This window comes from Colias eurytheme, chromosome 24 (genome assembly GCF_061535395.1).
Source record: "Colias eurytheme isolate Ceu_HAF_F1 chromosome 24, ilColEury1 Martin Lab GWU primary, whole genome shotgun sequence".
Classification (NCBI taxonomy): Eukaryota; Metazoa; Arthropoda; class Insecta; order Lepidoptera; family Pieridae; genus Colias; species Colias eurytheme.
In genome coordinates, this window is record NC_143003.1 from 3,921,052 (window position 1) to 4,162,468 (window position 241,417).

Consider the following 241,417-nt stretch of genomic DNA (forward strand, 5'->3'; position numbering starts at 1 on the left):
GTTTGTGTTTGTGTTTGTGTTTGTGTTTGTGTTTGTGTTTGTGTTTGTGTTTGTGTTTGTGTTTGTGTTCATGTATGTTCACATTCACATTCACATTCACATTCACATTCACATTCACATTCACATTCACATTGTTCGTTGTTCGTTGTCCGTGTTTGTGAATTGAATTTGAATTTGAATTTGAATATGAATTTGAATTTGAATTAAAATTTGAATTTGAATTTGAATTAAAATTTGAATTTGAATTTGAATGTTAGAAAGGGATAAAAAAACATACAGGCGTCATTCAACGTCATATTTTCTTGTTACAATTTAATGGTCATAGTGCAATCTCCAGTGTATTAGATATAAGCTTCTTGACAGTCACAGTCACATTCACATTCACATTCACATTAAAAAATCACTATAAAAATGTAAAATCTATATTCCACAATTTGTTTTTCTCTTTGAAAAAATTTTTTTTTTCTTACTATCAAAAATCTCAACCACGGCATCTATTGCCGGGTCATAATCGTAAAATTTTGGTAGAAATATAATAATAGATATCAATAGAATATCGCAACGTCTGTGTGAATCACATTCACATTCACATTCACATTCACATTCACATTGTTCGTTGTTCGTTGTTCGCTGTTCGCTGTTCGCTGTTCGCTGTTCGCTGTTCGCTGTTCGCTGTTCGCTGTTCGCTGTTCGCTGTTCGCTGTTCGCTGTTCGCTGTTCGCTGTTCGCTGTTCGCTGTTCGCTGTTCGCTGTTCGCTGTTCGCTGTTCGCTGTTCGCTGTTCGCTGTTCGCTGTTCGCTGTTCGCTGTTCGCTGTTCGCTGTTCGCTGTTCGCTGTTCGCTGTTCGCTGTTCGCTGTTCGCTGTTCGCTGTTCGCTGTTCGCTGTTCGCTGTTCGTTGTTAGTTGTTCGTTGTTCGTTGTTCGTTGTTCGTTGTTCGTTGTTCGTTGTTCGTTGTTCGTTGTTCGTTGTTCGTTGTTCGATATTCGTTGTTCGTTGTTCGTTGTTCGTGTTTGTGTTTGTTTTTGTGTTCATGTATGTTCACATTCACATTCACATTCACATTCACATTCACATTAACATTCACATTCACATTCACATTATTCGTTGTTCGTTGTTCGTTGTTCGTTGTTCGTTGTTCGATGTTCGTTGTTCGTTGTTCGTTGTTCGTTGTTCGTTGTTCGTTGTTCGTTGTTCGTGTTTCGTGTTTCGTTTTTCGTTGTTCGTTGTTCGTTTTTCGTTGTTCGTTGTTCGTTGTTCGTTGTTCGTGTTTGTGTTTGTGTTTGTGTTTGTGTTTGTGTTTGTGTTTGTGTTTGTGTTCATGTACGTTCACATTCACATTCACATTCACATTCACATTCACATTCACATTCACATTGTTCGTTGTTCGTTGTCCGTGTTTGTGAATTGAATTTGAATTTGAATTTGAATATGAATTTGAATTTGAATTAAAATTTGAATTTGAATTTGAATGTTAGAAAGGGATAAAAAAACATACAGGCGTCATTCAACGTCATATTTTCTTGTTACAATTCAATGGTCATAGTGCAATCTCCAGTGTATTAGATATAAGCTTCTTGACAGTCACAGTCACATTCACATTCACATTCACATTAAAAAATCACTATAAAAATGTAAAATCTATGTTCCACAATTTGTTTTTCTCTTTGAAAAAATTTTTTTTTTCTTACTATCAAAAATCTCAACCACGGCATCTATTGCCGGGTCATAATCGTAAAAATTTGGTAGAAATATAATAATAGATATCAATAGAATATCGCAACGTCTGTGTGAATCACATTCACATTCACATTCACATTCACATTCACATTCACATTCACATTCACATTCACATTCACATTCACATTGTTCGTTGTTCGTTGTTCGTTGTTCGTTGTTCGCTGTTCGCTGTTCGCTGTTCGCTGTTCGCTGTTCGCTGTTCGCTGTTCGCTGTTCGCTGTTCGCTGTTCGCTGTTCGCTGTTCGCTGTTCGCTGTTCGCTGTTCGCTGTTCGCTGTTCGCTGTTCGCTGTTCGCTGTTCGCTGTTCGCTGTTCGCTGTTCGCTGTTCGCTGTTCGCTGTTCGCTGTTCGCTGTTCGCTGTTCGCTGTTCGCTGTTCGCTGTTCGCTGTTCGCTGTTCGCTGTTCGCTGTTCGCTGTTCGCTGTTCGCTGTTCGCTGTTCGCTGTTCGCTGTTCGCTGTTCGCTGTTCGCTGTTCGCTGTTCGCTGTTCGCTGTACGTTGTTCGTTGTTCGTTGTTCGTTGTTCGTTGTTCGTTGTTCGTTGTTCGTTGTTCTGCAGTGTATTAGATATAAGCTTCTTGTCTTGTACTGTAGTGTATTATAAGTTCAGTTATAATAAATCACTCGAGGAAGATACACGTGTTTCATTACCCCGCAACCCGCACTCTACATGGCGACCCTGCCATGCGCGAGCGCCGCGGTGTAAGTTGCCGGGTGTCGCGTATCGGGCGAATTATGCAATTCAGCGGATTCCTGTGTGCCTCAGTGCTCTAAGTTAGAGCGTTTATAATATTGTAGTAATGAAAATGGAGATAACGCAAGGAACATTCTCCATAACTAGTCACGTACGTCGTTTAAAAAATGGGCAAAAGTTATTCTAAAACCGGAGATAAGGATGTGATAATTGCACAAAATGCATCCCAAGGAAGTAATTCTGCGGTCGAATCCCATATCCACATAAATAATATATTATTGGCGACGACCTTGACAATTTTCGCTATTATAATCGTCATTTTTATATGGAAAAAGCTGAAGGACAGACAAAAGAAATGGATCGATAAACAAATTGAAGCACAATTTATAAGAAGAATGCGTTTGCGGTTGTCGGGAAGGCGAGAACGTGAAGAAGGAAACGAATCCGTGTAAAAAAAAAAAATGAATTCCGTGTTAGTGAGCCCGAGTGAAAAACATATATCGTATATTAAGTGCTTTCTTTTTAGTGAATCATTTAGTGAGCAAAAGTAATAAAAACAACGAACTGTGTTGCGTCATCTACTATCGACATAATAGGAACTATAAGTGTCGGATTAAAAATAACTAATAATTATATTAAAATGCCAATGTAATTGTTACTTTTGTCATAATTTTATGTTTCTTGTATCTTACAGCCTAAGTATTTCGGAATGTCACATGGAAAATATATTGGCCGTAATGCATTCATGTAAGGACCAAACTACTAGGTAAATCATTTTTATGTAAGTATGTTTTAATTTCGTTTTATATGGAAAAAGATTTAGAAAGTATTTTTAATGAATTATCTGATATTCAAATTACATTGAGGAAGTTAGGCCCATCTAGAAGGTTACAATATAAAAGTAAAGTTAAGGATAATATATTAAGAGCTAAGGAATTATATTCATCTTATAAAACTATTATTAGTATATTTTCTGAGCGAAAAACCTCGTTAGAATTAGCTGAATACGTTTATGAAGTCTTGAAGGAGAGAATAAAAGTTATTTACGATAAGATTCTATCATATGATTTTCAAGGTAACGTAGAAACAACTACTTCAAACATGGAGAAGTTTGAAATCAAAACTGCAACATCCTTGATACCTGTTATGGATGGTTCAGAAAGTACGACAGAAAAAATCATAGACGCGGTAGAATTATATAGCGATTGCCTAAAGGACACAGACCAAGAAAAGATGTTAATATCTTTTGTTTTGAAAACTAGATTAACTAAAACCGCTAAACTAAAACTAAAATGCAAATATGATGATGTAGCAAGCCTTTTACAAGATTTAAAAACTTATTTACTTACAAAAAAGTCCGCCAATGCAATATTATATCAATTAAATAATTTGAGTCAAAATGATATGTCAATTTGTGATTATGGAAATAAACTATCTGAATTATTTATAGACCTCACTATTGCACAGGCTAACGGTAACGAAAAGACCTGCGAAATACTGAGACCTATAAACGAAAAAATTGCTATTAAAAGATTCTCTGATGGATTAAGAAATAAACGCTTGAGCACTATCATTTCAGCGCGGAACTTTTCCGAGTTGAAAGATGCGGTGCGTGCGGCGGAGGACGAGGAGCTGGGGCAGCCCTCGACTTCCGGAGGTATTTTCAGCGCCAGGGGTAAGTCAAACAACAGATATAATAATAATTTCACTAGAAGAGGACAGAATAATTATTATAATAAAGGTTTCAATTTCCGTAACAATTCTCGAGGTCAAGTTTATAATAATAATTATTATTATCGGCAGAATTATAATGACAATCCCCGTGGTGGATATATACGCGGAAGAGGTAATAATTTTCCAAAATTTGGCAATAATCATAATAATGCTAATAATAATGCTTCAGGATATTATCGTGGTAGAGGTAGTCGAGGTAGGAACAACCAACACAAAATTTTCTCAGCCGAAGGGAGCGCGAACCGTCAAACAAATAACGAAGAATTAGAGACCAAAAACCAGTTTTTTCGGTCCTAAATGTTATAACATTTTAACCTGCAATAAAAATGTTAGGTACGTCCATTTCGACATAAACAATTCCAAGTATTCATGGTTACTTGATACCGGCGCGTCCATTTCTGCTGTTTCTAAGAACGCCTTATTAGAACATACTACTTTGTATGAAGATAACATTACAATAAATGGTATCGGTTGAAAAATATGCTCAAAAGGATATGTTTATCTTACTTTGCGTACTCAAAATAGTAGATTTAATCATAAATTTTATTTGTTCGATCATTTACCGTGTAAATCAGATGGAATCCTCGGTTTAGATTTCTTATCGAAATTTAATTCACATATTAATCTAGAAAACGATACATTAATTTTATATAACCAATGCAAAAATATTATACCACTATATGCGTCACCTACTACTTCACATAACTACTTAACTATTCCTGCGAGAAGCGAGTCCATTCACTACATACCAATTATGAATAATAAATTAAATAATGACTGTGTTGTTTTATCACAACAATTACAAGAGGGTCTATTTTTAGCAGCTCTAATAGTGAAGCCAGTAAATAACGTTATTCCCATTAAAATATTAAATACTCAAGAAGAATCAATTACTATACCAACCTTTCAACCAGACCTACACTCGTTAAACGATTACCAAATATGTCAGTTTAATAAATGTAAATCAAACGCAGAGAGAGCTAATATTTTGTTAGAATTATTAAAATTGGATCACTTACATCCTACCGAGCGTGAGACTATACAAGCAATTTGTACTAAATACAATGATATCTTTCACTTACCGGGTGATAAGCTTACAACTACTAATTCATATGAACATAATATTTATTTAAAACCGAATGCTAGCCCCGTTTATACAAAACCATACAGGTTACCACATAGTCAAAAACCTGAAATAAATAAGCAAATTGAGAAAATGTTACAGGATGATATTATAGAAGAAGCTCAAAGTGAGTGGTCTAGCCCCATTTTACTTGTTCCTAAAAAGTCAAATGATGATAGCAAAAAGTGGAGATTAGTGATAGATTACCGTAAATTAAATGAAGTTATACAAGATGATAAATTTCCGCTACCGAATATCACTGATATCTTAGAGTCCCTTGCTGGTGCCGTGTATTTTACCCATTTAGACCTTAGTCAATCTTATTACCAAACGACCTTGAACCCCGAATCACGTAAGATTACTGCCTTTACAACCAATACTGGACAATACCAGATGAAACGAATGCCAATGGGTCTTAAAACCAGTCCAAGTTCTTTTTCAAGGTTAATGACTATAGCCATGTCAGGTCTAACGTATGAGAAATGTTTTGTTTATCTTGATGACCTTGTAATTTTTGGACGTAATTTAGAAGGTCATAATAAAAATTTAATAGATGTTTTTGAGAGACTTAGAAAAGTTAACTTAAAATTAAATCCCATCAAATGTAATTTTTTGAAAAAGGAATTATTATATTTAGGACACACAGTGTCAGCAGATGGAATTAGTCCAGATAAAACTAAAATAAAAATTGTTGAAAATTACCCAACACCAAAAAATACAGAAGAAGTAAAACGTTTTGTTGCATTTTGTAACTATTACCGAAAATTTATAAAGAATTTCGCGGAAATAACTATCCCTTTAAATAATTTGTGTCGTAAAGATGTCCCTTTTATATGGTCTGAACAATGCGAAAACTCGTTTAAAATCATGAAAAAAGCGTTAGTATCACCCCCCATTTTACAATATCCAGACTTTTCAGACGAAAACGAGTTCATCTTACAAACTGATGCTTCTGGCATTGCAGTAGGAGCAGTACTTTGCAATAAAGATAAAAGACCAGTCGCTTATGCAAGTCGGCCTTTAAACAAAGCTGAAAAAAATTACCCAACTATACAAAAAGAATTACTTGCAATAGTGTGGGGAGTTAAATATTTTAGGCCGTATCTCTTAGGTAAAAAGTTCACAATCATGACGGACCATAAACCATTATTGTATTTATTCGGAATTAAAGATCCATCGAGTAGATTATTAAAATTTAGGTTAACATTAGAAGAATATGATTTTAACGTTGTGTATATTAAAGGTAAAGAAAACGCCGTAGCAGACGCGTTGTCTAGAATTACAATAAACTCAAACGAATTGAAATGTATCAACGATAAAATAATTAACGTAATGACTAGAGCACAGAAAAAGAAACTAGAAGAAGTTAAAGAAAAGAGTGACACTCCAACTACCAATAATGACACAGACTATCGGCCTGATCAACCGAGAATCGTGGAATTATTGCGAGTTCCGAGTGGTGCGATAGAGATGATTTTAATAGAAGGAAAAGAGTTAAATAGGATTCGAAATCGAATGGGTATAGATGTAGAAACCGAGTGTTTTGCTTTCTCCCAAAATAAGAAAATTTTATACATTAATCTTGATTTCAAAGCACAATACACGCGAGCCGTTTTTGTGAAGAAATTAAGTGAATTAAGTAAAAATATTAATGTCGACGAAATATGTATAATAAAAACAAATAATAACGCGTTATTTATAAAAGAACTAATAGAAGAAATTAAAAGTAAAGATATATGGACCGGTCCACGGATATGTATATTACGAGGTGTAGAAAGAATTGATAATGAAAATGATAAACAATTTATTATTAATGACTATCACTTACTACCCACTAGTGGCCACGCAGGCATTCGTAGAATGATAAATAATATTAAGAAAAAATATTTCTGGCCAGAAATGGAAAAAGACATAAGAGATTTTGTAACTAAATGCGAAAAATGTCAAAAATCTAAGTATTCCCGAAATACCAAAGAGCCGATGGTTATAACAACCACAGCCTCGTTTGCTTTCGAGAAAGTATTTTTAGACTTAGTTGGTCCTTTGGATCAAGATGTAGACGGTAATAATTATATACTTACGTTACAGTGTGAATTAAGTAAGTTTGTTGAGGCGTATCCTCTTAAAAATAAGGAAACGGTCACCGTTGCTAGAGCATTTGTTAATCAATTTATTTTAAGGTTCGGAATCCCAAAAATTATAGCAACAGATAGAGGCACTGAGTTTATGTCATCTACTATGATAGAGGTCTGTAAACTTTTAGAAATTGAAAAATTAAACTCAACCTCCTACCATCACGAGTCGATTGGTTCACTCGAAAATGCACATAAACATTTAGGTTCATTCTTAAGAATACAATGCAATAATTACCCTGAAACGTGGAGCCATTGGCTACCCTTTTGGTGTTTTAATTTTAATAATACTGTACATTCCTCTACAAAATATACCCCGTATGAATTAGTTTTTGGAAAACCAAGTGACATTCCGAGTAGACTAAGTACTAGCATAGAACCTTTATATAACCCAGATAATTATAGTTTAGAATTAAGATATCGTTTGCAAGTAGCACATAGAGACGCACAAAACAATTTGTTAAAAAGTAAACAAGTGCGAAAATTTGTATATGATAAAAACATAAATCAAGTCCGATATAAGAAAGGTGATTTAATATTGTTAAAAAATGAAACTGCAAATAAATTAGATACTTTGTATAATGGTCCATTTATTGTTATTGAAGATAAGGAACCTAATGTTATAATTTTGAAGAACAATAAAGAAGAAATTGTACACAAAAATCGAACAAAATTGTATAAAAATTAGGAATTTTCTTTTAATCTCATATTAAGTATAACATAACAAAAAAAAAAAATATTTAGTAAAACATTTTTTTTTATCTCCTACCCCTGTGGTGCAGTGTATTAGATATAAGCTTCTTGTCTTGTACTGTAGTGTATTATAAGTTCAGTTATAATAAATCACTCGAGGAAGATACACGTGTTTCATTACCCCGCAACCCGCACTCTACAGTTCGTTGTTCGTTGTTCGCTGTTCGCTGTTCGCTGTTCGCTGTTCGCTGTTCGCTGTTCGCTGTTCGCTGTTCGCTGTTCGCTGTTCGCTGTTCGCTGTTCGCTGTTCGCTGTTCGATGTTCGTTGTTCGTTGTTCGTTGTTCGTTGTTCGTTGTTCGTTGTTCGTTGTTCGTTGTTCGTTGTTCGTTGTTCGTTGTTCGTTGTTCGTTGTTCGTTGTTCGTTGTTCGTTGTTCGTTGTTCGTTGTTCGTTGTTCGTTGTTCGTTGTTCGTTGTTCGTTGTTCGTTGTTCGTTGTTCGTTGTTCGTTGTTCGTTGTTCGTTGTTCGTTGTTCGTTGTTCGTTGTTCGTTGTTCGTTGTTCGTTGTTCGTTGTTCGTTGTTCGTTGTTCGATATTCGTTGTTCGTTGTTCGTTGTTCGTGTTTGTGTTTGTTTTTGTGTTCATGTATGTTCACATTCACATTCACATTCACATTCACATTCACATTCACATTCACATTAACATTCACATTCACATTCACATTCACATTATTCGTTGTTCGTTGTTCGTTGTTCGTTGTTCGTTGTTCGTTGTTCGTGTTTCGTGTTTCGTTTTTCGTTGTTCGTTGTTCGTTTTTCGTTGTTCGTTGTTCGTTGTTCGTTGTTCGTGTTTGTGTTTGTGTTTGTGTTTGTGTTTGTGTTTGTGTTTGTGTTTGTGTTTGTGTTTGTGTTTGTGTTTGTGTTTGTGTTTGTGTTTGTGTTTGTGTTTGTGTTCATGTATGTTCACATTCACATTCACATTCACATTCACATTCACATTGTTCGTTGTTCGTTGTCCGTGTTTGTGAATTGAATTTGAATTTGAATTTGAATATGAATTTGAATTTGAATTAAAATTTGAATTTGAATTTGAATTAAAATTTGAATTTGAATTTGAATGTTAGAAAGGGATAAAAAAACATACAGGCGTCATTCAACGTCATATTTTCTTGTTACAATTTAATGGTCATAGTGCAATCTCCAGTGTATTAGATATAAGCTTCTTGACAGTCACAGTCACATTCACATTCACATTTACATTAAAAAATCACTATAAAAATGTAAAATCTATATTCCACAATTTGTTTTTCTCTTTGAAAAAATTTTTTTTTTCTTACTATCAAAAATCTCAACCACGGCATCTATTGCCGGGTCATAATCGTAAAATTTTGGTAGAAATATAATAATAGATATCAATAGAATATCGCAACGTCTGTGTGAATCACATTCACATTCACATTCACATTCACATTAACATTCACATTCACATTCACATTATTCGTTGTTCGTTGTTCGTTGTTCGTTGTTCGTTGTTCGTTGTTCGTTGTTCGTTGTTCGTTGTTCGTTGTTCGTGTTTCGTGTTTCGTTTTTCGTTGTTCGTTGTTCGTTTTTCGTTGTTCGTTGTTCGTTGTTCGTGTTTGTGTTTGTGTTTGTGTTTGTGTTTGTGTTTGTGTTTGTGTTTGTGTTCATGTATGTTCACATTCACATTCACATTCACATTCACATTCACATTCACATTGTTCGTTGTTCGTTGTCCGTGTTTGTGAATTGAATTTGAATTTGAATTTGAATATGAATTTGAATTTGAATTAAAATTTGAATTTGAATTTGAATTAAAATTTGAATTTGAATTTGAATGTTAGAAAGGGATAAAAAAACATACAGGCGTCATTCAACGTCATATTTTTTTGTTACAATTTAATGGTCATAGTGCAATCTCCAGTGTATTAGATATAAGCTTCTTGACAGTCACAGTCACATTCACATTCACATTCACATTAAAAAATCACTATAAAAATGTAAAATCTATATTCCACAATTTGTTTTTCTCTTTGAAAAAATTTTTTTTTTCTTACTATCAAAAATCTCAACCACGGCATCTATTGCCGGGTCATAATCGTAAAATTTTGGTAGAAATATAATAATAGATATCAATAGAATATCGCAACGTCTGTGTGAATCACATTCACATTCACATTCACATTCACATTCACATTGTTCGTTGTTCGTTGTTCGCTGTTCGCTGTTCGCTGTTCGCTGTTCGCTGTTCGCTGTTCGCTGTTCGCTGTTCGCTGTTCGCTGTTCGCTGTTCGCTGTTCGCTGTTCGCTGTTCGCTGTTCGCTGTTCGCTGTTCGCTGTTCGCTGTTCGCTGTTCGCTGTTCGCTGTTCGCTGTTCGCTGTTCGCTGTTCGCTGTTCGCTGTTCGCTGTTCGCTGTTCGCTGTTCGCTGTTCGCTGTTCGCTGTTCGCTGTTCGCTGTTCGCTGTTCGCTGTTCGCTGTACGCTGTACGCTGTTCGCTGTTCGCTGTTCGCTGTTCGCTGTTCGCTGTTCGCTGTTCGCTGTTCGCTGTTCGCTGTTCGCTGTTCGCTGTTCGCTGTTCGCTGTTCGCTGTTCGCTGTTCGCTGTTCGCTGTTCGCTGTTCGCTGTTCGCTGTTCGCTGTTCGCTGTTCGCTGTTCGCTGTTCGCTGTTCGCTGTTCGCTGTTCGCTGTTCGCTGTTCGCTGTTCGCTGTTCGCTGTTCGCTGTTCGCTGTTCGCTGTTCGCTGTTCGCTGTTCGCTGTTCGCTGTTCGCTGTTCGCTGTTCGCTGTTCGCTGTTCGCTGTTCGCTGTTCGCTGTTCGCTGTTCGCTGTTCGCTGTTCGCTGTTCGCTGTTCGCTGTTCGCTGTTCGCTGTTCGCTGTTCGCTGTTCGCTGTTCGCTGTTCGCTGTTCGCTGTTCGATGTTCGTTGTTCGTTGTTCGTTGTTAGTTGTTAGTTGTTAGTTGTTAGTTGTTCGTTGTTCGTTGTTCGTTGTTCGTTGTTCGTTGTTCGGTGTTCGTTGTTCGTTGTTCGTTGTACGTTGTTCGTTGTTCGTTGTTCGTTGTTCGTTGTTCGTTGTTCGTTGTTCGTTGTTCGTTGTTCGCTGTTCGCTGTTCGCTGTTCGTTGTTCGTTGTTCGTTGTTCGTTGTTCGTTGTTCGATATTCGTTGTTCGTTGTTCGTTGTTCGTGTTTAGGGCATGCACCCGGGTTTACCCGGTTCCGAAAAACCCGGGTAAACCCGGGTTTTTTGATGATCTTGAGAACCGGGTCTGAATTGTATGAAACCCGGTTCTCCCGGTTCCGACCAAAATATTAAAATATAAAGTATTATTTATATTTTGCTGCATTATTTTAACAAATTTATTCTATCTGGCAACGTCAGACTCACGTGCATCGCGAATTTTCGTGCCACGCCTCAAGCGTGTCTCTGATTGGTTGTCTAACCTTAGATGCTATAAGTTTCCTACGGGTGTATTACCAAAAAAAATGTGTGTGTGTACTAGTGTAAACACGTAAGAAGTGAAACTTCTTTATGACCTTATTTTTCAAAAAAATAATTTACTACATATATGGAACTTTACAGAAATACGTCGAATCACGCGTGCGGTAGGGATAAGAAAAAGATGGCGCGTAACGGAAAAATGTCACGCATAACGAAAAAATGTTACACTAAATTTTTTTCCAACTCCGATAAAGAAGTTTCACTTAAAAAAAAAAATTAGTCTTCGAAAATGACAAAAATTAGGCTACTGAAATATTTTGATTAGATTTGTCGTGAATTTGAAAAACTGTCGATTTTACTGTTTCATATAATGATCCAGTCATCTTTTTGTTTTTGGTATCAAGCTGAAATTTATATCGAATACTCAAGTCTTCGTGCTTCGTCCCTTGGTGCTGTGAAAAAGTCAAACTCACAAGCCAACGCATCAAAAGATACAGCCGTAAATGCTGAAATTTTTCGCAAATTTCGTCATTCGCATGGGACTCAAAACCTACAGGATACTCTCATACTCTCACACAGAGCCTTTAAATTTGGTAAAAGTAACGTCTCATATCACGCACAGATAAAGGAAAAATTACTAGAAACATAAATTTTAAAGTTACAACATTATAAAAAATAGGTTTATAAATTTATAAAGAATAGAAAAAATTCGATCACGAGGCGGGACTCGAACCCGCATCCTTCGCGCCATTCCGGGGCGGATGCTTACCAACTCAGCCACTCGTGACCCGCCAGAGCAATCGAATTTATTCTATTCTTTCAGTTTTATGTGTCTGAAGGGACACACCGCGCGCCATCTATTGAGATGATTAACAACCATTTCAACCAATATGAAGCACTTTTCAGTGAATACAATATTGTAACGATGGAACACGACCTTTTTTGTTGAATTTATATTTTTGGTTTTATGGCATTCAAATGCTTTATAAATATAAATTTATAAAGAATAGAAAAAATTCGATCACGAGGCGGGACTCGAACCCGCATCCTTCGCGCCATTCCGGGGCGGATGCTTACCAACTCAGCCACTCGTGACCCGCCAGAGCAATCGAATTTATTCTATTCTTTCAGTTTTATGTGTCTGAAGGGACACACCGCGCGCCATCTATTGAGATGATTAACAACCATTTCAACCAATATGAAGCACTTTTCAGTGAATACAATATTGTAACGATGGAACACGACCTTTTTTGTTGAATTTATATTTTTGGTTTTATGGCATTCAAATGCTTTATAAATATAAATTTATAAAGAATAGAAAAAATTCGATCACGAGGCGGGACTCGAACCCGCATCCTTCGCGCCATTCCGGGGCGGATGCTTACCAACTCAGCCACTCGTGACCCGCCAGAGCAATCGAATTTATTCTATTCTTTCAGTTTTATGTGTCTGAAGGGACACACCGCGCGCCATCTATTGAGATGATTAACAACCATTTCAACCAATATGAAGCACTTTTCATTGAATACAATATTGTAACGATGGAACACGACCTTTTTTGTTGAATTTATATTTTTGGTTTTATGGCATTCAAATGCTTTATAAATATAAATTTATAAAGAATAGAAAAAATTCGATCACGAGGCGGGACTCGAACCCGCATCCTTCGCGCCATTCCGGGGCGGATGCTTACCAACTCAGCCACTCGTGACCCGCCAGAGCAATCGAATTTATTCTATTCTTTCAGTTTTATGTGTCTGAAGGGACACACCGCGCGCCATCTATTGAGATGATTAACAACCATTTCAATTCAATATAAATTCAACAAAAAAGGTCGTGTTCCATCGTTACAATATTGTATTCACTGAAAAGTGCTTCATATTGGTTGAAATGGTTGTTAATCATCTCAATAGATGGCGCGCGGTGTGTCCCTTCAGACACATAAAACTGAAAGAATAGAATAAATTCGATTGCTCTGGCGGGTCACGAGTGGCTGAGTTGGTAAGCATCCGCCCCGGAATGGCGCGAAGGATGCGGGTTCGAGTCCCGCCTCGTGATCGAATTTTTTCTATTCTTTATAAATTTATATTTATAAAGCATTTGAATGCCATAAAACCAAAAATATAAATTCAAAAAATAGGTTTGTTCGGAGCCCTCGGAGTGCGTGTCCGACTCGCACTTGGCCGGTTTTTTGCTTTACAGTTTGCAGTTAATGAATAAGGTTTAAGTTTATATGTGATATTATGATAACAAGGTACTTTTATAAGACTGATAAATAAACAGAAGTATTGAAATTTTGTTTCTTAAATAATTTAATAAAAAAAAGACACAAGCCACGTAAAATAAAAGGCCCATCAGGTACTTTTACAGTTACTTTTGTTTTATTTCGTATTTTTTTCCGAGGTATTATAAAAGAACCGGGTAACCCGGTAACGAACAACGAACAACGAATATCGAACAACGAACAACGAACAACGAACAACGAACAACGAACAACGAACAGCGAACAGCGAACAGCGAACAGCGAACAGCGAACAGCGAACAGCGAACAGCGAACAGCGAACAGCGAACAGCGAACAGCGAACAGCGAACAGCGAACAGCGAACAGCGAACAGCGAACAGCGAACAGCGAACAGCGAACAGCGAACAGCGAACAGCGAACAGCGAACAGCGAACAGCGAACAGCGAACAGCGAACAGCGAACAGCGAACAGCGAACAGCGAACAGCGAACAGCGAACAGCGAACAGCGAACAGCGAACAGCGAACAGCGAACAGCGAACAGCGAACAGCGAACAGCGAACAGCGAACAGCGAACAGCGAACAGCGAACAGCGAACAGCGAACAGCGAACAGCGAACAGCGAACAGCGAACAGCGAACAGCGAACAGCGAACAGCGAACAGCGAACAGCGAACAGCGAACAGCGAACAGCGAACAGCGAACAGCGAACAGCGAACAGCGAACAGCGAACAACGAACAACGAACAACGAACAACGAATGTCAGTTGTTCGTTGTTCGTTGTTCGTTGTTAGTTGTTCGTTGTTCGTTGTTCGTTGTTCGTTGTTCGTTGTTCGTTGTTCGTTGTTCGTTGTTCGTTGTTCGTTGTTCGTTGTTCGTTGTTCGTTGTTCGTTGTTCGTTGTTCGTTGTTCGTTGTTCGTTGTTCGTTGTTCGTTGTTCGTTGTTCGTTGTTCGTTGTTCGTTGTTCGTTGTTCGTTGTTCGTTGTTCGTTGTTCGTTGTTCGTTGTTCGTTGTTCGTTGTTCGTTGTTCGTTGTTCGTTGTTCGATATTCGTTGTTCGTTGTTCGTTGTTCGTGTTTGTGTTTGTTTTTGTGTTCATGTATGTTCACATTCACATTCACATTCACATTCACATTCACATTCACATTAACATTCACATTCACATTCACATTATTCGTTGTTCGTTGTTCGTTGTTCGTTGTTCGTTGTTCGTTGTTCGTTGTTCGATGTTCGTTGTTCGTTGTTCGTTGTTCGTTGTTCGTTGTTCGTTGTTCGTTGTTCTTTGCTCGTTAACAGCGAACAGCGAACAGCGAACAGCGAACAGCGAACAGCGAACAGCGAACAGCGAACAGCGAACAGCGAACAGCGAACAGCGAACAGCGAACAGCGAACAGCGAACAGCGAACAGCGAACAGCGAACAGCGAACAGCGAACAGCGAACAGCGAACAGCGAACAGCGAACAGCGAACAGCGAACAGCGAACAGCGAACAGCGAACAGCGAACAACGAACAACGAACAACGAATATCGAACAACGAACAACGAACAACGAACAACGAACAACGAACAACGAACAACTGACATTCGTTGTTCGTTGTTCGTTGTTCGTTGTTAGTTGTTCGTTGTTCGTTGTTCGTTGTTCGTTGTTCGTTGTTCGTTGTTCGTTGTTCGTTGTTCGTTGTTCGTTGTTCGTTGTTCGTTGTTCGTTGTTCGTTGTTCGTTGTTCGTTGTTCGTTGTTCGTTGTTCGTTGTTCGTTGTTCGTTGTTCGTTGTTCGTTGTTCGTTGTTCGTTGTTCGTTGTTCGTTGTTCGTTGTTCGTTGTTCGTTGTTCGTTGTTCGTTGTTCGTTGTTCGTTGTTCGTTGTTCGTTGTTCGATATTCGTTGTTCGTTGTTCGTTGTTCGTGTTTGTGTTTGTTTTTGTGTTCATGTATGTTCACATTCACATTCACATTCACATTCACATTCACATTAACATTCACATTCACATTCACATTCACATTCACATTATTCGTTGTTCGTTGTTCGTTGTTCGTTGTTCGTTGTTCGTGTTTCGTGTTTCGTTTTTCGTTGTTCGTTGTTCGTTTTTCGTTGTTCGTTGTTCGTTGTTCGTTGTTCGTGTTTGTGTTTGTGTTTGTGTTTGTGTTTGTGTTTGTGTTTGTGTTTGTGTTTGTGTTTGTGTTTGTGTTTGTGTTTGTGTTTGTGTTTGTGTTTGTGTTCATGTATGTTCACATTCACATTCACATTCACATTCACATTCACATTCACATTGTTCGTTGTTCGTTGTCCGTGTTTGTGAATTGAATTTGAATTTGAATTTGAATATGAATTTGAATTTGAATTAAAATTTGAATTTGAATTTGAATTAAAATTTGAATTTGAATTTGAATGTTAGAAAGGGATAAAAAAACATACAGGCGTCATTCAACGTCATATTTTCTTGTTACAATTTAATGGTCATAGTGCAATCTCCAGTGTATTAGATATAAGCTTCTTGACAGTCACAGTCACATTCACATTCACATTCACATTAAAAAATCACTATAAAAATGTAAAATCTATATTCCACAATTTGTTTTTCTCTTTGAAAAAATTTTTTTTTTCTTACTATCAAAAATCTCAACCACGGCATCTATTGCCGGGTCATAATCGTAAAATTTTGGTAGAAATATAATAATAGATATCAATAGAATATCGCAACGTCTGTGTGAATCACATTCACATTCACATTCTCAGTCACATTCACATTCACATTCACAGTCACAGTCACATTCACATTCACATTCACCTTCACAGTCACATTCACATTCACATTAAAAAATCACTATAAAAATGTAAAATCTATATTCCACAATTTGTTTTTCTCTTTGAAAAAAATGTTTTTTCTAACTATCAAAAATCTCAACCACGGCATTTATTGCCGCGTTATAATCGTAAAATTTTGTTAGAAATATAATACAGTTGAACCTCGATAACTTAAACCTCGGTAACATAAAAACCTCTGTAACTTCAAAAAATAATATGTTCCCTTCCCATCAGAGCCCAAAACCTCTTTAACTTAAAATACGCAACCTCTATAACTTAAATAAATAATCTCTGTATTGGCCCTCAGTAACTTAAAGAAATGTTTCAACAACCTCTATAACATAAAATTTTTTGTCAAATGAGTCATTTTGAGAGTGTCAAAACAAAAGGTTTCGGTATTTATTGCTTGCATGTGTTTACTATGTATTGTTAACGTAAACAATACATTACCTATTGTTTGCTTTATCGAAATTCTTCAAAGCTTTGCGGCGGTTAGCTTTATGACAACAATTTACTTGCATCATAAGTTTTTGATTGTTGTCCTGGAAACATCACTTTACTTACTGTGTGATAAAACTGGCTTAAAATGAGTCCAAAAAGAAAACTAACAACCCTCACCTACGCTGATAAATTAAAAGCTATAGAAGCAGTGAAAAATGGATAGACCCTTGATAACTTAAAACCTCTATAACTTAAAATATTTTGTGTTTCCCTTGGAATTTAACTTATCGAGGTTCTACTGTAATAGAATATCGCAACGTCTAATTTCTATGCACATCACTAATTAATTACGAACGCTAAAATACTTTCTTATGCAGATGACACAGTCTTGATCGTTCACGGTAGTTCTTGGAATAGCTGCCACAAAAAAGCAGAAGCCGCGCTACAAACAGTAAAGCGCAATACACATTGAGCCCGCCGACATATGTCGGCAACTTTTTGTCGGCGCTCTAGTTGGCGGCTTCACTTATTACAAGTCGGAAAATTTGGTCGGCGGCATGTCGGCGGCTTGAGATGAGAAATTTATTTGGCAGTCAGTGATTGCCGTGTGTCGATAAAGGTTGTGTGGTTGTGTCATATAATTTTGGTGGTGTATCTTCGATAATTCAGTAAATAGAAATAATCTTAAAAATGGACGATGGCAGTGATCTGTTGATAGCAGCTTGTGGAATGTTTACCCGCCAACATATCGGCGGGTAACACGCGCGGGCGCATGTTGCCGACATGATTCTTTTCATACAGGCCGCCGGGTTGTGTCGCCGGGCTTTGTCGGCGGCCCGGCGGGCTCAATGTGTATTGCGCTTTATGTTGTGGTTGAAAAAAAAACTTATTAACCCTTAATGTCAATATTCGCGTCGGTATGGCGGGCTCAAGGGCGGGCTGTAAGTCACACCGGAAAAGTATGGCATGACACTACCGCCTACTTCTTTTTTATGGGCTATCGGTAAATTCTAAAATTTTTGTGTTACAAATCGTTTGACTTCGCTATTTTTCCGACGAGTTCGACTAACGCCCACGCGACTAAGCCGCCGGTACCAGCGTTCACACCATCGTTTTTCTTTTTGTCATTGCGTACTAAGACCCCTGTAGAACCGCCATCCTGTTACAAATGACTCGAAATTTTGTGTCAGTATCTCCCGGTCTAATAAAACTAAATTCGTCACTTTTGCTAGCAATCTGTCACAAATACCTGATGACGAATTTTCTATTACGGCTCATAACTGCTTGCAGCAATCAGATACCTGTGATTGTAACTCAATTGAGAGAGTCTCTGAGATTAAATGTCTGGGAGTAATAATAGATTCGACACTGCGTTGGAGTAGTCACATTCAGATGGTCTCAACTAGAATTAGAAAAATCATGTACCTTATTAGAAAACTCAGACTAGTGAGTGATACTAAATTATTAAAAATCGTTTATTACTCTCTAGGTCAATCGCTAATCACGTATTGTATTATACAGGGTGTCCCACCATTGGTATACTAAGCGCGAAGGGACGTGTAGTTTTGCATACACTGATCACGTAAAAAATACATAAACAACAAAATTACATCAAAAAATTTTTGATAAATTTTTCCTGAAAATCCATGTTTTCTTCTCTAGCTTCGCGTAGCCGTCATATACCGCTTCTCTAATGTGAGCTTTTTGTCTATGAAAACATAATCTTAAACGATAGCTCACGTGCTAGTGGCAAAAATGGGCGGGCTGCTTCTTAGGGGTGTACACATAGAGTTTTAAGAATTCATCTATTTGGAAAAAAAATGCGTCTGGAATTTTTTAAGTATTTTTTACGTACTCAGCGTAGGCAAAACTATAACCTCCATTGAGCTTAGTATACCAACAGTGGGACACCCTGTATATGGGGCAACACTCACAAAACAAAACTACTTCCACTCGAAAGAACGCAAAGAGCCTTGTTGAAAGTTATGTTGTGTAAGCCCTACTATAATTATTACTCCACCTCTTCCTTGTATAATGATTGCCAACTCTTATCTGTGCGTAAACTTTTTATTTTCAATGCAATGTTAAAAAAACACAAAACAATAACATTTAATCCTAATATATTGATGCATCGGAGGAATTATATTGTCTGCATGACTGCAGCAGTAAGAACGGATTTGGCCAAACGTCACTTTAATGTTGGTAGCTCATTTTTATATAACAAAATAAATAAGTCTCTCAATATTTACTCTCTAACCTGTAATAAAATAAAACCGATTTTAAAGGAATATCTATTAAAACTATCATATGAGGACACTGAAGCTCTATTATTGTAAAGATCATAAAAAAAAAACACACACACACACATTCTACACAAACGTATACACACATTCACACACCCATACATACTCTCTTACACACTCATGTTTATTGTAATGTAATGTAATTTTATCTCCAATGTAATGAAATTCTAATATACTGTAATTTTAATTTTAATCTTTAATTTTAGAAATAACATAGTCATTTCTAGTTAATTTGAGGGGTGGGTGTCTGTAGCACAGTTTTTACTAACACAGATACCGGAGTTCCTCCTATTTTTATTGTATATAATTTTTCTAATAAGTTTATGATATTAACTTTATGTGTAACTTTATGTGTTATTTTGCTGAATAAATGAATAAATGAAATGAAATAATAATAATTAACTGAACTGTCACCAAGGGCCGGCTATCGGGTTATCAGGCATCGGGTCTTTTAGATCCGATATCCGTCCTGCAAGGACAAAATTTCTTTGCAGGCCGTATCAGGTCTTCGATAAAATATTTTGCCTTTTATGGGTACTATTTAGCGGCAGAATACCAGTCAATATATCTGTAACACTCTCACTACAAAAAATCTTAAAGTAGACTACTCCGGCCCATGCGATAGCAATAGAAATCTTTCTCCGGCCCGCGCGAATAGTTCACTTCAGGTGTTTTCGACCCGATGCCGTACTGAACGTGTTAAAGCCTGGTCCCTCGACCTAAATACCATTAATTTGTTTCAACGGAGATACTAAAAAGACCTCGGCTACTTGAGAGAAATACCCACAATTTGGACGAAATAACTCGGAAGTTCATAGTAGCAGAAGAAACCATTAAAAATGGTAAAAGGGCATTCAGACATTTAAAAGTCAACTTTTTACGGTGATGTCGCACTTGCATTGAGCACCAGCGGGGTTATTTTAAAAATTTCTGGTAATTAAACACCTATTTTTATGTGATTTTAATTTTTTATGGGCCCTTGAAGTTGTGAAAATACTGGGTAATTTTATCTTTCTTGGCATTTAATTCTTTTTTGAAGTGAAAACGTTGAGCACTTTTTCTGTAATGGGTATAAAATCTTAAACTCGCGTCAGGACACGTGACCTGATCGAAAAAGCGTAAGACCACGTAAGACGGATACCATTCCAAAATATCAAACATGCTCAACGTTAATAATCAAGTTTCCCTTCTGCCGGCACTCCCGGAGTGCAACCCGTCTTTTTTTTTATTCCATTAGAAGATCTAAAGATAGTAAATGTTACCATACTGAATTTCAGCTTAGCACACAAAAAAAAAATCAAACATCTAGCGCAATAATTCACGTCACCATAAATAAAAATCTTATCGTACTCAGCGATAGATGAAAAATTGAAAAAAATGTCATAACTCCGAAAATACGAAAAATCGCAGAACATACATGGGGGTGATTCGGATAGCCCTCTAGGTCCTCTACCTCCTAGCTTCCGTTCATCACTACTTTTTGGGACACCCTGTATAAAGTGTATTATGTAAGGAAAAAAGAAATAAAACAAACAGTTTATTTAAACGTAGTTAAGTTTATTAGCAACGTTGGTACATGAGGATTACTGGAATAATACTGTTGTTTATTATTGCAAACATACGCCCCACAACTGTGTCCAAAATAGTAGGTACTTAGTACAAAATGTATAATCACCAAAACCGTGCACGCACTAATATGCCTTACATTAAATACAACTTCATATGCGTCTATTACACCTATAAATTCAATAACTGACACTACTGATAGATATAAAACGTGAGCATTCATACACAGAGATTTTTACTTATATATTCGACTAAAACATGTTTTAAATTCATCTCAATTGTTAACGTTTCATACGAGCAGATCCATAGTAAGAAGAAATTGAATACGCTTTTTAAGTTTCGAATAACATTATTATATAATACGATTTTGATTGCTAATATGCGGCTACTCTGTTATGTATATCACATTCTACAAAACAAAAAGGCAGAAAAGTTTAAGGCGCTAGTACATTTGGGAAAATGATTTATTGCCGTGATATTTTTAATTGTAAAATCATTCGAATGGTAATAAAACTAACTGCACTGTTATACACCCATATGTACCAACACCTTATAGCGAGCTACTAAAATAAAAAATGGTGTAGCCACATTTTGACTCATCTACAAATAATAAGTAAAATTCTGTATTCTTCATTCGTTCAATCATTCATATGTAATGATGAGAAGTGTCTAACTACATCAACTAATTTGATAGAGATTCAGACTATCGTTATTAAGACGGAAAGGTTAGGATTTTGCTTAAAATTCATGTTAATTTATTACAATTCGTTTAGTGTGTGTGAGCACTGCCATGTTACAATTTAAGCTTAGCGCAAACGGGACACCGACCACAGCCACAGGTGGCTGACAGCCACTTGACACATTTTTTCATATATTTGACACTTCTGTAGTGAGTGTCAAGTGACTATCGCTGGTCACCGGTGGCTGTGGTTGATGAGAGATGAGAGATTATTGCCATCAATCCAGTGATTGATTTTTGTCCCGACTTATGTTCCGATAACATTCAATTCTTGCTATGGACCGGCATTTCACTCCGACAAACATCTCAAACGTCCACACATTCACACCGAAAGGGTCTCTCCAATGGTTGAACATAATCAAATTCGGCCTATTGCATTAAAACTATGGAATTAACTAACGATGTTCATACATGCCATGCCAGTTTCTACATTTAATCGTACGTTGAGTTTTAACAATGTTGCCATTTGTAAAAAGACCCTTTTAATTTTTACATGTAACGTTGAAAAGATTCAATGTAGAAAATGGTATCAAGTAAAACATCTTTCAAATATTTCACTAAGAAAACAACAGAACAGCCGACTACCTAACAGAAGAGAAATGTATAAGTCATAAAAACATTTGAGTCTTATAGTTACCGAGTCTTACATGCAAATCCATTTAATTATTTAGAAAATTCTGAGCTAAAACAAATACCTATATCATATAGGCCCGTTATTATTACAAATAAATCATATAAACACCACAAGGACAACCCATCTAGTAGTCGTGCTTGTACATACTATCTAAATGTGCGTACATTGACCAAAAAATAGTTGAAAAAAAAGAAGCTTGAGACATTTTATAAAAATACCCACAAAACAATCGAATACTTCAAATAACCACTAAAAAAGGAAAACTAAAAGGAAAATAAAAAGAATAAAATAATAAAAAATCATTCTTTAATTTTTTGTGAAGTACAGATATAATATAATTTATTTACGCACGAAGAATATTCTCTAATAAACTACATACAACATGACGTAAGACAAAACTATTTTATTACAACTACGATGTCGCAACGACAAATGAAGAATACATTTGTTAAATAATTCCCATAATCTTTTCTTTAAATAAAATATAAATAATCGAGTATTACTGTTGCAACAACTCCATATCTATGGCTATCACATACCATAGACACCGATATAATATAAAACGTTACGTAACTCTAAGTTACATTCCCAATAATACCGTGATACCAAGTCGTAGATTAGATTAAATTTTAAAAGAGATCTGTATATTTCAGCGAAAATGGGCTTCATGTATATAACATTATTAGTTATGTGTGTAGGTTTGTCTTCAATAACCAAACGATATTGAGGCATTGAAACTTGCGTTCATGGAATGCAATGAAGCCCATTATCACTCAGCCTATATCGGAAGAGAGACAGGAATAAATGTACATAGTAAAAAAGTAATCTATACAGGACTTACACGACTGTGGTACATAAATTCACATTACATTATTTATCGATAAAAATACAATAAAAACAATACTCTAACGTCTAAATTTATCTAAAACTCTCACAACTGGAAACCATAAATAGATAATAAATGATTAAATAAACTTCTCTTACTCCTACGCAAATAAAAATATAATATGTGGAATTTATAAGCGCTTCATAGAAGCGACGTCGCCCTGGCAAGCATTCAACTGTTGTACCTACAATCGTTTGTATTCGTTTACAATAAAATTATCATACAAACTTATTTACTTAAATTATAATGCACTGGATGAGGGTAGTTTTGTACCAGTTCAGTCGAAGCGACGCGGACATGTAAATGCTCTATACTTGTGCATACAATAGCTTCAAAACGTGTGACCAATGTATTTAGCCAACTAATATTACCTAATATCAAACGTTACATTACTCACAACTAACGAACCTCGAAATCAAATATAACAAATTATAATTTGTTAATAAAAAAATAAATAATTTATCACTAATAATCTAAAAGACGGAGGGAAAATTAATTTAAGTTGCACGTTGCGCGGATATCTTAAATAATAAGATCGTGCGGTAAAAATGTAATCGTCTCATTATGATGAAATATTTGCCTCTATTTTTTCCTACTTAAAGTCAGACTTATTAATCGATGACCAAAAAATCAGCATCCCGCTAAGTTCTGTGTCACCACAATCTTTTAAAGGACCAAACATCTTTTGCATGTTTTTTTTTTGTTTTTTGTTATTCTTTACTGTGAACAAATGGCAAAACTCTGGGGCAAAAAAATCGACAAACTAAAGCAATTCGACATATTCTTAAACTAACGAATATCATTAACTCCGGGACAAACACTTTCTTTATGGAATGAATACAAAATGTTATATAAAAACCGTTTAGTACTTTCGTAAGACTCTCACTTTAATTACAGACATTGCTTAATTTAAAACTGTATGTATTATTAGGGTTTTATCATAACAGTATTCCACTATGACGCTTTCTCTTGTTAAAATATATTCATACACTTGAAAAAAATTGGGTACATATACATCAACTACGGTTATGGTCCTTCGAGTCGGATCTCTTGAATCAATATGTATTTCGCGATTATCCAATTCATATGCCTTTTTCCAAGTGAATTAATATACTTTTCACAGTTATTACTATCATGTTTAAGTAATTTAAGTTGACAACTTATGTTCCTAGCTGCGGCTAGCAAGCTGATTGAAAAAATGCTTTAAAACTGATACGTCTGCGTATCTATAAATGTAATGTCGTGAAAAGGGTTTCAATTTCAAATAAAATTACTTTGAGTCACATGATACACATATGAATAGAAATAAAAACTCGCGACAAAACTCAAGGGGAGTTAATAATGAACAATGTAAATTAATAAAATGATTTATTCACAATCAGACAACGCCTACGAAGCCCCTTTTCAAACATCAATAATGGCACGAATATATTACAGGGGGAATTGACATGATCACATTACAAAAACAAATCATAACCGACTAATGATCGAATGATTTAAATACCTTAAAAACTGACGTATTTTTACTTATCTAGTGTGTCATCGTTTTAAATAAAATCCATATAAACAATTTGTCATCATTAAATATTAGCACTGTAAATGGTAATTCATTATTTAATGATTATATCATATTTATCTTACATTAACACGTATTTAATCGCGAATATAAATGCATAGATTACTGTAACAATCCTAATTCGTAAATTATTTAAATATCAAAAGTTTCCATGAGTTACTTATCGATTATTTGTTAAATTTATCGTAATTGGTGTATTGAGGGAACGAAACAACCACGTGATTGTGAAAATGGAACCGCTGTGTATCGAAAACGAATCCATTTTTCAGCAATTGTTCATTGCTAGGTCAGAGTCGAGTTAGGACGAATGTCACAGAGTAAGAACAGCACGTGACGAATACGCGAGCGAACAGAACGTCACACAATAACTTCCAAGGTGTTGCCATCCATTCTCCTTGCATTGTGAAGAGAAAATCAACAAAAAAATGTGACATGGTGCAATTCAACGTGTGTTCGGAGGTGGCATCTGCGCTTGCACACCTTGTAAGTTCATTGGCCGCCCGTTGGGGTTGCCCATGCCGAGCCCTTCCGAGTAGTTGTTCACGTCCATTGTTGGCATGTCATCGTTCTGGAATTAGTCAAACATAAAAGTTTAGATAACAACATAATTTACAAACGTTTTGGTCAGAAATATATTGTTATGTTTAATTATATTACAAATTGAGAAGATTTATGAGAAAATGCTTTACACGAGACACGATAGAAGAATATCATGTTATTTGTTATTGTTATTTATTATCAATGGATTTTGATTTTGTACATTTAACGTGAGGTGCACAAATGAACATGTGACCGTTACCAAGAACATCGATGCATAAGCGGACGATAAGTTTTTATGAATACAATACTTGCCAGATTTACCATCTTATTATTTGATCGTTGTGTCCATCACAGCTTGGGAGTAGTAGTTAAAATAATATGTAGTTACCTAACTGTAGCTCTGTGTATACTGCAATCTAAGAGCCAATGTAGTTACGTAGTGCGGCCACGCGCTGGCCGAACGTGCTGTTCGCGTTGCTGTTAACGGCTGTAGACCCAGTTTGGTCATGATCACGATCACGTCACGGTCACGATCACGTCACGGTCACGATCAAGGTCACGGTTACGGTTACCTCTCGATGCCTGCGTATAATGCGGTCCTCGTAGCGTGTGCCCCCCGTAGAGGCCATGGGCCGGCTGAGCGTGCTGTTCGCGTTGTTTCTTACTCATGTGCTAGTTTTGTCACTGCTACGGTTGGACACTGCTACGGTTGGACACTGCTACGGTTGGACACTGCTACGGTTGGTCACTGCTACGGTTGGACACTGCTACGGTTGGTCACTGCTACGGTTGGACACTGCTCCGGTTGGACACTGCTACGGTTGGTCACTGCTACGGTTGGTCACTGCTACGATTGGACGATGCTACGGTTGGACACTGCTACGGTTGGACACTGCTACGGTTGGTCGCTACTACGGGCACGGTTACCTCTCGATGCCTGCGTATGGTGCGGTCCTCGTAGCGCGTGCCCCCCGTAGAGGCCATGGGCCGGCTGAGCGTGCTGTTCGCGTTGCTCGGCGAGTGCGGTGCGCCGCTCGTGTTCGACGACGGCGTGCCCTGACCTGTAGCGCCGGTGAATATGTACACGCCATTGTGGCTCTTACGCTTTACGTGATACGTGTCAATTTTGCGTGCCAAAAGCTCCAAATGATCGTTAAAATGTTAATGGAATAAACTGATATTAGAAAATTGTTTTTTTTTTTTTTTATCCTCCCCCTCAACAACGAAAACCTCTTTAATATTATTTTTTCATTCCACACTTACCCCCAAAATCGAGTACTTATATGACCAAAAAAAAAATATTTCGAAAAATTTCATATCTCCAAACAAGTTCCTATATCGGTTACATAACAATAGCATGACTCAATATCGTTAACAAAGCGTAAGATCCACGTGGCAGCGGCGAGTACGCATATACACATTTGTACACAATAGCAAGGTCGGACAGACGTAAACAATACAGTTATTTACATACACATCCAGTTAGGCAGTCATTCAATGTTAAATGAGATTTAGTTCTGTGTACTTACAATGTGTTAAGTGGGTGGACATTGTAATGTTACAAATAGGATATTTTTTGCGGTATTTGACTTTTTTTTAACTTTTCAGGTAATGATTAACACGTGCACATTTTTATGTTAAATATTGTTTAGAAAGGGAGAGAAAGGTTAGTTCTATTTTCATACAAATTTAGTGTGAATTTACAATGGAAATTTTTAAATGAAATTTGAACCTTATTTGTTTTTTGTGTTAGTATTTCTTGCTATTTTTTAGTATTAGTGCGTAGCACTTGCACAACGCACTAAGTATTTTAGTGTTGACACTATTAATGTATGATTTATTTTATATGAGAACAAATCCAAGCCTTATCGCATAAAAATACCACATACACACTACATCCACACAACTACCCTCCACTCACACATCATTTTCTCTTTACAACACATATATTATAACATTTTTTTCATATAAAATCCATAATAATATAAATAAATATTTACCACTAGCACTAGAGGACCGTGCTGGCTGTGCGGCCCGTGCAGGCGTCAAAAAGTCCGGCTCGCGCCACCCGTGCTTGCGGTACACTTCACGCAGCTCCGCGTGCGACCACATCGTCATTAGCACTTGACCTGCGACATTTCAATGTGAATCATTTATACACATCGTCATAAGCACTTGACCTGCAACATTTCAATGTGAATCATTTATACACATCGTCATTAGCACTTGACCTGCAACATTTCAATGTGAATCATTTATACACATCGTCATAAGCACTTGACCTGCAACATTTCAATGTGAATCATTTATACACACTTTGACCTGCAACGTTTGGAGATATCATTCGTCTCTACATGTAATAAAATCTATACATATAATAAAATCGTAGGAAAATTAAAATTGTACATTGCATGTTTTTTAAAAGAATACTTGAGGCGTGATTTACTATCGATTTCGAAGCCAAAAATATAGTTTTTTAAAATTTTGTCTGTTTGTATGTGGCGTAACGTGGCGTGGCGTGGCATGGCGTCACGAGCCGTGTCGTGTCCTCACGTGGCGTGGCGTCACGTGGCGTGGCGTGGCGTAACGTCACGTGGCGTGTACTCACCCGCGAACTTGAGCACGCGCGGCGTGTGGCGGTGGCGCTGCTTGGTGAGCGCCAGCAGCCGCTCCACGCCGCCGGCTTCGAGCAGCGAGCGCGAGAACTCGGCGCTCTTCTTGATCACCTCATTCAGTGTTGCCAGCACCGCGGCTATCGTGTCGTCCGACGTGCCCTGTAACCGCATAACAAATTATAAAAATAACCGAAATTAAAAAATTCGAAATTTCAAAATCATTTGACACAGTGATATTTGCTTCATCAAATTGTTATAACACCTTAAAAATTACAAAAATATTAAAAATCAATACACTATAAAAATACATGCCTATTTAATGTTACGCACTTTAGTCTTAGTGCAACACTTAAACTATGTTCACAAACACTGTAAATCTATACACTATAAAAAGTCATCATCCATACATCACTTTATGCTCTTTACTCATAATGCAGCACTCACATACTCTACTTGCACTATGTCCACACTCTCCACTTAAGCTACGTTCACAATCTCCACTTAAGCTATATCCACACTCTCCACTTAAGCTACGTCCACACTCTCGACTTAAGCTACGCACACACCTGATCGTGCTGCTGGTTGCCACTGGGCAGCTTCTGCACGAGATCGCGCATCGCGTACTTGCCGATGAGCTCCTTGTTCCGCTGGTCGATGGCGAGGTTGCGCAGCGCAGTCGCCACCGCGCACACCACGCGGTCTACTTCCATGCGGAGCAGTTCCACGAGGATCGGTAGACCTGGGGACGGGGGACATTATTAAATCTATTGACAATGACAGTAAATAAAAAAAAGAAAGAAAGTGCTAAAGAAAGTTCTTTAGAACGTAACACTAGTACGACGTTTGTACGAATAAAAATTAAGCCATAACAGTATTTGATTAAAGTTTAATGTCAAATGACAGTATCTGCAGCAAATCTTATAAAGATAATCAAAAAGAAGACAATATAAATTAAGCCCTTTCAGCATTAAGATAAGGTTCGATATAAGATGAGCGACAGTGCAAATGCAATATTTATAATATAAGGTCCAATTTCATTTGCATGACTAAAGTCAATCTTGTTAGGCCATTGCGCGGTGGCTAGATTTGTCACGCACACGTTTAGTACAATTGTATTTATTCAGAAACAAATAAATAAAAAATACGTATCCAATGGTATTATATACCTTTCTCTTTCCTAACAGCGGCCCGTATATCGATAGAGGGTTGCCAATAACAAGCTGCTAAGTTCTGTAACGCGCCGGCCGCCGCTTCTAGCGTCTCCGGATTCGAACACGTTTGTAACAACGCCATGTATAAAGGTACCACCTGTAGAAATAGATTAGGTTAAAAAAAAGAACCGAATTAATTGTAATATCTGATTTGGCATATAAAAACACATGATATTCATATATTCTCAAAGTCAACGCCAGAACTTTTTTATTCATTCACACTTTTACAAGAACTTATGAATCATATTTTGGATTATTATGACACTCAAAACAATAATATTATTACATAATTATATTGAATTTCAAATATTTTTTCAATTATGTTAAGTTTAAGCGATGAAAACAATATTTATCAAACATGTAACAATTCAATACACGATTTATAACCTTATTTGAAAATTAAAACTTATTTTTCATAGGAAAATTATATTTAACAAACCTCAGGCGACCATAGCATTTCAGTTCCCTTCGGTACACTGTACCCCAACTGTGAATTAGTCCCCGTCTCTATAGGCTGTGTATCCGAATCATTTTTGCCGAGTGGACTCGTAGAGTTGGACGAGGAGCCCTCTTTCTTCTTCTTACTGCCGCCGAAACATCCTAAATTCTCGCCTAGGGTGAAACAAACTTATATACAACGAAATCATATTGCTGTTATTTCAATTAAAATGTATCTGTGTTACTTTAGATATTTTATACACATTGTATTAGGTTGAATTTATAGTGCTTTTCACATTTTTTTTTTTTTTGTAATTATTCCAATAAGTCAATAACTAGGATTTTCAAAGATAAGCGTGAAAAGTATTATTTGTTAAATCAACGTATTTTATGCTTCTCATAAGTTTTATATACCTTTGGAAGCGCTCGCCTGTATCCGCGCCTGTCCCGTGGACTGTGTGGGCGGTGCTCTCGTGTCGTACAGTGGATCTTCTATCTCTTGACACCTAGAATTAAAAAATATATAATATTTAGGTATCTAGGTGGGTCTATCGGTAGGATTTTTAGATACTTGAGTTATTGCAAACAAATTACATATTTTTGTAATCCCTTTCAAAATTAATTAAACATAAATGATTTGTCATGTTAAATCACACGTGTGTGAGTTACCGCATTCGTGTGGCTGTGTCTGATGTTTGTCTGCACGCAAATGTTTTTGTGTATGCGTACATACGTGTCTATTTTTCACATTCATCGGTTACGCAATACGCAGACGCAGTTTATGCGTGCTTTCCCACACGAACACGTATGTGCACGCTACACGTGTGCGTGTGCATATGTACACGTGCGTGTGGGCGAGTATGTGTTCAGAACGCGTATGTGCACGCTCCACGTGTGCGTGTGTATATACATATGTACATTGTACATTACATTACATTACAAGTATATTATGTACATAATAAGTGTGTATGTTTGCCCAGCGATATGTACGCAGCATCGTAGTTTGTTCGTGCTTACCCACCAATGCGATTTTTTGCATTAATACTTTGTTTGTATTTTTGCACTATCCCATAATTTTCTTGCATTTCCTTTCCCGCCAGGTTGCCTGGTAGAGATTGCTGTTTAGCAATAAGGCCGCCTTTTGGGCAAATTATGTTTTGTATTACTACTTCCTTTTGTATACTATTGTTTGATCATATTTTGCACAATAAAGAATTATAAATAAATAAATAAATAAACGCGTGCGTTGCGTGTGTGTGTGTGTACATGTGTGTGTATGTCTGTGTATGTGTACACACTGACCGGTAGGACAGGTTGCGCAGCACGCACACGCAGTTCTCGACGATCTTGGTGCCGATCGCGTTGGCGCTGAGCGCGGCGCGCACCGCGTGCAGCAGCGCCTCCGCCAGCCCGCCCAGCGAGCGCAGCCGCCGCCGCGCGTACTCGCCCGCTGACGATGCGTTGCGTAACACGCCAGATGCGTTGCGGAACACTGCGACACAATGTATATAATAGAAAGTTTATTATAAAGACTGATTTTGTACACATTTTATCTGACCCATAGACACAAAGCCGATAGAACATAATAAATTCGATCTGGCAGGATCAAATTTATGTGGCCGAGACGTCAGTCGTCACTCGGTAGAGCAAAAGACGCGGATTAGAATTCCGCCTCGTAATCGAATTTTTCTATTGTATGAGAATTTCTCAAATTTAAAATTGACGTAATTTCAGATAACACTTAATAAAAATTTATGTAATTTGGTTTTATATTTGTATCACTTGTAATCAGATTTGATTCTGTCCATTAATAAAATAAATAAATAAATATTTCGATATTTAACATTTCAAAATTTCAACATTAACAATGAACACTAACAAGCTTATTTTTAAATGATAGAAAGGTTACAAAGTTTTTTCATGTGTACACATAAAAAAATCAGTATTTCAATCAAACATACCCGTAGACCAATACGTGTCCCCCGGGTTAGTGGGATGCCATCCAGAGTGCGGTATGATCACTTTGTTCACGATCACTTGCGCCGCGTCATCAATTATCGACTGCTTGAGGTCTTCGCACGACGACATATTCCATATTACTCCTGTTACTAATTCTTTAACCTGTAAATAAAAAGTTATATTGCTAATGTAATGTTACACCGTGTGTTATTATTTTTAAAGTGTTTAGTATAAAAAAATATAATGGAAAAAAGTCAAATCTGTGATGCTATGCAAATAATGCAACATAAAGAAGATATTAATAAAATCACTCCGTTGTAACGAAAAAAAAAACTTTCGTACAATATATTTTATATTCATATAAATGTGCTAAGGGTAAAGTGTCAAGTATCGAATGCCAAGTGTAAAGTGTTGAGTGCTAAGAGTTAGGTGTTTCGCGTAAAGTCAAGTATGATGTGTCAAGTGTCAAGTGTTAATATTAAAGTGTCATATATAGTGTCTGATGTCATATGAAGTGTAAAATGTGCCAAGTTACAAATGACAAGTGTAAAGTGCCAAGTATTATTTACTATGTGCCAAATGCCAAATGTCTAGTGTCATGTATCACGTATAACGTATGAATATATCACCTCCATATCCGAAGTGCGGCAGAGCAGCGCCATCAGCGACGGTATACCGCCGGCGTCGCGTATCGCCCGCTTGTTCTCGTCGTTCTGACGCCCGTACGAGAGGTTGCGTAACGCACCGCATGCGTTACGCGATACCTCCGGGTTCTCGTGGGACACTAGACGCACTAGGGGCGGTATACCGCCTGCGAATGACGGAAATATATTATGAGTGATACTCAAACATATTAAAGTATGTAATTAAATAGAAGTATGTGTTTAATTAATAAGGGGTCGAGAATGAAGTTAAGTAGGGGTTGTGTAACGCGCCACATGCGTTATGTTAAGTTAATGGAATAGTCACTTACAGAAAAATATAATTTTCTACACTCATGTTAACTCGCGTAGCGAGTCATATAGAATAAGTGAATGTTAAAAATATGATAATCATAATGGAATATTGTTTTTATGGCATAAAGAAATTTCTAACACTGTAAATTTAATTTTTTAATTTAGCATTGTAAATTTAATATATTAAACAGGTTTTAACATACCCAAGCTCCTAGTCTTCTGTTTATTAGGATCGTCCATATACGTGAGGTGCTGCAGATAGGCCGCCGCGTTGGCCTTCACGACGTCGGAGGGCGAGTTGAGGAAGCCGATCACCTCGGGCAGGTTCGGGTCGCGCCACTGTAGGCCTCCGCCCTCCTCCCGTCCCACGCCCACGCCTACACCGCCGTGGACTGGGGGAAATTGTTTGTTTGTATGTTTGTACGACAGAGGGCCGATTGTTCAATCCATGGTTAAAACCAACCAAGAAAATATGTCCTTGAATGACGCCTGTATTTTTTTTTATCTCTTTCACACCTAACTTGGCAAGTGGGTATGAAAGGGATAAAAAAAACATACAGGCGTCATTCAAGGACATATTTTCTTGTTACAAGTTAATGTTCATACTGAAATCTCCAGTGTATTAGATATAAGCTTCTTGGTTAAAACTTATTCGCCCAATAAAGTATTACACGATAACATTAAAAATGTCACCCGTAAACTGTCAAATACAGGAAAAGAATACATTTTTGAAAGGGTAGTTAATAGTTTAATACGTTATTCGACGAATTAGTACTAACCAAGGATTGAAAAATCAGCCAAGAATGTGCGTTTTAAAATGTTCGTACAGATTAATATTGAACAATCGTAGTGGACATCTGGTAATAAGATACTATACAATTAAATAAATTAGTAAAATATTATATAAACAATCATATAGCGAGAGTACATACTCGCCGTAAAAACTAGGCAGTTATTATAAAATCATTTTTAAACCCATTGCATGATATTTTGATTTTCGGGCGAATTTATAACAAGGCATTTAAATTTAATTTGTATTATGTAAGAAAGAAAAAGAAATAAGGTACACACCTAACGCCATCCCCGCCATTTGTTTCTGTAGTTCTTCCTCATCGCCGTACATAGATTGACCCCCGGTACTACCTAAACTTAGGCCATTTTGGGAATCCTGTAACAAATATATATCAATTAAAATACAAGTTGGTAATGAAACTTTGAAATAGCAACTTTTATGTATGAAAAATATAATTCAAATTGAAATTGGGACACTTGTAGTACTTAATTAGCAACCAATAGTTACATTATTATATTATTTACAAGTAAGCACACATAAAAGAAACAAATTTCATTTAAAAAAATATGTTTAAATTTTGGTAGTGGATAAGAAAACACTCTTACGCAACATAAAACCTAGATCTTATGGTCGTATCACATAAAAGAGCCTACGCGTGCCTTCAAAAAAAGAGCCTACGCGTCCCTCAAAGGCCGGCAAAACAATCGCAAGGTTACCTAACGTTGCAATTGCTATGGGCGGCGGTGATCACCTTCATCAGTACACCGCCCGCTCCTTTGTCGGTTTTAGTATTAAAAAAAAAAATAAATAAATAAATAAAGTTACTTATCGCAGCACGTACAAGTATGTGCTACTAACTTATATGTTTAGTTGAGTATTAAAGTGTGCGTGCACGCACACACACGCTCGTACGTACGTGCATACGTGTGCGTGTACTTTAGCGTATATGTGTGCGTGCACATGTACGTATAATACGCTTCATGTAAAAAGAACGCTGGATGAAAGTGATGGGGTGTGTTCTGGCATGTATCGATTTTAGCACGAAAGTTATTTGATGCTTATTTTATTTTTGAAGTAGGCTCTCGAGTCGTGGCTTCGCAACTACATATTTGTTATTCTTATACCACCTCATAACATCAAATAGACCAATAAATCGCCAATGCGCAGCTTAACCGTCAGCGTTCTTTTTACATGACGCGACCTATATACGTGTGCGCACAGGTGGGTATAATGTATTTATGTATGTATACCTTGAAGGGCTGCGCGGGGTGCGGGTGGTGCGGGTCGATGGCGGGCGGGTAGTGTTGGTACGAGTACGCGTCCGCCGCGTACTCGCCGCGCGGTGACGTCACGCAGTAGTGCCGCCCCAGTTGCTCGAGGGATGACGAGTCGTATCTGGTGAAATTATCACTATTTATTGTTAATATTTTATAATAAATTTAATAATATCAATAAATAAATTTAAGACTTATTGCATAATAGAGTTTAAAAAAAGATTGTGTTCGCATTAATATAAATATAATATAGAAAAACATTTTTTTTTATTCATCATTTTTTAGAAAGTAGAAAGGATAAATTTTTACAGATAATAAAAAAATTGGTATAACGAAATATACCTCTGTTGTAGATGTAAATTATGTTGAGGTGGGAGGGCTCCAGGCGACGCGCTGCGGGGCGATGCGCTGCCACCGCCTTCGACATATTCCTGAAATAAATGGAATATGAAACTTTCTATGAATATATTATACACTTTTATCAAAAAAAATAAGAATGGCCTTTTTCGATGTTATTTTGTGTTTTCTATTTGCAATTGAAATTCATTTAATAGATTTACAAAATTATAACTTCCTATCAATACATACACTTATTAAGTTTTTAAAGGAAAAATTTTGGTACAAATATATTATTCCCCAAAAATAACCAGTCTATAGCCATAAACAAACATACCTGCGTCATATACGGCGGCATCTGCGTATCGACGAGGTACGGCTGCGCCGGGTACGCGGCGCCGTAGTGCGCGTACGTGCCGTAGTGCGCGCCGCCCGCGCCCGCGTACCCGCCGCCCACAGACACCGCTTCCATCACCTGACGAAATTTAATTTATATTTATTTTTAACCGACTTCAAAATAGGAGGTTATCAATTCGGCCGGTATATTTTTTTTCTATGTATATACACCGATTTCGCCGAGGTTTCTGAACCGATTTACGTGATTATTATTTTGTTTGATGCGGAATAGTTTCCAATTGGTCCCATAAAAAATTTATAATGTAATGTTCTCACCCGCAGAAAACAAGTTTATTTATTTTAATTCAATGTTTGTCATGTGTAAAACTGTTGAAATCGCATAAATATGCAAGCTTTATATAAAAACATACAACTAGCCGATCTGAAATCAATTTATTCGTCAGAAGTATGTAAAAGTTAGTAGGTAGGTATTATTTAAAAACGCATAGCTAGGTTTTCTTTTAAACGTCTTACACGGAAGTACAAATGTTCATTTGCTTTATTTGTACACAATTTCATTAGATACTATGATTGTGATCAATTTTGTGATACAACAGACGCATAAATATTAATTACGTTTGAGATAAAATAATAATTACATGAGGGTACTTCTGCGAAGGCGCCATTGTAAGGTGTCCCATATGATTGTAGTGGGCCGCCGGCGACGATACGTACTGGCTGTACTCCGCCTCCACGCCTCCGCCCACTGGGTACTCTCCGGCCTACAAGAGATATTTGCCAATAAATATAACCTTGTATAAAGAAATTCCTTACTGTTTTGGCTACCTTTCTACCGCTCTTAAGCGACAGATATAAGAAAAAATAAAGTTTTGCAAGGCAATCACATTGCAAGTGGACTTTAGATCGATTTCTGACTTGCACTAAAGGAACCACTGCCCTCAGCGAATTTAATCTGGTTTCAATGATGGTCATATTGTCATACAGACCTGCATAGCGAGATGGTGTTGATGCGCGAGCGCAGCAGAGAGCTCCGCGTCCTCGGTCGAGGCGTCCGACCGCGACACGGGGCTGTGTTGTGGACCATACGCGCCTTCCACGGGTCCGTTACTGTAACAATACATATAAACATTATTGTCAATAAGATATTTCAAACTAATAAAGGAGAGAAGAGAAGTATAGGTACAAGAATCATCAAAGAGAAGTATAGGTCAATGGCATTTATTCATGTGTCAGGTGATAATTATTATGGTCAATAACTTTAAAAAGTCATATTAGCAGCAAGCCATTAGACATTCCAAGTGATGATCACCGTTTATAAACCCATAAATCATGAGGAAGAATGTCTAGGTATAAACTAAAAGACGAAACCCAAACATTGAAGCTAATTCCAATTTGATTGACCATTGAAATCAAAGAATAGTGACAGCCAGTATAAATAATGGAACACGAAACGGCCACACCATAAATCATTTATCGAGCCTCCATATCACGGGGAAATTCAATTAACGTTGACGTAGCTCTCGAACAACTCGATCGATTAAAACCAATTCGCGTCACAAGTTTAATGAATCAATTACCTACGCGGTCGCGGGAGTCAGCGCGTCTAGCCGTGCGTCGGGTATAGTGTAAGAGCTAGCTGAGTAACCCCCTTCGCACACGAGGTATAAGTCATCTTGTAAGCGTATCGTAAGATGTGCGGATTTTAACAATGAACGTGGTGTTGGCTATCGTACTCCACGCGTAGTAGGATACGCTTACGATACGACTACGCCAACGACTCGAGTAATGAGGTAATACGATAAGTCAAATACTGGAAGCGAGATTTTCTAGATGTGCCAAGTTTAAGCCTTCATGCTGTGTTACTGTTGTAATAAATCAGCGCGCAAAAACATTTAGGGTACCTATGTATCAAAGGGACTTAGTTGATCGCGTTGAGCAAGAAATTTTAGAAGTTAGCACAACATTATCTATGCAGAGCAGGTTTTCATCTTGATGTTTATTCGTCTCAAATATAGCGTCGTTACTTTACATCAATATATTCTTAGTGTCGGAGAAATAGACAGAAAACCGTCTCATTTGACTATTCAATAAATATAAAAAACGAAGTCAATTCATGTTGAAAAAAAATTATTTAATTTTTAATCCGAGTCAATTCTGTAGAGCGCCGCTTGATATTGCCCATGTGGCTGTTTTATGGAACTCCAATTACTTTATAGATCAAAAGTGCTAATAAAAGTGTAATGATGAACGACCGCGCGGAAGCCATTAAAGATTATGGACCATATATCTTAAACGTAAACATTACTATCATTTAATATATTTTTTTAGTTGAATTTCAGAACTGAGAACACACTATAATTTTATTATTTTCATTATGCTATAAATATTTTCTTAATCACGCTTCAATATATTATGTATTTAGTTTAGAGGGAAGCAAATAAATCTTCTCAGAATAGTGTGGGATGTGTTTATTTAACGATATTAAACAAATAATAATTTATTATCTGTGGTATGCTATTATTTTTTTCTCAAAATCATGAGAATCTAATCTATACTTAATATTATAAAGCTGAAGAGTTTGTTTGTTTGTTCTTTCGGTGTTAGATAGCCCATTTATCGAGGAAGGCTATATATACCTAGGCTATATATCATTACGCTAAGACCAACAGGAGCGGAGCCACGCGGGTGAAACCACGAAGCGCAGCTAGTTATCTATCTTGGATCATTATCTTTCAAATACGCAAATCTAATAAATACATAAACAACCAAAATATAACTTCCATCAATCAACATCTGGCTCTAATAACCCTTAACAATAGGATTAATCGATACAAACAAATAGTAATCTTATTTGTTCACAGACAGCATGTATCAGCGCCATACCACAAATGGTTTAGAAAAAACTTTGTTTATTTTAAATAAACAACGCGTCAGCTATTCAAAGAGTTTGTTTACATATGACTCGTACGTGGTTTTAACACGTGTTGTGTTCAATGATTTGAATGTGTGCATTCATATTGTTCAATATGGAAATTGGACCAAATTTGGTAATCAATAGTCTCATCTATGTAGAGCATAGATTGAAATTATTTATATACCTAAGTGATAAGGTTGTCCTGGCATATGGTTTGCGAGTCACCTAGTAACTATGCTTATAATATTACCAACAGAATGCCAAAAAGTCGCATACTTGTCGCATATTTCTCTTACAAAAGCCTGATTTTTTTAAGGTAAGCAACGATAAGACCATAAAAACTGTGCACTTTACAGCATTACTAAAAATGTACAATATTATTAAATGGGTCAACGACAAAGCTTCTTAATTGGCTATTCAAAAACTACAAAAAATAAACGGCTGTAAACTTAACAGCTCCCGAAGTATACCTAAACTTAATTAAAATTTTAATAGAATAAAGGTTATTGGAAATCGATCCGTTCTCACTTTACAGAAAGTGTTTTCAAATTGCAAAATAATTGATACTGTAAAGTGGGAATAGCGTTTATCTAAAACCAATTATTTTAGTGTCTAGTCACCATCACTGCATAGTATAAAACAAAGTCGCTTTCTCTGTCCCTATGTCCCTATGTATGCTTAAATCTTTAAAACCACGCAACTGATTTTGATGCGGTTTTTTTAATAGATAGAGTGATTCAAGAGGAAGGTTTTAGTATATAATTTATTATGTTTTAGGCAAAGTGGGCGAAGCCGCGGGCGGAAAGCTAGTTTAATATATTTCAACAATAATAATTATTATCAAAGCAAGAAGGCTCACGTTCTTATACGCAAAGAAAAGCGATCCGTGAAACATTTGAAACGTATCTTGCTCATACCCAACAATAATCTATCTAAAGAGTTTGTTTGTTTGTTTGTTTGAACGCGCTAATCTCGGGAACTACTGGTCCGATTTGAAAAATTCGTTCGGTGTTAGATAGACCATTTATCGAGGAAGGCTATAGGCTATATATCATCACGCTAAGACCAACATGAGCGGAGCCACGCGGGTGAAACCGCGCGGCACAACTAGTATTATATATTCGTATATATACGAGACTCCAGTTTTATTATGAAATCATCAGCATTAATTCGTGAAGTATATTTTGGAATCAATCTATATTCAACTCTGTTTTGTTAGCATCCGCCTACGGCACGCAATTTGCCGAATCGTTACATTTTCCGTTTCAAGGTTTTAACGAACTGTAAAGTGTAAACCTAGAAAATTGTTTTCGATTCGCCAAAGAATCAGATTTATCGCAGTGATTCCAATTTTACTCAATTATTTACCTATATGTCTACGGTTACTTAAACATTATCTTCCATCCAATTAAGTTAATTATTATTAAATAAATAAATATTTCAGGAGAATTTTTCACACACGGCACGATCTGATCCCATACTAAGCTTTCGCTTGTGTTATGGAAATCAGATGGCAGATACATATAATTTTAAATAAATACTTATATTGATAATTAACACCCAGACACAGAGCAAACATCTATGTTCATCACACAAATATTTCGAACGAACGGAACGGAATCGAACCCACCAACCTCTGGCTTGAAAGGCAGGGCCACTACCAACCAAGCCAACTGGTCTTATTTTAAAATTAAAACAGTGTAAATTTGAACGATCACTTTTTTTCCAATATGAATTATCTATTATTATCATCGATTTCACGTATCAATTGAAAGGTGGAGTCGATAATACTGCGTATTTGCAATTATTTTTAGATATCCGCATGCAACGACCTAATTTCCACTTAAACCTCGAGTGCATTTATTCAAACATGCAAGTAAGTACAATAAGCGTTCAGTAAAAGGTTCGCTCAAAGGATTCTTGCGACAATGCTCTTGTGCGGTAAATTCTATTTAAAAACTGCTTTAGCTGAACGTTATTACGTGTATCAGTAGCATCATATGATAAAATAGAGTACTTATCTAGATATTAATTTAAGAATAATCGAAAGCTAAAAATTATCGTTATCGTTAGGTTCAATACATTTTTGATTTCAGAGCATTTCTAATTATACAGATAACGTGAAAAGTTGCTTACGTCACGCTCGTAAATCGCACTTACCTACATGTAATTATAATGTTATAGCGGCATTTATGTATCTAAAACAGTATTACAATATAGTATTGCGTTTCGTATGTAGACCGCCTCCTTGGTCCAGTGGTTGACGCGTGAGCGTAACACCGGTCCTGGGTTCGATTCCCGGTGAAGACGAAGAAAAATAATATCTCGGTCTGTCAGGACACAAAAGGCCTACTTATCCCTAAAGAAAATCGATCAGTGAAACAGATGTATAATGCATCTGCCCCTTACGGCTTACCCCTATAGGGGACATGGGACTTCACTATAAGTATATTGCGTTTCGTAGGTATAGTACCTAAATGAGGAAGTTGATAGTTCAAACTATTATATTTTTACCATATTAGATTTATTTATTAGGTTTATTATACTTTTCGAAAAGTCATAACACTGACCATTTAGCGGATGAACCGTTCCTAAAATGATCAAACACATTTAGATATTTACGTACACGTGGAAAATGAAATAGAAAATAGAGTATCGAGGCAGGACGCGCAACGGGCTCACATCCGACAAACGGCCGAGAAAGTGTCGTTTCTAATTGGATTTATTTCTCTGAATCGATCTTGGATTTTCAACTCTTTTAAATACCAAAGAAAAGCTCTAATTAGCTATAAACCACGGGCATTATGCCTTTAATTAAATATTTAACAGACAACCAAGGCTCACCTGAGCTTCTTAATTCTTTAAGACGAACCAAGATTATAATCTAGACGAGATACCTTCGTTATATAAATTTGTTCTACGAATCTGCTCATCATTTACGTTGGGAATTTGGGACATAATATAATACAATATGAACCGTGTTTTACTTGTTTAAATATATCATGTCCTGAAATTACAACTCACAATTCGAAATCCATTTTGGGAATACCTATATCTTTCAATGCTAAATTTTTTTATTAATTTACCTGGTTCAATTACAAGGAATTGGCATGTTCCTGCATCCCCTAACGGCAAAAGGCTTCTTAAGTAACTAACAACCTAACACATAAAACGTGATAAACCGTACAATTACTAAATAAGCAAGTTCAGGTAACACTCCTTCGACTCACTCCAATCGAACACAAAGCCACATCGACACGAGCGCAAACAAAACATTCCTGTTATCATAGACGACCTCTGCACATACCGCCAAACCATGTTTCACTAGTTTAAATATATTATAATGTCCTAAAATTACAAAATCTTCCTCTCCAAACCTTAATTTGAGGAATAGCCTTAAATCAAAATCACTGGGATTTGTCCTGTTTCTTAATACTTAAAAAAATCAGTAGCTGCTTGGTATGTACTTTGTACAACGGCAAAAGGCTTACAACCTGAACCTAGAACATACCCGATGAAATATAGAGGCATGTTAGGCATGTATTGCAAAATTCTACACTCTTCCGTCTACCTGATATTTACAACAAGAAATTTTCAAGTGTTGACATATTTCATCTCTCCCGTAACAGTTTTAAAAAAGCAGTAACAGACATCACCAATTCAATAATTTCTTAGTTTACCATACACATTCTCACCACACTACACCATTATACACTACACACACAGTACACACACTCACACATCCATACCAAACATTCTATAATGGGTACGTTTTCCTCTTTTTTGTATACCATGTCCAAAAAAAAAATATATATATTAATTTTTTCCACTTTGTCATTGTTATAAATAATGTAAAACTACTGTCACATTAATTGTCTTATTATTGGTATTCCTTTTTATTGGCGTATTGTTTTGTTAAAGTTAGTTATAAATATTGTAATACAAATAGCTGTAAGGAATCTATGTATGTAAAAAATAAATAAAATAAATAAATGTACTACAGTACTTGCAATCCCACGACCTAACGTATCAATCTTAAACACCTATTTGTATAAAATCCCATCGAACACAAAGCCACATAGACACGAGCGCAAACAAAACATTCCTGTAATCACACACGGCCGCTGCACACCACCAGCCGTGTAAACATCTCTCGTTAATCCACGCAACTGTTTACACCTCGCCAGTAACGGAGATTTCCGCAAATAGTTATACTATCAGCGTTTGTAAAAGCAATTAGTCGTTTTAATTAATTTCCACTTGTGCAGCCCGTTCTGTGCAGGAGCACTTTTGTGCACCCAGTTGTTTTCTGAATTTAATAAGTATAGGTAATAAAAGGTGAAAAAAGTATAGGTAAATATATAATCTATTGAAATCATAAATAACAATTACATTACTTACTATAACATTCACCCAAAACATTTTATTCGACATTACACATAAAATTTTCGCCCCATATTTATTACTAGTTGAAGTAGTTTTCAATACATCAATAAAACTCCCTTTCAGGCGTATTAAATGAGGCGATATAGAATTGTACCTTTCATTTTCATACGAGCGTATATGATATCGATCATTTTCGCAAACAAAACTGTGAGGCGTGCTAACTCAACACTTTTCCCACTGAAAAACATGTGCGGATTAAACTTTAATCTACTCTAACATTTGTTAATTGAGATTTCCGCTTGAGATAAGTAGTCCAGTTTTATTGGAACAAACTTATGTCTAAATATTTACGGCAAAGTGTTTAGCGAGATTAGAGAGAAACTAAACGCCTTTTAAATGAAATATTTATTTGCTGTTGCTTTTTAAGGTAATTTTCCGTAAAATTTTACATTTCCTACGATACGAAGAACATTATTAAAGAAGCTCTTAGATGTTTTCTTTAAAAAATGCAAATAGTTAGCTAGTAATAAAATGTACTACTAAACGATCATGCCAATACCATTCAATAACGTTTACTTTGCAATATTGATATCTCATCGAAGCTTTATAAGACATCCTTGAACAACCAATCCAGCATTTAATTAGAATGATATTAAAAAATGCAATTCCAACCAAAGCCTTGCAAAAATAATCCCATACAATTACGTAATAACTTCATCAAGACGACTTGAGGACTCGGGACAGGAATATCGATTGAGCTGAACAAGAGACGCTCGAATGGTGGTACACTGAAACCTGACTCGACTCCAATATTCATTATACACTTCCCAACTAGTTTCAGGAGCCAGCTAAACATTTCAACGTTTATCGCAGCACCAAATTATTAACTATTCTGCAAACTGTCAAACTGGGTGATGTTACGGCATTTCCAAATGATCAACACCGGCTCTATGGAAATATAATAATTTATGTTTGTGTGTAATGTAGTACCTAACCTAATCCATACTAATATTATAAATGCGAAAGTAACTCTGTCTGTCTGTCTGTTACTCAATCACGCCTAAACTACTGAACCAATTTGCATGAAATTTGGTATGGAGATATTTTGATACCCGAGAAAGGACATAGGCTACTTTTTATTGCGAAATATGTACCACGGGCGAAGCCGGGGCGGACCGCTAGTATTTAATAAGTAATAACAATACATAGCATATAATCCGCTACATGTCACAAGAACAGAAATATAAAAAGGAAATATCATTTATTTTGTAATATTTAATGTTAAAACCGTCTACCATTAAGGTTTACCGCGAGGGAGAATATTTTTCAATGGGTGAATAAAATAAATACTTAAATGTTGCGTATCTACTCGATAAAAGCCACACACAATATAAAATCCATAAAATTATAATTCATGCATGCGAATCGACCGAATCGTTATTCCAACTTGTCTTGAAGTATTCCTAACAAAAAGCTTGATGACATCAAAATAAGGTAAATATTGCTACCCTAACCTTTCTATTCACAAGAGAACTAAAACGAAATTTTAACCACTGTTCTTTAAATTGTCCATTAATTATCCCATTTATCATTCGCGAATAACTTTTACAGTAATTCGGTTTCGTTTTAAATTAACCCCGTGTTGTGTTACACTCACACACACAAAAACAATATCCCAATTAGCCATTATTCCGTCACACACTTCCATGTATATTCACAGAGCAATGAGGAAAAATATTTTCGCACGTTTGTCCCAGTTCGATCGTTTGCATACATTTTCTCGATGGCATAAACTTGAATTGCTTCATCAAGTGTTCTCGTTTTCAGCCCTCAAACATTGATTTGCAATCATTGAAACAGCTTCATGTGCAACACCATCAAACTAATTTGTTTCACTTTCCAGCTAATTAATTAGTAACTGGCTTTTATTACCTTTATATCATGTCATTGTTTTTTGGTATCATCATAAATATTATCCTCTATTTCAAGTGTAAAGATTATATACACAGTAGGGATTTATGTCATACTGATAATTGTGTCTCAAAATGAAGAAACGCCTCTCGGAATATTAGTTAGATGTTTACAATCCGGCTTTTCCTTTTTTCTCAAGACCATTATTGCTGCAATTGCTAGTAACTCTTTAATGTCAAACAACCTTCGGACAGAGCACCACACTAATTGTACTGCAAACTATAATAGTGTAAAACGGAACCCAGAAACCACTAAATAGCGGTCAATTCTTTGTCCACATATATATGAAAAGACAACTATGACTCGTTTCGGGCATGGTTGGTTACGCTCCGAGCGCTCATTACATTGGGGGTCCATTGTCGAACGACGATGTGGTAATAGCCTGTTATTAAAGTTAGTTATAAATATTGTAATACAAATAGCTGTAAGGAATCTATGTATGTAAAAAATAAATAAAATAAATAAATGTACTACAGTACTTGCAATCCCACGACCTAACGTATCAATCTTAAACACCTATTTGTATAAAATCCCATCGAACACAAAGCCACATAGACACGAGCGCAAACAAAACATTCCTGTAATCACACACGGCCGCTGCACACCACCAGCCGTGTAAACATCTCTCGTTAATCCACGCAACTGTTTACACCTCGCCAGTAACGGAGATTTCCGCAAATAGTTATACTATCAGCGTTTGTAAAAGCAATTAGTCGTTTTAATTAATTTCCACTTGTGCAGCCCGTTCTGTGCAGGAGCACTTTTGTGCACCCAGTTGTTTTCTGAATTTAATAAGTATAGGTAATAAAAGGTGAAAAAAGTATAGGTAAATATATAATCTATTGAAATCATAAATAACAATTACATTACTTACTATAACATTCACCCAAAACATTTTATTCGACATTACACATAAAATTTTCGCCCCATATTTATTACTAGTTGAAGTAGTTTTCAATACATCAATAAAACTCCCTTTCAGGCGTATTAAATGAGGCGATATAGAATTGTACCTTTCATTTTCATACGAGCGTATATGATATCGATCATTTTCGCAAACAAAACTGTGAGGCGTGCTAACTCAACACTTTTCCCACTGAAAAACATGTGCGGATTAAACTTTAATCTACTCTAACATTTGTTAATTGAGATTTCCGCTTGAGATAAGTAGTCCAGTTTTATTGGAACAAACTTATGTCTAAATATTTACGGCAAAGTGTTTAGCGAGATTAGAGAGAAACTAAACGCCTTTTAAATGAAATATTTATTTGCTGTTGCTTTTTAAGGTAATTTTCCGTAAAATTTTACATTTCCTACGATACGAAGAACATTATTAAAGAAGCTCTTAGATGTTTTCTTTAAAAAATGCAAATAGTTAGCTAGTAATAAAATGTACTACTAAACGATCATGCCAATACCATTCAATAACGTTTACTTTGCAATATTGATATCTCATCGAAGCTTTATAAGACATCCTTGAACAACCAATCCAGCATTTAATTAGAATGATATTAAAAAATGCAATTCCAACCAAAGCCTTGCAAAAATAATCCCATACAATTACGTAATAACTTCATCAAGACGACTTGAGGACTCGGGACAGGAATATCGATTGAGCTGAACAAGAGACGCTCGAATGGTGGTACACTGAAACCTGACTCGACTCCAATATTCATTATACACTTCCCAACTAGTTTCAGGAGCCAGCTAAACATTTCAACGTTTATCGCAGCACCAAATTATTAACTATTCTGCAAACTGTCAAACTGGGTGATGTTACGGCATTTCCAAATGATCAACACCGGCTCTATGGAAATATAATAATTTATGTTTGTGTGTAATGTAGTACCTAACCTAATCCATACTAATATTATAAATGCGAAAGTAACTCTGTCTGTCTGTCTGTTACTCAATCACGCCTAAACTACTGAACCAATTTGCATGAAATTTGGTATGGAGATATTTTGATACCCGAGAAAGGACATAGGCTACTTTTTATTGCGAAATATGTACCACGGGCGAAGCCGGGGCGGACCGCTAGTATTTAATAAGTAATAACAATACATAGCATATAATCCGCTACATGTCACAAGAACAGAAATATAAAAAGGAAATATCATTTATTTTGTAATATTTAATGTTAAAACCGTCTACCATTAAGGTTTACCGCGAGGGAGAATATTTTTCAATGGGTGAATAAAATAAATACTTAAATGTTGCGTATCTACTCGATAAAAGCCACACACAATATAAAATCCATAAAATTATAATTCATGCATGCGAATCGACCGAATCGTTATTCCAACTTGTCTTGAAGTATTCCTAACAAAAAGCTTGATGACATCAAAATAAGGTAAATATTGCTACCCTAACCTTTCTATTCACAAGAGAACTAAAACGAAATTTTAACCACTGTTCTTTAAATTGTCCATTAATTATCCCATTTATCATTCGCGAATAACTTTTACAGTAATTCGGTTTCGTTTTAAATTAACCCCGTGTTGTGTTACACTCACACACACAAAAACAATATCCCAATTAGCCATTATTCCGTCACACACTTCCATGTATATTCACAGAGCAATGAGGAAAAATATTTTCGCACGTTTGTCCCAGTTCGATCGTTTGCATACATTTTCTCGATGGCATAAACTTGAATTGCTTCATCAAGTGTTCTCGTTTTCAGCCCTCAAACATTGATTTGCAATCATTGAAACAGCTTCATGTGCAACACCATCAAACTAATTTGTTTCACTTTCCAGCTAATTAATTAGTAACTGGCTTTTATTACCTTTATATCATGTCATTGTTTTTTGGTATCATCATAAATATTATCCTCTATTTCAAGTGTAAAGATTATATACACAGTAGGGATTTATGTCATACTGATAATTGTGTCTCAAAATGAAGAAACGCCTCTCGGAATATTAGTTAGATGTTTACAATCCGGCTTTTCCTTTTTTCTCAAGACCATTATTGCTGCAATTGCTAGTAACTCTTTAATGTCAAACAACCTTCGGACAGAGCACCACACTAATTGTACTGCAAACTATAATAGTGTAAAACGGAACCCAGAAACCACTAAATAGCGGTCAATTCTTTGTCCACATATATATGAAAAGACAACTATGACTCGTTTCGGGCATGGTTGGTTACGCTCCGAGCGCTCATTACATTGGGGGTCCATTGTCGAACGACGATGTGGTAATAGCCTGTTACTCTATCCATCAAACGACATTGTGTTATAGAGTTTATAACCCCAGTATGTAATTAAAATATTGCCATACAACTAGGGATCTTTAAACAATCGAGCCAAGAAGGTAAATCTAGAAGCAGAATCCAATATAAAGGTGCATCATGGATACAACTTATACAAGTTTTTATGAAATTCTCGAGAGATTTACAGCTAAAGATAAAATTAATATCTTGACTGCTTTTAATGTACACCTTGTACATATTTCCGATAATTCCAATCATAATTCATTTCTCCTTTGAATAATATAAGTAGATATTGAACACCCTTCAGTTCCTTATTAAAATGAAATCTTTCAAGCTCTATCTACTCCGATAGCTATTTAATCGATTGTTACTCAAATCGAGATCTCAATAAATGAAAATTAAAAACCAATATTGTACAAATGGAGCTATAAGAAAATTCTCTGAAGCATTTTGCGAGTTCCGAAGCAATGCCACTTGACCGACTAGCTAGAAGAAACGTATTTTTCACGTTTCCTTTTTACCAACGTGAATAGAAACGGATGAAAATATTGAAGAAAGGAGTAATTGCTTTGGTCGCTTGAACAAAGAACTCTGTTATACGATATACGTATATTTCTGCTAATGTATTACCAGGGTAAATATAAGTAGCCCTTTACGTTATAAGGGATTTACTGTATCTCAATTTGTTCATGCTCGTTTTCATTTTATTTTTGTATTGTATTGCGTTTCACTTATTAAAGTTATTAAAGTAAGTCAGGTACAATAACGTGTAATTTATTTATTTGAAGAATCCGAAAACAGGTATAATCTTCCGTCAATTAAGATTTAACAAACAGTAAGTTTCGAATTTTCTAAACGATAGTTATTTTAACTCCTTTTAAGCAATGCGAAAGGATTCTACGATAAACATAATGATTTTTAAAACGTTTATAGTGAAGTATAAAGTTAAAACACCAATTTTCAAACATCAGACGATCGCAAAAAATGCAATGAACATTTATACCAATGCTTTTCGTCGCCAAATGTTTGAGTTGCATTAAATTTTAGCTGTTTAAACATTTTTCTCGACGTTTTGAATGAGATATTAACTTTACAGAGCGGTTTTTCGGCGACATTATACCGGTATATTCAAGGAAATTTTACCGTTTCTACGCGTTTATCAAGCAATAAATGTAATTAAAATGTCTGAATTCCCCTTTTACATGTGTAATTTCGCCATCACTTTCTACGACATTAACACACATAATTTCCGAGTCTCAACATTCGTAGTGTCGAACAAATTATAATGTTCTGTTCAATAATGAATCTCACATTGATATGACTAGGCAAAACGTAAACATACACGCTCTTACATTTGCAAGCTCACGTAACACAAACTTTAAATAATTACCTTTATACTTTCGACTTAGTGACATTCATTTATGTGAACTTTCATATCAATTATGAAGATGTTATTTAGTTCAAAAGGAACGCTGTTATACAATCTATTATCCAATTGTTAAGCATTATTATATGCATTACGGTTCAATAAAATAATATCTTCGTATCCATATCAATATCGAGCCAATATCCAAACACATTTAATTTACTCCTCGCTCGGAAACTTTCTCATACGAATCCAAACGAAGCAATCTAATTTGAAACGGATCCGCGGCGCCCTCGTATATCATTCGCGTATAACTTTTACAAATCATAATACAAATATTATTTTAATAAAAACTTTGATTTTATTTGTGTCAATTTGCAAACAAACTTAGTAAGCGCTACTGCTAAATGCGAAATTGTTGCGAAATGTGCAATTTGTCGGCCTTATCGCTTAGACGCGTTTTCTTGCAGGCAACCTTTGGAAAAATAAATTACTGAATAATCGTACACATTGTATCGCGATAAATTGAATTGTTAATAATATAAGTGTTTGCATTGTACCTGGATGCAGTTGAAAATTGAGGAAGCTTTCCGTGTCGGAGATTTACGACACCGCACGTTTCCGCACGGAGCACTTAATTTAGTCCCACCTCTTGTTTTTATTGTCACGTATTTCACTTATGCTACGTAAATGTATCTCCTGCTAGACTTTTAAGTGTGGTCTCTGTATATTTAAAGGGTAATATTAAATGCTTGAATTGAAGCAGTTTCAACATTGTGTATGTATTTGAATAAATATTTCGTTATTCTCTTGTACACTCTGCTCTTATTCCGATTATTGTAGACTCTCTCCACTATTTTCGATAAGGTATTTCTCAAAAATAAAATACACGTAAAGATAAGCATTAATGTAAATCTATCCAGTATTCTGTGCACTTTCAATAAGTGCTTGCGCTCTAATCGGGATCGTAGGATACGATATAAAGTAATAAACACAACCACAGGTATATTAGGCCAGTAGAAATCGACACTAAAAAACCCTAAATTCGCAAAGCACGATGTAGATTTGAATTTTTGGTATGTTGTTTGGATCAGTTAGGGTGATGTAAATCCCAATTTGCAACTTCGAAAAAGTTGTGCTCGCTGCGCACCACGTGATAAACTGCGAAAATTTTGGGCTTTTTTCACTTTTTGCTCTAAAAGTCATAAACTATGCGTTTCCGACAAGTATGATTCAGTACATAAATTAAGGTTATTAAATTTGCAACAATTTAAGCCTAACCGCAGCTCTCTAAACCTTATAACGACTAAACTGTGGCCATTCGAAGATGGTTCATTTTTCCGGAAATATTGAAATTTTTAGTTTTGCTCCCGTTTGAAGCAAAATATTGACAAAAACCGCTCGTTCTATGAGAAGTTCGTATAATAAAGTTGTAGTGCATTTAATTTTGTTTCATAAGAGCATAGAACAAAGTCTGTGAGACAAATATTTCACACACAATATCTGAAAAACAAAAAGATGGTAGAAATAGATTTTTAAAGAATTGAAACTGAGAGCATATAAAATCATAAAAAGAATAATACTTTTTCATTTGCAGGATAGGTAATTAACAAAATTACAAAGATAATTAAATTTGCAACAATTTAAGCCTAACCGCAGCTCTCTAAACCTTATAACAACTAAGCTGTGGCCTTTCAAAGATAGTCAGTTTTTCCCGAAATTTTCAAATTTTTAGTTTTGCTCCCGTTTGAACCAAAATATTGGCAAAACCGCTCCTTCTATGAGAAGGTCATAAAATAAAGTTGTAGAAAATTTAATTTTGTTAATTACCTATCCTGCAAATGAAAAAGTATTATCCTTTTTATGATTTTATATGCCCTCAGTTTCAATTCTTTAAAAATCTATTTCTACCTTCTTTTTGTTTTTCAGATATTGTGAGTGAACTATTTGTCTCACAGACTTTGCTCTATGCTCTAATGAAAGAAAATTAAATGCACTACAACTTTATTATACGACTTTCTCATAGAACGAGCGGTTTTTGCCAATATTTTGGTTCAAACGGGAGCAAAACTAAAAATTTGAAATTTTCGGGAAAAACTGACTATCTTTGAAAGGCCACAGCTTAGTTGTTATAAGGTTTAGAGAGCTGCGGTTTGGCTTAAATTGTTGCAAATTTAATTAGCTTTGTAATTTTGTTAATTACCTATACTGCAAATGAAAAAGTATTATCCTTTTTATGATTTTATATGCCCTCAGTTTCAATTCTTTAAAAATCTATTTCTACCTTCTTTTTGTTTTTCAGATATTGTGAGTGAACTATTTGTCTCACAGACTTTGCTCTATGCTCTAATGAAAGAAAATTAAATGTACTACAACTTTATTATACGACCTTCTCATAGAACGAGCGGTTTTTGCCAATATTTTGCTTCAAACGGGAGCAAAACTAAAAATTTCAATATTTCGGGAAAAATGAACCATCTTCGAATGGCCACAGTTTAGTCGCTATAAGATTTAGAGAGCTTTAATTAGGCTTAAATTGTTGCAAATTTAATAACCTTAATTTATGTACTGAATGATACTTGTCGGAAACGCATAGTTTATGACTTTTAGAGCAAAAAGTGAAAAAAGTCCAAAATTTTCGCAGTTTATTATTTGCGTATAATCTTTTTTCCTACTTTCCCAAATTTTGTAATTTTGTTAATTACCTATCCTGCAAATGTTAAAGTATTATTCTTTTTATGATTTTATATGCTCTCAGTTTCAATTCTTTAAAAATCTATTTCTACCTTCTTTTTGTTTTTCAGATATTGTGTGTGAAATATTTGTCTCACAGACTTTGTTCTATGCTCTTATGAAAGAAAATTAAATGCACTACAACTTTATTATACGAACTTCTCATAGAACGAGCGGTTTTTGTCAATATTTTGCTTCAAACGGGAGCAAAACTAAAAATTTCAATATTTCCGGAAAAATGAACCATCTTCGAATGGCCACAGTTTAGTCGTTATAAGGTTTAGAGAGCTGCGGTTAGGCTTAAATTGTTGCAAATTTAATAACCTTAATTTATGTACTGAATCATACTTGTCGGAAACGCATAGTTTATGACTTTTAGAGCAAAAAGTGAAAAAAGTCCAAAATTTTCGCAGTTTATCACGTGGTGCGCAGCGAGTACAACTTTTTCGAAGTTGCAAATTGGGATTTACATCACCCTAACTGATCCAAACAACATACCAAAAATTCAAATCTACATCGTGCTTTGCGAATTTAATGTTAATTTCCACTGGCCTATATAGGATTGAACTTAGATGGCACTCAACTAAAGCTATGTATTCCATGGTTATAATATTATACCGGACGATATTCGGTAAAGATATAATTTTCTAAGGTGAAAATAATTTCAACAAACCAAAAAATACAACAGCTTTACAATATGATTATGGAAGTATAGAAAATACAGGCAGAGTATAATTAGTTTAAAATTAAAAAGCCCGATAAATTACAAAGCATCATGCTGAGAAATTCAACGGTTTATAAAGATTAATATAGTCCATGTTCAAATCCTTAATCTGCAGTTAAAATGCCGCAGGTGGTCGCCGGCAATTTATCCAATTTGTTAGTGGCGCTTGCTTCATAATAAGAAAACTTACAATTCACGAATTATATAATGTAAATCTTGTTTGCTTCTGACGGAACGTTTACTGGTAAAAAAAATACAAAACACATTTGCATATTCAGTATATTTTCAATTAATAACTTTCGTAAGACACAATCATCCGTATAATTGAATAAAAATAAATACTATATATTATAAGTATTCATAGAACAAACATACGAATCGTAGTATCAAATGTACAATATTTGCGTAAAGTATAAATAGTTTTGGAGACGCGCCATAACCACTTTTAAGGTAAGACAAGTCTTATGAAGATAATTACTAATTCCATTAGAACGAAGTCAAGGAAAACAGCGAGAACGGCTAGATATGGCAACACGAGCACCTTACGATTTTAAAGCTGATCTTTCAAATTGCAAATTTATCATGTGACTTCTAACGGGAGGTACAAACACCTCAAATCTCGTCATGAAACCTGACAATAAAAAAGTACTAGGTTAAGTTTGGTATTTAGGTTCCTGGGTAAACTTTTATACTACTACGCAAGAGACATGACAATGTTATATTTTATTTAAGAATAAAGCAACAGAGACGAACACAGGACAGATAAAAATTCAATTTCTAGCATTGCTGCTAATCAGTAGTTCGCTATTACTTCAGAGCTCTTATGTGGTGCTGTAAAAGACAATGTAAGCTCAACCAATTGTATAGTTGATAGAAATTCTTTTTCACATCGCGTAATATTTTTACAGAGTGTCGAATACGTTCCCGATAAGAGCCTACATTTTAGTTTTATCGCATATTGGACAAACTGCTTGTGCCAATGCCAAATGGCCATATGCACTTTAATGTACGTTTCACCCTACGCAACATCCCATAACGTTAAAAAATATAATCATTACATAAATTTAACGTTTCATTGGTCAAGCTAATTATAGGTTAAGGGGACCTAATTATTATTGGCTACAATTGCTTTACAAAAATTATATTACAATCTACGAATAACCACCGGGGAGGGCGTACGCTCGATTGTTTTTGTGAAGCGTAACGTTTTCCACTGATTTGTCTATTGATAATCAATTATTAATCAATATGCATTTATGGAGTTCAAGCTCACGGTTCGTGCAATATCTAATTCATATGTTAGAAATGTAAAGGATAGCCTAAGTGTGTAACCTTGTTAAAAATCTGTAGAAATTACCAAAATACCAGACAAATATGTCTGAATTCGGACAGATAAACCTAATTTGGGTAAAGTGTCCAAGCAACCGAGCATGTCACTTAGAATGTTACTATTCAGCTCTCTCGAGAAACCAAGATACCTTTACGAAATCAAGCAATTCACTCTTGGCAAATGTACCCAAGAGAGAGCCACACCGCTTTCAAATTTATCCAAATAATTCAAAAATTGTACTAGTCTATATATTTCTTCTTTCATGCATTTTTATTGAAAAAACTAACGGCATATATCTGCGGAAATTGAAAAAAACATCCAATAGAGAATGTGATCGACTAAATTCTACAACTCAGTTTCTGAATAAATTTGCAGATTCAACCGAAATACTATCTGTGCATTGTACTTTCGTTTGCGTTGCGTTTATATATTCACATTGACATTTGAATCATCTTTAAACTTGAAGTTATTCTGATAAGAATTCACTGCACACTATCCGATGTGCATAACAGGCTATAGAGGACCACCCACCCTTTAACATATTTGGAACGGAGCCTAGAGTTCATTCTACACTACACATTATTATTATACGACAATTTACTCATGAATCCTCTTCAATAGCGTGATAAAGACAAGGCCGCGGTACATCGAATCGATACGAGCACTACGTCAATGTAAAACTAATGGGTATTAATTGCACCAAACTTTCTTCTACTTAACTCATGAGCGCAACAACTATCGAACACTTCTGATTTATGGGAAAACTGTCGACGCTTTAATTCCGACCTATTAACGTTTAAACATAACATAATTGCATTAACATGAAGGTTGAAGAGAGGTTTTTCACGAAACGAAATGCTTCCGTGCATTTTCGAATTACACCAACTATTTAAAAATTTTATAATACATGGCATAGTTTTAAAAAAAGTAATAAATAACCAAGAACAATACATATAACACTTGCACTGTTTCAAATACTTATTGTTTCTCAGAAATACCCAATTTAAGAAATTAAATGGGTCCGTTCTTTATAAAATTTTCTAATTAAGAAAAAGGAACGGCAACGTTTCATCTTGGTAAGTTTGCAGAGCGACAAAAACACGGAGATAAAAAAAAGAGAAACGAACGAGCACCACACTGCAAGTGACATCTCGTAAACTTTTTTATGCAGTCCTACGCTGAGAATAGCATTAGACGGAAAACTGCAATAACTACGTTTAAACTTATTCGCAAGTACTACATATTCATCGTGCAAGTATAATTCGATTTAATTTTAATTCATTTTAAACCAATATACGCTTACAGCAATGCTCAAAAAAATACATCCTGTATGTTCCATGTGTGATGTATGAATTTTATGGAGCTATAAAAAACTAATCTGCTGTATCGCTACTTTCAAAAGCCACCGATTTTTAGGCAGCGTATTGATTTTTCAATCAACTTGCGAATCGAATTCCTGGTACACACCAAAGTAAAAGCGTAAAAATCACTACTATTTTATTTGGGCGTCGATTATTCTGTGTTCAGAGACAAACCTTTCAAGCCTAAAACCGAATATTTTATAAAAATCGTTATATCATCTTTGTTTGCAAATCCCTATCGCAAAATGTTAACTCATATATTTGTTAACTGTATTTAGATCTTCTAGGCGCCTAGGAGCATATAAACAGATGTCCTCCACAATAAATGATTCTGAAATCCTTCTAGCATACATACATTAATACGAGTACAATTATACAACTTCACAATGGACATTGATTGTAGGATCCCATTCACGAGCCGCACGTTGTAACGTCTATGAAACACGTCGCACTATGAATGTACCTACACTAGAAACTATTGTCTTCTGTTTTAATTAAATCCTGGAAACCTATTTATACTATGTCTATAGCGAATCCCGTCACATACATATTACAATCATCGAAGGATTCACTGGTGGGTATGTATTGAATCTTTATCAGTGTTTAACTAAACTCAATAGTTGTACACATATTTGCTTTTAGTAAAATGTACTAAACAGTTAACACCTTGGTACTTGGTATATTGAATTCTTGTGTTTTGCGTAAACCATCAATATTGATAGGCTTCAAAGAGCTTTATAGCACACACACTGCTGTACCAAACATATTATACTACTGATATAGACATATTGACCGTCCTGTTGGCTTTTTAAATGCAAATTGTACTAGAAAATGTCTTTTGAATAATTTTAAAGCCTAGAAAAGTTGGATCATGGTGTACCCACAGCTATATCATACCATTCTATAGCGGGAAAATAAAATAATAAAAAAAGTATACGGGAAAAAAAAGAACCCTGCAGACCCACCAGTGGGTCATAGCGGATGGACCACGGGGAATACACCGATATAAACCCTCCGCTCTACTTATTAAACTATACGATATCTACTTTTCCATAGTAAATATAGAATAGTATATCAGGAAATACTGAAAACATACCAATTTTTGATTAATGATAAAGCGGAACGTCTATTCCATTCTACGTTTCCGTCCGAAGTCAAGTAGCTAGAACTCATTTACATGAGAATAAAAAGATAATTAACGAAATATGGGTCTATTAAGTGTCCACCACTTTAATAGAATATGCGTGTGAATAATATATTAACAACTTTATAAAATAATCATTAAAAAATAAATCAACTTTATATTTTGAAGGCTACCGTACATTAAGCATACATCGATACTTCAATTATAAATGCGCATAACATTGCATTTGTAATAGAGAACGCAATTATACCTCGAAAATAGGCATTACTCATATAACTTATAATCACACGTACCTACTATACAGTTGAACACGTTACGACCATAAACATACGATGGTTACATAACAGAACTCTATGCCAGAGGCTCAAAATGACATTGCCCAAAATCCCATTTGAAAATATCTCTTGACAATAACGGATTCGCAGCGTAGATCCTTTGAATTCCTGGCTAGACTGCGAAGTGCAGGCCATGTACCGTATACTATAATACTATAACAATAGGAGAACGTGATCTGTATTCTTTACCAAGTTTTTATTATTGTGCCAACTGTTTGAACACTTCAATTGTGCGTCTCAACTTTGAATGTACGAATATTGTAGTGATATAAAATTGCAACATTTATAAATGTTTTCCAAAACATAATATTTTGTTTGTAAATTTAATTCAATATCGCAGTTCGTAGAATAATGTTTAGTTATTGTTTAAACAATGTTTAAATTTAATATTGAAGAGATTATTATTATTTACTTTACTCATTATTTTAGTTCAGGGTGAGTTAAGACATCATTCAGTTCAGTTATTCACATATTAAAAGTTAAGATACAATCACAGTACGACCAAATTTCTAACCACCTCTTTCGATAAATATTTGAAGCATGTATGCCAACTTTTAAAAATAAACGAACAAAAGACCATTGTTAAACTTGTTTCAGATTTGAACTTAAAGCTTCAGAAACTTCTATACCGGCTTAGAAATTACAAGATCGATGTTTGCTTTTGTACTGAAATTCTACGAATATTGATAGGATACAACCTACAGAATATTACAGAATATTACAGTATAATAAAATTGTTATCACCTCCTATACTTTTAATAACATAAATAAAAGAGAAGAATATTCATTTGTGATATAAAAATTGTCTTATAAAAGTAACTAATTGTTTCGAACTTGGGACTGTCATATGATATTTTATCTCTAATAATAAATATCCTGTCTGATCGCAACCACAACAATCAGAAAACTAGGAACAACAATTAAATAAAAACAAGACTATCAATTTACTTGGTATAATAGATATGTAGTGTAATGAATAGTTAACATAATCGGCACGTGTATATTATTTATTTATTTATACATCCTTTATTCCTCTGAGCAAAATTACAATTTGAGACAAATAGCGGTCTTATCAATAAATAGCGATTTCTTCCAAACATCGATTGTACGAATATTGTATAGTACAGACAGTCGCATACCTTCAGCACACGACAGAATAGCCGCAGGTAAGATTGCATACTATAAATTAGTGAGAATTGGTTTTAATGGCACTAATGACTTTGATTACTTATGCAAATTACCATGATGTCATGGTAATAAGTTAGTTGGTTAGAATGGATATGCTCTGTACTCTTTGTGGCTTATGTTTTTGAATGCATGGATGCAATTCTGTCTCTATAGCAAACTCAAAAATAAAATATCCAATAGCTAATAATTTTATTTTTACTACTTTAATCTCCAGACTGCAAGATTTTATCAGTTTGACGTATGTATCTGAGACTCTGTGTGTGTGTAATTGGTCGAAAACGAAGGGTCCAATATCGAGTCCTGTATGATAAGATGGCTCTTACTTCTCAGCTACGTTGATTGGAAATAGAAGTAGTTGTATCAAGAGTATGTTTTTATTTATATTAAGTCATCCTAGTTCAGCATTTTCCGTGTCATTCCTTATTTAATGGATTCACGATGACCAGCTATATGGAAAAGTGTTTGTGACAAAGTTTTTTTTTTTGTATATTATCACATAAATAAAATACACAGATTAGAGATTCGGCAAAAATCATCTCATCTAAAGAAAATAAATAAACACAATAGTTTTCAATCAAAAAACATGACATATTTGGGAGAAATGAACTTTACCCCTCATTACCTAAATATTTTCTTTATATGAGACTTGTACGGAACTAAATCTACACACTTATACGGATCAGTTTAACCAGTACCTAACTACATACCATTAACATTATTAACCAAACTTAAATCCTAGCCCAGAATCCCCGTTTCGCTGATGCTACGCTAGAACAACGTTCCACCAACTGAAACGTATCTACTATCCACAACTATAATTTCCCCAACTCCCTCAATCTAATTTAAATGAGTTCGTTAAAGTTTAAATTATTCGCAGAGGTAATTCAGTGACCGCGTGGTGTTGCGTCACCAAACAATGATCTCACTCGCGAATGGGTCACTAGAAATGGGACACGACCTAAACAAACTGACACTTCATATGTCCACATATATATGTATAATATGTGTGCAGAACTAAGCTACCTTTTGTTTGCTAAGAAACCGACGTTTCCTGAGGATCATAATAGACCGGGAGATACTGACACAAAATTTCGAGTCATTTGTAACAGGATGGCGGTTCTACAGGGTTCTTAGTACGCAATGACAAAAAGAAAAATGATGGTGTGAACGCTGGTACCGGCGGCTTAGTCGCGTGGGCGTTAGTCGAACTCGTCGGAAAATAGCGAAAGTCAAACGATTTGTAACAGTATGGCACTTATTTTTCCTGGAAGTTTGAGGATCAAAGAATATAAATACAAAATTTCAAAGATCTAGGTGTTGGAAATCTTCACTTATATAAATTAATACTAAATTAATTTTTCAAGTATGACAGCACTTTTTCCCCCTACTAGAAGTATGGCAAATATAATAATGGTCACATTTTATCAAATACTCTCCAAAAATCCAAATGCAATACTGGTACAAAAAGTTTGGCGAAATAAATTTTTTTTGCAGATTTTCGGCGGTATGGAGACCATTTGGAATCGTCCGAAAAGTATGGCATGGCGATTTTCGTAAATGGCTGCACGACGATGGTTACCTGTGCAAAAGTTAGCCTGGTACAAATGGTTGAATAATTGTTTTATTTAAATCAACATATTCGCGTCGGTATGGCGGGCTGTAAGTCACACCGGAAAAGTATGGCATGACACTACCGCCTACTTCTTTTTTATGGGCTATCGGTAAATACTAAAATTTTTGTGTTACAAATCGTTTGACTTTCGCTATTTTTCCGACGAGTTCGGCTAACGCCCACGCGACTAAACCACCGATACCAGCGATCACACCATCATTTTTCTTTTTATCATTGCGTACTAAGACCCCTGTAGAACCGCCATCCTGTTACAAATGACTCGAAATTTTGTGTCAGTATCTCCCGGTCTATAAGTCATAATTCTTGCGTAATATTCATTAGGTTAATATTCATTATTATATTCATTACTCGATGGATTATGGAGCAGTTTGGAAAGAAAAATGTATACAGTATCTTTGTCTGATGAAAATTTGCTCATATTTATATCATAAAGACATTAGTTCTTCATTGGAATAAACTTTTTAGTACGCTTTAAATACCTCTAAGGGCGTTTGTCCACTACAAGGAATTTTACGGTCCGGCATTCCGATTTTTTACGGTCCGGTATGGCACGCCATTAATCTATATACTAGCTTGTGCACTATACGTAATTTTACTGTCCGACATTTTACTTTTCCCTATTCCGGATGGTTTTTTGTGTCTACGAGTCGCTGTAGGTATAATTGTTTTCGAATGCCCACTTGCTTGGATTTTACTGTTTTACTGCATATGCCAATTGAAAGCAAGCTCTTGTTTTACTTTCTTTTAGTTGGCAATGAGATTTGTGAAGTCGGTATTGTTATTTTATATACATTGACCAAGCATTGACCTATAATTATTATCTAAGTAAGTGTTGGTAAGTTAAAGTTCAAGTGGGAATAGCTTTAGCTCCTCGTCACCGATTAAAATAAATAAGTGAAACACGCATTTTAAATCTCTTACGGAACTTTACTTTTTATTATAACGAAGTACATAATATAATATTTCACCTTCTATATTTTTTACTCGTTTCTTGTAAAATGCAAAAACAATCATTTATGATAGCATTATACCGCCAAACTTCCTTGAACTGTACCGCACTGATCCGAGTAAAGACGGACAGGTGCACAAGCAATTCATCGGTTTTTTCATGCCACACCGGACCGTAAAAAATCGGAATGCCGGACAGTAAAATTCCTTGTAGTGCACAAGCGCCCTAAGCTGAAAACGAAACTGAAAATTACGTTTTGTTGAATAATAAGTGTACAATCAATATTATGACTTTACATTTTCAATCTTGTAGTAAAACGAACGACAAAAGTGGAAGGCTATATAATTATACTTCCCTGACTCATCGGAAAATACATAAAAGCAATTAGATTTCTTCCCTTCCCCTCCATATCCGCTGAACAATTTGCATAAAAATCGACTTTCAGTGTAGTCGATTGAATTCACAAATATTTGAATAAGTCAATAAATAGATTGACTGAATAGGCTGTTATTCAAATTTAGAGATTAATCTCTAAATTTGAATAACAAGACACTTAGCTTAAAATTGAAAATAATATTGGCATTTACAATTTATAGTCTAGACTCTAGAGCTTCAATCGGAAGGAAGCCTATCCAGGAAATGAACATGTACAATAGTTCGACGATATGTGACATACAGTGCATACAAGATTTAGGTTATGCCTTCATATAATATCCGAGTTGAAGGAATGGAATATAGTTCACATGTCGAGAGATTTTACGAGATATTGAATACCATATCCAATGGGCATCCTGTAATAACCACATAGGTAATAATCATCATAAATAGATATGGCCAATTGCATAAGGTATCTGCGACCTATTATTGCGGCGAGACAGCAGTATGTTCAGAATCTAGTGACATGTCCGCTCCTATACATTCCTGGTATCAAGGACTACAGATTATTACCAAAGATCATCCTGCATATACAATGCTATGCTACTGCATGCTACTGCATTGAATATTCTGGATGATCTTTGGTAATAATCTCACATAATACCATCAAAACTGAAATATCATTTACGCGATTGACACATTTACAACGTACAAACATACGAGCTCTATTTATTAAAACTCTGATTACAAAAAAAACAACAATAGTTCATCAAAAAATGTAAAAACGCTTTATTATTTCAAACGGGCTAATTAAATTGCTGCACGACAGAATTCAATTTCACGTGTGAAGCGTTACATCAAATACATGCCTACCTACGAATGCACTCCACGGAATAGTTATGATATATTTTAACCAATGTACATACGATCTACATATTAACGAGGTTTGCTTTAATAAATTTCAACGTGATAATTTTGGCGTTGGGAAGCTTACGAGTGCAAACTCTATCTAGGTTTTCAAGGTAAAGTGTACATATAATATCACAATGTATAAAATGTTATATGCCATTGAAAGACTTGTAAAATGCTGGCATATTAGAAGACTATAAGAAGCTTATGTGTTTCTGCTTCCGGAAAACAAAATCGCCAAAACATTGTGTAAAAGCAACACTGAAGAAACAGAACATCTGCCCCAATTGATCACAGATGGGTGTCGAACGAAAAACAATATTACTTCATTAATTAATCAACCCTTACTAATCTCTTACTTTTGGTAATTGAAATAAGGGCTTTGTTACTAACACTCTGCTCACTAAACACAGCAACCGTTTCATACACCACAATGCCTATTACATGACGAGGCAATTCTGCGGCTAGATAATCCTGCTGAGATCTAAAACGGCCTATTCACGCCACGGCCTGCTGTCACCGGAGCTTATTACGACAATGTCCATGACATTGAGACAATCCTTTAACCAGCAATTCTCAAAGTGGTAAACGTTGACCTCTAGGTCCTCCACAAGAATCTATGTAAGAAAAAAATCCACCCAAAACTGTATTTTCACATGAACTGAATGAAATTTCACATGAATATCGTTTTGAAAAATGATCGGTAGCAGGAAGAAAAGAAAGTTTTGAAATCGTTGCTTTTAACGAAGTAATATCCAGTAGAGTACGAACAACCAACAATAAAGAGCTGTTGGAATTTCGTTTCACGCACCAAATACAAATGTAAATAAGCCATATGGGACATTAAAGCGGGCCAGAAGGGAACAGCGTCGATACATCGAATCGATATCAATCAAAAGGTATTAAACGAGTGGTGTCACACCGTTCCGCTCGCTAAGCGGCTTAACAAACGTTCAACATTATATGTTCACGGCTACTTGACATTGTTTGACTCTTCTGCCCGACGAGGGCAAAGCATTTGATCTATTCTTCTCAACAGTGTTTAATACACTTTAGAAATTGAATATACTTGTTGATGAGAAATTAAAATGTTTGGCAATACGTTATTATACTGATCGATTAAAATTGATTAAATTGGGTATTATTAGGTTTATTTTTCATTCAGCATTCAGTCTTTAGATGAAGCTCAACGTTTCTAGAAATGTCAATAGACGCACCTCCCACATAAAATTTATTGATAACTAGAGGTCCGCCCCGGCTTCGCCCGTGGTACATATTTCGCAATAAAAGGTAGCCTATGTTCTTTCTCGGGTATCAAAATATCTCCATACCAAATTTTGCATGAAATTGGTTCAGTAGTTTAGGCGTGATTGAGTAACAGACAGACAGACAGAGTTACTACAGAGTGACATTTATAATATTAGTATGGATTAATTATGTACTGATCAAATAGATTGTGTGAACACAAAGGATATCCCGTAATCATTTTGGGACAAACAATAAAAGCATTCACTCATTGTATTAATATTTTGAACCACATCTATAATATTTCATTTAAATCGCAAGAAATTTCACTAACGACTAAACTATTTTCACTCAAAACACCACTATAATAACCAGCACAAACGCGCAAGTTCCTTATTATAACATAATAATTTCAAAGCGAAATCTCAGCATAATTCGGTACCCAGTAGCGACACTATGAATATGTCATACCGTCCATTGAAATGTAGCATTCAACGTGCACCGCAACCGCACTTTAGATACTGAATTTCAATGAAATTATACTGGGGTTTCTTAGAGTACGCTACGGAATTTCAAGCGGGCTATATTCACCTCATGACCGCCAATAACCGTCATAATTCCGTTTATAAATCGTGCCTCGACACAGCAGTATAACGAGAATTATTTTTTAAATGTATCACATCATCACCTTTTGCCATTCCTAATTGTTACTATATAATATATCATCTTTACTATCACAGTTGCGATAAAGTCGATAATAGTGATTCAGAATTTTTTTAGATGAAATTGTTTATGTAATCACACATCAGCAAAATTAACAATACACGAAGTCCCCATACCCATTCCAAAACATGCAAAATGCCGTCTAACTTTTTCTTAACTTATTCACAAAAAGTTCAAAAGAACTTCGTGTGAATTTATGGAAGTAGGTACTTTATTTTTTTATGCAAATGTTTTAGAATTTTAAGCAGGTAAATACACTTAAAATAGTGCGGGAAATGGTCATTTGTATTTTTCAATTAATAATAATGTACATAAAAAATTTGAGTTAAATTATGAGAAAACCTTGAAAAAAAAAAGTTTTTTCTGTTATCTGCTAAGTCGGTGGGGCGCCTGATGGTAGTAATATAAATGATAAGCTACAACCCATGATCATTTGCAATAGCCTCTATAAATGGATCTGAGATATTTTATTTTCAAATATTTTGTCCAAAGTACCCGAAAAAATATACGCAAAATATATAATACTTCTCTTCACGCTCAACACATTTAAAAGCAGAAAATGTCTGACTATAACTAGTCCTGAATAGTAAAGAAATGTCCCGTAAAAAGGCTTATTGCGAAGACTTCGATTTGCCGGCGTGTAGGTACCGTGAATTTCAAAGTAATTTATTTTGTGGTAAACGTGATCGGGATGTTCAACAGGTACCAACCAAATCCGCAAAGTTAAACTTTAGCCCAAATACGCAACAGATTTTCACCTTAAATAAGAGCTAAAAATCCTCAGCTAATGTTTGTCTGAATGAAAGTGAAAATACTTCATAGAAATTTGGTATAGAAATATTTATTGAATGATAGTTATTATAAAAAAAAACAAATGAAGGAACAAAAAATAGAAAAATATATTGTATCAAATTTTCCTCGACATCATTTCATTTCCTTCACTAGCACATTTCCTTCTCAGAAAACCTGTAGTGAAATCATCCAGATTTATGGAATATGGATTAAAATTACTGAAATGTTTTATTTCTTTAACTTAACAAGCTAGATATTTCTTTACAAAAATTTGATTGATGCTGAAATTTACGCAAATGGACTTCTAAGCCATTATATAACCTTAACAAATGAGACGTCATTCAGATTTCGTTACAATTTGTATTTTAAAACGGGACCAAAAAACTCGAGACTGTACAGTTCCAAGGACAGAAAAATAATAAGCATAAGAATGAGACACAAATGTAGGACAATGCTCAAGATACGAAATAATTATCTATTCATAAACAATATGCGCACGGTGATACATAAGCAGCTATTTATAACATACACCTGCCAATGACAAAAAGTGGGCAGATTAACCTCATTCCCGTACCCATTTATTAACTTCACAACTTATAAAAATAGACCAAATGCGTAGTTTCTAGTTTATTCAAATTCTAAAGTTCCACGATGAAGTGCGAGCGCGAATTTGCTAACTACAACACCGGAAAAGTTCATTAATACATTTAAATTTTAGTCAAAGTTACCACGAATTAACTATAGAGGATAATTAACTAATTGTTACTTTGAACTCATACGAGTCAACTAATAAATTTTATTTAAAATGCATTTCGTTATTTCGAGTTCTCTTTATTCGACATCATAAATATGCATTTCAACAATTTAAAAACGAACCGTTTCTTCAGCATAAATAAGCTAAAATCAACATGAAGTATCTCCTTTTAAAAATTCCAGATTATTTCGTATGTGTGGTTAAAGAACCACATAATTAGCTATAGAGCAATATAATATTTGAAGAAAACTCACCGGTACAATGTTCCCGAGTGTATTTTCTTCACGCCATCCATGTCTGCCGTGGTGTTCTTACCATCGCCTGGTCGGGTCGCTTAGCAAGCCGGTATTGGTACGCAATTCAACATCATTGTGCGCTCTGCAGTGGCTTTTCTGGAGAAAAATTAACAGGTTCATGACCAAACTTTGCGCGAAATCTTTAACTATAACTATTGTTTAAGTGAGAAGACAATATCACCCGGTAAATCAATAGTTATTCGAATCATTAAGTACATCAATCGCTTAGTAAAAGGACAATAAAAATGCTTCATCAGACTTATATTATTACGTTTATCATAATGTCTTAATTGTGTACAATAAATGACCTTAATTTACTAAACCATTATCTATTGTCTACACAATATACAGCATGATACATATTTATTGGACTGTGAGGAGAAGCAATTGCCTATAATCGACGCAGCCTGTAAGGATCCACAATAATTTGGCAGGCATATGTCACTTGGTTATTAGGATCGGATTGTAAGAAATACTCTTGATATACGAAATTTGTATTCTCTTTTAATAAAAGAGATATTATTGTTACTGTGAAAGGTAGCCATTATTGTTAAAACTTGAGATTTACTAAGGAAAGCATAAATTAAAAAAACCTCTACAGTCAATTCAACCTTTAGGACACCCAGGGTACAGTCCTCCCCGCCTAATAAAACATTGTAATACAAATCCGAATCATTAATTTCACTATTGTATATTGGAGTAAGCTTGACAAAGGTTCCTAATAACGTGTATGCGCCTAAATTGGACGGTTGTTTGCTATATTAGCACGCTTAACGCGATCAATGAACACTATTATTACAATCGGAACCTACAGCATCAAAATTAATTTAGCTAAATTGCGCAATCAACAAATAGACGTGGAGAGAATTAATTTTGCGTTACATAGATAGATAGCAGAGTAAGTATTTCATCCAGGTTCTAAGAGCGTAAAGAAAGATACAACCTGACTACACAGAAAGAAGAGCAGTGACACAGCAACAAGTCACGTCTTTTTAACTTAACTAGCAACTACAGAATACGGAAAATCAAACTGAAAACAAATCGATTTATGGCCAAGATTGAAGAAAATTTTTAACATTACGTAGATTCATATATTGGATTGGCATTTCGTATTGTTCTCCTTATAGGTAGTACACGAAAACTAATCACGTACCTAGCGAATATAAGGCTAAAAAATACCGGCAATTTTCACGTTCTATGTAGACTTGTGTTTAATCAAATCCATCAGTCCCCGGAATCACAGACACAATAGAAAATCTATTGTGTCGTGGCCCGATCGGGGCTTACGGTGGTCAATGGGTTAACATCGTTAGCTCGAACAATTGTAATGACGGAGCCGTTCCAGGCATAATGGAGCTACGGGTGCTATTCAAAAATTCATGTAATTTTGTAGTTGATATTTAACCAGAATTTTTTAATGGCAAAATTATTTCATGTAACATTTTACACATAATTATATAATGTACAAAAATGATGTATCAATTCATACTTTATGGTAATGAGCATTGTTGAAGCTACACTTCTTGGACTTAATAAGATATTCTGTATAGCTTTACCTTATAAAGTTATATTGAAAGTGTAAGAAAAATCTACAAAATCTACCTTAAAACAATGGTCGTCTAGCTTTTACAAGTACAAAATACCGTTTCCCATCGTATCTTTGTTCAATAAATTGAACGGATTTAAGGATAAGTCAAGATATTTTCGGATTCCTCCCTCGCTAGGGACGTCGTTTCGCGAAGACGGTCTTGATTGCGCCGATTTTTATATAAACATATCGATATAGTTCTAATGTTTCCTTATTTGTGCTTCGCAAAGCTAATAGCCTCATATTTAATTAAAACAATTTTTCTTCCTGTTAGTTTATAGATAGGCATATGTTTTATGTTACTATGCTGTAAAAAGGGTAATTCAAAATAGTGCATATTTTCTATGTATGCTTACTATACAAAGAAAATACGGGTGTACTTCTGTTTAGCCCATACCTCCGATCGATCTGATCGATTGATGATCGATTTTGGTACACATATGGATTTTGACACGCAGATGAAAAATATCTTACTCAAAATAACAATTAACCGCTATAGTATTATATAGTACTGATTTAGAAAATACTTCAGGGAAACTAGCAAAAAATCGGCATATTAAAAAAATTGAATAGCTAAAAATCTTTATCTACGCATTAAAATATCATAATTTTCCTATCGTAAACATACAACAAAACACAAAGACGGATGACTTATACCTTTAAGACACAATCAAAGGTCAAATAGTATGCATACGCGCATACAAACGAATACCTTTATCAGAGTAGGTAACTATGTGATAAGAATAATGTGACGATTGTACATTGTACAACATTGTACGAACTTCGATCAACGAAAATCGATATGACCGCAAAGCATAAGGCGTACTTTATGTAATACTCTTGGTATTAAAAGTGAAAATATTATCTATACTAATATTATAAAGCTGAAGAGTTTGTTTGTTTGTTTGAACGCGCTAATCTCGGGAACTACTGGTCCGATTTGAAAAATTCTTTCGGTGTTAGATAGCCCATTTATCGAGGAAGGTTATAGGCTATATATCATCACGCTACGACCAACAGGAGTGGAGCCACGGGGGTGAAACCGCGCGGAGCAGCTAGTGTTTTATATGGTTGTAATTGTATTAGGGTTACGGTTGTAAAATGTTTCTGTTATGAAGTACTTTATCACAATTTTGAGGGCTTGTTTCATTCTAATTGCATTTACTACGGTAATCGTAAAATAGTTAACGTAAGTAACTTTATGATACGAAATTATAGTACATACCTACTTACGTAGGTAAATAAAACTAACAAAATGTAATCTAACGAAAACCTTTACAATTAACCGGCGACACATGAACATTATTAACGGTCCAATATTTGAAATGCATGGGGAGATACAAGACGGAATTATATTTTTGGATGCAATCCAACTAAGTGAAGGAACAATCGGAAAAAATAAATAAATCGTCTATCTCGGTAACTGTTAGCCTTATTCTCGAAACGCATTCCATTTGTATGAGTCAAAATTAGGTGGTGATTTCGTGGTACAAACGTTTACAACTTTATACTTTATAGGAACTTGTTTGATCTCTCATTTTGTTATAGCACATATCGCGAATATCTTAATACATATAATATATAAATCTCGTGTCACAATGTTTGTCCTCAATGGACTCCTAAACCACACCATGTGCAGTTCGATCCAACCTGAGAGATAGGATAGTTCAAACATGTAGGTACCACGGGCGAAGCCGGGGCGGACCACTAGTTGTTTAATAAAATACATACATTGCAAAAATTGCCTAATTGTAAAAATTAAACATTTGTCCTGAAAAATCATCCTGTAAACATAAAATCGTGTTTACATATTACAGTGTTGAAGAGACTTTTATTATTGTAAACATGTAAAAGCTAACGAAATATAAAAAACTGTTCTAAATTGAAAAATTATTTGTCATATTGGATAGTACATTTTACGCTACAACAAATGTTGCAAAATTCGTTGAAAGATATTTGAGCGTAATATAGAATTGGAATATATCAATAATTACTTATTGGCACAAGAATTATAAATGCGATAGTATTTATAGATGATAGTTCCATGCAGAAACAAAATATGAAGTTCCTAACACAAGTAGCATTGCCTACTATTCTTAAGAAAGAGTATCCATAGGCTTATGATGTGTAATGACGTAAAATAATGTGATGTGCTATGCATAAATTTAAGAATATACCTAGGTTTAGGGGAAGACATATTGTTCATAAAAATGTATGCGAACATAACCACGATGCGCTCAAAGCTAGTTACTAGTAAATTTGTAACAACGAACAAGCAACAAAGATTTTGGTCATTCATCAATTTTTTTTTTAATCCAATAAGTTCCAACCATGTGCATGAACCTTGGATTTTATATCTGATAATAAAATATAACATGTTTTCAAGAGTTTTTGTAAACAGTCAAACAAATTGTAAATAATAACAGTGTAAATATAAAATAAACTATTTCCACAACATAAAGTTGTCAGTCAGTTGACTTCAAATAGGCCTGTGAGATGAAGGCTTCCAAAACTAGAGTATGAATCAACACTTAGTTTAAGAGAATGCATATTGTTTTCCATTTTTCTATTACCACAATCTATACGGCCATATTCAATTTTATTCAAAACAAGTTGGTTTGTGGATGTCCGACGAGTAAAACAATGGCCGAGTGTTAGCAGAGATTGAAGTACGGAAGCAGAAAAAACTACATTATGAGTAAACAACTATATAAATTATTGTTTTCATTACATATAAATGATCAATGATCATCAAAACCTTATCAAAATATAAATTTAAGAGTTATCTTTGTAATTGATTAACCTATTAATGTGATATATTTAAAAATGCAAAAAGTTATAAGAAGACTTTGAATAAATAGATAAGGTAAGGCAAAATGTAGTAGTGTGAAGGTTAAGTTGATAAAAAGAAGAGCAATCAAAAATGTTGCCTAACTAAATAAGTACTTTAAAGATTAACAATGTGTCCAATTGTTTTTATACTTTCTTTATATCTAATAAACTTAGTAAGTAGGGAGTCGTTTATCAAGTCAATAAAGTGCCATTCAATTTATTTATTAGTTAAGCATTAACACATAGATGTTCCAATAAGACCATTCTGCAAATCTATGAAATGATATATAGTATACTAGTGAACTTAAATTGATCTTGATCTGTATGATTAATTATACTAACTGAACTGATAATTGTGTTTTATAACTCAAAAAGCTCACAGTAAGTAATGTGATACACAAAATTGAATTGATACCTTACTTCTACACAAGTGAGGTCTGCACATACACACGTTTAGGTAAGAATATGTAAATACCAGGTCCATGAACCTTTGATACAGTCATTTTAACACAAAATTAAGCATTATCTCCCACTGACACGTAAATACAACGAAATTGAGAACTCCTTGAAAATGGCTTCAAACATCAAAATCGTACTAACACTGCCGATAGCTCATAACGTGGGTTGACTTTAGAAACGTGCGGCACGAATTTCGGCGCGATTTTAATTTTTATCGATCGATATTGATGCCCCGAAACATACATTAGCGGCTTTTCGTGCGGAAACGTGTAATTACAGAGAAATCTTTTTTTTAATTTTTGAGATTATGTTCAAAATTGTTTGAGTTACATTGACAAAACTACAAGAATTGTGTTTGAAAGAGATAACAAATGTCTTAATGTACATATTAAAAACCATAGTTCATTCAAAAGCATGTTGCTGAGGGGACAATTCATACGGGTTATTGGCGAGCATATGATTGTTTGGGGCAATATGGGTATGTTCATAAAAAAGTTAATCACTCAGACCCAGACAACCCATTTGTTGCCTCTGACCCATTTGAGTCCCAGTGGCATGTTGTAAAAAGATTTTTTAAAAAAGATAACTATAACCACCCAGCAAACTTCGGTGATAATATTATAGAATATGTGGAGACGATGGGTGGAAAAAAATTAAATGGATCCATTCATTGCCATTGTAAATTGTATCAAACATGTATACAAGATTTGAATAAATAATTATTAAAAAAAAAATGTTTTTATTGTATGTATATTGCACACAAATTGTTAATCACAGAACCGAATCTGTCCACCCCGATTCCACGTGGTACTTGTCTGTCATACACTAGAGTGTATTAAAAAAGTCGGAGGCGCGGAGGAGCGTGGCGCCCGCGTGTGCTGAGGAGCAGGCAGAGCCAAGCGAGCCGGAGTGGCTGAGGCTGGTCGCCAAAGGCGACCAAAAAGCCGAAGCTACGAAGGCGAGTGAAGACTCCTGCCTGCAACGAGGTACACGGGGGCAAGCGCCACGTTCTTCATCGCCGGAGCAGTCAAGAAAGCCCATTATCTTCGTTATATTTCTAACTACATCACTACATAGTATAAAACAAAGTCACTTTCTCTATCCCTATGTCCCTACTCCCTTTGTATGCTTAAATCTTTCAAACTACGCAACGGATTTTGATGCGGTTTTTTTTAATAGATAGAGTGATTCAAGAGGAAGGTTTTAGTATATAATTTATTAGGTTTAAGTCAAAGCGGGCGAAGCCGCGGGCGGTAAGCTAGTATAAATATAATCTCAAAAAAAAATAAAAAAAAATAGAAGGAGGGGTTTCCTCACCCCCCCACTTTATAGGGGGTCTCCCCTTACCTCCCCCCTCCCTTTCCCTCCCCTCCCCCCCCTTAATTCGTGCCGCAAATTTCTAAAGAAATACCCATAACGTTTTAATTTAAATGGAACGTGAGATAGGTTTTTACGGCGACGATTTCCCGTATGAATGCACTTTCCAACAGCTTTTACTATCACACGGCCCCTACTATACGCAAGTACTACAAACAGTATGAAAAATATCTGAAGATTGACGTACGTACTATATGCACTGGGAGCGGTCGAAATGTAGTCAGCAATGATGTAAATGAAGCAGCATAGACGTCCGAAACAATAATAAAGCACTAATTTATAATGTTCAATAGTTTTCAATTGAAGATTATTTTATCACAAATCACACAAAAATTTCAATACACGACAACGAAGCGAAACTTAGCGTAATCCCTCCTCCCTTCACCTTAAAATTACCGTAGACAATATTTGCTTCATGTTTGAATGATTTTTCAGCACTGGCAATCTATTAATAATTTATTTAATTTCAATCTATGAAGAGATGAAGTGGATAAAATAAATTCTTTGCGCGTAAATTAATTTTATAAAATTAACATCATTTGTATACCTATAAAAAATTAAATATTAGCTTGAATAAATCTAGTCCTTTTTCAAAGAAAAATATTCAATGAAGCGCAAGTTACGCCGCTCCATATTTATGAGATTTATTTTATTCTAATCTGAGAACTATATTTCTATTAGATGATTTGCAAACCATTACCATTTACCATTTTGCTGCATTAATATGCAGCAAAAATTATCAAGTTTTCGTCTTATTTTTTATATATTCCAAAAATATGTAATAGTAGGTAGGCAACGCTTGGTTTGGGATGACTATTCTGATAATCGTAGTATTGTATTATGCATATAAAAAACAATAATTAATTTACATTACTTCTGACCGCTAATTTGGAGGCAGATGAAATAAAATGGTTAAACATTAACAAATTCATTTATTTTTATAGGCAAAGTGACACTATATTTTATGTTTTATAATTAATTTACATTACTTCTGACCGCTTATTTGGAGGCAGATGAAATAAAATGGTTAAACTAAGGGTTAAACATTAACAAATTCATTTATTTTTATAGGCAAAGTGACACTATATTTTATGTTTTATTATTATATTTTTTTACCTTCTATACTTATCAACAACGTTTCACAGAAAAATATTTAAGGTTATAGGTTAGTAAAGAAAAAGAAAATGCGTGTTTCAGAAGTGAAACTTCTTTGGCAAGATTCAAAGATACCAAAATCGTCGCCTTACTCCATGACGTGACAGTATTGCCATGACGCGACCTTGACATTTTATTCTTAACGCGTATAAAATTCAATAATTTAAAGAAACAGCATCAAAATATATATATCTACTATTAAATACTGTTTTAAAATGAACGGGTTTCATTATTTTATGAACATGCCTTTTGTTATTAAAACCATTTTTGGTTAGCCTTCATATACATTTAACTTTATTTTAACATTACTGCTCATTCAAAACTTATTATTCTTTATTTTTCTGTATTTATTGTATACCAACAAAACAGAAACAATATCGTTTTTACTTTATAGAATAGTGCAACTTGCAACGAACGATGCTGTTACGAGGAATCGAACGAAGATCTTATGGTGGCAGTACACATTGGGCCAACGTGTTGGGCCAACGGGTTGGGCCAACGTGTAGAGAGCTACTTGGCGGTATGTTGGCTTCATTAGCCTAGTTGGCGCCAATATTGGCAGGCCAACCGAATGTTGTCGGTTTTTTGTGCACACATCAAAGGATCTTGGCGCGCTCCACAAACAGCGTTCACACGTTGGTGTCTTGTTCAGTTTGTTGTTACTCGTCAGCGGAGACAGTATCGTTGCGCGTCAATGAAATTTACGTTTAACCATGTTCCGATAGCGATGGCGGCGCCGAGGTTTTACAATTCGTAGATTTGTATCGACATGAAGGAATAATTTGGAATCCACGGCATGAACTACACAAAAATAAAACCATATGACTCAGTAAATTAGATGTTCTATTTTCTATTTATTATATTATTCTAGATGTTTTTCTTATCTAACTTTCATACAATGCGATAAAAAAATGAATATATTTATAAAATGAGTAAAATAGTATTAAAAAGTTACTTGTTCTTAAAAATTAAATAACAATATACAATGAGCATTATTTTGATCAAATTGTGCTTTATTACATAAATAATATTATCATTTAATAAAATAATATCTAAAATCTAATCTTTAAAGTTTCGTTTTATAGGTAAGTAGTTAAAATTAAATTAAATGTAAAATGTACACATTTTAAACATTTGAAAAAATCTAAACATAATAATGTTTTATTTATACAGTTATAAAAAAAGGACAATAGAGATTGGAAAATGGTATCATCGCAGACGGCAGAGTACACTCATTGTTATTGATGCACATATGTACGTAATAAATAATAATTAAACGCACTGTATATTATAATTAAATTGCCGCGGCTGCAAGAACTTCTACGGACTACGTCCATCTTTGAAGCGCCAATGCAGAATGATCAGTACGCCAATGTGTGAACAGGAACCTTGATATCCTTCATTTTTTCCCAACACGTTGGCCCAACGCCTTGGCCCCATGTGTACTGCCGCTATCACAGTCTCGCACTTTTGTTGTTTTTGTGTAGAAAAGGAAATTTGTGAGTGAGAAGTATTCATCCCATGTGTATTGGTGTACATATATTATGTATGTTGTGTTGTGTGTGCGTGGTGATTTGTGTTAAATGCTTATAGAAAGAAAATAGTTATATGAAGATATTTTGATGATAAACTTGCATAAATGTGAAGAAACGTTGTGATTTGTGTTATCAAGTGGCAGTGAGTCCGTCAGGAGGCGGTAATCATGTACGTTTATTGGCTATTTGTGGATTCTGGATCTCGTCTCGTCGATGTACCATAAACAAAAATGTCAGCGATCCCGATTTTTTGTTTCGCGCTGCATACCCCTCGATAAACCTTAATTAGATCACTTGAATGATATTAATTAAAGTAAGACGCTTTCTCCCGAGGTGTTATATTGTCGAAACGGCGTGCCCATAGCAATAAATCGGCCATAATAAACGTGCGTTTAATGTGCTTCGCGCCTGTCTACACCCGATCTATCTCATTGTTTATGTATGGAGAGTAAACCTGGAATTTTAATAGCGTAATGCGGAGTAATATTATTTAAAACAAATAACTTGGATATAACAAGCATTTCGTTTGGCCGGTTGGAAAGGTACCGAGAATTGTCGCGCGTCTAGCTGTCGCCAAGGTTTCATTAGATTCTCTATTAATAATAATCTTTCGATCGTACGCTGCAGTAAAATGATATTCTTGAGGTGAAGTGCCACTTGGTTAATTTGTGGGATATGTGCCAATTATTACGCCAGTGACGACAGGTCCGCGAAAAATTTGTATGTATACAATAGTTATTTAGTGCTGTTTACAAATGAATCCATACAGTGATCTCTTTGCTTTAAAGTGAAAATATTCCTCTTTAACACAATGCAATATCGATAATACTTAATTTGTATTATTGTAACATTTACACAGGTTAATTACTTCTCAGATTTGTGTGATGATAAAATTTTGCAGTATAAAATAACTACTCTATATAAAAAAATCCAATATAAAATTATAATGTCACATAACCTTGAATTCATTTGTTATTATAAAAAATATGTGTAATTAATGTTATTCAATGTTGATGATTACCTGAAGTGATTTTTTTCTGATATTTGTTTTTATACCAGGTGTTACTATACTATGTACTATTGCTACATATAAACTTTAATGTCAAATATATGAAGAAGTAACACTGTAATAAATATGGCTATGTATACATATATTTATAATATTATATTAGTATTTTTGGCACTAAAGTGCAGTTTTGATAGTAATAGCGAAGAATAAGCAAGTGTTGTAATTGACAAAACATAACAAGATTTGCAGATGATACACCTATAAATAAAATGTTAATTCATATTTAGTACTATTGCTATAAAACTGCATAAGAAAATGAATAGATTTAAACCATTGAATAAAATTTATTATGTAAATAGTTACGTTAATAATTAATTTCAAGGATGTTCCAATTTTTTTTATTAATTCATATTTTTAATTAGGTAGGTACTAGGTATGTAACAAATAATATAGAAATACTAGCCTTTAAATGTAAAAAATACAGTAAAATTAATGAAACACAAATTTATTTGACACTAGCTTCCACCCGCGGCTCATCCGCGTGGTGTTTTGATATAAGGTAGCCTATGTTCTTTCTCAGGGTCTAAAGATTTTCTGTGCCAAATTTCATCAAAATCGGTTGAGAGGTTTAAGCGGGAAAGCGTAACAGACAGACAGAGTTACTTTCGCATTTATAATATTAGTAGGGATAAGGGATGCACATGAAACAATACCACTAAGTATTTATTTATTGAAAAAGGTATTCCTATACATGTACTCTACATTTTATAGTGATTCCTTGATGCAAGTCTCATTAAGAATAATTTTTATATTAAACATTATTTAAATCCTTTATTAATAGCCATATTTAAAAAAATGATTTAATTTACAAATTAAAGATTTTTGATTTAATTTATTTAGGGAAAGTCCATGTTGTATTTTTTGGAGTATGTAATATTCAAACTGACCGCCTCCTGGGTACAGTGGTTGACGCGTGAGCGTAACACCAAGGGGTCCTGGGTTCGATTCCCGGTGGAGACAAAGAAAAAAAAATGTCTTGGTCTGGTAGGACACAGAAGGCTGATCACCTACTTGTCCCTAAAGAAAATCGATCAGTGACACAGATGTACATGTGACATCTGCCCCTTACCCCACTAGGGGACATGGGACTTCACTTTTTTTAATATTCAAACACTGATTTCAAAGAAAATTTTAATATTAATTAATGATATTGAAAACAGCAGTGGAACCAATGTTTAATTTTTATTTTTTAAATTATAACATATTGAAAGAAATTCCATGTGTTTAATACAGTTATTTCTTCAAAATTATATTTAAATGAATTAAGTCCAAAAATATATTCTCTTGAAGGTATTCTCTCTTTAGCTTAGGTATATTTTGACTAGTTGGACAGTATTTTTGTATTGTACTTATTTGTTGTAAATTTGAAATAACAAGTAACAACCAATTGGGACAGTTAAAAACCAAATTGTTGTAGGTATCAATCATAATTTAAAATACAATCAATTTATAAGTAAATTAGCAAATTCAATAATCCAATGTAATTCATTTTTAATTAGAATTAATTTTTATTGTGCTTACATAAAAAACAAGGTCCAATTACTAAAATTTTTATAGATTTTCAATACTTTTCATAAACTGTTTATTAAGCTATTGCATAGCTTCTATCGCTGGCCTTGAGCGCGGGGACCGAATCCAGAAATTCCGTAACGAAAAACCTCACGCTCCCCACTCCGACGGGCGTGGAGGTGTGGCTTGAAGGCATAGCATGCAATAGCTTTACCGCGGCAGTCCCCGAGTGCCACACGTCTTTTTATTATTTATTATTAACCGATTCCTGTCTGCACACAGTCAAGTTGGCGAAGGCACGTAGGGGTATGATTAAGGAGAAGGAGAAGGGCGGAGGTGCCCGCCTGAAAGATGAGCCCAATGATCCCACAGAACCAGGTAGATTTGTTGTATTATTATTGTTTTAAAACGTTCCCATAATGTTGAAAATCATCTATACTAATATTATAAAGCTGAAGAGTTTGTTTGTATGTTTGAACACGCTAATCTCAGGATCTACAGGGCCAATTTGAAAAATTGCAATTAATTAAACAAGAATGTAAAATAAAGGTACTATTAACATTTCAAAAATCCATTATTTTTGTTTGTTTATTGTTAAAAAAAGAAAATCATTTGAGTATGTATGTGTGATGAAAAAAAACATTAATTCGTTTTTATAAAGAAAGTTAGGTATTGCCAAATGTAGTACAATAAAAACCTTGTTGTCTTGTATCTATAAAAAATAATAATAAATCTATAATACATAAAACAGGTACAAAATGAAAGTAGTGAATTCAATGGAGCATTTAATGAATACAGCGGATGTTGTAACTGAATAATTAAAAAAACATAATTTAAAGGCTAAGCTGTAATTCTTTAAATGCAGTTTGTATTTTTTTTATGAAGTAAATAAAAATTTTTCATGTTTAAATTTTTATGGGTTTTTTTAAATAGAATAATAGGCTATATTTAAATTAAAAAGTTTCAAAATATGTAATCATCTCATTAAATTGATTCTCTTCTCTATATAAAAATATCTTTACACAAAGACACTATATTTATTTATTTTACTTAAAAATTCAATTCAATGTTTAAATTTATGGCAATACTGTATTGCCATAATTTTGACTAAGTCTCTAGTGAATGTTATGTTTGTGTTCAAAAGTTTCGATAAATAATTTATCCTCTTAAATTAATTGAAATAAAACACAGTTAATTTTTATATATCTTCAGGGCATGGCTCCAGACCGCCGTCCGCTTCGTTGCCTACACCGGCAGCCCTAAAAAAGGAGCCGGATGAAGCACCACACAGGGTCAAATTGGAGCCCCACAGTCAGGGAAGCGCGGAGGACTCCGCCGGTGACCTCGGTGTGGACGGGATTAAAACTGAAATTGATGGCCTCATGGATAGCGATGGTAAGTGCAATCTTTGAGGAAATGGACCAATGAGATTCCTGGATATGTATATAGACTTATGACATGGGATGTATGTATGATGATTCAATATGCACACATATGCAAATAAGTGTGCGCATTGTAAGCATAACTTGAGAACGGCTGAACCGATTTCGTTAATTATTAAGTAGGTACGAGGACGGTTCATATGGAAAGAATCGTAAACATGTACCACAGGCGAATAGAGGACGGACCGCTAGTGTTAGATATAAGCAAGTCATCTTTCACCACATTTTTTTGTATATAATTTTAAAATATGAAATATTTCTTTCCGACAATTTAAATCTATTACAATTAAATATAATTTATTAAAATGTATAAGCAAAGAGAATAAGAGCAAAGTTTATTAGAATTTGTTACAAAAGAAAAATGTATGAATATTTTATGATACAATTAAGATAAAAGAGTTTAACATAACATGGTTTGGAAAAATTTTGCATAAAAAATTGCTTCTTCAAAAATTAACTGTATTACAAAAATTTAAATTACATGCTCGTATGATGAAATAATATAACTTTTATGCACATGTTATTATGATTATGCCCCACATTTAAAATTTATTATATTATTAAATACCTAATGTAATCAAAATTTCGTCTTTAATAAATGAATTATTTATTTTGGACTGACACGTATAAAAAAACGCTTCGCTAAATCTAATCGCATGTTAACAAATATATGCATATTACTTAGCTACATAGTGAACCATGTAATGAAGATCGAATCTAGACTGCTTATTTAGCTTTGTCATGTTCCCACACTAGAATTAATACTGCTTTAAATCTAATAAACTTATTATTGCATATGCATTATCAAATACTGAACGAAAATAGCGCCCTCTACGAAGCAGTAGGCTAAAGGTTTAAAAATTGTTCCAAAAACAATATTTGTAGGCGTTAATATCTCCGTTTTATTATTTAAATTGCAGGTGACCCCACAAAATCCCCGCAGTGCGAGCTGGGGGGCCCAGGCTCTCTAAAGTCAGAGCGTCTGTCTTCAGACTCCAATGATATTATAGACCCACAAACTGGCCTCAGGAATAACCCTGGAAACATACAAGTAATAATACATTTTTAAGATTAATTTCTAAACCTAAAAGACAGTTTAACTACTTGCTGTTAAACTTACTGATATCTTATTTCACTTAAGTGAAATTTATTTGTTGTTTAATTGATGCATAATTAAGCTAAACAAAACATTATATGAAGATGTCAAACTAGCTCTGAAACAATTATATATATTTAAAACATTGTGTAAAATTAATTTATAAGAATTATTGCTCTTGCTGACTGATTTTGTATAAACAAGACTTATTTATTGCCTTACTACCTTCACAAATAAGTAATAACACATTAAAAATAATTTTTAAGGATGGCAATCAAAATTGCCGCAACCCGAACGGGCCCGACATGGGATCATGTCGCATGGGCGGAGGCCCCATGGGGCCCGGCGTGTCCATGGGCCCTATGTCGAGTGAGGCCCAGACTTTGCCCTCCAACGTTATTAGCAAGCAGTCGGGGAGCATGGAGGTAATATGTGGTTTAGACTTTGTTTTGTACAAATAGTAATTTAGAAAATTAAACTGACAATACATATTGTCTCGTTTGAAAGCGCTTGAAGCGGGTAAAAGCCGTTGCGACACTGTTTTACTTGTAGATCCTATCAGCCGTACAAATAAAAACTTGCTTATTCAAACCTTATGCAATGCATAGATATGATAAGAATAAATAAAGAATAAGGATGTCATAATTTCTTACAAATAAATTTGGAATAACGTCGATGTAACTATGGTCACGCTATGCAATAGGCGCGAAGCGGCAACGTCGCAATTCATTCACAAAATTATGAAAAACATTGAAATTGTCTACGGTTAAGCCTTGGTGCTGTCATTTTGCTGACGCTCGTTGACTTCGTCGAATTTGTTGTGAAGTTTCATCATACGATGTTCTGTTTATTTATTTTTTAAATATTTATTTGAAATAATTTAAATATATCATTAAATATGCAAGCAAATGATAGATAACGCTATCCAATATCTGGAGAACAGAAGATAAACCCACCTTGAGTCTTGAGATAGAGAGTTGCCAAATAACTGGTACTCAAAACATACAACTCCAGGCTTAGAAGATTCATATTTTCAACGAAAGTGTATATTATTGTGATAAGTTTAGAAATAAGTTTTATGTATGTATGGTTTGGCGCATGTTTTAAATAAATAAATCATTATAAAATATATCAAAAGGGTTTTTCATAATTTCGTATATTTTGACATTTCATACAAAATTTTCCATTTCAATAGGTACGTAATGAAATTATTAATTTGCTCAACTTTTTCTACTTCTCGTATTACTCTCATTGCTATTATCTCAAATTTAGATTGAAAATTGATCTAAAACTTGTAAAACACAGCACAATGTACTAAAAGATATGTTATAACTCGGTTATGTCAGACTTATACTAGGGTGGTAGCCGTAATAAGGACGGAATAGCATTAGTATGAATACTTATTACGAAGTTATACTAGGTTACATTTATTTCGTGTTTATTTGTATGATTTTTCCTTATTCTTAGTTTATTCTTTGCATAAAATGTTATAACTCGTTTATTTGTACGGCTGTATATATTTACTATTTAACTCTTTCTCAAATACTATTTAGCCGATTTTCATGAAACTTGCACTGATCCTTATCAAACAAACATATTACATATCTTGGTACACGTGTTTGGAAGTTGTTATAGAAAATTATGCAACGTTCTTCAATATTACATCAATACATGCCAAATTGATAACCTATCTATACATATAATAAATCTGTAGAAGGGTCAATTCTGTACATTGAAAATATTGAAAAAATAAATAGCAGGGGGTGTTACTGGATCGATACCAAGCCCAAATATGTGATTAAAAAAATTTTTGTCTGTCTGTCTGTCTGTCTGTCTGTCTGTCTGTCTGTCTGTATGTTCAGGCATCACGTGAAAACTAACGGTTCGATTTCGATGAAACTTGGTATAATTATACCTTATTATCCTGGGCATAAAATAGGATACTTTTTATCCCGGAAAATACGTAGAAAAAAAAAATTCTATACATATAATAAATCTGTAGAAGGGTCAATTATGTACATTGAAAATATTGAAAAAATAAATAGCAGGGGGTGTTACTGGATCGATACCAAGCCCAAATATGTGATTAAAAAAATTTTTGTCTGTCTGTCTGTCTGTCTGTATGTTCAGGCATCACGTGAAAACTAACGGTTCGATTACGATGAAACTTGGTATAATTATACCTTATTATCCTGGGCATAAAATAGGATACTTTTTATCCCGGAAAAATACGTAGAAAAAAAATCTTAATTTTTCTTAATTTTTCCGCGCGGACGGAGTCGCGGGCGGAAGCTAGTTGTTTAATATAATTTTTATAACATAGCACATGACATTTATAGACTTACAATTTTTTTTTGGGTTTTAATTTGAAAGGCTTATTAACAAATTTATTTCCCAGCAGCAAAGTCAAATATTCGTGTTCTCGACGATGCTCGCGAACAAAGCGGCGGAGGCGGTGATATCGGGACAGAATCATTCCATTATCGCCTATCATTGTGCACAGCCTAACACGAAGAAGTATCTTGAGGTAAGTTTAAATTGTTTATTTTGCTTGATAGTGGTATACAATAGTAGAGGAATAGAAGAAATATACAGAAGTAATTGTCATATTAATTAAACTTAAATTACTTAGGACGCGTTCTCAAAAAAGATAGGTATCGAGACGCACACATTACACGGTCTTAACGTTTTTCGATAGAACTTTCCATGCAAATATTCATTTCATTACACAGATATACAAAAAATAACCAGTATCAAAATTAACAGCAAATTATGTGAAAATAAGACAATTCATTTTTAATCTTACCAAGATTATTTGTAACATTTTCAATTCCATAACAGATAAGTTAAAGGCTGTTTTGATTTAATGTTTAATAAATAAATGAAACAAGAGATTTAACTGCCTTAATATAAATAAAAACTATTGCAATTGCAAATGAGAACGTACCACTTGTATTTTCAGAAACATCCACTAAAAATCGGTCAGTTCAACAAACAAAACCCTGCGCAATGGTTGAACAATCTCGCCATGGCAAAGCGAGGTGGAATGCGCGGCGGGCCCAACATGATGGGCGGGCCCAACCAAATGGGGCACATGATGGGCGGCCCCATGGGGCCCAACATGGGGCCGATGGGGCACGGCATGGGGCACATGGGCGGCCCCAACATGATGGGGCCCAGCCGCATGGGGGGCCCCGGCAACCAGATGATGATGATGAAGGGTGGGCCCGGCCAGATGGGGCAGATGGGCCCCGGCATGGGCCCCATGGATGGGTTTCCAGGGGGCACCCCGTCCTGCGGTGTCATGGACGGCCTCGGTGCTGATGGTGAAATGCCCTGGGACACCGTGAGTAATTCGTACATTATTTTTTAAATTAAAAAAATAGCTAATTTTTAACTTTGTGAGTGGCAGTATGCATATACGTAAAAAAATAATGAAAAGTTGTTAAATGTATTCATAACAAACTATTTTGATCATTTATTTGTTCGCTTTATATGCAGTTCAAAACGAACATCACAAAACATGAAAATTACCTAGTCAATATACTTACTATAAAGTAAGCATGACATGCGTTTACTTGAAATGATAAAAAAAAAATCAAGTCACATCCAGCCTGAGTATAATGCGCGAAACAATGCAAGCTTTTGCATGACATGAACCTATCCAAACGATTATGCGTGCTTATCAATCATAATTACAGGATGCAAAAATAGAAAAGTTCTATTATTAATATGTTTGTAAACCTATTATAAACTTATGTTTTTTCACAGAAAAACCCCTCCGTAATGTCGAACGGCATGGCAAATGGGCCCTCCCAAATGCCGCCCTGCTCTGAAGCGGGCTCGGGAGACAACAATAGCGGCGATAATATATCCTGCCAGCCCGGTTCTAAAGGTCTGTTCACATGATTTAGTTTATTTTAACTATGTTTATGATATTTCAGTTAACAATTAATTGACAGAAAATTGCGTGCCATTTTTCTTTATTGAAATTAATAATCTGTGTTAATTTAACACAAAATAAGCTATGGAACTTAGTCGGTGTATTTTGATACATATCATATTATGTTAAACTTATCATTATGATTTTTTGATCAAGTTTTAAATATGTACTTTATCTAAGTATCATAAACTGTCAAATATTCTAATACATTTATTGTAGCATATGTAACCGCAATGAGCCAATACTAAATGTTTAGCTTCAGTCTCGTCCGTAGGCGTGAAGATCCCGGACGAGAACCTGACGCCGCAGCAGCGCGCACACCGCGAGGAGCAGCTGGCCACCATCCGCAAGATGCAGCAGATCCTGTTCCCCGAGAGCGGCTCCAACCCCAACCAGGACGGCCAGGGGCAGGAGATCAACCCGCCCAACTCCAGCGCCAACATGAACATCTACCCGCCCATGTCCTCCCACGGGCCCATGGTCTCCGGTCCCAACGGCCCCATGGTGTCCATGCAGAGCGGCATGAACTCCGGTCCGAGCTGCACCATGGCGGGACCTATGGGACCGAACGGGCCGATGGGCGGGCCCATGGGACCCGGCCCGATGGGTCCGAACGGCCCGATGGGCGGGCCGATGGGCAACATGGGGTCGGGCATGAACATGGGGGGCCACGGGTCGATGGGACCTAACGGCATGATGGGACCGAACGGGCCGATCATGTCGGGTATGGGACCCAACGGGCCGATGGGCCCTATGGGGCCGTGCGGCATGAAGGGCATTAGGGGATCGTGTGGCGGGCCGGATATGAAATCCGGCATGTGTACAGATATGCATATGGGCAGAGGCTGCGGAGGACCTATGGGTGTAAGTTTTCAACTTTTATAGCATTTAATTTAATTTCACCACAACCTTGCTTACGAGAAAATCTATATACTTACATGTTTTCTGTTTATTTTTTCTATATGCTAAAAATATATTTAATTATTATAGAAATATATTGCAAATACATTTTTCTTTCTTTACATTTGTTGCAATTCTGTTCAAAAGAAACTTTGAGTTATATACGCAAGACGTAACAAAAGCAATACATTTTAGCCTAAGCTACTAGCAGGTGATAAAAAATATAATCAACCTTATTTGCATGATTTAAAGTCTGATTTATAAAATCATGTTTTTTTGTCGCTGATTGCGTATCAACTATTATAAATGATCGAAGATGTAAAAAGTAATAACAATTGAAACATATTACAGCGTATGCCGAATCCTATGGGCGGTATGGGAGGTCCCAAGCCGTGTATGATGGGTGGACCTCACATGGGACCTAGGATGATGCCCGGACCTAACTTATCGGCTATGAACGGTATTTATTTTGAAATATTTTTTACAATTTTTTCACATAAAAGCTGAAAAGAAAAAATATATCTATTCAATATAAAAGCTATGAATTATTATGTTTTGTGTTACTTCAGATATTTTAATCAGAAAGATAAGATATGAGAAAAATAAGTTATATTTCAACTAATTATTACTATTCAAAATATCAGTATTTATTCAATCCGTATCTACAAATCATAAAAACTGCCTTTCCTTATAAATTACAAAAATATTGCATCATAATTTACTTCAAATTTCACAGAACAGTTTACAAAAAAAATCAAATCTAACGATAATATCGTCAGGTTTTTTTGTATAACCTGTTACATACAAAAAAATTGGTTGTCTGTAAAGTCGGTTTACTGACGGTAGTTGAACGTGACAACGTCTTAAGCTTCTTTGTCGCTTGTTCCGCGCTCTCACTCGCACTTCAAGCCTTATGGAACGCCTCAGAGCGAGGTAACGCCGCATGAGTCATGTTTTTTCGTGCGTGCAGCCGGCTCTATCGAATTATTATCACGTCAAAATATGAAATGTAATTAAAATACGGTAACAAATTGCAGGCGGCATGATGATGGAAAGCGGCATGATGGGCGGCATGGTACACGGCGACTGCGGACCCGACCACCACGGCATGTGCGACGAGTACGGCCGGGGGAGGAATGTATGTATAATTATTATACTAATATTTATTTTGGAAAACCAAATGCCATAAAAATTCGAATGCTTTCTAAATATTCATTTTTAATAAAAAAAATGATTACGATCCGGGACCCACGTCCTCCACCAATCCATGGCGACGCCTTGACCATCTCGACCACCCGTGAAAATTTATATCATTCCACTAATATTATAAGTGCGAAAGTTTGTATGTTCGTTTGTTTGTTACACCTTCACACGAAAAAGCTGCTGAAGCGATTTTCATGAAATTTAGCACACGCCCCAACAAACAATTATGCGTTGGTTGCAGGCTATTTTAATGTTTAAGGTACTACTATTGATTTATAATGGATTCAGTTATCACTAAAGGTGGTTCAGTACACTTATTAAATAAGTTCAGCTCTTCAAGTTGCATTACAACTGTAAATAACGAATCACAATTTCCTTAGTAGTTAGTGTAGTATCAGTGGCTGCGTATATACTTAAGACGTTAAAGCTTGTTTCTGCTTACAACGTTAAAACCTGTTGAAAGATCTTCATTAACTCTCTTTAACTCTTATTGCTACAAATCTGCTATAACGGAGTTGCTTTTAGATCATAAGACTTTATTTCAACTTCAGTGACGTTAGCGGTTCTGCAAGGGAGTTAATTAAGAGTGTAGTAACACCAAACTCTACATACGTTGTATAACCCTTATATACAGTTTACGCCTGTTATACTAAAGGCAATCATAGGTTAAATAGTTACAGTGGTTTTGTACGATCCTTATATAAAAGGTTTTGGTGTAAGATGAATTACTTGTAACTCTGTAAAAACACCATTAAATGTTTCGAACGCTTAAAGAGTTTATGCATAACCTAACCTCAAATTCTGAAAACATTTATCGAACTGAGCTCGTGACAATATTTTTGTGTATCTTTTGTGTTTGTGAATGTATGAACTGTAAGCTGTGCATTTTCTTTAAAATGAAACCTGCGCCTGGGGTGACTTGAAGATTAGGGGTTTCATTACTTTGTAAGGAACCCTAATCCAAACATGTATAAATAAAGCTAAAATCAGTATTTTAGTCTCCACAGCAGGTAAATGTCTTCGATAAGTGTATAATTCCTCTCTTATATCAACCCAAGACCGTATAATACTCTTTACCACCGGCGTTGTAGTTCATCAAGTGTCATAATTGATTTAAGGGAAGACTGTAACTTTAAGAAAAATCGCCATTTTGATTACTTTCTGTAAACATAACCTAAAAATTTATTGATACAAAATCACTTTCTAATAATGATATATTTACATTTTTCTAATTATTTTACTTAGTTTTATGTATATAATTACTAATAAAACCGAGCAACACTTGAAAATGACGTTTAAAACTATTTTAGGTTATTTGCATTTTCAAATGTTATCCTTTTATTCCTCTAATTCATAATTTTTTGAGGGCGCGTTAAAATTGAGATGAGAAACACGATACACTATCACAGTAAACTGGCAAGCGCACTAATAATTAACTTAACACTTCAAAAATACTTTAAATCCACATCATACATTTTGTGATGAGAATATTGCAATGTCGGCATACTGTCGGCAGATAAACGAAGCACTCATTTGGACAAATAATAACTTAATAAATTAATAGAATTCTTTTTACTTTAAAGCTTTTACAATCTGATTTTGACACAGAAAACTTTTCAAATGACTTATAAGGTATCAACGTACCGGTCTTAGTTCTAACTAACACCACTATAGATATGTTATATAACTCTAGGTTTCAACTTAACTCCATTCTAAAGGCGCTATAAAGTTTCAAACTAAAATTGACGTTCTTGTAACACCTCTTACACACTTCAACTAAAGGCTTTGTAGAACCACTATATAGGGATTCATACAGGCTTAGCCTGCAAAATTTTGTGCCAAAATCGAGGGTATAAAGGTGTTATTACACTCTATAACTCTCTTATAAGAAATACGCTACCTCTTAAATATCTAAGTAGAACCGAAATACATGTCTAATAAAGCTTGTCTTAACGCATAATTGTTTGTTGGGGCATACATGGTAACTTTGATTAATAACTCAGGCCCCCGAATCACAGACACAATAGAAAATCTATTGTGTCGTGGACCGATCGGGCCGTTCGGGGCTCAATGGGTTAAAACATAGATCGTTTTTATCCGGGCGTTATTTTCTTCGGTCGAATAGCTAGTAATATTATAAGCATTAATTTTTTATAGAGAATCTATATATTGTGTATCTAATATCTTTATGTATAGTGAGAGGAAAGATTTCATGTTTGTTAAGATCACTATGTTCGAACCACTAATCGAAAAATTACATAAAATATTTTAGTATTGGGAAGCCTTTTCGACTAAAATAGGCTACGTTTTTTTATGCTATGCGTTGGTGATTCTAAAGATGAAGCTAATTAATAAATAAAATATTAATTTGAACCATTACTTATACTTAAATAGCATGGAACATTTATATCTGTTCTCGGATAAGTAAAAAACATGTAATAGTATTGCACTATCCTGACATTCCAGACTTGATAAAATTAAAAACATATACCACATTAAAACCAAACCCTTCTGCATCCTATTTAATTCTAATTTGACAAATAATTAAATACAAAAAACATGTAAAAGTACAAATTGCAGATGGGCGGCAACGACCACAAGAACTCGCTGCGCAGTCCGAAGAGTCCTGCGCACGCGCACGCAGATATCGATTGGCAGAAATTACACCACCAGTTCTTCGACGACAACAAAAGCATGGACCCGGAATTAAGTAAGTTTTTATTTATGTGTAGCTCTGCTTTTGTCAAAATTCTACTTTGACGACAACAAAAGCATGGACCCGGAATTAAGTAAGTGTTTATTTATATTAGGATATTTGCTTTTGGCACAATTCTACTTACTGTGATATTGAAGTGAAACTTCTTTAGGTGGGTTGAGAGTAAAATTTCAAGGTCGCGTCATAGCAATTCCGTCACGTCATGGAGTAAGGCGACGTTTTTGGTATGTTTAAATCTTGCCAAAGAAGTTTCACTTCTGAGACGTGTGCTCGGCACATACGCTCTTTTTTATGTTTAACGCTGTTTTTGTCAAAATTCTACTTTTTTATATTTTATGGAAATGACAAAAAATGCGTTTGAAGTTTGCTTGTGTCGTCTCTTATGGCGCTTTGCCACTTTGCTCATTGATAACTAGTTCTGTCTATTGCCCACAAACAAACGATTGATTTTATAAATTTACATTTAATATGATACATATTTTTAGAGTAGATCGAAAACAGAAAAAGCTTATTTTCAACCGCGATATCGTCTAAGTTAAAGATGTCTTTTTATGGATAGAATATATCATATCAAACGTTTCCTCGAAATATATTGCTTATTTTATAAATATATTTTATTATCAGGTACACAAGTAAAATCGCCGTGTTCAGAGCGAGGCGGTTGCTTGCCTCCTCCGCCGTATGGAGCGTCACCTTTACACAGATCTGCTTCAGTGCCTATAGGTAATATTATTGCTATTAAAATAAGTTAAACCGGATTTAGAAAATTGTTGGAAATCAGATAAGGAATAATTTAAGATATTGAGTTGTGTGGAAAAGTGTATAAGGGGTGTAAGTGATATAATTTATTAGGATTGTAAGAAAGTTAAAAGTTGATGAAAGGACGTTGGAATATGAGGATGGAGTTATGAATAGGATTTCAGCCTTGATACGGAGACGACTATTTTCAAATAATAAATTTTGTACTTCTGTTACTGTAAACGAAGGTATAACCATATTTTTATATGTTATTATAAGGTATAACCATATTTTCATATTATATAACCATATTTTTACCATCTTAATATTCAAAATTCAAACTCATGTAATTTTATCTCAATAAACCTTATATAATTAACTTTCCCCACCGCAAACAGCAACACAATCCCCTTCACAAGGCGGCAACTCGTCAGAAGCGCCGAGAGCGGGCTCAGCGCTCAGCAGCCCCGCGCACTGCAAGCCGCAGCACAAACACGACCCGCCAGGTGTGTGACCGCCCTTATATCTACACATATGCGCGCTAGTACACACAGATACGTACAAAACAGTACACATCCACACACACACATGCACGCTAGTACACACACAGACACGTACAATGCTCTCGGTACACGCGTACACGTAGATACGTACACTTATACGCAGACACGCACGCAAATTTTATTTATTTATTTACTCTTTATTGTACAACATATTAAAATGAAAGTACATAAAACAAAACCATTTAAAATATACAAATGGCGGCCTTATGGCTCAAAGTCATCTCTGCCAGGCAACCTTCAGGCAAAGGACAAATTATAACAGCAAATATATACACGCAAGCCTACAAACGCACGCACGCTCGCAAACAGACACATACGTGTACCTATACGCTATCATGCGAAAAATTTTTACACGCAGGCATACAAAACATGTAGACACGCAAAATATACAGACAAAAGCATACACAAATGCAAACATAGACACGCGCACGCACATACACACGCACACAATGCATCATACGTACACTTTAGTGTTTGTAGTTAGTAAATGTTTTCAGTGTGATAGACAGTTTCGTTTTAAGTAACAGTCATGCACTATATGATGTTTTTGACATATTTTTTAATTTAAATTTTAAGCTATTTATATGAGAGTTGGTTATAAACTTTGTCTAGAATTAACTTTTTCGATGAATTAAGAAAAAGCAATCAAAGTTTTATACTCGAAGATAAACTTCCTAATAAAGATGGTCACCACACTTTAATGAACATTTACCAGCCATTTTCAACATTTACTTTTCGCACAAACACAAATACTGCTTATGATGTTTCTCTGAACCAAAGTGTATTTTTTTTGCAAAAGTATTCTAGTAATAATTAACCTGGCAAGCAAGCGATTTTATCGGCCAGCCTCAATAAATGGCATAAATAAATGCTATCAGAACTTATTTAAATTGTTCCAACGACAAATAAATAACAACCATTTTATAATAGCCATAGAAGTAGAATGCATGATGTTTTTGTTGTTAGACATTTTCCCCAACCACGTTTTTTAATTTACGTTCAACACAGCTTGTTTTTGAAAATGCATTCCGTTATTATTTTCGTTTTTTTTTCTGTAGTTGTAATGCGAATTTTTTGTTTTCCCCCTCCCCTCCGCAAACGCTTGACGCTTGAAATCCCACCGTGTGACGAAATAACAACGCCTTAAATCGTTACAACCGGACAAATGTGTAAAAATATGGATCGATTCGTTCGGATCACACGAAATAGAGATATTAGAGAAATTGGACGACGGTGTGTTTGTTCGAACGCTCCAATGTCTGGCGGCGCAGCGGCAGAAGAACCAACAGAGCAAGGAGCCAAGTTTGATGCCCGTACCGTCGCCGCAACAAATATCCTATCTCAACCAGTTCGAAGGTAACACGCTTTGTATGTCGCTGACAGTAATCCTAAACGCTTGCCGGGTAATCGTTTCGTTTTACGCTAAAACAACGCTTGCATCCTTAGAAAGAGGGTTAAATACTCATGCCGTATTATTTCCCTTCGAATATTTTCTCGGTCAATACATGGTGCTGTAATATACCCTCATTTCACCTTCTTTTTAAGGTTTTTTGTTTTTGGATATTGTTTTGTTTGTGTGTGTGTTTTCCGTTATGTTTTCATTGGTGGTGGTTGGTGAAAATGTGCTAACATAATTTTCATAATCTATGGCTAATTCGTTCTATCACTTGTACGTAAATGTGTACGACGCCATCTATTAGTACAAAACATGTCATCTTTGGAATTTAAACTTTATGCTTTAGACATAGGGTTTATTTTTGAGGCGTGGCGAGATTTTTATTTGTACATTTTTTCAAATAGGACAAGAGTTAACGATACAAAAGCAGCCGAACACATCGTTAAAAGACAACGGTCCGCCTTCAAACAGTGGAGGACAAACGCCTCAGTCAAATTCGAATCAAAAATCACCTGCTGGGTATGCAAATTAATTTTCCACTATTTGTAAGAATGTTAATGTACCCTCTTTTTTTCAATCATTCTTAATTTTTGCCTTATGTTATCGTGTATAATCTACTTGTATTGTTGTCAAACATATCTACTCTGTGTTTTTAAACTATCCAGCTTAAAATAAGCATTTGGCAATTCTTTCATTTTCGAAATTTATCATTTTCAAATATTGCTTATTTTTTTCGAATCCCACATGTATTCTGAGCATTATTTTTTTCAATTTTTCTGTTAAAAAGAACATTTTTCCTAAAATAACGTGTTTATATGCATTAGTATGATTTTTTATATTTTATTATTAGGATTAGTACGATTTGTGTAATAATGTCCTATAATATTTATTTATTAGTATGATGCCGGGAACGCCGGAGCCGCACGGTTCGTTAGCGGAGCAGCGCTCGGGCCGCTTTTCGCTCGAGCAGAGTCCCGGCTTTAACAACCCGCAAACGCCCACGTCTAAGTGTTCGCAGGGTATGTGATTTTATTGGAAAAAAGAAAGTTAAAAATTAGACAATAATTTGGCGCTTTTTAACCGATTTCAAAAAAAGGAGGAGGTTCTCAATTCGGCCAGTATATTTTTTTGAGTTATAGCAACTGGTTGTCAATTTTTTCGTTCTTGTTAATAGTAAAATAGTAATGTTCGTTCTTGTTCCAAATAACTAATTATTTGCAATAAAAAAATATTAATTGTTAAATTTTCATCACTGCGGATGGACTTTTTCTTTGCCTGATAATATTTATTTGATTCTAGTACGAAATTTCTTCCTAAAACATTAAATTATAACCCAAAACATCTCATTTACACTTATAACACGTCCACAGATGAGAAATCCCGGCCGAGCCCGTCGTCGAACAGGTCGAACAGTGACGGCGCGTCGAAAACGCCGCAACGCGAGTCGGTTGCCCACAGCCAGGGGTACGCGGTGTCTTGTGCGAAGAGCAGCTGTGCGGTTACCACTATGTCGCAGGCGCATGCTGACGACACCATGGCGTCTAGCACTGAGGTAGGGATAAGAAAAAGATGGCGCGTAACGGAAAAATGTCACGCGTAGCGTTACGTATGTGTATAAGCTATATTGTGGTAAAGTTTCATTCAAATCCATTCAGTAGTTTTTACGTGAAAGAGTAACAAACATCCATACATCCATACTTACAAACTTTCGCCTTTATAATAGTATTAAGATTTAGATAACACTAAACAAGAGGAGAATCCACCTGGGGACACAAAAAAATCATTAATCGGTCCACATAGAAAAGTTTGATACGGACATCGATATACTATAGATAATAACGTCAATGGCAGATTGCTATTTCATGTGATAGATAAAATTCAATAAATAGACGTTGAAAATATTTAAATCAGCGAAAGTAAGGTTATTTCCGAAAATAATAAGCTTTCATTTTGTATATAAGCTGATAATTCCTACCTAGACATAATTCGAAAACCGTTCGTGTATGCCCGGCCTAATTCACTATTAGTATTGTCCAGTAATTTACTTTCCTATAAACGACTTCCTAAGTTTGGCGATACGTTAATATTTGTTTATTTCGCTTGCTTATCATTATTTAATATTGAACAAATTAAATTATGAATTGTAATTTTTTATATTCACATAATACATAGCGTAATAAACCACGCAGTTCTTTATAAATGTTTTTCTCTTCCAGACGACGTTATCAGGCGGTCCAAACAGCACGAGCCTACCGGGCCCGTTCCCGGGGCCCTGCAGTATGAACAGGCCGGACAACATTCCCATCAACCCGAACCAGGGCCCCAACGGCCCCATGACCGCCACGTCATCGTTCGACCCGATCTCATCGTTAGCGCAAATGTCGCAGCAACTAACGAACACGGTCGGCGGGGGCCCCGGCTCCTCAGGCCCCATGGGGCCCAACGGGTCTGGCATGGGGCCCTTTGGGTCCGGGCCCCATCACATGCAACATCACCATTCTATGCATCCGCATGGACACCCGCATATGATGATGAATGATTTGGGTAAGTGATTTTCACATAAACATTATTGAAGGAAGTTTGGTCCGCAAAATATAACAAATAGAGCAGTACATATTATGTCCAAATTTCTATAGGTCGCGGTTTCCCATCATTCATTTTAAAAACATAGTAATTAAATCATTCATATAAATCAGTATTATAGATGCTAAATTTTTTATCAACTATTATTCAGACATTTTAAAGTAATGACGACAAAACCATAAATATAATGCATAATATATGCAAATAAAAAACATTGTCAATTCAATTATTTTATGAAGAATTTCAAATATTGTTCGTGATTGATCATTTACGAAAAATGAAATTCACATTTAAATTAGTGTTTTCACAAATGAAAAGAGTTTTAGACTTAACTTCGTTGATAAAATACCTTATTTAAGGTGATCGCTATGGTCAAAACCGAAAAACACCTTATACATATTGAATTTTGTTGAGGAAACTGTTGGTACGATTGTCTTAAAAAAAATATATGTGATACTCAAGGATATAATTAACAAAGTGTATTGTTTACTTTTCAGTTTAGAACGGCCTAAACATAAAAAAAATACATACAAATCAACCCCTTTTTGAACATAAAACGCATTTTGTTAGGAAAACGGCTACATATTTATACATGAAATTTATACCAAAAAATATGTTATGATATTTGTAACAATTTGTATTGATTGTTTTTTCAATTTTCATTATTATCGTTAAATTATCAAGAAAAAACTCAAATTTATAATAAAACCCACATAAAACCTCACCTCTATTGCATATTTTCGACGAAATTTGACGGTGTCAGTTCGACTCGGACGGGGGACTGTACGTGCGGTTTTTTTTGCAAAATAACGCTAAAATTCACCGAATTGAATGTTTTGTTAAATTAAACCAGATTGTAATAGGTATTTACATGAGCAGTTCATGAAATGAAAGTTAAAAATAGGTATGTAAAGATATAAAAATCTGTTTTTAAATTAGTTTTGTTTTTGAAAGGCGTCATTGAATAATATCCAGTGTTGATAATTTTTGACAGTAAAATATTATCAGAAAACACATACCTATAAAACAGTAACCAGACTTTCCCTGTGCCTTGAATATTTTTTAAAAAAGATTAATTGCTGTTCTATCGTATATTTTAAGGGTCCAAAACAATCCAAAGCCGGGAGATACTGACACAAAATTTTGGGTCATTTGTAACAGGATGCCGGTTCTACAGTGGTCTTAGTACGCAATGACAAAAAGAAAAATCATGGTCAGAACAGTGATACCGGCAGACTAGTCGCGTGGGCGTTAGTCGAACTCGTCGGATAAATTACGGAAGGCAAACGATTTGTAACACAAAAATTTTAGGATTTACCGATAGCCCATAAAAAAGAAGTAGGCGGTAGTTTCATGCCATACTTTTCCGGTGTAATTTACAGCCCACAATACCGACGTGAATGCGTTGATTTAAAAAAAAATTCAACCATTTGTACCAGGCTAATTTTTGCACAGGTAATCACTAATCATCGTCCAGTAGCCATGTACGAAAATCGCCATGCCATACTTTTCAGACAGTTCCAAATGGTCGCCATACCGCCGAAAATCAGCAATTTTGTTTATATTGTATAAAATCATTTAATTTTATATTACCATTTAACTACTGGACCGATTTTAAAAATTCTTTCACCATCCAAAAGCTACATTATCCACGAGTAATATAGGATAGGTTTTATCCCGGAAATTCCACGGGAACGGAAACTATGCGAGTTTTTCTTTGAAACCGCGGGCGGAGCCGCCGGCGGAAAGCTAGTGATTCATAAAAATATAAATTATATAACAATAATTCCTTTGCAGTGACTCTCCGAGGAAAAAAGAAATAGATTCGTGTTACAAATTTTAAAATCATACATAGAACATTTCCATCGACAAGGTTTTCTGGTATTTTTAATCTACCGCCTGACAACTTAACCTCCCCTCCAGTTGGTTAGTTGACAGTCGATCGCTTACATTTTTTGAAGAGACGATCAGCGACCCAATTGATCTTAAACAGCCGACCAGTGCGGTCTATAAGTGCCATAGCCGTGCCTTGTGATTTATGTAAGACTAGCTTTCCGCCCCCGGCTTCGCCCGCGCAGTCAAAGAAAAGCCCTCATAGTTCCCGTGGGATTTCCGGGATAAAACCTATCCAAAGTCCCGGGGTAAAAAGTAGCCTATGTCCTTTCTCGGGTATCAAAATATCTCCATACCAAATTTCATGCAAATTGGTTCAGTAGTTTAGGCGTGATTGAGTAACAGACAGACAGACAGAGTTACTTTCGCATTTATAATATTAGTATGGATTTAAGAAAACTATCAAGTGAATGTACCAAGTGAAGGAATAATAAAATATGAATTGTCACGAAGGCGTTATTCTACAACCCAACATTCAAATTAGGATTTAAAAAATTAACCCCGAAGTAACTACAAAATACATAACAAGTCGAGTAAAACGTGATTTGTTGTCCGTTCCCCTATTTTTTTTCGGTGTGTGTAGGTTGCATGCATATATTCCTACTAGGTATGAAGAGATATACAGAGAACGCTAAATACATTTACCTGGTCACCATTACCATTCGATACACCATGACATGGTAGAGGCCGTTCTATAGGTAGAATTACGTCAAATAATGTACTCCATCTTTTATATCTCTGTAGGTGAGATGTTCTCCACCCTAGCCATCATCAGGTCTCCAGAATATAGTAGAGTCCGTGTTGAATAAAATTAATTTCTAAATCGGTGTTTTCTTAACTGTTCCCCACTCTAGAACTTATAATTACTTGCTTAGTCATCTTAAGGTCTCCAGAATGGGTCATGCTTATAACGGTTAATGTTGAAAGATGAGTCTTCCTACATTACATTTACAACATACATAGTACACAATATTTACTATTGATAAATGTAATATGTTACTGCCTCTCAGAGAAAACATAAATTAGGTAGAAACCACTAACACATTACGATACAATACGATACAGTATACAATTCCATAATCTTTGGTCACTTTTACTTCAACAACGATGTATATTTATAGAGGGCGGTTAAAAAAACAAATTCAAATGTAGTGACAGAATCATTAAGGTCGTTGAACCGTGTAATTGCCTTAATATTTATTCATGACATAATTAACATTATGTTTTTGTCACAGGTTGCCATATGGAAGGCATGGGTGGGCCAGGATTAGGTGGTCCCATGGAAGGAATGATGGGCGGTGGAGATTTCCCACCAGATATGAACCTCAGTCCGAAGATGGGCGGTGGACCTATGGGAGGGCCGATGGGGCCCATGGGACCCGACTCGTCAATGTTAGGGCCTCGCATGTCAGGTGGCGGAAAAATGCCTCCCTTCAACGGGGCAAACGTACAAGTGAAAGCGAGCGCACCGAACACGATACAGTATTTGCCCACGAGGCCGCAGATGCCGTGCAACACGGGGCCCCGGGGGCCTCCCAGTCTAGATTTCCTGCAACGAGTCACGAATCCGATGCAAATGGACAGCAGTAAAGGCGGCGTGCAATACTTCCCGGGCGCGAGGGGCATGGACATGGAGGGCGGCATGCGGGGCGTCATGCGCGCGCCCGGGATGCTGCGCATGCCGCACTACCCGGCCGGCTTCAACTCGCCGCCCAAGATGGCCGGCGACCCGTTCGGCGGGCCCAACCCCATGTGCGGGCCCAACTTCCGCGGCGTCAAGGGCGGCATGGGCCCCGGCAACGTGCGCATGGGCGCCGCGCAGCCGCTGCCGCCGTCCATGGGCGGGCCCAACCCGGGCTTCAAGGGGCAGGGCTTCGCGGTGCCATCCACGGCGGACCCCAACTACGCGGCGCAGTTCCACAACTTCCAGCAGCAGCTGTACGCGACGGGCAGCCGCGCCGCGCAGCCGCACCAGGGTTACCCGCCCTACCAGCCGTCCAAGTGATGACCGCCCGCCGGGCCGCCCGCCGCGCAGGCCGCCGGGCCGCCCGCCGGCCCGCCCGCCGCGCGACCGCCGCGCCAGCGCAGCTACGATATGGCCTGTTACTGTTGAGTTGGACATTACTCCGACGGGAGTGTGCGGACGTACTTAATTATACCCCAGTGAACGAGAGATCAAATATTTTCGTTAGCGATTTTTTTTAGTTGTTCTCGTATTATTGAGATTCGGAAGGCGACGTTCGGAGAGTCGCGTTCCTCTATTGCGTCTATTAGCGTATCGATTTTGCGTAGTCTGTTCTAGATTTCTGACTGAACGAGTTTTACGTTAGGCGGTGAGATTTGTACAAATTGTACAAATTAAAGTGTTACACGTAGTATACATAATTTAAAAAGTACAGGTTTAAGTATATTTTTGCTAATGGCGATAATTTATCATTTTTATATGCAGACATGCCAGAATTTCAGTGTATCGGTTCCTTTACTTAGCTATTTTATATATGATTCCTATGCACGCAGATATCTAGTCAATTTTGAAATTAATGCCCGACCCTGTGTTATGTATGTGTAACGATTGAGTCCACGGTTTGGTCACTTACGATGACACGGAAGTACATAATTATTATGTAACAATATTTTTGTCCATTTTAGTTTTAGTTATTTTAATTAGGGAAATTGGTTTTAATTCTAATGATTTTTTTTGGCTCATTGGCCAGTAGCTCATGGAACTGTTTAAGTTCTTAGTGAAAAGTTTTATTCCTTATTTTTGATCTGATAGCAATGGTTTCTGTCTTCCATATCTATATAACGATGCATCAAAACAGGTCTCAATGCATTCTTTACACTCGCTGAACAATTTTCATTAGTCATACTTTTTAAAGTACTTAAAAATACTGATGCCATATTATCTGCCACATTTTTCGTGATATATTGAACTATTTTAATTTATTGTTCTTCGAGCGATATTATTTCCTGAAAACCGCAATTTGTATTTAATAGAGGTGTTAGTTAGTTTAGTGAAGCACATTGTGGAAACACACAGTGGCCTTTGACAAAAATGCCTTTTTACGAAGCGTCGAACCCCGCACGTGCGTACGTGTTAGTAAAAATTTCGCTCAACGGATAAGTATTTTATTTCACCAAGGTGGATGAACAGTGCAAATTGTTTCAATGATAGTGCATTCAGGTGAAACAACTCCGTATTATAAATGCACGTGTCACTCTAGTAAACATTTCAAGGTTCAAACACCTTTGTTGGATAGTATATCTATATGTTTGTAAAAAATCGCTCACCGTATGAGATGTATTTGAGATTACGAAGGGCTATAACACAAGCTCTCAAGGAAACACCCGCTAGAAATTAGATAGTTGTAATTTAAATGTAATTAATTATTATAAGGTAAAGAATGGTTCTTGTTTTAGGATAAGTGAAGAGCAATGATATAGTTTGTGTAATATTAAATAAGAAATGAAATTAAGATGCAAACTATTGGTTGTGATTCTGACACAATTTGTTAAGTTGTTCGTAGTTATGTCACACAGATTATTAAATGTGAAAACTTATTGATTTTTCTTGATAAGGCCCTTTTTATTTTTTTGAACATTTTTTTTATATGTCGTTCTCGTTTGTACATCACTAACAATAACTGTACAGAGTACTTTTGGACTTAATTTAAGGCAATAAATGTATTTATTTTATAACTCGCGATGTAAGAATTTATTCTTAATTATTATAAAAAAAATATATAATATGCTTGTAAATCATGTTTCATTTGTGTTAACCCTTCATTTTCAAATTATTTTCCATCAGATTCCTCCATAAACTTTCTGTGGTATGTTATTATATCATATTAAATAGGAAAACAAAAATTATAAAGCACACTATTCGCTTTTATGGCTAGAAAAAGACTCGTACTTTTTCTCCATAGTACACTTGAAGTGACCACAAATTATATTATTTGTGGACACTAAAGCATACTGTATAGTGCTACGAGGATCTTTTGGCACGTGGTGAAATTCGGAACTAATCGGTCATTATAATCTGTGATTATAATATTTAAAATGTCATTTGAATTTTGATGTCAGATCGTTGAGAGTTCTTATTTTCTTTATTTGGGATAAAAACATTTACACATTAAAATATACAATAAAATTCACAAATGCATTACCAACATTATCCACATATAAACACAGAATATTCAAAAATGATGTTTCCCTTTTTACAAATTGTACCCTATTGTACCTATCCCATAATATCCAGTGACTTACACTTACGCTCACGTACACTATCTAACAAATATTGGTTCTAAAAATTAGTACATCAGATTAATACCTTCGTTCCTAATTTCCCTGGAAAATGGGAGATCTTTTGCATCGGCAGTCCTTATTTCACACTCTTTCCGTGCTCTTGCCCCTCTAGCCGTGTGATCCAAGTGCCAAAATATTTTTGCTAGTTATATTTACACAATTTATACCAGGCGATGGAAAAGGCAATTTTTTTTTATTCTGATATATAACATTTCATTCTATGTAATAACTGTTATAAAATATATAATGTTTAGGAGTTCATCTAGCAGTAATTAATAGTTAAAGAAACTAACATTCCTTTAATATACACATCAAAATAAATAATTAAATTATTTTTTTAAACTTTGGTCACTAAGTTTCTCTTTGGTTTGGTGACCAATTTCCACAGCCAATTTGGAAAGAACCACAGAGTTTTAAGAAAAATACCGAGAGTAGATTTATCTGTCAACTGTCATGAATTCCATAGAGAAAATTTATAATCTTTAACACTAAAAAACGAAGTACGAATACCAAATACCAATAGTTTAATTTGTTTCTTACAGTATTTATTAATTAATTTAATATTTAATTTAAAGAGTACGATTTTAATACAAAAAAATATTTAAAATATTATTGACGAAAGCGGAAAATTACTCATTCAATAATTGAAATTAAAAATAATAGGGATTGTCTATGGAATCACAGAACGGAATCTTGTAAAAGATTAGGCCATTTCATAAAACAAATGTATAGTAACTCGCAGAAAATATCTTCGGGGCAGTTATATTTATTTCAGCTTCGTAATTTTCTTAAAATTGAATCGTGAACCGTATTATAGGTCTATTGGAAAGGATTCATCTGCGACATTAGCGGAAGGGTTAGCAGTCTTGATTCTGCAACAGAAAAAAGATTTGCATTGAAAGGAGACGTAAGGTAAACATCGATTTATTTTGTTCAAAAGTGAAATCATAGTGGGTAATTAAAGCTTAAAAACGTTTAGTTCTGTTATTCAACGTTATGAGTGTTTATAATTATTTATAGTGCATCCTTGTACGAAATGAAAGTTTGACTTATGCCACATATTCTGAATGGCAGCTGGCGGACGTACCTTTAACACGGGAGTAGGTACTTACGATGCAACGTAAACTGTCCGCCGATTAGGATATGTTTTTATTTTTATGTCGCTCGAATGTAAAGATCTTTGGAAACCTTCCAGACTCGCATAGAAAACAGGGGCTTGAATTGTTTTTCCCTTGTAAAATGTCAAAATGTGATCTTGTCAAAGCTGGGTTGAGTCATTAGAGCAATCTTTTATCACACTAATTTACTGTTAGGTGTAATAAATTATAAACACTCTCTATTAACAATTGTATAAAGTAGATATTTTGGCTAAATAATTACATTTAAGTATCAAAAGTAAAGTTGGCTTTCTTGTCAGCTTGTATCTTAGAGTAAAACTTGTTTTGTTCACTAGACTTCATTGTTTAGCATTGTAGAACACAACATAAAAGATAAAATTGTTTCATCAATCAGCTGATTTACATATGTTATAATTCATAGGAAACTGTCAATTAACACACTTAGAAATAATACAATTAATATTTTATGTTTTCAAACTATACTTTTCTGCTAATCTCATTAATATGCAAAGTTATTACTAATGCATATTTACTTTCCCCATAGATTCACATTTGGCCAATATTATCATAAAATAACCGAACTAAATGCAAAATTAGAAACATTAAAATATATATATTGTTGGCTTTAAAAACAAAACTTACATACAAAATATATAAGTCACAACATAATAGTCATGTTTAATTTGCAATCAATGCATTATAAGCTCTTTCAGAATACAGAAGTATATTGAGTGTATTTTTTAATTTATTTATAATTGGTTGGTGTTTAAGTTACCACAATAATCAGGTGGGTTTACACCTAATAGAGAAATCTATACTATTTTTAAAAACGATTTATAAATCAAATCTTTCAACTATGTATATCTTTTTCTTATATTATACTAGCGGTCCGCCCCGGCTTCGCCCGTGGTACATATTTACGTTTTCTCTACATAAAAACCATCCTCGTACTTCAAGGAATATAATAAAAAAAGAAATATCGAAATCGGTTCAGCCGTTCTCGAGTTATGCGCTTACCAACACATTTTGCGATTCATTTTTATATATAAGAGAAGATTGTGTCTACACAGGTTACAGTGTAATAATTAATTCAGACAATAGTAAGTTATTTCACTTTCAAATTATTTAGATTATTAATGATTTTATAAAAATTAATGTAAAAGTAACTTTGCATGGTAATTTGTGATGACCCCAGTATTTGGAATAGAGATTATATAATACATCATTACATTGACTACTATCAAATACCATCCACTTTACAATCATATGTGAAATGGAATGGCTATACAAGTGTGTAACTAAATTATATATATGACTTATACTGTTAATTTATGTGAGATTAATAAATTAAAAGCTAAACTTTCAATGATAGTCCATTGAATGAGTCCCTCCAAGGGGGGTCTAGAGTGCGTGAGTTAGTAACGTAAGATGTTTCTTCGGAAACATGTCAAGAGTCCCTAGGTAATAAACATACTAAAACCCCGGGACACTAGGAGGAGCCCCGGAGTGGGGGGAGGGGGAGAATGGGTCCATTTTTTCATTTTTCGCTTAAATCTCAAAAACGGTACATGTTAGAGAAAAACATTCAAGGAAAAGTTGAAAGGCCATAAAATTATCTACAAGTTGTACCTAAATCATTTTTTCCTATATCCTACCGTTTCTGAGTTATACGCAGTAAAAAATGATTTTGGCTCAAACAATTTCCCCATACTACACATCAATCGATCAAAAAATATTTCTTTCTTCCAAAAAACTCAAATGTGCAACTTGTGACCGGTACTGATAGATTGCTCTTAATTAGGTCTATAATTGGTAAAATAAACACATTCCTCCATGGAAGCCTTTAGGAGGAATCGATTGTCAAAATATTATATTAGGGCAGTTTGTGTTACTGAACTTGATGTTTTTATTTTTTTCTTCCAAAAAACTCAAAAGTGCAACTTGTGACCGGTACAGATAGATTGCTCATATTTAGGTCTATCATTGATAAAAATACCAGATCCCACCACGGAGGCGTTTACCTTTTTAACTAACTACCCTAATAAAATTCAATTCCCCGTAAACGCCTCCGTGGTGGGATCTGGTATTTTTATCAATGATAGACCTAATTATGAGCAATCTATCTGTACCGGTCACAAGTTGCACTTTTGAGTTTTTTGGAAGAAAAAAATAAAAAGATCAAGTTCAGTAACTCAAGCTACCCTAATATAATATTTTGACAATTGATTCCTCCTAAAGGCTTCCATGGAGGAATGTGTTTATTTTACCAATTATAGACCTAATTAAGAGCAATCTATCAGTACCGGTCACATGTTGCACTTTTGAGTTTTTTGGAAGAAAAAAATAAAAAGATCAAGTTCAGTAACTCAAACTACCCTGATATAATATTTTGACAATGGATTCCTCCTAAAGGCTTCCATGGAGGAATGTGTTTATTTTACCAATTATAGACCTAATTAAGAGCAATCTATCAGTACCGGTCACAAGTTGCACTTTTGAGTTTTTTGGAAGAAAAAAAATAAAAAGTTCAAGTATCGTAACTACCCCAATAAAATTCAATTCCCCGTAAACGCCTCCGTGGTGGGATCTGGTATTTTTATCAATGATAGACATAATTATGAGCAATATATCTATACCGGTCACAAGTTGCACTTTTGAGTTTTTTGGAAGAAAAAAATAAAAAGATCAAGTTCAGAAACTCAAACTACCCTAATATAATATTTTGACAATCGATTCCTCCTAAAGGCTTCCATGGAGGAATGTGTTTATTTTACCAATTATAGACCTAATTAAGAGCAATCTATCAGTACCGGTCACAAGTTGCACATTCGAGTTTTTTGGAAGAAAGAAATATTTTTTGATCGATTGATGTGTAGTATGGGGAAATTGTTTGAGCCAAAATCATTTTTTACTGCGTATAACTCAGAAACGGTAGGATATAGGAAAAAATGATTTAGGTACAACTTGTAGATAATTTTATGGCCTTTCAACTTTTCCTTGAATGTTTTTCTCTAACATGTACAGTTTTTGAGATTTAAGCGAAGAATGAAAAAATGGACCCATTCCCCCCCCTCCTCCCACTCCGGGGCTCCTCCTAGTGTCCCGGGGTTTTAGTATGTTTATTACCTAGGGACTCTTGACATGTTTCCGAAGAAACATCTTACGTTACTAACTCACGCACTCTAGAACTTTTTATTCAATGGACTATGAATTGTTATTAAATGTTTATTTTTAACTACCTTTACTATTGTTTTTTGTATTTATAACATGTTAATCATAAACATCTGTAAGGTCCAGTTAATATAATATGTTTTAAATATTTTTAATAGTAGGGGAGCCCAAGAGGGGATTTTGGGATTTACTCGAGCGCGTCAGATTACTATAAGGGACGGTACCTTAGCTATTCATTAGTACCTCTAGTCAATATGAGCAGTTATGGTTGGTGGGTGCGCTCAGGGGCCCCGCTGGAAAATTTGAATAATCCATAATTCCCTAAGGTTGAGCTCGAATCGTCAGATTAGCGAAATGGGGACTTCTTATATTGTAATTAACCCCCCCATATATTAATCTGACGCGCTCGAATAATATTACTTTAATTTTTTACCCTTTCTTCATAGCGATTAAATCGCCACTTAAATCGTCAGATTAACGTATACTTTTTTTCAGTGACGTCCTGGAGCATGCAAAATATCAATATCTAACGCGCTTGAGTATTTCCAAGCCAATTTTTTTCTTTTTTAAATTAAAAAAGAATCAAAAAACCCTTCCCCACCGCTAAAAGTGAAAACATTATAGGACCTTTTTTTCTCGCTATGGTCTAATCTTCCAATTCTAATAGGTTCCCGTGACGCTCGAGTAAATCCACATTTAGCATCCTGGGCTCCCCTACTATAATAAGCATTACATGTATAGGAAACAAGAAATACCAAAGTATCTATAAACACACATTTGTAGGTTTATTTTTGAAGAACTTGATTTATTCTTGTTGTTAATTTAAATACACAATATTTAATATTATACCACTAGTGGAACAACTAAATAATTAAAGTAGAAATAACATTCCATACCTAATGCGAAACCAATAGATTTCCTTTTTATCCTTCATAGACCAAGTATATAACTATAAATAATATTGAGTTATATGTACTTTAAATGTGCATATTCAATGAGATGCAGCTACTATTTAACTAAAATATTATTAATGAATCTTTGTTTATAATATTGTAGTACTCTTTGTTTACTTACAAAGTTAGGATGTCTTAAATTGTAATATTATGTACTAGTGGTCCGCCCTGGCTTCACCCGTGGTACATATTTACGTTTTCTGGGATAAAATATAGCCTATATGGATTTGGAAGAATCCCTCTAAGTAATGGTAAAAGAAATTTTGAAATCCATCCAGTAGTTTTTGAGCCTATTCAACACAAACAAAAAAATACAAAAGTTTCCTCGTTATAATTATTATGTATATTCACTCTATTACGTTTGTTCTACTTATTAGTTATTTTGTAAAATATTGTATTTGAAACAATAACATATGTTAAGACAAAAACGAATCAATATTAGTTGCATATTTCTATTTTATGGTGTTCTTACAACACTTGTAAATATCTTGATAAAAGTGTGTTTTCATCATCTTAAAGATAGTTATACATTTTAATTCTTAAATATACTATCAGTATAATGTAAGAGATTTTTAATACTAATTATTGAGTTGGTGATGTTAGTAAAATGCTGTCTTTAAATCTGACTTTATTTAGTTCAATGTTATTTATGTGTATATACTATATAGTAAGTAGCAGTTTTTTTATCTGCCTAATTTAAAGGTTAATTGGTGGCACTATCTAAATAAACAAACTTTTTAATGACTTTACATTATTTACTAGGTTTATAGATAAATATTATATCCAAATTAATGTTTGTCAAATTGTACAAGATTAACCCAATCATAACAATATAACTGAATAGCTGCTCTTCCCGGCTCTGCCGGTTGACTCGGGATAAAAACAAAATCAGGGATAATTCCAAAAGTAAAATATTTTTTTAATTCGGTCTATTAGTTTTGGAGCCTATCCAATTCAAACAAACAATCAAATATTTCCTCTTTATAATATTAGTGTAGACAGAAAATTGTCTTATTTCTTTTTGCCCTGAAATACGAAAACATTATTTATTTATTTGCTAATAATTATACTTATTGTTGAAAAATTTACATTAAATAGCCTACGGATAATTAAAGATGATTTCTTACTGTGAGTTTCTGTTTTGAATAATAATATTATTTCGTGTTTACAGACGTTGGTGGTGCAATATTTCGTTTTGGCTGGCGTTTGTTTGTATTTGCTGTGAAGTACATAACAATACGCTGTTGGGGCTAGGATGTCAGTTCTGAACCAGAGTGGCGAAGAACAGGTAACATATATTATTAAAATTAGTTATTTTTGTTGAATTATAAAGCACTAGCGGTCCGTCCCGGCTTCGCCAATGGTACATATTTACGTTTTCTCTCCATAAGAACCATCCTCCTACTTCAAGGAATATAATTAAAAAATATAAATATAATATGTTAGTTAAACTAACTAAGAAATTTTGTTTGTGGCTAGCCTTTCTAAACCATTTCATCATTAAAAAACAATTTGCTTCCTTTTGGTATCTTGTATTCAACAAAATTATATCAGTACTTACTAGTACTACTTACTTACTCTTACTAGAGTGTATCTTTTTGTGAATAGATTTATGTAGGTCAAATACGTTCAATTGTTTATATTTAAGTACATAACATTTATTTATTTGCATAAACATGTTAAATATCATGACAGATTTTTTTATGACTCATTTTCAAAGGATTACTTTTAGGAGATAATCTTAAGTTTTAGTGATAAGTATTCATATAAATTATTAAATATTTTTTTTTATACAGATAGGATTTAAAAAAAATGTAGTGTTATAAATTTATTCTATTTTGCAGGTGGAATGTCCCCTGTGTATGGAACCCTTGGAGGTGGACGATCTCCACTTCTATCCTTGCACATGTGGATATCAAGTATGTATATGAAAAATAATACAAATTTTTAGTTTAGTTTTTTTTAATTATGTTTAGGTTCTTTACAGGAACATAATATATGCATATAGTGCTTATATAGAAGTAGTGTGAGCAATTATAAGTCTAGTGTTGATTGTAAACTGGGTTTAATGTATTGTATTTTATTAATAACTAGCAAACCGGGCGAACTCCGTTTCGCCACCAGAGACACCTTTTCTTTGCTATAAACCTCACGGAGCCCGAGACCTTTCCAACGAATGCAAAACCGTCGGAATCGGTTCGTGCGTTCTGGAGTTATAGCGTCAGGAAGGAAAACGCGACTTATTTTTATATAGTAGATTTCTAATTTAGTGTCATTGGCTGCATTGAATAATAATGAATTTATGAGAAGAATGTGATCTTTAATAAAAGTATAATATAGTGCATCATTAGTTCAATGAACTCATAATAATAAAACATAATAACATAAACAAAAATTGTAAGTAAAAATTTCTCAGCTGAATAAATATCATTTATGTATGGAAGATAGTCATTGAGATCAATAAAGTTGTAATATGAAATAGCTCAATTGACATTTATAGTAAGTCCATTGCGTGTTTATTTGCATCTTGCATTAGTTATGCAGCTAATACTCTATGAATTATAGACGTAACTTAAATTTTGATATTTAATAAATCATTTTACATATATCGAATACAACGAAAAAGTCTGGAAAAGGGCATAACCACTCACCCGGAATAGTGAAAACCACCTATCAAAATATTCCACGATTAAAAGCTGTCTCAGTGTTTTGTGTGAATCAAATATAAATATGTCTAATAAAAAAATTTGTAATATGTGTCGGGAATGTATACCTGATAACTTATTCTTGGAATGCTCCAACAATAAATGTAAGAAAAAATATGATATCAGATGCCTTCAAATGGAATTAACCACATACACTGAGCTTACTCATGAATTCAAAAAAAAAATGGGCATGTCCTCTGTGTGTGTATTCGAATACTAGACAATCTAATGTGGATAATATTTCGGTAAGGAACGAGAATCCAAAGAAAGACGTATTCACAACACCAAAAAGTAATGTTAACACTAAACGCGGCACTAATTCACAATTAACTCCCACCACTATTTGCATGGATTTCCAGCTACTAGAAGAGTTGAGAGGACTACGTTCTGATATAATGACCCGTCTAGATAGCCACGAAAAAACACTAAAGCATTTGCAAGATGTAGTTACACAAACAACAACTGATTTAACTAATATCATTGCAATTATGAAGGTACTTGAAAATAAAATTATCACAAAAATAAATAATCAAAATTGTGAATTATCACGCGAAATGGAAAATCTGACTTCCTCTCGTTCGTTCGTTGAAACTGTCCATCAGCAAAATAGCCCAAAATTAAGTCACAAAATAACAAGCCAAATTAAAAGTACGAATGTTTTCAATACAAATAAGTGTGTGGCCACTAAACCTGCGACTGGATCGGCTTTATCTATGAATGGATCGGATGTAATCGATGAGCACATGATGGAAAAAAGCGCGGATACTGATTTGAAATCAATGCCGTATAAAAATATTCAGCGACGTCAGACCAAGAACTATGTGACTAAAGGTAATAACGAGTCAATTGTGGCGTTGAAGGGCACTGAACGTAAGAAACATTTACACGTGTGGCGCTTACACTCTAATACCACTATTGAAAACATAACTTCTTACGTGCAATCGGTATGTGGTCCTGATGTTTCTATAAAAATTGAAAAAATCAATCATAAAATCGAGAGAGATTATGCATCTTTTGTTATCAGCGTACCGGAGCAGATGTTTGATAAATTGAATAAAGCTGAAATTTGGCCTGTAAATGTCGAATTTAATGAATGGATTTGGTTTCGAAAATACAATAAAAAAGCGAATGAATAAACCAAGTTCTGAGTTTGAAATATTCTACCAAAATACACGGGGTTTACGTACGAAATTGGATAAATTTAGAGTGAATATTGAATTATTGAATGCAGATCTCTTTGCTATAACTGAATCTGGGTGTAGTCCGTCTATACAAGATAGAGAAATTATTCCCCCCGGATATCAAATTCTACGTTGCGACCGCAATGACGGACGCAAGCAAGGCGGCGTATTTCTCGTGGCCACACAGCGGTTGGAGCTACGTGAGGTGCGCGCGCCCGGCGTCGCGATAGACTCCTGCGTGTTCGAGATGGTTTGTGCAACTGTACATTTAGGTAATAAAATGTTATTTTTATGTTGTGTTGTATATATTCCTCCAAGTAGTTCAGAAAATGAGTATATGGTATTATTTAAGAAAATTGAGGAATTATGTTGTAAATATGAAAAAGTTATTGTGTTAGGTGATTTTAATCTGTATTCTAGTTCAATAAATATAAATAATTATTATGAATATTTTATGACATATTGTCAATTCACTCAAAAAAATTCAACATGTAATTGTTTAGGTCGACAGTTGGATTTGGTTCTGTGCTCGGGTTTTAGCGATGGAATTGAGGTATTTGCAGCGAATGAATTTTTAGTGCCTGCGGACGCGTATCATCCACCGCTGACGGTGCGGCTGCGCGCGCGCGCCTCTCCCGCGAGCGCGGCTGCCGCCCCCACCACCCAGGCCGCCTCCGCCGGGTTCACAAATGACCGACAATGGAACTTTTATAAGGCTGATTTTCAATTAATGTACGCACTTTTAACGTCTACTGAGTGGGATCCTTTATATAAAATGGAAGGTGTAGAACAGGCGCTAGATTTTTTTTATGCGAAATTATATGATATTTTTGATAGATGTGTTCCCAAGAAAAAACGATTCAAAACAAATATGAGATATAAATATCCGGAATGGTACACAAAAAATATTATACATGACATTAAAGTTAAGGCTAGGTTACATAGAAAATATAAAATATCCAAACTAAAAACCGATTATGATGCATTTGCTGCATATAGATCTAGAATAAAAACAGCAATAGAGACTGCCCATAAACTGCATAGGGATAAAATTCAAAAACAGTTCAAACGGGATCCGAAATCTTTATGGCAATATATCCGGTCTAAACGAGGCACGCCGAATCAAACAGTCATTATAGAGGATAACAAACATTTAGACGATGGGGAATGTGCCGCACAATTTGCGAAATTTTTTGAGTCTGTTTATAGCAGCGTACCACCACGATTAGATGCCAGGGCGGCGGCGGCGGCGGCGGCGACGAGTGGAGTATCTTGCGCACGAGTGCATGTGGAGGCTTTTAGCCAAAAAGAGGTAAGCGATGCGCTAAAACATTTGAAGCCAAAGCATTCCGCAGGGCCTGATGGTATACCTGCTTTTCTGTTCAAGGATTGCAGCAGAGTGTTAGTTGAACCCCTTCTTTTTATATTTAATATTTGTTTAAAATCTGCTACTTTCCCGGTCCGTTGGAAAATAACACGTGTCATCCCGGTTCCCAAAAATAAAACTGGATCCAGTGTGAGAGATTATAGGCCAGTGGCTGTATTGTCGACACCTGCGAAGGTATTTGAGGCAGCCCTCCATAGTCGAATACAGCAGCAAATCAGACCAATGCTTTCGGACGAGCAACATGGGTTCCGGCCAGCGTGCAGCACTGCCACAAACCTCCTAAGTTTCATGACTCATTTGATCCCGGCGGTGGATGCTGGAGGCCAGGTGGATGTTGCATATTTTGATTTTCGAAAGGCGTTCGACACAGTCGATAATGACATCCTCTTAAAAAAATTTGCTGAAGTTGGGTACACCCCTAAGTTATTAGAATTCTTTGTGAGTTATATGAGAGATCGGCAACAATATGTAGATTACAAAGGCTTTCTATCAAAACCATATTACACTAGGTCAGGCGTGAGCCAGGGAAGTAATTTAGGACCTCTTGGATTCTTATTAATGATCAATGATTTACCGGAAGTGATTAAACACGGGACCTGCTTACTATTTGCGGATGACTTAAAATTATTCATGAATGTGAAAAACTTTATGGATTGTAAACTTTTACAGAATGATATTAATAGAATTGTTCAATGGGGTCAGAGCAATAAACTTTATTTTAATACAACTAAATGCTATGTAATGAGTTTCACTCGCACTCGAACACCGATACTTCATCAATATAATATTGAGTCGAATTGCATAGAGCGAGTCTCTCAAATACGTGATCTAGGCATATACTTCAACTCTGATTTAACATTCTCTGATCATATTGTAAACATTTGCAAAAAGGCTTATAGGAACCTAGGTTTTATATTGCGACAATCACGGGAATTTACCGATATCGGAACTATCAAATCACTATATAATGCACTGGTAAGAAGCCATCTTGAATATGGTTCAGTTGTATGGGCTCCGTATGAACAAAAATATTCGTATATGTTGGAGCGAATTCAAAATAAATTTTTAAGATATTTATACATGAAACTTTACGCAGTGTACCCATATTATCCTTTGCAGTATCCTACTCTTTTTGTTCTCGGAATGGTAGGATATTACGATTTAAAAGTGCGAAGGGAGTGCCAACTTGCACTGATACTGATACGTATACTACGGGGCAAAGACCAGAACCCGCAAGTTTTACGAAGCATTAGTTTCTGTGTACCGGACGCATATGTATGGAAACGTCGAAGCCCGCCACTTTTACTTGTTCCCCAGGCCAGAACTAATTTACTGTCTAGAGCCCCTTTGACAAAGGCTATCCATGTTGTCAATGAGGTGCACAATAAGTCTGACATTTTTTCAAATAATTTGAGTGAATTAACAAAGATCATTTTAAACTTTATTGCTTACTCCTAGTCCTAAAATCTAACATATCAGTGTAAGATATTACAACTTTTTTAAATTGTCGAGAAATGAGTGGCTTTATTTAAATTGATGTATTTTTATTGTTTTATTATTTTAATATTGGATGTGAAAATGAATTTTATTTTCTGACTATTAATGTAATATTATGTTTTCAATTATTGGACATTATCTAAAACTGTATTAAGTGTATTTAAATCAATGTAGTGATACTGTTATATTATACTAATATTGCGTTTTTTAATTAAATTTAGTTTTTAACTTTTAATTTAAAATGTTTTAAATTTGACATTATTAAAAAATATGTATTATTCAGCTTTATATATGTATTAATCATTATAATATTTGACTAGAGTATCAAACATAATTGTAGCGGTTGTATTTTATAATCTTAATTAATGTAATATTTTTTTTTTTGTATTAATGAATAAAGTGTATTGTAAATTTGACCTCCCTATCGCATTGGGTAAACTGTAATGGTAGGAATGGTTTTATATAATAAATAAATAAATAAAATAAAATCTTATTTCTAAATTACCATCTAAGGTTATGATATACTATCTTCCGCCCGCGGCTCCGCCCGCGTGGTGTTTTGATAAAAGGTAGCCTATGTTCATTCTCAGGGTCTAAAGATTGTCTGTGCCAAATTTCATCAAAATCGGTCGAGATGTTTAAGCGGGAAAGCGTAACAGACATACAGGCAGACAGAGTTACTTTCGCATTTATAATATTAGTAGGGATTAGTAGGGAAGTAGGAAATTAGTAGGGATGTATTATGATATGAGATATGAATAAACTTTACACATTAGATTTTGAGTAAGTATCTTAAAGTTAAAAGTAAATACTACATCTAAAAAATTATCTCATGTACTTAACAAACTTACATTTTAAATTATCAATTTAATTATAATTATTTAAAGTTTATCAATTTTAATTGTAATGTAAAGTTAGTGCAAAATGTCGTTTGAATCAATTGAAGACATATTGATAAGTTTATCAAGATAACTTGAATTTACGTGTATGACGTCATCACAATAATATTATTATATGTACTAATAATATTTCCATGCGACTGTATTGTAATATTTATTATCTTTATCGCGTTACGTTATATTCTTTAAAAATAAATAAAGCATGCTTGACATATATTTTAGATCGTTACCATCATAACAAAACTTATATTCTTGTATTTGTTAGAATTTGAGGTAATAAATAGATTTTTTGTTTTCATATTCACTTATTAAATACTGGTAATTAATAGGTCATAAACTATTTTTAATCCTCCTATGTGTTAATGATGTTGTGGCAGAACAATGATTCTGAGGTCGACAAGATTATTGTAAAATACATGTGTTATTTTGTAAATAAATTAAGACGAGCGGAATATATGTGCGCTCATTGAAATATATTTTTCTTGCTAAGAACGGATTAGTTTTACTTATAATTTCCGTTGAGATTGCGCCGTTTTAAGTTTAAGATAAAAAGGCAATTATTGCGTCAAGACTTATTATACATATTTGCATTTTCTCGTTTGTAAAATAACAACAGTATTTTTATAAACATACAAAAGTAATTGCAGTTTATTGAAGAGATTTAATTTATACAAAATTGCATAACCAACAATGTTTTATTTTTTATAGATATTAAATTATTGACTTATTTCGATGTATGCATATTGTTATTAATCACCGATATTTTACCGACTGAATCGTGTTATAATTAATCGTGTTTTATAAAAAGGCTACAAATATATCATTTTCTCAAAATAAAAATCTATTTTTATGTACATTATAGACACCAATAATCGTGATTGTTTGTGTATTATAAAAATATATTTGTAATAATTGCCATTTTTTGTCGACAGATATGTCGGTTTTGTTGGAATCGAATCAGGGAGGGAGAGAACGGCCTGTGTCCCGCGTGTCGGAAGGCCTACCCGGAGAACCCTGCAGACTTCACACCACTCAGTCAAGAGCAGGTAATATATATGTGGTCGCGGAAGAATTCTAACCAATACCCGCGGCCCTATCATTAAAGCGGCTCGACGGAACACATTGGGGTTTTAGTCGGTAAAAATCCGACATAACCCACGGGTCCTTCCCCGGGGGCCGTGGGTATCTTTGGAAGATTTCCCCACTATAAAAAAAAGGTAATATATATTTAACTAGCTGTGCTCCGCGGTTTTACCCGCAGTGCTCCGCTCCTGTTGGTCTTAGCGAGATGATATATAGCCTATAGCCTTCCTCGATAAATAGGCTATCAAACACTGAAAGAATTTTTCAAATCGGACCAGTAGTTCCCGAGATTAGCGCGTTCAAACAAACAAACTCTTCAGCTTTATAATATATATGTCTATTTTTATGGGAATTTAAACAATGTGTTGTAAATTATGTTGAACTATACATAATAAATGTACTGATTCTTAAAACTTCCGACACGATTTGTTCTTGACACATACAAACACATAGCAACAAACTTTAACGAATTATTAGAATAATATCATTATATTTTATTGACATACAACGCACATACTACTACAATATCTTCAAATCGCGCTCAAAATTAGACAGTTTTAAATGATACAATTGACTTTGAACATTACTGGCTTGAGATAAGGTGTAAATTACAATGTATGTTTTATACCACGCGTCGTGGACAATTGTTGACAATTTTTGAATCTCCTCAGATTGCCAGACGCCTATTTGGCAAACTGGTAATTATAGTGCATTGGGCACATAATACACAATATTTGAAGGACAAATTTAACTGTAGATTATATAAAACAATTATAAATAAATACTTATATAGATAATTAACACCCAGACACGGAGCAAACATCGATTTTCATCATACAAATATTTACCCTGGGTAGGAATCGAACGCACAACCTCTGGCTTGGAAGGCAGGGTCACTACCAAGCCAACCGGTCAGTCAGCATAACTATTTACGGCGTTAGTACACCGACGCATTCGCGTGCGGTAGCGAAACAACGAAAAATCTGTCAGTAGTGTGGCAGGATTTCGCATATCATGTGTCTCACTCTAGCACATAGATAGATGAAATAGTTGCGTCCTTGTCAGTATTGTTTCACAAGGAACTGCGAAATGGCCATTACACAGACGCATTGCGAAAAAGTTGCGAAAAGATTGCTGTGTACTAACGTTCCGCAGATATTCCGCTACGCAGTAGTTTCGCAGAGATTCGCTGCCGCACGCGAATGCGTAGGTGTACTAACGGCGTTAAAGTAATAAAATAATGATTTAACCTTTACGTGTGTGCAGGTAGCCGCAATAAAGACGGAGAAGAAGGCGCGCGAGCAGAAGCGCCGCAACAAGACGCTGGAGTCGCGGCGCGCGCTCGCCAACGTGCGCGTCGTGCAGAACAACCTCGTGTTCGTGGTCGGCCTGCCCGTGCGGCTCGCGGACCCCGAGGTGACTATATACTGCTAATGTTGGTCTTGGCGTGATGATATGTAGCCTACCTTGATACATGATATAGCCTTCCTCGATAAATGGGCTATCTAACACCGAAAGAATTTCTCAAATCGGACCAGTGGTTTCTGTGATAAGCGCGTTCAAAAACACAAACAAACTCTACTACAGTCCACTAGTTTTCCGCCCGCGGCTTCGATCGAGTTAAGATAAAACTGCATATTTCCCGTTCCTGTAACATTTTTTCAGTTTGAAAAATATCTCTGAATCACATTTCATCTTAATTTGTTCAGTGGCTGAGGCGTGAAGGAGATACAGAAAATATGTGGGATATTAGTTAGGAATGTTGCGACCGCGTGGTTAAGCAAAACATGTTTTTGTCCGTGGCTATTCCCCCGTGGTCAAACGAAATTCACCTAGTTAAAATGTAATAATTTATGTAAAGACTACACAAATGCTATGTGTAACATATTTTTATTTATATTTCAGATTCTCAAACGGCAAGAGTACTTTGGCAAATACGGCAAAATTCACAAAGTAGTCATAAATCAGAGTCCAGCGTATGCGGGGTCACAGGTACACACTGTATGGACTTTGTTTATTATTTTTTATTATATAAGTTAGATTAAGAGTTTTATTTGCTTAACATACAATAAAAAGGCTTTTATTTTTTCTACCGTTAGTTTAAGATGTACTTGAGTGGTTTCATTAGTTACAGAATATAGTTATCCATCATCAACACAAGGTTTTTTGCGGATAAAGATTGTGCATTCAACTCAACTAAATGCACTTTTTAAATGCCATTTAGAAGACATTATTATTATAAATCCAATGCACAATTGGTTTGAACATAGTTATACAACATCAACATCAAGGTTTTTTGCTGATACAAAGGTTGTACATTGCACTAAATGAAATTTTTAAGTACAATTTATAAGGCATACATTTTTACTATAATAAGGGCCCATTTTTCAATGCTTGCTTAATGTGACATTTTTAATATGCCACTGCTTAAAACGTCAACTGAATGAATATTCAATAAAAATGTCAAAATACGATCAACTAGAGCACAGATACGTTTTTGAAATAGTTGTTTAATATCTATGATACATCTCTAAAATATGTCTTAGATGAAATATTGAAGGAAACTTTTCTCGGTTGCGTCGTGGCAGTACCGTCACGTCTTCGAGTAAGGCGACGATTTTGGTATTTTTGAATCTTGTCAAAGAAATTTCACATCTAACACGCGCTCTATTAACCAAGCATTAAAAAATGAGCTCTAGCTACAACAACAGATATCTAAACGTGTTCTATTTGGCATTGCCACACAGAGCCCGTCCGCGTCCGCGTACGTGACGTACGTGTCGCCGGCGGACGCCCTGCGCGCGATACAGGGCGTCAACAACGTGACGCTCGACGGCCGCGTGCTGAAGGGCTCGCTCGGCACCACCAAGTACTGCGCGAACTTCATGAAGAACCAGCCGTGCCCGAAGCCCGACTGCATGTACCTGCACGAGCTGGGTGAGTGCCGTGATGCGACGCGACGTGACGTTACGTGGCCCGACGTTGCATGATGTGACGTGGCGTGACGTGACGTTACGTGACGTCACGCACGTTGAATGATGTGCCGCGACGTGACGTTGTGTTACGTGACGTGACGTTAAAGATTGTGGAAGATGTTCATCTGAAATTAAAGTGTCAATAGTGCACCAAGAACAAACAAAACTACAAGCTTAAATAAGCTTGATAAATTTACATTTAATTTCAGTGTACATATTATGAGTGTCATTAAAACTACTGACTTTCCAATCTTATAAATTTTCCATGACAAATGAAACAAGATTTTGCAACTACCATAGCCTATTGTAGTTTTTCATTAAGACTAACATATTGTAGTATTTTTGATTGCCCATTAAATGAACGTAATTATTTGTATGTGCAGGTGATCCGAAGGCGTCGTTCACGAAGGAGGAGATGCACGCGGGGCTGCACCAGGTGTACGAGCGGCGCCTGCACCAGCAGCTGCTCGCCAAGCCAGACGACAAGCAACTAGGTACTATTATACTTAACTAGCTTACCGCCCGCGGCTTCGCCTGCGTTTTCAAAGAAAAACCCGCATAGTTCTTGTGGGATTTCCGGGATAAAACATGTGTGCTAAATTTCATTGTAATCGATTCAGTAGTATTTGCGCGAAAGAGTAACAAACATATGGTACGGGAGCCAGGTGCAAATTTGGTTAACTATTTCCTCTCAAGAGATAATTCGTCAGACGCATGAGAGAATAGTATTATAAAGCCTCGTGAACGTCAGCTGGCGCTCGGTTGGGGGGTGAGCGTTTGTAGCCTCCCACGCACATAGGAAAAAAAATACATTCATTCATTCATTTCCTCTCAGCTAAAAATTTGTCAAATTGTAGCTAACCCAATATCTCAACGAAAAAAAATAGTCAGCTGGTTACAACATGGTGTATTATACGTCAGCTGGTGTCTCGAACATGAAAGTTAAATTTAAAGAAAAATTTATTTTCCGTTATTTCCTCTCAAACAAAAATTTACCTGATGATAGCTTATATGTAACTGTGGATAAATATATGTATATGTCAGCTGGCTGTATCTTGGTGGAAAAACCGTCAGCTGATACGGGAGGCTACAACCGCTCTTCCCCCCAACCGAGCTCCAGCTGACGTTCACGAGGCTTCATAATACTATACTTTGATGCATTTTACTAATTACCGCTTGAGAGGAACTTGGTCATAAAATCTGTTCCTGGCTCCCGTACCAATACATACAAACACTTACACATACATCAATCCTCACAAACTTTCGCATTTATAATATTATAGTAGGAACAATATAAATGAACATATTGTAATAACACAATGTTTTAAAATTGCAGGTAATTCTAGTACGAATGCAGATAAAGGCAGTACAAAAGATGGTGAGTACTTATCTTGTTTCTATATACATTTAATTTTGTTCAAAATAATAATAAATGTAACAATACATGGAAATATGGTAATTATATTTTCCTTTTGTAATTTCTACATGAGAATTAATTTTCAAGTTTCTAATTACTAATGTTAAATTATTGTGAATTATTATGAATAGTTTCAATACTTGAAATTTTAATAATTCGTATTCTTTCAGGTAATCAATCGAACTTTATACCGACAACAGTGGTCACATCGTCTCAAATTAATTCAGTCAGTACATCTAAGTGAGTATTGTTCACATGCATCAAATATTAAAGCCAGTGATATGTGGCGATCTCTTTTAAAATACTTGAGGGTATATTTTCAAATTTCTCATAAAAAATTATATTTGAAGTCTAACATTTTATAAAAGATGTACTGATATTGTTTGAAAACTTAGATATATGATAAAAATTTAATTACGGTTTTGCATTGCATTACGGTTTGATCAGAGATATGGTTGTTTTTAGTAATTCATTCTAAACAACAGAACTGTTGTCAAAAAAGAAACCATTCTTATAATATGAAACACAACATATGCACTTACAACAAGGAATATTTATGTAAATCTAATATATATTTTTAATACTCTATTGATATTAATCACCTATTAGTTATACAATTGATTATTTGGATAAATACTTACTGACAAAACCTACAAACAAACATGTCATTGACAACTTAGATTAGCTCTTATGACTTAATACATAGGGTTTAAAAACGTGCGCTGTTTTAGATCGAAAAAGGACACAAATGGTAGTAATGTTGGCAACAGTAGCAATGGCAGTAATGGCAATAGTGGCAATGGCAAAGAGGCGTGGCCTAGCCTCGGCTCGTCGCCACCTTCCGATAGTCCCGCGAGAAAACAACTCAGTCCCAAACCACAACAGTCTACGGGTAAGATTATATTGCATTTTTATGAAAATTAATTTCGATAAATAATGACCAAAAATGTTGAATTAATTTAGACAACAACTGAAACATTTAGTAACTGATATACTGACACACATTTAAATAGATTTTTCTATCTTTCCACAGCAAAGTCACAAGAAAACGGCACATCAGAATCGTCCAGTCCAACACTACACAATCAGCAATCACAGATCAAAAACGGCAAAGATAATAATCAAACGGAAAAAAGCAATAGAAGCAATAAAGACAGCAATAGCAATACAAACGGACAGGCCAAGAAGAGTAAATCGGACAAATCGAAAACAAAGAATAGTATTAGCAACGAAAGCAGCGAATCCAGTTCGGCCACAGAGAAGACGGACACGGAAACGCACACGTCCGTATTCGAGAATGACACGCAATTCTTAACGAACGAGTTGGACGAATTAGAATCAGATAGACACAGCCTCCTGGAGAACCACGATTTACTAGATAACAGCGATCACAGTTTGCTCGAGGACGACACACACAACCTGCTGAACGACGCCAACAACGAAGTATTAATGATGCAGAGGCACAGGGAAATGCTCGCAGGGCTAGTGGACAATGGGATGCACACCAAGGCCCCGCTCATGAACGGCTACGGGTTATTAGACAGGGATACTATGGGCTATCTAGCCAACGATAGACAGATTAGTCAAATTAGCCAAGGTCTCATGGACCAGAAGGAATTATTGATGCGGGAACGCAACCGCAGTATGCTGTTGCGGCAGAACGAGCTGCTGGCCCGACAGCACAACGTTATGGTGGACCTCAAACATTATATGCCTTCGTCTAGTATAGGAATGGAGTCGGCTAGTGAATTATTAGGTATGTATTGCGCATATTTGAAGCTTACAAAAGAAAATATAAAAACCGATCTTTCAATAAATCAAAAAAATAGTATGACATAACAAATATCTAGACTATTATTCCTTATTTAAAAAATCTGTCATAAACATATTGTAATTGAATTAACAAAAGGGCAAAATTTTTACAAAGACATTGTCTTTTTCAGGTGCTAATTATCATCCAAACCCCAATATGCTTCCACCGTTCGGAATGAGAGTAGACAATTCTTTAGTAACAAATTCCCTCGGCAACACGGCGAACACATTAGCTAACTCCCTATCTATGAATTTATCGAACACGTTGTCAGTTAACTCGCTAGGTGGTAATTCTATGTCGGCTAACGCGTTGGGGGCAAATTCGTTAGGAGTGAATACACTGGGCGTCAATTCGTTAGGCGGAAACACACTAGGTACAAGCTCGTTAGGCGCAAACACACTCGGGGCAAATTCGTTAGGCGGAAACACACTAGGGGCAAGTTCTTTAGGCGCGAATACAATGGGGGCAAATTCGTTAGGGGCAAGTTCGTTAGGTGCAAATTCCATGGGGGCGAATACGTTAGGAACAAATTCTATGGGTGTGAACACATTAGCCGCGAATTCTATGGGAGCAAACACATTAGGCGTAAATTCAATGGGGACAAATGCAATGGGCAACACAATAGGCGGCTTCATGTTACACAATCAACAGATGCAGATGCAGAATCAGCAACATATGCAACAGAGTGGACTTGTAAACGGATTCGATTCGCCACAGAGTGTTGTGAGTATATTTCTTTACAACACATGATTTTTTTTAATAAAGAAAAGACATTGTAGACTGAAGCACTTTTTAATTATGATCATCTGAAAGTGTAGCATGTTTTGATGGGCAGAAACTGTTCACTTTCTATGTGTGCTTCTGATGTTTTAACAATTATTATCTCTAGCTGTTGCATCGTTTTAAAACTTTGTCATTTCTACTTTGAAGTGATTTAAAAACAATCGAACACAAAATGTTTACTCTTTATTTCTTCTGTTTTGATTCGAGTTAGGGTGATTGAGGGATGTGTTTGTAAAGAACTATTGGTTCCTATTCCTATCCTTTTCCTATCGTTTGAAACGATAAATGAAGCGATATGATTGTTATTTTTACAAATACATCCCCCGCCTCGCACATCTCTGGTTTACAAGCACCCTTAAAACGTTTTGCCGCATTGCAGAGCGAGGGTCGATATCAAGCGGACACGATGGACAAGTTCTTCACGGACTTCCACAAGGCGCAGCAGATGCGGCTGGTTGCCGGGGGCGCAGGCCCGGGGGCGGAGCGCCCGCGCTACCCGCACAACATGCTCAGTGCGGAGCGCCTCGAGATGGAGCACAAGAGGTGGGGCATGAACGATTCAAATTCAAATTTCATTTATTTACAAGAATGTAGTTACAATAAAGGTGTTATTACAATGTTAAGGCGCTAATACATTCTACCCACTTTCTGGGTGTGCAAATATTTAAATGGAAATAAGTTAAATTACACTACATCAACACTACACAAATTCTTCGCGCCACTAATCACTATTGTTAAACGTCACTAATTCTTCCTTGTCACAGATTCCGATGCTTATGTTTCATTAATCGTTGAGTAAAATTTGGACCAGGCGTACAATAAGAAAAGATCACCAGATTTTTCGTTACAAACAACGTTTTTCCCTCTTAATCCTACTTAATTTAAACGCGAAAGTTTGTATATTTGTTACTCCTTCACGAAAAAAACTCCTGAATCGATATGAAATTTGCTATGTTGGTAGCTGAAGACCCAGAATAAGACAGGCTACTTTTTATCCCGGAAATCCCACAGGAACGGGAAGTATGCGTTATCTTTGAAAACGCGGAAACTAGTAATAAAAAAAAGACGGGTTGCACTCCGGGAGTGCCGGCAGAAGTGAAAACTTGATTATTAACGTTGAGTATGTTTGATATCCATCCGTCTTACGCTTTTTCGATCAGGTCACGTGTCCTGACGCGAGTTTAAGATTTATAACCAACGCCGCTAAAAAATTTTTTAATTCAATATGTATAAATGATACAATAACATACAGCAGAATGAGCAACTACCGCGGATCAGAAAACTCGGGCGGTCGCGCGGCGGGCGACGGGGACGATGATCTCGACTTCGATCCCTTCAAGGAGACGCAGAAGGCGCTGGCCGAAATGATGGAGACGGAAATGATGCTCAGCAATATCTCGAGCGGGTGAGTTGAACGTATAAAAAAGAGCACACGTTTCAGAAGTGAAACTTCTTGCACAAAAATCGTCGCCTTACTATATGACGTTACGGTATTGCCATGAATTGTAGACCAATTTTTTTACATTTAGTGTTTATCACTTTTTACTTAAAAATGTTTCGAAATCATCCTATACACAAAACGATAAAAGATCAATTTATAAAAAAAAATACTTGTTACAACTTACTAATATAATTATACAATATTATTTATTAAATTTTTTCTTTTACAGAGACAATATGGACCGTGTCAGACGCACCCGCCTGCCCCCACCCGGCTTCAGTCACTTGAGCGTTTACGGCAGACAACAACCACAACAACAAGGTATCAATTGTATTTAAAACTGATATATAAATTATTCTTAAAGACATTCAGTAGCTCTATGATTACTATTGTATGTGTTTAAAATTTCCAAAAAAATATGTCAAGCTTGCTACACATTCTGTACATCGTTCACAATATATTATTTGAATATTAACTCGGATTCACGAGTGAATAGATGCAAATAATTGACGGTAACGATCCGCAGGTTTCACGAATAGCAATGCGATGTTCTCAGACTGGACGCAGATGGACCCCGCGATCATGTCGACGTCGGTGAACTTCGGCAAGGCGCAGAGTGCGCTGAGCCAGCACGAGCTGTTCGCGCGCTTCAACACGCTGGCCGTGCAGCCCAACGGCGTCAAGCTGCACGCCCACGCCCACGCCCACGCCCAGCAGCCCACGCCCTGGCCCACTGCGCAGAAGCCCTGGGCCTACAACATGCCCCTGCCCCCCGGCTTCGCCCCCCCGAAGACCTCCCAACACCCCGCCGAGTGCATCGACGCCAAGTAAACGTGCAATCCGAACCCCCCCCCCGCTCCCGACACTGGATATTATATTTTCTTATACCTAGCCTCTTTCCGTTGGTGATGTGATCGATAAATCTTTGTATTAAGAGAGCATATTTTAACGAGAGAAATATGATAACAAAGGAATTTGTAAAATAAATTAACCTATTTGTTTTATTTAAAAAAGTTTGATTTATATTTTATTATATTATCATGAATTTTTTTTTTCTTTATTATTGTCTCGGTCTCGCTGTCGCTTTCCTCTCTGAGTCTTTTCGTTTCGCGACTGATGATATATGTATATTTGTTAATATATTATATATTGCGCTAGGATCGTCTACGTGTTACTTGAAATTATTTTTTTCTATATTAAATGAGATGCCAACTCGGTTGAATTTGTACCTTATTGAGCCATTATTCATGATAAAAATTATTAAATTTAAAGAATTATCATTCGCTCTTTTAATGCGACACCTTATCCAAACAACTTTGCATATGCATGTCTATTTTTTGTAAATATTCAAATATAAATATTTACTAACAGTAATTAATGTGTGGTCTGAGCCTATTTTTTTGCATGGTAAGTATTGCCGACATTCAACAACTCGATAATATTATTTGAAAGCATGGAAACTAACAATAAAATGCACAAACCATTGTGTATTAACAAAATACTAAGACTTCTAATTTTTGTAGTGCATGAATAGGATAGAGAAGGATGGACTGAAGTTATTCTACAAAACAAAAAAATACAAGCATTTATTGAATTATTAGATTATTAGAAACTTCTCTATTTCAATAAGAAAAGTGGTAAGTAAGAGTAATACAAAGGAGATTAAAAAGGCCTGTCTAATGTTTTAGATTTCATTTAATCACACGAATAAGCCGAGATTACAGTTACAGCATCTTATCAATATAGCCTCTAGGGTCAGGTCCGTCCCAAGGGACGCGGGAACCATCATGCCATACAAACAGACCTCCGTCTTCAGGATTCAAAGCTAGTTGCAAAGGAACTACTGCAGCGTCATCAGGGCATATAGAACCGACTCCCTTTGTCATATCTGATATCACATAGCCGGGATGTACGCAATTAACGCGAATACCTGCAAGTTTAAATGATATATGATTAACTAGCTGTTACACCCGCAAAATAAAGTATTTCTGTTTTATTCTTTTGACCTATATCACTGTAAAGTTTCATCAAAATCCATCCAGTCCGTCCTTTTACCTACTAAGGTAAAAGTAACAAACATTTATACATACTATACACAAAAACTTACTCATTTATGACGTCACAAAATGGCGATGAATTGATCCTATTCTTAGTTGGATCGCAGAGTACATGTTTACCAAATTGTGATACTAATGAGAAAGCAAAGTTGATGCAGACGAAATAAAACTTGACCAAGTTAAAAAAAATGAAGTCACGTAAAATTATTAATAATACAAGAAAAGATATTTACTGACTTAACTACCTACAGCATACCTTTGTGATCGAGGTCTAAATTATTATAACTTACAATTTAGTTAATGTTTTTAATAAAAATAGTATCTACCTCTGTTCTTCAGTCTTCTATTTAACATGAAAGTGTATGCATTGACACCAACTTTAGATACGACGTATGGTGAAGATCCCCATTGTTCCACCTCTTTATTTTGTTTCACAGCATCTAAATATTTTTGCATTAACGTTTTTAATTCCTCTAAACTCAAATCAGTCGCGCTTAATCTTTTTCGGATATCTTCGGAAGGTATTCTCGATAAATGACCAGAAGAACTGGATATATTTAAGATACAACCGTTATCATTTAAAAATGGCAATATGGCTTCAGTAAAATTGACCAAAGAAGAGAAGTTAACTTTGATTGTTTGTTCTGCTTGGAAGACTTTGGGTTCTGGCGCATCTTTAAGGAACAGTATTCCAGCATTGTTTATTAATATGTCTATTTTTTCCTGTTTACTTTTAATATTAGTAATGTATTTTTGAATGCTATTTTCTTCTGTTACATCCAGTTGACAATATTCAGGTTTAAGCCCGATTTTATTTAATTCATTTCGCGCTTGAATGCCTCTTTTCTCATCTCTTGAAGTTAAATAAACTGTTCCATTTAGTTTCTCGCATAGCCCTTTTACTAAAGCAAAGCCCAACCCTTTATTTGCGCCAGTCACAACAGCAATTTTCTTCTCCATAATATTTTACTGAAAATAAAAAAAAATAATTTGATATTAAGTTTTATATACACTACGCCTGACCACTCGGCCACGCGGGATCGAAGTTCGATCCCGAGGCGAGTTCGATCATCGAACTCGCCTCATGATCGAATTTTTTCTATTCTTCAAAAATTTATGTAAAAAAAATTGATACATCGCTGTTCAAACTACTTTTAGATTATGTTCATACTTTCAAATTGTTAAGGTGCCTGTGCTGAAAAGTCAACAGGTAAGTCTGTAGAGGTAGGTAAGTACTTATGTTTGCTTATTATATGTTGTATAACGAACAAGAAGAGAATTTATTTACAAATTATAAGGTTCAAATTTCAAATGATTTGCAAGTTACTAGCTAGAAACAAAAACCTCAACGAATTTAATTTAAATTTGGGAGATTTCGCGGGTTTATTATAAAGAGCTGATTAATCAGCTAACTTCTCTAAATTTAATCTAAGGCATTGACTTATTACTTTAAAAACATCTTAGGTTCATAGGGTGAACTACATACACGAGTTAAAAATTATTAAAAGAACGCACGTGCCTACTTTATCTGTAACATTGTTGAATATACAGAGAACCAAGATAAAGATTAATTTTGATACTACTTTAAACCTAATTGTTTTTTTTTCTCTTATCTATACATATAGGGTTATCGGTATATTTATCATTAACAATGGTTCTTTGGAGCTTCTTGTTCTTTGGAATAATAATAATTAAATAATACATAACTTCCTAATGGAACGTTCCACTTTCCATAATTAAATATTAGTGATTGAATATTTGCATTTTTGTAATCCTAGTTTCAGTTTATGACTAATTTGACTAATAAGTTTAAAACACGTTTAAAATAATTAAGTAACAAAATAGCTAAATATTAAAACGACACTTGTGAAATTACTTACTTTTTCAGCAGAGAGCAGCGTGTAAACAAATCTCAAAAGAAACACACACCAGCTGACTGTCAGTATCAACTGTCTAGTGTCAAATTGACAACTCTGAATTGACATATTTTGATATTATCATAATAAGTGAATATGTTATCATTTCGCATTGATTACTGTTGATTACAGTTAACCTGTTTATTTACTATAAAGAACGATCTAGATTTCTAGAATTCTGTAGTCACTAGTCAGTCGTCATTATAAAGCAAACAATAAAAGCATAAGGATGTCTCTGTGGCCGGCGGCAAGACCATTATTTGGGGATGAAGTTGTTCTAAGATCTATCGATTGGCTGGAAAATTTCCCTTGGAGAAACGAAAGCTCTATGAGGTCAGAAAATAGTAAATATGAAATTCGAATGAATCTTAAGGACTTTAAACCCGAAGAGATAACCATCAAAACAACGGACGGATTAAGGCCTCCCCCACATTGGGCGTAGGCCGAGCGTACGCGTTTCCTGAGCGTGCTGCCGGCGTCGGCGCGGCGCGGACGTCGCGTCAGCGCGCCGTCTGTGGGGCGCGGGCGTCGCGCCATCGAACGCTATGCAAGCGCCGCGCCGACGCGACGTCGCGTCTATAGCACTCGGCCGCCCGCGCCGTGCCCCTCGCACTCATGGAATGTGTGCGGGGGGCACGGGCGGCCGAACGCCCATGGAACGCGACGTAAGCGCGGCGTCTGCGCGGCGTTCACGCAGCGCCCGCGCGGCGCTGGACAACGCGTAGCCCGCGCCCCACAGACGGCGCGCTGACGCGACGTCCGCGCCGCGCCGACGCCGGCAGCACGCTCAGGAAACGCGTACGCTCGGCCTACGCCCAATGTGGGGGAGGCCTTATCGTTGTTGAAGGTAAGCAAGAAGAAAAAAAAGATGAGCATGGCTATGTTTCTAGACATTTCGTTCGAAAGTACGCTATACCCGAAGGTGTTAAAGCAGAAAATGTTGAGTCTAGACTTACTGTGGATGGCGTATTGGTTATAGCCATTCCACGTAAAGAAAAAAATAAGCGTGACACTATCATACCTGTTACCCATGAAGGTGTTAAATCTAAACTATAAGATGAAGAAGAATGAAATATCGACGAAAATATGTGTTAAAGGAAAAATGATGTTTTTTTTTAATTTTATATGTAATTGTAACTATAGTTAAGGGTGTCTGATTTATTGTGTTTAAATTTATGGGTCTTTTATAAAGGGTCATGAGCATTTTATGTTAGTAGTTATATATTATTTTTTTCAATAAATATCATTCCATTGTATACCTGTTGTTTTATTTATTTTATTCATAATGTATTGACAATTTAGAAATTTATTCTGAGATCTGCCTTTACTCATACTACACAAAATAATAGTTCCAAATTCTATAGACTTATTAATAATAATATTATGTTCTTTACATTATAAACATTACTCACTAGTCACTTTATACTACACTAGCGGTCCGCCCCGGCTTCGCCCGTGGTACATATTTCGCAATAAAAAGTAGCCTATGTTCCTTCTCAGGGTCTAAAGATTATCTGTGCCAAATTTCATCAAAATCGGTCCAGTAGTTTATGTGTGAAATCCATACATATACATGCATACACACATACATACAAACCTTTCCTCTTTATAATATTTAAATATTAGTATAGATATATATTTATTAATAAAATAATGTACCTGTCAGTTATTTTAGATATAAAATAAATACCTATTCAGGTATAAATTTTGTCAATGTATATGTTACGGCTAAAGGTAGGTGAGAACATAAACTTAAGATTAGCCGGCTAAACTTAGGTTTATTTTCGACGAGGTGTTAATGTTAGTTTGTTCTATCTTTAGCCGGCTAAACTTAAGTGTAACCGCAGGCCCGTGGCTAAAAATGTCGGGGTGGGTAGATTTGGTTACTATAATACATGTAAGGAACAGGGCGAGTGTTTTCTGGCACTTCGCCGGCTGCTGCCGCAGCACGCTCGCTGCGCTCGCTCGGCTCGTGCGGGTCTTAAGAGTTCTAACCTAACCTAACCTAGCCACCAGCTTTCTGCCCTGAGTCGGGGTGGGTAGATTTGGTTACTATAATACATGTAAGGAACAGGGCGAGTGTTTTCTGGCACTGTGCGGGCCCCTCAAGCCCTCCACCGGCCCGGCGCTAACCAAATCTACCCACCCCGACATTTTTAGCCACGGGCCTGCGGTTACACTTAAGTTTAGCCGGCTAAAGATAGAACAAACTAACATTAACACCTCGTTGAAAATAAACCTAAGTTTAGCCGGCTAATCTTAAGTTTATGTTCTCACCTACCTTTAGCCGTGACATATACACTTGGTATACACATATGCATTTATATAAAATGTATCATCACAATCAAAGTTCATACCTTAACATCCCATTCATTTAGGTTCATGTTCAAGTTAATAATTCCTGGTTTTATTATTAGATCTATAATAAAGAATTAGAGAGTCTATTTTTGCAAGTTTCATACATTTTATTACTTGACAACTGAATGGATAAAACCACAATAAAACGCTGAACATATGAAAAAGGCTACGAAAAAGGTCAAGAGTTATCAGTACCTACAAAGTTCGCAATTTTGCACGATGATATTACATTGCTACCTAAAATTATTATAATCAATGATATAATATACGTTTTTTAAAACTCACACCATACATGTAATGATTGTACATAATTTTAAGATCAATTACCATCTTAACCAGACACAAACTGTGTTATAGAACTTTAATGTAAGGTACTAAAGTCGAGAATTGCGTGTAGAAGATTTTTACTCATTACAGCTTCCGACCCGAGATCTTCACATCTCGCGTGGCCGCGACCTTGTCGTAACGTGTAGTTAAAATTAGGTTTGATTTATTTCTTTATATTTTTCGCAGTGCTGCAATATTATCAAAATTGTATACTCGCTTTGATTATTGCAATTAACGAGCAATTGTTTATATTTATGTTATCACAAATTTTTCCAGAGCACCTCTTAAAACGCTCTATAGGTTCTTGAGATGTTCTTATAGATTTTCGTTAGTGTTTGCATTTTTTCGTCTCCTGAGATACTCTATAGAAGTTAAATCTTTAACTTGAGTACAAAAAATTCTCGGTGTAAGTAAGTACATACATATTGAATAAAATTAAATAAATATTTTCTCAGTCTCTAGACCATGACTGCAGTGCAGCCAGAATCATTAGTTGAATATCTCGTAATTGAGTACAGATGGCTCCTTGCTGTAACAGTTTTGATGCCCCTTTCATTCCTATGGAAGATCTGGTCATTTGCAAGAAACTATGTGGTTTTCAAACTGAACACAGCTCCTCGAGCACACGAGAAAAAAGTGAAGGATGTTCAAAGGCAGGTAAGCAAAAAAAATGACCTCAAACTAAATAAAAACATGGAACACCAACTTCGACACTATTTTTTCATTTCTTTTTGAACAAATTCTAAATGAAATAAGTTTACTTAATTATATCTAAAATCTACTATTACAATATATGACTACCTATGTAGCTATTCTATATTGCAAATATTGTCTAGCATGATATTGACTTGATTTTATAATTGGTGTGAATTGGTGTAGTAGGTACGCCCACACATCTTAGTACCTAGGTCGTCTAGTTCTGTACATTCTGGACAAGTAACTATTGTTCAGTAGAAGAATTCAGATATTTAACATTGTGTTTTTAATTAATTATAGTTATTATCTATCTGTCTAACTGTATCCGATTCTGTCCCATTTTACTGAGGATCACTATATTTTAAGCTACGGCACCAAGAACGTATTACGTGATGTAGATATATGAATGCCTACAGCTAAAAAAAGTGTATCGACAAACGCAGTTGAAATCATGAACAATATTTTTATTTCATAGCGCAAAAAAACTCCAACACGGGAACTTCAGATTACAATCTCAAATTGGGTATCAATATACAATATTCAGAATTTAAATTCTTGGGTCAAAACTAAGTCGTGCCTCTAGATATTCTTTTTTGGAAAAGCAATTGTAGCATCAATTCAAAATTTATTTATTTATTCAGAGGTATTCATGGTATTCACCGTGAAGCCAAAAGGTTTCTTGAATAGATTTATAGTCGCCTCGATTATGTCGATAGCTTCATGCTTAATTTTTTTGTTATAAATTATAATAACACTAAGTTACCGTGTATAAGTTTAATTCATCCAGAATGGACTCCAAGAAAATATCTATAATTATACTAATCCGGCTAGTATAGAATGTGATAAAAAATATCTATAGAACCTAAATAGGAATTCCTCAATACTTTCAGGTAAAAAGCTGGTTAACTGGTGACCGCAGCACGCGACTATGTACCGCTCGACCATCATGGCAGGCCATGTCTTTCAGACAAGGACTGTATAAGAAAACTTTCACAAATATACATATTGATCTCGTAGATATACTGGAAGTGGATACTGAGAATATGGTTTGTACGATAATATACTTACTTACTTGAAAGACGAGAGACCGCAAAAAAAAAAGTTTTCACCACTCATTTCAGTCTTCAGAATGAGCTTTTTTTTGCGCATTCAAAGAAAAAAAAATCATAACTAATATAGTTTAGATCATTTTCAAAATGTTTTTTTTTATTAATTTGTTATCTTCTGTATAATAAAAATGAATGTGATGCTCAGCGCAAAACTCGAAAACGATTTCGGCCGAACCGATTTCGTTAATATTTTTTTTTAATATTCCTTGAAGTACGAGGATGGTTCTTATGGAGAGAAAACTTTAAAATATACCAAGGGCGAAGCCGGGGCGGACCGCTAGTTTCAAATAAACTTATGTATTTGTTTTAGACGGTAAGATGCGAGCCTTTAGTCACGATGGGTCAAGTTTCGAAAACATTAGAACCACTGGGTCTTGCGTTAGCCGTGGTCCCAGAGTTGGACCAACTCACAGTGGGGGGGCTGGTGATGGGAACAGGGGTGGAAGCGTCGTCACACGTTCATGGATTGTTCCAGCACATTTGTGTCCAGTATGAGCTCGTTTTAGCTGATGGGTCTGTGGTAACGTGCAGTAAGGTTAGTTGTACTGTAATGTTTATACTACATAATATAATGAAAACATTCACATTGAATCCTTAAAAGTCGTTATATTTATTTGAGTATTACTTTTTATAATAATCTACAAGCGTGTTCATACTTCAGGATGAAAACGCTGACTTATTTTATGCTGTACCATGGTCATATGGAACTTTAGGCTTCTTAACGTCTGCGACTATAAAAGTGGTTCCGGCAAAGAAGTAAGCACAGCACGAAAGCTTAAATTTTACTCTACATAACTATATTCTCTCTTCTTTAACATTAATATTTCTCTCAGGTACGTTCGTCTGGAATACCATCCTTACCACAATTTATCAGATCTGGCAAATAAGTTTAGACAGGAGTCTCTTAAAGATAGTCCTCACCAGTTTATTGAAGCTCTTCTTTACGATAGAGATAGTGGTGTTGTGATGACAGGTGATATGGTAGATGAAATTGGTAGTGATGGGCAGGTATGGCCATAACGCAGCATTTTATTGAAAGTGTAAAAGTTAATCTATATTAATACTTATTACTATTTCTAGTTTAACCCTATTGGCAAGTGGTATTCTGAATGGTTTTTCACGCAAGTAGAGAAATATTTGACTAGAAAGAACCAGAAAAGCAATGTGGAGTACATTCCTCTTCGGGACTACTATCATAGACACACTCGCAGCTTCTTTTGGGAATTGCGGGTCAGTATTTATATGTATATCACTTGTATGTAGAATGTGTCAAGTGGCCATCGATGGCTGTGCACTGTGGTCGATGACCCGTTTGGGCCGAGCCTAAAATCATAGCGAACAATATGAATGAATGAATGAATGGAAAGTCTTTAACAATAAAATGAAACATTTAGTACTTCATCAAAATGTGTTACAAGATGTTTCTGCTTGTATAAACGCCGAAATCTATCGGATAAAAAAATACCTAGGAGCTAACGTAATAATTATTTTATTTGCAGGATATAATCCCATTCGGCAATCACCCGTTGTTCCGTCTCCTATTCGGTTGGTTGATGCCTCCAGAGGTATCTCTACTGAAGCTTACTCAACCAGAATCCGTCACTAAGCTTTATAATAAAGCGCACGTTATACAAGACATGCTGGTGCCAATTCAATCCTTAGAAAGCGCGGTACAACTATTCCATAAAGAGTTTGAAGTAAGAATATTATCTTGGATTTTCGAAAAGAATTAAATGAAATAACAGTTTATCTAGCATAGACCTTATTAATCTTTAAGAACCTAATGTTTGTTATATTTTTAGGTATATCCCATATGGTTGTGTCCCTTTAAATTATTTAATAATCCAGGACAGCTAAAAATCCGTTCTGGGGAGTGGGAAATGTTCGTAGATATCGGCGTTTATGGAGTTCCTAAAGCTGATGGCTTTGAAACGGTAAGTCAAACTTATTGTAATCGAGAGGGAAACCGAAAAGAGTAGGTATGCAAGTACACGGTAAAATTATCGAAACTGTATCTCATCTTTCCTTCAACGTGAAAATATATTAATTGTCTTATTTATTTTAGAGCTGTACTTATTGTAATTAAATGTTAATATATTTGTTGAAGGTATCATCGACGAGGCGAATCGAAAAATTCGTCACTCAGCAAAATGGTTACCAAATGCTATATGCAGACACGTATACTACCCGAGACGAGTTCAGAGATATGTTTGATCACACGCTATACGACAAGATGCGAGATGCACTGCCGTACTGTAAAGATGCTTTTCCAGAAATATATGGTAAAGTTAATAGACATGTTAGGAAATAATGTTTAAACTGTGTGTGTCCAAGACGTAAACTAATTATCATTCGTCTTTGTACTGTGTAACCATGCTCGGTTTCACTTCAACTTATATTTAAGTAGTAATTAATGAATATAAATAAAATTGACCTCTTATTGATCTAAATAAAAATATTCTAAAGTATTAATTGTGTTTTATTTACTGAATTATAAAATGAAGAGGTTTGTTTTTTATGTAAGTATTTTAATGTAGGTACACCTATATTACATAATTATCTAACTATAATGGCCGCTGTACACGGCTAGAGTAAACGGTAGAGCAGAGTGGTAGAGTACTAACTATCCTACTTATTAGACTAATGAAGACACTATACACGACTAGACGACTAATGTAGATTTCTACTAAAACTGGTAGAGTACTGAGAACTGGTAGAGTAGTATGCTAGTTCACTCTACCCGTGTATAGCACCCCTTAAAGCTAAATAATATACATTTTTTACCATTAGACACATCGGATATGTACACCAAAAACTCTTTAAAAGTACGTAAACTTGGCTTTGTAATGTTCAGTTCATGACAAAGATACTAATTACAATTTTCGATGTTTTTTTCATCTCATTCATCATGTAACTACCTTCTATTATTTTTAAATTCTCTTATTGCACACTATTTGTATTAAAAAACATGACATGCATATTTCTTAATGATATTGCTCTCCATAAAATAATCATATAAAATCAGGAGATGGACACTAATACCTATTCCTTTTTTCTTGTTCAAAGAAATTCTCGACGAATTTGAACCGGTGATCAAGTGATCTGATTCTGTTCTTCATATTAGAGTATTCGATGATTACCTATGTATGTATTTTATATAAAAGTGATTAAAATGAGAAAATTTGAAAATTTTCGATTAACATTTTATGACCTTTGGACTTGAAGTGGCCAATAGACAAGTATTTGAATTGCAAATAAATGTTAATTTCGATGACAGCAGACATTTCAGACAATTTATAATATCTGTCAAATCACTCAAATTGTCAATTTTACCAAATATTTACAATTTACATGTTTGTTGTTTTTATTTAAGTCTTCCTTATTTATGAAGAAATAACAATTCGAGATTTAAGGACAATTGAGTTTAATTAAATAAATATATTTTTCATTCATCACTTTAAAAATAAGATAGTTTTTGTTTAATTTTCGTAGTAAACTATGGATGAAGTTGTAAGTGATGTTTTTCGTCAATTATCTCCTACAAATTTTTCTTTAGGATCAATGCATTGGGTTCATGTAACCCATATAAATGATCCACATAACTTTTACGTACGATTGACGTGTTTAAGTGAATTTTTAACTGAGAAGATTTGTACTAATCTAGCCGGCGCACTAAAGAAGCCTGATAAAATATATCAGGGAGACTTAGTTGTATACAAAAATACTAATAATAAAAAAAGGCAATGTGAACAGTATATAAGGGGTAAAATAATTGGTATCGTTGAACAAGAAGATACTTGTTTGTACGACATATTTGCAGTAGACTATGGTTTTATTGACAGTAAAGTAAAATCGAAAAATATATGGACAAGCAGTAATATTTGTTTGCAAGTTCCACCATTATCTATGTGCTGTGAGCTGGAACACTGTCAACCTGTAAAAAACAGTGCATGGACGAAAAAAACTATTGAAGCCATGAAGTCATGTGTAGGCAGGGAACGAGCAAAGATAATAATCAAAGGAAAAAATAACAATAAGCTGACTGTAGAACTGATTAATACTTGCCCTGATGACATAGCAACAATGCTTGCAATAACTGGCTTCTCCACTTTTGGATATGTCAAACCAGCTGTTAGCAGACTTGGGCATCCTTCACCAAAGAAAATATATTATTCACAAAAGAATTTGAAGGTTGATGATAAACTTCATGTAAGAGTTCAATTTGGGAAAACTTTACAAGAATTTTTTGTTGCCGAAAAGTGTGATTTTGCAAAATATTTGAAACATAAAGAAGAAATATCAAGAAATGCTAAACTTTCGAAAGCTTTAATAAGTGAAGAGTTAACAGAAAATATGCCGGTTCTGGTTACACTGGACCATGTGAATTATGAAAGAGGATTAATTAAGAAAGTGACCGTCCCAGAATCTAAAGCACTGATTGAGTTAGTAGATTTAGGAAAATCAATGGAATTGTCAATTTTGAAATTAAAACAAATCTCGGAGAGACTTCTATATCCTCCGATAAGCATGCGTTGTTGTACCATTGAAAGTCAAATTTGGCAGAATCAATTACATAAACTTTTACATCTCGGTAATGAATTTTATACCTATAACATTACAAAAAATTGACAATGAATTAGAACCTCATGTTGTCCTTATATCACAACATTGATAAGCTATAAATAACAACAGCTTTAATTCATATAAGGTGTTAACTATATTAAGAATTTTATTATAAAAAATTTGCAATGTATTCATTCAGTATTGATGTGACAAAATATATTATATGTACCTAATTAAAATTATTATCCTAAATGTTATTTTTTTAAGTACCGTGAAACCTGCTTACTTTGCCACTTTTTCATGTGTCAAAAAGTTTGATTCGCTTTAAAAAAATATAATTGTATGAAAACGTAATGAGTAAGGGCGTTTGTCCACTACAAGGAATTTTACGGTCCGGCATTCCGATTTTTTACGGTCCGGTATGGCACGCCATTCATCTATATATACTAGCTTGTGCACTATACGTAATTTTACCGTCCGACATTTTACTTTTCCCTATTCCGGATGGTTTTTTGTGTCTACGAGTCGCTGTAGGTATAATTGTTTTCGAATGCCCACTTGCTTGGATTTTACTGTTTTCACTGCATATGCCAATTAAAAGCAAGCTCTTGTTTTACTTTCTTTTAGTTGGCAATGAGATTTGAGAAGTCGTTATTGTTATTAAAGTGAAACTTTTATTACATCGTCTCAAACTTTTTGGTCTGTGTAGCGCATGTCGCGTGTATCGCGGCTGCCGAGTAGGTATACCTACTCGGCACGTGACATGCGCTACGCAAAGCAGTGTTCGGAACCGTTCGAACAGTTTCACTTTTACCGTGGTTTCATAAAACCACACAACATTTTTTTTATATACATTGACCAAGCATTGACCTATAATTATTATCTAAGTAAGTGTTGGTAAGTTAAAGTTCAAGTGGGAATAGCTTTAGCTCCTCGTCACCGATTAAAATAAATAAGTGAAACACGCATTTTAAATCTCTTACGGAACTTTACTTTTTATTATAACGAAGTAATATAATATTTCACCTTCTATATTTTTTACTCGTTTCTTGTAAAATGCAAAAACAATCATTTATGATAGCATTATACCGCCAAACTTCCTTGAACTGTACCTCACTGATCCGAGTAAAGACGGACAGGTGCACAAGCAATTCATCGGTTTTTTCATGCCACACCGGACCGTAAAAAATCGGAATGCCGGACAGTAAAATTCCTTGTAGTGCACAAGCGCCCTAACCTGCACCTAGACGTAGTAAATTTCATGAAAATTTACATTATTACTAAATATCTATTTCATTTTTGTAAATTATAATATTTTAAGCATAAAAACAATTATGGCAAAGTTAGCTGTCACTTCTGGTAAATTTGCCATATGAAAGAAAAAATGAAATTTTTGGAGTTTATGAGGTTAAAAAGTAATATATTTGCACTCTTCCTATATCCCGTAAAATAAAGTAAAAACTTTATATTATTTAGCACTGGTAATTTAACTCTCTAAGAAGGTGGCAAATTCACCAACCTTTCCAAAATATTTCCTATATAAGAAGAAGTTAGGGTTAGGGTTGTCAAATAAAAATGTTTTCGTAGTAGGAACAATTTAGTAAAAGTAAAAAAAAAACATAATCAATTACTTCTAGTTAGTTTCTTAACTATGAATTGTTTTACATAATAAAACAAAAAAAAAATAGTATTCATTAAACTAACTAATTTTTTTTTAATATCACACATTACACGACATTCCTAAAAGATTTAAACAATGACAAATTCTTATTTATATTATCTTGATTGAATATAAAAATTGTTGTTATTTTAAACTTGATAGGAACCAATCCAATCAAGTTTTAAAATCCGTTTGTACACATTATTTCCTATTAGCTGTACTTTATGTGTCTCTATTTCTTTTGTGTGTGCAATAAATAATTAAATAAATAAATACCTTTTGTAAAACAACCTTCATTTAAGCACATGCACTGTGTATTTCATACCTGGCTACCTAACTATTTATATTTTGTTTTCACCAGTCAGTAGGTTCTTACAATGACAATTTAATTAAAATATTCATCAGAAATTTTGTGGCAGCCCTAACCTCCAACAAAACATGGCAAAGTCACCATCACAGACGTTGTGATTGGGGTTGTTGAATTTACCAATACCAATTGCGAAGTAAAGGTAGCTTGTAGCACAGTAAATCAGCTTTTATTTAGCTAAAGAACATTATGTTAACATAATATCAAAAAAATACTTAAGTACGTAGGCAAAGCTTTTCCCGTTTGTTTTTGTAAAAGTTCCGGAGCACTAAGTTTCATACCGCCAACATTCGAAAAAAGTAACCGCCGAAAATGACATCTCAAAAACAAGCTGGGCTGCCACATCTCATTCGGTGTTGCCATTTAACTCATAAATTTTACTATACAGGCATGCATAAATGACAAAAAACTGATATTAAGATGTGACTACACTTTTTCCCTCAGAAGTTGGCTATGGCAAAGTCTGCAACCGTTGGCAAAGCTAGCAGGTTTTACCGGTACCTATTTTTACACCTACTTATGGTAGTACCTTATCGATACTTTGGAGTAGCTTTATTTTAATTCTGCTTTTGTTCTGCAGTCTTAAATATGTCAAGTTTCTTTCGTTTTTATGTTATACCTACCCGGCCATGGAAGTAAAATATATCCGATATATGATTTTTTTTTAAAAGAAGGAGTCTTAGGACACCAAATACATCATAATATATTTAGACTGTCACTTGCAACACATAGAAGCGCCTTATATTTTTTTTTGTGGAATTTGGAAACGATCGTATTTGCGGAGACCAAATACGAATAGAATACAGAGATTTTCAAAGCGATCTAGAGAATCGTATATCTCGGGAACGCGTGGAGGGATCAATTCATATCAAATACCGTTTACTGCGGTTTACCGTCGCTTGCTAATCTTCTTATACAGGGTACTTCCCCTGAAGTCAGAATTTTGAATTAGGTATTAAAAATTGCGAAAAGCTTATAACTAAGTTAAACATACCTACCTTAAAAAAATATACGCGGATGCAACTCTCGCCAAGTCGATTTTTATAATGAATGGGAAGAAATTACTGATGATATACGAAGGTATATATATCATCAGTCTTCAACTCTTCTATAATTACTAATATAATATAATTTGTAGAACCAATTACCTAGTATTTTAACATATCTACTTTACAGTTTGTAGAATAATATAATACCTATGTGTCTTTTCACAAGTATCTAAGACTTATTAATTTTCTAATTAATGTACGTAGCTATATGTTTGCTTTAGTTATCTATTTGAATCGTAGGATAACACATAGCCCATAGGTCAAGAATTACTGATAAAATAGTTGTTCAATGTACTGTACATATTATATTATATTTGTACAATTTATATTAAAAAGGGAAATAAAAGACAATAGCGTGGAACGAGCATGATTTTTATGAATGTTAGTGTTCATGAAATGTCACCCGCATAGTAAAGTTTCGGTCCAAATCCCAACGTTTTATTACCTATAGCCTTCCTCGATAAATGGGCTATCTAACACAAAAATATTTTTTTCAAATCAGACCAGTAGTTCCTGAGATTAGGGCGTTCAAACAAAAAAACTCTTCAGCTTTAAAATATTAGTATAGAATATAGATATATACCTACTTAACTAATATATTTTTATTTATGACTTCTTCGATAAATCCTATTTTTGTGTCATGAATGTATATATTGCACGCCTCTTATGCGAAGCGTTGAGGTGGGTACTACTGTCACTTCGCGCAAAACATCTGATTTTTCAAACTTAAAATGTCTTTATGTATCATACATTGCACTTGTAAGATAATACATACACACACATATTAAGAAAAAACACTATTTTTAACGTTCATGATATTTTTGATGTCATTTTTGTTATTTAAACTAGTTAAAAAACAGTTTAAAAAAGTTCTGTCTTGGACGTCCGTGTGTCTGTATGTGCGGATCCTTTTTCTTGTTAACACGATAGCGACCGAAATACTTTACTAATCGAGTCTTTTTTTTTCTCTTACGCTTGAGTATGCTCAGGAATAGAACCCTTTCATTTTTCAGGGTCTGATTCGATGTGGTTTAATTGTTATTAAATAAACAAAAATAATAATTAATAAATATTTATTAAAAAAAATTATGAGGCGTGCACTTTTGGATTTTCCAAATTATTTACCTATATGTCGTAATTTACAAGAATTCAACATTACAATAAATCCTACCTGAAAATGTCCTAATTTTCCAGCAAGGGTCGGACACCAATTTAATCATTTTAAATATCTACTGTAGGTAGGTACCTATCCTCTTCAACTAGGCACTTATCTTTTATTCACTAGGTACTAATTACAATCAAGCTTACTATTGACGAATAAGTAATTCCAGAGAAGCGAATTGTCTTCCAGGAAAAATAGTTAATACCTATACAATGACAAAATTGTATCATGCCCTAAATGCCTACTTAAAATGACCTTGTTGAATGTATTCGTCACCAAGTTGCATTTCACAGAAAACAATATCTGAAAAGAAAATCTCATGGTACAAAATAATTTAGACATAATGAAGAAATAAGAAATTCAAGTTTCAGATTCACATTTCACATCATAAAAATCTGACCGATTTTTCACAAGATTATGAAACGCAAAAATTAAATGTAAGTATATTCCTTGCATTTAGGTATTTCTTAATTTTATGTTTCTTTATTGAAGTACTAGATTTCCGCCCGCGGCTTCGCCCGCGTTTTCAAAGGAAAACCCGCATAGTTCCCGTTCCCGTGGGATTTCCGGGATAAAACCTATCCTATGTGTTAATCCAAGTTACCCTCTATATGTGTGCTAAATTTCATTGTAATCGGTTCAGTAGTTTTTACGTGAAAGAGTAACAAACATCCATACATCCATACATCCATACATCCATACATCCATACATCCTTACAAACTTTCGCCTTTATAATAGTATTAAGATTGCTATTCTAGTTCATGTACGAAAATGCGTCTATTTCGATAAACACAAGTGTCGTATCGGAAGCAACACATTTTTCTTTACCTAACGTCGTAATAATATGTAAATTGAATTCCGTATATTACGCGCTTCATTTTTCCGAGTCTCTACACAATGATGGGAAAATTAACGCTTCATGCTTACATTATATAATAATACTACAAAGTATATCAGTGAATAATAAACTTAAAATTTACTTAACAATAGGGTTTATGGCAGAGCAAATAAACTCATCCAATTTTGTTCAGCACTACAGCCATGAAATTAAGAAAGAAAATGTTCTTTCAAAATTACTTTTCACATTAGGTAGGTATGTCATACATTTTTACACATGATCCTGGATCTGGAAGACTATTTAGATATGCAATTATTATAATAGATAAATATAACTAAGCTCTATTTCAGACTAATCTATACTAATATTATAAAGCTGAAGAGTTTGTTTGTTTGAACGCGCTAATCTCGGGAACTACTGGGCCGATTTGAAAAATTCTTTCGGTGTTAGATAGCCCATTTATCGAGGTAGGCTACATATCATCACGCTACGACCAACAGGGGTGGAGCCACGGGGGTGAAACCGCGCGGAGCAGCTAGTAAGTAATAAGTTCTAAAAAACCACATCTAAATCGGTTGCAAGTTGTTCTAAGCAGACAGACAGACTACTGTTTTATACTATGTAGCATAGCTATGTAGTGATAAACATTAAATAGTTCTTTGTAAATACGTATACCTACACGATACTGTATCGTGAAGCTTCCTGCATCGATGAATATCAATGCTCGAAGAACATTCCTCTCATTACAATCCTCTACTACTGGAAATAAGCCTCCCGCGTATTTACTAATTCTATAGCACTCTGTGGTACTGTATTGTGCATGTTTGGCTGCTGGAAGCTCATTAAAAATCAATACATAAATGATAGATAAAATAAGACGTCTGTTATAAATAGACCACGCTCTACATAGTACGTCGCGGAACGTTATCATTTGACCCATAACACTTGTCAGCAAGCCGCGGTCATGTCGTGTGTAAATTCGTAACAAACTTAGTTTAGTGTTAAGTTATTTATTCATGAAAATGAGATTTTCTATTGTGTGTACAGTGCTGTGTGCGGTTTTGGATAGGAATGTTTTTGGTGAGTCAAGTTTAAATAGCGTTCGTACAATTTGAAAAGTTAATATTTTGAAATAACGTATTTTATTGGAAAAGGAAGTCAAGCCAAGCAATAAAAATTCATAATTATTTATCTATTATTATATTATTTGGGGGGTTTTATATTATTTTGGTTCAGTATTATATATTTTTTTAAGTAAATTATCGCATATTATCATGTTTTTACTCTTAATTTAAAAGCTTTCTACATAACTACTCATGTAGATACTTGTGTCGAAAACGAATCGATCATAGTTAGATTTTTTAGTAGGATCCTACTGAAAAAGTCAAAAAGTTATAGTTATGTTTATATGTATTTTTGGATTTATTTCCAGAATAGTAATCCAATGATATCTAAGTAAGCAAGTAGAATAGAAATGACTCAGTTTGTTAGGGCCTCTGACTATAAGGTCGAGGGTTCAAGAGAGAAGCGTGCAAAAATAATTAAATTATCTATCAATTTATCTGCATATTAATTACTATCCCTATCAACATTGCTTTACTGGGTGAAGGAAAACAGTGTGAAAAACAAGATCTTAACAGTAAACTTTTGTACCTATTAGTATTGAATTTAATGTGGCTGTTTGAGCCGTTTAGAATATCTTTTTTCTTAATACATATTAGATTAGTTCCTATATTTTAGATAGACCTAGTATGTTATTTTGATCAATTAATTAATGTTACTACTGGTTATTGTTTTCTTCTCGTTTCTATGTATATAAAATTCTCGTGTCACAATGTTAGTTACCATACTCTTCCGAAACGGTTGGACCAATTCTCATGGAAATTTTGTAGGCCTACTGAAATATTTCTCTATTTTTCATACCCCTAAATGATAAGAGTAAGGCAAAACAACGTTTACTGGGACAGTTACAAGGACAGTAATATAATAAACCCATTACCCAAGGCTGTTGTATTGTCATATATTTGTTTATTCATCTGCAAATGCAGATGAATAAACAGCAGGAAGGTTCGTCAGCCATATTTATGGCTGACGAACCTTCCTGCTGTTTATTAGAGAATTTAAATAATCCAATATTTAAACAGATGCACGTAATTATGCGTCATGATAATATCATGGAAAATCCAAAGATAGTTAAAATACTTATGATCAAAATAATGTGTCTTCAAGAAAAGCCTCGTATATATGTAGGTATTACAATAGTAAAAGTTTGAGCGAAGCTCGTAGGTATCGAACTTCGTTAGAAAATGACTTATAATCTCTCTCTCTCTTATTCTTTATTATGAATTTAAAGTCTTGGTATGTCATATTACAGCTGGTTAATATCCTACTCGCTCGTGAAAAAACAATGAAGCAAGTGGAGATTTATTTAATAATCCAGAGATCAGTTAGGTAGATTTCTTAATTAAATTATGTTACTTCTAAGAAATTAGATTCCCGTAAAAGACGTTTAAAATATAAAATTTATCGGTTAATTAGGTCCACGTATTGAGAACCCATACAGGCGATTATCTGGTATCGCGTGTCTAATCCACATTCTATTGTGATCAGATAATGACATACTCAGAAACTAGTGTAAGGGAAGGTTCTTGAAATCGTTACAAATAACTCCGAAACATGATAACAACAAATGAAAATTAAAATAATCTTTAATCATGTAAAACTTAACTTAATTTGGATACCGAGAATGTTTTCAATAAAAATTTAAATAATGTGAGGTGTCGTCATTCATATTTAGGTATGTAGGGAATCCCAGAAGCAGACCACACTCTTTGTAATAATACCGATATTTTAGATTGATTCACATTAATTATTAATATTAGAACGGAATGAAACAATATTTGGTAGAGACAGAAAAATCTTTGTCTCTACAAAAGTTCCTGGAAGAACACTTTTAGTAAAAATGTAGGCAGGAAAATATACTCTTCCATTTCCGATAAGTATCTACTTACATAATATAAATATGATACTTCTTGTTTATCTGAATTTCGTATCTGACGGTGACTGCATCTCGGGTCAGCGGGATTATCTCAAGTAGCAAATGTATTGTAAACAGACGGAAATCTATATGTTGTTTAGAAGTTCATTAATATCCAACCACTTGATGACTTCATGATTTTATTGACAACTCTAGGAATTAACCTAGGTATACATATTATATATTAACGAGTTAAATAATTTCATTTATTTATTGGGATAAAATAATACAAATCAATATTAAAATAGAATTAGAAGAATCATGTTGATCATGATGATTTGAATTATTGACGTAATCTATGAATCTAATAATCTTAATACTATTATAAAGGCGAAAGTTTGTATGGATGTTTGTTACTCTTTCACGTAAAAACTACTGAACCGATTACAATGAAATTTAGCACACATATAGAGGGTAACTTGGATTAACACATAGGATAGGTTTTATCCCGGAAATCCCACGGGAACGGGAACTATGCGGGTTTTCCTTTGAAAACGCGGGCGAAGCCGCGGGCGGAAATCTAGTAAATTATATGAGTATGAAATCATTATATGAAACCTACGTTTTCAATATTTTGGACTAGGTACTTTCACGATTTTTTTACGCACAGTATAAGATACTTACCACTTAGGTACTTACCGTGGTGATTTTGCAAAAAATAAAAATATTTAGGTTAGCCTTTTTATTGATACTATCTTAATGCTGCTTCTGAGTTCTGGCATTTAACCTAGTTATATAAGTTTTATGGAAGTGATTTTCATGGATGGACTGAATTGAAAGAATGACCTAGATTCGGTTTGTCCAAGGTATATCTACATTTTTGTGTTCTCTCAATATAATATTTATAAAATATGTAAACAAGGGTCATTGTAGCTACAGTAGAACTCCAATTATCCGAATTAATGGGGACCGGGACCCATTCGGATAATCAAATATTCGGATAATCGGATTTAAAAAAAAATATTGCCATTGGTGAGAATAAAAGCAACGTTTTGATATTGCACTATTTTTTTATTGAATTAAATGAAAGAAACATGAAATTTTCACATGTTTTAAATGTTTTTGCAATTATTTTTCTTATTTCCTCTAGTGACAACGCATCTTTATCATCATCATCCTCTCCATATTCTTGTTAGGGGAAGAATAATAGCGCACTTAAACTTTTTTTGGACAATTTTTTGTGATTCGGATAATCGGCGATTCGGATAGTCGGAGTTCGGATAATTGGAGTTCTACTGTGCTTCTTAAATATTAGAATACTTTCTGTTATACAACATAGATATGATAGTGGCTCTTATGTATAAGATATTCGCGAAGACTTGCCTCGTTTTAGGTCCTTCTCTTTTCAACATATCTGTTATCAATTTATAAATCTCACTGAAAGCTTGTGATATTCATAATCTCTGTAATTCTTATTCCAAAGAAATATAGAAGTACTACATTGGAGTAGGTTATGGACTTATCTTCTGTACAATTTAAAATGCATCATCCGCATCGTAACGCATCAATTTACTGAATCCTGGGAATTATAGTAGAGGTGTTTAAGGCAATGTGGGCTGTGGCATTGGTACCAATTGCGTTTGTGTATGTTAAAATAAATCTTTACTAGAGTAATATTATAGTGAAAAACAGTTTGTTTGTTGAATTTTGAACGAGGAAGGCTATAATATACCATCACGCTATGTAGGTATATAGGTGTGGAGTTACGTGTGGAGTAGCAATGAAAATGTTGCAAATATATTTTGTTGATAGCAGATGCAGTTGCGGGGTAGTACTGTATGATGAATCTATGAAACTAACACTCTTACATATATATCTAAATGCCATATTAATATAGGAACAATAGGATGAAGGATATTATTCTGTCATCTTAATCTCGGGACCTTCTTTAAAATGCAATTACAAAACTACACCACTGACTGTGTATGTCCTAAATAACTAGGAAATATGTACTTACCATGAAAGGATCCTTCTATATTATCATCTAAATCTTGCTATATTTACGTTCCAGGTCTTTCCTCTGATGAAATATCAGATGTGCAAGAATCATGTTGCACCCACGGGCAGGCATACGCCATGACACAATCTTTAGTAGCGTCATGTTCAAAGGCTGATCTTCCGGAAGGTATAGAGGATGAAGCGAGGAACACGTGTGTGGTTGCATTGAGCAGTTGCTGTGAGGAACAATTCAAGTTAGTAATTTTAACAGTTAAGGCGTAAGTTAATGATATTTATAATGCATCTTTTAAATTGATTGTTATTACAGAGATAAAGAAGAATGTGAAGCCGGCATAAAACTAGCTGACTCAAAGCAATGTAACAGTCCAAAAAGTGATATTGGGAAGGTAGGTTTTTCAGTGTATTTAATCTCCCATTTTTTGAAGCTCCAATATTTTTCATTGTCGATAGTTATTTTAATTGATACTTAATAATACTGAACAGACTTGCTGCAACGAATGTACATTTGGTCGTCTAACCGGCGGTTTGGAAGGAGAGGCGGGTTGCGGAGAGCCTACAGAAGAGTTTTACTCGTCTTCATCTGCACTAAGGAGGCATGCTTTTTACCAATGCTGCATGGTAATTATAATTTATTAACTAGTTATATATAACTAGCTATACTAGTTGCCGGATTCGGCTTCTTCTCCCATTTTTCATAATGTAGAGTTCAGTGAAAAATCCACTTATATATTAAGATCTCCAAAAGATTTTAATTGTATGATAGGTACATATCGGATTACAATTATAGTTAAAACGACATCCTGCAAAATATTTTTTAAATGTGTCTCTCCAAAACGACACAACTCTAACATTGTGTTGGTATAAACTATCGATGACCTACAATAAATTATTAAATACTTCTCGTAATATTTTCAAAACCCATACATTTCAGGACTCAAGAAAAGAAGAAGAGACAACAACAGAGAAGAAAGAAACGACAACAGCGAAGGCGGAAGAAAAAGAGAAATGTAAGGAGAACACTTGTGAGCATGTTTGTAGCGAGCAAGATGGGAAGGTACAATGTCAATGCAACGAAGGGTACAGGCTTCAGCCTGATAAGAGATCGTGTAAAGGTACCACTTGAGATAGTTTATTGTGTCTGTCCATTGTGAGGTGTGATCTGGATTTTTTGGGTTGGTCACCATTTTTGTTTGCTTGCTTGTTGTTTTTGCTTATTGCGTATGTAATCAATTACAGCTTTTGCTTTCAGCGTGTGCCTCAATTTGTTTTGTGTTAAGTAGGTATCCCACATCGTCTTTCGAAATAACTAGACTATTGTAAACAATTTTTCTTAAATTACCAAAACGTGTCTAGATAAAAATATACTCCAGTTCTTGTTCTATTCTCCACAGACAATAACTATGGAAAGTAAACGGAAACGGAATAAGTATTCTATCATGTAACGAAATTAATTTCTTTCCCAGATATAAACGAATGTGCCGAATCAACCGATGATTTGTGCACTGCGGAGGACACAGTGTGCCACAACACGAATGGCTCCTACAAATGTGTTCCCATCAAGAAGAGAGAAGCTGGCTCTGGTTGCCCGCCAGGGTTTAAGAAGAACGTCATCAACCAAGTTTGTGATGGTGAGATCCTATTGCAGAAAGTAGAAAAGAGACCTATTGTATTTCTTATACTATAACAGTGAAATACTGTTTTCGATTTAAAATCTCTATGTTATTGAAAATTTTAAATGTCCTCTCCTTATTGGATTATAGATTTGGAAAAAATCTCTTACATTCGCTTACAATATAAAAAAAAAACATTTTGTATCTATAATTTTACTACACACCAAAAAATACTCTATCCTGCAATAAATAAATTCTAAAATTCATAGATATCAACGAATGCCAGTTACCCCGGCCTCCGTGTCCAAAGTACCTTTGCGAGAACACGATAGGAGGGTACAAATGTGCTGGCAAACCTGGGAAGCCGTTTTCTGAAGATGCCTCAAGTGCCACCACTGCTAAACCTGATGATGTACCAGAAGTGAAGAACGATATATGTCCTCCTGGCTTCAGAGCTGGGGAGGATGATGAATGTTTGGGTATGCAAGATTTGGAAAATTCAAAACTCCTTTTTTGCTCATTTTACTATTTACTAACTAATTACATTTTATCAGAAGCATTTACACTTAATAAAAATGACTACTAACTATATGACTAGTGTTAAAAGAAATTTATTTTTTCAATAACGTGCAATTTTATTTAATGATCGATTTACACTTATCCCTGGCTTGTCAAAAATTGCCTTTTGTTCTAGTTCTTCGCGTTCCTTACGTGTTAAAGTACTCAATGAATTAAATACTAATTATTTCCCTAGTCCTCCTTATTAAAGTTCAAAATAACTTGCTTTTTATAGATATTGATGAATGTGAGGAAAGAGTAGACGATTGCCAACGTCTGTCCCAGCATTGTATAAACACACACGGCGGCTACTTCTGTCAGGACCACGTGTCCAAGCGGTGTTCTCCAGGGTTCAAAGTTAACTCTGCTACTGGGATTTGTGAAGGTATGATGATGGATAATGACGAAATTTTCAAATATTGTTGTATTTTCTAATCATTGGACCTTGAGACAAAGCAGCATTGTTGAAAAAGAGCTTTTGTTTAAATTTTCAAGTCCGTTTTACATTACGCTTTTTTTGTAGATATCGATGAGTGCGTAGAAAGTCTGGAAGTATGTAAACGCACTGAGGTCTGCGTCAACCTGCCCGGCGCTTACAACTGCAAATCCAAGATCAGCACTTTACCTAAGTAAGAGATGTGCAAGAGATGAATAAGTATCTAAATTTCTAGCTTCAAGTCTAGTGCTTTGTTAGAAGTATTCGTACGATGCTTGCATGTATTTTTAAATATCTTTGCAATATTAGAACATTTCTTGCTACTAGAAACGATATATAGAATTATTCAGTGATTATGTACTTACCTTATGCTTTAAACATTTTTTTCAGATTAGCACCATCAAAGAAGTGTCAAGAAGGAACCAGATTGCGTCCTGGTGGGACAACTTGTGAAGGTATGAAGAGTTATAATTTTATAATTAAGAAGAAAGAAAAACGGCAGAAGTTATAATCCCCTGAAAGAATAAAGAATGTTTATTATATTATAACAGGATAAATTTTAATTTTGTTAGTCAGTATGACTTATATCAGCTTAAATTTTCTTCTATCCGATTTCATAATGAAAAAGAATCACAAATCCATTTAAATTCAACATCATGGGTATTATCTTTCTCTTTCAGACATAGACGAGTGTCGTGAAGGCACTCATTTGTGCGACCAATTCCAGAATTGTATCAACACTTTTGGTGGACATGAGTGTCGGTGCAAGAATGGCTTCGAATTGGACTCTTCGTCGAGCTCGTGTGTCGGTTTGTAATTAGTTGATTATTTATGAGACTTTACTACGTTTCCATTTGTCAATTAAAGCACTTTGCCAACGTTATTTTGCTTCATAATAAGTATATATATATAGGGTCAGGGAGGAAACAGTGACTCAGGCGGCTACAGTGACTCATTACTAGTTCGGCTAGAATAAGACGTACACTGTTGTTGTCTACCTCCCTCATTTGAAGCTAACGGTCCTCGGACTTGTACAAACCAATCAGCCGGCGTCTCAAGGGCCGAACAGTGGTGCCACCACGTGTTTTTGTTTTAGTGCTCACAAAATTATATTTTTAACGTAAGTTTGATTGATTTTAATATCTAAAGTATATAATAAATGTTGTAATCATTTTTTCTGTCTTATAGTTATGTTTATGCAGATTACCTTTGTATGTTTAATTCAGTTTATTGATTGATTTTTCGATCCATTTGAATATGAAATAATCAAAATGACGGAGTTGTGTACAGTGACTCAATTTGAAGCGGTACACAGTGACTCGTGAGCCACTGTGTACCTACTTCCGTTTATAGTATTATTTAGTTCTATGTTTTCCTTTTGATTTTTTAGGTAATTTGTTTAATTATTATATTTTGTTGATAGAATACCACGGCAAAAATCTGCAGAATGTAAAATTGGTTATTTATAAGAAATGGAGACTCGATAAGACAAGCATCTAAAGGGTCGGTGTTGCATTTGCTACCCTTAAAAGATATTATTGAAAGACAAAAAACTGTGAAACTCTTGACGATCAACAGTTGGAGCCCTAACGAACCTATAAATTTCAAGACAAATGAGTCTACCCTACCACTTACATTATGTGTCTTGGAAGAGCCAATATTTTTCAAAGAAACTGTAGAAGACAACCAACCGAATGCAAACATTATCTCAGAAAACCTATTTCCAGCCTTCATCAACATGCCATCGACTTCATCCATTAACATACCCTCAACTTCGCTTATCGACACACCATTGACTTCATATAATAACATACCACCGAGTTCATTCGTCAACAAACCACCGATTGCATCCTCACAAGTTTCTTTTAAAAGTCCGTTTGAATTCAGAGATCCAATAAAAGCCAAACCTAGACAAAATAACAGAAAACGTAGGAATCCTAGACGCAGGCTAATTGCTGAATACATCAGAAAATTTGTTTTTGGAACAAGAAAATATGACGCAAAGAAAAGTAAAATTACTCGAACAATAAGAGCAGCAGTGATGAAGAAATGGAAAATGAAGAAGTATTATTACAAGATTCGGATGATGACATGGAATGGCCAACAGATAACAATCATGGATATGAAAATGACGCTGACACTGATAACGAAAACATTATTTTAACGGATGAAGATTTAAAGAAACCTTTACCTCATTCACCTCGAGAAGGCGAATATGTTATTGTCCAATTAGCTACCAAAAAACAGAGATATATGGGAAAAGTGTTAGAGGAACGAAATGAGAACATGGAATTTTACATAATATCATTTTTGAGGCGAAAGCCTGGTACTGACTACTGATAAGTTTATTATGCCAAATAAGCCCGATCTGTCTATTGTAAAAGAGGACGATTAAAAATTTATTCTACCTAAACCGTTAATGATCGGAACAGCTTCGAGACCATTTTATTATTTTTCAATCGATGATTAGATATTAGATGTGTTTTTTTTTTGTGAAATTTTTTAATGTTTTTTATTTTATTTTATTCTAAGACTAATGATATTAATTCATATATTGAAGTTCCTACATTTGCATTAGTCATTTTAAGAAAGATAATAAAGAATTTTGATTAAGTATATCTTTTTTATTTTCACTGAGCCACTGTATACTATTAGAGTCACTGTGTACTACACTATTGAGTCACTGTGTACATCCACCGGTACACAGTGACTCAAATCTATTTTTTTATATTTTATTTTTTAGTTTAATTAATTTAAAGTATAATGAAAATATAATGACACAATAATGAAATGTAGTAACCTGACTTCAAGATCAAAAAAAATCACTTTGATTATATATTATTTACTATATTTTTGAGCGTATCGAAAAAATCCGAGTCACTGTTTCCTCCCTGACCCTATATTATCTACCTAACTATATCATATTCAGTATCTAAACCTTGTATAACTAACCATTTTTCTTTCAGATATCGACGAATGTGCGTTAAAACTAGACAACTGTCAAGCTGGTCAGCATTGTCTCAACATTTTGGGTTCGTTCACGTGCACTCAGCGTGCTGTCACCACCTCTACCAGTACCACTCTATCGCCAGATTACTATTATGAGTATTATGAATCCGGGTAAGTCACTATAATTTTGTTTGGTTTCAATTTTTGAAGATTCAGGAACTTCCTCATTATAGGTGGCTACACTATAATTCCAAATAATTAAAAATAACTAACACTACTAACTTGTATGTTTATTACTTCTATTAGTAATTAATTGACTTTATTTATTTTCTATACCTAGTGAAGATGATAGCCCACCTGATCCAGCACGCGCACCAGCACCAGCGCCTGTACCAGAAACAACTTCTTCAACCACTTCAACTACTTCAACAACGACGTCGACAACCACATCAACAACGACAACACCTCCACCAACAACCTCTAGCAGTACAACCACTACTTCCACCACAACACCACGACCCAGACCTTACCAGCCACCGCGACGATACCACAACTTACGGCCAAGACCGAGAACTACATCTAGTACCACAACCCCAGACCCACGTACTTACCCCGGACCACCGGGTTATCCCAGGCAACCAGAAGACAAGCCAGATGCACCAACGAACAGAAGAGTATACAATAGAAGGCCACAGTTCTATCCCAGAAGACCGACGTCTTCTACATCTACTACGTATACTACTCCAGTCGAAACTACAGTGACTACCACGGATATAAATACAATAGAAAGAGATCGAGCCCCAGATGGCAGTTATGCAATTGATACTGGAGACATTCCTAAGGATAAATGGACGAATGTTATTGAGAAGGAAAATGAGCCTGAATTCGATCCGAAATTGGTTCATTGTTTAAACGGGTTTGAGAGGAACGAAAGGGGCGAATGTGTTGGTAAGACTGTATTTGTTATTTTTATCTTTAGTCAAAGTAATCATTTCGATCTTCTTAAGGGGGAAGAGACAGCTCTACTAACAAATTATTCCAGGTCAAACGAATTGAATCATAATATTTTTATATTAAATGCAATATAAGAAATAAAGCACACATGTTTATGGTACTTTCAACTTTTCTTATGAGTAAAACAATACGTCGAAATTGGAACATTGAACGTACACCTTGACCGTAAAGATTCTTTCAAAACTTTACATTACTTTCAGCACTTCAAAACTACCGTATGATAGACTAATTTTTTAATAATTACTTTTTAAATTCAGATATAAACGAGTGCGACGAAGGCCGCCACATTTGCAGTACATTAGAGTACTGCAAGAACAGACCGGGTGGTTACGAGTGCGCCTGTGTGCCCGGTTACACCCGGGACGAGTCCGGGTGGTGCGCACCCATCACACCCACGAGAACCACTCCCACTACTTCTTCTACCACTACCACCACTGCAAGACCTACCACCACTGCAAGGCCTACCACTAGCACTGTGGTTTATACTTATGAAACTGAGAGTACAACGGGTAAGTTTTATTTTAGTTTTTAAAAATATAGTGGACAGTAAAGTTTTCCGTTACACGTAAATTATTATAAGTATTTTTTTATTTTTCCTTTTTCTTCGACTGCACGTACAGACCTGAATTGAAATTTTCACCAGAAAGGTTTTAGGAAATAACGTTTTATGTATGTACGAAATACTGAAAATATTGAAGTGAATCTTAATACGAACTGCATTGGACACAGACCAATAAACTAAAAAGTAAAAACATATTTCTACTAAAATTAATTCGATATTATTACAGCATCCACAACTCCTGAGTGGGGATACCCCCCCTCCCGGTGGGTTCCCCCGCAGCCGTGTGATCAGGGATATACCTTCAGCTCGTCCCAGGGCAGATGTGTTGGTAAGTTTGAGCGAAATGTTAGAAAATTTTACCATTATTTTATTACTGCTGAGTTAGTTCTTAGCTAAATAACGTGTGAAAATATGCTTCGACAAAATCTGATAATATTACCCCTACACCTACTATTTGTTTTCTGTTGAGTTGATTCCTTACAAAACATCATATTCCTCGTTTAACATTGATGATGAGTTCACTTCTATTCAATACTTTTTTGGCAAACAGCTCTAACAAATTGAAATTCAAACTTTTTGACAAATTAAATTACATTTTATAAAAATTTTAAATTACAAATTATATTAAAAACTAATATATGTAGTACATATTTAAAATGAAACGAAATCAAACTCCAGATGTCGATGAGTGTGCCACGAACCGAGCCAACTGTTCGCCTAAAGAGGACTGCATCAATACGGAGGGCGGCTACCGCTGCGTGTGCGGCCGGGCCTGTCGCGGGGACACTACCTATGGTAATACTTGTATACGTAGTATATTATTATTAGTCTGTGGTAATACATATAATAATATATTATTTTGTGTATACAGTATAATATAAGGTAAAAGGTCCGTGTCTACGCATAAGCCAGTCACGAGGAGCTGGGCGCCATCCTCGCCTGTCATTCAATAACACTCTATATTTCTGTATGTGTTCGAAAACATCCAGAAAAAAAAACAATCATAATATAATGTTTATGTTTAGTATCATCTGAATGTTATATTATTTATGATTCAGAATATATAAATCCAATACATTGTATTAATATACTTATGTGCAGTTTACATACTTATTTCGAGGTTTTCATTTATTTGACTATGCATTAGTTAGATAAGTAATTGAAAATTTACCGACTTGCACGAGTTTTATCTTAAGATTAGGATCTTTTGTAATAATTTCGAATATAATTCTAAACTAAGTCTAAACAGCATCTTTTCGCGATATGTTCATTTTTTCGATTTAGATATTTATTAACAAAAAAAGAAGCAAAAATTCAGTAAAAAATACTAGCCGTTGTAGTTCAATTAATTACATACGATTTCAGAGTCCCAACCAGGGCCGGACTCGAACGTTATAACGGTGGGCGCGCAGTACGGGCGCCGCGGGCCGCGCTACCTGCGCCCGTCACGCGCGCGCCTGCCCGGCACCGGGGCCATTGTGACCACCTGCCCCTGGGGGTACAAGCTGACCCCGGAAAAACACTGTTTAGGTATTTAGGTTAAAATTTTATTTAAAATGGTTTTTCATAGCATTTGTGGTATATACTGTGTTATTATTAATTTATACGTATTGCATATTAACACATAGGAGTGTCATGACAGTGCTTTTCATTAAAGTAAATAAAATTCCTTTAAAAATTAGAATAAGCGAATCAATTCAATTTAAAATAAACGTTTAAACATACGTTTAAAATAATTTATTATTATCATGATGACGATGAAAAGTTGCAGTTCAATAAAACACTATTTTCTACTCACAGATATCGACGAATGTGCGCGTAACGTGTCCGAGTGTGGCCCACAACAGAAGTGCGAGAACTTCTTCGGCGGCTACTCCTGCCAGTGTCCAAGTGGCCATAGACTCAACGGCAAGCAGTGTGATGATATAGACGAGTGTAATTTTGGCAATGTAAGTGTAGTTTTATCTTCTTTTATTCTGATTCGGTTGTTGGGAAAACCTCACTATTAGATACTATTTACTTCTACTATTTCTGTAGGTAACTAGATTTCGATATGTCTTCACTCTTCATTTTTTTATGTTGTTACTTCAGATCAGTTAAATAGATTTGCGAGTCGCTATTGCGAACATTTACCTTTTATCAATAATTACTATAAAAAATTGTAATTAGCTTTAAGTATACCTGTAACATAAAGCGTAAATAAGCGCTATAGCAATCTTATTCCACTGAACTATCTCCCTAGCCATGTTCCTACAACGCACGATGCATCAACACGCCTGGCTCGTACCGCTGTTCCTGCGGCAGCGGTTTCCGCAACGCGCCCTCTAACGACAAGGTGTGCGTCGACGTGGACGAGTGCGCGGAGACACCTGTAGCGTGCGAACATGGGTGCTCTAACGTGTGGGGAGGCTATCGGTGCTTCTGTAATAGAGGGTACAGGCTGAGGAGTGATAATAGGTACGTATTATGCAGTATACTATCATACATGTTGTACATTTTCAAGTATTATATTATTGGGGAAATATTAAAGAAAATAAATAGACATATGGCTATGGGTCACAGAAAATGTATATTAAAACTTAAATATACCGATGTAATACAGACTTTTTAAGGTGTAATATAACATATCTCTGTAGTCTATAAACAACACTACTATCAGAGACAAATAAAAATTATAATACTCTAAATTTTATCAATAAATCAATGTAAATGATATACTTAATTCCACAGAACTTGCGAAGACATAGACGAGTGCTCTGAATGGGGTAACTCACGCACTCGCGGACGGCTTTGCGGTGGCCGCTGCGTGAATACTGCGGGGAGCTTCCGCTGTGCTTGCCCAGCTGGCTACCGGCTCGCTGATGATGAGAGGAGCTGTATTGGTAAGAAAAGATACTTTTCAATTTTACCCTACCCGTAAAAGACGATGGTTTCCTCATCTACTGAAAAAAATATATTTATTTTTAACTAAAACACACAAAATCGCAAACATAATTATGGCTTTCAATTTTAAAATATGAGCGGACGGCTCCGATATTATAGCAGGTGACTGCTAAACACCAAACTACTTCATCCATATAGTTGCTAAAACACACAAAGATGTCATACAAATATGTATACACTACAACTAATAAGCACACATTTCAAATATAAAAATCTCAAACACACCAACAAATATATTTATGTACTCGTTTCAGACATCGACGAGTGCGAGACCGGCGAGGCTGGTTGCGGCGCTGAGCCCGGCGCCGTGTGCCAGAATACGCGAGGTGGCTTCCACTGTCACCACATCCGCTGCCCGCCAGGATACCGCCTCGAGGGGAAACAGTATGCAGCGCTCTCTAATCTACGCTAGTTATAAAACTGAACTTTTTTAAACTTGCTTATCTTACGAACCACTGATTCCACTTGATTTTTTTATGTATTCAGTACATAACACGCCAAGACAAATAGAACGAAGCAGCAATGCAATTTTTTTCAAAAGCGGAATAAAATTCTATATAGTTATCTGGTATGGACTAATAGGTAATATCACAGCTAATAGGTCAAAAGCAAATAGCTTATACCTATAACAAATAACAAATTCATCTTTATAACGGTATAGCTGCATTATTGGCCCTAGAACATACTTCATGCAGTATGATTTATCTTCCTTGAAATTATTCATTCAAGGTATTTGTAAATTTCAGCAAATGCAGCCGCATCCAGCGTTCGTGCCTAGTGTCAGACTGGAACTGCTTGCAGCAGCCGAGCACGTACAGCTATAACTTCATTACATTCGTGTCTAATATATATCTGCCTATGGGAAGTGTGAGTGGCCATTATTTTATTTCTAAAGCTACTAATTCTGAACATTTACTATTTTTTTGTAGTAGTTGTAGTTCTTGTACCTAAAAACAATTTTAATATGATTAAAATATGTTTGTTATAAAATAATATCGCAAGTCACTAAAAACCTTTTTCAATATATTACATATGTATTTCAATACCTTTATTTATTTGAAGGTGGATCTATTCACAATGCACGGCCCTTCATGGCAAGACTCTGTGGTGAGCTTCGAAATGCGGATGATCGAGGTGCAGGCTTCACCGGGAGTCAAACCTGCTGACTTGTCATGTTTCGAGTAAGTTTTTTTTTAAAGAATTGATTAGTTAGTTACTTTTTATTTTAAAATGTCAAGAGTAAAAACTTAATTGTTGTTGGACAAAATATGGAAAAATTTATGCCAAAATATATAACAATCACTCAGTGTATCTCATATTTTAATTAAATATTAATAAAGCTAAATGGAAATTCTGCGCCCTCTTTACGTCAGCGCCCTGCAATCAAAGTTTAAATTACGGCTTTGCTCAAAATGCTAAATAATTCCAATATTTAATTATAATTTATAAACACGTGTTCTTTAATAGCATATGTGTTATTACGCTATATTATGATAAGTTACAGTATCTAAAAATTTATAATATTTAAATAGTAAGTAACCGCTTCGCTATCCCATTTCCTGAAATATAATAAATAGCTTTCCGGCCGCGGACAATATAAATTATATACCTTCATCTTGAATCCCTATATCTATTTAAAATAGCCACATCAAAATCCGCTGCGTAGTTTTAAAAATTCAAGCATACGTATGGATTTAGGCACAGAGAAAGCAACTTTGTATATATACTATGTAGTGATGTACTAACCCCTGAATGTTTGCAGCATGCGTCCATCAGGCAACATCTGCGTGGTGTCGCTAGTGTGCTCGCTGGGCGGGCCGCAGGTGGCCGAGCTCGAGCTCACCATGTCTTTATACCAACGCGCGCTTTTCGCGGGTAGTGCTGTCGCGAGACTGGTCGTTATTGTGTCGGAATATGACTTTTAGCTTATTAAGTTATTAGTAGATTAAATAAAACTTTTTATAATGTGTTTGGTTTTTTATTTTGTTTATGACGGGTACACCCATCGTGTTGCCGTATATATTATTACTTGCTCTGTAGTGTTGCCATGCGATTTTTTTCCTTGCTAACGTTTTAAAGTATTTTGAACGAATGTGGATCCTTAACTACAAAATTCCAAAAACCGAGCTGGAGCTTATCATGTCTTTATACCAACGCGCGCTTTTTGCGGGCAGCTCTGTGGCGAGTTTGGTCGTTATTGTGTCGGAGTAGGACTTTTAGCCTATTAGTAGATTAAATAAAATAATGTATTTGGTTCTTTATTTTAATCTGATTGGGTAAGATTTCCCGTTGTCTTGCTAGGAAAATGCAATACTGGTGTTGCTAATGTTTAAAAAAAATCTATTGGTTCATTTACTTTAAACCCTATGGTGGCCGGTAAATCGTGCTAAAATAATAGTTGAAACCTGAAACCACCCCCCATACCTTCTTAGTAGTCTGTAAAATAAAACACAAAATAAATAGTAATATATCTTTTTATTAAGCGCAAGCATTACACCACATTCATTAGGTGTCACTTGATTATATACATACCTATGTAATGGTGCATTAGTAAACGATTAGCTCTCAACCACAACAAAACATTTAATAGATGTAATAATTCAAATTATCTAAACATATTGGGGAAACTTTCATACCCTATACTCTGGTCCCGAATCCATCTTAATACGCACCGTTTTTATGAACCATTTATATAAAAGAATATTTGAAATATACTGGGGTATATTAAAAAAAAATTACAGTTTTTTTCCGTCATGTCGTCATCTTTTTTTAAGTAATCATCATTAATACTAGTGTTACTTTTGTTTTGTTCAAAATTTAGAAGTATTTATTTATGTGCAAATTTAAAGAAAGTTACTGAACAAAAATAGTTTTAAATTAAATACTTACCTAACAAGGTTTTGCTTTTTCGTCTCATCATCGAAAGAAATAAAGAACGAAAGTATTGAGAGACAAGTATTATATCATACCACGTCCTATATATTGAAAAAATATGATATTTTCCTTGTTTATTTAAATACTAAATATAAAAAAGATACGTTTTTACTTCGATAGGTACGTCTCTATTATTATTTGACGATCAAAACTTTGTTACTTCAATATAAATGTTTCATATACACTTACATTCAATATCGTTTAACATTAAATACTATAATAATTAATTATAATGTCTCATCAAATGAATATGCAATCAAAATATGTGTAAATAAATCGAATATCTAAGCCGTACAAACAATGGTAAGTATAATACAAATATAATATTTAACAAAACTTTTATTCAATCTTGCACCATTTTCACACGACGATATATTTGAATATTTCTTCTTGTATTGAAGTGAAACTTCCTTAGGCTTGTTGCTCTCAACCTGGTCGCGTCATGGAGTAAGGCGACGACTTTGTAATCTTTCAATTTTGCCTAAAAAGTTTCACTTCTGACACGTGTGCTCGGCACACACGCTCTTTTTTTATATAAAATGTAGATCTATGGATTTTATTCGAAAGGCAATTTGATAAATCTAAATAACAAATTTACTGTATTAACAAAGAATAAAGACGTACTATTCTTTCAATGATTACTATACTATAATGATTTGATAATTGATTTTATGAAGAAATATTCAAATATAACGTCGCTAAATGCACAACCAACATTCTTTCCCAGAATCTATCTATTAGTCACTCTTAACAGCTGCCTAATTATCAACAACCGACAAAACTGTACTTACAATAAGGATGATGTTTAACATTTATTTTTAATTGAAAATCAGGATATTCTATATTGTGTAAATGAGTACACATTTACACAATTATTTGTGGCTTGGAAGTCACCTGAGTGGCGACAAGTACACGCGCGCTTACGACTTCTAGTGTATTGTTATTTAGATTTCTATGGATATAACATTGAGGTGAATATCGCACGAACCGATTTCCACGATTTTGCATTCGTTGGAAAGGTCTCGGGCTTCGTGAGGTTTATAGCAAAGAAAAGGTGTCTCTGGTGGCGAAACGGAGTTCGCCCGGTTTGCTAGTTTACTTATAATATTATTGCGTAGAATCAACATTATATACCAATATAATTATGTGCTCAAAATAGTTCTTTTAGAAAATATTTATTTTCTAACGTATTCAATGACGCCTCACTGTAAGTACAGTTCTCCTAACAGTAAACTATTTAATAAAAATGGCGAAGACAACAGTCTTATAAAACAGCTACCTAAAACTATGCGTACGTTAAATCGGGCATAGTAACATTTTAATATTAAAGTGATCAAACAAATATATTTTCAATAAGTTATATGATCTCAGTTAAAGACACTAGATATATATTATACATATTCTGTTATTTTTCTGTTTTTAGTTATTCTGTAAACAAATCCTTTTCAATAAACATTTTTTATTGCAAAACTAAATCTTTTTTCTTTGAACATTTTTATTACGCACGACTTCAATAAACAAAATAGGTCTAACTCGAAATTTTGTATAAATGTTTAAAAAAATTTGTTATATCTAGTGCCTCTTTCTGCCAATAACAGAATCATGACACAATAAAAATGAATATGGAAGTTAAATTGATTTTTAAGACTCCACACTCAATAGATTTAGTTAGAAATAGTATTATCTCTTTTTCACATAGAATTTTAATCGATGATAACTCGGATTGAAACTATACAATCAAATAATTAAGCCATGTCTCTTATTAAATAAAAAAAATTGAAACAATAATATTGAAAAGTTCAAGATTGTTGCAACTTATTAAATAGCAATTGCATTGATTCTCATATTGAATATGGCAAATAATGAAAATATAACAATCGTAAATGAAAACTTGCATTGAAATAAAGTGCACTTTGTCATATATATGATATATGTACTATAATATATATTATATAAAAAAGCTGTCAGTATTCTCTGTCCAGTTAAACGTTATACATTTGTATAATAAAACTAATTTAAACCTAATAATGTATCAATATAATCTATAAGCTATCTATTGCGAGAAATAATCAAAAATACAACAACATATTATCAACACAATAAATCATATGTTATGTAAATAACAAGGAAGCCTAATAAAAGCTTATAAAATGGCATTTTATAGAACTATAAGTATTTTAAATTACAAAAATATTTCCTCTTAAAACTAAAAAGAGTGATTGAATATCCAATAAGGTCTCTGAAAAATTTATGTTATCCTTTTTAAGGTCACAAAAATAAATGCATAAAAAATATAAATTATTTCCAAACTTAAAAAGATAACAAAAATACAAGAAATATATAAAAAATGTGTGCGTGTACTAGTGTACACACGTAAGAAGTAAAACTTCTTTATGACCTTATTTTTCAAAAAATAATTTGCATGCATGCATATGCAACTTTACAGAAATACGTCAATCACGCGTGGTAGGGATAAAATATACCGGCCGAATTGATAACCTCCTCGTTTTTTTTGAAGTCGGTTAAAAAACAAGATGGCGCGTAACGAAAAAATGTTACACTACATTTTTTTCCAACCCCGATAAAGAAGTTTCACTTCAAAAAAATCGTACAACAAAGACTTTTCAGCCTATTTCTAGTTGTCGTTACAACATAGAATCTTGTATCAAAAAAAAAATGCAAAAAATAATAAACATACAAAAAAAAATTATTGAACATTCAACCACCCCAACGAAGACCTAAGATATAAACATTAAAATGATTATAAACATTTAGGCTTGTCTTTTGGGGTCTAATCAGCGAACGATCTCTATACAATATTCTTTTAGACAACTATTAATTTAATAGGGAACGTTGTGATATGGGTTATTAAGTCAGTCGGCACGAATCTAAATAGACCTATACGTTACATGTGCTATGCACGTCTAACTATATCTAAAGCCTAGTTTACGCGAGTTTTAGTACTTGTCAATAGTTATATTTTTAGTGTCAATAAATTATCAAATGATAAGCAAGTAAGTATTACAAAATATTGTTTATGGGTTAATATAGATTAATTACAAATTAGGCAAGATTTTATAGTAAAATAAATGTTTGACACTTCTCTTTGCATTGGTATAAAGTAAAAACGAAACAGTTCATATTTCAGTCTACACGCTAGACACTAGACGCTAGACGCTAGACGCTAATTACACGACAAGTACTAACTCATAAACTTAGAACGTGCGTAACTAACACTCATAGAGATCATTTCTTTTTAACGGTCGAGCTACTGGCGCAACTACTCGAGCGCGTTTGAACGCCGTCTTTCTTCAACAAACTAACACCGAACGCGGGACACTTCTTGCGCAATGCTTTTATTTTATACAGTTTATTCCCTTGAGAATTGTTCGATTCCTCGTAATTCTCTGGCGTCACGTCGGCCGTTATTATTGAGTTTGATAAGGTGTCCATCGGCTCGGGGCTGCTAGATTTATCCCGTTTTCGTCTAAACCTAAACGGAGCGTCCAACGAGTCGACTGAAATGTTCGTAATGTTGGTATCACTGGACGAAAGATCCTGTGTGGCTTCTAGGTTGCCTTTCGGAACGCTCTTTGGCAATTTTTTCCTCGAACTGGAATTCGACCGAACTATCAGCTTCTTCCTCGTGTTATTGACCACTGGAACTTTGTTCTGCGCCGCTTTGAGATTCGGTTCGGAGGGCAGGCGATTTTTGCCGTTCAAATGGCAGTTCTCCGTCATAGCCGATAAGGTTGAAGTTACACTGACGGTGGTGACCGTGTTTGTGTCGTTTGTGGTCATTTTGGTGACACTTAGTGCTTTTCTTGTGAACGTTTTGATGGGGCTTGTTCCATGTGTGTAGTTGGCCGGTCGGGCGAGGTTGGCACGTTGTCCGTGGAAGCTATTTTTCCCTGTGAAGGGTGATTTTACACCGGTCAGTTTATTGGCTTGCGAGTTGGCACCTCTGGTTGGCGGGAAAGTGGACGTTTTGGCCGCGTAGTGGGACTTTAGAGTCGAGTTGATCAATCTCGGCTGCGGTTTTAGATTCGTGTTGTTCGCGTTCCGTATGTTATTGGTCGGCATCATGTAATTCATTTTCGGCGTGAACACTTTTGCCGGCAACATCGGGGACGCGGTGATTTTATACTTTCCGATCACTGATGTTATGTTGTTCTCTGTGTCTGTTTCGTTCGCGTTTAGTGCGTTAGCGTTATCCAACTGTCAACAAAAAAATAATAATTATTAAATACATACAAGTTACCGATATATTACAGGTCGATTCCAAGAATGAGATTAATTTTTATTAAATTGGACATAACAACTAAAAAATTAAGTACGTTATGGTAATAATAGCCTTAAAAACTTGTCGATTACAATCATACTTGTTCTCCAATATTGTCTGCAGTAAGACGCGTGCGCACGGCACGAACACGCGCACACGTACATATAGACGTACAAATGCACGCATACACACACACACACGCACACACGAACCTTGCTAGCGGCGCCCTTGCCCAGTATAGCATGCAACGACACGGGTCTCTCGGGCGCGGGGGCGCCGGCGTGGGGCGCGGAGGGCGCGGGGGCGGGGGGCGCCGTCGAGTAGATACCGCGAGTGAATACAGGAAGCGCGGTTATGTTGTTGCGCCGCCGGTACGACTCGCCCTCCGCGTGCATGCGTAGCTGGATGCTGCAATTAATATAAAAAAATGTAATTCATTTTTTCAATGAAGCTAGTAAAATATTCTGCTCAAACATGGCCTATTGGGCACACTAGAGCAACTTAAAATACATACTTCAATGTCTTAAATAACGTTTTAAATGGAAAACGTTAATGCAACATATGCGGTAAACACTTTCTCGCATATTTATGACTAGCTTTCCGCCCGCTTTGCCTAAATTCTAATAAAATATATACTAAAACCTTCCTCGATAATCAATCTATCTATTTAAAAAAAAAACACATCAAAATCGGTTGCTTAGTTTTTTTAAATTTAAGCATACATAGTGATATAGGGAAAGAAACGGCCACTTTATTTTATAGTGAGTCTATGTAGTGATAGTGATTAATTTCTCATCATTTCAAATTACACATACACTTAACACAACTATATACTGTACTAGCTGCGTGCCGCAGTTTGACCCGCGTGGCGCCGCTCCTGTTGGTCTTAGCGTGATGATATATATAGCCTATAGCCTTCCTCGAAAAATGGGCTATCTAAGACCGAAAGAATTTTTCAAATCGGACCAGTAGTTTCTGAGATGAGCGCGTTCAAACAAACAAACTCTTCGAATAGATATATTTAAAATATTTTAAGCCACTACAAATCAGTCTCCTACAACAAACACAACAATACATTCAACAAAAAAAACACTAACTTCTCAAGAAACCACTGTTGGTGTCCAATCACAGATCCCGGTCTGCACACACGGAGCCACGCGATCGCCTCGCGCGCTGTGAACCCGTGGTGCTTCATCATGTAGCACGCTATTAAGGTACCTGTACGACCGAGACCAGCTAGAAAAGGAAAATGAGCTTTATTGTGATGGTAATATGGTTCAATTTAAAATATCATCGTTTTCATAGTTAGTTCACCGTGCCCATACGACCGAGACCCGCTGGAAGTGAAATAGAGCTTTATTGCAATGGTAATATGGTTCAATTTAAAATGTCATTGTTTTCATAGTTAGTTCACCGTGCCCGTACGACCGACACCCGCTGCAAGTGAAATAGAGCTTTATTGTAATGGCAATAAGGTTCAATTCAAAAAGGCTTAAGACTAGCTGGAAATGTAAAATGAGCTTTATTTTGATAGTAATATGGTTCAATTTAAAAAGTCGTAATCGTTTTCCGAATTAGCTGGACATGGAAGTAAAATAGAACTTTATTATGACTGTAATATGGTTCAATTTAAAAAGTCGTCATCGTTTTCCGAGTTAGCTGGAAAAATTATGAATACACACATACAGCAATTTTTTGCTAAGGTTTTAAAAAAGTGACTATTTAATATCAGCCAGTAGAAAAATTAAACTTTATTTATTGAAGGCTCAAGACCTGGGTTCGACTCCCGCCTCGTGATCGTTTTTTTTTATTATCTAAAAATTATATTTATTTATCACCAAAACACAATTGAACAAACCTTTACAATGCACAGCGACCGCGCCCTTCGCCATCTCCGAGATCCGTATAAACCTGTTCACGATCAAATCCGACGGCACTGAACCATCAACGAAGAACAGTTCCCTATGCTCAAAGCCGTGCGTTGTGAACTGTCTTGCGTCATATGACTTCTTGTTCAGTCGCACTATGGTGGTCACGTGGTGCTTCTTGAAGTACTCGTGGTAGTGTTCGGGGCTGTGGAGCGGGTAGCCACGGTCGAGCCGCGAGCGGTGGTGCGGACCAGAGAACGCGAGCATTTTGCTCGGGATGATCCAGTTTAGGTCGCCGTTCTCGACTTTCTGGAAGGTTCGAAGGTTTTAAATGGTGAAATATTGTTCTATTTTAAATTGAATTGGTTTTGAAAATGCTTCAAATATCCTAGAATCTTTCTATGTAAGTTCAGTTATAAGAGGCAAAATTAGATTTATTATATGTATATGTATAATTTATAATCAATCTTATTTTGCCACTTATCTTACGATCTTACAGTTGACTGATTAGTTATTTATTATGATAATACTTTATGACCATTTATTTGTAATAGTTAAACCATCTCATTATATAAAGTTTAAATTACAAAAAATCCAATCTTGGTTAAAGTGAGGTAAGCCATCTTTTTATATGAACATTGATATTGATTAGCTTACTTAAAAACATTTTGCCATAATTAAATCAACATACCTCATAAAACAAATACTGATCAGCGTCGAAATGCTCGAAATCAAAGAACCTGGCATCGTGTGCCACCTTTATTCCCTGCAGGACGTCCAACAGGGATATATCGAAGAGCGGCGGACCTCCGGAGGCATCTCGAAAGTTCAGGAGGGACCACGTGCCCTCAGTCAGTTGCTTGTACACCGCGCCCGGTGAACTGCCTAGATATATTATCTAGAAGATAATTTTTCATGTTACTGTTTAAGACAACTAAAACTAATAAATCAGATACGACTCTGGTAATTTTTCTTTCTAATATGTACTGTTTATCAGTAGAATAAGCGAGGAAACCTCAAGGATAATTTACAGGATAATAAACACACACATTCTCATAGGTAGATTTTACTAAAATATTTTAAACTAAAATATAAATTAGATTGATATAGTTAGATCATATTGTGAGGTAAAGTATTTATAAATATATTCTAAATTCTTGGGAATAATCTCTAAATTCTTCTTCTTACAATGGGGTCTTAATGTTTACTTTACTAATTATAATTGCGCGCCGCAAACACTGATATATGTACTATTTGTGTAGCTCAGTAATTGTTCTTGAAGCGTCATAGATAGATTTTTGCTGTTTGTAAATTATTTTAACTGATATTCGTTTACAATGAAGAGACAATGTGTTGTTTAATTTCGTTATTGGTTTAATGGTGATGAGTTAAATGTGTTTTAATATAGGTATATTGCACTCTAGGTATGATAGTTAAGGTGCGAATGCTAATAATAACAAATTAAGAAGAATATTAAAAAAAAATACGCATTAACTCTTAAAATGTACGGAAGTTGAAAACATGACTAAAAATTTGTTATAATGTCACGTATATATAGAAGTAATTTAAGGCAGTTACGCCATTCTCTATTACGTCTATGGCACGTGTTAAATTAAAAAAGCGACTGGTTTATTTCTTTGTAGGTGTACAATTTGTTCCCACGCAAGGCGATTATCCAATGAATAGAGATAAACTACATAAAACCTATATTCGTATATTTGTGGAAGTTGGATGGCTATTTTTTCGGAAAATTAAACGCTTTAAATATTCACAACAATAAGAAAATCAACGTCTTAAGTGGCAGATAACAAATCAAACCTAATATGCATTACAAATGTAAAAGTTTATCTGTATGTCTGAAACGCTATCACATCTAAACGACAGCACGGATATCGATGAAATTTGCTCTGAAAATAGAGAGGTCAGGGTAAAATAATTACTTATTTTTCATAATTCAACCCTAATCATGGGGATGAAGTTTAACGCGTGGATTTTCCGCGAGGCACAGATAATTGTGATATTTTGCGCTATCCCATGAACCTTATACATTTCTTTTCCTATCAGATTGCCTGGTAGAGATTGCTGCTTAGCAATAAGGCCTCTTGTACAAACAATGCCTGTTTTGTAATATTATTTTTGTTATACTTTATTTTGTAAATTAATAAATAAATAAATAATTTAAAATCCGTAAGGGATAGTCAACCACGTGCATCGTAACACGCGTTTTCATAGTAATTATGCGAGTACATAAGTGGTATTATGGTAAGGTACCACTGTGTCGATCTTGCAAGGGTGTGGTGCGTGCGTGACCTAATTCATGTCGATTGTACAAACGTAACTGATGATTTAAAAAAGTATTTTTAGATTGTAAATGCCATAACAAAACTTTAAGTTCTCTGTCTAAACATACATATTTTATATTTTAAGTAACTTCATAATACATAAACATTATAATGTATATACGTACATAAAAGATTACTTCAGTATACATAAAATCAAAACTGTACTAAAGCAATATGGATAAACTGTCGGTCGTCAATTTTATTTCTCTAATATCATAAATGCGAAAGTATAATATTTTCCCCAATCATGAAGAATTGACGTCGACCGGATGAAGTTTTTGCTTTAGCAATATAACCCTTTTGCATGACATTTTGACAACCTTACATGGATTAGATTGAGCTTTCTGTCCGCGGTTTTGTCCGCAAAACTGAATGAAAATCGGTGCAGCAGTTTTTGAGTTTAGCGAAAAAAAAATATTGAAGTGATTACGGGCAACGAAATTATTTATATGAAAAATATTAAATAACTAACCTGATAACTCCCAATAAGATAGGCGGCATTGAGTCTGAGCGTTTCATTGTTACTCGTGTAGAATACGATCTTCTTCTTTGGATTTTTCTCCAGTTCCTCGTTGAGTTTATTGCAAAACTGGTACAAATGGCACAGGTGATAAGGTCCAAAGTCGAAGTAGAAGTTCTCGTAAACGATCTCATCCTCGATGTGGAAGTATTTACTGTTTCGAGTCGGCTTCGGCTTATATCCGGTTTTGAGGGTTGCGAAGTATAATCTGTCTGAAAGAAAGATAGTGTTACTGTCATCTATAATTACTTGAATGGGCGACAATGTATACAGCGCCTTAAATAACGAAGGCAACTATTTCAATCAAAACTTTATTTAATAATTCGGTCATTCCTACATGTTTTTAAATAATTTGGAAATGAAAGGGACAGAATGTAATTAGGTACTGTAGAAATAAAATAATTAATACCCCCATAATGGCTTAATAATGAGATCCTTTTTAGAATAATGTCGAATAATTATTTAACGATGAACGATTACATCCATACTAATATTATAAATGCGAAAGTAACTCTGTCTGTCTGTCTGTTACTCAATCACGCCTTAACTACTGAACCTATTTGCATGAAATTTGGTATAGAGATATTTTGATACCCGTGAAAGGACATAGGCCACTTTTTATTGCGAAATATGTACAATAATATTATGTAGTAGTTAATAATATCAAATCTTTTTTATTTCTTACTTTTCCGTTTTTGAAGTCGGTTGTTTTTAACGCAGTTATTTTTATTTAATACTTTTTAGTGTATTTTTCAACACGAATCAAACGAGCCCAAACTCGATAAAGTTGAGTCAATATATTACTGAGTTCCTATGGCCACCTTCCGATTCCATAATCAAATCAGCTTCATGTCATGATAATGTTTCATCGCTATCAAATTTACATACGTATACAAAATTTCAGCTCAATCGGTTACCGGGAAGTGAATCAAAGTTACTTGCTACATATCAACTTAGTCATCGAGTACAGACAAAAATGCTCATAAAAATAAAAACTACTGGGCCTATCCGAAAAAAAAAATTATGGGACCAATTCGACACCATCCCGCATCGAACAAAAAAAGAATCACGTAAATCGGTTCAGAAACCTCGGAGTAATCGGTGTACATACATAAAAAAAAATATACCGGCCGAATTAATAACCGCATAAAATCGCATGGAGAGCTTAAATTTCATTCAAGGCTCTAATCGCACGGAAAGCTAAATTTTCACAAAAAAGCTCTAATCGCACCGAGAGCTTAATTTTCACAAAAAGCTCTCATCGCACGGAGAGCTTAATTTTGACAAAAAGCTTTAATCGCACGGAAAGCTTAATTTTCACAAAAAGCTCTAATCGCACGGAGAGCTTAATTTTCGCAAAAAGCTTTAATCGCACGGAAAGCTTAATTTTCACAAAAAGCTCTAATCGCACGGAGAGCTTAATTTTCACAAAAAAGCTCTAATCGCATGGAGAGCTTAAATTTCATAAAAAGCCTTAATCACACGGAAAGCTTAATTTTCACAAGAAGCTCTAATCACACAGAGAGCTTAACTTTCACAAGAAGCTCTAATCACACGGAGAGCTTAATTTTCATAAAAAGCTCTAATCACACGGAAAGCTTAATATTCACTTAAAACTAATCGCATGGAGAGCTTAATTTTCATTAAAGGCTCTAATCGCATGGAGAGCTTAATTTTCATAAAAAGCTCTAATCGCACGGAAAGCTTAATATTCACTAATAAAAATAACTGCGTTAAAAACAACCGACTTCAAAAACGGAAAGGTAAGAAATAAAAAAGATTTGACATTATTATTTACTACATATTATTTTTTATTTATTATTTTTTATTTATTAAAATTTTTTTATTTATTTACTACATACATTTATTTATTTATTAAAAAGGTTTGATGTCGGTGCACGGGCTTAATACTAAGTGCTTGATGTTCGGCACCAACTTCAAACCTATTTAATAAATAGCACATCCATACTAATATTATAAATGCGAAAGTAACTCTGTCTGTCTGTCTGTTACTCAATCACGCCTTAACTACTGAACCAATTTGCATGAAATTTGGTATAGAGATATTTTGATACCCGAGAAAGGACATAGCCCACTTTTTATTGCGAAATATGTACCACGGGTGAAGCCGGGGCGGACCGCTAGTAGAGCTATAAAGTAAATACATAGAAAGAAAATTAAAAAGAATTTAACGCTATGAGAATGTGCCTTAATTCAGATAGTGTGCAAACTGTACATTTCTATTCAAACATGTAATGCGACTGCAGTTTTATTTTTAAAGTAGGTATGTTTAAAGAGACACGCTTCGGCCGCAGATTTAGAGATTCCGTAATGTTAAAGTTGGTTAAAATTTATTCAATCTACTTTTACTCGCATATACAGATATACAGATTTAGAACTACAGAGTACAGACTCTGTAGTGCTAAATCGTTAATTACTTAAATAGAACTAGAAATGAAAAAAATTTTGAATATTCATATAGTTATATCTTTGTTAACCAACAAAGAAAAACAGTCAAAGTGAATCCTCATACGGACATACGAATCTGTTTTTATGTAAGATGCCATATTTGAAAAGCAGAAGACATTGTAGGACATATTAAGCTGATATCATTAAAATTCCCGTACGAGGTTATCGATTATCTTCCAAGGATTTTATTTACATACTATTACTCTTACAAAAGATATTGTTGAGACTGAATATCTTAGACTAGCTGTGCTCCGGGGTTTTACCCGCATTTCTCCGCTCCTATTGGTCTTAGCCTGATATGATACATAGTCTATAGCCTTCCTCCTGGGACTAACTAACAGTGAAATAATATTTCAAATCGGACCCGTGGTTCCTTAGATTAGCGTGTTCAAGCAAACAAACTCTAAATATCTTTATAATATTAAGTATAGATTCCTGTCTCAATATATAACACTTATTGTTGGATGAAATCATGGTGATTCCGTTGGTACGTTTTAAACAGTTTTTATTAGTCAATTGCTTATGTAATTTAAAACCTTATGTATACGAGAATAAGCCAATTACCGTGCCACATGCCTCGTGCGTTGTATGCAATATGTGTAGGAAGCATGTACCTATATTGTATATTTTTACCATATCATATATAAATACAATAATTTTCAAATACTTGCAGTCATTGGCCAGTTGATACTCCTCCCAAAGAAACGAAGAAAAAATAATAACTAGATAATACAAGGATATAGTGGGAAAATATAAGAAGCTCTAATAAAAAGATCCTGAATCTATCAGTAATCATTATAGTAATATGAAATATCACAATGGTTTAGTCCATTTTAATTTAAAGCTCCCACACTAGAAAAGAAAGAAAGAAAATACATTTAATCCAGCACCTAAAAATACAAGGCAAAAACAACAAAATAACTTACAATGAACAAAAACAATTAAATAAAAATTACAATTTATAAAAGAAGTAAGTAGGTATGTATGGTCACGTTTGTACAAGTATAAAAAAAACATAGGTATTATATTATGTGGATGACTATAGTATGTGTGCTGGACAAGGATACCACTCAGCAAATCTGTGGCTTAATAGCCGCAGCACTGATTTTCAGTTTCAAATTTTCACTACAGACAGACTAAACACTACAAACACATCCAGTATGAATTTTTATAAGCCTTCATTTTACTTCAAAACTAAGGCGAAAAGTTGAATATATCGCGAACATCTAGTATATAAGACATTCAATTATCTGCTCCTATACATCCGTATGATAATACGTAGACAATTGAAATACAACATTGCTATTGCATGCTTCCCGGCAGTTTCTAACTCACCTAGACGGCATAAAACCTTAATGTTTTCTTTAGCGTACATAATTGTGCAAGGAACTGTTTTAATGCCTTGGCCATTCTAGGTTCTCCATTTTATTCCAGCAAGATTATTTATTGGCGCGATAATCCTGATGTAGAGCTTTGCTCGACTTCGAGCTTTTAAAAACATTTTATGCTTTTAAAATTATTCGTTACGTGGTTGTACGTTCAATATAGCAGAGAGCATGTTGAATTTTATCAGATTAGAATCTTAAAAACAAACAAAACTGCAGATCGTTATGATACGATATAGATACGTTATGATAGATACGATACGCCCAACTTTATACTTCGATATTTTCATTCAAAACTGAACTTTCACAGGTATCAATAGTCTCTGCTAATTGAAACCAAACATTGGAAATCTGGTCTTGCATCCGCGGCTTCATTTTAATTGAAGCTATTCTTTTGACTCCGAATTCTCCATCAATATGCGGCAAGCGCTGATTCGCTTAATTGGGGCATGCATATAAAACTACTCCGAATTGGGTCCATTACTATTAAATGACCAATCAGATATTTTGCTCAATTATGTGGGGAATGAGCACGTGTGCGCAAAAAGTTGTATGTAAGTTCTTACCTCTAAATTAAAACGTATTCTACTGGCATAGGAACGAGAAATACGACTAAAAGATTAGATTTTTGTCTGGAGATTAAGGCTAGAGATTGATAAAGGCTACTTTTTCCCGCTGTGAAACACCTCATCCCTAAGGGAATTGTCTTTTATTACGCCGTGGGCGGAATGTTGAATTTTAATTTCAACATAAATATAAAATACTAACGTTCTATCGACGGATGAATGAATAAAAACTTTACAAAGAAAGAAACCAAGCAAAGCAATATTACAACGAACATTTCCAACCCATTTATGTCAGGAACGCTGAAAATGAAATCGCAATCACCTTGAATACCAAAAGAAAGCACGCCAAAGTTATCCGATACTTTGAATTTCAAGGTGAGCTTGGAAATTAGATCAATTTTTAATTATAGCGGCCAAGTGGTTGTTCAGGCACTGACGGGTAACCCTGCATCGTTAAGTGGCGATTACTTTACCTTACACTATTATTAACTTGAAACGGAAGATGCAGTAAAAGTGGAAGGTATGAACTGAAGGCGATTTGCTGTATAAATAGCAACTAACAACAGTGAAAATAGTCAAAATGTCACACAAATTTGTGAATTTTCTAGTCAACCTATACAAATTCTAAGTGTATTAAATTATTTACCTTTTAGAAAAAAGCATATTTTATTTGGAAAATGTTATATGAATTCTGATGTAAGTCAGCTATCGTTGAAACAACTACAACAACATCTTCAACATATTAAAAGGCATGCATCAGAAGACAATTTCATTCAACACTAAAAAGTAAGTAGTAGATTTTCCGGAATATTTATTTAAGAGTTTTAAATCTTCTTTATTGTATTAAGGGCCGATTTTTCAATGCTTGGATAAAACTTATTCGTCGAATAATGTATAAAACTACCATTTTAAAAACGTATTCTATAAATTGCCCGTATTGACAGTTTACATTTTAATATTATCGTGTAATACTTTATTGGACGGATAAGTTTTATCCAATCATTGAAAAATCGGCCCTAAATAACACTATTATGCATGCCAAACAATTGCATTATACAGCTTTGAATACCATCAAAATATTACAAAAATAACAGCATGACATAACATTGCATAGCCTTAACATTTTTCATTGCCAGAGATGTTTGTGCAAAGCTCAAATAATACTTTATTTCCTAACATCACGTCAAACTTGACGAGCGAACCGGCATACATCGATCTTATCGATTCCTATAATGAATTTGGAAAAGATAATATGTAAATAATTCTTTCTTGGGCCATACCACTTATGCAACATCAAGGCCACGCTGTCGCACCCCACCCTTATTGCATGTGTATTGTGTAGCGGGTAGGAAATTATGGCTATTTCTATACGCCGTAAGGGTAGCTTATTTAAATTTTTAATCACTACAGGTCATCGAGGGCGGAGTCTAGAATATAAAGTATCGAATAACATTTGCAACTTTGCAAGAATGCGGCATCGATCTTGTATATCTGATACATGTTTATAATAGCGGCATTTTATAAAGACAAACAGATTTATTTAAAAATAAATATTACAGAGATTATAAAAGATAGTCTTTTATAATAAACTAGCTGTTCCGCGCGGTTTCACCCCCGTGGCTCCACCCCTGTTGCCCGTAGAGTGATGATATATAGCCTATACCTTCCTCGATAAATGGGCTATCTAACACCGAAAGAATTTTTCAAATCGGCCCAGTAGTTCCCGAGATTAGCGAGTTCAAACAAACAAACAAACAAACTCTTCAGCTTTATAATATTAGTATAGATAGTAAAATAGTATCATAAAATCAGTTATGGAAATTAATTCAGGCCACTGTTAATTTGAGCTTGATTAGTTTACAAACAAATAACACGTTTGATAATCTGAAAATCATCAATGAATTAACTCATAAACCGGTATGCATTTATCACTGAGCAATCATTGTTCTGAATGAATAGTCAATTATCGGAACTCGTGAAAGCAAATTAACTTGTAAATTACGTTTTTTATCTTAATTACCATTTAGTAAATTAATTACGTCGATACAATAACAGCATTTTAAATAAAATCTATACTATCTATAAAGCTGAAGAGTTTGTTTGTTTGTTTGAACGCGCTAATCTCGGGAACTACTGGTCCGATTTGAAAAATTCTTTTTCTGTTAGATAGCCCATTTATCGAGGAAGGTTATATCATTACGCTACGACCAACAGGAGTGGAGCCACGGGGGTGAAACCGCGCGGAGCAGCTAGTAATATTATAAAGCTGAAGAGTTTGTTTGTTTGAACGCGCTAATCAAAAGAACTACTGGTCCGATTTGAAAAATTCTGTCGGTGTTTGATAGCCCATTTAACGGGGAATGCTATAGGCTCCGCTTACTGTTGGTCTTAGCGTGATGATATTATATATATATATATATATATATATATATATATATATATATATATATATATATACAGTAAGCGGAGCCACGCGGATGAAACCGCGGAGCGTAAGCTAGTATTACATAAACAAGAGCAACAATAAAACGTGAAATCTTTTAAAGTGAAGTCAAAGTATTTCTCGTGTCATTTATAATTATTTACTAAAAAGCTTTAAAGGGTATGGTTATATTATGTAACTAAATAGACTACAAGCCCGCGTAGGACAAAAATATGGGTCAAATGAACCACCATGGGACATATCTAGAACGATAGCAGAGCAAAAAATAATAAGATTCATCACTATGCCGTCACTTGTAAGCTGTCCAACTGAGTGCAGATGAGAATTGAAAAGTACAGGTAGACTCGGTAAATTTTGGTCATATATTTTTGTACGGCATTCTTAACCATCGATAGATCCATTAAAAATAATAAGAAACCGCTCAGTGCCGTACAAAAATGTGGGTCCACCAAGTCGGAATTTTTATTTAATTTCCGAGAGTTACCGGGGGTAAATTTGGTCATTTGACCATGTACGGCATCTGTGTCATACTATTGCTATACTGCTTTTAATCCATTATTCCGCAACGCCGTACAAAAATCATGGGGACAAGGGGAAAAAATCGAGAGTTGTAATCCCCTCTCTTTCCCCACTCCAGGGGGTCATTTGACACAACACGAAATAAATTTATTTTTAAAGTATTTTATGCATAGATAATATTTTTTCATGTGCCGTACATTTTCGTTGGTTCAAAGGGGAAAAATCTGAAAAAGAAAAAAATCCATATAACGAAATATTTGCTTTATATTTTTATAATAAAATATAAATATACATTAATATTAAGAAGCTCGAGGTGGTTAATTATCACCTTGGAAAGTCGGAGTCAGGTGGAATGGACTCCGTTAAATTGATGAACTAATAAAAAAGCTATGAACGAAAAGATGTGAATTATATGCAATCAGTCCATGAATACAGGTAAAGTCACAAGCAAATGCTAGTAATATATACATATTCAAAATGTACAAGTAAAGCGCTTTCAAATGATACCAAACACTGCATATTTATCTTAACTTATTTTTTTTACTCTGTATGTTTTGTCCGCTAGAGGGCGCCACATTAGATTTTGTGAAACCCCATATAGCCTTTAGCTAGCTGGTCGCTGGTTATCCAGTGAACAATTCAGACGCCTCTAATGATATGTCATTTGTCGAATTCTGATAAGTAGTTTAGAAGTTACGAGGGAATAGATGAACATACATACATGACCTGTAAACAACCATAACCCTCCTTTTGCTTTGCCGTAGTTGGGTAAAAATATGTTAATGCCGTACTGTATCAAATGGCCATAAAGCACTCTTAAAATTGTAGCTTTCGTCGCTTTCATCAGCCTAAAAGATGTGGTCTGCACAAAAATGTACGGCATCGTTTTTTCCTAATTTATCTATGTTAATACTATTTAAAACAACGGATAAAGTGTAGAAAACTATTATATTTCATTAATCTACGATGTTTAAACTTTAACAAAATTTCTGGTTTTGCATTGCTCTATAACTTTTTTTAGAACGGTTTCTTTTGAACGGCAATACTATACAACAATTGAATTTTACAATATCATGTTAAAAAAAAAGTTCCCGTACAGGGTCAAATGACCTTACAGCTCTTTATATCAAGAATTCGATGAAATTAAGATGATTATTGGTATACATGTAAAAGAACAATTATTTTTTGACGGCATTGCTTTTAATAGTACTTTTGAGTGCTAGATAATGTTTTGGAACCGAAGCCGTACTTAGTCAAACGACCCCCTGGAGTGGGGAAAGAGAGGGGATTGCATCTCTCGATTTTTTCCCCTTGTCCCCATGATTTTTGTACGGCGTTGCGGAATAATGGATTAAAAGCAGTATAGCAATAGTATGACACAGATGCCGTACATGGTCAAATGACCAAATTTACCCCCGGTAACTCTCGGAAATTAAATAAAAATTCCGACTTGGTGGACCCTCATTTTTGTACGGCACTGAGCGGTTTCTTATTATTTTTAATGGATCTATCGATGGTTAAGAATGCCGTACAAAAATATATGACCAAAATTTACCGAGTCTACCTGTACTTTTCAATTCTCATCTGCACTCAGTTGGACAGCTTACAAGTGACGGCATAGTGATGAATCTTATTATTTTTTGCTCTGCTATCGTTCTAGATATGTCCCCTGGTGGTTCATTTGACCCATATTTTTGTCCTATGTGGGCTTGTAGTCTAAAAGGTATGTTATAGTTGAACTATTACGTATTTCAGTTACACGCTCTCGTTATTTATGCAACATGCAATCGTAATCCTACTATGTATTATACTGTATTATGTACATGTACATTTTCTATCTCTAGGTTTAAGATTTATTATGTGATTTAGTTACAGCAATACCAGGATGGGATTAGAATAAAAGAAGGTTTTACACATTTTACTTGTTTTACTAACACACTAGCTGTGCCCCGCGGTTTTACCCGCATTGCTTCGCTCCTGTTGGTTTTACCATATAGCCTACAACCTTCCTCGATAAATGGGCAATCTAACACCGAAATAATTTTTCAACCAGGACCTGTAGTTCCTGAGATTAGCGCGTTCAAACAAACAAACTCTTCAGCTTTATAATATAAAGTATAGATTGATTTATTTTAACCCCGTTCAAACGAGCGAAGTCAGCGATCAAAATAATACTTCGTCTATGAATATGTGTTTTTTTAACAAATGGATCCGTTCCGTTCATAGAGCGTGCGGTTATTCAAAAATAAATAAAAAGTTCATACCTAGTTCGACAATGCCCGTAGCGTCCAAACTCTTGTAAAATTTATTTCTAGTTTGTTTAGGATGTTTACTTGAGCCACACTGTAGTGTACGTAATACGTATGTATACGAGTAAATATTTGATTTTGAATAGTATGCGACTCACTTTACCTTATTTAAATAGAACCTAAAGGTTACAGGCTTATCTAAAATGTATCTGCGATGTTTGTGATACAATTTAAACACTACAATTTAAATGTAAATATAGTTAAAAACAAAAATCATGATATAATAAGATAAACTATTTACGTTTATTGTATTGTCACTGATTCTTGATGAGTGTACAAAGTTTGAATTAAATTGAAATAAATCTAAAAGAGTCGGTTACATACAAGCATACAAACATACAACTGAAACTAATAATAAGCGTGCTAAAAAAGAAAATTTCAAAAAAGTTGGCTAGTACCTATATTATTGTCTGTCAGAGCTAGCGCGCACGAGCAACTTTGTCTCCGCAACTATTTTGTCTCCGCAACTATTTTGTCTCTCCCACCTATGGGCTAGTATGAAAGTGCGCGTACGTAGCGACGCGGACGCAACTCCCCATACAAATTGACGAGAGAGACAAAATAGTTGCGGAGACAAAGTTGCTCGTGCGCGCTAGCTCTTAGTATAATCATTCAGAAAGCGAGTACAACATAAAATGTAGTCGAATAAAATTTTTATGTAGTTACCAAGTTTAATACCACATTACTCAGACCACGATAATTTTGTGAATAATGTAGAACTCTAATAATTTCGTGTGTAGTTGCATTTTACGACTAGCTTTAGTATGCAATTGCTATGGTTAATGCGCTTGCAAATAATACCCAAGTGCAGAAACATGAATAAGTAAATCGCGATCGAGAAGTAGCTATAGGTTTTAAACTTTAATATTTTGAAGTGAAACTTCTTTAGGTGCATTGAGAGATGATTGTAGTAGGGGAGCCCAAGAGGGGATTTTGGGATTTACTCGAGCGCGTCAGATTACTATAAGGGACGGTACCTTAGCTATTCATTAGTACCTCTAGTCAATATGAGCAGTTATGGTTGGTGGGTGCGCTCAGGGGCCCCGCTGGAAAATTTGAATAATCCATAATTCCCTAAGGTTGAGCTCGAATCGTCAGATTAGCGAAATGGGGACTTCTTATATTGTAATTAACCCCCCCCATATATTAATCTGACGCGCTCGAATAATATTACTTTAATTTTTTACCCTTTCTTCATAGCGATTAAATCGCCACTTAAATCGTCAGATTAACGTATACTTTTTTTCAGTGACGTCCTGGAGCATGCAAAATATCAATATCTAACGCGCTTGAGTATTTCCAAGCCAATTTTTTTCTTTTTTAAATAAAAAAAAACTAAAAACCCTTCCCCACCGCTAAAAGTGAAAACATTATAGGACCTTTTTTTCTCGCTATGGTCTAATCTACCAATTCTAATAGGTTCCCGTGACGCTCGAGTAAATCCACATTTAGCCTCCTGGGCTCCCCTACTATTGAGAGTAAAATTTCAAGTTCACGTCATGGAGTATGGCGACAATTTTGGTATATTTGAAATTTGAATCTTGTCAAAGAAGTTTCACTTATGAGTTATGACACGTGTGCTCGACACACACGCTCTTTTTTTAATGACGGTTTTTGAATGAAAATACACCAAGATGTTATCTTTAGAAAATTGTTAATATTTAATTTTTTTTATTTTTTATTAATCAAGTCATCGAAATCATTCGTGATTTATTAAAAGTAGGTAATAATATATGAAGTTTAAAAAACATTGAAAACCTTCGATAAACTTTTAGTAGCTCCTTGTAAGGGAATGGACCTTCGCGGTTGCGTGATAATTGATAAACTTGAGCTTCTAAAAACAAAGTTTTGATAGGTGAAACTTGGAAGTTTCTGACTTTGAATTGAGTAGTTTTCAATATAATGGATGGAAGTTATATTTTTGATATTACATCAACATTAATAGTTTTTGAATTATGCTTACTATGCCTCACAGCATTATTAACAGCTTTTGCTGATCGCGATAAGTTAACTATTCTTGTAGAAACTTGACTAAATCTATTAGTTTTCGTCATAGGTAACTATTGAACATAGGTTATATTTTTTAATATTTCTAGCCGCAACAAGATTCGTGTGATAAGAGTTATCCTAAGCGAACACGCTACTAGAGTAAAAAGGGGGGTACTTTATAAAATAACAAAAAATAAACAATATAGGTACCGATATTATATTTGTCTCGTATTTCAATTTTAATCCCATTTGCCTGACCCTGACCATTACGATTTGTGACAGATTAACTAGAAAACGAAGGCTAACTAGAAACTGTGTAACTGCAAAGTGTTGGAGTGATGTAATTCACTTTGTTTATGTTGATGTCACAGTTAAATATTGCATTATATGTTATGATATGTATATGGTGCAAGTGCATACATTGCCAAGGATGTTTTTATTATGTACTAAACTCGATCATATTTCGAAAGATTACTCTTGTTGTTGATGATCTTATACAAATATAAGAACATCTTCAATGACCTAGAGGTCATTTGCAAGAAATTTACTACTAGAGTATAACCCCTTTGAAGGATCATGTCGAATTACCAGTCACCCTGTATACTTACTTATAGCTGAAGAGTTTGTTTGTTTGTTGAAACACGCTAATCTCAGGAACTACTGGTCCGATTAGAAAAATTCTATCAGTGTTAGTTAGACCATTTATCTATATAACCTATAGGAAAGCTATAGGCGCTAAGTTCAATAGGAGTGCAAGGCAAGAACAAGGCGGGTAAAACGGCAGGGCACAGCTAGTGAAGGATAATTTATTTATTTATTTATTTATTTATTTATTTATTTATATTTGGGAAACAAACAATACAATATATCATATAAACAAGAGATAACAAACCATACACATATCAGTAAAGTTTCCACTAAAAATTTAAATTCTTAAAAACAAATACACATTCAGTCACAAACAGTCTACTTGTGGATACAAATAATTATAGAAATAACAAGCATGAATACAATTCAAATATCTCAGTTAGTTACTATTGCATTTATTTCGAACTTTGGTTTTGTACGATTTGAATTTTTCGTTAAATAAATCAAGGTCACTAAAATTATTATTATAATTATGACAAACACGGTATAAATATGTATTTCTAGCAAATTTGGATTTAAATTTAGGTAATGCAAATAGGGCTTTGTCACGAGAGCATATACGCGGACATCGTAAGAGTAAATTGCCTAGAAGAAAAGAAGAATCGACGCTATTATTAAGTATCTTATATAAGAATACCTGGTCTCTTTCATGTCGACGATTTATCAAAGGAAGCACTTCCGGAATGGGACCAGACTGTTTAGCTCGTTTATAATTCAAATGTTTGATAAATTTATTTTGAATGTGTTCAATATTATTTATGTAGATATTATATTGAGGATTCCAGGCTGTAGAAGCATATTCCAATATAGTTCGTACGAACGAGTTATACAAAAGAATTAAAGTTGAACACATTTTAAACTCCCTACCAACTCTTAAGACAAAACCAAGCATTTGATACGCTTTGGCTGTAATAAAATTAATATGGGCTGAAAAAGTTAACTTATAATCTAAGAGGACACCTAAATCTTTTACTTCAGTCAACCTAGTCAGCGATGTTCCATTCAAAGAGTAATCGAACAATATAGGCTTAATTTTTCTAGTAAAAGTAATAACGTTGCATTTATTCACATTTAAAAGCAGGGAATTCGCAGAACAGTAACGACACAAGTTAAGAAGATCCTCCTGTAGTAAAGAGCAATCACGTTGATCTTTGATCACTCTAAATATTTTCATGTCATCCGCATAAAGTAAGATATTACAGTGTCTAAACTGACAAATAACATCATTTATAAATATATTGAACAGCAGAGGACCTAGGTGAGAACCTTGAGGTACTCCAGAGGTAACTGGAATGAAGGAAGAACAATGACCTTTTATATTAACAGCTTGGCTACGTTCTCTGAGGTATGATTCCAGCCAACGTAGGAGATCGCCATGTATACCGGCCACCCGAAGTTTGTGAATTAATAACGAATGGGAGATTTTATCAAATGCCTTCGAGTAGTCGGTATAAACAACATCCACCTGTCCACCCCGGTCCATAGCACAAGCCACATTATGAAGAAATTCACACAAATTAGACTCTGTGGATCGTCGGTCAATAAAGCCATGCTGCTGTTCAATAATAACTGGTCTGATATGTGGAAATATAGCATCATAAACAACTTTCTCAAATAATTTCGCGATCGTATTTAATTTTGAAATAGGCCGATAATTTTTGATATTATGTTTATTTCCGGATTTATAAATTGGGATGACATGGGACCGCTTCCAGAGTTTTGGCATTGTCCCCGTATTGAGAGATAATTTAAATAAATGACAAATGGGAGACGCCAGATTGTAATAGCAGGACTTATAAAACAAAGGAGGAATTCCATCAGGTCCACAGCCTTTGGAAATATCCAATTTTTTCAAATAACTTGCCACTTTGTTCCGACAAACTTGAATTGATCCTAAACCTAAAGAGTGATTATCAACCGTACAATCTAGAGAACCACAATCAAGCGAAGATTTACAATCGTCTGCTTCGTAAACAGATTGAAAATAATGGTTAAAAGTATTGCAGATATCATGACCGTCGCTTATAGTTTTACTATCTAAAAACATTGTGGCAGGTAAATCGGGACATGCTTTTTTAGATTTAACAAAAGACCAAAAATATCGACTATTAAACCTCAATTTGGTTTCCGCGTTACTGATATAACGATCATAACAAATTTTATAAGAGTGTTTTTCACGCCCACGTAAAATTTTAAAGGTATTGTAATCACTTAACCTTCCATAAGTCTTCCACTTTTTATGAAATTTTAACTTCTCTTTATTAATTTTTATCAATGATTTAGAGAACCAGGTTGGATATTTGGACTCAGTCACTCGTCGCTTGGGAACATATTTTTCAATAATATCATATAGGTAATCGTAGAAACTATTCAAAGCAATGTCAATGTTCTCCGAATTAAGCATACTAGACCAATCGCAGCGAGAAAGTTCAAGGTTAATGTCATCAAAATTAGCAGCGCGAAAAACATGAACAAAACGAGGGATCGATCGTAAATTATTTACGCGCGAAACAACAATTTTAACGGTTAAAGCAGGATGATGAGCATCCTCCAAGACAAGAGGTTCATTACAATGTTTAACAGAGCATTCGCACCCTGCAATGACGAGATCCAGTTGCTTATTGTTTTTATTTGGAATTCTATTATACTGGCTGAAATTAGTAAAGTTTAAAAAACAATGCATAGCTCTGATAAAAATGTCCTGATCATTTACATTGATTATGTTAGGGTATTCCTGAGGATCACCCCATATAGCGGAGGAAATATTAAAATCCCCGAGGATTAAATATTCGTCAGTTGGGTTATTAGTATAAGAGGAAGATATCGTTTCAAAAAACTCAGTCAAACCTTCAAACTGCAAACGGCAATGTGGGAAATAACAGCAATAAATTCGATATATTTTAGAGTGGGAAGAAGTCCCCAGCGTAAACGATACTTCTATTATGTCAGCAGAAGCACCTGTAACATCGATACAATTCGAGGACCGAATTAATAATTCGCGTTTTATGGCGATTAAGACACCACCACCTAATGTATCACCTCTAAGGGAATAGTTTCTATCACAACGATAAACGTTATAACGGTGATCAAACAATTCAGCATCAAATATGCCCGGCAAGAGCCATGTTTCACATAAGCAAATTACATCGTAATCAGAGCATAAAAGATTTTGGAAAAAAGTTATTGTTTTGGTTCTTAGCCCACGTACATTTTGATAATAAAATGAAAGTTCAGGGGACGCCATTGTTCAAGAAATGTATAAAATCACCACATCGAGAGTGATACTCAAAAAAGCACATAAAATAAACAAAAAATATTAACATGAATAGAGACCATTGGTAACCAATCAAAAGTGCGTTCGGATTTTTAAAATAACATTTGAATAAATATGTAATAATTGTTGATGTTCTCGTGACTTTGCCATTAATTAATAAATAAATTACAATAAGGATTAAACAAGTTAATTGAGCTAGATATAGTACACTTATTTTATCTTGTTTAAATCTTTGTAATCAGAGATGTGAATCAACGGTGTGTTATCCGCCTGACGAACCATGATTGAGCAGTTCTTAACCCACACGAACTTGTAGTTTCTTTCCTTCGCCAATTCCTTAGTGCGTTTAAGCAAGACTTTATTGGCTCTCGTCAAGTGGTCATTAAAGTGTATAAAAGAGTTGATGCCAGTATAGCCAATATCACAGGCCTTTAGTTTTAATTTTCTTGCTTGTGTTAGAAAATCGTCTTTTTTGTAACGAGCCTGAAATCTCACAACGATGGGCTTAATTTGTTTATTATCTCTATCTTTCGGAGCAACACGTGTGATAAAATCTAGATCAGTGCTCAGGTTCAATGGGAATTGAAATCTGTCACCTATGACTTTTAGGATTTCAAAGAGATTTTCACCCTTTTTCTCAGGTATACCATAAATTTCAATATTCGAACGTCTGGACCACTGCTCCCTGGTATTATTATCATTTTCTAAGCTTTTTATACAATCTTTTAGATTTGAGACTTCAGTAGCCGTTGAAGCAAAGGATTTTACCTTTTTTTCAAGCGTTGAAATAGTTTTGCTGAAATCATCATATCTGCTGTTTATAAATGTGATACTATCTTTTAAACTAATAATTTCTTGTTTTATACAATTTAAATCTGACGAAATTCTATTCATAATTGATGATTCCAGTGAGTGCCGCAGCTTTTCCATCTCTTCGGATATAATCTCTCGAATAGAGTCAGCTGATAATGCATTATTATTCGTAGCGATAGGAGATTTCAAAGAAGACGTGCCACCTCTACGTGTTGTAATGTTCTCAGGACTTCGTTGCAACAATTGAGCGCATGAGCGTACTGGGGTATTTTCAGTATTCAGGGATCTTGACTGATGAGCGGAACATTCAGGGCAAAACCAATTTTTTTTAAATTCGCTTGTCAATTGTTTCTTTTTGTCAGTTGGAAACAAACATGCAATATGATAATTTCGTTTACAATGAGGGCAAGATAAAATCCCAGCGCTGCCTTCCGTTGTAGCTTTGCAACAGGCAAACTTCATAATGATTAGAAAATTTAATTAATTAAGAAAAAAAAAAAAAATAGTTTTCAGATAATATGACCCTGTCAGGATCGAACTTCCTACTAACTATCCAAGTCCAGTTCACTTTGTACAGAGCTACGAGTGTCTTGTAGTTTACAACGAAATTAAGTTTCTTATTGTATCTGGCAAATCGTCACGATAGATGACAATGTTACTTTATAACTTTTATTTTTAATATACCGTCAACCACTTTTATCACTCACTGTTTACACAAAAAGTTTCGAATGTTAATTTTAATAATAAATCGTGTTGTATAACGCGTATTCGTTCACAAATCAGATTGTTTTTGATAACTTAAGCACCACTGAGAAAAACTTCTAACAAATTAAACTATTTCAATTAGATTTGAATCAAATTTGTAACCCGCTTGTTCAAACACGTACGCTTCACACTGACGTTAGCGACCGACTGATAAATCAAACAATCAATTGTTTGATTTCTATGTGTATTGCATTATTGGTTTATATTTTTTATTCAAACCACAATTTATAGACTAATAGAATTAGATCGATGAACCAAATATTATAGCTCAGTATATTCGTGAGCATTCTTTGTTAAACATACTGTCTTTTTAATCAAAAATGTCATACATATATGTTGCATTTGGTTTTACGTTAAGATATAGAATTGCAGAAATGCTCTGCAATTGTATTACAGAGCCTTCGTATATATTAATGAAGAAGAAATTCTTCATTCCGTTATTCTTACCGAGCGATGTGATAAATCTTGTAATTCATTATTAATGGGTAAGTAAAGTAATTATTTAATGAAATACTTTTGCACATAATCAAACACCTAATACACTAGAAACTATGCTGCAAAAAGTAACTTATATTCCACATGATAGTTATTTTGATAAACAATAGATGGAAGCGCACATCATAGTTACACCTACATTTGTCACAAGTCAAAATCTAAATAAAATGCTTAGATATATTACCTTTTATAATCTCAGTGGAAGATATGATGACATCATTCTCATCCATTCTCACTTTGTAACATAAAAAGTAATTTATTTTATCTTCCAATCCGTTGATATCTTAGTTCTATTTACTGTTTATCCGTAAGTCATCTTATTGGAATCCATTTTGATTTAATTTTTTGATGCATCTGTAAAGAAATATTCTACAATTGTGTAATGCGCTTTTATTATAATTTATAACATTATTGTCAATGTGATCAATAAAACAATAAAGATACAGATACAGCATACTCTTATTTAAAGTTTAATAAGTAGTATTATTAAAAAATTTGGCAAATTGTTTTATAAAGAATAATTTCATCAAATGGTACCAGTCCAGTGAGTGATGTTGCTCAGATATTAGTGTTCCTCCAAAATAAATAAGTAATACACTCAATCTTTTATACCTCATTATAATATTACATTTTCAGTAAATTTGCCTGTTGTATTGTAGCAAGTTTAATCTTTTACCAGATCGAAGTCTAGAAAATCTTTTTAAAGTTAAGTAAAATAGACATTTATATTTCTTACCATCTGTTCCGATAAATAGAAGCCAGCTCCTTTTAATGCGTTTTAACCTTGACAAGTTACGAAAATCACCTGCTAATAGGTCTAGTCCGCCAATTTAGAATCACTGCAAAAAACACAAGACACCACTTCAAACTGCACTTTTACTTCGTAATAATGAATGTGTATGGTTAATGATTGGAAAGTATTTTCAATTCGTATAGTTTCGAATGTATTTCATCGTTTTTTTTGTCGCAACGTAGTTAGTTTCATTGGCGGCGCGTAGGAAGCTTTATTACGCGGCGTGGGACGTTATTTCTTACTTAAAACTAAGGTCAGATCTGACCAAATAGGAACTGCGGAGTCTTCCTACGATAATAATTGATAATTTCATTCATAAACCGCTTTATTAGCAAACTAGGGACCGTATAACTCGTTCAGCACTCGGATGTCTACTGGCAAAAAACCGGGCGTAACAACAAATCAAAATAGTAGACGTAGCATCACAATTTGCAAGGTCGCAAAATGTTGTTTAATTTGTCTTATATATAAAGTCACCAGTACGTACTTTATTTTATTTGCCGAAGCCGATAATCAAATAAAAAGCTAGCCGTTGATGTAGACAAATCGAACTACAAAACCAAATTTTGTAATAGGTTTTAAAAATCTGTATCAAAGAATACTTATACTCTAAAAAAGAGATCTGTATTCAGCATTTTGACCACAGAACATATATACTCAGGGGAGACTTTGACATTCTTCATTGGTCTATAATTTAGATTGTCTATGGACTAAATAAATGTCAGATCCGATGTATTAATATTTTTTATATCTGTGAATCATCTATGAAACAAGGTATATAGCCATAAATTAAAATATTGAATTAAATTGGAATTAAATATTAAATATTATGCCGTTATGCGTAACAAAAATAAGATGGAGTAACTTACTATAGTAATTTTCCGATTTTCAAAAATTTGTCACTCAAAAACTAAAAGTTTCCTCAAAGTGAAATTTCAGATTTAGGTTCCATAGGACAATAGCTAACCACAAAAAAATTTACGACTCTCAACTCCACGCCCTATAATGTACAGTTTAGCTTGTATGTTTGTTATTCTAAAACAAAAAATTCGGAAACTATTTGTTTAACTAAACAAGAAGAAAATAATTAACAGACAATTTGATATTAGTTTATATTTTAATAGTCAGTAAATAATTTTGTACCTATTTGACCTCCAAGGCTCCATCCATTAGAAACTTATTTTAAGGTTCAAAAATAGTAATAAAAATACATACTAATATTATAAATGCGAAAGTAACTCTGTCTGTCTGTCTGTTACTCAATCACGCCTAAACTACTGAACCAATTTGCATGAAATTTGGTATGGAGATATTTTGATACCCGAGAAAGGACATAGGCTACCTTTTATTGCGAAATATGTACCACGGGCGAAGCCGGGGCGGACCTCTAGTATTGATATAAAACAAGGTAATGCAGTGCATTATTCAAGGTCATGGGGCACAATAAAAAACGCTAAATATTGTGAATTCATTTTTAATATTACACACAGTACACACTATCTAGGTATTTCATAAAATCGATTACAATTATATTGTAATTAAGGAGGGTAGATCATAGAGTACAATCCATCATACATTTAATAAGTGAAGAGACGGCAAAAACATGTTACAAAGAATCAACAAGCGTTAGAGTGAGAAAAACTTTAATAATTATTTCTTTAGTAATAATGTATAATGTAGTTATATCTTATATTAAAACGTGTTTATTACACTACAGTCTATATCAATTAAATTGGAAAAAGCGCGCCATTTCCAAATTGCCATTTCTCGTAGCGTCATCCGTATTTCATACATTTTAACGGACACTTTTCTTTCATAGAGATTGTACTCCTCTATCTACACTCAATAATTTATTACAATACTGACATGCGGTGCAAACTAATTTTTGTAGTTTAAATTACACTCAGGATCTAAACTAAAATTGTGGCAGATTCTGTCTCCAATTTTTATAAAATTGAGATAGATGAATTCGTAACATAATTTTATTGGGTAAATTTACTCACACACAATTATATAGTTACATTTTAATTTGTGAAATATAACTGACAAACCTTCTAACAAGTATAATTATTACTTGAGACTATTACTAATAAATATTAAATATATTTCAAATGTTATCAACAATGTATCATACTTTTATCACATACTTACCCAAGTATATCCATTTTATAAACTTACGATATTTGTATACTCTGCGCTAGGATCAAGCTGATTTATAATTTGACTAACAGTTGATGGTAACAATCGCATTTGTTTTCAAATATATTAATTTAAGCACCAACATACAAAATTAACTACAAATGCAAGTTAAGTTTTCAAAATTAACTTATGCATATTGCAGTTTCAAATGCTGTATTTGAGTTTTAGTTTTTAAGAGTTATAAAAGTAAAGTCTGTTTAGTAAGTTAGGACGGCTATTACAAAGAATGTAATGCAATTATAATAGCCAATTTTATAAGCATACGTCACATAGCACCATGATATAAATGCATTCAAATATTAAAGAAAATATTACACAATATGATTGTGAATTAAATTTACAAAAACATACTAAAATTTTAGGATTGTGAAATATGTATCATTATTAGGCTGCTTTCCACCAATAATGTGCGAGGATTGTGTTTGTAAATAGAGTCTGGCCAGCCAAAGCTGAACCCAGTGTTTTTTGTAGCGGCCACACTATGAAATGTCATGATGGCGTTTCTGCGTAGTTAGTTGTCAGTTTTGTTGAAAACGGTTCAAATCATTTGCTTTAATAATGTTTAAATCCTGCTATGTTGTGTACCTAATGATCACCTTTGATCACCTTTAAGAATATCAAAAGTATCAAAATGTTTTTTTCCTACTAAAGCCGATGTTACCAGGTCCATATTTTTTTTAATTTGCCGCCCTTTACTGGGTTCAGCTTTGGCTGGCCAGACTGTAACCAATAGTATTGCTTCAAACTTCAAACTAAATGCAGCGTTTTTACAAACACATTCCTCGCTACACTTACATAGTAACTTAATCTGTGGCAACTCATCCTAGCTCATTATTGGTGGAAAAGCACCCTTAGCATTTGATACTATTTTGTAAGATAAATAAGTAATAACAGACAGGAATTTTATTTTTCTAAAAAATTGTGTTACCGTGACTTTACTTTTATAATCTAGGCGATAAGGTCTAAAATTGAACACAGTTCGAAATCTTAAAACTATTAAGGCACTTATAATAAAACTAATTATCACACTGTGCTTTAACAACACTATTCATAAGATAATGCATAAGAAATGTTCATAAAATATTAAACAACTATAAAACCAAAGAGAAGAGTGAATTTAACCATAATACAATAATTATGTACTTACTTATAAAATTATAGATTTTTTTCTCATACAGATATTATTTTATAAGAATTTTTTATTAATAAAAAGAAAGATATGCGTAATGCAATATTACGAAGTTTATCATAATATAATATCCCTTAAATATTTATAGTGTTATATGAGATTATAACATTCGTGTTATACGTCTTATATTAAACAAAAAATGCATAAAAATCTTGCATTAAAACAACTTACGTATAAACAAATTGTGACAAATATTCACAACAAAAATATTATAAAATACATTCTTTATCTAGAATCTGTTAAGCAAATAATATCAAAAAACATATCAATCTGTTTTAATACTCATAAATAATACGCGATCATGAAAATTATTAATAAAAACAAAAACAATAATAAAAAAGCATTTACGGAATGTAGAAATAATTTCGTTCGTTTCGAACGCTTAAAAGCGAATTTCAAATCGAGGTAACATATTAAAACGCGTCTAAAAGTATACCGTATACACGGCGAAAATAATTTTCATCTACCCTCCACTGAGGTGTCTTCGCCCACAAAATCAACGGAGCTATTTCCTTCCAAAAAGTCCATGTTATTTAACTGCCTTTTCAATAATAAATGCGGCGTTTTCCTAACGTGCTGTTCCTTTATAAAGCTCGGCACCATTTGCTTAATCTCCATTAAATACTGAACGATGACCCTTTCAAAGAACAGGGCAAAGACGAAGTTGAGGCACGCTAGAGCCAAAACAATGTACGCCATTAAAGTATCTTTTGGCATCTGTAATTCTAAGAAATCAGCTAACCATTGCGCGGGAGACACGGTGATATAAATACAAATAGCTAACATGACGAGAATGCTAATCATCAATTGTTTATTTGTCACTACGGATTTACGATAGGGGGCGCCGTGGCTGAAAACGATAGCCAGAATAATGTACTGGAACATAGAAATGGTGTAAATAGCGTAGTTCTCCCAACACTTATTGGCCTCTTCACCTTCGAACGTATGACGCACGTACCACGGGAAGTACGTAATCGCTAGATAGCTCAAATATTGTGCGATTGTTATTAGAAACATTTGTCCAATCAGCGATACGAGGGGAACAATACCAAGTAGAGAAGTCAATGGGGGTATTTTGGACAATTTACCAGTATGGGCTTCGGTCATACCAAAGAAGAAGGCGAAATTGACGATCAGAGCGACATCTATGAACAGAAATTCGAAATCTGTTAAATTCGAATCGAAATAGTAGAGAAAAGCGACGGAGAGGAACTCTGTAAGGGAATACGCGATCATGAATTTAAAGACGCCAAAGCTGGTAGTTAAGGCCGCCCTTCCCTCGCGTAGTACTCGGGAAACGCAGACGATGTCGGGGTGCGAGCTAGTGAAGGGCGCGGCTACACTGCTCTCTAGTTCTGATAGTGATATGCCCGTATGAGCGGCCCGCAGGGCTCCACAGTCGTTCGCACCGTCACCGCACATACCTGTAAGTGAATATTGCCAATCTAGTTAACAAAATTAATCGAGATTAAAACATTTGCAAGCCTTTAAACATAAGTTAGGTTATATCGAATGAACCTTACTCATTTCGCCCTGTGTATACAAAACCAAGCAAATAAATTTAATTTATTGCTAAGTGTAGCATTTTTTTAGGATTTAATTCCGTACAATATTATATAGCTAGAGAGCTAGCGCAAAGCTACCTGTATGTATTTGACCAGACCTGGATTTTTGTGTGTTGATTCCCCTATACCTACTATACATGAGATGAGGAGTCACTAAGCCCAGAGTGGTGGACGGGGCGCGCGCTCAGGGAAGACAGGTGGAAATTTTTGGCGAACTATGAAACCATTTGACCACGTCTGCCATTTTGATATTTGAAAATATATTATTATTACTATCGGAAAATAACAATGGCAGACCATTATCACGCGGATAACATTTTGGCAGACACTTATGAAAGTGCTGAAAAAAATACAATTTTGAAAGTATTTGACCAGATCTGCCATTCATATATTTTATTTATTAGGGTCTTAAAAACTTATTTTCGAAACGGCAGACATTTTCATTGCGTACAGACTTCAGCAGACAACTAAACTTTACAGACTTCAGCAGTCAACAAGACTTAGGTTCTACATGGTCAGATGTATATATGTATTACGTTCCCTGACCTTACATCAATGATTTACTTTATTAATGTTTTTATGGTCATTTACATTTAATTTTGAAAACTATGGAATAAAATTTATAAATTTGATGATACAAAACATTCGTAAAGAATCTCAAATATAAAGTTGTGTTGCAAATAACAAATCATCATTTAAATATTTAGTTTATTTCTTTATTTAAGAAACAATAATTAACAATTACAAAACAACATAAAAAAAACACGCATGCATTTATTGAAATGTTCATTCATCATCACTATCGTATGGCGTTGTGTGACTCGTCTTCATAATCCATTGAATCGGATTCTGTAAAAGTAAAACGTTAATTATATAATAACAGAAATGAGTAAAGTCAAAAATAATTATTAAAGAATTAATCATTATAAACTTACCTAGTAAGGCAATGCCTTTGATGTCGCACGATGCCGCCGCGCCGCCAGTGTAGGTACTTCTGCTGCTACATGAAAATATGCTAGGGTTGCAACAAATGGGAAATAAAACAATTGTGATTATTACTATTATGATGTAATCATTTATTCATATGTACATTCAAAACAATTGCGATTATTAAATCTGATGTAATTATTTTTTCATAAATATATAATTATTATTAATTACATAATATATTACACTGTGAAATATTTACGTATCACTTTATTTTTGATGTTCTTAATTGTCTTTTATAAAACTAAATTTAAGTCACGCATTCGCATTGGGATCAACAATCCGATAAGAAAAGAATGGAGACAACATATACATAGCTTTGATTTCAATTCTACAGATACAAAATATACAATCTATCTAAAATGATACAACGGATGTTTCCTGCGTTTTCTCGTCAAAATACCGAAAAAACGTAATTATTGTATAGTAGTTGGGCGTGAAAGTAAAAAAACAAATGAAAAGTGTTTTCCATATGATTATTTATTAAATTTACGCGATTAATAATTAATAATTTCAACGATACAATTTAGTAACCGAGAATTCAGAGAAGGATTAAAGAAAATAAATACCTGCCTGATCATTTTATCAAACTCTAAAAGAATTATGGTTATTTCGCATCACTCGGTTTATTAGTTTGGTAATAATTATTAAAGGTAGTTACAACCCTAGCCATTGAGTCGAACGGTAGGCAACACAATATCGACTTTGTGCGGGTACATATCGTACATTTCTTCTTGCTGTGAAGCGTAATTATTATTATTAAGATTTTTTAGGCTATTTATAGCGTAGTAATTTTCACTTTTGCATGGAAGTGATGTACCTATCTGCTAGTATCTAATCTGTACTGAAAACATCTGGCAATAACCGTTAGAGTGGGAACCGAAAAGAGCCCTCTCAGGTATAAAACCTAGACTATTTGAATGCTAGTAACTATATAAAATAAAAATACTATAGGCTAGAGTGAGAATAATATTGATATATATGGAAAAAAATAGCTACAGAGATAGTACTGTATGCATAGATCTGACCATGTAGTAGCTAGTTTTTGTTGTCTGCTGAAGTCTGTACGCAATGAAAATGTCTGCCGTTTCGAAAATAAGTTCTTAAGACCCTAATAAATAAAATATATGAATGGCAGATCTGGTCAAATACTTTCAAAATTGTATTTTTTTCAGCACTTTCATAAGTGTCTGCCAGAATGTTATCCGCGTGATAATGGTCTGCCATTGTTATTTTCCGATAGTAATAATAATCTATTTTCAAATATCAAAATGGCAGACGTGGTCAAATGGTTTCAAAGTTCGCCAAAAATTTCCACCTGTCTTACCTAAGCGCGCGCCCCGTCCACCACTCTGGGCTTAGTGACTCCTCATCTCATGTATAGTAGGTATAGGGGAATCAACACACAAAAATCCAGCTCTGGTCAAATACATACAGGTAGCTTTGCGCTAGCTCTCTAGCTAATAGTATCTGACGCAAATCGCATCTTCACGTTCATCGATGACAAACAAGAAACTTTTATAACTTCAATAATGATGAATAATTCAAACTCAAACTCAAACATTTATTTATTCAATTAAACTTTCGCAGCACTTTCAAATCGTCATTACATATTTTTTACAATTACCACCGATTCGGAAAGCAGTATCTTTATACATAATAAGTACTTAGTAAGCAAATAACTCACCAACATAATAGCCAAGGGCCTGATAATCAGTTATCAGTTGTTGCTTTTGATCCGGCGACATTCTTGCGAACACCGCGCCTCTTTCTATCACACGACCCACACTGGACGGGTGGTGTTCACGGAGAGCCTTATTAAAAAAAAATTGGTTGTCTGTAAAGTCGGTTTACTAACGATAGTTGAACGTGACAACGCCCGATTGTGCTTCTTTGTCGCTCGTTCCGCGCTCTCACTTGCACTTCAAGCCTAACATGGAACGCCTCAGAGCGAGGTAAAGCCGCATGAGTCATGTTTTTTCGTGCGTGCAGCCATCTCTATCGAATTATAAGACGTTGTCACGTCAAAACAAACATATGCTTAAAAAATACCATTTCATTAGCCAGCTTCATAGCTTATGGATATTCAGTATGCACCTATCCGTTGAGAGCGCGTATTCCATTACTTATGGAACCGTTCGAGTTATTTTATGCCTACGCTTGATTGAGCGTAGGTTCAAAATTGAACGAATGGCGCTGTTAGCAATAGAATACGCGCATTCAACGCGCAAATTGCGCGATGACAGTGTTTTGTAAATATTTAACGAATTCGCGAAACTGACCGAAAGATAAGTGTACATATATTTTATAATACATTTATTTTTCGTGAAATAAATATGTTAGTTATGTATCTATTCAAAAACTGATTTTAAAAATATAATAAGTAAAACAAACTCACCCTCCAAGCGTCCCCGCTCATCACAAACTTGTACCCCACCCCTCGCGGGGCCTCCACGTCCCCCCTCCCGCTCGCCCCCTCTCCCCCCGCGCCCCACGACCCCACCCCGCTGTCCTCCGTCTTACTGGCCCCCGTGAACGGCACACGCTTGCCTATTGGTACCTAGAATAATGAAAAATTGATGAGATCCGGCTCGAAGGACCAAAAGTACTCAATAAGGTACGAATGCACATCTGTATTTTAAATATTTGCATCATAACATGATATTGAATCATATTGGTTGCTTAAAGATATGTAAATCACTTGAGATGTGCTATATTTTGTAAAATATATGTAAACAAACAAAAAAAAAATCGTTCTTTCTGAATGGTTTTACAGATTATTGGTATGTAATTAATACTATTACGCATTTTTTAATACACTAAGCCTTATAGATTGAACCGGCTTTAGATATTACATTACGTTTTTACACATTTACACAACAAATAACATTTTTCCATCTACCCGCATTTCAAATTATTAAACATATTGGAATTTATTAAACTTTGAATATTACAAACACAGTTATAAGAATATTGTTACATACAAGTAGATATTCTATGTATAAATGAATAATTGGAAATTAGTTGTCGAGCGTTGCGAAGGGGGCTATATGGAAAAAATTTAGACGAAAAGTTGTAACGATACTTTTTGTATTGTTGTAAGCCGTGCGGCGTGCGTGTTTATCTGTCTGTCTCGCTCTCTCATAGAAAAAAGCCAGTTATTTTAGTGACTACGTTCCATCCGGGTGTCCCTTGACACCTCTCAAGTTTAAATTTATAAAAATAGAAAAATTTCGATCACGGGACGAATGATCGAATTTTTTCTAATCTTTATAAATTTATATTTATAAAGCATTTGAATGCCTTAAATCAAAAATATCAAATTCACGTCTCAAGTCTTTGTTTTATTATAAAACTTACCCCATGCAGCGTGCTTTGGCAGTAAAGAACGGGTCCGCCATTCTCGTGATGTAAAGTGAGATGGACCACTCGTTCCCCGCTCGCTAATATACCACACTCTTTGGCCACACTCACTGCTGTGTGTATGTTATCACCTGTAAGATAATAAATATTTATACGTACATAAATCAGAAATAAATCGGGGTTAAATTTTTCATTCTTATCTCATACTAGCGATCCGCTCCGGCTTCACCCGTGGTACATATTTCGCAATAAGAGGTAGCCTTTTCTCAGGGTCTAAAGATTATCTGTGCCAAATTTCATCAAAATCGGTTCAGTAGTTAATGCGTGAAAACCATACATACATACAAACCTTTCCTCTTTATAATATTATTATGTAGTATAGAAAATGTCACTGATCAATCAAATAACATCAGTTTTCTACTAGAATATATTTAAATACACATAAATTACAGGCAAAAAATATGTACGATAGAACTTACTAAAAATAACGTATTTACTACACAACAACTACAAACCAATATAGTTATAATATTGGTTTGTTAGTTTATTAGAACTAACGAAACGAACAAACGAACTTATAACATTGTACTAGTATAACAATCATTCGACTGGATAATCTAAATAATTTGGAAAATCCAAAAGTGCACGCCTCATAATTTTTTTTTAATAAACATTTATTAATTATTATTTTTGTTTATTTAATAACAATTAAACCACATCGAATCAGACCCTGAAAAATGAAAGGGTTCTATTCCTGAGCATACTCAAGCGTAAGAGAAAAAAAAAGACTCGATTAGTAAAGTATTTCGGTCGCTATCGTGTTAACAAGAAAAAGGATCCGCACATACAGACACACGGACGTCCAAGACAGAACTTTTTTAAACTGTTTTTTAACTAGTTTAAATAACAAAAATGACATCAAAAATATCATGAATGTTAAAAATAGTGTTTTTTCTTAATATGTGTGTGTATGTATTATCTTACAAGTGCAATGTATGATACATAAAGACATTTTAAGTTTGAAAAATCAGATGTTTTGCGCGAAGCGACAGTAGTACCCACCTCAACGCTTCGCTTATGAGGCGTGCAATATAGTTTCCCAACATAATTTCCCAAGAAAAATCGACACTATATGTCAACAATAAATACCTGTAATCATGACTATGTGTATGTTTGCCTCCTTCAGCTCCCTTATGATTCCTGTCGTAGCGGCTTTTAGTCGGTTTTCCATTATTACTAATCCTAGGAATTCTAACTCGCATTCTACCTGAATTTAAAAGATAAATTATGTGAGTTTAGCAATACAATATTTTGTCTGTTTCACTTTGTAATATTTTGAACAATGTTTATATTAAAACGTGTTGAAAAAAGACGCTTTAAAAAGAAACCAATAAAAAAAAGTATTTACTTTGTGTCTGTCACGTTTATGAAATAATGAAGAGAAACATTTTCTGAAGAGATAACAGTTTAGAATATATTGTAACTTAATACGATAGCGGATAATACAAAGGTCTATAATGTTAAAGACTCTGCTACTTGTATATAACTACATACTTTGAATACTTACATAAAACAATAAATTGACTCATCCATCCCAATATTGTATCTTGTATTAATTATAAATAGAAAAATGTATTAAACATTTTTTTAAAGGTTTTTGGTACGAAGATAAAAATTAAACTGATAATTGTTAAACTTTAAATTGAATTTATATTTTTGGTTTTATGGCATTCAAATGCTTTATAAATATAAATTTATAAAGAATAGAAAAAATTCGATCACGAGGCGGGACTCGAACCCGCATCCTTCGCGCCATTCCGGGGCGGATGCCTGACCAACTCAGCCACTCGTGACCCGCCAGAGCAATCGAATTTATTCTATTCTTTCAGTTTTATGTGTCTGAAGGGACACACCGCGCGCCATCTATTGAGATGATTAACAACCATTTCAAAATGGAATGGCGCGAAGGATGCGGGTTCGAGTCCCGCCTCGTGATCGAATTTTTTCTATTCTTTATAAATTTATATTTATAAAGCATTTGAATGCCATAAAACCAAAAATATAAATTCAACAAAAAAGGTCGTGTTCCATCGTTACAATATTGTATTCACTGAAAAGTGCTTCATATTGGTTGAAATGGTTGTTAATCATCTCAATAGATGGCGCGCGGTGTGTCCCTTCAGACACATAAAACTGAAAGAATAGAATAAATTCGATTGCTCTGGCGGGTCACGAGTGGCTGAGTTGGTCAGGCATCCGCCCCGGAATGGCGCGAAGGATGCGGGTTCGAGTCCCGCCTCGTGATCGAATTTTTTCTATTCTTTATAAATTTAAACTTTAAATTTCTTACCTCTTCCCTATCCATTCTTTGCAATTGTTTGTATGTAGTTTCCATAATGCGGGTCGACATTGCTATTACTCTGTACCCCTTCTCGGCGTATGAACTCAACACTTCATTTAGATTATTCGGAACTACAAATAAAAGATTTATTCTTCAATATTTTTAAAATATGCCATCGTAATTTTACCTAGTTAAGTGAAACTTTGTCTTTCATAAACTTAAAACAGAAAAAAAAATTGGTTTCTTATCCTGAATTTTAATTAATTATGCATCAAATTACCAATATTTATATCACAATACTATAAAGTTACATTTGTAACAGTGCAGTGTACTAAAACCGACAAATCTAATCGAAAATAACCAAAAAGAAATCAGGATAAGATTTTTTTTCATCATCTATCCGTGCAAACTATGAACGGCCTCCTTATCATACTGTGATTTAAAAAGGCATTATTTCCGATTATTACCGTAATCAAAATATTTATATCACATTTCCGAAAAATTCTATTAAAAAAATTGGTTGCCTGTAAAGTCGGTTTACTGACGATAGAACGCGACAACGTCCGATTGTGCTTCTTTGTCGCTCGTTCCGCGCTCTCGCTTGCACTTCAAGCCTAACATGGAACGCCTCAGAGCGAGGTAACGCCGCATGAGTCATGTTTTTTCGTGCGTGCATCCGGCTCTATCGAATTATAAGGCTGGTTTTAGTTTTACGCCGACGGCACGCGCACCGTCAGCGCTGATGGCCGAGATATATGGACTTCTAGGAAGCGTTTTTAAATGATGCGTACCTATCAGCGCGCACAGTGGTCAGCGCTGATAGCTACGCGGCCGTACGCGTCGCGCGTCGGCCCCGCGTAGCTGTCGGCGCTGACGATGGCCCGAGCGCCTCTGCTTTCAGTGAGCGTTCTAGCGTCGAGCGGAGCGGCAGCAATAATTAACACACTCCGCATTTTGGTCGTCGTCTGTACAGTATGGCGGTCAGTACGATACTAAAACGAGCCACGCTGAGCCTCAGCGCTGACAAACTACGCGCTGAGCTATGAGCGCTGACGGTGAGCGTGAGACTAAAATCAGCCTAAGACGTTGTCACGTCAAAAACAAATGCTTACCAGTTTCCGGTTTGCACAAACCCCTCAACATTTCTGGGGCACCCTTACAGTACACCCTTAGTACATCTTCACCCAGTAACCTCACCACCACTGAAGATCTTTGCAGTGTTGACACGAATTGGTACTGCTGCACTATCCCTATTTCTAGAGGCATCTGAAATATGTAATAAATATATGTATCTATACTAATATTATAAAGCTGAAGAGTTTGTTTGTTTGAACGCTAACGCTAATCTCAGAAACAACTGGTCCGATTTGAAAAATTCTTTCGGTGTTATATAGCTCATTTATCGAGGAAGGCTATTAAGCCTAATAGCCTTCCTCGATAAATGGGCTATATAACACCGAAAGAATCTCTCAAGAAAGTCTCAGCGAGATTATATATAGCCATATATAATCTCGCTGAGACCAACAGGAGCGGAGCACTGCGGGTAAAACCGCGAAGCACAGCTAGTCTAATCTAATATACAGTGGTGGACGTTTAATTAGAAACACGTAACAGGATGAAGTAGTCATCAAATTTATTTACTTTTGTGTATTAACGTATTAGTGATTAAGCATTATTTCATATGTAATAGAACACCCGTTAATCTAGTTTTATAATAAATTGCTTATTTTTAATCAAACGTTAGCTTAAATTAATAAAATTAAACAACTTTAAGTGAAACCTGATTTCCAAGCATTTTCACTCTGGACAACAAATTAGAAACAGCATGCTTCGAGTGTTCCAAAGTCAAAACCTGTTGAAATGCCGACAATATTTTTTTTCTTCTACAAATATTTGCACCGTTTTTTAAACATGCCGTATAAAAGTTTCTGAAAATTAATTTGCTTTGCAGTATAAATGGGTAAAAGTAACAATTGTGACCCATCAACAAGAAAAATTATTTTAAGTTTACATTTTGACAAAAACTGGAGTTACAGGAAAGAATAAAATCATTTAGAGTGTTTGATAAAAAGATATTCAATGCTACAGTTTATTTAAAAGAGCATGGTACTTCTGATTAAGTGCCTAAAAAAGCTCGACCATGAAAAACCACTGCTCGCGAGCATAAGCAAATAATTATTTTCTCAAAGATGGATCCATTTAAAGGTTCCAATTCTATTAGAAAATATGTTTTTGCAAACGTGTTAAAATCTCATACAATCTAAGGCACGAAGTTGTAAAGCCGTTGTTGTCTATAAAGATTATAACAGTGTAAAAACAACCCCATAGATGCCCATACTATAATGTTTCCTCCGCCATGCTTAACTGTTTATTTATTATCTAAGGCCTGGTTAACTTAACGACGCGTGTATCCTTTGCCATCAAAATTGATTAAATTAATATTAGTTTTATCCCAAAATAAAACTTTTTCACTGGCGTACTGTCCACTAGCATTATTTCTAAGTAAATGAAACACGTTGTTCCCTTCCTTGTAAGAAGCTGAACTTTCCTGGCGTCTCTCCAAAAAATTTTGCCTCAAATTACCGCCTGCGAACCGATCTCATCGACACATTGCGAGGTTCATCTTCGGAAAAAACTAATTTTATAATAGAATTTGAACTTTTAAATGGATCCATCTTTGCCAAAAGAATCATTTGCCTATCCTCGCGTGCAGTGGTTTTTCATGATAGAGCTTTTCTAGGCACTTTTTCGGAAGTACCATGCTCTTTTAAATAAACTATAGCATTTAATATATTTTTATCGAACACTCTAAATGATTTGCAATTTTCCTGTAACTCTAGTTTTTGTCAAAATGTAAACTTAAAATTATTTTTCTTGTTGATTGGTCACAAATCATACTTTTAACCATTTATACTGTAAAGCAAATTAATTTTCAGAAACTTTTAGATAGAATGTTTAAAAAACGGTGAAAATATTTGTAGAAGAAAGAATATTGGCGGCATTTCAACAGGTTTTGACTTTGGATCACGCGAAGCATGCTGTTTCTAATTTGTTGTCCAGACTGAAAATACTCGGAAATCAGATTTCACTTAAAGTTGTTTAATTTTATTAATTTAAGCTAATGTTTGATTAAAATTAAGCATTGTCTTATAAAACTAGATAAACGGGTGTTCTATTACATACGAAATAATACTTAATCTTTAATACGTTAATACGTAAATGTTAAATGAATTTGATGACTACTTCATCGTGTTACGAGTTTCTAATTAAACGTCCACCACTGTATATTATAAAGGCGAAAGTTTGTAAGGATGTATGGATGTATGGATGTATGGATGTAATATATATTATAAAGGCGAAAGTTTGTAAGGATGTATGGATGTATGGATGTATGGATGTATGGATGTATGGATGTTTGTTACTCTTTCACGTAAAAACTACTGAACCGATTACAATGAATTTTAGCACACATATAGAGGGTAACTTGGATTAACACATAGGATAGTTTTTATCCCGGAAATCCCACGGGAACGGGAACTATGCGGGTTTTCCTTTGCAAACGCGGGCGAAGCCGCGGGCGGAAATAATATATATTATAAAGGCGAAAGTTTGTAAGGATGTATGGATGTATGGATGTATGGATGTATGGATGTTTGTTACTCTTTCACGTAAAAACTACTGAACCGATTACAATGAATTTTAGCACACATATAGAGGGTAACTTGGATTAACACATAGGATAGTTTTTATCCCGGAAATCCCACGGGAACGGGAACTATGCGGGTTTTCCTTTGCAAACGCGGGCGAAGCCGCGGGCGGAAATCTAGTACTATTATAAAGGCGAAAGTTTGTATGGATGTATGGATGTATGGATGTTTGTTACTCTTTCACGTAAAAACTACTGAACCGATTACAATGAAATTTAGCACACATATAGAGGGTAACTTGGATTAACACATAGGATAGGTTTTATCCCGGAAATCCCACGGGAACGGGAACTATGCGGGTTTTCCTTTGAAAATGCGGGCGAAGCCGCGGGCGGAAATCTAGTATATAATAATGATATACCTATGGCAACATTTGTCATAAAACGCCAAAAGCAGGATACTTCTTAAATTTAATTGTATTGCGGTTAGGTTAGGTATTTTGAAGGTCTTCAATATTCTTAAAATCCATTTGTAAAACACAGAATCTATTTTCACTGGTTTATTAGTGAAACCTTAAAATGATTTTAAAAGTAATCAGCACACTATCAAAAACATAACTCTGTAATATTGTAATTATAACATTAAAGAAACCCGCATAGTTCCCGTATCCGTGGGATTTACGGGATAAAACCTATCCTATGTGTTAATCCAAATTACCCTCTATATGTGTGCTAAATTTCATTGTAATCGGTTCAGTAGTATTTGCGTGAAAGAGTAACAAACACACACATACATATCCTCACAAACTTTCGCATTTATAATATTAGTAGGATAATATAATACACAAATTGTTTACCTAATAAAAACACATTTGCCATTTTAAAGTTAAATTCGACTTACATGCATATCATCTACGTTAATATTCGCAGATCCCTTTGGTTTCACAATGGTAGGCGTCAATATTTCATAGTTAGATAATTCTGGAACATCTGGCTCTTCCAGTAACCAGCCGGTTGATTCGAACATCTGTTGAAAACATCCAGTAATGTAGTTAATAGTTATAGTACATTTTAAATTATTTTTATTATATAAAAAAATGGTATGTAATCGCAGAAATCAATATACATAATATTATAATATGTAAACGTAGAAATGTATGCATCGTCTACGATTTGCCACCTGCGGTGTTCCCGAACAACTACGACATTGGGGCCTTCAAGAAAAGAGCTTATTTGTACATAAAAGGCCGGCAAAGCACCTGCAACACTTCTAGTGTTACAAGTGTATATGGGCGGTGGTGACCACTTAACATCAGGTGGCCCACCTGCCCCTTTGCTTGTTCTGTCATAAAAAAAAATCGTCTCAAAATTATAATAAAGCAGATAAACATATGGATAACATTTATAATAATCTAAGTATATGACAACATTGTTACAAAATAATATAGCTCACCAAATACAATGTACTTTTCATCATCACTTTTAAAATTACATTTAAAAGTGTCGTGCACAACAATATTATACCTGAGTAGAAGTAAGAAGTAGAGCATTCATCATTGAATATTTTTTTCACACTTCTAAAGTCTAAACCATCACAAAACCTTGCAAAACTAGTTTAAGTTGTTTTATTATTAGTTTAGTTTCTGTGTAAAGTTTTTAGTGTTAGTCAATACCGCATTAGGTTAAGCCTGTAATGGTTATTTGATTTAATGATAAATAAATAATAAATAATATTATAAAGAGGAAAAGTTTGTAATTATGTAATTATGTATGTATGTATTGTTTTCACGTATAAACCTCTTAACCGATTTTGATGAAATTTGGCACAGACAATCTTTAGACCCTGAGAAAGAATATAGGCTACCTTTTATTGCGAAATATGTAAAACCGGCGAAGCCGGGGCGGACCGCTAGTGATAAATAAATAAATAACATTTCCGAAACTACCCTCACTTTACCCACCTTCAAATCAAGTGGATCACCAGCCAGTTCTCCATGTAGGACCGTCAAGCTATGACAGGAGGCCATACCGATCTTCAGTTCGTGTAGATCATTCATCTGTCTCGGGTCCCGCTGAGCCTGGCCCAGTAGTGGGGGGGAGGTCGCAGTACTGACGGCTACCACCCCCCACATGTCTAGACCGTCTTCTGTTAGTGTGCCCGTCTAATGACCAGAAATAGCTAGTTAATTTTTGTTTCAGGACGATAAATTGTATACACCCATTTAAATAAAAAATAATAAAAATTCTTTATTGACAAAAGTTTTACATATAAAATATACCAGAAGATTATATATATAATCATTTATAGCTAAACATAAGACCCGACGTTATAAAACTCGACTGAGTAAAGCACAGAGTAAATACGTACATGAGCACAACTACATGCAATAATTCATTGTTGAAGAAATAGCGACGCTTGTTGTTAAGCAATAAAGTACAATTCAGCTTGCAACAATCAACAACAACAATCGCTATTTTACGGCTACCATCCCCCACATGTTTAGACCGTCTTCTGTTAGTGTGCCCGGACTTTTTTCAGGACAATAAATTGTACACTTGCACAATCGCTATCTAACTTGTCATTAAACTACAGAATACACTCTGAGAATGGAGGTGATAACGGGTAAGGATTGTGTAAATCTTTGTAACATCTCACATAAATGTTTTAAATTTATATGTCAAACATAACATCATCCAAAAATACAGCGAAAGGTATATTAGGAGTCTGGGATTTATATATTGTTGTAATCAACCAATTTTTTTTTGTTCAATAAAATTGTTGCTAAATTCTAAATAATCTCCTCACCTTATCAAAACAGATACAATCGAGCGAGCCGCTAACATTAACCGCTCTAGTATTAAGGCAAGTAATACGCGCGCGTCGTAACCGCGCAACTGCGTACAGACGTCCAACTGTCATGGCCGCGGGCAACGCCGGGGGAACTACTATAGTTATTATGTCTAGCGCTTTGATCACTATGTCGCGGGCTGTTAGCGATCTGGCTGCCTAGAGTAAAAAAAAATAAATAAAAAACACTTTATTGTACAATGCACAGATATAAAAATATGTACAATAACATACAAAATATTCACCGTACAAAATGGCTTTTACTTTCAGAGTAAAAGAATAACAATAAGTAAATACTAAACGTTCACGTTATAGTAAAAGTTAATAAAACAACTTATAATTATTTTTATTTATGAAGGGACAGTAGTAATATTATCCAAAATATTCAAGCTAAAAGATATTGACAGCATTATCGAATTATTAAAAATGTGTTAAGTATTGTAAATACAAAAAACATTAAATTATCTGTGTATCTATGCAAAATAATATTAAATAACCAAAATAGTAAGAACTGTTCAAATTTACCTTTAATGCTACAGTATACGCAAGTCCCAATACGGAGATACAAGCCAAAATAAATATAAACTTGTACGAATCTCTGTCAAATTTGAAGTCAGCTGGAACCGGGTATAATATACTACGAACTAGCTGGCCTTTACTTGTATTGTACCCTGTGCGTAATACGAGCGCTCTAAAACAACAAATCAATAATTTACAATGTAAGAAATAAATTTTAAAAGAACTTATCAATATTGAAAGAAAAATGACCAAAAACAAATCCTTGGGGCACACCTGATAATTGTATGACATAATTTATTTTTTCTATCAATAAATAAATTGAAGTTTTAGCTAGTAGAAGTGTATTAAATTATATACTTACTTTACCGGTTCGTTGTTATAGTAACGTGTCTGAATAACTTTAGTGCCACAGAATAAAACGCTAGAGTTATGTTCCTTCAAGTTAAACTCTTTGTCAATTCGCTGTAACGCTGTTTTCGTTACGGGAACCGATTCACCTGGGAAAATATTGTAATTATTGTATGGGTCATCATAAACTATTTTGATTTGACCATATTTAAGCACTAGTTTGTTATTATCTAGGAGTCTTTATGTGAGGCGAAATTTAAGTTGAATAAAATAAAAATTTAGTATATATGCCCGCCATTTATTATTATATCGCTGAGAAAAATTAGTGGAACAGTTTCATTTATTTATTGATTAAATCATCAAATCACAAATCGAGACACGTGGTACATGGGACAAAAATGTATAATCCAACCATAACAGAAATCATTTATTGGCAATCCAGTATAAACATAAGAAAACTTGCATCAAGACATCCCCAGACACGACCATCAAAACTACCACCACACCCCGGACACTCCATACAAGATTGTTTTGACAGTCACATTGTAGAGACTGCAAATGTGTGTGTTAACGCTTTATGGTTGGCACATTTTTGACTAGCGTAAAAAAAATCGCGTTTTTCTGATGAAATACATCCGTAAACAGCACAATATCTAACATTTTCTACGAAAAACGATACAGTTACAAATCCAAAATAATAAAATTACTTTAAGTCAATTTGATTAATGTTGTCAATCTTCGTTACGTATCGTCCCTGTAGAAAAATATGGACCATTTTTAGACTGATCGTGCGGGGTGAGGTAAGTGTTTACTTTTGGCGGGAGGCGGAGAGTGTCCGTTCTGTAGCGTTTAGCTACTATTATGTATTCTGTGCTACCACCTTACCTGTGAGCATGCTCTCATTCAATATAGCTGAACCAGTAAGCAGTGCCGCATCACAATGCAGCAGGCAGCCATGAGCTGGTAGCACCAGAACGTCTCCTGGACACAAGGCCTTGCTATCCACACGTCTTCCACCCCATAGTTCCACTGTGTCATGGGCTTCCACGGTCGCTCGGAGACTTTGCTGATTCTAATAGAAAACAAAACAATGAAATTATCAAAACACTATAAATATCTCTCAAATAAATACTTTTTAATATTATAAATGCGAAAGTTTGTAAGTATGGATGTTTGTTACTCTTTTACGCAAATACTACTGAACCGATTACAATGAAACTTAGCACACATATAGAGGGTAACTTTGATTAACACATAGGATAGGTTTTATCCCGGAAAATCCCGGAAATCCTATGGGAACGGGAACTATGCGGGTTTTCCTTTGAAAACGCGGGCGGAAATCTAGTATTTTTTATAAAACAAAAGTGAACATGAAGCTGCAAAATGAATAAATTTAAGGTCAGTAAATATCACATAAAACTACCACAAGGTAAATCTTGCCAGAACACTTTTTCAATATATTTTCTTTGAATTTAATAGATCGAATTGGATGAATTCAGTAAATGTTACAGATGTAAAACATTCATTAGCACTAACCTTTTTAGTTTGTATAACTGAAGTAGCAACACCAAAAGTAGACATCAATACAACAGCAATACAATAATAGTAATAACGCTCAGCTAACCAGACTCCTATTGTGAACAATTGGAACACATAGAATGGATTGAAAACTTCTAGAAGAATAAGAGTCAATATTGTTTGTACTGGAACTTTGATTTCATTCAGGCCATAGATGTTTAACCTGCAACATTATTATACATAGATTCAATATGTGATATACATATACGCATATATAGATACGCACATATAGATGTGCAATAAAAAACAAGATAATCAAATTGTCCGTAGCAAAACTCTGCCTAGGCTTGTATTAGGCATAGTTTTCCAATAAGCGTAATAGACTCTGAACATAACTGCAACGAAATAAGTTGTTAATTTCAATAAATTTTTTATACAACGCCTCTTGGACACTTTTTGATGAACTTTTAGGCGATTGTGATTGTTTTTGTTGTATATTTAGGCATATTAAAATAAATTATCGTACATGCGAAGCCGTCGTTCCGTGCACGGTGGTCTTGCGGCCAGTGAATGTAGTTGAGCGCACGTGGCCCCTCGCTCCACACCCGCCAGTCTTATCCATTTCGATCTAGCCGGATCCCATACTATGCATTGTTTCTTGTGTCTGAAGTATTGGAATTGCTGTACATCTAGGATTAAAATATAATAAAATGTATTTACAAAAAAACAGTACAGTACAGTTTAATGTACAATCTCTTAGATTTAGTGGTAACTTTGATTAAAAATATTAGAGAGATATACTGTGCACTTTCGGAAAGGGCATAAACAATAATAAACTAAGTATATATCTCAAATAACTATTGGTATTGACTGAACATTAGGAGCAATAAATTAGTACTTTTTCTATCTGAATAAGAAATATAATAGCATAAAACAATTCTGAATAAATAAATGATTGTAAAAACTAGATTATATATTTCTATAAGATTTAACAACACTATTAAACTGATGAAGCAATTAAATAAAGATTACCTAACAAACTATTAAAGAGACCAACTATTAAACAATCATTATCAGAATATTAACAAAAGACATGTTTATACATCATGATACTGTTTACTCCGTTAATAATGTTCGTACGTTCTCTTTTCTTGTCAAAAATTCCTTCTATGTTATCCAAATTAAATTAAAAAAAATTGTAATTTTTCACGATTGGGTAAAAAATGAAATAACCACGCGGACCGCGATACTTAATTTCTAAACTTGCGTGCGACATCGCACGGAGCGCGTGACCAATAGGAAACGCCGTGACCGTGAGAGGTCCCAAATCGAAAGAAAGGCAAAATTGTAGTTAAAATGTAGATGTTTAAACATTTTAAATTTATTTTTAAGAATCAAATTTTAAAACTTTGCCCAATTAATTAGTATCATCGTGAGTGTATACGTACAAATAAAATTTATAGGGTAAACAAAATCATGGTGTATATAATATACAGGGTGTACCAAAAAGTAGTGATGAACGGAAGCTGAGAGGTAGAGGACCTAGAGGGCTATCCGAATAACCCCCATGTATGTTATGCGATTTTTCGTATTTTCGGAGTTATGACGTTTTTTTCAATTTTTCACCTATCGCCGAGTACGATGATATTTTCACTCATGCTGACGTCAATGATTGCGGAAAATGCTTGATTTTTTTTGTGTGCTAAGCTGAAAGATAGGCCAATTCAGTATGGTAACATTTACTATCGTTAGATCTTTGAATGGAATAAAAAAAAGAATTAAATGGCAAGAAAGATAAAATTACCCAGTATGTTCACCACTTCAAGGGCCCGTAAAAAAATAAAATCACATAAAAAAAGTTTTCCGTTTGACTTTTAAAAACTTGCTCTATCTATCAGATAGCTACCCTGAAAATTTCATTTTATTATTCAGAAGGCTTCAATCGAAAAATTTAAATCTAAATGTGGTAAGTGCAAAAATTGAATTAACATGATGATCATTAAAACCAATAAATAGGTGTTTAATTACCAGAAATTCTTAAAATAACCCCGCTGTTGCTCAATGCAAGTGCGACATCACTGTAAAAAGTTGTCTTTTAAATGTCTGAATGCCCTTTTATCATTTTTAATGGTTTCTTCTGCTACTATGAATTTCCGGGTTATTTCGTCCAAATTGTGGCATTCTCTCAAGTAGCCGAGGTCTTTTTAGTATTCCCATTGAAACAAATCAATGGGGTTTAGGTCGAGGGACCGTAGAGGCCAGGCTTTAAGGCAGGCGTCACCGGCGCATGCGCAGGCTGCAACGACCAATCCATCTTTCAGGGTATCTTTGCCCTTTAGCCTGGCCTGCACGGTCCCCGGACATAAACCCTATTGATTTTTTTTCGTGGGGATACTACAAAGACGAGAGACTGCCACAATTTGGACGAAATAACCCGGAAATTCATAGTAGCAGACGAAACCATTAAAAATGATAAAAGAGCATTCAGACATTTAAAAGACAACTTTTTACGGTGATGTCGCACTTGCATTGAGCAACGGCGGGGTTATTTTAAAAATTTCTGGTAATTAAACACCTATTTATTGGTTTTAATGATCATCATGTTAATTCAATTTATGCACTTACCACATTTAGATTTAAATTTTTCGATTGAAGCCTTCTGAATAATAAAATGAAATTTTCAGGGTAGCTATCTGATAGATAGAGCAAGTTTTTAAAAGTCAAACGGAAAACTTTTTTTATGTGATTTTATTTTTTAACGAGCCCTTGAAGTGGTGAACATACTGGGTAATTTCATCTTTCTTGCCATTTAATTCTTTTTTTATTCCATTCAAAGATCTAACGATAATAAATGTTACCATACTGAATTGGCCTATCTTTCAGCTTAGCACACAAAAAAAAATCAAGCATCTTCCGCAATCATTGACGTCAGCATGAGTGATAATATCATCGTACTCGGCGATAGGTGAAAAATTGAAAAAAACGTCATAACTCCGAAAATACGAAAAATCGCATAACATACATGGGGGTTATTCGGATAGCCCTCTAGGTCCTCTACCTCTCAGCTTCCGTTCATCACTACTTTTTGGTACACCCTGTATGTATTTCTTAAGTTGTAAGCATTATAAAATAATTTGGAAAATCCAAAAGTGCACGCCTCATAATTTTTTTTTTAATAAATATTTATTAATTATTATTTTTGTTTATTTAATAACAATTAAACCACATCGAATCAGACCCTGAAAAATGAAAGGGTTCTATTCCTGAGCATACTCAAGCGTAAGAGAAAAAAACAGGCTCGATTAGTAAAGTATTTCGGTCGCTATCGTGTTAACAAGGAAAAGGATCCGCACATACAGACACACGGACGTCCAAGACAGAACTTTTTTAAACTGTTTTTTAACTAGTTTAAATAACAAAAATGACATCAAAAATATCATGAACGTTAAAAATAGTGTTTTTTCTTAATATGTGTGTGTATGTATTATCTTACAAGTGCAATGTATGATACATAAAGACATTTTAAGTTTGAAAAATCAGATGTTTTGCGCGAAGTGACAGTAGTACCCACCTCAACGCTTCGCTTATGAGGCGTGCAATTTAGTGCAACTAAATAAGGTATAAACTGTATATGTACTTACTTAAAGTAGTGCCATCCTCCAAATGTACAGGAGTATAGAGATCATCAGCACTGTCTATAGGTACTTTTTCACTTCCAAATTCGTCTTCAAAGCCTTCATTTAAAAGGCCACTAAAACATAAACAAAATTAACTTTAGTTAGAAATAAGTATCATCATTATGGCCAATAATATACCAAATCATTTTTTAATGTTTAATTCAATTTTTTTACCATACATACCTAGGATCTGCTATATTTTTAACTAATATCTTGTGTATATAGTGAGTTTTACATTTTTTCTGATATGTTTCCTGAAAACGAAAAAATAATTATAGTCTCCAAGTCTTTTCATGTCCTTCCTATCCAAAAGAAAATTTAAAAAGGATTTATTATGTGTCGAAAATTTACACTTACAATGACTAAAACCTGGTCAGCTTCTTGAAAGCTGGATCTAACTGAAGATGCATATAGCAACAGTCTCGGCAACCAGTGGAACACCAGAAACGGAACCCCACATGTTAGAACTGACAGGAAATATGTTAGGTAAGTCCTCCATCGACTCTTGCGATATCCATGGACGACCTGAAAACATGTTTTTTTTTTAAATATATTTAATACTAGATTTCCACCCGCGGCTTCGCCCGCGTTTTCCAAGTAAACTTTTCCTTTCAAAGAAAAGAAAAGTATTTCCGGGATAAAACCTATTCTATGTGTTAATCCAAGTTAGCCTCTATATGAGGGCTTAAATTCATTGTAATCGGTTCAGTAGTATTTGTGTGAAAGAGTAACAAACAAACACATACACATCCTCACAAACTTTCGCATTTATAATATTAGTAGGAAGGATAGGAAGTAGAATTTATAAGGTCTCATGACTTGCTGCATCATTTTCGTGTCTCTTACTTTTCGATTCTTTAATGGGATTTATATTCTGTGCTCAAGCTAACTAAGGGTCTTTAAATCTCCAGATTTCAATGAAACCTCTCAATAGTGATAATGGAGTAACAGAATTTATATTAACATATATTACCTATACTAAAAACTACTGTAAGTATTTTCCATCATAGCATTGTTTAATATAAAATATAGGTCTTTTTATTTATTGCTAGTAAATGTTTCGTTACAACAATAAACATGAATAAATTATTTTCTTTTATGATGTACAGGTGTTATATAAAGTAAAATGAGACTAATTTAGCTAAAAAAAACTACAGTAAATTTTAAAATGATTCATGTTATTTCAATACATAGCATAACTAAAAAGTGAATGGAATCAAAGTCGCAATAATATTATCCTACTCGGAAAAATGTCACCTACCTGCTTTAATGTAATTTGTGAGAATGAAATAAGGTAAGAGATGTATTCTCTTTTAAAAATACATAATTGCTATTTTTTCCAGATTTGTTTATAGTAATTGTTTGAAATATATTGTATTCTTAAACTTAAATAATTATAGATTTTAATATAATTTGCACATGCTGTATCTTAAAATACAATTTCCATCAGTAGAACAAAGAAATAAAACATATTATTTCCTTTTAAATACTAATCTAATAACAATACTTTATTTAATTATAGGCTTTCATCCTCTAAGCCCACTTCTGCTAGAAAAGGCTTACAAATAAGTAGAAATTATATCCATTTTAGTTAAATTACCTGTGTTTTTATTGTATTTCTTTTTACAGGCAAGTGCCACAGTAAATATAAACTTATACTTTATACTATTTTTATTTTCTTTTATTGACTTTAAAATATTAAATACTAGCTGCTCCGCGCGGTTTCACCCCCGTGGCTCCACTCCTGTTGGTCGTAACGTGATGATATATACCCTATGGCCTATAGCCTTCCTTGATAAATGAGCTATCAAACACCGAAAGAATGTTTCAAATCGGTCAAGTAGTTCCCGAGATTAGCGCATTCAAACAAACAAACTCTTCAGCTTTATAATATTAGTATAGATAAATATATTTTCATTAACCGTTATCCTTTAATATCTGATACAGCTGTGAATTTTTTAAGCATACATTAATATTAAAATATAATTTTTTATTTAAGCAAGTATATTTTAAATGTTTTTTGAGTGATTTTTTTATTTTATCCTCACTATTACATCACAAATTTAGGTAGGTATTTTTACTAAAACAACTTGCAATTCATGTTATCATGAAAACATGTGACATGTTGTATGTAGCTTTACAAAATATGATATGATATTTGTTACATAATAATCTCATTGTTTCCAAACAAATGGCCAGTTGTTACATTTTATTATTCAAGATAATCCCAGAAATATTTAGTGATAAGAGAATTAGTATAATAGTAATTTTTTCATAACTTGTAATCATTTATTATATGACGACTGTTTAGATATTTATGTTTAAATGAATATTGATGCAATTTTATAAAAAAATATGTTTTTAGTTTTGGATTTCCTTAATACATTTAAAAAATTAGAAATAATACATGTGGCACACGAGGACTACCGCGATAAAGCTATTGCGTAGCATCGCATTGCTGTGCCGGAATTTTTACATTTGGTCGCCGCGCTCAAAGTCTGAGATAAAAGCTACGCAATAGCTTAATAAAATACACAAACAAAAGAGAAATCCTATATGCTGATGACAAATCTATCTTACAAGCTATATAATACATATAAATAAATATCTTTGTTTAATTAATTATAATAATAAACATCATAAACAAGATAATTTACATATTTAGGTCTTGTTTCATGTTCTAGTCTCTAGATAACATGCTCTACATACATCATATGTAGAACAATGATATTATCTCAGGAACTTCTGGCCTAATTTGAAAAATTCTTACTGTGTTAGATAGCCCATTTATTGCAGAGGGCTATAGGCTATATATCATCACGCTAAGACCAACAGGAGCGGAGCAATGCGGATAAACCCGCGGGACACAGCCCGTTATTAAAGAAAATATATTTTATGAATAATTATTAAAGCTCACTTGCACGGTGAAAAATTAAATTTTATTTCAGCTTGTTAATAGACTGCTAAAATTCAACTTAGATTCTAATAATTAAATTCACACTATAACCTGAATAATTTATTATTATCAAGTATAGAATCAACCTCAAAAACTAACATCTTCATGTCCACCAAACAAGGATTTTATACAAATAAAATAATATTTATTACCTGTTCAAAATCAGGATCTATGTTCAAATTTTGTTTATTAATTCCCAATAATAAATCGGTCCTCTCAATTGATCCATACTGTATGAGTGGCTGAATATCTTCATTGGAGTCCATTTTTTATTGGTCTTCTTATTTATTTTTCCCTTATTTTTTATCACTAGCCATTTCAATTCATATTTCCATATTTAGATTATGCGATCGATGTCTGGTTTTCAACGCGATTAGATATTTAGGTAAATTTAATATTTTTCTTTCTTTATTTTGAATGGAATTTTATGATTGTTTGTGTAATGAAATAGCAATAAATAAAAACTTGAAGAACGATATTGAGTAATTAACTAATGAATATAGAACTGCAGACGTATAATTACCCACTAGAAAATATAAAGGACTAGTAACAGGGGCGTTGAGACCTCGAAATTCGAAGACACTATGGTATATTACTTAATGCATGTTCTCGTGAGACTTTTAATTTCAATAAGTAACAGAATATGAGAAGAGTTCGTTACTAATTGAATTTAATTATTATACATAATTCATTGTATGTATTTATAACTAGAAAATAGAAATCTATTCTTTGTATAGCATTGTAAACCTCTTTGTAAACACGCAAATTGACAAAAGTGAACTGTCAATAGCAAGTCAACTTGACAGTCACATGACATTCTACATTTGTCAATCTTGAACAGGATATGAAATAGCTGGTCGGGTGAACTATTATGTAATTCAGTACGTTTATTAAAATCAAATTAAAATTAATATTTTTAATAGGAAGTTATCACAGAACAGTGAAATTATGTGGAAATTATCATATACACAAGATTTCAATTGACACAACATACAAACTATTCGAAACGAACCTCATATCATAAAACTTCCGTATTGATTTTAATTGATCCGCGTATTAGTACGGCTATAAACCGCAACGTAAAATATTTATATTGTTTGTATATATAATAATAATTTTAAAATATCACGTATTAATATATGTATCAAAGTAGAAGGTTTAAGAATCGCACAGTGCAGTGGCCACAGTGAAAACCACAGTGCAAACCAACTGCAACGGTGTATAATATGTATGTATAATAAATCATATAATAACGTACCATTTGACTATCGTCATAATTCAGATATTGTTCCATGCTCAACCTCATGATTTGGCCGGAATCTGAAACAAAAGGAAAAACAGTTATTATAATATAAAATATAGATACAAATAGTTGTTCGTAGAATGGAACATATTCGACGTAACGCAACGGCAAAATCGAAACGTCATACGTCACAGTCGAAACTCGCACTGACACTTGACAGTCTGACATTGACAAAAAACAAATGGAAATATCAAGCGGTTCATGTGGTTTGTTGTTTTATTGTGTTCAATAAATAATTAAAGTATTTCAGTAACCCTGAGTGTATTTAATATCATATAAGTCGCAAATTTCTAACACCTGTCCATTTGTCCACCATTTGACCACTATTAAAGGTAAGATTTTGATGCTCCAAACGTTTAAACATATTTTTTATGTTTTGATTATTTCTTGATTACAAGATTATAAGCGGCATATTTCAACTTATTACTAGAATTACGATAAAATAAGAAATTGAATTGAAATGTAATATGCTTAAGATACGTATATTTAAATACGAAATATAAAATACACTACTATTCTAACCTCAATTTCTACTTTTTGCAACTTTGAAATTTCTTTGTTTTGCATACCTATATTGTTTATTAGTCTATTAAATGTATAGCTGAAGTTTAAGTTATTAAAAAAACTTAAGCAATTAATCAATTTGGTTTGTGTTCCTAACTTTAGTTTTGCCAATGCATTTTTCTTAGTTATGCATACCTATAAGTGCAAATCCATACATGATAACTTTTACATTATGAAAATGACACCTATTGAATTAAAATATAATGAATTCAATATTGATGCCGTAAATGTTAGTTTGGTATCTTTGTACATTTTCCAGACAGCCTTTAGCCTTCCTGCGAAAACCCGAAAGTGTGTGTTTTTAAGATGCTATTATTGTGATTAGAATAAAAATCGGTCTACATATTTTGAAGAGATACCTTACTAATACTGTGACCAACAATTTTATGCAAAAGTAATGAAAAAGTAAATATAACCAGCACTTAATGATAGGCAATGTTTCTCTTAAAAAGTGTGTGAATATTTTCTATAAATATTCTATTGTTACAGGCAACAATGATTATACCAGTGCGTTGTTTCACATGTGGAAAAGTTATTGGAAATAAATGGGAGGCATATCTGGGTTTGCTTCAAGCTGAATATACAGAGGGGTGAGTGTTAAAACTATTATGAATCTATACTAATATTATAAAGCTGAAGAGATTGATTGTTTGTAGAACATTCATGATACAGCTCAAAGATTTCTTGAGCAAGTCTAGTCTAGTCTAGTCTAGTCCATTTTATTAAAATAAAAGTAGAAATTATCTTAAGCGTGAATTCCTAAACAACTTAAGATTAGCCTTTATCTAAACATAGTTTAAACAAATGAAAAATTTACTAAACCACCTTGTAAAACGGAACTCATATAATTTAATGCCGTCTTTAACCGTCACCGAGTTGTAAACTGTTATCGTCTATGTAAGCATAAGATTAGCAGCCATTTTCATGACAATAACCAGTCACTGAAGATAATTTACGTGCGTGACGAGTTGTTATTCTCTTCACAATACTGTTTCATATGTTCCATTTATCTTAAAGAATATATAATTCTATAAAATGCTCTAAAGTTATGTTTTCACACGAACTTATTTACTAAGAAAAAGATATAAATGGTAAGGTAATAACTTAATGATTATTTACATCTCATTATTAGTATTGTCTGTCACCTGAATTAAATGTAATGTAATAAATAAATAAATTACCGAGATTTAGCAGTCGGAATGAAATTTAAGATCTAATTTTAAATTTGAATTATAAAAAGAGTCATAAGAATTTATACTCAGTCATTATGAAAAATACTTTTGTTTATTACTTGATCTATAAATACATATTATATTGCAGAATGCAGTGCACTCTAGGTTTTAGCAAATATTAATTTTTCTAACTACTAAGGTAGTTACCGGCTACCGCTATGTTTTATAGCAGTACTTATTGCAGTGTGAGAAAGTGATAACTCTAGCCGACCTGTATATGTCCATCACTTTCCTACACTGGAAAAAGTACTGCTTTAAAACATAGTGGTAAACCCCCTTAGCATTAGATAAAATTAATATAACGTAGGTAAACACATCAAGTAAAATAACCCATTTTATAGCAATTGTTTTATTGGACTATTCAGTGATATATGTATTTAAAAGAGATTTACGTAAGTTTTATTGTTTCAGTGACGCGTTAGACGCCCTTGGTCTTAAGAGGTACTGCTGCAGACGAATGTTGCTGGGTCACGTGGATTTGATTGAAAAACTTCTCAATTACGCTCCTTTAGAAAAGTAGATTTAAGTTTAGTTTTTGTAATAAATTACTGATTAACTGGTTTTGTAATTGCTGCGATCCCAATGTATGCAAAACATGCCGAAAACAAAGGTTTGATTAATTTGTACATAATTTTTTATAATAAATAGTAAATATAAAAACCTAATCGTGATATATTTATTTATAGGAATTGATGATGTTGCATGAGTATTATATATTTAGATTTATAAAATATTACGAAGACTACGACCGCTTTTATACTTCGAAGTAGCATAGTAGTAGTTAACATATTAGTATAGTAGATAGTGTTTTTTCGTTTACCAAAAGTAAGAAACCTGAAGGGTATGAAAACGCATCCTCCAATGAAAAAAAAGCTTATAGGTAGATATAAAAACACACTCATATCTGTTTCCGAAACATTGTTTATCTGTAAACTGTATTACTTAAGAATTTAGTCTATGCTGTAACTATGCTGAAAAGTGTAAACTATAACTCAAATTGATAACGCCACGCTGAAAGTAAATACATTAATCAGGAATATAACAGTTGTAAATGAAAGGAAGTGTCTTGAGATAAAAAAAATGATATTCATTTGACTGAGGTTGAACCATAAAGGAACCTCATCTGCTGACACAGTTAAAAAAAAATTCAGTACATAAAATCGTTCTGCTACGGTGGCGCCATCTCTTTTTGTCGCTTTTATCTGTGCTTTTATATATGTAACTTTTTAACGGACGTTTTAAGTCAGTGTACACTGTACAATTTAGTGTTTCTGAGTTTTACAATGTTTTTCTACTTTAAAACAACGTTTATATTTTAATATTGGACGTCTAAAACACAGACTTCGATATCAAGTAAATAATAAAAAAATTGCCTCCCTCATGTCGGTAAGGTATCTTTAAAATTGATCTACCGTCAAATTTTTCTATATACATTTTTCAGTACGTTCAAATCTACTGCAGTGAAAAAAGGTTAGTGCTATAATTACTCGGCTCATTAGTCATTAGGTACCTTATCATTGGATTTAATACGCAAACATACTCTTGGTTATCGTCGTTTTTACTACTAATAAGTAATAGGTTCTACTTTGTACAACTCATAATGCAATCTTACAACGTGCCTGAGAACGGACTGAACTGCGCAAGATTATTTGTTTATTGAGGACACGGAAATGTTGCAAAAGATGCAAAGTCATAACTAACTACATACGTACTTATTGAAATATGATTACGGCCTACGGGAGTGTTGGTAGGTACTTCAAACCTTATCCATCATATTTGCATTTAACTGTTCAAAATAAGATCTACAGGACTACAATGCAATACTATGATGCAAGTAAAATATGATGATGATGTGATTGGTTCAGTTGACGACTACAGAAAAAGGTATTTCTCATTTCGCCTGTTTATTTATTATGCTTGAAAAGTTTCGTATAAATCTAGACATTTTATTTGTTTTGATTGAAGGCAACTGATAAGGTAAGTACATAAACAATTTTACTACCACCTAATTATCACGGAAAATTGCGTTCTCAGTGCCTTCTATAATAAAATGCAGAAAATTTTAATTTTATTGCGTTTCAGTTAATGGGTGTAACGAATAATTAGATTTTATTCCTCTTCACTGAAGGTGAAGGAATAATAAAGATAACATACAATTAGTGTTTTAGAACTGGGTCATCATTTGTAATGTTTGTTAGCTACATCAATTGACATCAGTCATGCCCCACTAGTGCAGTACAAATCGCGAAGGTCAGAAAATGTGGTTAATATCCAAGTTAAACGACCGGAACGAACACACCTCGGTAATGTTTCATGATTGACCATAAAAACTACATGCATTTTATGTGAACAGCGACATTTACATGGAGTATTTGTTTTTGCGTTTTTAGTTAGAAAAACAGCGAGCTAATACTTAAATAAATATTATGTTTGTTGAGATTATAAATTAAATAGCTCTTTTTCCTAATCTCCTCCATAATGATATCTAAAGTTAGGAGATTAGGCGCGGCCGCGGCGTTTGTTACAGGTAGGTACCTAACGTCAAATGTGGAGAGCCTTCGTGGGTTGCTGAAAATCATAAATCCTATTTATATTTTTTTACATGGAGAACGTGTTTACGCATCGGTCGATACTCGGGGCATGTTTTCGAGAATTCAGTGAAGGGGTCGCAAGCTATGCTAAAATTCACTCGTGATCCCGGCACAGCAGTTCAATTTATACTACGTTTATCCACACATTTTTAAAAAAATGTAAGTAATTTAGTAATCTTTACACTGACATATGACATAGAATTTGTTGTTGTTATTAGGTAAATTATTATTTATAATAAAATATAGCTATGCAAGACATTAGACAAAATGGTAACTAATGGCCAATTGGTGTAGCAAATACTATTTCTATACTACTTTTAATCAATTATTCCGCAACGCCGTACAAAAATCATGGAGACAAGGGGAGAAAATCTCTACCTGAACCTTCGAATTCTCATCTGCACTCAGGTGGACAGCTTACAAGTGACGTCATAGTGCTGAATCTTATTATTTTATGCTCTTATATCGTTCTAGATAGGTCACCTGGTGGGTCAAATGACCCATAATTTTTTCAACACGGGCCTGTAGTCTACTAAGTATATATTGTAGAAGACGTCAAAAGAATGCCAAAGAGCCAGGACTGCATTACATATAAATGCATCATTGTTACTTTCTCGGTAATATTTTTACTTGATATAATAGGTGAGTGATTCATGCCGGTGGGATGTCCCTGACGGTAAAAAGGAAAATCCCTTGGATGAAGATAAAAAAAAACATTTTACAGAGTAAGTATTAAATAAACGAAACCTTGTAAATATCGCAACAGGTAAATTCTGCAAGGTTTGTCAACGGCTTTGCTTAATGATAAATATTTTACGATGCAAATTTATGCACAAAAACCTTACAATAAATAACCTTTTTAGATTAAAACTCACGTTTTATGAAATATTCATTCCAAAGTACTTAATTGTTTTAACAATTACTTTATATTATCACTATATCATGGTTCTATTGCTATATTATTTTTAACACATAACAATTGGTAAAAAGACACCAAATATGTACCTTTAAACACATTTATTAATTTTTAATATTAAAAAAATTAACTAACTATATGAGAAGTAGGTCCTTTACATGAATCATAAGCATTATAATGGAGATGTATAATGAAATAATTTAACACGATAAGAATTTTACGATAAAATAAAAAAAATCCACCTCAAATAACTACTTAATTATGTGCATTCATAAATGTTCGATAAATATGTATGCTTTATATGTGGTAGAGTCGCATATATGCCTACAAGCTGAAAGTCAAAACCAGATCAAAACAGGACACATGCGAATGGAAATTAGCGAAGTATTATTACATGTAAATTTAATTTGAATGTTCTTTATTATTCCTACAATTTACAAATATATCTACTTGGGAATAACAATTATAGTTGAAAGAACATAAATTATCGAAAGCTAACTAATTTTCTGTGAAAATTTTCGGACGGATACCTTTTTATAATTAATCTACACATTATCAAATCTATTTTAATTTGAATATGGTATCGAATAAATGCGGAAGTAGCTAAGCTAATGTAGGTAATAAACTTACAACATTTTTGACACATAACTACCTAACTAAGGTATAATATATAAGAATATGACCTTGCAATTTTTTATTGACTTGGCCCTAACAGTGAGTTCTTATATAGGGTGTCCCAACAAGAACGCAAGATTTAAATTTGACATAAAACGCAGATATTAAAAATAAAATTGTGAAAACTATATTATATCGTAAAGTAGACAAGATGAGGTTTTGTTTGGAAGAACACATCAGGGAGATGGCCACCGCGGCTTTGCTGGCACATACGCGATCTTTAATGAAATTTTCAATGACCGTTTTACATAAATGCTGTGGTATTTCATTAATACAGCGTCCAATTTCGTCTTTTAAGGCTTGAGTCATCGTCGGCTTAACCCTTAATTACTCGCGTGGGGTATATCTAACCCCACGGCGTATTTGAAGCGTCGTATCTCCGCCATTTTTAAAGCTACCTGCGTGCCTTTCTTAGTAGCTGCCTAAATACCATCCCCTGCCGTGAATCACTCGCGAGCGCCGCTCCATGTCGTGTGGTTGTGTCAGGAGATCGCGTCTGGGGTATATATTGCCCCACGCGAGTATTCGTGCAACTTTTTTGGACGAGTGAGTATGTGTATTTTTATTTTATAATGTGCAGTACATATACTAAATGGTTCGTTTTTTTACTTATCTTTGTTTTATGTTTATTTGTTTTAGGTTAGAACGCCTAAAATGGCAAATAAGCTTTTTTCTGACTACCAGATTGTTGAGCGTTTGGAAGACGACGAAGAAAGCATCATAGATAGTTCCGATGAAGATGAGGTAGTCGACGACGTGATCCAGAGTGACCACAACTCAACCAAATGTGTGCTAACTATAACTACGGCAGACGAACAAAAATATGGCCTATGGTTATATTTAACACACTGCCTAGGGCCATACAAAAACGGCTAAAAAATGCTCATGTTCAGGATCCTAGCCCCACTTCCAGAGGTGGTCCATCGACAACTTATAAAAGGTGCCATATCTGTCCAAGCACAAAGGATAAAAAAACAAGATTTATATGTGCCAAATGCCACCAGGAAGTTTGTCACGACCATGCCACTATGATATGTGATAAATGTATTAAATAAAAAGTTACTAAATTTAAAGTTTCATCTTTAAAAGTTTATTATATTTATATTGATTAAAAATAGTATTATAATTTAGAACAATGTTGTCTCTTTCTAATTTTTATAATAAAAATAAAAGTATGTCATTAAAAATATGTTTTATTGTACCTTTAAAATTGGGGTTAAATATACCCCACGCGAGCGTAAGTGTAACTATATGGACGCGAGTAATTAAGGGTTAATCGCATAAACCATCGATTTCAAAAAAACCCCTAAATCGCATGATCTAGGTGGCCAATTATGGTCCCCAAAGCGTGAAGTAACATGACCGAGAAATGACTGATGCAGCAATTGTATTGTTTCTCTGGCTGTATGACATGTGGCGAAGTCTTGTTGAAACCACATCCCCTCCAGCATGCAAGACGCAAATCTTTTGTCAAAATTCGCTGCATAGTGGATTCGGAACCACCAATTTTTGGAGCTCAGTGTTGAATTGAGATGGATGGAGTTTGAGCGATATCATCACATACAGCTGCGATATTTTCGGTTGATCGACGGTCGAAGGCGCGTTGTTGTCTTTACATCACTAACAGACCCAGTTTCAGCAAATTTTTCCATTAATCTCTTTTACTGATCGCAATTTCTTTGATCGCAATTTGCGTACTGTATCCGCAAAACTTTCACTATTTTGGTAAAACAAATTTTACTATGAGAATGCGTTGATCCTTCGTTTAGCGTTCCATATTCACTAACCTTATACCTTCTACTAAAAAAAAATAACACTTGTTGATATGTCAAACAATGACACTTCGAATGGCGCCAAATTTAAATCTTGCGTTCTTGTTGGGACACCCTATACATTCTACGGTTATGATTATTATTAACTATTTAAGCTAATTAATATAAAAATAAAAAGCAAATTATCCAAAAAAGTAAAAATTTAATGACCAAGCCAACCAGTTTTGATGGGTTTCAAACAAGTTTTATACAATGACTCGAGCATTGGAAAGTGACCCAATATTTACAAATGGTATTGATAATAAAAGAAGTCGGTTAATAAGTGACAAGATATACTTAGTTATAATATAATTTTTAAACTTGTAACGGTATTTATCAGTAATTAGGTTTATTATATTTAAACTATGTAATAGCACAGACTAATAATAATATACTACGTGTAATAGGAATTAAGGGCACTATTGTAATACTGTGTTAAGGGTAACTACCTTGTAGTAAACAGTACGAAATTATGAGAACTTATAACGGGTGATTTTTTAATAGGTTAGGATTTGATTTTCAAAAAAAACACAAAAAATTTGAAAAATTTGTTGTAATCTATAATGGAATCGATAGAACGATCAATATAATTTAATGTTTGAAGATGATTTCATGCAAATGCTGGCCGCGGCTCCGGTTTAGATGGCCCATTCGCAAGGCCCAATTTCGGCACACTCTACAACATATCGGCCGGTATATCACGAATAAATGCTTCAATATTGGCTCCCAGTGCGTCAATCGTTGCTGGTTTATCCCTGTAGGCATAAAAAATAGTCCAAAGGCGTTAGATCACACGATCTAGGCGGCCAATCGACGGGCCCAAAACGTGAGATAAACTTTTCGCCGAAGGTGGCTCTAAATTGGGCTATTGTTTCGCGTGCCGTGTGTCATGTGGCACCGTCTTTTTGAAACCACATGTGAGGCATGTCCAATTCTTCCATTTTGGGCAAAAAAAAAATCTCCAATCGAAGAAGTGCATCGCGCACTTCTTAACCGACTTCACACTCTCTTAACCGAGCATGCATTTTGATAGTAAAATTCAATAATTTGCGAGCGTTGTTCGTTCGTAAGTCGATTCATGCTTAAATTATAGACCAAACTGAACAAGTTTGATAAAGACACAAGACACGATTCACGCGTGATCTATCAAAAACAGTATTGCCAAAAAGAAACCAGCAAAAAAATCACCCTATATTATGTATTATATACCTATACCTACCTACTATAGGTGAAAAGCACTCAAGGATGAATGAATGCGTGATAGCAGTATATTATTATTAGTCTGTGGTGATAGGTTTTTAATTTTAATAGCAAGTACTTGATAGATAACAACATTCATTGATATTAAGTATGTGTAAATACGATATAATTTCGTCATCATAACCACTTAAAATTATACTTCTAAGTACAATGTAAGTACATAACTCTTAAATTATTAATCATCTAACTGAGCGAAGAAACTATATATAGTGGCTCTTAATATAAGATTAAACACCTCTACCGGTCACAGATTCTTTTGATTTCCCTTTCCCTTTACATAATATAATGATAAACATCAAAACATTTTATTTGTTCATTCATTAAATTATCATCTACTGAAAACGGTAGTTAATAACTGGCATATGGGACTTTTAATTGGACGTGACCTTACTTGATTCATTTACCTGAATCAATCATAATATAAACCGAACACACTCAAAAACATTCACACCATATATTCACACTCTCTCCAACTGGGTAAGTTCACTTCTGCTAATTTTTTATTTTTTTATTTATTTTCAAATTGTACCTAGTTAAGTAACTAATTAACCCTTAACTAGAGTCGTGAACAATTGTTACGTGTGTATAGTCGTGGGTCCATTAGACCCATGTATTTTTAAATGGTCATTATTACTTATTTATGCATTTATTTATGTAAATTTAAATAAAATATGATATTTTAGTTTATGAAGAATATATATTATAAAAATCAACAATTAGAACTTTTATTTACTTAACATAATTTCACTTATAAAATCAGTCGTTGTTTTCTTATACAACAAAAAGGCGTCTTACAAAAATTAAAAATCTCAACGAAATTTTTATTTTTTTTAAATCAATTTTTTTTATCTAACTAAAAAAAGTATGTTGCTTCCTAGAAAAAACAAAAACAAACTAAAAACTCTTATATATAAAAAAATAGCAATCCCTAATTACGTGCAAGATTTACAAATTATATTTGCTCAAGTCATGCATATGGGCTCCCTGCATTTAGTGCATAAATGTACAGTTTTTGCTCTTTTGCCAGGCAAACAGAATGAACATCGCTTCCTTTTATTTCAATCTAACAACAAAATCTACATCATCATCGGAAAACTCATTATCTGATTTAGTTTCTGCAATACGGGTAGGTGTTGAGTTTTCATCGGAGTCTTCATCATTTCTAAACAATTCTTCATTTAACCATTGTTCTAACATCTCTTCGTTATCAACACATATACTTCTGGGATTCTACATAGCGATAAACTAAATAAAAATACAATAATAAATTTAATAACGAAAATAAAAAAGATACGTATCTATAGTCGTGGGTCCAGTGGACCCCTGTAAAGGTCAGTACCTACCTAAGGAGTACCGAGCCGAACACGTCTGTCTCACAGGATACGCTCCGGCGTACTATAGGAAGGTACTGAGCAGTGGGAGGTTCTGCGGTAAGTGCCGTGGAGTAAACGAGACTTTAAAAACTCAACCTGGGTCCATTGGACCCACGACTCTAGTTAAGGGTTAATATAGTTATGCACTTTGTTTTGTAAGTTACGAAGGCATGTTGGTTTGTTGATTGTTCATAGTCAATGATAATAGTATTAGGTACTATTAGGTAAGTAGGTACCTACTATTTTCTTTTAAATCCTGCTTTTGTAATATTGCAGATAATCGGGTCAGCGATAGTACCATACCAACGAGAATGTTGGTCACACCGCACACGATGGCAACAGTTTGCTATATATGTTACAGGCAAACTGATAATTTCGCTGATTACAAACGAACCGAGCATTTACTCTTTCAGAACGTCTATATCAAAGAGTATAGTAACTATACAAGTCTATATGGAGCCTGTTGCGATCTGACGGAGCACCGTTTCGCGTGCTGTTCATGAAATGAACCTAAACAAAATGTATATGTTCCCAAACTTACAAAATGCCTAGTGTTTGTAAAAATGTAAACTATACTCTGTCCATTATATTATTTGCTTTTTGACAGCTTCACGCCTATGTATAATTGTATTGTCTATGTTAAAATGTCATACAAATAATTATCGTACTTCATGGACAGGTCCCGCCCACTTAGTGATGCCTACACAGAATTATTCAATGATGGGTCGATAGATTAAAATAATCGATAGAAATACTCTGTAAAATATATCCGATACAGAAAAACTCTTCTATTATCTATTATGTTATATAATTTAAACGTAAAGACAACCAAATTGTAAGATAGAAACCAATAAATAATAAAATATTAGTTTAGTTTAGTTTTAACATACAATGCATAGATATGTGGTCTTATTATTACATTTCTTATTAGTACGTTTACGTTGTAATTATTATTTACGTACCTGATTCGATTTATGATAATATTTTGAATTTATAATTGAAATGGTATCACAATCGATAATCTTTTGAACATCACTTCTGGTATCACCCGTCGAGCTGTCAAAAAGCAATTCTTATAGTGGACAGACTATAATGATACCACAGACATGTATCAAGATAGACTAAGCGAGTGTATGTACTTCCCGTGTCCAAACTAAGTTTATGAACCTTACTTGACGCTGGCCTACACTCAGTCCGCGCTTGCAGTTCGCCAAGGAAAGACGTGAAGCTGAATAAAGTAAAATGCCGAATTGCGCCGTTATAAACTGTAGAAACTCCACAGCTGTGAGTGGCCGAGTTATCGGAGATGTTTCCTTCCACCGGTAAGTAATTTTCTAATCAGAATATGCACTATTTATTTTAAAATCAAATAAAGAATATCTGTGGAAAACGATCGTGACAAACATGGATACCAAACCATACGGAATACATTGCGGCTTTTACTTGGCACGGTAAAGATCGCGTCGTATGATAACAAGCAATGAATAGCGTCTTCTCATTTTTCTGTTCTCATTTTTCTGTCCAATTTTGTGGTTAGTGATGTTCATTTGATGCAACAGTTCTCGATTCTAATCGATTTTATAATCGAATAGAAAAATGATAATATGAAGTAGCAATTTTTCAGAAAAAAAGGCATCTTAGATTTTTTTTGTCATTTAATAGGACTTGACCTAGAACTTTTAAGTATTTTAATACAAAGGTACTAAAAATAAATATTATGACATGGACGCCATTAGTTAAAGTGTCATCTTGGGAGTTTTTTAAGAAAACTCCTTATTGCTTAGACTATGTCTGTTTTTTCAGTTTTCCAAGTAACTCGAACATAAAAGAAAAATGGATCGATGCAACGGGACATAAAGATTAATTGATTGACAGTTTCATTACTTTCTTTCGATGGCCTCTCTAGTACGTAGTACATGGTAACACAATGGGCATATGTAAGAAAAAGCTAAAACACATTAGTTTACTTGTTAGAATATTAAAAGGTTTAAAACTTTATTTTATCATTCCTCTGTCTATGGTAATTATCATTTTTCTGTCTTGAATCGATTTAGTAATCGATTACGATTCATTTATTTGACTACCTAGACATAGATCTAGTTTGATCTGATTTCTTTCGATTTACTTCGATGGGATAGGACGATACTAGAATCGCCGCGCGAGTGGCGTCCTAATCGATTAAGAAGGCGTATAAAGCCAGATAATTCTACGATTAAGCCCCGCACATTACGCGCCATGCCGCGCGCCCTCACAATACCCTCATACACCCGGCTCATCCAACGTACGTAAAGTTCATCGCACGCTAAATTATACACAATATTCTTCGCTCGTTCAACGCGTATTTTCGGTAGTTAGTAGGTATGTTGTCTAAAATAATTGTATAAAACAGTGAAGTTGAAATCATCACAAATTATGTAATATGTCTTTTTATTATTATTTGTTTATAATTATTAATGATAATCTATACATATTATAAAACAATAAAAAAAGTAAAAACTGTCTGTATGTAATATATAAAAAAAAAAACAATATTAGGGAAACAGTATAGAGCACGAATCCGTAAAAAAAGTCTGTCGAAATAGCGAGTATAGATACTATTTTTAAATAAACATACGCAGTCGACGACACACATTCCTCCAGAACTTTATTTTGATTAATTTGGTTATAGTCCATTGAATGAGTCCCTCCAAGGGGGGTCTAGAGTGCGTGAGTTAGTAACGTAAGATGTTTCTTCGGAAACATGTCAAGAGTCCCTAGGTAATAAACATACTAAAACCCCGGGCCACTAGGAGGAGCCCCGGAGTGGGGGGAGGGGGGAAATGGGTCCATTTTTTTCATTTTTCGCTTAAATCTCAAAAACGGTACATGTTAGAGAAAAACTTTCAAGGAAAAATTGAAAGGCCATAAAATTATCTACAAGTTGTACCTGAATCATTTTTTCCTATATCCTACCGTTTCTGAGTTATACGCAGTAAAACATGATTTTGGCTCAAACAATTTCAACATCAATCGATCAAAAAATATTTCTTTCTTCCAAAAAACTCAAATGTGCAACTTGTGACCAGTACTGATAGATTGCTCTTAATTAGGTCTATAATTGGTAAAATAAACACATTCCTCCATGGAAGCCTTTAGGAGGAATCGATTGTCAAAATATTATATTAGGGCAGTTTGAGTTACTGAACTTGATCTTTTTATTTTTTTCTTCCAAAAAACTCAAAAGTGCAACTTGTGACCGGTACAGATAGATTGCTCATAATTAGGTCTATCATTGCTAAAAATACCAGATTACACCACGGAGGCGTTTACGGGGAATTGAATTTTATCAGGGTAGTTACGATACATGAACTTTTTATTTTTTTTCTTCCAAAAAGCTCAAAAGTGCAACTTGTGACTGGTACAGATAGATTGCTCATAATTAGGTCTATCATTGATAAAAATACCAGATTCCACCATGGAGGCGTTTACGGGGAATTGAATTTTATTAGGGTAGTTAGTTAAAAAGTTCATGTATCGTAACTACCCTAATAAAATTCAATACCTCCTAAAGGCCTCCATGGTGGAATCTGGTATTTTTATCAATGATAGACCCAATTATGAGCAATCTATCTGTACCGGTCACAAGTTGCACTTATGAGTTTTTTGGAAGAAAAAAATAAAAAGATCAAGTTCAGTAACTCAAACTACCATAATATAATATTTTGACAATCGATTCCTCCTAAAGGCTTCCATGGAGGAATGTGTTTATTTTACCAATTATAGACCTAATTAAGAGCAATCTATCAGTACCGGTCACAAGTAGCACTTTTGAGTTTTTTGGAAGAAAGAAATATTTTTTGATCGATTGATGTGGAAATTGTTTGAGCCAAAATCATGTTTTACTGCGTATAACTCAGAAACGGTAGGATATAGGAAAAAATGATTCAGGTACAACTTGTAGATAATTTTATGGCCTTTCAACTTTTCCTTGAAAGTTTTTCTCTAACATGTACCGTTTTTGAGATTTAAGCGAAAAATGAAAAAATGGACCCATTTTCCCCCTCCCCCCACTCCGGGGCTCCTCCTAGTGGCCCGGGGTTTTAGTATGTTTATTACCTAGGGACTCTTGACATGTTTCCGAAGAAACATCTTACGTTACTAACTCACGCACTCTAGAACTTTTTATTCAATGGACTATTAGATTGTACGACATTTTTCGACTCAGCAATTATTCTAAAAATAAAAATAAAAATTATCCTTTATAAAATATTACAAAGTTCTTCGAAATTTACGTATTATTTTATCGACAGCTGGTAACTTTAGCAGGTACCTTTCTGGAGTATTTTTTTCTGCGTGGCAATAGTCAGTAGACACAGGTTGAGAGTGAGGGTCCACATTTTCCAAATTTAAAATTGTTCTGTGAAATTAGTAAATTACTTTCAAACAGGGTCAATTTGATTGATTGCATTTGCAAGGCGACCGTAGGAATTAGGTACCTACATAACTAAGTATAAAAAGTGTCTTTGTAAATTGTAGGCAAGGCAGTGTGTTGCACTATGAATGTAGGTATCTATAAATATCGTCGCATGAATACTCAACTCGCGGAAACGAATTTACAGAATTTACACAAATAATAATATCCAAACTCGCCTGGATAAACTTTCTCAAATGAATCTATAGTTTAGGTGGTCTGTTGCGGTTCTGCATCAGGTGTTTCAGTTTTCAAAATAAATTATTATTTTATATTTCCCGGATAATATAATAGTACCTACACAACAAAATAACTTTCATTCAAATCCGTCCAGTAGTTCCGGAGATTAGCGTGTACAAACAAACAGACAAACACAGACAGTTTTTTTTATTTACGGGATAAAACTCATCCTATGACCTTTCTCAGGTCTCAAGCTATATCTGCACCAAAATTAGAGCCCAGACATACCTACATACAGACACACATACAAAAATTCTAAAAACTATATTTATGTATAGATATGTACTACATATTACTATGTAATACAGATTATGAATATATTATATATATACATATACATATGTATATTATAAAAAAAATACCTATTCAATGTAAGTACAATTTTGACTTTCGTACGAATTTGTTATACCTATGTATAGATGTTATGTATGATTATCTAATACAGATTGTAAATATAATATATATGTACTATTCACAACCGGTTTACATATTATTGATATTATTATTTACTGGAGCGAACATAGGATCTGCCTATAGTAATAATAATAATATAAATCTTTCTTGACTTGATTGATTGCACCGCGACTGTAAGAATTAGGTACCACTATGAATTTTATTTACCTAACTAAACTTTCTCAAATAGGTAAATCAAGACTTATCTTTTTATATTATAATTATTATTTATTAATATTATAACAATACTATTATATTATACATTATATACATTATTACCTTCGACATTTAGTTATCTTTTCAATTTGAATCTTCTTTAGTTCTCGTTTCTTAAGTCTTTTCATTTTGTTGTTTACCATTTTCAACAAATCAATATTCGGCGTAATTATAAAACACGGCGCAGCAATTTTAGCGTGGTCTACTCGTCTCAACGGAGCGATAGCGTCTGATGTATGAAATAGAATTATGTTTTTAGCTCCCGGAACGTGCGATGGAAGATGATTTCTTGCGTAATTAAAAATATAGTAAGCGCCAAAAGTGTTTTATCGTGATTAAACCAAAACTAAAAGTAATTACACAAAATGCTCTGACAAATATATTGCAAATGTTTTAATATAATTGTTTATGAAAAAAAAATCATAATAAGTATTACCATGTCCAGTAAAAAACGTAAAAGTGTGAAATTTAGAGGTAACTTCGTGAATTTTTTCTATCGAGTCAATTTCAATATTTTATGTTTTTGATCTGACAATATAATCGAAAATATCATCAAGTTTTACATATATTTTATTTTTTATATTTGGTCTTGAATATTACACGTATCAACTAAAAGTTGATTGGTGATTTGACTTTATACGCGCCCTTAAGCGTAAAATGAAATTACCATCACTAAAAAGCGCTCGTGACGTCATAACGCGTCAAGGTCAGTACAAAAAATATGACACGCTTGGTTTTCATACAGATCGCGGTACTTGCGTAGTCTATCTATGTCTGTGAATGATACCGTTTGTAAATGGCGAAATTATACAATTTGCCTCCGACATATACACGACATAATATCATATCGAGGGGGGCACAAGGTCCCCTTCCAATTAAATGTTGACGTGAAATGTCTGTCTAATACATATAAACGATGATCAGAAATAGCTGAAACTAATCATAGGACTTTGATGACCCTTATGTCTAGATTTCCCGTGATTTATATGTCGTGCGAAAGGAATTGTATTGCCTGAGAAGTATTATGATTTATGGAGAAACTTGTTCATTCACACTTGGTAAATAAGATAGGTAATCAAGAATTTTTACGGGGTTACAATACATGGTACATGTGTATGGATGCTACTTGTGTTGTTGGGTACAAACAGTAAGTGGCCGTACACGGGCTGCTCGAGCAGTTAACGGCTGAGCGACGTACAAGGACTGCTCGAGCTGTCGCTACAAACCAAGCAGTTGACGGCTTGAAGTAGGTAGTCGCGACGGCTCGAGAAGTCCGCGTACGGCAGTGAATGAATGACCATAGTTCAACGCGCGGTCGCAGCTTCAAGCCGTCCGCGTCGGTCTCAACTGCTTGAAGCGGTCCGTGTACTGCCGCCTTAAATGGTACCCACATATGGGTGGTTACAATAAATGGTACACGATTATGGGTACTTGTCTGTCATATGATATAATTGGCAGGCAGGGGCTGCGCAAACTGTGTCAAGTTCAATACTGAGATGGGTCGAAGACCTTCATACATGTGTGAATTCGTAATACACACTTCTACAGTGATAATTTAATCGAATTGGTAACGGAAATGAGTTTTGGAACACTTTAATGTTTATTAAATGCATTGATGGAATGTTTTTATCTTTCTGTAGTTATATATTGTTGTATTGTATTGTATCAGCCTGTCGTGTCCCAATGCTGAGCAAAGGCCTCTCCAAGTCGCTTCCACGAATCGTGGTCTTGTCCTAATAAAAACCAGTCATTTTTAAATTGGTGAAGTTCATCTCGCCATCTCTTCTTCGGCCTTCCGCGACGTCTTCTATCTGTTCCTGGGCTCCATATATTATATTATTATTATATTATATTCTCTTATCTTGGCCCTTTATTAGTTATATAAGTAAAATAATTTTGTAAATAAGCACTTATGAAAGGTAAGGTATACCGTAGGTATATTACAATGTGCTATGGCCTATGCTGTTAAGTAGCGTATTACAGAATGTTTGAGTATAAGAAACCGGAAGTTGCAAAATATGTTTACTGTCAAAGGTTATACTTAACAATACAGTCAGATCTATTACATACTAGCGGTCCGCCCCGGCTTCACCCGTGGTACATATTTACGTTTTCTCTACATAAGAACCATCCTCGTACTTCAAGGAATATAATAAAAAAAGGAATTATCGAAATCGGTCCACCCGTTCACGCGTGATGCCGTGACCAAGGAAAACGGGTTTCATTTTAATATATATATACAAATATGTATATAGATTATCAAAGTAATCAGCCACCCGGGCTGCTATATACTGGCCGGTTAGTTTTGACAATAAATATCGTTAGATTTTTAAATTAAATATCACGTAGAATATCGTTGAATATCATCAAGAGTATCCGTGTTTGTTTACTTGTTTCAACGTAGTAATTAGTAAATACATTTTTCTCATTATGTTGCTTAATCGAAGTGTTTTTCTTTGAAAAATGTACTTTACCTACTTATGATGATTGTATAAAAAATGCAATTTACATGGACTTTATTTTGTTTTCTTTCTTAAAAATTTCATGTTTACTTGAGTAATATAAATTTAGTATTATATCTGTGTGATTAATTTTAAAAAGACTTTTCACGTGACACGTTTCCAGGAGGAAATTTTCACTGATTTCGTCCGAGTAAGTATAGGAACTGGTTTATAATTGGAACAGAAGTTAAGTATGGTCGCAGATAATATTTTATATTAGAAATTATAATAGTATGGTTTATTTGAAATTAAGAATTATGGAGGAGCTGGCCAATTATTGCATATACATATATGGAAACAACAGCTGTTCATTATTATTTCATACCCACGTATGATTTTCTTGCATAAACGAGTTGTAACTAAAGACAGGTCATTTACCTCTTGCAACACAACTGGTACACAACTGTGCATACAAATAATAAATATTATTATAATAAATACGTGTAATTTATCTTTGGAAGTCTGGCAAAGGTATCATCTCGCTTTCGAAACTTGGTTACGTATTTTCCACCCACTCTGTAGACAGCTAAGATTTACAAGTTTATTAAAAATTCAACCTCGTATTTGACCTCAACATCATTCGTTTTGGTTATGATAATCGAAAACCGAAAAATAGGTGTTTGTAAATAAAAACAAAATACTTCTATTTGAATTCCCAAAATCTATGTACATCCATCCTCACAAACTTTTGCATCACTACATACCTAGTATAAATCAAAGTCGCTTTCTCTGTCTCTTATGTCTCTATGTAGGTATGCTTAAATCTTTAAAACTACGCAACGGATTTTGATGCGGTTTTTTTTAAAAGATAGAGTGATTCAAGAGGAAGGTTTTAGTATATAATTTATTATGTTTTAGACAAAGCGGGCGAAGCCGCAGGCGGAAAGCTAGTTTATAATATTAGTAGGATATATAAGCCAAATGAAGAGTAAATTGGTGCAGTAGCCAGTAGGTGTAACGACTCGGGATGAAGCTACATAGTTTCTTCATAAAATTATGCAATACATATTATATTATAGAATTATATTTGTGACAGAACAAGTGAAAGTTTAAAGTGCGGCTTATCGAAGGCTTATTCGTATGAACAGGTTTTATTATATTGTTCATAACAAAAACATCTGTACCTACTAACATAATATTACCCGTTGAAATCTAAAGTTTGTTTAAAACGAGCTAATCTCTGGAATTTCTGATTTTCATAGAAAATTATTTTAGTATGGGATATGTGTAGTCTTCCTTCTGGGAGCATAACATAACGGTCAGCTAGTAATAGGCAGGGTACAGACTATCGTCAATGGCTATTTAACTTACTATTGATTTCTTAAAATACAATATTTATATTTTATGTAGGTATTCTCCGTATATAGTAATGCAAAAATAACTGATGCAAATATTACAAAACATCAAACAAGATACAATCTTTATTGTACATGTAATAAGCACATATTGTGTACTTAACATCATAATTACTGTAATTTAATACCCATTTATCCTACCAATTTCTATATTCACAGCATTGAAGTTGTACTTTATGACATTTTTGGGATCAATTATGATGAGAGTTTATTAAAACTCGAGTTAAACATACAATATTGCAGCGCGCTTGTAGCATTCTTCATTATACATGATTATACTTAGATAATAAAATAATAATGTTTTAACTTAGATGTTTTAAAAACTTAAAAAAACTGTCTATTAAATTATTTAACACCATTTTTTCGACCAATTTATCACCAACTAGGTTTCCGCCCGCGGCTTCGCCCGCGCAAACAAAGAAAAATCCACATAGTTCCCGTTCCCGTGGGATTTCCGGGATTGCGTCATTTTCCCGGGATAAAAAGTAGCATGTCCTTTCTCGGGTATCAAAATATCTCCATACCAAATTTCATGAAAATTGGTTCAGTAGTTTAGGCGTGATTGAGTAACAGACAGACAGACAGAGTAACTTTCGCATTTATAATATTAGTATGGATTGATGATTGACTTGAGTACCTATCAGTGTTGAACTTCCCACTAGGATGTTAATTTTTTCTTTAAAAAATATTTATTTACATTTTATACTCATAGACATATGCAAAGACTGAAAATAAACTTTATCTACATCTTACTAATCTAAAAGTATATTTGAATATTAAGTTTTTTGTTGCATTCGCTAGTTATAAACGAGGTATTGAGAGGTTACTGGTTAGGTATGCTATAAAATACCAGATTGTGGTGTCTCATGACGCCTTCAGCTTTGGTAAAATAATTGGGTACCTAAACAATCTATGAAGCAAACAATTATTTTCTAAATACTTTTCAGAATCTTAATTAATCTACATTATTTCCTAGTAATTAAATAAAAAAAATGTTTCCTCGATTGTCGCAATTAAAAAGTCTGCTATCGCAATTGGAATTAAAAAAAATCAACAACAAAGCTGACGAATTCTTTATCACTGTTTACACAACAATGGATTGTGTTGATATTGAACGAAATTCTCGTTTATTTCAGGCATGAAATAAATTTAATATATACAGTATGTAATATGTATTCTAAAAATAAACCGCAATGCATTATTTTAACCGACAAATACGTTTTTTTAAGATAAGTACCTAATTTAAAAATTAAGCTTCTTATCCTATGCTTCTATAAAAAATGGACTTTTGTAAATGTTGCAAAAGGAATATAAAAATCTAAAAGGGAGAATATGTAAGCATTAGAATATAAAATAATGTCCTCCAAGTTTTAAATAACAAATCTTATAACAATATTCATTAGTTAAACCTACGTAGGTTCGTTAGGACGACCTCAATATATTTAATCGTAACCACAAGATATGTTTGACCCAGGTAACTTAATGACTTTAGACTGTGCGTCAACGAAACCAAAAATGAATCTTATTTCGTAAGTATGCTTGTCTGCGCTGCTCTATGAGTAGAGAATTAATAATTAATTAATGATTTAATAATCGATGAGTGGGAACCTAAATAGTTACTAATGGAAATTCTCATTATATTGGTGTCATCAATTACCTACATATAAATGATAGACATTAGAAAATAGGATGTTTTTCTAGCTAGCTTTTCTATTTGGGCAGCGTCTGCGCAGAAACCGGTAATTATTCTATGTTTTGACTTTTGATCTAAGTCACGATCTTTTGTATGCAAATTAATCCTAATCGGTTATACACTCGACACACATGTGTATCCCAATGCACGCAAACCAGAAATTTCCCAAATGTACCTTGTATGTAATATTAACGTTTTGGAAAATTTTAGAATAATCTTTCAAGATATCTTTTTTTTTATACATTAAATAGAAATTATCAAGAGTTAATAGTCAACATTATACATATAAAAATAAATCGCACAATGTGTTGGTAAGCGCATAACTCGAGAACGGCTGAACCGATTTCGTTTCGTTTCATTTTTTGTAATATTCCCTGAAGTACGAGGATGGGTCTTATCGAGAGAAAACGTAAACATGGTACCACGGGCGAAGCCGGGCAGCTAGTAGTCAACATATAGAAAAGTATGGGAGAGATCAACTCGACTGATTATTATCAAACCTAGATACAGCGTGCGAACTGGGATGTACCGATTTATTTGACCTAATCTGTAGTGTCTGTTATTTATTTAACTATAATAAGTAAATGTATAAAGTACCTTTTGTAATATATTTAAGTGATAATTATAAGAGTCGTTAAATGAGCATTGAGCTCTATTTTCTCAGTATTAAAATATCGGCTAATTATAACTGTAATTAAACTAAATTAGTACCTTTCTGGTTTACTTTTGAATGTAGAGTTATCGTAAAATTTAACAACTCTAGTAATTATTTTCTGCCTTGTTTGAAAATATATTATTTTCAAAACACTGCCTCCGTCTATTGCAGTAGCCTATAATGCTGGATTGTATATTAAGTGCAAAACGGTACTTATAGATAGAGGTATAACCGTAATATTTCTCGGCAAGTACCTAACTCTTGTTTCTACAGAATAAAACGTTATGGTGCATTTTCCATCCGTCCAATAACAACAATCAACGAAAACACAATCAAATTTTGGAAAATATTTCTGTAACTTTCTTCTTTCGTTTAACCTTCGTTAGTTACACTTAATTTAGATTACTGATTACAACATAATAAACAAACAAGATTACCTGTATGTTTGTCTATACCGTCACAATACAGTCACAATCACAGAACCATTGTCACGTCGCGAACGATTCGCGTAACATTCACAAGCGTCAATGATAGCGTACAGCTTGCAACTGAATTGTGTTACCTTTTGAGCTGAGCCATTCAGGTGATAAAACATTTTAATTAAAGCAGCGCGGACCTTTTGCCTGCTTATACGATTCCAACAGAGGTTTAGTAATTGTCTCCTGTTTTGTCTACTTTTATGTTCCTCTTCCTACACTGGATTCCGATTTTGCAATGCACAGATTTTACCTCAAATTCTTTACTATGGAATAGGAAATTTGCATATTAATAGAAAAAAACTATATATGTATAACTAAATTAGATATAACTACATAGTACTATTATTATTCTGTGATATAACATCTACAAAACATTTATAATCTCTTATTGTAAATTATGTAAACAAAGAAGATACAAACTTGTATTACACCCATATTTGGTGATTGTTGTTTTTTAAGGTTGACCTACATGATTTTAATTTTTAATTTTAAACACCGGTTTTTGCATCCTTAATGATGTTTTTTTTTTAAGTTTGTTTAACTAAAACGAACTCTACTAAACTCTACGATTTTGTAGCACTGATTCTAAAGATTTAACGGAGATAAAGCATATTTACTGTATATTTTTTTTACTTTTAATAAGTGACTCTACAATTCGTGAACACTAAGAGTAATCTATTTAATCCTTCAGGTTAAGTATATCATTATATTATATGTATGATATATAGGTATAAGGAGCATTCTAAACCTACTTGACGTTGTCTTAAATCTACTCGTATCTCAGATAATACGAAGATAGAGAGCAAATAGAAATAAAGAAGCACTCTTTAGTTATTTATTAAAGCAGATTTACCTACATCAGACGAGTTTTCTATCTCCACTATCACCCACTATGATTAATGATTTTAGTGTAAAAACCCAAAGAGTTATTTCGTTCTATCCACAAAAGTTCGCATAACTTTTATAGAATTAGATTGTTTGTTCGTCTGAAGAACGGAACTAGAGCGTACGAAGTTACATAAGAGCGTTCTTGCGTGTTCGAACTTCAAAAGGCTCTTTTGTTCTAGCGGTTTGTATAAGAACATAATATAATAGGTACTAGCTTTCGGCCCGTGGTTACATCTCAAACTATCTTTTTACCAAAATTCATGGAAATCGATTCAATAGTTTAGGCGTGAAGAAGTGAAATACACAGAGACAAACCGACAGACTTATAGAGCATTTTCGCATTTATAAAATTACCTACAGGGTTTAGACATTTCTTATTTATTACTTACCTACATAAATATTAGTTCTGTGTAATTGCTCGTTCATATTTTGGATTAAAATAAAACAAAATTTAATTATTAATAATTATTTATTTGCGTGGTTTACACCTTCCATCAACAGTTGGTAGTGTAAAGTAAAAGTGGCTTAATTTTATTGTTGTAAATTCCGCTTACTCAGAATAGGTAAGGAAAATAAGTGTTTTACAATGTTTGTAACTTATCACTAAATAAAGGACACAAGAGGACCTGCAAAAATTTTTTACGAGTCCGTTACAAATTTAACCAGTTTGTGCATAAATAATTTGTATGCATAATGTTTCGTCTGAAACAAAATGAGTCACCTCCTCCACGAGTGTGGCTAATAATAATTAAAAGATAATACATTAATTATGTTTGAATGTTAGCTACGGTTATTTCAAAAATGTATCTAAGTAACCAAATTCCCTGGAAACAATATAACATTGTTAATATATATTATGTTGACTAAGGACTAGCTATAAAAATATGTAAATACATATAGCTGGTACAAGATGGTATGTTTATAATATCTTAATTAAAAAATAATAAATCTTAAAATAGTGCAGCGCGGTTTCTCTCGAAGACGAAAAAACGAGCTTATGGCTTAGACATTTTTTTTCTACAGCCTATTCTGCATTCCGAACCGGTGGTAAATCTACTCTACCTACTATGTTATGACTGTTCAAAGAAGTCTTTGAATTAATAAATGTTTGAGTTTGATTCAAAATGTTTTACCAAGTGTCATCAAAATCTGTTCAGTAATTTTTGCTTGAAAGAGTAACACACATTTTTCAACCCATTATTCCATCCATAATGACAAACTTTCATGGGTTTATTTTTAATAATATAAGATAAGCAGGATGATAGTTTTAGTTCACAAGCACGGTAGCTTAATTTATTTAAATAACTAGTTTCAACATGCATAAAACTAGAAATAAAAGGAATCGTGACTAACGCTTTAGCATACCTTTTATTGAACACAATATCATATTATTATTGTTAGATGTTCATGTATTGATGTCAGTGTTCATTGCGAAACTATTGCTCACGAAAGTAATCAATGTACAAGTTACAACACTTTGATTAACTGATAATATGAAGTAGTCTTTGCATATTAAAAATTATTGTAATTATTTGCTTACGTAATGCGATTTCGAGATGAACCAAACACCAACGTTTTGGTGGAAATCGTGCGTATTAGTTATGATGGTTTTATACCCAGTAACGAAATTGTAAAAAAAAAATGTAAAATATATGTACATTCTGCCCTATTCTTACTAGTATAGTATTATATTATACGCTCAGAATACAGAACATACGTATTCTGAGATTATACGTGTCCCTACAGTGAACCAAATTGGACGACGACGGTGACAATTTTCCGGTACTAATCAATACCAGAATTTAATGACAATATATATGTTGAAGTAGGAGGTGTAATATTATAAATTATTATGTATAGGCACCGAGTTTAGAAACTTAAGGGGCTCTCCCTCTATCTCTACAGGGTGGAAGGTTAAGATGGGGCATGAAGGGCAGGTACCTTAACCGTTGTAGCTACATGAAAACGTTCTTAGGAGACTATCCTTAAATTCTTGAGAAATTTGAATCTGCATTCACAGATATTTGAAAAAATATACGGTCAGCAAGGAAATCGGCAGTTTTCAAAAAAAATTTTTTTGATGCTAATCGATCCAGTTTCTCATGGGGATCAAAACACTCTAAAAGACCAACTGAGGTATGAGTACTAGAAAAGTCAGAAATCGCGAAAAACTATTTCCACACATTCACTAAGAAAATAAGTGATTCAACAAAAGATGCGCTAATAGAAAACTCCAAAGAGATTTTCAGGCTTCGAAATTTTTTGTTTCTGATTATTAACCCTTAATCGGCCATGACTTCAAACAAGTTTATTTTAATACATCAGTACGGGGTTATATCGAGATTAAACAGTAAAATATTAAAAAGTAAAATATTGGGTAGCTTATAGGTTTTTTTGGAGGTGGGATATTATTTCCCTATAACCATTAAAAGTTATGTTTTGTGGGAAATTATTTCCCTATATCCATGAACATACATGTGGGAAATAATCTCCCACTTTTGCCGCTTTTGCCCGCGTCTTTACTCGTCGATTTTAACTCAGGGACAAAAAATAAAAATGCATCATTAAATTTATTATTTATTGAATATGTATGAATTTTTAAATTACTTTTTACTCTACTCAACTTTTTACTTTTTATACCTACTTGGTATCCTTACAGGATAAAGGGAAATATATTCCTACTTGAAGATTTCATGCACGGCTACAGGGTATTAATTTCCCACCATTTTTTAAATTAGAAAAAATAACCCAAAGTAACAGCTTTCGCACGTTATTTTGTTTATATTTGATAAATAACACGTTCTTCTTTACGAATTATAAACAATTGCATATTTACAGGAATTTTTCTGGGCGTAGATCCAAAAACTATCTTGAATTTCGGGAAAAAACGGTCGTTTTAATGAACTTTTTACTTCGATTGTCTACTGACATTCACAGTTGAGGTTTAGAAAGAAGTGTTGCTAGAAAAAAATTAAAAGAACTATCTATCTTCAGGTGCGTTCCTTAAATTTTACCGTATCTTTAAAAATACAAAAAATAATAATTAATTTGTGGGCAATGCCGAGGTGGGAAAATAATATCCCCATGGCTTATTAAGGGTTAAAACACATACTGTGATACTGATAATAAGAAGAAACATTAATTTAATTAAACGGTTGTCAAAGAAAATAAAAAATAACAAATTAATAACAAAAAACAACATTTAAAGTGGTGATGGCCGCCCCGTAGCCCCGACTTGACACCTCTAGATTTTTTTATCTGGGGTTATGTAAAGAATGAAATTTATAAAAGATCATACAACAATGCTCAAGAACTAAAAGATTCACTTTCTGCAATACTTTACGGAATTCACCCAAATAAGTTGTCGGCTGCTACGCGCTCAGTAGTAAAACGAACAAACCTATGTTTACGTCAAAACGGTGACCACTTTGAGCATCTCATATCATAAGTTTTTTGTAAATTATTTCAGAAATTCTGGAATTATCACCACTTTAAATGTTGTTTTTTGTTATTATTTTGTTATTTTTTATTTTCTTTGACAACCGTTTAATTAAATTAATGTTTCTTCTTATTATCAGTATGTGTTTTAATAATCAGAAAAAAAAAATTTTGAATCCTGAAAATCTCTTTGGAGTTTTCTATTAGCGCATCTTTTGTTGAATCACTTATTTTCTTAGTGAATGTGTGGAAATAGTTTTTCGCGATTTCTGACTTTTCTAGT

General features: G+C 34.4%; 13 protein-coding genes and 1 pseudogene across 32 annotated transcripts in view; 9 read left to right on the top strand and 5 right to left on the bottom strand.

Moving 5' to 3' along the window:
- The window catches only part of LOC149897924 (uncharacterized), a 17,903-nt gene extending 10,752 nt beyond the window's left edge, over window positions 1–7,151 (top strand). The window contains exons 2-4 of the mRNA XM_090115682.1: window positions 4,010–4,171; window positions 6,531–6,746; window positions 7,126–7,151. Of these exons, the coding sequence (XP_089971808.1) occupies window positions 4,010–4,171; window positions 6,531–6,746; window positions 7,126–7,151 (404 nt within the window). The remainder of the gene's footprint in view (window positions 1–4,009; window positions 4,172–6,530; window positions 6,747–7,125) is intronic.
- A 15,425-nt stretch (window positions 7,152–22,576) lies between these two features.
- Window positions 22,577–72,205, bottom strand: p120ctn (adherens junction protein p120). Of its 4 annotated transcripts, none has more exons than XM_090115951.1 (20): window positions 72,023–72,205; window positions 65,534–65,671; window positions 36,215–36,335; window positions 35,867–35,989; window positions 35,209–35,346; window positions 34,878–34,966; window positions 34,512–34,656; window positions 33,540–33,636; window positions 32,672–32,860; window positions 32,142–32,323; window positions 31,515–31,674; window positions 30,856–31,045; window positions 29,968–30,059; window positions 29,555–29,727; window positions 29,071–29,212; window positions 28,471–28,643; window positions 27,898–28,063; window positions 27,290–27,418; window positions 26,217–26,350; window positions 22,577–25,317 (listed from the first exon to the last, which is right to left on the bottom strand). In XM_090115951.1, exons 2-20 carry the CDS (start codon window positions 65,572–65,574, stop codon window positions 25,192–25,194), a joined length of 2,610 nt encoding a protein of 869 aa, XP_089972077.1. In that variant the 5' UTR covers window positions 65,575–65,671; window positions 72,023–72,205; the 3' UTR covers window positions 22,577–25,191. The 4 variants fall into 4 exon arrangements, with proteins under 4 accessions (XP_089972077.1, XP_089972079.1, XP_089972078.1 ...); XM_090115953.1 differs by lacking the exon at window positions 72,023–72,205 and adding an exon at window positions 70,416–70,610; XM_090115952.1 differs by lacking the exon at window positions 72,023–72,205 and adding an exon at window positions 70,411–70,610.
- Window positions 72,206–74,453: 2,248 nt separating this feature from the next.
- lgs (BCL9 domain-containing protein legless) lies at window positions 74,454–99,331 on the top strand. 10 transcript variants are annotated; one of them, XM_090115820.1, is made up of 20 exons: window positions 74,454–74,690; window positions 77,382–77,477; window positions 78,312–78,494; window positions 79,462–79,592; window positions 79,904–80,062; window positions 82,036–82,164; window positions 82,600–82,983; window positions 83,409–83,532; window positions 83,837–84,444; window positions 84,832–84,940; window positions 85,518–85,618; window positions 88,252–88,393; window positions 89,024–89,122; window positions 89,536–89,643; window positions 90,910–91,056; window positions 91,501–91,615; window positions 91,994–92,115; window positions 92,467–92,648; window positions 93,313–93,640; window positions 96,808–99,331. In XM_090115820.1, the coding sequence occupies exons 2-20, from the start codon at window positions 77,408–77,410 to the stop codon at window positions 97,575–97,577; spliced, it is 4,011 nt and encodes a 1,336-aa protein (XP_089971946.1). In that variant the 5' UTR covers window positions 74,454–74,690; window positions 77,382–77,407; the 3' UTR covers window positions 97,578–99,331. The 10 variants fall into 10 exon arrangements, with proteins under 10 accessions (XP_089971946.1, XP_089971949.1, XP_089971947.1 ...); XM_090115823.1 differs by lacking the exon at window positions 74,454–74,690 and adding an exon at window positions 74,765–74,960; XM_090115821.1 differs by lacking the exon at window positions 74,454–74,690 and adding an exon at window positions 74,977–75,241.
- A 1,213-nt stretch (window positions 99,332–100,544) lies between these two features.
- Cnot4 (CCR4-NOT transcription complex subunit 4) lies at window positions 100,545–123,580 on the top strand. Of its 4 annotated transcripts, none has more exons than XM_090115959.1 (17): window positions 100,545–100,789; window positions 106,291–106,407; window positions 106,964–107,038; window positions 113,721–113,834; window positions 115,138–115,287; window positions 115,777–115,872; window positions 116,619–116,808; window positions 117,230–117,340; window positions 118,183–118,224; window positions 118,434–118,503; window positions 118,995–119,155; window positions 119,297–120,019; window positions 120,207–120,799; window positions 121,239–121,402; window positions 122,112–122,264; window positions 122,530–122,621; window positions 122,827–123,580. In XM_090115959.1, the coding sequence occupies exons 2-17, from the start codon at window positions 106,375–106,377 to the stop codon at window positions 123,129–123,131; spliced, it is 3,072 nt and encodes a 1,023-aa protein (XP_089972085.1). In that variant the 5' UTR covers window positions 100,545–100,789; window positions 106,291–106,374; the 3' UTR covers window positions 123,132–123,580. The 4 variants fall into 4 exon arrangements, with proteins under 4 accessions (XP_089972085.1, XP_089972088.1, XP_089972086.1 ...); XM_090115962.1 differs by having other exon boundaries at window positions 122,857–123,580; XM_090115960.1 differs by having other exon boundaries at window positions 122,115–122,264.
- On the top strand, window positions 108,902–110,925 carry LOC149897928 (uncharacterized). Its single transcript, XM_090115667.1, has 2 exons — window positions 108,902–110,830; window positions 110,902–110,925. Exons 1-2 carry the CDS (start codon window positions 108,902–108,904, stop codon window positions 110,923–110,925), a joined length of 1,953 nt encoding a protein of 650 aa, XP_089971793.1.
- A 389-nt stretch (window positions 123,581–123,969) lies between the features above and the next one.
- Window positions 123,970–126,298, bottom strand: LOC149897929 (carbonyl reductase [NADPH] 3-like). The gene is made up of 3 exons (XM_090115963.1): window positions 126,238–126,298; window positions 124,684–125,326; window positions 123,970–124,230 (listed from the first exon to the last, which is right to left on the bottom strand). The coding sequence occupies exons 2-3, from the start codon at window positions 125,315–125,317 to the stop codon at window positions 124,025–124,027; spliced, it is 840 nt and encodes a 279-aa protein (XP_089972089.1). The 5' UTR covers window positions 125,318–125,326; window positions 126,238–126,298; the 3' UTR covers window positions 123,970–124,024.
- Window positions 126,299–126,363: 65 nt separating this feature from the next.
- Window positions 126,364–127,529, top strand: LOC149897930 (alpha-crystallin B chain-like). Its single transcript, XM_090115964.1, has 2 exons — window positions 126,364–126,689; window positions 127,106–127,529. Exons 1-2 carry the CDS (start codon window positions 126,503–126,505, stop codon window positions 127,327–127,329), a joined length of 411 nt encoding a protein of 136 aa, XP_089972090.1. The 5' UTR covers window positions 126,364–126,502; the 3' UTR covers window positions 127,330–127,529.
- A 1,547-nt stretch (window positions 127,530–129,076) lies between these two features.
- LOC149897931 (delta(24)-sterol reductase-like) lies at window positions 129,077–133,191 on the top strand. The gene is made up of 10 exons (XM_090115831.1): window positions 129,077–129,114; window positions 129,414–129,615; window positions 130,545–130,700; window positions 131,074–131,298; window positions 131,425–131,519; window positions 131,597–131,771; window positions 131,844–131,993; window positions 132,263–132,460; window positions 132,566–132,697; window positions 132,871–133,191. Exons 2-10 carry the CDS (start codon window positions 129,424–129,426, stop codon window positions 133,072–133,074), a joined length of 1,527 nt encoding a protein of 508 aa, XP_089971957.1. The 5' UTR covers window positions 129,077–129,114; window positions 129,414–129,423; the 3' UTR covers window positions 133,075–133,191.
- A 920-nt stretch (window positions 133,192–134,111) lies between these two features.
- LOC149897932 (uncharacterized) lies at window positions 134,112–135,556 on the top strand (annotated as a pseudogene).
- A 5,598-nt stretch (window positions 135,557–141,154) lies between these two features.
- On the top strand, window positions 141,155–157,440 carry LOC149897933 (uncharacterized). The gene is made up of 24 exons (XM_090115699.1): window positions 141,155–141,483; window positions 145,452–145,632; window positions 145,707–145,785; window positions 145,883–146,017; window positions 146,331–146,511; window positions 146,863–147,027; window positions 147,279–147,488; window positions 147,803–147,952; window positions 148,091–148,196; window positions 148,394–148,458; window positions 148,684–148,812; window positions 150,970–151,123; window positions 151,293–151,900; window positions 152,224–152,475; window positions 152,755–152,856; window positions 153,207–153,323; window positions 153,894–154,058; window positions 154,329–154,477; window positions 154,771–154,985; window positions 155,259–155,410; window positions 155,726–155,855; window positions 156,218–156,338; window positions 156,534–156,652; window positions 157,234–157,440. The coding sequence occupies exons 1-24, from the start codon at window positions 141,420–141,422 to the stop codon at window positions 157,394–157,396; spliced, it is 3,912 nt and encodes a 1,303-aa protein (XP_089971825.1). The 5' UTR covers window positions 141,155–141,419; the 3' UTR covers window positions 157,397–157,440.
- Window positions 157,441–160,634: 3,194 nt separating this feature from the next.
- LOC149897934 (uncharacterized) lies at window positions 160,635–186,477 on the bottom strand. 3 transcript variants are annotated; one of them, XM_090115758.1, is made up of 9 exons: window positions 186,373–186,477; window positions 185,829–185,931; window positions 185,277–185,446; window positions 167,370–167,629; window positions 165,247–165,453; window positions 164,546–164,864; window positions 163,785–163,923; window positions 162,900–163,095; window positions 160,635–162,623 (listed from the first exon to the last, which is right to left on the bottom strand). In XM_090115758.1, the coding sequence occupies exons 3-9, from the start codon at window positions 185,320–185,322 to the stop codon at window positions 161,652–161,654; spliced, it is 2,139 nt and encodes a 712-aa protein (XP_089971884.1). In that variant the 5' UTR covers window positions 185,323–185,446; window positions 185,829–185,931; window positions 186,373–186,477; the 3' UTR covers window positions 160,635–161,651. The 3 variants fall into 3 exon arrangements, with proteins under 3 accessions (XP_089971884.1, XP_089971886.1, XP_089971883.1); XM_090115760.1 differs by lacking the exon at window positions 186,373–186,477 and adding an exon at window positions 186,128–186,272; XM_090115757.1 differs by lacking the exon at window positions 186,373–186,477 and having other exon boundaries at window positions 185,829–186,275.
- On the bottom strand, window positions 180,855–184,193 carry LOC149897935 (uncharacterized). Its single transcript, XM_090115808.1, has one exon. The coding sequence runs from the start codon at window positions 183,947–183,949 to the stop codon at window positions 183,230–183,232; it is 720 nt and encodes a 239-aa protein (XP_089971934.1). The 5' UTR covers window positions 183,950–184,193; the 3' UTR covers window positions 180,855–183,229.
- Window positions 186,478–189,456: 2,979 nt separating the features above from the next.
- On the bottom strand, window positions 189,457–236,879 carry anne (polyamine-transporting ATPase anne boleyn). Of its 3 annotated transcripts, none has more exons than XM_090115828.1 (20): window positions 236,767–236,879; window positions 214,300–214,361; window positions 210,443–210,610; window positions 210,269–210,339; window positions 210,050–210,159; window positions 206,935–207,097; window positions 206,427–206,631; window positions 205,776–205,962; window positions 204,904–205,039; window positions 204,549–204,714; window positions 203,982–204,182; window positions 203,137–203,337; window positions 202,077–202,202; window positions 198,642–198,795; window positions 197,539–197,660; window positions 196,338–196,455; window positions 195,186–195,319; window positions 194,224–194,385; window positions 193,513–193,639; window positions 189,457–190,697 (listed from the first exon to the last, which is right to left on the bottom strand). In XM_090115828.1, the coding sequence occupies exons 2-20, from the start codon at window positions 214,345–214,347 to the stop codon at window positions 189,733–189,735; spliced, it is 3,564 nt and encodes a 1,187-aa protein (XP_089971954.1). In that variant the 5' UTR covers window positions 214,348–214,361; window positions 236,767–236,879; the 3' UTR covers window positions 189,457–189,732. The 3 variants fall into 3 exon arrangements, with proteins under 3 accessions (XP_089971954.1, XP_089971953.1, XP_089971952.1); XM_090115827.1 differs by lacking the exons at window positions 214,300–214,361; window positions 236,767–236,879 and adding exons at window positions 213,194–213,398; window positions 213,565–213,796; XM_090115826.1 differs by lacking the exons at window positions 214,300–214,361; window positions 236,767–236,879 and adding an exon at window positions 213,194–213,796.
- Polr2L (DNA-directed RNA polymerases I, II, and III subunit Rpb10) lies at window positions 214,496–216,805 on the top strand. Its single transcript, XM_090115863.1, has 3 exons — window positions 214,496–214,676; window positions 215,398–215,498; window positions 216,552–216,805. The coding sequence occupies exons 2-3, from the start codon at window positions 215,404–215,406 to the stop codon at window positions 216,658–216,660; spliced, it is 204 nt and encodes a 67-aa protein (XP_089971989.1). The 5' UTR covers window positions 214,496–214,676; window positions 215,398–215,403; the 3' UTR covers window positions 216,661–216,805.
- Window positions 236,880–241,417: the final 4,538 nt, after the last annotated feature.

Excerpts from the sequence above, each read along its gene's own strand:
- LOC149897930 (XM_090115964.1), top strand. The coding sequence starts at position 126,503 with ATGTCTCTGTGGCCGGCGGCAAGACCATTATTTGGGGATGAAGTTGTT. Across the intron at positions 126,690-127,105 it reads CATCAAAACAACGGACGGAT|TTATCGTTGTTGAAGGTAAG; the intron begins TAAGGCCTCCCC and ends GTGGGGGAGGCC.
- anne (XM_090115827.1), bottom strand. The coding sequence starts at position 213,307 with ATGGACTCCAATGAAGATATTCAGCCACTCATACAGTATGGATCAATT. Across the intron at positions 198,796-202,076 it reads TTAACGTAGATGATATGCAT|ATGCCTCTAGAAATAGGGAT; the intron begins GTAAGTCGAATT and ends TACATATTTCAG. Across the intron at positions 195,320-196,337 it reads ACACATAGTCATGATTACAG|GTGATAACATACACACAGCA; the intron begins GTATTTATTGTT and ends ATTATCTTACAG.
- Polr2L (XM_090115863.1), top strand. The coding sequence starts at position 215,404 with ATGATTATACCAGTGCGTTGTTTCACATGTGGAAAAGTTATTGGAAAT. Across the intron at positions 215,499-216,551 it reads CAAGCTGAATATACAGAGGG|TGACGCGTTAGACGCCCTTG; the intron begins GTGAGTGTTAAA and ends TTATTGTTTCAG.
- LOC149897934 (XM_090115758.1), bottom strand. The coding sequence starts at position 185,322 with ATGGATGAGAATGATGTCATCATATCTTCCACTGAGATTATAAAAG. Across the intron at positions 164,865-165,246 it reads ATCAGTATTTGTTTTATGAG|AAAGTCGAGAACGGCGACCT; the intron begins GTATGTTGATTT and ends CGAACCTTCCAG. Across the intron at positions 163,924-164,545 it reads GGTCGCTGTGCATTGTAAAG|CTGGTCTCGGTCGTACAGGT; the intron begins GTTTGTTCAATT and ends TTCCTTTTCTAG.
- LOC149897931 (XM_090115831.1), top strand. The coding sequence starts at position 129,424 with ATGACTGCAGTGCAGCCAGAATCATTAGTTGAATATCTCGTAATTGAG. Across the intron at positions 131,772-131,843 it reads AAATTGGTAGTGATGGGCAG|TTTAACCCTATTGGCAAGTG; the intron begins GTATGGCCATAA and ends TACTATTTCTAG. Across the intron at positions 132,461-132,565 it reads TATTCCATAAAGAGTTTGAA|GTATATCCCATATGGTTGTG; the intron begins GTAAGAATATTA and ends TTATATTTTTAG.
- LOC149897928 (XM_090115667.1), top strand. The coding sequence starts at position 108,902 with ATGTCGAATTTAATGAATGGATTTGGTTTCGAAAATACAATAAAAAAG. Across the intron at positions 110,831-110,901 it reads CTAAGTTATTAGAATTCTTT|GTCAGGCGTGAGCCAGGGAA; the intron begins GTGAGTTATATG and ends ATATTACACTAG.
- lgs (XM_090115820.1), top strand. The coding sequence starts at position 77,408 with ATGATTAAGGAGAAGGAGAAGGGCGGAGGTGCCCGCCTGAAAGATGAG. Across the intron at positions 89,123-89,535 it reads ATCTGCTTCAGTGCCTATAG|CAACACAATCCCCTTCACAA; the intron begins GTAATATTATTG and ends CACCGCAAACAG. Across the intron at positions 92,649-93,312 it reads CCATGGCGTCTAGCACTGAG|ACGACGTTATCAGGCGGTCC; the intron begins GTAGGGATAAGA and ends TTTCTCTTCCAG.
- Cnot4 (XM_090115959.1), top strand. The coding sequence starts at position 106,375 with ATGTCAGTTCTGAACCAGAGTGGCGAAGAACAG. Across the intron at positions 107,039-113,720 it reads CTTGCACATGTGGATATCAA|ATATGTCGGTTTTGTTGGAA; the intron begins GTATGTATATGA and ends TTTTGTCGACAG. Across the intron at positions 120,020-120,206 it reads GTCGGCTAGTGAATTATTAG|GTGCTAATTATCATCCAAAC; the intron begins GTATGTATTGCG and ends TGTCTTTTTCAG.
- LOC149897929 (XM_090115963.1), bottom strand. The coding sequence starts at position 125,317 with ATGGAGAAGAAAATTGCTGTTGTGACTGGCGCAAATAAAGGGTTGGGC. Across the intron at positions 124,231-124,683 it reads TAGAAGACTGAAGAACAGAG|GTATTCGCGTTAATTGCGTA; the intron begins GTAGATACTATT and ends TTAAACTTGCAG.
- LOC149897935 (XM_090115808.1), bottom strand. The coding sequence starts at position 183,949 with ATGGAAAAGCTGCGGCACTCACTGGAATCATCAATTATGAATAGAATT.
- LOC149897933 (XM_090115699.1), top strand. The coding sequence starts at position 141,420 with ATGAAAATGAGATTTTCTATTGTGTGTACAGTGCTGTGTGCGGTTTTG. Across the intron at positions 151,901-152,223 it reads CGAAAGGGGCGAATGTGTTG|ATATAAACGAGTGCGACGAA; the intron begins GTAAGACTGTAT and ends TTTTAAATTCAG. Across the intron at positions 152,476-152,754 it reads TGAAACTGAGAGTACAACGG|CATCCACAACTCCTGAGTGG; the intron begins GTAAGTTTTATT and ends ATATTATTACAG.
- p120ctn (XM_090115951.1), bottom strand. The coding sequence starts at position 65,574 with ATGGATGGCGTGAAGAAAATACACTCGGGAACATTGTACCG. Across the intron at positions 36,336-65,533 it reads CACTCGGGAACATTGTACCG|TAACGGACCCGTGGAAGGCG; the intron begins GTGAGTTTTCTT and ends GTATTGTTACAG. Across the intron at positions 34,657-34,877 it reads AATTTACATCTACAACAGAG|ATACGACTCGTCATCCCTCG; the intron begins GTATATTTCGTT and ends TAATTTCACCAG.